The 288,358-nt window shown below is 41.4% G+C and overlaps 3 protein-coding genes and 1 long non-coding RNA gene across 14 annotated transcripts; 2 read left to right on the forward strand and 2 right to left on the reverse strand.

Annotated features, from left to right (window-relative positions):
* The first annotated feature begins 5,782 nt into the window (after window positions 1–5,782).
* On the forward strand, window positions 5,783–13,780 carry LOC143441800 (uncharacterized). Its single transcript, XR_013109489.1, has 3 exons — window positions 5,783–5,917; window positions 6,580–6,650; window positions 13,042–13,780. It is a non-coding gene; the product is annotated as an uncharacterized LOC143441800 (long non-coding RNA).
* A 65,514-nt stretch (window positions 13,781–79,294) lies between these two features.
* LOC143441801 (uncharacterized) lies at window positions 79,295–102,289 on the reverse strand. 2 transcript variants are annotated; one of them, XM_076931715.1, is made up of 3 exons: window positions 101,912–102,289; window positions 79,589–79,696; window positions 79,295–79,418 (listed from the first exon to the last, which is right to left on the reverse strand). In XM_076931715.1, exons 1-3 carry the CDS (start codon window positions 102,262–102,264, stop codon window positions 79,346–79,348), a joined length of 534 nt encoding a protein of 177 aa, XP_076787830.1. In that variant the 5' UTR covers window positions 102,265–102,289; the 3' UTR covers window positions 79,295–79,345. The 2 variants fall into 2 exon arrangements, with proteins under 2 accessions (XP_076787830.1, XP_076787829.1); XM_076931714.1 differs by having other exon boundaries at window positions 79,589–79,699.
* On the forward strand, window positions 102,264–171,615 carry Fn1 (fibronectin 1). Of its 10 annotated transcripts, XM_034497764.2 has the most exons (46): window positions 102,264–102,424; window positions 103,546–103,674; window positions 104,473–104,610; window positions 105,803–105,934; window positions 106,962–107,099; window positions 109,401–109,556; window positions 112,230–112,421; window positions 113,020–113,199; window positions 113,817–113,993; window positions 115,202–115,354; window positions 117,017–117,145; window positions 118,242–118,385; window positions 123,820–123,941; window positions 126,748–126,925; window positions 127,114–127,290; window positions 128,092–128,220; window positions 128,483–128,572; window positions 129,250–129,444; window positions 130,345–130,617; window positions 132,502–132,768; window positions 135,784–135,878; window positions 137,061–137,229; window positions 137,953–138,039; window positions 141,120–141,311; window positions 142,657–142,929; window positions 144,045–144,227; window positions 145,686–145,775; window positions 146,962–147,231; window positions 148,524–148,640; window positions 149,789–149,953; window positions 150,699–150,854; window positions 151,707–151,820; window positions 152,652–152,921; window positions 154,076–154,263; window positions 155,469–155,556; window positions 156,321–156,497; window positions 157,110–157,199; window positions 157,410–157,589; window positions 158,348–158,437; window positions 159,043–159,509; window positions 160,618–160,756; window positions 163,962–164,126; window positions 166,288–166,413; window positions 166,878–166,984; window positions 170,196–170,309; window positions 170,852–171,615. In XM_034497764.2, the coding sequence occupies exons 1-46, from the start codon at window positions 102,274–102,276 to the stop codon at window positions 170,921–170,923; spliced, it is 7,434 nt and encodes a 2,477-aa protein (XP_034353655.1). In that variant the 5' UTR covers window positions 102,264–102,273; the 3' UTR covers window positions 170,924–171,615. The 10 variants fall into 10 exon arrangements, with proteins under 10 accessions (XP_034353655.1, XP_034353657.1, XP_034353659.1 ...); XM_034497766.2 differs by lacking the exon at window positions 152,652–152,921; XM_034497768.2 differs by lacking the exon at window positions 152,652–152,921 and having other exon boundaries at window positions 159,118–159,509.
* Window positions 171,616–177,903: 6,288 nt separating this feature from the next.
* Window positions 177,904–200,141, reverse strand: Atic (5-aminoimidazole-4-carboxamide ribonucleotide formyltransferase/IMP cyclohydrolase). Its single transcript, XM_034498451.2, has 16 exons — window positions 199,990–200,141; window positions 199,636–199,762; window positions 198,382–198,458; window positions 196,686–196,752; window positions 192,657–192,745; window positions 192,106–192,257; window positions 191,664–191,820; window positions 189,375–189,500; window positions 188,217–188,324; window positions 187,000–187,085; window positions 185,915–186,004; window positions 184,172–184,300; window positions 181,298–181,390; window positions 180,577–180,759; window positions 179,358–179,513; window positions 177,904–178,750 (listed from the first exon to the last, which is right to left on the reverse strand). The coding sequence occupies exons 1-16, from the start codon at window positions 200,006–200,008 to the stop codon at window positions 178,631–178,633; spliced, it is 1,779 nt and encodes a 592-aa protein (XP_034354342.1). The 5' UTR covers window positions 200,009–200,141; the 3' UTR covers window positions 177,904–178,630.
* Between the last annotated feature and the right edge of the window lie 88,217 nt (window positions 200,142–288,358).

Raw genomic sequence — 288,358 nt, forward strand, 5'->3', positions numbered from 1 at the left:
ATGAACTTCTTTATTACCGTCTGCTTCAGTGAGCTGTCCTGACGTGATGTCACATATCAAAACATGGCACTAGACCCAGACATATCCCATGACATCATATAGAGTTTTCTAGATCTAGACATAAAAATTAATAGGCAGAAACTTGAGGGGGGCTTAAATTGTCAGCTTCAATTTGGGGAAACTAAGGCCACATCAAAATACAGTTATATTTTATTTTCTGCAAGACTAAGACAGTGTGAAAATACTACCAGTTGCTGCTACCAGTAGGTAGACTAGCCAGTCTCTAACCCGTGCCTTTCTGAATCCTTGGTACATGCTGTTTAGTGATACAAACCCCTAAACTTCAAAGGATACTATGGCTTAAGTGTTTGTGATTGTGAGAACAAGTCACAGCTTTTATCTATCCCAACATGAAAAGTAGAGAAAGATGCTTTATTGTAGAAAGAGAGCTGAAGTTTTGCAGCTGGTTGCTACACATTTCTGTGGGTTTCAGTATTGTCAAACAGAGAGCACTTGTGGATTTCTCCGCTAGCTCTTTCTGATCATTTCAGCTCCCTTTTCTTCAAACCAACAAGCATATGCAACAATGTATGCGAACCCAGCATCAGCACTGTGTGGGGAAGAGACTGTGCTGCTGGAGATAGTTTCCAGGTCAATGTACTTCCTTCTCATTCTCTTCTTCACATCATTGCCATGTGTCTTGACATTCCACACTTCTACTTCTTCATCTAAAACTCTTTATTGAGGAGGCTGGAGAGAAGGCTCAGAAGTTAAGAGTGCATTCTGCTCTTGCAGAGGAGCAGAGTTGAGTTCCCAGCACCAGTGTCAGACAGCTTACAACACCTGTGACTCCAACTCTAGGGGGATATGACACCTCTGGCCTTCTTAAACACCTGTGTTCATGTGCATTTGTGTACATGTACACACACACACACACACACACACACACACACACACACACACACACACGGTTTTTTAAAAACTCAAAAATTTCCGGAGCTGATGAGACAGTTCAGAGTGTAAGGGTACTTGATTCCAAGCCTGATGACCTAGGTTTGATCCCCAAGACCCTCACAGAAGAAGAAGAGAACTAACTCCTGAAAGCTGTCCTTTAACCTCCATATATATGCTGTGGTACACATGCACACACCCATGCACGCACATGTATGTGCACATACACAATAAACACATGTAATACGGTTTTTATCAGTACATATATTAGTTATAGACATTAGTGGGGTATTGTGTGGCATTGGGTCATTCTGACAGTTGCTTTCAGGCACACCCCTCCCTTTCACTCAGAGAAGACAATATATGGGTTAGTCTGCTTTAAACTACAAATCACTTTGTGAGAACTTCTGCAAGCCTATTCACACAGGCTGAAACAAATACTGCCTACTTAAAATTGACAGGAGATTTAGTTTGAGGGGTTAAGAGTGAGTTATTGCACTGATAGTATATTTTATATCTACATAAGGTGGAATGATTAATGTCCCGAGAAGTAACTGCCTTTCTAAGGAGTGTCTGGGTTTTCAAAGAAGGCAGGACCTCTGCCCCTAAGGAATGGTAAATTCCAGACTCTGCAGGTATAAAGGTTGGTTTTAGCTAGGAGGAATGGGGAGAGGTGGGAATCATTCAGGAATGTCCATCTAAAGAAGCCGCATGCCACACAGAACTGGCTGCCACTCAGTTCATCCCAGGTTCTATAAATATTGACCTGGCATTCGAGAAAATGCCCCAAAATAAATTGTGACCATACACATTCTAATTCTGAGTGTGCTGACAAGTTTCCTGGACTCCATATCCTATATCAAACAGTTAATACTTTGTTTTACATTCCTGTCTTGTCAGGTTTTACATGGGGACTCTGCAGTTCTAAACACACCGGTAGACACAAATGATACGTGGAAGGAGCTTTTAGACAGCGCGGGTGTGTATTTCACATCTTTAGCTAGAAGACCGTACTGTGATTTTACATCTCTTGATTATTGTTAACGATGACTAAAAGTTTTTGTGTTTCGAAATCTCACTGGAAATAGCAAGCTATGAATGACTGGCATCCATCCAGACTTTTGGAACAATCACACACTTTGACTCACTGGGATCTTGTTTCACCCAGTCTGGATTTCAAGCTATAAATCCAGGCTAGTTGCCTTATCCCAGAATGTTATGTCACCATATTTGGGCAAGGACTGGAGTGGGTCTAACATATGCCTTTAGACTAGGTCTTTACACTGAAAAGCAAAACACTTCTCTTTTCTACAGAACCTGAAATCAACAAGTTATGGGTAGTGTACATGACATAAGTGAGTTAATTTTTTTGCAATCTTATGTTTTTTTGTGGGGTAGGGATTTAAAAAATAACAATGTACTGCAAGCTGTGTGTTACTCTCCCCTAATGTTCTTAGATGACCCAACATCTCCAGATGGGTCTGGAACGGAAATAGGCAGCTACTTTGAGAGTGAGTTAAATGATAAAAATTATGCTGTATCTCTGCTTAGTCTGCTACTAACATGTGAGTGCCATTCTTAGGGGAAGACCCAAGGATGCAAAAGAAAGCAGCTGTCCCAGGAAAAGCAAGAAGTCCCTTTTTGTGGCTGTGATCCACAGATAGTCTTCCTTGCATCTCTTCCAGTATGAGTGGAATTTACTGAGCCCCTCATTTAATGAATATTTATTAAGTCCTTTCTATGTGCAAGCTTCTCAACTGGATACTGGGGAAGAGAGACTGGGACAAGATAAATATGCCTATCCTTGAAGAGCTCAGTCAAGTGTCAATGACTAGTGCTAAATTAATATTATCATTTTCTTAAACATCTATTTAAAGTACAGTTAACATAAGAGACAGTGGGTTGGGGGGAATCACACACTCTTAGAGATCATATACGGTAGAAGACTGTGGGTTGACTGGAGGATCAGGGAAGACTTAAGCATGAACTTAAGCATGAGGTCAAAGCTGGTAAGTACTAGGGAGGTAGAAGCGTTGGGGCTGGTAACCTGGGCAAGCACAAGATATTAAGGACTTTATAGTCACAGATTTTACAACAATCAGGGCATGAAAGAGGGATTATGGCCTGATCTTTGACGGTTGGGCTAAAATATGAGATGGAGAACAAGAAGATTCCATTGAAGATGTGGGAGGTTACTAAGTAAATTGATACCCTATGCTAAGCAGGAGATAAAGGTGGCTAGGATACAGGAATGGTAAAGAGAAAGTGGCTGCGTGTGCTGTGTTCAGGAGTCTGTTTAGGGCAGGGAGATGGGTCAGTGAGACGCAAGGAACAGAGACCCTGACTTCATGGTTATTCAAGAATATTTGAGAGAATGGCTTTCTCTTTTGAACTTTGATGAGAAATTTGATGGAGGGGAATGAGGAGAGTTCATTCTGAAACAGTGAGAAGATAAGTCAGATGAAAAGCTTGACCCTGGAAACTGCGGTGTAGGAATCCACAAAGTCCTCAGACAGAGAGTCCCATGCGGGGGACACTCGATTGAGCACTTTGAATTCATAGTATACAATCTAAGTGCTGCCTTTTGGATACCTTCTATCATTCTAAGGGAAGACACTCAGCCAGGGAGGTCTTTCCTTGGGAAGAAAATGTGACCCACTATGGACTTAAGAGGTTTGAACTTGGCTCTTCCCTGAGTACTTTCTTTCGTCTTTCCTGAAGGCCTTCCCACCCCTGGGCTGTCGGGTTTTTCTGCATCCTTAAGAGTCTGTCTTACCAGCTCAAGGTAGTCTTTTGGGTCTGACCAAAATAGACTCACGCTCTATCCTCCCCTGGGAGTTCCACTTCTATCTCATGGATGTCCTCGTCTGCTTGGCCTGCCATGACATATTACCATAGAATGAATGGTTTGAACAACACAAATGTGTGTCTTCATAGTTTTAGAAAATATGTCTCTGAGAGTAGGGTACCACCACAGTCAGATTCTGGTGAGAACTCTCTTCTTGCCTGACTAGGCAGCTTCCTGTTCTCTGTGTCCTCACACAGCTGAGGAATTCTTTCTTTTCTATAAGTATTAAGACTCTGCCCAGTTGATCTCATCATTTAAATGCCTACTAAAGACCCCATCTCCTGATGAAGTCTCCCTGAGGTTGTGGCTTTGACTTATGGATTTTAGGCAGACAGAAGTCATTCTATAGACATAGGGAACACTGGTACAGTTGGCCAGCTCTCCTGACTCCAACAGTGGAAAGCCAAGATATTAAAGCAGCTGAAAATCTGCTAGGCTCCCAAAGTAACTCACATATTCTCCATTTTGAGTCTCCTACTTCACAAAAGAAAGTCAACACATACAAAATTATAATAAGATGGAGTTTTGTTTTGTTTTAACCTTATAAACTATTGCATGTGACTGAATGCAGTAAGGTGTAATCTAACTTGTGTATTGGCAATGATTAAGAAAATGTTTAGGGCTGGAGAGATGGCTCAGTGGTTAAGAGCACCGACTGCTCTTCCAGAGGTCCTGAGTTCAATTCCCAGCAACCACATGGTGGCTCACAACCATCTGTAATAGGATCTGATGCCCTCTTTTGGTGTGTCTGAAGACAGCTACCGTATACTCATAAATAAATAAATCTTAAAAAAAAAATGTTTACGGGGCTGGACAGATGGCTCAGTGGTTAAGAATACTGACTGCTCTACCTGAGTTCAATTCCCAGCAACCACATGGTGGCTCACAACCATCTGTAATAGAATCTGATGCCCTCTTCTGGTGTGTCTGAAGATAGTGACAGTGTACTTACATATATACAATTAATCTGTTTTTTAAAAAATGCTTAAATCTAGTGTACTGGAATTGTTTAAGGGTCTTTAAATCAGTGTAACTTTTTGGTAAGTATTTAGTTAGGCAATATCTGTGAAGACGTTAAATTGAGAGAACTTTGGCCCAGTTCAGCAATACTTTTCCATGGGTGCAAAGCCTTGTACAGAAGGATGTTTTTATTGCTATAGTGCTTTTTGTTATACCAAGAAGGAAAGGAGGAGGAGAAGAAGGAGGAGAAGGAAGGAAGGAAGGAAGGAAGGAAGGAAGGAAGGAAGGAAGGAAGGAAGGAAGGAAGGGAGAACATCCTCTGTGGCAGCATTCTGACAGGGAAACAATTTACTACTCTAGTTGGAGTTAAAATGTCAACTGACTTAGGAGAGTGTGGGTGGGCCAGGGTGGTGTGTGGCCTACAATTCTCTTGTTCCTTGTCTTCAGTGACTTCGATTGGAATATAATAATCACTCACTGCAGAAAGAATTATACCATGGAACTTGCTAAACACTAAAGAGTCACCAGCCCATAACTGGTTAAAGGCTCTGTTAAGGGAGAGGGGTGGACTAAAGCATGTGAACTGGAAACAGAGAAGCCATTTCTTCCTCTATGAAAAGTAAAACACAGGGAGATCTGACAAAGAGGGAGAGTGAGATCTGTAACTTCCAGAAAGTTACACCTCTCTTCCTCAGGGAGCAAGGAGGTGGATCCAATCTGTTTGCCTCCACCCCAAATCTGCCATGCTTACCCTTGCTTCAACCGAGTAAGAAGTAAAGGTTCAACTTTTGATCATGAAGCACCGTTGGTAAGAGAAAGAGAATCCGTGCCAGACACATGAAAATAAGCATTATTCTTTATTTAAATATCTTTTAAGTGTTGTATTCAAATGATGATTTCTGTACCTAGAAATCTGGGCACCGTTTGGACTTTGGTATCATCATTATTATGAAACATTTCCTGACCTGTATTTTGTAAATCATTGATTTCCACCATAGTTTGATTGCTTAATTAAGAGATGATCAGCCTATAGCTGGGCAGGAGAGGATGGGCAGGGCTTCCATGCCCTGAGAAAGGCAGAGGGTCTGAGATGGGACCTGGAGAGTCACCATGAGGACATGGAGAAAGAAGGAGGCCAGGACGAGACCAGGATGGCAGGTAAAGGGCCACGTGACTGGGAAGTAGGCCAGGCTAGCACAGTCAGGTTAGAATAGGTCAGAATCTGCCCAGCTTAGTGCCTGAGGCTTTTAATAAATGTACGAGGTCTCATTATTTTAGAGCTAGGGCATGCATAGGAAAGCCCAATACTTTCACACTTAAGAATCAGTGACACCTTAGTTTAGTCAGTGTTCTACTGCTGTGAAGAGACGCCATGTCCAAGACAACTCTTACGAAAGAAAGCATTTAATTGGGGGCTTGCTTACACTTTCAGAGGTTTAACACAATACCATCACGGTAAGGAGCATGGCACCATGCAGGCAGGCACGGGAGCAATAGCAGACAGCTACATCCTGATCCTCGGAGAACTGGACCTAGTACAAGCTTTTGAAACCTCAAAGACCACCCCTAGTGACACATACTTTCTCCAACAAGGCCACACCTTCTTTTTTGTTGTTTTTTTGTTTTGTTTTTTGTTTGGTTTGGTTTGGTTTGGTTTTTCCAGACAGGGTTTCTCTGTGTAGCCCTGGCTGTCCTGGAACTCACTCTGTAGACCAGGCTGGTCTTGAACTCAGAAATCTACCTGCCTCTGCCTCTGCCTCCCAAGTGCTGGGATTAAAGGTGGGGCCACGCCTTCTAATCCTTGTGATCCTTTCAAACAGCTCCACTTCCTGGTTGACCAAGCATTCAAATATGTGAGCCCATGGGACCGTTCTTATTCAAACCACCACAAGTAAGTTGTACAGGTTATAGAATACCTATTAAAATAAAACACTACACACACACATGAAAAAGAATGAAATAGATTTCTCTGTAATGACATAAAGGTGCCAGAAATGTAACTTAATAAAAGATATAAAAGGTGGATATGATTAAATGTACTGGTTACATGTAGGAAGTTTCTTTTAAAAATTATTTAAAATATATATTTTTAAAACAAAAGTAGAAACTGGATGAGGTAGCACATGACTTCACCCCAGCACTCAGGAGGTGGATCTCTGTGAGTTCAAGGCCAGCCTGCTCTACATAGTAAGGAGTTCCAGGATAGCCAGAGCTACATAGTGAGACCCTGTCTCAAAAAAAGTTTGAACCCTTAACCCACTTTTATTCAAAAGTGTGTGTGTGTATGTGAGTGTGTGTGTGCGCATGTGTGCCAAATTCCTAAAGTGATCATCTTTGGAAAACTGGGCTAATCGAAAATGGGGCTTTGATTTTCTGCTCCACAGAGTTCTAATGCATTTGAGTCTATGAATATGTGCTGCCCTTATTACCATATTTAGACAACACCGACCATATCTGCTTTTTCTCTTTTGAGAAAACACATGACGAAGAGATGGGTCATGCCTCCCTAGGTGTCACCCAGAATGGCTAGTTTCCTTTTTTCAGCAACTCATCTGAAAATCCTTCAAACGTTTCTTCAGGGCATAGGCAAAGTACGTCACCTTGCTGAGTAGTGCGGAAACAGCCATCTCTGCGGGCGGTGCTATCTGCCTTGGGGACATTCTACAGCCTCAAGAGCAGAGTTCCAGTGCAGAGGTGGATTTCTGCCGAGTGATGTGTCTAAAATGTGTCTAAAATAAAGCTGTCCTGGCTGACTGCAGCCCTTAGTGTGACTGTGTTGTTTATGACTTGTTTGGTGGTGATACTGGAGCCCCAGTCCAGGCTAAGCTAGAACTCTACAGTCGAGCAGCACCCTGGCCCTGCAGCTAGTTTTGCATTTGCAAGCTTGACTACAGCTTTACGTGACCCATTTTTGTTTTCAATGAGCAAATGTGAGAAAATGGAATGTCAATTATTGCTATTTTAATAATCCATTTCTTGTTGAGAGGCAATATGTTTAGAAAATTAAACACTGTGAAAACTGATTCCCAAAACACAAAATGACCTTAATGGACAAAACAAATTCTTTTTTTTTTTTTTTTTTTTTTGGTTTTTCAAGACAGGGTTTCTGTGTACCCCTGGCTATCCTGGAACTCACTCTGTAGACCAGGCTGGCCTCGAACTCAGAAATCCGCCTGCCTCTGCCTCCCAAGTGCTGGGATTAAAGGCGCCACCACTGCCTGTCCAAAACAAATTCTTAACTCCTAATTTTTGTTTTGTTTTGATTTAGTTTTGCTTTTTTTTTTTTTTTTTTTTAAAAAGTGTTCTTCTGTGTAGCCCTGGCTATCCTGGAACTCACTCTGTAGACCAGGCTGGCCTCAAACAGAGATTGACCTACCTCTGTCTCCCAAATGCTGGGATTAAAGGTGTGTGTCACCACACTTAGCTTTATTCCTCAAGTTAAGTACACATAAATTGCCCTGTGTGTGTATGTATGTGTGTCTGTGTTGGTATAATGGTTAATTATTTCTCATAGAAAAGAAGACCCTTATACCGTTTATTAGATAGATAAACAGATGAACAGAAAGCCAGTATTTTCACAGCCAACAATACTTTCAAATTCAAATATATTTATATTTCTGGGATGACTGAATTATAACCAACATGGAAAAGAAAACATCAGTAAAACATTTTCTTGACCAAAATACACATTCCACCCTTCAGCCACTTCCTCGAGCAGGCACGCGGGCAGAGAAGCCTTCACACTCCCTCATCTGCTTCACTAGTCACCATAGCTAATTAGAAAGAGGCACACACATATCAAAGAAAGACAGTGGCAACTGTCACTATGGACACATACAAACATTTTGTCATCCTGCCCTATAAAAGCATCATGGAAATTGATTCTTTTCTTTGGAAACATGTTTTTAGAACATTATATAATATAGGGCGGCTCTAAAATCTGTCTGTAGAGTAAGTCAGGTCAAATGAGAAACAAAAACATACAGGAAAAAAAATGGAGAGAAGTGGGTGCTTTAAAAGAATACAATTTCAATATTTTCCAATGTTTTCGTGTAAGTCCCGATGGTTCCCACTATCTATGGGGAACTCAGTGACCTGAGGTAGTCTCACATTGCTCTGCCTGATCCCCACTTTCCAGCCCCAGGATTCTTTCCCCCTTACTGAGCTGAACCTCTATGCCCACATTCTCCTTTCCCTCCTCCGCTCTCTCACAATCACATGATATCTAGAATTTTGCCTACTCTATCCATATACTTGATATAAGTGAAATAGTATTTATAATCACATCGTATCTGTGGTTAGCTTACTTTGCTCAGACCTATCTCCCCTTTCCCCCAGTCCCCAGGACAGGATTTCCCTTTCCTAAAGGTTGATTGGTGCTCTCAATATCACAGTGAACATGTGGAGCACACAGTTTATCCCGCCGTCTGTGGGTGGACACGGGTCGCACCCACCTTCTGACTGTTTGATTCACGCTGCTATAATATACAGATCTCTCTTTGCTAGTCTTCCAGGCTTTGGATGCTCACACTCAAAAACGGGAGCACAAAATCACACATTGATCTTTGCTTTTCTTTTTTCCTTTTTCTTTTTTCTTTTCATTTTTTTTTTTTTTTTTTTTGAAGAACAACCATGCTGTTGTCCTGAGCAAGATCTCCATAACAGTTTTTCTTTTTCTTGTTTGCACTCACTCATTCATTCACTCACTCACTCATTCAGTCAGTTTGCAGTAATAGGGATTGAATTCTTTTTTCTTGTTTTCATGTTCATTCATTTGTTCATTCATTTGTTCATTCATTCAGTCAGTCAGTCCATTTACAGTACGAGGGATTGGACTCAGGGCTTCCCACACCTTAGCATTTACTCAACCACTAAGCTCTATTTCCTAGACATTTTTTCTATTTTCCACTTTGAGTCATAGTCTCACTGACCTTGAATTTACCATCCTCCTCCTCCTCCTCTCAAATACCTGCAGTGACAGAAATGTTCAAACAGGCCAAATATGATTTTGTTTTATTATGGAAGCCAAACTAATGAGTATGAGCCCATGTTCTCTCCACATTCCATGATGTTTGTCATGATCTTTCAGGTTAGCTTTCCCCTGATGACTAATTACATTAAGAGACTACTTCTCACATGCTTATTGCAGATTACAGGGAAAACCTTTAGAGAAACCTCTGTTTAAGTCCTTTGCCTATTTTCCCTTCTGGATAGGATTGATTATTGTTATATTGTTACAATTATTGTTATATAGTCTGAACATCAATGCCCTGATGATATGCCCTTGACACAGAAGCATAGTAACTATTCACCTTTTAAATATTCTAATCTAAGCATTTGTCTTCTTGAGTAACTATTATTATAATATGTTAAATCAGTACTCTCAATAAAATCACAACTTAGAGATTTCTTTGTAAAAGCAAGCTGATAAGATTTACTAACATCATTTAGGCAAGAAAATAAACAGGGACCCTCCTCTCCCAAATGAGGCCGTGGTGTTTATACAGTCGCTGGAGAGCAGTGTGGTGAACCTTTGGGAAGTCTGAGGAATTATTTTGGACCAGATTAAATGCCCCTGCAAGACATTCTTTCAGAAGAAAAAAAAAAAAAAACACCCGAGATAACAGTCATTTCTGTGAGCGATAGGGAAGCCTGTCTAAGAGCAGGCCTTGCCAAGGAATAATTCACTCTCTAAATATTTTTTAGACAGAACAGTGACTCACAGATCTGGGAGCAGGAAAAAGGAAAAAATCTGGAGAAGCTTAACAGATTTACCTTTTTCATATTTCTGAGCTGAACTGGTAAACTTAACATGTTTGCCTATCTGGGCATTTGATTCTATGAAAGATACTTTTGTTTTATGAAGCGGGAATAATGGGGATGGGTACCTTATTTCTAATGAATATAAAACCCACTGTATCTAACATCATATATATTGCCTTAAAAGAAGAAACAAGATACATATTTATAATTGCAGTCCTTTTTGCATTTTTGACACAAATTCTCAGTATATAACCTAGGCTGGCCTAGAATTCATTCTATAGAGCAGGCTGGTCTTGAGCTTGGAGTCGTCCTCCTGCTTGTGACTCCTGAGAACTCTAAGTCCAGCTGCAATCATTTTTTCAACACTTGAATTCTGTGTTGCTCTCTTTTCAGTGGATGAAGCCAAGATGGTTATCCTGAACTGTTGCTTCATTTCTCTTCAGCTGTAGTCCACAGTATTGGTGTTTCCCATTAGCTGGCTAAGGTCCTTCTGTTCTATCCAGATAGGCATCAAGAATAGATGAGCTTCTCCTCATCTATGGTTGGCAGACCCTGGCCCATGAATGCTGAAGGCTTGGGAACTGGACCAACGGGCTTGGGAGTTTGCATCTAATCTTGAGAGGTAGGGACCAGGATTTAGATGCCAAATGTCTATAGCTGTAGACCCTTGGGTTGGAAGCCTTGTGTTCTAGGCTTTGACCACCAGTAGCCACAGAACCTGGCAGCTATTATAATCCTTGGCTTCCAACAGCAATGACAACAGCAGGAAATAGGAGATGGAGCCTGCTAATATTATAGCTCCTGAGTGGGTCACACCTGTTGGGACCCTTAGCTCCTATAGGGGCTAGGGCCACAGTTCTCAACCCTAGACTTTTGGAATCATTTGGGCCATTGTCATATGATAACAGGTAAGGAGCCAAAATGTAAAATAAGCATCACAATGACACCCCAATTCTTTCAGAAGACTCCCCGCCTCCCATTGCTCCCCAGCCAATATATATATATATATATATATATATATATATATATATATATATATTGTGTATGTAATATATATATATATATATATATTACATACACAACTCTGATCATCAGGAAAAAACTTGAAACTATACCTGTTGTCTGAACACTCCCACCCCTAACAAAAACCTAACATATATCGAACCCTTTGTATATACCAAGTGTTTTATAGTGTAGCTCTGTGGCTTGGAGTTTTAGGTAAGACATCCAAGGTCATATAAGGGGCAGGACTTGAGCCCTTACTTTATGTCAGACACTAATTGCACAGATGAATTTGCTCCCAAAGAAAACTGACAGGTAATTATTTTTATTCCCACTCTACAAATGAGGGGACTGAAGTTCAGAGAGTTTGAACAGCTCCTCAAGGTTATGGTTGTATTGTAAATCATAGTCAGACTTGGAAATTTCAAAGCTGAGCCTTCTCTACTGTGCTATGGTGTTAATCTGATAGAGCCAAACAGACAGGACAACAAACAAAATTATTGTCTTTCTGTTTTGGAGGCTGAAACCGTAAGGTTCAGGTGTAGGGTGGGAGCTTAGTTTCACCTGAAGTCTCTCACATTGTTCTGCAGGTAGCCCCTCACTACCCTTCCATGGCCTTTCCTCTGTGCCCACACATTTGTCAAATTGGGTTAATGCCCACCAATAAATCTTAATTTAACCATAATTATATATCTAAAGATCCCATCTCAATTATATCATATTTTGAAGTGCTGGGCATTAAGGTTTCAACACACAAAATAGATAAGGAGAGAGTCATGTCATAATAACTACCAAGTAAAGTCATAATGCAGATCTCTTATAAATTGTCTTTTAGTGCAGGCTGTTACCTGTCCCAAGAACTATGAGCTTCCTAATGTATGTGTGAGTCGAATTCCAACGTGCTACCCTCATCATAGAAAGAGTAAGGAATTGGATGAAACTACAGGCAGGAAGATAGCAAAGACAGTGTGACTGGGCACAAAGGATAATGAACATGTGTAACTTTAATTTTTTCAAAGTCTACTTTTAATGATAGTTTTTAAATGCTTTAACCTCCCTTTTAGCCCACCACCCATCAGAGGTAGTAGAAAAGAAAGGATACAAGGGAAGTGGACCTGTTTAGAAAGGTTCTTTGGAGCAACTCCCATCTGTGTTGTCTGGAAATTGGTAGTTCAATTCTCAGGGCAACAGCAGCAGCTTGATCCAGTCGTAAACATTTCAAGAATATATCAGCAGTCCATTTGGGTAGACTTGGGATAACAAACACGAATCAGCAGTGGTGGCACTACCTAGCAGAGACAGCCAGGCCTCAGCCTCAGCAGGAGTCAGCAGGAGGGACCAGGAGGAAGACCAGGAGAAGTTCTCAGCTGTGCCTCTCTCAGTGAATTGAAAATCAGCAAAGATATGAGACCAACAACCATTGCACAACAAGCTTAGCTGAGCCTCCATCGCTTTCTATAAAGTCCTTTTCATACACGCTCCAAAACATCACGTGTCCTCTATGGGTTTTGCCTCAGCACAGGTCTTGTCTCAGCATGTGAATCTGTCTCAGCTGACATCACTCTGCCAATCAACCCAAGTCTGAGGAAGCAGCAAGAAACTGCAGGACATCCCCAGTTTTTTCAAGTGTTTCCCTCTATGGAGTCCCAACAAATGCAGCTCAACTAGGAATTGTAAGGTGGACCAATACATGCATGTCGTTAATGAAGAATCCTTCATCGTGTGACCTTTCACGTGCTTCCTTTTAGCTGTGTCTGCTGCAGCTAAATGTTCCTTCACAACTTTTTCACCTGTGTCCACTTCAATGAAAGACTCCTTCATGTGTTTCCCCCAGCAAAACACCATCCAACCACAACTGACTTTCCAAAGAACCCTTAAGTTTCCACTTCAATCATGTCCATCTCTCCTATGTTTTAAGTTTTTTTTTTATTCTCAGTTATCAGAAAGAACTACGGGAATTCAAGGGCTAATCCTTGTTCTGTGCTCTGAAAAGTTGAGTCTGTGGTCTGGAAGCCTAGGTGAGGTAATGCATTAGGGAAGTTCGTGCCCCTAAGACCCACCACCTCCTCCTACCACCACATCCTGTTGGGGGGGGGGGGATGTGGCTGAGTCAGACTGAGTTGGGAACCAGCCCAGAACTTCTGGTATATGAAGTTCAACATGAAAAATTAAAATAATCTTCTACAGTCATTTTCACTCTGAATCTATGTTGATTTTAAATGTATGATTCATTCATAATAAAGCCAGATCCTCTGACTACATGGCTATTGAGCTACTAAAGGGAAAATGCATTATCCAAACACTTTTAGCATATTCTCTTTTTATGTGTTTTTGGAAGATGTATCAAAAATATAAGAAATCCAATTCTCTCTACATACATACATACATACACACATTATATAAAGAGAAAGTAATACACTCATATGTAAGCCACTGTACATATATACTATGAAACATGATTTAAAAATAATTGATGATTAAGATTTTCAGATGATATAGGCTCACAATTATTTAGGGCACTAGCTTTGAAATCCAAACCGTCATGAGACATTATTTCATTCTTTTCTCCTTTGCTCATTGTAAACTTGAACTAATATGTAAATTACGAACAGTCTTCTAAAATCAAGAGGCATGCCAACAAAATTATGTAGCTAATGAAAAGGCCAATGTTTTTTGTTTTATTTGTTTGCTTTTAAGTTGCCTTACTAAATTGGCCTATTGTTAGACTGTTTGTTGATATAATACAAATCAGTTTGAAAGGATTTGGGAAAGATTTCAAGGGAAAAGCTCGGCTTGCTGCAATGTATCTAGATGAACCAAATAGTTGATGTCATTGTCCATTTCTCATTGGAGAAAGAATCCTGTGGTTGAGTACATGATCTCATGCCAGCAAATCATTGTTTCCAGTCTTGGACTAATTAAGTCTCCAGGGTAGACATTGTGCCCACTTTGTTTCCCCTGTGGAGCTAGGGTCACAAAGGAAGGACCTGGCCTTCAGCTTTATAGTTTCTGGTTGCCATAGTTTGTCCTTGAACCTCAGGATTTCTTAGTACATTTGCTTCAGATTCCTGTTTCAGGTGACATGACTAAAGCCTGTAGTTAGTTTAATGTCTCCAGCATCCTGCCTGGAGACAAGCTTGGAGCAAGAAGCCCAATCACAGGCATGAAAACAGGTAGGTAAGTGTGACAGCAACTCAGGTAACTTGCTTGGTCGTGATGTGTTGGGTGACTTTTTCCAGGGAGACAAAGATCACCCCAGACACTGAGGGAACCAATAGACCAAAGAGAGAACTCTGTCTGAAACCAACTTGAGAACCAATGAACTTAGTGAGATCACTTACAGAAGCATAGACAATTCAGAGGTAGCCATACAACCGTGAAGCCCCACGCCAGCAATGTCAAACTCAAAGGAAGCTGTACCACAGACCAAGAGTCCCACTCCTCAGTGAACCATTTACCTCTTAGAGAATCTCTGGATGGGTCTCATGGAGATCTCATGATCTTCTGAGACCTGTGAGCTTCCATCTCCCTCCATGACAGAAAAAATAATAATAATAAACTTGATTACGAAGGTCTACTATGGGTCATCACAGCTGCTTTGCATCAAGACCGCGAAGCTCCTGTCCAAGACAAAGGAAAGATCGACTTTGCATTAGTCTATGTAAACAGCAGAGCTCAACATTAACACTGACCATGAGTGATGGAGGAATTGGAAAAAAGGCTGACGGTTTGTATTTGGTCTCAGCAGTGCAGTGTCTGCTACATTCGGATTGCTAGCACGTAAAACACAAAGGAAACATTCTCCCTAAGGCATTGTCTTCACAAAATACACTGTTGTTTTCACCCATCCCTCCTGTGTTCAGATGAATTTCCTAGTTCTTCCTTTTTTTTTCCTAACTTGGAAATGTTATTCTGACTTTCTGGTTCACCTTCCTTTTATGTTTTTTTTTTTTTTTTATCCTAAAATGATCTTTTCTGTCCATATGAGTTCAGATGCTGTTTCTACTCTAACAAGTCCTAATTTTCCATCTGATTCCGAGCCTCAGACCTGAATACCTAGACAGGCACTTACTGTTCTCTGGATGCTTTCTCTGACCCCCAAACCCACACCCATTAGTCCAATCTTCAATTCTTGATTTCTATTTTAGGGAGCACCGTGTTGTTTTCTATACAGATCCTAAGCCAGAAACCTGGGAGTCATCCAGGAGAAACTCAGATGCTTCTTCCTCCAGAATATGTCTTTGTTACCAATTTTCCACTTGGATCACTAAAAAATGCTCACCAGATCTGTATCCGTATTTCTTCAATTAAAAAGATCACCATAAGTCTGAACAGTTTGTTTGCCTCTTGAGTATGATCACTGTTACCTGAGCTCTAGTTGGTCACCATAGGTAAGGCTCCCAGGCATCTACTTCCTCCTTGTCCCATTCAGCCTCAGAGTTTGCATAAGCCCCAAATGGAAACCAGAAAGTATCTCTAGATAAGTTTGCAGCACCCCACCCCAGGACTGCATGGCTCCATCTGTCCTTACCTCCCAGATCTATTCATTAACCTCTTTAAAGAATGAAATCTTTGGTCTTCTCATTTGTACATGTAGTATTAGTTAGGGATTTTCTGTATGATGTGAGATAGTAATAAGCCTCTCTCTCTCATCCCCCAACTCACTTTCTCTCTCTCTCTCTCTCTCTCTCTCTCTCTCTCTCTCTCTCTCTCTCTCTCTCTCTCTCTCTTTGTGTGTGTGTATACTACTGAGAGGTGACCAGAGACCCTTGCACAGGCCAATCTATCACCCTATCACACAACTACACCCCCCAGATCCTGTATTGGTTCCAATACCTGTGAAGAAATGCCTTAGCACAGGATAGATGAAGTCAAGTGGGCAAAAAGCAAAGTTTTCTTCTTCTGTATCCTTTGATATGGGCTGCCACCAGAAGATGTGGCCCAGATAAAGGATGGGTCTTCCTGCCTCCCTCACAGGAGTGATCAGAGGCTTGGGTTTTAGTTGGTTCCAGATATAGTCAACTTTGACAACTGAGCTTACACATCATAGTTGCCATTGTATTCGAATAAATTACAAATTTGTCTATATCATACGAAAAAGTCACTTATGGTTTGGCCCTGGTCTGCCATTTCCCCACTTCCCACCCCACCCCCACCTCCTCTTCCATCAATTTCTATCAGAGTATCTCCCCTACCCCCATCTAACTCTAGTCACAGTAGCCTCTGTCCTTATTGGTTGGCTGAAGGAGCCTGTTCATATGGCTGAGTCTCTTTATAAGTTATCAGTTTCACAGAATCATTTATTCAGTTACTGTTTGTTTTCCACTGAAATGCAAAGCTCAGGGATGTCAGTACTCTGTAATGGTACGAAGTGACTATCCAGCAAGGACTCATTAAAGAAAGGAATTATATGTAGAAATAGATTATATGTAGGAAAACAGCGAGTGTTAAAGATGGTAATTAAGGCCCACATAATCATCTGGGCCCATCATTTAGTCAAATCATGATTATATTTTATTTTCAACATGCCAAATAAACTTTGTTTTAAATTTTATTTAATCAAAACAGACTTCTGCGTGTATACATGGCATAAATGCCCATAGTATTCATGGTTGTATAGTCTAACTCTTAAGGTTACTTAATCATCACTGAAGTTTATTGGTTCTCAATTTTGAGAGAGACAGAGAGAGAGTAAAGATTTATCTGGGAAAGCTTTAGACAATTTTGGCAAATTTGTACATTTACAATGTTAGCAAAAAGCTTATGCTTTTATTGACCTGGTATCTGTACAGATTAAATGCCTAAACAGAATATTTTTTTAGTATGTAAATATTATGACTAGTTAGCCTAGGCATGGTTATGAGAGCATTCATTTCATTCTGAATAACAATTCTTGCTCATGCTGCTACCTTCTAAGACTTTGTTTTCCATAAACTGTAAGTTTGGTCCCAGTTGTCTCAGGAGGATCAACCAAGCTCATTTGCATCCTCTGTATACTGCATGCCGTAAGCATGGGACCAAGCCTGTTGATGAAATTGAGTCGGCTGGTGCTAAGACAGCAGCTGCAGGCGGTTAACTGAGAAAGAGTCTTCCCATACTTTAAAATCTTGTCCCGATGAACTTATAAACAGCTCAGTTCACTGGCATCTGGAACATTCTCTTTTAGTTTCATTAATCTAGTTTCTGGTATGACATTTGCTTAGATTTGATTGAGTAGCATATTTCAACTTTCTTTTTCAAAATTAATTCTTATTTATTCTTTGACAACTTCATATGTGTATACAACGTATCTCCGTCATATCCACTCCCGTGTGTGTGTGTGTGTGTGTGTGTGTGTGTGTGTGTGTGTGTGCATACAATGTACCTAGAGCACATCCATCCCAATTTGTATACAATGTATCTCCAGTAAATCCATCCCCCATGTGTATACAATGTATCTCAATCACATTCACTCCCAACTCCCTCTTCCAGCTCTACCCAGGACAGCCCATCATGTCTTCCAACTTTTCTTTATAAAGAGGTTTTTATTTTTTTTAATTTGATAAATATGTAGACTGATGAATGATAGGTAATTGTAAAAAAAAAAAAACCAATGCTTCTTACTTGTCACTTTCTGAGAAAAATACTTTTTAAGATACTGGCTAAGAAATAGCTACTAATGTAAGATTTCAGACACAGAAAAGGCTTTGTCTTATCCATATCAACCATGACAATAATAAAATAGACCCTACAGTTCCAAAATGGGAGAACATTTCATTATACCTTTTAAAGTTGTGACTCAACAGGCCTAGTTACCCATGCTATTAACCTTTTCTACGGGAAATGGTTCCTACATGGTTCTCTAGTTAATGTCTATAGGGTGTGCACATAATAAAATGCTGTGGAATAAAATTGTTAAATTAAACTGAATTGAATAAAATTTAAGTGCCCCAAATAAACTCAAGCTAATGTCAAGACTTCTTAAGAGCTATCAGGATAACTGAAACGCTAAGCTTTATGCTAACTTGACTCTTAAATGTAAATACTTCATGAACAAAGGTCTGTCAAAAAATATAACCAAATGCCAGGCGTGGTGGTACCTGCCTTTATACCTCTACACTAAGGAGACAGAGGCAGGAGGATATCTGTGAACCTAAGGCCAGCCTGCTCTTAATAGCAACTTCCAGACCAGTTGGGGCTGAATAGAAGAACTTGCCAAAATATACCTATGTATTTATAGAAATAGCTAAATATGCAAATCTATATATTACATGTAGCTATCTCCCAAGAAACAATTAATCATTATTGGCAAGGGGAATCCATATCAGTACAATTCCAAAAGCCCCACATAAAGGTATAACTACAACAGCGAAATGCGCATGTTTCCTTTTTGTTGCTTTTGTGGTAAAGGATGATCTGACAGCATAATTTTTTCTCATAAATAGTAGAGTGCTAATGTCAAGTGGGTCTTGACACCCTTTAATTCATCTACATTTACTGTATGGGGAAAGAGGGCAGAAAATGAAAATGGATCAAGCAGTCACATTTATCCAGCAAAAGGCTTGGATCTGAAACTCCTTCTCCCTCCAGCCTTTCCAGTACCACCACCAACAGGATTTTCTCAACTACAGTGTATTTTTCTCTTTGCAAATTTGCTTACTGAAGGAAGATATTTGAAGAGGAACTTGGACTAGAGAGAGTACAGCAAATTGCCAGATGGATTAGTGAACATTTTCCGTGTCTCCTGGGCTTTCTCCATAGAGCTTCTGTGAGCCCCCCAAAAAACAATGTTCCCATTTTGTGTGATGAATTATCCCCCTCCCCCACTGCTGTGCATCTGTCTGGGCATTAGCCCAGTACCATCCTTAGGAGAGCTGGGAAAGTCGTCATTGAAGTCATTTCCTGTGTTCTGTGGTTCGGATCAGGGATGCCAATTGAGAAAGATCAAATGCCTAACACAGAAAACAGACTAGCAGTGGGTAGGCAACGGGAGGCAGGAAGCGGGAAATGGTACGAAAACAACGTGGTGTGGGAGAGAAGGTGAGAAGATGGCATGTGGTTGAGCCACATTAAAGTTAAGCCCCATGAGGAAGTGCTGTAACTTTTACAAGCCTAATTCTCTTCACCTATAAAACAGAAACAACATGCCATATGTCTCAATATCCTTATGAAGATCAAACAAGATAACATATAAACCATACATATTTCATATCGAAATAGGACCTTATGTATCTGAAGCTGGCTTTGAACTCACTACATAGCCAACCTTGACTTTCTGGTCTTCCCGTATCCATACCTCCATCTCTCTAGCTCTGGCTACCATACCAGGTTTGTATGGTGTTAGGGATCAAACTCAGGTCTTTCTTCATGTTACACAAGCTGTCTATCATCTGCGTTATATTCCTATCTGTGTTCCATTTATAATTTAGGAGAGATTTACATTTTATTGAATGAACATGTAGCCCTGGGAGCTGGATAGAGTAGGTTTCTTTAAAAAGGGACTGGAGCACTGCAGAACCTCCTTGAAATATCAGCTTCTTCCCCTGAGCCCATTACTTTTCATCCACTTATAACATACAAAGATAGTTTCCAAGCTATTGTGTGCAGCAGGGTCATCGGGAGAGCCAGGTCTCTGATAAAGTCTGGGGTCTGGGATAGGGCAGTGTAGGACTGAGAAAAGAAATCAGGCATGTTGTCACAATTAGTACCAACTGCTTTTAAAAGTTCTTCTTCTTCCTCTCCTCCTCCTCCTTCTCCTCCTCCACCTCCTCCCTTCTTCCTCCCCTCCTCCTCCTTCCCCTTCTCCTCCTCCTTCTTCCACGTGATGCTTTGGCCTTTATAGCTCAGTTTAAAGTCAAAAAAGAACAAGAAAAAAAATCCTAGGTGAATATTTGGTGACCAGACAGTTCATCTTAAATGAAAAACTTGGGAATATATTTTTCCACTTCTACAAGTTTATTAAATTCCTTATTACTTCTTTTTACAGGTAAAAACTGTAATCAATTATACACTAAATCAAATCTTGTGATCACTGTTGGATACATAAACGAAGCACATTTACAGAAGTCTAGCTTTATATAAGGGCGGATGGATCATTGCTATTTGTGTCAAGTTCCAACACTGGTATCCAGTTGTATCTGGAAGACATATTTGATTTTTTTAGTCCTATTTGATTTCACCATTTTTTTTCCTCCTCAATTCTGTTTTTTTTTTTTTTCTCCTCAATTCTGATAGAGTTTCTTGGTTGTTTTTCTTTTTGATATGAACTGAATATTATTTTGCAGCTCCAGAATTTGTATGTTGAAGATCATACAAATTCTCACTGTGGCTGTATTTGGTGATGGGACCTCAAAGAAAATAACTAAAATCAAAGGCGCTCATATAGGAGGGGTCTGGTAGGATTAGCACCTCATAAGAAGGGAAGTCAGTGAGCTGAGTCTTTCTGTTTGCATGCACCAGAGTGTGCATGCAGGAACAAGTGAAGGGTAGCTAGCTGTCTACAAGCCAGCAAAAGAGCCACTGACAGAACCTAACAGACTCTGTCAGCCCTTGGTCTCGGACTTCTAGACACCAGAACTGTGAGGGAAATAAAATTTTGTTTTTTAAGCAGTCCGTTCTGTTTTTTAAATGGCATCCAAAACAGACTAATATAATTTCTAGCTGTTCTTGGCTGGGAGAAATAAAAAAAAAAAAAAAAAAAAAAAAAAAAAAACTCTGAATCAGCTGTTGAGTTAGGTATCTTCCATTTGTCCTTACAGATCTACTCTATCCTCCCATTTCCATTTATTACAAGTCGGGTTGCGCATCTCTCTTAAGCTAAAGAAACTGATGATTTGATTGTCAACATTTTAAAAACCGAGAGGTTCTCAATGCATGAGAATAGACGTAGATTTCCAGGTTCCCGTGGAAAAGTGCGTGATTTGGCAACAGAACCTGTGAGTTGGCGCTTCCCCTTCAGACTGGGCGGTAACTCTCACATTGGGCATAGCTCCTCTCTGGCATCCTTCACTCAATTACTTTAGCAGGCTAGTCACTGTGGCCACCTAAGGATACCATCTCGGTTGCTCAGGCAATGGGATGAAGGGCTGAAAGCCCAGATGCTCCGAATCCCCTTGACTGCCTGTTGCAGGTGTTGCTGGGAACATCCCACCCACTCCAGCCTTTCCCGGAGCTCTGTCTGCGAGAGGTTGAAGTCACTGCTTGGAAGTGGTTAGCAGAAATATGTTATAAAATGTCCCTCTCCATCCCGGAAGGACCAGTCCTCAGGCCAGAAGACTAAAATGGGTCTTGTCCTTACAAGTACATGTTAGGCCTTTATTCTCAACAGCTAGCCCCATCGTCAGATTTATTTTTTCAGTGTCTTATATAATGTTACTCTGGATTGAAGGACCCACTCTATCGCAAGAGGGATGCAACCAACGGGCCTACGACCATGAGCTCTACTTGTACCACGCAGAAGCCACTTGATGACAGTGCAGTAGAATGACTCCTTGAAGACACAGCCTAGGCACTAACTGTTTTTAAAACTAAAATACATAAGGGAGGGACCATGTATTATGGCTCACAATTCAGGGGGCACAAATCACCATGGAAAGACTGGCATGGATGTAGGGCAGGGAACAGTGAGACAACAGGAGCGGGCCTGGAGCAAGAGTGAGATTGAGGCATGTCCAAACCTTGGAAACAGCATCCTGAGATTGATAGGAGCAGGATCGCTCCCTCCATGTCCAGGCCTGTATGTCCAGGCACATGTAGCCCTTCTTCTACACCTCCACCCTCCCCTGGCCCTAGAAGGTCATGTAGCCAGGTAGCCAGGTTAAACTTCCTCTCTCCTTATAAGGTCATGTCCAGAACCCTCAGCAAGTGAGCTCTGCCAAATTTCTCTTGCATGAGGGCTTCATCAGGCTCTGGTCTTTGTAGCCTTGAAACAATCTTCCATCTTAACTGTTATCACTATTTTTACCACTCTATTAAAGCTGCCCTTTTCTCATTCAGGCCACCTCAGCAGACAGATTGGGAGTCAAGAATGAGGGTAAAAGAGGAGCGATAATTAATGAATTTTATAGTCCGAATGTTAAAATCTGGGCTGTAACTCTTTTCAAAACCCTCCTTCATGTAAGGTTTTCCAGAAATCCAGAAGTGTTGAGACTCTGTGGTAGGCTGGAGAGAGAATGGGCCTGAAGTGTGCACTGAAGCTCACTGAGCTGTGATGCTATAACATGACTACCAACAACTCATGCCTCAAGTCTTCACTGAACTTTGCCCATGTATAATGGATAACAGGGGTAGCCTCCTGAGACGCACTAGGAATTGCATCGTGCACATTCCAGAGCTAACACCTGAGTGGCACAGGGATATATATATGTCCTGTTCTCTTGCCTTAAGATAGCAGACGGACTGTGGAGCTCAACTTGGTTTGAAGTTCCTTCCCACAGAGGGAGAATTCTAAAGCTGAAACACATTCTCACTTAGCTTGTTCCCTGCTGTGGTTTGAATCAGATGTACTGGCCACAGGTATGCATGCTGTACGTACGCTTGGTCTCCAGACAGTAGTGAAGTCTTAGTAGGGTGTGGAAGCTTCAGGAGTGGGACCTCACCCAAGAAAGTAATTCACAGGGCGTGAATCTTTGAAGTGTATACCAGGGCTCTGATTCCTGCTGATTTCTTTGCTTCCTGGTCCACAGAGATGTAAACAACCCCCACACCACATTCCGACCACAAAGATTTCCCCTCTGGGATGAACTGAGACCTTTTGAAATGATGAAGCAAAATAAATCTTTCCTTCCTTAAGGTGATTCTGTCAGGAGTGTCTATGATGATGCTGAAGTAATGAGCACATACATCTTTCTTTACTCTCCGTCTCCCTCAAAGATGTCTCCTGAGGGCGTAACCTTAGTTAATCACTGCACAAAGATCCGAAGGACACGCTCTTTTCTGAGCTGTAAAAGTAACTTCTACTCTCCTGACATAATCGTCATCTCAGTTTGCCAACATAGGCCTAGTCCTAGAAGCTTCTAGCTTCCATACAATCTTATCTAGGCCTAGAATGTTTTCAACTTCTGACCTTTACTGGTGAACAAAGGTGTGTACTAAGGGAGTGTCAGTACTCCAGTCAGAGAGATTAAATTAAAGGTGTGTGCCAAGAGCTGAGCCACACCACAACTAGAAACAGGTTTTTTTTTAGTCAAGCACACAATCATGGGATTCACAGTGTGATCAACTATCCTGCAAGACTGGGCTGTCCTTAGACCAACTCCCAACCTGTTGCCTTCTCTCACACTGTACTAAAACTTTCTCCTGCTTGGTTTATGCTCGAGGATAAGTCATGTCAGTTTACCGAGGGTGTAAACCTATGGGTATGGAAGACTCCATCATTTTCATTGAGGATTTTTTGCAGAAGTCCAAGACCCTTTGTATTTTGAAAGCTCTGAAGGTCTAAAAGCTATAGAAAATAGAGCCCCCCCCCCCCCCATTGCTCACCAAGTGAAAGTTAAACTAATTGCCCAGGAGTCTGAACACATTCTCAATAAACAACAGGGAACTTAGGCAGGTATGCTTGTTTCCTTTTGTAGATTTTTGCTTTTTGTAAACGTAGATACTTCATTTTATGTCTATTGACTGTATAAAATGATGGATTTTGTTGTGATGTTTTCATACATGCATATAATATACTTTGACCATACTCATATTCTCTATTTCATTCTCGTCTCTCTTAGAGACAAAGTTGCTTGAAATTATTTAAATTACTTCTGGATTTCCAACTCACACTGTTCATACACATCTTGAGAAATCTATAGTAATGTTCTTTGTATAATAAAGTTCTTATTTCAATTTAAAATCCTAAAAGAAAAATTCTTAAGATGTTGAGTTTAAAATTAAACAAGAATTTTCTGGGCTGGAAAACTGGCTCAGAGGTTAAGAACAATGTCTTCTAGAGGACTTGGGTTCAGCTCCCACCTTCCACATGGTGGTTAATAACGATCTGTAACTCCAGCTCCAGGGGATCTGACAGTCTCTTCTGCCTTCCATGTGCATGAGGCACACACAAACATACATGCAGGAAAAAAAAAGAGCCATATACACATAATATAAATAAATATCAAAAAATTAAGAAATATATCAATAAAGTTTCAAGTAATAACTGTTAATATAGTTCTATCCTACGCTGTTGTACAAATTTAGTTGATTTTTGTTTTGTTTTGTTTTGTTTTGTTTTGTTTTGTTTTGTTTGTTTTATCTTCAGTTTCAAATGTTTCCAGGGATGAGAGAAAACTCTGTTATCAGGGGAAAGTCTCTTTCTTAAATATACCCTGTTATGTTTGTGCCTAGAAGTGTTGGTGCCATTATCAATGGTCCTTTCTGTCATTAAAACACTTTGTATGGACTCATAATACACACAGCAAGGGAGATAGTGTTATTTCTATTGACAGGAAGAACAGAGAAAGTATCTTAATCCTAAAGGCAATTTTTTATCCATTGGTGCTAAAAGTAATAGGTGTTGGTGTTTTTCTCCACCATGGTTCCTAAGGTTTTTGTTTGTTTTTTGTTTTTATCTTTTTTATATCAAGGTGTCATTCATTTTCCTCCAGGATTTCCTCTGGGAATCTGCAAGCGTTCCAAGGTTTGTATTAAAACCCATAGCATATTACTAACATAAAGATGGTCAATGTTTTACAGCCACTGTTTTGGAAGAGTCTATAAATGACACTTAAAATTGTCAAATCTCTCTCAGATTTAGTCAAAAGTGTTATATCATTTCTCTGAAATTTTTTTTTAAAGTTTAGAATTTTTTTTTCCTCAGTTAAATCATGATAGTCTCTGGTTTTTTACATTTTGTTTTATGTAGATGGCTTTCACAGTATTGTGAACACAATTTGGTTGTTGAAGAACCAAAAGTTATACAACACAATTTGGTTGTTGTTGATTTTCCAAAGGTCCTTTCTCTAAGTGATTGTTTTTTTTTTTAACCTAGTCTTAGAATGTTTTAAAACTCTCTCCTCCATATCTTCTCTCCTTCTCTCCTCCTCCCCTCCCTCTTCCTTTTCCTGAGAACATCTGTTTTGTCACTGTTAAGGAAGAGTGGAACACTCATGTGTTCCTGAGGAGGAGTCAGACACAATGACCCAGGACAGAGTGTGAAAGCCCAGGTGGTAGGAATCAGGAGCCCGTGGTGCAAACTGGAGCTTTAATGAGATGAGGGACACTTGCACAAGTTAAAAGGTCCACCCTCACATAGGCTTTTAGTTCCCAGGAAAAGAGCATTCCCACAGGAGTGATGCCCTGACTGTGAGACCAAAACCTGGGCTGAGTCAGGTAAATATGGAGGGGTGGCCTCAAGGTAGATTTCAAGCATAGTGCATTTGCAGAATGAGAGGCTGGGAAGGCTCCCACCTTAAGGGCAAGGTGAAAGCCATAGTTAAGGGCAAGGTGAAGTCCACAGTTAAGGCTAGTCATCACGGCAGTTGTACAGTAGAGGCTTGGCCACAGTCACAGTCTGAGTTGAAATAACAGAGGTAGCTTGTTATAGGGCACTGGGGACCAAAAGGTAGAAGGAAAGGATAACTACATATCAGAAGAGGGTGTCAGAGCTCCTAGAGCTGGAATTACAGACACTTAATTGTAGGAGCAGTCGGGGCTCTTAACTAGCACCCTCAAAGTCAGAAAATGGTTTATGTATTTTATCAATTTTAATTTAAAAGAAAAATCCACTCTACTATAACTAGATCATTCTGGTATTTACTTGAGATCCCTTTAGATGACAAGATATCCTGAGGCCACCCACTCTCTCCTCACACTCTTTAGTGCTCGCTTTAAGCTAAGTTAGGATCCTCTCCCCTGAGCATTTCAAAGGCCTCTTGCTGATTCGGCCCAGTGTTGTTTGTGGCTTAATCTTCACACAGGCAACTAAGGAAATCTTTGAAAAATAGAATCCAATTCTCACACTGTTCTGCCGGTAACACTCCTAAGGCCCCCCATGGCTTAGTGTCAAGTTTTAAGTCCTTACTGGCCTTTGCTCTCCCTCTGGAGGTCCAGCCAGTTTCCTAACTCTCACTTCCTGGTTCCCTTGTTATGGCCCCAGGGTACTGCTGCTCCCTGGTCCTAGCGGCATGGCTCTTTCCTTCTTCAAACTGACTTCTCTGTTCAAATGGAAAGGGGTGTTTCTAAGGATTCTGTTAGTCGACTCTATCTTCCTTCTTTTCTTTAGTTTCTCCAAGGACACTATGGCCCACTGAAAGGATCTTCTTTGTTTCCTGTGTAGCTTCCTTGGCTGGACAGAGACCTTGTTTCACACTTCGGTGTTACACTTCCATACCTAGAACTGATACAATATCACTGCAAAAGATGTACGAGTAACAGAGTAGAGGAACGGAATACCAGCCCTCGTCCGGTAGGGATGCCAAGTCAGGAGCACCCTCTAATTCCAGAATTTTGGAAGCTAAATCAAGAGTGTTACTCTTAAGTTTAAAGTCCCCCTGAATTATGTAGTGAGTGCCAGGCTAGCCCAGGCTATATTGAAAGACTGTACCTCAGTAAAACTAAGGAGAAGGAAGAGGAAAAGGGAGAAGAGGAAGAAGAGGAGGAGGAAGAAAGAAAATTTCCTGGGAAGGACTTTTTAGCCATGTAAACATTTTCCATTCAGTTTTGCTATGTAGGCCTGGCTGACCTGAAGTTCACTATATAGAATTTCCTACACACACACACACACCAAAACACACATACTCACACACAAACATAAACATGAGTGTTGTGCTGCTGTGAGATTATTTCCCCCAGTGGCAAGTTCCTCAAAATATACCCATTGTTAAGTGACATATGGTTGTAGATGTGTATGTATGTATATCTATAAGTAATGCAGAAGTATTTGAGACTAATGAAGCACAGTTACACTATCCTTCAGAAAGTCAGGCATTGCGTGCATATGTATATATATAATGTATATATGTATGTATATGTAATATATATTATATTACATATATATGTGTAATATAATATATATATATCCTCATACATCTTCCCTACCCCATGAGCCTCCCAGAGCCCCATTAATGCTCATAGCCAGTTTTATACAATTAGTTGCACAGATTGAATAGTTTGACAGAAGACTCACTCAAGCAGGGTTTGAGAAAATAGAACAGTTATGCATTGTCAGAGCAAAGAGAGATCAAATTCTGTGGCGTGGGATGTTTTCCTCTAAAAAAAAAAAATTGCAATTCCAGCAGTCTCACCCAAAGGCGTGGTGGCCCTGTCACCAAAAGGCAATCTCCTCAGGCCGAGGGACCGGTGGGAAGACAAATTGAAAGTGCCGGCATGGTTTGTCTATCTGGAGCTCCTTAGCCCTGTTTCCATGAAGCATAGATTCCCAACAGACTCCCATCTCTCCCCGTCTTAATTTCAAAGGAGCCATCAAATTGTGTTGTAAGCATTGATGGAGAGCTGACAGGACTTCACTCTGTAGCCCAAGTTGTCCTTAAACTCCAGGCAGTCCTCTAGCTGCCTCAGTATCCCCAAGTGTTAGGATTACCCAAGGCATGCTATTAATGCCATGTGAGGCTGAGGGTGAATATTTATCGGCTACAGAATTCCAGTTCCCTGCGGCAGAAATCAGTGGCTGAATGTGGAGGACAGGTCAGAAAGGATGGGCTGGGGAAGCTCTCATTTCAAAAGAGAACGAAAGTAAGAGGTTAGGATTTACATTTTTATTATTTAATCAATTATTTACAGTGTATTTCTTAGGTGTGTGTGTGTGTAAGCATGTGTATATATGTGTGTGAGCATGTGTGTATGTGTGTGTGTCAGTGTGTGTAATCATGTATGTGTGTTGCTGTGTGTAAGTGTACCTGTGTGTGTATATGAGTGTCTCTGTGTGTGTGAGCATGTGTGTATGTGTATGTGTTGGTGTGTGTGAGTGTGCCTGTGTGTGTGAGCATGTGTGTATGTGTGTGTGTTGGTGTGTGAGCATGTGTTGGTGTGTGTGAGTGTGTCTCTGTGTGTGAGTATGTGTGTATGTATGTGTATTTGTGTGTGTGAGTATGTCTGTGTGTGTGAGTGTGTCTATGTGTGTGAGCATGTGTGTATGTATGTGTGTCGGTATGTGTATGTCTGTGTGTGTGTGTGTGTGTGTGTGTGTGTGTGTGTGCGTGGCTCAGTTGTAGAATGCTTGCCTAGTAAGCATAAGTCCCTGTGTTCAGTCTCCAGCACAGGAAGAGTAAAAATTAAAGTAAAAAATGTAAAAATATATAATAGAGATTTTTCTTCTCTCATTCTCAAATCCCCACAGTCTTGAAGATAAAACATGAAATTGCCTAAAACCTTTCAAAACTGCCAGATGGATGCAAAGCCTGGCATGGCTGGCCTTAAGGAGAGGCTGTCATGTGACTTCTGAGTAAAACTTGGGAACCCTGACACCATGGAATCAAAATCAGGAAAACAGAAAGTAGCTTTCACTGAAAGGACTAAATATCAGCCGAGCCAGACGAGCAAAGCCGAAACATTTTTCATGAGTAGCCTGGAGGTTTTATTGACTTTGAAAATATTCATGCTTCTGATTTTTCAAAGTCTGCTTATCATGGAATGCTTCGATTTTGATATCATGTCCAGGAATTGGCAGATAGGGGCACTTTGTCATTTACCACAGGACATGAGCAAATACATTTTTAGAGTAATTTAAAAGGAAGTGGAACCCCCTTGGAGTCATTTTCCTGAATCCTCATCTTCTTCAGACCTGATGAGAGGGCACTGGGCTGGCAGAATAGACTGGAGAAAGTGAAACATATCTGACTGTGATTTATATTCAACTTCATTGTTTCTTCAGATTAAAGTGGGCATGTGTATTTGGCAGTGTGGAAAAGCAGAGAAGCCAAAAATAGAGCTGAAATACAATTTTGTCTTACATTTGATTTAGGTGAAGTACTTATTCAATAATATGCAAGGTTTCAAAGATGATCAGAATGTAATATGGGAAGGGCAGGTAGATAGTTGGAAGCTAAGTATTTGGGATTGAGCAGAAGAACTAAGCATGGATTCTGACTTCAACACTACTGGCTGTATGACAAGGTACTACTTGATACTGCTAAGCCTAATGTTCTTGAGTTATAAACAGGGCTTGTACTATCTCATTGTAGGATTCAAGCAAACTGGGGTTATTCATAGGTAGGGTATGTATGTAGATAATACACAACAGTCAGTCACTACTTCTCTGACACCATTATTCCCAAATGCATTTCTTTTGACTTTGGCCTCCAAATTCAGCCACTTAAGATTCCTGCTCCACAGGGGAAGTGGAATCCTGCCAGGATTACTATAGAACATCTTAAGAATCTTCACTCTTAGCCCAACATGGTGGTGCATGCCTATAATCCCAGTGGATGGGGAAACTGAGGCATAAACAGGCTTCCCTGGAATTTAAGGACAGCCTGGGCTATGTACAGATAGATCAGCCTAAGCAACAAAGTGAGGCTTTCTCTTTTAAACGAAGAGGAGGGAAAGAAAAGAGAAGAAGAGGAAGAGGAAAAGGGGGGAATACTAACTTGCATCTGAATTGAGTTCACTGTCTCAGGATGGGGAAGAAAGGCAGGAAGCTGAGCAGGCAAGGTATTTATTGAGCAGCAGGGTGACAGTTTCCTGCAGTAGGGAAGAGCCTGGAAGCAGTTTAGAGCAGTGACTTCTACATCCCAGGAGTGCCAATCTGGTCCCACACATGGGTAAATTAGATCTCGAGCTGGGGTGAGTCTGATTGATTAATTTGACCATATGTGTGAAATTCTAGATGAACCAAGTCAAAGAGAAAGCCCCTGAAAAGCCTTCCAGTTGACGATGTGGGGTGGGGTTGGGGAGAGTGGACACCAAGAACTAGAAAGTCCAAAGGACAGAGGCTAATGATTAACTGACGTGATAAGTCGGGTCCTTTGGATTTTAGTCCTTGACAGCAGATAGTTTATGGTAAAACTCAGGACTCTTGTTGGAGTTGACTATGGGTGCCATCCAGAACATAGAGATTTTTTCCCCCCTTGGGCCCATGACTCCAATTGCCTAGTACCTATTTTGTATTAATATCACATTATTGATGATGGCCCCATTTAGAACCTTGCTGGTTGACAACTGGATCAAGGTATAACAAGAGTGGAACGTTTGGCAACTCCAAAGTACTGACATTTTCTCTTTCCATAACAAGCTTTAAATAAAAGATAATGTACTCGCTGATGTTTTCTCTCTTTTCCTAGTTACACTCTTTGCCCTCAAATTTGTAAAAAACCCACCTTTAACATCAGAAACCAAGTCTTTCTTCACAAAGGCCTCCATGAAGGGCCGCTGGTTCCCTTGCTTCTTTGGTTGTTAGAAATGATTGCTGACTCGGTAGACATGCAAGATGGACCTTGGCCAAGACTCCCACCCCTTTATCCTTCTGACTAACTGCCTACCTCTAGCAGGTTGTGAAGGCCAGAACACAAAGCTGTATTTGACCCCAGTTCTTCTGCAATTCTTGTGAAATGCTTTAATCACTTCCCCTTCTGCTCCGGCAACATCCTTTCTTGTGTTCTTTCAAAACCTTTGCTTTTGAAATCACCTCATCCACCCACTTTGAAACTATGCATAAAAACAAAAGAATTCCCTTTCCTCCTCCTCCTCCTCTTCTTCCTCCTCCTGCATTTTATCTAAATCATGTCCCAGACCCCGACTGCCATGTTTCCCCTGACTCTACTCAAGGATATCTTAATTACATTCACGGCTCCTCTATCTCTTCAGCCTCTTATCTTTCTTTATCTCAGTACGTATCTAACCTGGGTAACTGTCTTCTGGTGAACTTTGCCCCTGCACAAAATATCCATTCCTGGCCACAGAGATTTGGGTCTCTACACTTCACTCCAAATATTTATCTTTGCTGCTATGGAAGTTCCCTAGTGTTCCTGTGAGTTGACATCCCAAGATTTATTTTAGTGAGTAGTTTCCCCTCTCCATCTAACTTCATGCATGCAATCTAGTATCCTATTTAAAAAAAAAAAAAAAAAAAAAAAAAGATACTGTCTATGAATGATATAGAAAACAAAGGAAGTTTTTGATTTATTAAATCTTCCTGCAGTAAACAAAGACTCTGAGTATTTTACTGAAAACACAAATAACTAGCAACCTCAAGTCCGTGCTCATAAATCTCATACTACCAGTCCTGCTTCCGTGCAGTGTCTGTATTTCCCTGACCCTTGGGAACACTATGAACTGCTGGCATATTTTTCCCACCAAAGTATTGGTCTTTTCCTTATCAGAAAGTACTTCCTTCCTGTCTTCTGGGTTAGTTAGGATGTTTTTCTTAGGTAGTTTCTGCTTTTGTACCTCCTTTTCTCCTAGAAGGCTTCAGCAATCTATGTTCCTCCCCCTCTGCAGAGGAAGTGCCTTGTGGCCCATGTGGAGAGCCCGTGCCTGACAGAGACCGTGAAGGAAGAACATGTACACTTCTGCCCGCCACACTGGCTGTTTTGGGTTCTTTGAACATCCCCATATCTCATTTTCATTTCTTTAAAAACTTAGATTTCTGCAGTATGCCTGTCCAGAAGGATGTCTGCCAAGTCACCAGTGTGGGAGGCAATTAGTTCCAAGTTGACAGCATGCTGAATACCTTCGCTTGCCATTTTCACGTGGGCAACTTGTTTGAAAGCAGAGACTCACTGTTTCCCATCTATGGCAGATTCCTGTGTGAGTCGGGCTTCTGCTGCATGATGCTCAAACACCTCTGGGAAACCCACTTTCAGTTCCTGTGTGATGTCTACTTGCTTGTAGGTTTTCCAACATTCTCTAAAGCAACATTTAGAATACTGCCAAGTCCTGAATCAGACCTTTCCAAAGCATACCCACTGAGGTTTGTGCACATCTATGCAAACATTTGCAGTGATATTCAGGACAAATATAAAAAGTGAGTTTTAGAACATTAGTTTTTGGTTTTTTTGTTTGTTTGTTTGTTTTTGGGGTTTTTGGTTTTTTTTTTTTTTTTTTTTTTTTTTTTTTTTTTTTTTTTTTTTTTTTTTTTTTTTTTTTTTTTTTTGCTTGTTGCCTGGCCTCCTCTTTCACAGGAAGGGAAGGGAAAAAGATGTACTGCATGCTTTCCATTCAGGATCACAGCTTTGTCTCAGCAATTTTTCAAATCATGGTGTCAGCTCACTTTGCACATGGAAAAATCAGAAAAATGAAATGGTTCAAGGTACTGAACTGAGCTCTCACCAGGGTCTCCTGCTCAGGGCTGCTATGGGATGCATACCCTGAGGGGTGTTTCCCCACCTCTTTGTATCAACTCCATCCAGAACAACTAACAATGACTTATCCTGGGTCTGGAAAGAAAAGAGAGCTGTCATCTTCCCAAGCACAAGAGAAATAGCATAAGTAATAAATTGCTTTTAGAGCAGTACATGAGGTAGACTGTAAAATACAAATAAGTTAATGATTGTGTTTAATAAATGAAAGCACAGACATTTTTCACAGTCCTTTTTTAATGAGGGTTCTAGTCAGTATTTTGAAGTGTTCATTCTCACATCTGCTCCACATCTGTAGTCTGTCTACAGCATTATGTCTGGTGGCAATGATGAAATCACATGATCTCTCTCTACTGAAAGGTGAATCTAAGAGGTCTTTCTACTGGGCATGATGTTAGGAATCAAGAGGGTATGGGAAGGGGGTCTGAGCACAGCATAGAGGCCCACAAATCTGGAGAGAAAGTACCAATGTTATAGATAGTTCAGAGGTTTTCCAGGAAACAGAACTTAGGACATACTCTAAGATAGATATGTTTCTCTGTTATCATGTTATGGGTGAAGGTTAGACAGTATTCCATCATCTGTATGTAAACTGTTTTATCTACAATTGATCCGTTCACTAACACCATCAGGATTTTTCTTAAATCCTTTTCTGTCCTGTTCTGTTTTAACTTGTGAGAGGATAAACTCTATTACGTTTGTTCATGTTGGAAAATGAGTTAAAGAGCTATCAGGTTCCAGAATTGGATCTAGACCCAACCTGTAGGGTTGGGCAAAAGGTCTCTTTGCTTTTTCTCCATAACTTCTGACTCTTCCTTATATTCTGACCATGAAAGCTCAATTATCTAATTATCTTAGTGCCTAGATTCTTAGGGTGTTAAGTGACACAGAAAAAGAAAATGACAGTTGTAGGTGAAAGTCAGGTTTATAACTACTCGCCTTGAGACTGGAAATAGTCACAAGAGGGTTCATATGTAAGAAGTTGAGGCAGAAGAGAGAGTTTCAAAACGATGGGACTGAGAAAGACTAAGGAATTGCTGAAATGGAAAATGGGACAGGGTCTCCCATGCTGAGTATAAGCACACCATAAAACCCGAGGTAAGAAAAGAGTCCTGTTATCATTTTGTTATTAGCTCAGTGAGAAATCATTCAGACTCAGGACCTTCAGAATTTTAAGATGTTTAAATTTTCCGTTATTTTCAGCCACCAAGTTTATGGCCATTTGGTATCGCAAGCATAGGAAGCTATGGAGTACTCTGTTCTGTTAACCAGTTATAAAAGTATGAAAAAATGGGCTGATAAGGATACATGTATTTTAGATAATCATAAAAATATTGCTGGTGCCTAAAGAAAGTTTTAATGCAGCTAATCTCTAAAGGTTTTTTTGTTTTGCTTTCCTTATTAAAGGAAATAGAAGCCAGGCATAACTGTGTGTGCTGTGGAGCCTAGCAAAGGTGGGCCAATCTCTGTGAGTTTAAGGCCAGTGTGGTCTACACAGCAAATTTCAGACTAACCTGTTCTACATACTGAGTTTTAGGTCAGTCAAGGCTATACAGTGATCCCTTGTTTAAAAAAAATAAAGTACTAATGGTTCATTATATCATCCTACGTTTTGATTGATTGTATTCGCTGTTGATATAATTTTAGGGTTTTTGGAGGGACTGGTTTTTGTTGTTATTTTTTGTTTTGGTTTGGTTTTTCGAGACAGTGTTCCTCTGTGTAGCCTTGACTGTCCTAGAACTTGCTCTGTAGATCGATCTGCCACGCTCTGCTTCCCGAGCGCTGAGATTAAAGGTATGTGCCTCCACTGCCCTGTTACTTGTATTTCTGTTTGTTTGTTTTTGTGTCTACAAATGTGTATAATAAGGTTTGAACTATTTATACTTGTGCAGATTAAAACTTTTCCAAAGACGCTGTCAAGCAGAGCCATGGTTATATTAAACTAACATTGGCAATGTCTTCTTGTATAATGAAATTTGAAAGACAAACATCTAAACCTTCCCTCTCATGACTGGCTGAGAGAGCCTTTGGTACTGGTGTATTTCCACTGGAGACTATTAATGCCACATCTTCACAACAGATGATGTGTCTTCTGTCTAGGCTTGAAATAAAAGCTCTCTGTGCTTCTCACAGGGAATTATGTGAGCATTCTTGGTTCTGCTGAGCACAAGGGAAGTCTTCTTAGTGAGGGATAAGACCAGACTAGTATTCACATAATGCATTTATGTGATTTTTAAAAAGCAGACTACAAATACGTACTAGTACTGTGCCATGAAATTCATATAGTATTGTTTGGAGTAAGCGTTGTATTTGATTCTACTTCAATTTTCCTTGTACTATAATAAAACTGACTCCTGATCTAAACTGTATGATGCCTTCTAAAAGGGTTTAGAAAGAGACAGCAGGGCTGGAGAGATTGATCAGTGGCTACGAGCACTGTCTGCTCTTCTAGAGGACCCAGGTTTGACCTCTAGCATCCATACAGTGGCTAAAAACCATCTATGACTCCAGTCCTAGGGGATCTGAACCCTCTGTGGACACCAGGCATACACATAGTGTATAGGCATATAAGCAGACAAAACACCCATACATATTTAAAAAAAAAAACAAAATAGAATAAAAATTTAAAGCAAATAATGAGACACTATTTTTAATTTTGAACACCCAAACAAATAGAAATTCTCCAAAGAGTTAGTTGAGTCGTAATTCTTTACTGAGTTAACCAAATGTTCAAAAAGGTAGTCACTGTAGACATTTTAATTTTGTTATTATTGAGTTGATCAGCTGACTTTCTAAGTTGGGAAAAGAAAGAATGTTTAAACCATACTGGTCCACACTGACTTTTTTTTTTTTTTTTTTTACACAGAAGCATATCTGTTTAGGGGTCCACTAGGAGACTTAGCTTAGCCAGTTGGAACAGAAAAAGAAATAAAGAAAAAATGGGGAGGAGAGTCATGGAGCTTCTAACCTTTTCAAGTTCTCTGGCCCACTTGCTTGATTGACCAGGCGCTATGTCAATGAATTTTTATTTTCTGGGATCAGGTGGGGGGAGAAAAGGCTTAAGTTTTTGTTGTTAGCATAATTCTGAGATTATTAGTGCCCATATAACTGTGTACTTTGCATATGCAGACACACACACTTGATCCGGGGCTTCCCTGTGTCAAACGTAGCATTTTTAATTTTTTTTTTTAAAAAGCAGACCATCGAGATAATGTTAACATGGAACTCCCTGTAGAAAAGAGCTTTGGTTTTGATTTCATTTAGTTATGAAAACAAATTTTAGATTCTGCGAATTTTGGACCATCATTCATACTTGTTCTCTTAAAACATGTTTCTGTCCTTACAGGCTTATAAGGAACGATGCTACCTGTGGCACCAGTATTGTGTTCAAACAGACAGGAAACACGAGGGCCTCCCCCCACCCCCCAAAAAAAATCCAACATTTAAACAACTGCCTAAAAGTTCTTGCACAGTCGAAAACTTATCTTTTAGCGTGGCCAGGCCTTCCAGCAAGAAAACTTCACCCATGTTTGGTGGATGCAGTGAGAGAACTCGGCCTCTGCTCCTCTTTGATGGACAGGGAGAACAGCTGGCAACAGTCATGGTGTCACATACCTTCAAAACTGGATGACTGACCTGAGGTTACCTCTCTTCTCTTCCAAGTTAAGTGCATCCAATCTCCTCAACCCTTTCATTTCAGTTCCGTTTGCCAATGCGTCACTGTTCTCAGTCTCCTCTGAATCTTTCAAAATTGAGGAGCTCCAAATTGAAAACTGTTTTCTTGTTATGCTACAACTAGTACTGAGTAGGGAAAGTACCATCTATTTGTCCATCCACTCACTGGCTAAGAGATCATGGAGAGTGTCTTCCCGATCTCCACTCCAGACATACATCAAAGGGACCAGGTGCATCTTGCCACTAAAGTTGCTGTATTTAAGAGAACACAAAGCAAGGTTTGTCATAAGGTCATGACTTCAGTAGTGAAAGGGTTTCTTAGATGGGAGAAGGGTCAAATGCCAGGTAACAAGCAATGTGTGCTTAGTTAGCTAATCCATCATCTATGAAACCTGTTTTTGCCTTGTTATGTACTTTTTATCAAGTCCTGCCTCTCTATATGCCTATGCATATGCATGGGCATATGTGTGTGTGTGTGCATGTGTGCATGCATGTGTGTATTCATGTGAGACACGTAAAGTATTTCCTTATAGGCACATCTTTTGTTAATCTTAGAAAATGTACACAAGTGTGGGGAGATCAAGTCAGCCTCAGGTGTCCGGTGTCAGTCCTCACCATCTACCTTGAGACAGAGTCTTCTGTTTCCTGCTATGTACTTCCAGGCTGGTCCAGAAGCAGGGATTTCTTTCTCTCCATCCCTTCTCTCGCTATAGGAGCACTGGATTACAGAGCATGGTGGGTTTGGGGATTCAAACTCAGCACCTCACACCCGATGAGAAGACTAAGCTGTCTTCTTAGCCCCTCTTTTTCCAGTTTTAAATATGCATAACTTCTTCGTTAAATCTTCCATTTTGCTTATTTTGTTTCAAAAAAGAACCAGACTCATGAAATTCTCCACATACTAAAGTAAGAAACTTATTGTTTAAAGCGGTTCCTCTAACTCCCACTCTTAGGGTCTCAGTTCTGTCTGGTTACTTTGTTCCTTCCTTTTATCACTCCATGTTGCCTATTGTTTCTCTCTCTGGCAGTAAATGTAACAACCAGAGCACAACGAAAACATCAAATAGGAACAATGACTTTAAGTGCATGTAACCTCCAAACTGTGAAGCCATAGAAAAGAAAGGGAAAAAAGTTATCAAATGATAAAAAAAAAAAAAAAAAAAGACACAGCACCTTGGACTGAAATTTTCAACAGTGTAAAATTTGAGATGTTTTTCTTTCTGAGATGAGCTGTGAGTTATGTTTCATCAGAAGTAAAGAAGTTACTTTTGAAAATTGTCTCCACAGCTTAGGGAAGAAAGAAAGCCTAGATTCCCTACTTCAAAAGGAGCTCTCTCTTTATTAGTGTGTCTACTTTAGAAATAAACCCGGAGTCAGAGAGGATAGACAGAGCCTTTCTAATTCAGACAAGCAGCAGCAGGCAGGCCGTCACTGCCAACCTGCTTGGCAAATTAGTGTTCGAAAATATTATGTCTCAAATGTAGGAAGTCTGCAGGCGGAATGTTTGCGGTGTTATCAGACAAGAATCTCTGTGTACCTGGACTCGGTGTCCACTTCTCTTCAAACCCAAGGCTTCGCACTGAGTTATGTCAACATATGACTCAAAAGGGCCGGAAAGGGAAAAACAGGCACAAAGAAGGCTGTGGAGACAAGCGCAAATAAAAACATAAGCCAAAGTAAGCCTGCTTGTTCTGAGAACTGGGAGCGCTTCTTTTTAAACCAAAGGTGGAAAAAAAAAAAAAAAAGTAAATGGACTCTATCCCTTCTAATGACCTTTGTCTCATGTCAGGGGGATAAAAATATACAAGGAATATTTTTGCATGTGTATAATATTCTAAATGATAAGTAAAATTTCCTTTTAATCCAAACTATTTCCAGAAAATGCTAGTTATGGGGTATGGGACATGGCTCGTGTAAGCGCTTGCAGCAAAAAGAAGCCCTGAGTTCAGTATCTAGAATTCACATGAAAAAGCCAGATGGGGCAGGGCACACCTGTAATCCTCAGAATGGAGCTCACTGGACAGCCAGCCTAGCCTGACTCTGAAGCTCCAGGCTACTAAAGTGACAGAATCTAAGGAACTCTATGTGAGGTTGTCTGCCAGTCTCCATGTGCACATGCATGGATGTGCATGGACATGCTTGCACACACACCCCTCCCCTAGATATTAGTTATGCATAGTATAGTCTCTAAGCTCCACCACGAATTGGCGCTAATTTTCCTGAGCAGTCTATATTCACAATTCTTCCAATGTTAAAACAATGAGAGGTAAATGATGGACAGCGACTGGTCTCCTTGCTAGCATGAACCTTGCTGAGAAGCACTATGCAGATAGCAGGCGCTAATATTTGCCTCAAATATTATGTGGTTCATCCTAGTACCAAGCACACTTCCTTGTTTACATGAACTTATGTGTGTTAAAGGAATATTTTTGTAAAATAGGAACCCTAATTTCTCTTACTATGTGGCCAAAATTACGACCACCAGAAGTACTGACTACAAAGAAAAATACCTTAATTTTCTTTCTAGCATACAATAGTAATGATATCTTAGCAAAAATGCAATTATTTCTGTTTGCTTTTACGTGTCACTGTTGAATAAAGGCTATGAGCCTGCTGGCCAGAAACTGACTTGAAAGTGACTTTTAAATAAAGCACAAAGCTTACTGTGTGAACACAGGAAAGACATTTCCATAGCTATATGATGAGCTAATTCCAGAGATGACTAGAAAAAGGAAAGAATGATCAAAATACTTGGAAATTTTTTATCTGCTTTGCTTGACAATTTAGAAAACCCAATGTTCTCTGCCTTAATATACTATGAAGTTATGCAACAATCTGCAACACATATAATAAACTCCTCAGTCCCAATTTGTCTGGCTCTGAAGATACAACTGATCACATAAAGATGTGAATGTAAACGAGAGTCCTGAAGGACTGGATTTGGGTGGGCAGATGGCAAACTTTATTCAATTAAGCAAGATTGACTTCAGCATTCAACCAGGAGTTTAAAATCCTAATTGGAATCTAACAAGGCATTTCCCCCCCCTTTTATCCTCAAAAAATTAAATGTAATATTTTTCATGTTCTATTATATCTTAGGCAAGGTTCCTAAATATTTCACATATGTTCCTAGTAACATTTTGTACTCAGAAAGGGTAATGAAATGTTAGTGATTGTGAAATGCTAACGATCCAGGCATGCTATGTAATAACAATTCGTGTTTCTCAATCTGATAAACTGAGAAGGTCAAAAAAAAATGTGACTTTTCTTATTTTAACCAGACAATTATGGAGTAAAATGAGCTGCTAGCGAGTCCAGTGTCTTCTCTACAACTTTTATTATAGAAGTGGTTTAACAACTTGAAAATGAAGAGACAACAGTGAACTAGATGAAAGGCAGAATCTATTGCATGTGTAGAATGTGCCTAGGTTAGATTGATGCAGAGAAGACCAGCTTTCCCATGCTGGCAGCATCAGAACTGAAGCTTCCCTGTGTTAATATCCCACTAGCTCGATGCACACTGGATGATAAAGTCAATGGCTCCCAGAACTCATCCTCCCTGAGGACTCTATCTATGCACTGATAACAGACTGGAGCCTTTATGTTTACAAGATACATTGTGTAAGATAGTATTTGCATCAGAGTAGAAGTTTATTTGGTGTTTTGAACAACTATGCTATAACATTCATGAGAACATCTCAAGAGAAGAAGAAAGAGGTTTAAGACAAATGTGGTGGGAAGGAAGACCAAAATCACCAGAGGGTCATGTAGATCTAATTTCAAGTTCTAGAAACTGGAATATCTCTTGGTCAGGACCCAAACAGATCCCATTTTTGAGGTGGCTGCTATAGAACAAATGAGAAGAATTTCTGCCTGTGGAAAAAGAATTTCTTTGCTTTGCCTGTGGAAAAAGACTTTCACTTATGATGTGGTTCCCTACAGACACTCAATGTTGCTTTATAGTAGGTACCTGGATACAAGGATGGGTGGACGAGTAAGTAAATGGATGGATGAACAACACCTTGAATGTTTGAACACTACCCAGAACAAACTCTACCCTTTATACATTGAGAAGAGGGGTTGAAGGGAGTAGCCATTACGTTTCTCCAACATAGACGGTTTAAACAAAAAAATAGGGGTTTTACTAGGTACCCCTGGCTGGCCTAGAACTCACAAAGACCTGCCTCTTTTTGCCTCCTGAATGTTTTGATTAAAGGCCTGTATTACTATGCCCAGCCTCTAACATTGTCTTCATACTATTCTTCCCTCAAGTAAGAAGAGAGCTACTGGGAGTGGCCAAAAGTAAGGATAGCCAGGGAACAGTAGAGCTATATAGGATTGATGCTGACAAGAGAGGCTTAGGAATTTCAGTCTCAGACATTTCCACTTCTCCATTTCTTTCTACCCAAACCAGGGATTTCGTAACACTCTAATTTCTTAAACAATGTTCACTGAATTTGTGGAGGTGATCAATGAGATTATTACTTCTGCTTAGGTATTTAATTTAATTCATCATCTGAGGTAAAGAGAACTGCTCACCCTGGATGGGTTTCTATATGTGGTATTAATTATGTAATCTTGCAACAGCTTCTCTTACCTGAATTTAGCCTTTTGATATCTAAGAAAATTCGAGTGTGTGTGTGTGTGTGTGTGTGTGTGTGTGTGTGTGTGTGTGTGTTAAAGACAGAGTTTCTCTGTGTAGCCCTTGGCTACCCTGGAACTTGATTGGTAGATCAAGCTGGCCTCAAACTCAGAGGTGTCTCTGCCTCCCAAGTGCTTGGGTTTAAGTTGTGAGCCACTAGGCTCAGCTTTCAAGGAAATCCCTTACCAATTACAAATTCATGTTATAGAATATAATGAAGTGCTTTCTTTTAAAACACATAGTAAGGCAAGGTAAGGTGGTACATGCTTATAATCCCAGCACTTGAGAGACATATGTATGTGAATATCTGTGAGTTCAAGGCCAGTCTGGCTTACATAATGAGTTTCAGGCAATCTAGGTCTATATTGTGAAACTCAGTCTCAAAAATAAAACATCTAAGACGAGGTAGACGGATGGCTCAGAGGCTTTAAATGCTCATTGCACATTCAGAGGACGTGGGTTTGGCTCCTAGGCTCCACATCAGGTAGCTCACAATTGTCTGTAACTTCAGCTCCAGGAAGATTTGGTGCCTCTGGCTTTAAGGGCACCTGTGCTCACAGGCACGCACTAGAGTGCCCCGGCGCCCCCCCCCCCGAATTTAAAATAATAAGAAAAAAAATCTTTTAAAAGATAATAAAATATATAGGGCTCTTAAGTACAAAGTTTTCACTTGTAATAACCAATTACTTGAAGAAAAATTGAAAATGCAGAAAAATCAAAGAAATATGAATTACCAGGAATTATCCATTCAGTTTTCTATCCCAGGAATGACAACAGCAAAGTTAGCTCTAACAGAGTTCAGGCTCCTTTCTTTCCTGCTGAGATGCTGTTCCCCGAACTTTGAAGTTAACTGGGGCCATGTGGTTGCATTCCGGCCATTCACTACAGATGGAAGTGCCGTGTCTTCACTCACGCACCAACTTCTTCGCTGACTAATACAGGAAAGCCTGGGTTCCCAAACAAAGCCAGCAAGAAGAGCAACCTCCCAAACCTGCCCTGGACTCCGATACAGATCTTAAATAAGCACTTGATGTTAAGCCTCTGAGACTGAAGAGTTACTTAACATAGCTCAAACTCAGCTACACAAGGGTACTCATTAACCCTTTAGTGTTATTTGTTTTTCAGTCTTTTTTTCAATGTATACGTTCAATGTGGTTGTGGCTGGATGAAAAAGTATCACTTTGCATTGTTGTTTTATTTGGCAATTGCATCATAAGGATTTTTTTTCTGTGTTATAAACTCCTTATAAATATAACTGAAAGTTTGTTGTTATGATTTTTAATTATGTGTATGTGTGTGCCTGTGGAGGGGGAGGGTATTCCCACGCGAGTGCAGATTTTTGCTGAGGCCAGAGATGTTGGATCCTCCTGAAGCTGGGGTTGGAGGTAATTGTGAGCTACCTGATATGGGTGTTAGGAAGTGAACAAGGGTCCTCTGAAGGGACACGGCATTGCTCTTGAGCACCCATTTCATAGCCCTGTCATTTTAATTACACCTTATGTAATTATACAGTGTGCCTTATGGATGTGAACATATTCTATTTTACATAACTAGAATCCTGGTTTTAGGTGACTTAGTTCTATTCACATTTCACTGTGATTGTATGACCATTTGTGTCACCTTTGCATCTTCTTGAATAGATTTTTAAAAATAGAATCACTAGGTGAAAGAGTATAGACCATATATATTAAGTATTGGTTCAGGTATATTTACCAAGATGAGACACAGACACTGCTTTCCTCAAAGGCAACAAAGCTTGCACTTTTCCCATTAAGTGATTAGTTAGCGTAGTTACCACATCTTCACCAGTATCATAAATTATCATAATAATCAGTTTTAACCAAAATTTATATTTTAAACATTAACAAGCCAAAGGAACGTTGTACTATACTGTCTGTCGACTCGACACATAATTTGTTCAAGAAATGGAGCCCAGGCTCACTGTGTAGGTAAATTTTGGTATGTGAAGGGCAGATTCTTTCCGTACAGAAAACTATTTTAATAAAATAAGGAGTTCAAAAATCTATCAGAATGAAGGCAAAGGACGGGAAGCTAATATTGGCATAAGATCCAGAAAAATGAATCGGAAGCCTGTCATTCAGACAGAAAGACAAAGGACATTCCAGATGAAGTTCTCAAAGTGCAAATACATATAGACATAAATAAGAGGCCACATGAGTGGAGAAACAAGCCCACTGGTGTTTCCAGAGCCTGGGATGATGGCGCAGAAACTAAGAGAGGAGAATCAGCAGACTGAGGGTCCAGATGGGACAGAACGAGAGCTGGGCTTTATCTTGTAACTGATGAAAAGAGAGACATGCTCATAACTGAATTGATTTAAAAACCTGAAGCAACTTTTGTTAGGTCCTACCACTTTATAGGTACTATTATATTTGATTCTAAAAACAGCTCATGGCATATACAACTGCAGAGTAAGCTATATTATTCACATTTAAGAGATGTCATGTTAAGCCTAAGTAGCTGCACTGTGTCACTCAAGTTTTAAAAAGAAGTTTGAATTCCAGCCTTTCTGGTCTCAAGGTCTGTATATGCTCTTCTCATTTTGGTTTGTTGCCTCCTGTGCTGTGGCAATATGGAGGATATGTTGGGAAAACGATAATTAGACATCTTTGGAGGTACTACCAAATTTGGGGTTGGAGGAAGAAAAGAAGGAAGAAACAAAGGAAAGAAATCCTCAGCAACCCTGAGAATAGGTAGTATTGCAAAAGGCAACACCACTGAAAGGAGATATTCAAAGAACGGGACTCACTGGACTGAACATTTTAGATACTGGTGGCTTCTCAACCAACTTCAAATAAAGTAGTAAAAACCAGATAGTAGTCGAGGGCTGGGAGCCAGATTCCAGTGACTTACAAAGCAAACAAGAACAGTTGTTGTAACTTTAATTTTTTTCAAGTCCTACTTTTAATAGTGGTTCTTAAAAGTTTTAACCTCCCTTGTAGCCCACCACCCACCCAAGGTAGTAGAAAAGAAAGAATATGGGGGTGGGGTGGGGGTGGGGAGTGCACCTGTTTAGAAAGGTTCTTTGGAGCAACTCCCATCTGTGTTGTCTGAAAATCGGCAGTTCAGGTCACAGGTTAGCATCGACAGCACGATCTACTTGCAAACACTTCACAGCTATACCAGCAGTCCAGTTCTATAGAGTCAGGATAGCAAACAGGAATCAGCAGTGGTGGCACTACCTAGCAGAGACAGCCAGGCCTCAGCCTCAGCAGGAGTCAGCAGGAGGGACCAGAAGGAATGCCAGGAGATGTTCTCAGCTGTGCCTCTCTCAGTGAAGCAGAGATCAGAGAAGACTGAGACCAACAACCATTACACAGCCAGCTCTACCTACAGGCAAACCGAGCTAGCCCCCATTACTCCGTTGAATCCTTTTTGTTCTCCCTCCAAACATCATGAATCCTCCATGAGTTTTGCCTCAGCATGTGCATCTGTCTCAGCTGACATCACTTTGCCACGTGACCTTTCATGTACTTGCCTTAGCAGAATATCTTCTCTCATATGTCTACCTCAACTAAACATTCCTTCTCGAGTCTGCTCTAGCCTTTCACCTGTGTCCACTTCAGGAAAACACTCCTTCACATGTTTGCCACAGCAAAACACCATCCAATACAATTGACTTTCCAAAGAACCTTTCAGTTTCCACTCCAAGTTATGATAGAAATAATCCAAAAGTATGGTTGAAAACACTCCTGGGATAGGACCTCCAAGCCTTTCTTGTCACCACTTGGCCACTAAATCATAATACTTCAAGGTAACTATGATAACAACATTGGTATTGGTAGGAGTTAGAATCTACATCACGGGCTATAGTAATGTTAACTGTTGTCATAGAAATATTGTAGAGGGAAGCAACTGTACTAAAACAACAGGAAGTCATTGGCAAGAAAGCAAAGAAAAATCCTAGCTCCAACAAGATAGAAGCAGATCACTCATGATACAAAGAGTTGCCCTAAAATGTATTCTTGTGAGGGTGCAGAGATGATTCATTGGTTAAGAGAATTTATACAATAAAATAAATTAATGTATTCTTTAAGAATATAAACATGAAAATGAAAAGAAAGCCACAGAGTAGAAAAACACGCTTGTGAAACACATATCTGATAAAGAAAACTTGAAATGCAACCATGAGAACATAAACTTCTCATTTAAAAAACTGGGTAAAAAAAAAATATGAACAGGCACCTCTTCAAACAAGACATACGGATAGATAAGCATATGAAAAATACTCAACCTCATAAATCATTATACATTAAAACAACAGCATGGTACCATGGCACACATATTAAAATATTTTAAATTCATAACACTGAGCAAATGCTGGCCAGAATGTGAAGAAATGGGAGTCCCATTCACTGCCATCAAGAACAGAATGATATCTATCCAGTCAGAAAACAATCTGTCACACTCTTCACATGATCAACTCCAAGCTTAGATCCACACAAAATCCCACACATCTAATTATGGCAGGTTTATTTGTAATTGCCATAACACAAACACAATTAAGATGTCTGTAAAGTAAAAGGATAAATCTTTTAGGTACACCCCTACAGAACTGAAACATCAGACAGAATCTTAAGCACATATTTCAAAATGAAAAACACCAGGGGTTTACGTTAGAACCCAAATGTAAACTAAGTACTTTGGTCAATAATGGATCAGTATTGGTTCATCTATGATAAAACATGGACCACATTAATACATGACTTTTAACAATAGGGAGACTAAGCAATCTATACACTAAAGGGTTGTTATATAAACACAAAACTGTTAAAAAGTATAGATTTAATAGCTAGCTATCTATGGCAGCCACTCACTCTGCATCAGAAATGTACTTGTCACTGTAACTAAAAATATAGAAAAGTTTGGGCTTCTAATTAGTTAAGATGTCACTGAACAAATTATGTATGCTAAAGACTAAATTAATTATAACTGTTAGCAATATTTTATGTGAAACTTTATAGAGACCTCGTATAGACTCTACAAAAACACCCCATATTTAAAAATAATACACAATCTTCCTTGCTGAGTGTATGGTCTTTGCCAAGATTGGTCTTGGCTATTTTTTTATTATTAGCTGATCATTAATGACATGATTGTGAATACTTGTACAATTATGAATGATGAAAAATAGTTTCAATTATAGTACTTAAAATTTTCTGTTTCTCTTGAGGTCCTAGAGCTTTCTATGATATTGTAGCATTGTCTTTGAAAGTCTTGCCAGAATTTTGTAGATGTCTGTCATTTTGAGATCAGTAAAACCAGATATTGCTTTATATATTTTGTTTTATTTACTTTTTAAATTTAATTTTGATGTACTCCTGAGTGAGCTTCCGTACATCACATGTATGGGAGAGCCTATGGAGGCCACACGTGGGCACCAGATCCACTGAAACTAGAGTTACAGTTGATTGTGAGCCAACATTGAGTGCTGGGAACCAAACCTGGGGGTCCTCTGCAGAGGACTAAATACTCTTAACTGCTGAGTCATTGCTTCCAGCTCCTGCTTTAAATGATTTTTAACAAAGGGAGTTAATATGAAAATAATCTTGGTTAAATTAATTTTTTTAGAAGCTCCAAAGTTAAAGCCAGGCAGAGAGGGGAACCATGGTAGATTTCCCTGGAGAAATTGGGGCTACCAGTAGATACACCCTGTTAAAGATATCACCCAAAGCCGATATAGTCAGGAAATGCAATTTCTTCGACCTCCTTCCTGCCTTCAAGAATCTCATCTGTGCCTCCTACGGAATAAACTTATCCAAAAGACGGAGTACAAGGGAACTCAGAAATGCAGCTCCCCTGATGGAGAGATGAGCAACCCAGAGATGGACGAGAAAAGGCATTCATCCTTCATCCTTCATGTGTTAATAATCATGGCATTTAAAAAAAAAAAAAAAAAAAAAAAAAAAAAAAAAAAAAAAAAGCTAGAATCACAGCGTGGGGAGAGGGAGGAAAAAAAAAAAAAAGAAATATGGGGAAAAGAAAAAGAGCCATTACAAAGCTTCCCATAAGTCCTAATAATAGTAAAAACCTTAATGTCTTTTCAAGGGAGGAAAAAAATGCTAACAGTCTCATGAAACAGCACAGTGGGCGCTCAAGTGACAGGAAGCTTTGAATGAAGGCATCCAAAGGCATCTTGTTAGTTGTCTCTAGCCCGCTCTCAGTACGTAGCCAACGGAGATAAATACGTACATACAATCCCTGATGTCAGCCAACGCCAGAAAAACTAAACTTTCCTAGGGCTTCTCACTTTCTACTCTTTTTCTTCCTCAAAAGTCTGGCTTTGTCTGGTCACTTCATATCTTACTGGAAAATGCATTTTAGGCAGCTGGTGTCAGCATCATGTCACTTTCTGGGATGTGTTTTGGTCATTCACTTTCCAGGCAGAACAAGTTTCTGACGTTGATAATAAACCACATTGTGTTACTGCTGAACCTTATGCCTTTGGGAAGGGAACATAGGAAGAGAAGTCACAGCAGCTGTTGTGAGACGTTTAGTTCTTTACAGAGGATCATGAACAGCACACGTGTTTTCTGGAAGTCAGATGTTTCCCAGTTGCTTTCCCAACTTTCGCCAGGACCAGCTTTGTTTGAACCTCTTCTTGGATCATTAGTTATGACCCTGGAACTTGGGAGCCACGGACTCAGTGGTCAGAAGTGTCCTCCAGTTGTCTGGAGTGTAACAAAAAGAACAGCATTGGCTGGTGATGCTCAGATGGGCTCTTGTGGGGGATCTCCAGAGAGGTCACACTACTGCCAGGAGGAAAATATTTTAAAATGTACTTGGGGCTGGAGAGATGGCTTAGCGGTTAAGAGTGCTGACTCCTCTTCCAGAGGTCCTGAGTTCAAATCCCAGAAACCACCTGTTGGCTCACAACCATTTGTAACTACAGTGTACTCTTATACATAAAATAAGTAAATGATTCTTAAAAACAAAACAAAACAAACAAAAACAAAAACAAAAAAAAAACAAAAACAAAGATGCTTGACAATATCTTTTGTCTCAACAACTTGAATAATTATCTGTCCAGAATTTCAAAGTACTTAATAAGGGTAGATGAGGAGAGAGTCTCAATATTCAAGGTCCTCAACAGCTCACAAATCAAGTTACAGGCTAGCTGTTACTGAGCACTTACTACATAGTGAACACTGTTGTACACACCGTGAGTGTGTTGGGTTTATCGCTGATAACTCTCTCACTGTTGTTTCAGAAATACGGGAACTGAGGCAAAAACGAAACAAAGCAAAACAAAACAACTCTGTTGGTACAGGATTACAGTGTCAGAGATTCAGTTGAACCCTAGAGGGCTCGCTTTAGATCCACACTAGTAAATTCTCTACTTTATGCCTTGTTCTTCTAAGAAACAGTGTGGGTACCTCCATCAAAGGATTTTCAAAGAGCATGTGCATAAAGGTTTGACTCGAAGCTTTGCCTATTAGTTCAAATAGCAATCGTAAAAAGTGACGTTTGTATCCAATGAGGTTTACTGTTACTTTTGAAATTATTGATGGGGGCAGTGGAGGGGAGTGGGAGGGATGAGGCTTGATGGTGGAACTCTGTCCCTAGGGTTCAACTCCTAGCACTCCAACAAGAAAGAAAGAAAGAAAGAAAGAAAGAAAGAAAGAAAGAAAGAAAGAAAGAGAGAGAGAGAGAGAGAGAGAGAGAGAGAGAGAGAGAGAGAGGAAGGAAGGAAGGAAAAAAGAAAGAAAGAAAGAAAGAAAGAAAGAAAGAAAGAAAGAAAGAAAGAGAGAGAGAGAAGATGGAAGGAGGGAGAGGAAGGGATGGAAGAAAAAAGAAAGATAGAAAGAGAGGAAAAAAGAAAAAGAAAAAATTCATTTCTGCTCACATGCACTATGTAACTTTTCAGGACTAAAGACCTACCTTGTTGAAAGCTATTCTATTTGTCTGTAGCAACACAAAAACTTTACTTCAAAATTTAGAAGCTTAGAGCTATGATAACCATTCATCTTGATCACAAATCTACAACTTAAGAAGAACTCACTGAAGGTCAGGGTGGCCAACAACCACAGGTTGGAGTCATCTGTAGCCTCGTTCATTTATAAAAATGATGTTGGATGCTTCCTGTTACCTCGCTGTTAGCAATCTTTTAGACAGTGCCTGCATATGGCCTCTTTATGCAGCCTGGGTTTCATAGACATAGTAGCTACTTCTGAAGGGAAAAGTACCCTGAGCTATGAAGAAAGAGACTGACAAAATTGAATATCCTTTATGTCCTACCTCCAAAGTCACATGGATCCTGTTCTGTTTCCTGAGACAGTTATGAGGATCTACCTGTGATGGTTTGTATATGTTTGGCCCAGGGAGTAGCACTAATGGAGGTGTGGCCTTGTTGGAGTAGGTGTGTCACTGTGGGCTTTAAGACCCTTGACCTACTGCCTGGAAGCCAGTCTTCTCCCATCGGCCTTCAGAGGAAGATGTGGAACTCTCAGCTCCTCCAGTACCATGCCTGCCTGGACGATGCTATGCTCCCACCTTGATGATAATGGACTGAACCTCTGAAGCTGTAAGCCAGCCCCAATTAAATGTTGCCCTTATGAGAGTTGTCTTGGTCATGGTGTCTGCTCACAGTGATGAAACCCTAAGACACCAGCCAAGTTCAAGGGGGAGAAAAATGATCCCTACTCTCAGTGGAAGCCTGCTACTGCAACAGTGCAGGCAGAGCATGCAGGGTAAGATAAGAGCCACTGGGGCATCTTTGGGAAGCATAGTCAACCACAAAACGCTCTTCATGTTCCACACACAATCTTTCCTCTGACAGCACCGCCACTGTCAGAGAGGCCTTCCTTATGTCCGCTGTTTCCTTATGGAACCATATATGACTAAGAAACTATGTTCCTTGCTCCTGTCAGAATTCAGAGAGCATTCTCTTTTTGTACAATACTGTTAGAAACACTTGCTCTAACAAAATAGGACTGTATTAGTCTAACATTGATGAAACTACATAGAAAGTATTCAAAAGATTTTTCAACCACCTCTAGGACAAAATTATCTGGTTTTAAACATCAAGCCATTAAAGTCTGTAGGTTTTGGTTTTTTGTTTTGTTTTTTAATTGTTTTTAGAGCGCACACAGCATGTTCATGGACAGAGAACAACCGTGATAGTTGCCTTCCACCGTGTGGGCTCTGGGATGGATCTGAGATGCTCAGGCTTGGCAACGACTACCTTTATCCACTGAACCATGCATGTCACAAGCCAGAGACTATATTTGGTAATATAATTATCGTCCAATATCACAAAGCCACCTTAAATATTGACGCACAGTCTATACTCTCCTGGGGAAAGTCAGTGAGCAGCAGTATATTGCCACAGACCATGGGAGCTCAGTCAGTACAGTGTGTGTCCACTGGGAGGAAGAGATTATGGAACTTTTGTCCTTTTGTGAACATTGTGCTGTGGCCTCGATTTTGCTAATTGTACTGGCACATTCTACAAGATGTTCTGAATGGAGGTGGGAAGTCAGGGGGTTCCTTAACAGCATCGCATCTCTGTGATTAAGGTAATAAAGACAGCTGAAGAAATTGATCGTCTCGCCGTTAATTAAGAGATGACTTATTGGATAAAAAAGAAGCTCTGTCAAGGAAAGCGAGGGTCAGTCATTGATTCTAGCACCTAATCAAGGTGCCCTAAAAACAAAATAGGGAAAAGTGGAACCACTTTGGGTTTATAAACAAAATTCTGCATAACTTTCAGCCCCAGTAAAGTTTGTGATATATTTTAAATTGACAATTTTATGAAGAATTAAAAAAGGAGAAATCGGTCATGTTTATTTTGGGAGGGGGAGAATTGCTAAAAACATGTTGTTTTAAAGAAGACAGACTCAGAATACTGTTAACGGGAACCAAAGGGGTTGTTTTCTATGGAGATTATTCTGTTCGGTTTTGGCATTGTAGAGTCTGTACTTTTAACAATCCCCCCAGGAGCTGAATTATAATGATTATTGCTTGAACTAAGTAGATTTGAGGCAAATCACTTGGTAAAGGGTCATAAAAATGACTTGACAATGACCATGTTTATAATTAGAAGCTGTGGATTGAAGTGTTTGAAAAATAATAAAAATCAAAACTACTTTCAGCAAAGCCAAAATTGTTAGTAGATCAAGATAATTTTCCTAAACAAATGTCTGAATGTGCTGGAAATAGTGACATAATGGATAGCGGAGTGACTCAATTATCCAAGGTTTAATATGAAACAAATAACAAAACTGGAATAGACAGCACCCCATGCATGCTTGCATACAGTAGCAAGACGATGTCTGTCAACCCAGTTGTTTTTATTCTCTTACCATTGTGTAAAAAAGATTAGAAAAGGAGGAGGAGACTGAGAATGAGGATAAGAGACCACAGTACAGTAATGTAGAAGTGTATGTTTCAAATGTAAGCATGAACCTTGTAACAAAATTTCATCAATGGTGGCCACATATGCAAGGCTGATGCCATGAGATTACAGTGTGGCTGAAACATCCCAGTGACCTGGTAATGTCATAGACTTCATGGCACTGCATGATACATTGCACTAATGCTGACATCAACAAACCCAGCCTCATGCCAGTTGTGTTAAAGCAAACACATACAATCATGCATGGCAAAAACAAACAAACAAATACCAAAACCAAACCAAACAAACAAAAACCAACAACTGGGTAGTAAAAACAAATGAGTATGTTATTAGTTTATTTATTTTATATACTTTTTATGCATTTATACATCTTTTCACTTTTAAAAGCTAGTTTGCTATAAAGTTGCATACCGGCCTTTGACTTGTTCTTAGATCACTTGTGTGGTGGTTTGAATATGAACGGTCCCAAAGGCTTCTATAAGGATGTTCAGTCACCAAGGGAGTAGAACTCTTTTGCAGGAGTAGAAGGGTTAGGAGGTATGGCTTTTTTAGCGTAGGGGTCTTGTTGAAGGAATGCTTGTCACTGAGGGTGGGCTTTGAGGTTTCAGATGTCCATGCTAGGCCCACTTCTCCAGCATCACCCTGGCCTGTTGCCATGCTCCCTGCCACCTTGTTCCTGCCACGGTGATAATGGACTGAACCTCTGAAACTGTAAACAAGCCCCCAATTAAATGCTGTCCTTTATAAGAGTTGTTGTGATCATGGTATCTCGTCACAGCAATAAAATAATCACTAAGACAACTTGATCTCATTGTTTTTTCTGGTATTTTATTTAAGCTTGTGTTATGTTGTTTATTACTTCCTGGGTATACAGTGGAATATACTATTCAGATTTGAGTAAGTACACTTTATGATGTTTGCACAATACCGCAATTACCCAGCAATTCATTTCTCAGAACATCTCTTGAATACAAAGATCTCAGTTTGGACCACCCTTGCTTTCAGTTCCATTTTACATCTGAATGAATGATGAATCCTTTTTTTTTTTTTTTTTTTTTTTTTTTTTTTTTTTTTTTTTTTTTGGTTTTTCAAGACAGGGTTCTCTGTGTAGCCCTGGCTGTCCTGGACTCACTCTGTAGACCAGGCTGGCCTCGAACTCAGAAATCCACCTGCCTCTGTCTCCCAAGTGCTGGGATTAAAGGCTTGCGCCACCACCGCCCGGCTATGAATGATGAATCTTATAAGAAGCAATATAAACCTCCAAAGAACCTATCAATGGTCAGTGTGTAAAGCCTTTGGGGAAGATTTAGAAAGGCTTGTGCAGTGTGTGTGTGTGTGTGTGGTGTGTGTGTGTGTGTGTGTGTGTGTGGTGCGGGTGCATTTTAAACTCTCTTTTGAAAGCTCTCCCTTGACTATATTCTCCTATATCCCAAGCTCCACATAGAGGTTGTTGCCTCTCTGACTAAAGTAAAATATAGCAAAGTAAGACTTATTTATTCCTCTTGTGGGGCTTTAATTAGATAGAAATCAACACAGAGAGAACCTCTTCAGAGACAGATAAAAACAGAACACACAAGACTGCTGTAGTAATGGCAGCAAGTACATAGTAGGACCGAAAAATCAAAACCTGAACTGTGGGCATTAATGACACTCTGGTCTCTGTTGCAGGGGAATAAAAGAAAACATGGTTCTGAGAATGGCCCAAATCACTAAGATGCTTGAAACTTTATCCACTATCCATATACCATACTTTCTAGATTTCTGTGTGAGTTTTGGCAAATTTACTGGGTTCCCAGACCCCATCTAAAAAAGGGATCACTCAGGTTAGGAAATAATTAATAAGTAACTTCTTGTTTCTTGTGTCAAAACATTTAATATCCATCTCTATTTTCAGTTTTTCAATTTCTTCCATTACTAGGAAGGAGAATGATCTCAATTTGTCATAGTCTTTAACATTAGGCTTGCCACTCTACATTCTAACACTCCTTTGTATCTAAACAGAACGGATAAAACTATGATTGTTTCTGAAAAGCATCTTCCTAACAAATTTCCTTACCTTTGAGAATGGTATGCTCACCATTGGAGAGTCATTCCTTGTTCATGTTACAGGACCTGGGAGAAGTCATGTTGGTCTTTAGAAGCTGGTGCTATCCAAGGAGTCTATAGGTAAACATCATTAGACATGTGAACCTGAACATACAATAACATGCCAATTTACTCTACTGTTTAACCATCAGTTGACAGAAGTGCTGCCTAAAAATGGAGCACGAGAGATAGAGATGGTGAGAAGTTCAGGAAGTGGAGAAACGACATGTTTATAATATCAGGTTTAATCCAAAGAGAATTCCATGGAGAATGGACCACAGGAAGGAGAGGCATTGGTCAGGCATGAGGAAAGTGAAGACCAGAAAGACATGGATGACAGAATGGGGGTTGGGAGAAAGAACTACAGAAATGTCGCTAGTGCTCTGTGATGCTTTTTTCTCTCTCACGCACCATGAAGACTAACCAAAATATCTTTTTATTTTAAATCGCTGCCTTACCTGAAACCAGAAACAAACAAATGTACAGTACTAAAAAAAAACAGCAACAAAAATACACTACTTACCCTGGAAATTTGAAATGAGTTTAATTAAAACTATGTTTTAAAAACTTGTGGGTAGCCAGGCAGTGGTGGCACAGGCCTTTAATCCCAGCACATGGGAGGCAGAGACAGGTGGATTTCTGAGTTCGAGGCCAGCCTGGTCTACAGAGTGAGTTCCAGGACAGCCAAGGCTATACAGAGAAACCCTTTCACAAAAAACAAAAACAAAAACTTGTGGGTAGCCAGGCATGGTGGCACAAGTCTTTGACCCCAGCACTCAGAAGGCAAAGCCAGGTGAATCCCTCAGTTCAAGGCCAGAGTGAATTCTAGGACAGCCAGGGCTACACAGAGAAACCCTGTCTCATAAAACAAACAAACAAACAAACAAACAAATAAAACTTGTGAGTAGGGTTTAAGAGAAGCAAGGGTTTGTCATAGTGCCCTGAAAGGAGAAACAGTGGGGGCTGGTACAGCCTTGGTATACACACACAAAAGGCATGAGAGAGTGTCAGAACCCAGCCAGAAAGCCAGATGAAGAGAGCTCCTGACAAGAGCTGTGGCCTTTGTTAGAGACACAAAACCAAGCCAGCTCTCAGTGACCTGGCAGACAAGCAAATGTGGCAATAAATACACCGACCTTGGACTCCTCTGAGCTTCCCGTGTCCTGCTGGGATTTCCAATGCACAAGCCCAGACATTTATAGTAAATGTAAATGGCAAGGGAATCTGACCCATTTCCACAAAGCAAGAGAAAGACTTTTATTTTATCTTGATAGAATTTTTTTTATTTTTAAAGATTTATTTTTATTATTTCTAAGTATAAGTAGATGTCTGTGTCTCCATGTGGGTAGGTGCTGTGCATGTGAGTGTAGGTACCCAAAGAGGTCAGTGACATGGGATCTATCCCCTGGAGTTACAGATGGCTGTGAATCTCCTGATATATGGCTGCTGAGAACTGAGTCTGGATCCTTCTAGAAGAGCAACAAGTACTCCTAACAGCTCTCTACCCACAGATATTTCTTTAATAAACTCTTCTTCAGTTCAAACTAAGTTGATGATTTTCTATTCCTTCCCTCTATGGCTCCTCTGCCAAGCTTTCAGGCCAAGGAAGAGTTTGTATAGACGATAAATTTTGGGTGTAAAATAACACCTCACATTGGAGACAAAAATAAGACAAATGTAAAGGATCCCAAACTTTCAACACACTTTGATTAGTTTCTGCAACTTTGTTCAATACGCTGTACCCAAGCAACCAAACTAAACTATTCCTAAGCAAAAACCATAAAATGCCAAGACCATAAAAATATCTTTTAGATGGTGAAAAATATCTTTGTAACACACTTTTTATTTGGTGGTGGTGGGGGGATTGTTGTTTTTGTTTTTTGTTTTTTTGTTTTTCGAGACAGGGTTTCTCTGTGTGGCCCTGGCTGTTCTGGAACTCATCACTCTGTAGACCAGGCTGGCCTTGAACTCAGAAATCCGCCTGCCTCTGCCTCCCAAGTGCTGGGATTAAAGTTGTTTGCCACCACTGCCTGGCTGTAACACACTTTTAACTTACAGAAAAATTTTGTACACAGGAAGTAGACAAGAAACACAGACACACACACACACAGAGGCACGCACACATGCACGTGCATCTACAGTCACCCAACAAATTAACAATCAACAGCTACAGTTTGTGGTTTCATGGGAAGTCATAGCATGCTTATGGCAGGATAACTTCAGCGGCCATAACCTACACATGACAGAGTGATGTCCTGATATTCCAAGTCAGGTGGAGGGTGAAATGCATTTATAGAGTTGTGTTTCTATGCCACAAAGGATAATTATAATATTTTAATAATATAATATAACTAAGAGGTCCTCACTATTAAAGTCTGTACCTCATTTCATAGTCATTGTTCTATCACTGGGAAGAGACACACTGACTGAGCAACTCCTATAAGAGAAACCATTTCACTGGGGACTTGCTTACAGTTTCAAAGGCTTAGTCCATTATCATCATGGTGAGCAGCATGGCGGCCTGCAGGCGGACATGGGTGGGAGAAGTAGTTGAGCGCTAGCTACATCTGATGGGGTGGGTGAAGGAGGGAGGGACGGAGACAGAGACTAGGCCTGATGCCTCAAAGGCCGCCTCAGAGACACATTTCCTCTAACAAGGCCATACCTCCTAATCCTTCTAATTCTTCCTCTTCCCTAGTGACCAAACATTCAAATATATGAGCCTCTGGGAGCCAGTTTCATCAAACCACCACACCCAGGCAGCAAATCATTGTTTCAAAGCTCCAACTCTGAGTTTTCCCACTTTCTAACCAAAATGTTAACATGATGCATACAACAAAGGGATAAATTAGTTGATATTTACTAGGATCTAGTATTGCTTTAGGCTGGGGGCTAGGGCTTGCTGGAGGGGTTTTTTTGTTTGTTGGTTGGTTGGTTGGTTTCTTCCTGCTTTACCCAGAGCTTTGAGTCTTTGAGCAGAGAGTTTTATTTATTTACTTTTGTAAAACAATGAACTTGTGATGGGAAGAACAAAGTCAAGACAGGGATAGATGATGAGTGTAATTTTTTCTCCCAGAAAGCCTTTGCTTTCATTCTCTGACTGAAGAAAAAAGAAGGATGCTGCATGAGACGGGTTTCTCAAAAGTTCACAGAGATTTGCTGCCACTGCCGTCTTTGAAGCCAGTGATGAAGGTACCAGGAGCTTTGTGGCTGTTATGCTTTGAGAGCTCTTGGTCTTATAACACAGTGTTGCAGAGAGTGAGCTCCTGGCTTGGCTTAATGATGGCAAGGCGAAGTTAGGGACTTAATTACCCACTGGATGGCCAATGTTTTCCTAAACTCAGTGTTGTCACTGAAGAATAATTAGATCTTAACTGAAGATATTCGTTTTTGTTTTTGTTTTTTTTTAATGTTGCATAATTGCTCTTCCTGCTTTTTCTCAAGCAAAGCTCTCAGTTATAGCCCAGACAGGGTTTCTTTTATGTGTGACAAGAGAAATCTAGGGATAGAAACACTAATGTCCATTCTGATGGTAAGTGCTCATGAAACAGCAGTCATTGCACATTTGTGATTTACATTAAATAGCAAAATCAAACTATCCCAAAGATATTATATTTATAATAATTATGGAAGATAAATATAACCTCTTTCAAAATATATCTTCCCATTTCATACTACAATTGTATAGAAATCATCTGATATTTTTACCTAGAAAAAGCAGTTTTTAAGCAATTTTTATTTTTCAGAGATTATTTTTACATTTACACTTAATTTTATAAATATGTTAATAATTTAATACAAATAATTAGTTAATAAAATAACTTAGTTATATTTTTTTCTGTTCTTTGGAGTTTTTGGGTTTTTCCCTTTTAAGATTTTTATGCCCTTATGTGGATGTGTTTCTTACCTAGATAAAGAAATGCAAGAAGGATGTCTGGTGTTTTTAGAGGCTTGTAACTTAATAATATAACTTAAGGGTTATATATATGTATATATATATATATATGTATATATGACATATATATATATATATGCATGTATCTTAAGATTTTAAGGGTTGTTGGGGAGATGGGTCAACCAATAATGTGCATGTCATACAAGCATGAGAACCTGAGTATAGCATCCATGTGAAAATATGGGCACAGCTCATAAACATCAGAATCTGGATGGGAAGTTTTCTCCCTGCTGCCTGACTTCCATACTGATGGACGGTGCTACTCAGTCTGCCGGGAGAGAATTATCACCCACATTCTTATCCAGTTTTAGATCCTGTGTGCAACAGGACCTATCTGCTAGGCACAATTAGCCCACTGGTGTAACAGTGGTAAATCAGTTTGAGGAGTAACCAAACACTTTGTGGTTAGATTTGGTGGTTGCTTCACAGGAAGGAATCCCCTGTAAACCTGCTCAACAGCTTGTGGCTGGGGAGGGCATAGGCCCTAGAAAGGAAGCCACTGGCATTGTTCTGTTAGATGGATATTGTTGTGGAATATATTTAATCTCATCAGGTGCTTCTATTCTGCCTTTGATTATTCAATTCCCAGATAAAAGACCTTTAATTTATAATAAGCCTTTATCAGCACTAGAGCTGGGCAGATAATTATCTACTATGCAATTATGTCTATTTTATTGCCAATAACCCCACTATATGATTTGCTATGCTTTGTTTGGACTTCTCTTAACTCCAATTAGCTAGCCTCATGGCCATTATTTTAAGATTCTTATCCCATAGTGTCTTCTCCTCTCTCCACCTTCCTCTCTCTTCCTCAAAGGTCTCCTCATACCCCAAGCCCAGGAACCTGAAGCCCTGACTGTGTTTCTTCTGCATAGCTATTGGCTGTCAGCATCTTTATTTAACCAATAGTTTTAAATCAAGGAGCAAGGTCTAATTGTCCATGTGGATTCTCTCATTCCTGGAAGGAACCAGGCCTTGGGGGGGGGCAGTATTTATCATTACAATACATATCAAAAGATCAAACCTCAGTAGGATATGACATGCCTGTCTGCTTACCTTCTGAATAATTATGCTTATGCCCATGAAATACTGCTGCTGTCAGCTCTGGTCAGAGAAGCTTCTTGCAATGGTCACCAGTACCTGCAGAGAGTTAGAACCAGTCAAATGGAAGACTTATATTAACCTAGGCAAGGCAGAAAAAAAAGTGAGAGCCAGAAGAGATGTGTGGAATTACAGGGTCGTTTCATTCTTCTAGACTCACAGCAGCAGTGATTTCCTCTCGAGATCTTTACAAGATTAGGCCACTGAACATTGAAAAGGGGAGGGACTCATGGAGCCCATTACTCCCTGATATTTTATAAGAAATTAATGCCTGATAGTGGAGAAAGTGGCATTTTCTTCAGTAGTATGGCCACTGCTAAGGTATCTATGCTCTAAACAAACTCTCACCTACATTTTTAGATAACCTTGATAAAACTCACTGGGTTGCACGGATGTGCACAAGTGTGTGTGTGTGTGTGTGTGTGTGTGTGTGTGTGTGTGTGTGTGTTTGCTCATTTTGTTAGATGTATATTATACTGTGATGGTTTGTATATATTTGGCTCAGGGAGTGGTACTATCAGGAGGTGTAGCCTTGTTGGAGTAGGCGTGTCACTGTGGGTGTGTGCTGTAAGACCTTCATCCTAGCTGCCTGGAAGTCAATATTCTGCTAGTAGCCTTCAGATGAAGATGTAGAACTCTCAGCTCCTCCAGCACCATGCCTGCCTGGATGCTGCCATGATGATAATAGACTGAACCTCTGAACCTGTAAGCCAGCCCCAATTAAATGTTGTCCTTTATAAAACTTGTCTTGGTCATGGTGTCTGCTCACAACAGTAAAACCCTAAGACATATACCTTAACCAAAAGTTAGGAATGGGTATGAATTATTATTTAAAATGAAAATGACAAGTTTCAAAATCTTAAAGTAGGAAAACACTACAAAACTCATAAAATCTGAAAAAAAAATAACGGTATTTAGGTCAACTAATTGCTTAATGTACTTCTGTAATACCTAATCTCAATTTTGCTTTTGCTTCATGTTTTTGCAGTGCTGCAGATAAAACCCAAGGCTTTGCGTATGGGAGGGCTCTGCCAGCCATAATTTTGAAAAGCTTTTACTATATAACCTTCAATTACCTGCCCACATTACAATTTTTATAATATAATTTTCTGTACATAGAAGGGTGGGATTCATGTCTGCAGCATTTTTCTAATTTCAGAATTTGTTTCATATTATTGATTATCTAAATTCCTTTTTATCTGAGTAAAGTAACTGTTACTTTGACTATTTGCCCCACTTGGGGATAGCAGTATCCCCAAATATGTAGTTTTTCTCATGTAATGTAGAACCCTCAGCTATTTGAAACATTCCTAGACCCTCTCCAGCCCGGTACATAACTCACTTTGTACACGTGACCTCCGTGACCTTAGCTACCTCCAGTCTAGGGTTCTTTCCAGAGCAGCATACCGTCTGCCTCAGGTAAAGACTTCCTTTTATCTTTGCTGTGCAGAAATTCTGTTTATGACCAAGTGAAAAGATTATTGACTCATCGGCCAAGGCATATTGTCAGTTATGGCCACGAAAACATAGGGTTTTGTTGTTTGTTTGTTTTGTATGTGTGTTGCCTGTGTGATTGATGGTTTATGTGGTTGCCTGCATGCCAGTGGAGGCTAGAGGGCAACCTCCGAGCTGTCTCTCAGAAGCCATCCACTTGGTAGAGTCTCAGCCTTGGAACTCACCAAGGAGGCAAGGCTGGCTGCCGGTGAGTCCCAAGGATGCTCCTGTCTCCATTGGAATCCTCAACACTAGCATTAGAGTGTCCTAGGCTCAGCATTTTAACATGGGTTCTGAGGATCAAACTCAGCTCTTCATGCCTGAGCCAGTTTTTCAGCCCCTAGGGCCAAGCTTTTGTGTGTTCTGTCACCTCCTAAAAGTCCTCATCAGTCATTGAATCGCCCAGAACCTCCTGGTCTACGGTGTCTCTGCTCATCGCCCGCTCCTTCGATCTTCAGTCTCGGTCCTGGCTCAATTCCCTGAGCTGTTTTCGAATTCATTGATTTTATTCCCGACTTTTAAATCTGCTATTCATTACTTCCATCGCATTTTTAATATGACAGTTTCCTAACCCTGATCTAAATCCAATGCCCTCACAGTTTGGGGACATAAAATGAATCACACATTTTTCTAACGTTTTCTTTGTCTCTTGTGCTACCTGTTCAATGGGGGATTTTCTTGGAGTTTGCTAATGCCGGCAGGAGCCTTCGGATCAGGAGGGAGTAGTAGGGTAAAGCCGAGGATTCTTTCTTGCTTTATTTAATTGCATTACTGGACTCACTTCCTTGTGGAAATGGAAAGGATTCACAGCATCCTGAAGCATCACTTCTGAGCTGAGGTGTCTGCCCTTTAGTAATGGTGACAATCCCCTGACCTCCCTTCCCCTATCTGACTACACCATTCTTGGCTTCTGCAGGGCCCTCCTTCTTCACAAACCCTTCTGTTGTGCACAGATGTGGATCTCTAAGGCTTACCTTGACGGATACCTGTATTTCTCTGAGGACTCTTCCTTTCTTCCAGCTCCTGCCCCCGCAAAATTGAGAGGGCTAATTGCCCTAATTTAACAAAATAAATATGGTAGGAAGAAAGCTGTATGTGTAAGAGATACAATAAACCATAGATTTAAATACTTAAAATGTATATTATGTTATTAACTCAGATCCAATATAGTTTTTTTTAATTGTTTTATTTCTCTCTCTCTCTCTCTCTCTCTCTCTCTCTCTCTCTCTCTCTCTCTCTCTCTCTCTCTCTCTGTCTTAGACTCACTATGCAGTCCTGGCTGGCCTGGAATTTGCTATTTTGAAAAAGTTGCCTTGGAACTCACAGTTCTATCTGCCTCTGGTTCCCAAGTTGCTGGTTGCTGGAATTAAAGGCCTGCACCACAACACCTGGCTAGGAAGTACCCTCTAATATCATTATGACATTCACTCTTTCTTTTATGACTTGTGTATTTACCATCATCAAATTCCTTTTCCAAATTCCATTGACATCTCAGTATCAAAGACTTTATTTTTTATCTACTGAAAAAATATTTATTAAGAACATGTTATTATTGAAATATGTTTGCATTTTAGAAGACACGCTCCCGGGTTGTGGCATATTGCTATTTAACCCAAGACTACACGAAAACGAATGCTATTTTGAATTTTTGAAATTTTTTTGAAATCATATTTACAAGTGAAATTAGCTACGATTGTTTTTCCTAGTCTCTTTGCTAAGCTTTGACATGAAGGGATGAGACAGTTCCTGAGAGTGAAGTAGTATACTTTGCATCCTTTCCTGCTCTGTAAACAGCTTAAGTAAAACGAGAACTATTCATCTCTTCATAGACCTCATCTGTGAAAGCATTTTGACTCTATGCCTTTTTCTTTTCTTTTCTTTTCTTTCTTCTCTTCTTTTCTTCTCCTTTCCTTTCTTTCTTTCTCTCTTTCTTTCTGAGGAGTAAAATAATATTTACTTTTAATAATTATACAAGGAAAAACATGCTCATTTATGCTCATTTTATGGAAAAATGTAAGAATGGTTTTGAAGGTTTTGAAGCCATCTCATTGTCACATACTACAGCATGTGCTAGCTCACTGCCTGTCAGGTATTTGAGCGGTGATTTTTCCAAGATTATCTGTCATTCAGACCCTCACCCCAGATTCCCCACCCACAGCACACAGGGTACTTTCGTTCTCTCTCTCTCTCTCTCTCTCTCTCTCTCTCTCTCTCTCTCTCTCTGTCCCCATCTTTCCTGCTTTTTCTTTTCTCAAACTTAGTAATCTACCTTGAATTTTTTTTCATATTAATAAATGTTTCCATTACTATCTTCCAACAGCCACACATTTTAAGGCTTTATAGTAGTTAGAGATGATTTTGTTTAATCAATTGTGGAGAGTCATCAGGCTTTTCATAATCACAGGTATCTTGTCTCCAAATGTCCCTTGCTCTTGAAACCTAGATTTCTTATTTACTCTGTGATATATCTCTGTCTGATTGTTCTTAATTGAGGAATTATGGGCTTACCCAATGTGGTTAAAATGTGTGATACAGAAATTTGAAGTAGACTGAGCTAATCAGAGAGCTGAGGCAGAAAGATCTAGAGTTTAGGGCAGGTATGGGCCTCATAGCAAGAACATGAAAAGAAGGAAAGGGGGGAAGAAAAGAAGAAAAAAAGAAAGAAAATTGCAAGTATATCTGATCAACTTTTGACCAAACCAACAAAGAAAGAAAGTCCAGAAACAAAGTATTTCTACTACTTTCTCAGACTGGTGTCTCATTCCTTATAACTGTGTCCACAAAGGAAATGCTTCCTTGGCCATGAGAGCTCACACTTCAAGTTGGGAAATTTCTTTTTCTCCTTTATTGTGGCAGTTAGCTAGCCACGTGGCCCAACCATTACATCAGGGCCCAGCTAAGAAAATCTTTGCTCTTTGCCAGGGGCCAGCCACCTACACCAAGTATGAGGTCAAATACTTTAAAGGCCATGGAAGCAAGCATGCTGTGTAAGCACTGACCATGTTATGGGTCTTTCCATCTTTAAGCCCTCTCATTCCTCCAGCTGCACAAAGGATGCTGGTGGGATTCCTACTTATCTGTCTCTGCAGTAAACTGCCAGTTGTTTGGCCCATCCCTCAATCCAGTCCCTCTGCCAATGTCCCTTGTGATCTCCACTGGGTTTGACAGGTTAATAGACTGATTTCTTGGCCTCTCAATAATCCAGAGCACTCCTGAATTTTCTGGAGAACTAGGTAAAGAATCTAACATCTGATATTTGGTACCATGAAAGCTGAGCAGAAGATATTTACTAGACTAAAAGCAGAAGGTTGTTAGAAATTGTCTTTACACTCCTAGACATTTGCAAATAACAGCTACCCAACTGCAAAGTGCCATCTTTAATGCAATCCACAGCCATGTAAACATGAACTCTCAGCAACTCTGGCTGGCCGCACTTGATCTGCACCAGAATGCAGCCATCTATAGCTGGGCAAAGATTCAGGAGGAGCCCTCACTGTTGAATTACTTCCTTTGAACAGACAAAGAAAACGAGGGAGTCATTACCTTCTGTTGTATCCCTTCTGGTTAACAACACCAGGTGTCAATCCTGTGGTCACACAGATACCTCTGATTAAAATAAATCAAAACTTGAGAATCTGGGAGAGGGACAAGTTGGGGAAGAGGAATGGGGCTGAGAAGAAGACAGGAGAGGGTAGGAGGAAAGAATAACCAGGATGTAATTATATATGCATATGAAATTGTCAAAAGAACTAGCTCAACGATAGCGCCAAAGATAAATCAAATTTCTAAAGTTAACTGAACTATGGCAGCAGCTGCTTCTTTAGCACTGAGCAGGAAGCAGAGTCCCAAGGCAACCTTCAGAACATGGAGCCGAAGGACCACATGGAGTGATGCTAATGTCTCAGATGAGAGGGAAAAGTGAAGCTCTGCATGACCCAGACAGCAGTGGAGACCAGAAGAGCCTGGGATGTGGGTCAGGATGAGAAAACCCATCATGGTTGATTCATAAAAACCAGGACGCAGTGCATTTTACCATGTCTTCAGTTTGAAAGAGAGAGGAGGCTGCGTGGTAGGAGGAAAGAAGAGGAAGGGGGAGGAGGGGCATCCCAGGAGGGTTTACTTCCCTAATTCTCTAAGAAACATACTTTTGAATTCTTACCAGAAGACTTTCATCGGTCCTTACATTCAAAGCTGTGTGATTTCAGGAAGTTGGTATCTAGCCAGGAATTTAAAGATTGCTTTCTTTATTAGGTAATAGCATAAAGCTTGAATTTGCTAATGCTTTTGGAATGCTAGTCGCTTTTGAAAATCTAAAATATGAAATGTGGAGACATTTAAAACATGGGGGTGGGTTTTTTTGAATAAAACTGCTAATTCATCTGTATCAACTTTGTGCAAGAAAATAATCGAACATTGCCAACAGTCTCATATCTGAAAGGACTGAAAGTGTAGAACAAATTCCTTAATATTAGGAAAGAACAGTTTTAACCATTTTATTTACTTACTTGCTTACTTATGAGACAGAGTCTGTGGCCAGTTGGGACTTGTGATGTCACCCATACTCAAACTATCTCCCTTCCTCAGTCTCCCCAGTGCTGAGATTACAGCTGGATGCCACCATACCTGACACCACCCCCACCCATTTAAAACATCTCATAACGTTAGAGAGAACCCTAAGAATGATATAGTGCTGACGATAGACTGCAAATACATCCCCACTTCAAATCTAGCATCTGGCAGGTTGTTCTACTATTGGGGTGTAATAACAAATAAAATACTCCTTACTCTTGTGGAATTGATCTTTTTCTGGGTAGAAGCAGAAAGCTAAAGGGATGAATGGGTAAAATAATGAATGTATTATCTAAAGAGAGAGGGAAGTATCCAGGCCATGGGGTGAGGAGATAGACGAGGGGATTGAATTCATTTCTATATTATTTTATATTTATATTAAAATATAATTTATATTATTTTATATTTATATTAGTTTATATTAGTTTTATAAAACGGTTATAAAACCCGACTGCAAAGCAAATTTATCATCTTACATCTCTATAAATTGTAAGAAAAAAAAAAAAAAAAAAAAAAAGGTATCACAGGTTATAGCCAAGGTATCAATAGGGTTCGTTCCTCTGGAAGGCTCCAGGGGAAAATCTATTTCCCTACTCGTTGCAACTTATAGAGGCTGCCCACATTTCTTGATGCATGGCCTTGTCCCGCTTCTGCTTCTGTTACCTGTCCTTCTCTGACCTTCCTCCTTAAAAGAGCCTCTGCAATACCTTCCAGTATGCTTAAATATTCCAGAGTTATCCTTTCTTTTTCTTTTTTTCTTTTTTTTTTTTTTTTTTGCCATGAAGCGTGGCAAGTTTGGGATGTTAGGATATGAGCATGTTAGGAGACAAATTATTTTGTCTACCGTAGGGGTCAACTGCATCTTTCATCAGAACTATCAAAGGTGGATTCACTGGAACAATAACATCTGAGCAAGATTAAAGAAGACAGGCCAGTCAAGAGGACATCTGGAGGAGGGTGTGACAGCTACACCAAATAGACTTTGACCTGTACAAAATCCAGAGCAAAGGAAAAACAGGGAGGAGATGAGAATCATAGGGAGAAAACCCTGGGAAAGCACAGATAGGTGCAAGGTCTAGGAAAAGAGCCAATGAACAGAGAGCTTTGGGAGGCTTATTCTGAATGGGCTATGAAGACTCTGGAAGAATCTGAGAAGTGACAACACCTCACTTCCACTTTTAAACTTTCATCGAGTGACTGTGTCATTGATCTGTTGTAGGTGGGAAAGAACCTCATGGAGAACAAAATTGGTACCCTGGCTTGAGGACCTTGGGGCTCCAGAAGGGAGATGACACAGAGTCTGGGAGTGAGGAAGGGCTGAGTTAGCTGACATGGACAGGACAGAGTGAGATCAGCCGTAGTGGCCTTGGGGCTGGAGGTGGTAGAGGGACAGTTTTGAGAGGAATAGGAGTATAAAATAGGCTTCTCTGACCTCTCCATAGGGACAGCCATTCATCCTCCATCCAAGGAGACCCTAAGATCCATCTCATCTCTCCTCTTTCCTAACTCTCCACCCTTTGACTCCATACTTAAAGAAGTCTGACTCTCAGAGCACTGATGGAGATATGAAAGAGAAGTACTTCTTTATTCCTTTTTAGTCAAACTCATATCAGGTCTAAGTTCCTATCCTGTGTGGCTGGTAAGAAAGGATTAAAAAAAAAATCAATTCTTCAACAGGAAGGATCTTTTCCTACATTGATACAGGTCACACAAAGATGAGATGGCGCAGAAGAACAGCCTTAAGAGCATCTGAGACTCCGTGAAGAGTGTTTGTCCTATAAACTGCCAGACAACTGAGCCTTGGGTAATTCAGAGCCCTGGGAGGTTTTACGTGGAAGGTGTTTGCTTTGGAGAAAGGTAAAATGAAATGGAAATTGCTGGTTGCTTTGGAAACTCAGTTGTGTCATTTGATGTTTTCCTGGAAGCTGTCTTGTGAGAGGATGTTTTGCTGAAGCAGACACACGAGAAGGCACATGATGTTCTACTGGAGCAGACGCTTGAGAGGGTGCATGATGTTTAGAAAGAATATAAGTATAACCCAACAGACAGTGAAAGGACACTCGTGCATTGCTACGCCGTGCAACACTTTGCTGGTCTTGCATTCCCACTCAGAAGCCTTGCTGGTCTTTGTTGGTCTTCATTTTGTAGAGAGAAACACACAAAAGAATTTCTCGTGGTATTCCAGCTGATTCTTGCCTCTTCTGCTTCCGATGACTCATGCCAATTCAGTGGAGCATTGTGGTTTCTGCCGGATAGAGCAGCTGCTACTGACTTGAGTTTGGTGTTTGCTTTTCAACTGAACTGCTCATATCCTGAAAACAAAAACTGGAATTGTTCCCCAAAGAACTACTTCTAAACAGGTCCATAACCCCCTTGTCCTATTAACCATCTTTCTCCCCTACCTTTGGTCAGTGAGCTAGAAAGAAAGGTTAAAGCGTTTAAGAACACTAAATAAAATAGGTTTTGAACAATCTAAGCCTACAGTAGAGTATGCTAGCTGAAACCCAAATCATTCTACTGATTCAGGGAGTGAGCAGTGGGAGAGTTCAACTTAAATTTATGTAGTTTTTCAATAGAAGCATTATCTACACCCTCCTCCCCATCCAACTCCTGGAAACTGGGCCAAAATTTGACTGGACTGAAAAGGTAGATTTCTTCTTTCCCAAGAACCTACATACTTGCTCCCCAAAATCATAGCCACTGTGTCTCCCAGAGTGCCAAGATGGGGCTCAAAGTGAAAGAAAAGTAATAGTAAAATAAACCCTAGCATTCTAAGGGGGGGAAAGGAAAAAGGCAGAAATCTTACCCAGATCTGGGAGCTGCAGCTGTCAATGTGGCCTATGGTACAAAAAGATAACCACATCTCCAATGCCACTCTGTAAGAAGGGAGACTGTGCACCAGAATGGATTTCATTTCCTAATTATGGCAAATTAAGAGTGCTGAAATGAACTCTTTTGAGTCTTCTCTCAACCAAATTTACAGGCCTTGGATTTCAGACATCCAACATTGACTAATTAATTGGCTTTGGGGAGGTCAAAGCCAATATTTCTCTACTCTTCATTCATCAGACACCTCCCAATGTCTGTAACCCTCGCTGGTGCATTAAACACATTGGTCCTGGTATGTCATCTTAGGGAGAATGGCTGTCTTAAAGGTTAAGTTTATTATCTCATTTTCCACAGATGTTGGGTGTGAGTGGCCAGTGCATGGAAATCCCATATTCTCCATGGTTTTCCCTCGATTCCTGCCTCCACATTCTTGCCTTGAGCTCTTGCCCTAGTGTTACCTGGGATTCTAAGATGAAGCAAACCCTTTCCTCCCCAAGCTGGTTTTAGTCATCAGTGTTTTGTCACAGTAAGAACATGTGGACTTCATAATATTTTCTTAAGATTTTGATCAGTGACAGGATATTGCTTTTACATCTGGGGAGGATGTCACCAACTTGTTGAGATTGTGCTAGTTGAATTTCTGTAGATTTCACAATCTATGCCATCCTGTGGCCTCTGAGGGACTATTCCAAGTGACTGTGAACATCTTGTGGGTTCAGAAATAGATTAGGAAGTGAGTGTTCAATCATGGACATAAACGCCTTTAAAGTGATTGAACTACCTCAGAGCTTTCTAGGTACCACTGCAGTGCTCACTAGAGGTTCACAGGGATCCTCAGGGGAGTGATGGCTGGCATAGTGTGGCCTCAAAAGGGAAGAGGTAGACTATCCTTGAAGGGAGGGGACCTCATCCCTGGCTGGCCATGACTTCAAAGATGAGATGTTTAATCCAGTGTGTTAAGGGACTATCAAGCAAGGACACTCTGGGTAGAAACATATACCCTATGTTACTTCTAACCTCAGTAGATGTGGCTTTATTTTCACCATATACCCAGTCTTCGGGTAAGAGTGACTTATCTAATTGGTATACTCAAGAGTAATAACTTGGGTGCTTTCACTTAGCCAAGCTGCTTATGCACATCCCTTCAGAAGCTTAATCTAGTATAGAACTGCCCAGGCCCCTGAGTGAGCAGACAGTCGGCCTGCTTCTATGGTTCATGCTGGGAAACCCATCTGGAGACAACTGATACCTAATGACAAATAGTAGTTTGTATCACTCAAGAAGGTGATATTTAAACCAGAGGTTATTTTTCTTGTTTCTCAATTGGCTCTCAATTAACTTCGAATCTACATAGAGACTACTGTTACTATTTATTCAACGCATCAACTAGGGAGAGAACAGTGTTTTCCCCATTGAAGTAGCTAAATTAGCAAAACAGCTGGAGCAGCTGGTAGACATTTTTTCACTCTGTATATCTGATCATAAAGGAATCCTGCCTGAACACAAGCCAAGGCAATGGAGGCAGTGCCAGGAGTACCCTGTTAAACATCTGTCTCCAGATGTGTGTGACTTCTGTGAGATTTTCAGTTATGGGAGCCAATGCATTCACTCTTTAAAAAAAACTATTTAATTTTCATCATGTGTATCAGTGTATGGCTTTGTTTATGTGTGTGAGTGCGGATGCCCTCAGATTCCAGAAGGTGTCAGATTCCTGGAGCTGGAGTTATAGGTAGTTGTGATTGCCTCATATGAGTGAGTACAGGGAATTGAACTTGGGTCCTCGACAAATGCTCCATAATCACTGGGCAATCTCTCCAGCCCCATCACATTTCCTCTTTCCCTCATGGGATCTAGAGTCAGACTGAGAGCTTCTTGAACGGAAAGAGATCTGACCAATGCTGTTCTGGGGGTGAGCTGTTTCTCTTGAATTTCAGCTTTGAAAACACTGACTTTTAAAATTTGCATCTTATTCGCATAAAGCATAAAAGGAAAGTTGCAAGACATTAATATGAAGTTACGACGTTAGTAATGTTGGCCTGTAGACGTTAATAGCTCTTCCCAGTTCCACTGTCTTCAGAGATGCTCCTGCTACAAACTAGGAGGATAAGGTGTTGGTGTGGCTCAGGGATAGAATGCTACTTCCACCAGACAATGGAAGGGCAATTTGGGAGTTTTCTGCATTATGTTCCCTGTACCCACTCCCCACCCCGCCCCACCCCACCCCCTAGCTTTTGATAGTGTCTTGTTTTATATTGCCATGACAGACAGCTACAAACTGAATGACTAATAGGCTTGTTTCTTACATTCTAGAGGCTGGAGATTCCAAGATCAAGGGCAAGCACCAGAGGATTTTCTGGCTCTACTACCTGAAGGGAGTGTGGCCAACTTGATCATGGCAAGCATGACTCTGACAGGCCATACCCTTCTCGCCCACTCCCTTGCCTTCCCTTGCCTTGCTAAAAACCCACAGCCCTCAAGGTCTATTCCCTTGTGTGGCCACTTCTTCCTCCTGAGACTGACTACCAAGTTCAGCTATCAAAGTATTGAGGTACAGCATTCAAAAGCCCCCTTTGGCTCACCTAATTAACATGCCCAATTAAAATTAAACACCTCCTCCTAAAACAGGACTTCCCCTTGTACCTTTATAAACTGCTATTTTCCTTTGAGTCACATCTGTCTCCTCTCTATCCAGAGGCAGTCCTTTGTCCCAATCCAGGACAAATATACCTTTCCTCCCTTTCCCTTGTTCCCTTCACCTTCCCCCAGTCTTCAATTTCCTGTCTTTGTCTCTTATTCCCTGCCCTCTGTCCCTCTGGGGCAAATAAATCTCCTTTTTGCTGAGAACTTGGTCCTGGGAAATCCTGGGCCAATACCAATCCTAATACCACCCCATGGCAGGAAGATCCCAAAGAGTAAAACAGCAAATGCTAACACTCGTTTTATATCTAACCCACTTCTTTAACAATAGGCCTGCTTCTGCAATAAGATGTTAATCTATCAATTAGCTATCTATTAGGAGTGGAGTCGCCAACACTTAGGCACCTCCCACTGGACCCTCCTTGTCTACGACATTAAAATTAGATTTTCAGTACCTCAACTTTGGTGGACACCTTTAAACAAAGGCACTAAAAACACTAGTTTTCTTCATTTTACATATATATTTGACTTAATTTTTTTTTAAGTCCTAACACTTATTTATCTGTGGGCTGGACGGGGATGTATTTGTGTTATGGCGCATGTGTAGAAGTGAGAGGACAGCTTGTCGAAGTCTGTTCTTTCCTTCTACCACAGTTCTGGGGACTAATTTAGGCTAGAAGTACCTTTATCAGCGGAGCCATCTCACTGGCCCCTTGACTTAAAAATCTTTCACAACAATAAGCTAGTAGTTCATATTTGCAATCTTAGAAAGAATGCTTTGTTTGGGGAGGAAGTAGATAGGAAATATATATATATATATATCTATATATATATATATATATATATATATTAAAAGAATCAAATCTTGAATAAGATTTTTTAAAGTGGTATTCATTAGTCCTTAAGAAACACATTGGTTGGCCCTGTTCATGATCCCCTGCAGAGGAAGAGACTGAAACAGGAAGTAGAGAAGTAGGGTAGGAGAGAGAAAAAGGAAGAGTGGGAATTGTTTGTAGCATTAGGAGTTTAAAATTGAATTCACATTTGCCTTGGTAGTAATGGATGGGTTCCAAACATACCTGTCATTGCTGAATAATTTCCTGAAGGTTCCCTCTCATCAAGACTCAGTTGTAACACTGAAACAAGTCTGTTAGGGCAAAAGAGACCTGGACTGGCGAGGGGCGTGGGAATTCTAAGTGGACTCTCCACTGACATCAGAGACCTGAGCCAAAACAGGACGCCCACTGTGCACTCGATGTGGCCCTCACAAGGAAAACAAAACAAAACAAAACCACAAGAGAGTTTAAGAGAACAACAGAAAACGAATGGTTCCCTTATCTGCAAAATTGGCTGCTGAATGGCTGGGATGTCTGGACTGAGCCCATAGGAAATCAGGCATAGGAGCAGTCACAATTTACAAAACTTAGAAATAAGCTACCCGTATCTAAATTTGGGGTAAGAAACCCAGTGTGAATTACATAACTCATATTTCTTCATTTGCTTCTGTTGGTTCCCTTGCTTTGGATTGGTTTGGTTTTTAAGTCCAGCAGGTTCTTTAGGATGTTTACCTCACTGGTGAGAAAGCCTCTAAATGACCCCGTCTAACTAAATGGTGTCCCTTCACTGATTTTAGACAAAGCTTTTCATGGCTTTCTTCCAGGCATGTATGCTCAGGCAGGGTCTGTTCACAGGGACTTCAATCTCGAAGCAGATGAGACGAAAAATTAGTCTGCTAACATAATACAAGCTGAAAAGACATTCATTTTCATTTCTTATCTAAGTCCCGGGGTTGGGTGTGGTGTGGTGGGGAGTGCAGGGCAAACACAGCTGAAACAGAGAAGGAGCCAAATCAAATGACGTCATTCGCTCCGGGGAGAGAGCATAGCCAATTTATACATTGTAAATATGTCAAGTCTCTGAGACCTTTGGGAGCACTGGAGGTTCAGCTAGTCCATGGACCCAAGTCAGCAATGACAACACAAGAGGAAGGAGGACTTGTCAAGTTATGCTGATCTGCAAAGCTGTCTGCCTCTCCTCCACACCTGGAGTTTCATTCAAGACATGCGCACTGCTCAGACTTCCCTTCTCAGCTCTTTGCCAACTTACCAGCCTAGACTCAACTCTGCACCTGCTCTTCTAGGTCCTGGAATCTAAGAAGTCTCCTATGACTTCTCCTATTTGGTTAATGTGTCCTGTCATTCAGCCCCACGGACCCTGTTAGGCTTTTTGAGACATCCGTGGCCCTTCCGATCATTCTTGAAACCCATCTCCTCCTTTACGTACCTAGTGGAGTAGCCAGTGAGTCATTCCACCCCACTCGATAGTCTTGAGAGGTGAGAACAATGCTGGGGTATAATGAATATTCAGCACATTTATGTGGTTGAGTAATTTTTTGTAATTATGAATCCCTAGATTTTGATAAATAAAAATAACAATTATTACATGTATTCTCTCTCTCTCTCTCTCTCTCTCTCTCTCTCTCTCTCTCTTAAAAAGTAAGTAAAATCTCTTCTTGTTTGGAAATAAGGTGAAATATTGACATCAAAAACCAATAATTCAGGAAAGATGGCTCAGATGGCAATGGGATTGTTGGTTGGATCTATGGTGATGCTCTGCTGTAATCCCAACACTTGGGAGGCAAAGGAGGAGGATGAAGAGTTTGAGATCAGAGAGAGAGTGAGAGAGAAAGGGAGAGACAGAGAAAGGGAGACAGAGAAACAGAGACACTGACACAGAGACACAGAGACAGAGTGACTGACTGGCTTCCTGATTCCCTCCTCCTTTTTGGGTTCAAGTTCTGTAGGGAGAGAAAGATTGCCTGCCCCCCGGAGAAAACTCTCAGAACAGCTGCCATCAAAAACAGACTTTGAGGTGGTGTTCAGTACTGACCTGACCCAGGGGAGTGGTCCCCAAATGCTTACATCATAGCCTGCTGATCATATATTAGGGAAACAGTAGCTGTGAAGACTTTTACTATCTGTCATGTATCCAGTCTGTGCTTTGATGTAAGATTGCACTGAAACATGAAAAGAGGAAGAGTTTAAAATATGCCAGGGCAACAAAAGAATTATTTTTTTTTTATTGCAACGTCTTGAAACGTCTAGCTCCGTTCCTGCATTTCTCTCCAATGCTCCCACAGAACTTACAGATGTTACTTAAAGAGAAGGGACTCACTTCTGTTAAGAAACACGAGGAGGAGGCAAATGTATCAACCCTGTATAATTCCAATTTCTTTTCCTATACATCATGTGACATTTCTGATTATAAACTGATGGCAGACGAGCCTTGGTATGAGAACTTCTCCATTATGCGATGCAGAACATGTTGCTCGTAACCATGGGCCAGATGGAAACTCTGAGGTTTTACTGCAGAGTGAACTATTTGGTCTATTTTGTGCACATCTTCAAAGCATAAATTAAAAGCAGAAGACGTATTTTATGGTTTCAAGATCTAAAAGCCTCGGCCACACTCTGTAAATCTGCCTGTAGTGTGAAGGCCGGCTTATTCAGTCGGCCAGCCTGACAACCTTATCAGCTCTCTTGTGCCGTTTCACTCTCTGATGACTGGGCTAAGGAAAAATGTACCCTGAAATGAGGATTCCCATCTCTAAACATGCAGCTTGAACCCTGAGGCCAGACACGGTTTATTTTAGTGTCTGTGTGCAGTGTCCTCTGTGGTACATCATGTTGGAAGTTTTCTCATTCAGAAAATATTTCAATCTTTCATGGCTTTGCAGGGCCTATATGAAAAAGGATTCGGTACACATAGAAACGATCTCTCAGTTAGCACTTGAAGTGTATTTATTTTCTTTTTATATTGCCTGAATAATTTACAGTGGTATATTTTGCCAGTTATCGAGAGGAGGAACTTAAAAATCCATTTCTTTAGAGTTCAGAAAGCTTCACTTCTTCCATAAATATAAAGCCAGGACTCCGAATGTCTTTAGGAGCCGTACAGTAAAACAAAAGATGGGTTTAATGTTTAAATAGAAAGATCCACACTTAACACTACTTCCCTAGACCTAAGTGAACTGAAACGAAAAGATGGTAAACACTCTAACAGGTGAATATTACCATTCACTGTTAGACCAGGAATGCATAAATTATTTCTAACTTTGTATACCAGCAAGGGAAACCAAGATGCATATTTTAGACATAGAAAGTAAGTAGCCCATGTGATAGTGGTGTCTTGAAATAGGGAGGATTTTACACTGCTGGTTCTTCCTCCCTAGCCCAACCCCCCAGTGAATGCTGGGATAGCTCTCTGGAGGTCTGTGCCTGTTCCCCAAGGTTAACAAAAGGCTCAAAGCCTCCCTTCTATCTGCTCAATAGTTTAAAACTACCAGTTCTTATCTTTTGGAGATAAACACTCAAGTGTTTATAGATGAAATGAGATACACACACATACTGTGTGGGGTTTGTTCTGCTGTTTTTTCTTGCAGTGCTGGGCTGATCAAAGACATGGTCCTGCTGGGCAAGTGTCAGCCATTGTGCTATATTGCCAGACCAGCCACATTTGCTTTAAAATAACCTGGGAGCTTGGACAGGGGAGGGGAGGGTGGAGAGAAGAGTGTCCTAGATGGAAGTGAATCAGACATGCATTGATCACTATATGAGAAAAAATGATAGCTACCTAGAATTGTTGAAGGTTTTTCCCTCTCCGATTTTGTTGTGTCTTATAAAGTTAAGAAAACAAAACCCAACTCTTTAACACTTAAAACCGGCTATGATACCATGACTATGTGCAAACAAGCAGCACTAATTGGATTCAGTGGGTTAAAAAGACAAATCAATAAACTAAAGGAGACCGTGAAGTTGGAAGTGAAGCCTGATGGGAGTTTTCAGGCAGGAGGATGGAGACGGGGAGTGAGTGATATAATCAGGATACATTGTATACATGTATACATTGGATACATGAGAATTTCAAAGAATAAATAATAGTTAAAATACACAACACTTGTGCATACTCCTGTCATGCAGAAAGCTGAAGCATCTTAAGATCAGGGATGGCTGGAGCCACATGATGACATCTTGTCTCAAAAGAGTCAGGGAAAACTCCTATCATTTGGACTTAATAATTTACCTTTCAACTTTATGTCAATTTTTCAAGAGCTCAAAGTCACATCCAAATTTCATCTGTGAGTTTATTTTTTCTTAACCCAGTGCTTCAGTTCAAGCTATTTTCCCTGAATGGATAAATATTATGTCTTACCTTCGTGGACTCTGCTGTGTACCGTTTTCCCAGTCTGAGTTTACTTTTCTGTACAATAAGGGCTTTGCATTGAATAAGTTCCCAGAGCCCTGCCAACCTATAACTACCGAGGCCAACTTGACCACTTATTTCTAAAGACAAAGATCTTCTTGCCAATGAAATCTATGAGTCAGAGGAAGCTCAACTACAGTCTAAGCAAAGACCGATGTGTGCCTGCAGTATCGAATTGTTTGTGAAGTTTTGATAAAATTTGGTCCTGCCCTTTTTATATTTCACTATGCATGGCTTCTTGGAAACTTGTCGTGTCAAATGAAAGCTGATCTAAATAATCTGTAACGTTCACTTAGCAACATTTCCCTGGAAGAATGCACCTTGGCCAGGGTTAGAGACTGAGAACGGATTAGTGACTGCTTGTAGGAATTTGGCTGAGGAGTGTGACTCAACACAGCATAGGACAACGAATGACTAACAGCTTTTGGCTCTCTATACCACCCAGACACTATTCTCTGTTGTTTCAAATGACTTACAGTAAATATTTTTGTTGCCTGGATTTCCATTATTAAATGTTAGCTAAAGTTATTTAAAAGACAAGGAAATCATCAGGAAACCACTGAATTTGATGGGAGTAACTTTTTCATCCTTTAAAAAAAAATAAATGTTCTTATTGCCTGATGCTAAAAGTCAAATGCATTCAGAAATTTGATGCAAATGACTCTTGGTCTGCATCCTTTTTCCCTCGCTGCCCACTCACCATGGGAAGCCCCACCAACAGGCCAGCTGCACTCTGTGAGCCCCTGATGCTAAATATAGCTGTTCAAATCAGGGGGAAGATCCTTACAGGCCTCTACAGCTTGGATAAAAATCAATTAATCTGGTGGTTATAGTGGGGAGGTGAAACCCGAGGCTCTGAAGACTGACTTCATTAGAACTCTCCTGACTGACAACATCAGAAATGCAAACTCAATTGTGCTTAAACAAAATATAATAATTTGTTAAGTCTTTAAGTTAGAAGTGCAGAGAATGATTTTTCCAGCTGACTGGGTGTAGATCTCAGAGGAAACTTCAGATCCGAGACTTTCTCGTTTACAGTTGGGTTTCTGTCTAGACTATTTTCCTTCTCCGGCTAAATTCTTCTCAGACAGAGGCAAGGCATCTCCCGGTAGCCTGTCTCTACATTGTTTCAATTTCATCAATTCCACATGAGAGTCAAATTAAATTTTAGAAGAATCCCCAGGATTCAATGGCCTACTTTGGAGTTGAGCCTATCTGTGATCTAATGACAAGAACTAGGGAACTACAATGGTCTGATGGTCCAGCCTGAATCCAATTCCTACCCTTAGGTCAGCTTGTATATTTAATGAGAAGAATGAATGGCTATTTACACAGAAACTGTGATGTTCCCTCTCAGGAACAGGTCATATAGTGGAAACAGGAGGTGATATCTAATTGGTTAGTAGTTGACTACATTTTTGTTTTGTTTTGTTTTTTCAGGGATTGGACCCAGGCCTTGTGCATGCTAGGCAAGCCTTCTTCCACTAAGCTATATCCGTAGCATACTGTCTGTTAATAGATCTCCTATCCAAAGCCAGCCCTTGACTAGTTCTTGGAAGAAGGAATATGTGCAACAAAGTTGCTAGCAGAATGGACTCCTGGGGATAGAGAGAGTCACAGTTTGCCTTTGTTTAAATGACTGTGTTTCTTTCCCACACATCTGACTAAATGTGGCATTTTATTCTTTAGCTGTTATTCCTTCTTTTTTTTTCTTTCTATGATTATGTTGGAAGGAGATGACCAAGGCATGTAGGCCACCAGTGATGATGGAAGGTTTAATAGTCTTGCTTGCCAACCTGACTGCTCTGAGAAATTTCTAATAAAACACACCTTTGGGGTTGTCTGTGAGCGTGTCTTCAGACATGATCAGATCATTGAGGCTATCATCTCCCCCCCCCCACGCCTTTTTAAAGGCTATCATCCCTTAATTAATCATTTTATGATAGCATTGTTGGAGAAAGCTGACCACTAGAAAAGTGTTCTCAGGGACTAAATCTTACTTTCACTACTTTTTTCTCTACGTACTGGTTGCCATGATGTGAACTGGCTTCGATCCAACATGTCCTCCCTTGACTATAACGAGATGGATCCTGTAGTGGTTTGAATATGCTTGGCCCAGTGAGTGGCACTATTAGGAGATGTGGCCTTGTTAGAATGGGTGTGGTCTTGTTGGAGGAAGTATGTCACTGCGGAGATGGGCTTTGGAGAGCTCCTTCTATGCTAAGGCTTGAGGATGCTAGTCTTCTAGAAGCTTGCCTTCAGAACTCTCAGCTCTTTCTCTAGGACCTTATCTGCCTGCCCGCTGCCATGCTTCCTGCTATGATAATAGTGGACTAAACCTCTGAAACTGCAAGCCAGATCCAATTAAATATTTGCCTTTATAAGAGTTGCTTGGGTCATGGTATCTCTTCGCAGCAATGAAACCCTAACTAAGAAACTTACGGATGAAGACAGAACCTGAGAAAATGCAAGCTCAGATGAACCATTCCTCTCTTAAATTAGGTATTTTGGTCACATCAAAGAAGAGCTAATGAATATGGAAGGTATATACAGAGCTTCTCCTTATTCTCTATAAATGTTCAAAAAACATTGTCAGATTTATGAAGTGAGTCTCCTATATCAGGAACAAGCCTGCTCGCCTTTCATCCAATAAACTGTTGATGTAGCATGACTTGCTCATTGCTTTGTTCTTTGTTGCTGTGGTTGTTGTTATTTGGTTTTTGTCTTTGAAAAGATGGAACTGTACAAACCCAATGTTGATCAAAGGGAAAAAACACATGAATTGTCATTCTTTAGTTAAATTAACAGTTAGAATCGGCATCTTGTTTCAACAAAATAAAAGTATTTTATTATTTAGGTTCACAGTGGTTCTCAACCTTCCCAATGCTGTGAGCCTTTAATACAGCTCTTCCTGTTGTGGGGACCCCCAACCATCAGATTATTCTTGTTGCTTCTTTATAATGGTGACTTTGTTACTATTATGAATCATAATGCAAATATCTGTGTTTTCTGGTGGTCTTAGGCAACCCCTGTGAAAGGGTCATTCAGTGGTTCCCAAAGGGGTCATGACCCCATAGGTCAAGAAGCACTAATTCAGGATAAATACTCTTTACTGCCTATAAAAATCAATTAGACTTGATCCAACTGAAGCCTTCCCTCCTATATAAACCTTGGGTACTCTGCTTGTGTCAATTGCTTACAATTCCTTCCTCTCACCTCCTTTTTTATTTCTCCAGGAATGTTTGATTTATTGAGTTGTTACTATGTAGCCACTGTGTTGAATGTTTTTCACGAATTATCTTATTCGTTGAACTCATCACGTCAGGACCTTAAAGGTGCTATTACTTTTGCAGAAGCACAAAGAAGCTAAGAAGCTTTATCCAATGCCATATAACAAATTAATAAGCGTAGCTTCGAACCCACTGTCATTCTTGAGCCCATGTTCTCAGCTATCGTAGTGCAGTCTCTTGTGGCAGTTTTGATTCTGCTTTTGTAGACAGGAAAGTGTTTTTTTTTTTTTGTAAATATAACTAGTGTTACAAATGTAATTTGTCATCGATTGATTTTGAGTTCATTAAAATGCAGATGTATAACTGAGCCAATATTATTACAGGATTCCTTTAAAAGGTTGGTGGCAAAGGAAAAATCAGAGATTCAAAGCACAATGTTTTAATATACCGTTGCTGGCTTGAACCAATAGAGGGGACCACATGCAAGGGCCAGAGAGCTTCTCTGAACAACCTCTGGCAGCAGGTCGAAGCTGAGTTCTGCCTACAACCTGAAAGAGGTTAGAAGCAGACTCTTCACTAGAGCTCAACAGTTCCTAGACTTCAGTCTTCCATGATCCCAATCAGAAAACTCAGTCAAGCCTACCCAGACTGCCGACCTACTGAACTGTAAGATTAAAGAAAAAGAAAAAAGAAAAACGTTGTTTTAAGTTGTCAAATGTGTAGCCATTTGTCATACAGCTATAGAAAATTTATATAAGATTTTTTTGTTGTTTGAAGTTTTCCTCTAAGCCATGTGAAACGTCCAATGTCGATTGCTGTGATCTGCAAGAAAAGAAATTACATTTTTTATAGGTTCCATGTAATATTATCTTGGGGTGTCCAACCTAATATTGTTTCCTTGATGCAGTGTCATAGACTTGACATCTTAGGAAGACACTGGTAATGTCTATGGACTACTCAATCCATTGTCCTTTACTCCCAAGTAAACTCACCTGAAACTGTGCTGACAGTCCATCCACTCATCACACAGCACAGCCAGTGTCCTCTGGTCCTTATCTTGTTGCCTCTTATGGTCTGGGTCTGGGTTTGTTCTCATAGAACTACTAAAGAGAAAAAAAAAATTTCAGACTATAGATCAGGACTTTAAACTTCTCATTGTCAAACAAAAGAGCAGTTGAAAGGAAGGAAGGAAGGAAGGAAGGAAGCCAATAAGTAGCGAAGAAATATCAGAAGTTCTCATGCAAAGAAACACGGCTCTGTTGATTAGATGGGAAATCAAGCCATCTACTCAAAACAGCTCACTCTAAGCCTCATTCAAACAAAGAAGAAGCTGGGTGTGGTGGTGAGCAGAATTAATCCCACCACTTGGGAGACAGAGACAGGCTTCTGAGTTCAAGGCCAGCCTGGTTTACTTAGCAAATTCCAGGCCAGCTAAGTCAATATGGTGAGAAGCTGTTTCAAAAAAACAAATGAAAACAAAAATAGGACATAAATCCTTAGCTGTGCAAGATCTCAGCAGTTTATGTTTTCATTATAAAACTTTTAAATTTTTTTTAATTTAACCTTTGCAATGAAGATCAAAAGCTATAAAAGATGAATTCAATACAAGTAGGTGGGTATTTTGATCCCATGGATATGGCTATGGTTTGGTCAAGACCAAACAGCTCCTCCTAGTTGCCATGGAGGGAATGACACCATCAAATCAAGAGTCCAACTGAAAGATGTTAAGAGCCAGCCAGGAGTTCTGAGCACTGTTGCTTGAAGGGCTGTGCATGAAGGTTGCCTCATCCACACAGATACCCAGAAGCTATGGTTGATTTATAAACTATGGCCAGCTCACTATAGTCCATCAACTTAGTCAATACTCATTGTTAGCATTTCTTCTAGGCTCCGCCCCACAGTTACCTGGCAACAGTCAGGTATGCCTGACTCACTATAAAAGGGGCTGTTTGCCCCCTCCTCACTCTCTTACTCTCTTCCCCTCTTCCCCTCTTCCCCTCTTCCCTTCTCTCTCCATCCCACCTCTCCCCCATGTGCTCATGGCCGGCTTCTATTCTCCTCCTTTTCTTCCTCCTCCCCGTCCTCCTCCTCCTCCTCCTCTTCTCCTTCTTTCTCCTCTTCCTCCTCTTCCTATTCCTCCTCCTCCTCCTCTTCTCTTTCTTTCTCCTCTTCCTCCTCTTCCTATTCCTCTTCCTTCCCCTCTTCTCCTCCTCTCTCTCTCTCTCTCTCTCTCTCTCTCTCTCTCTCTCTCTCTATCTCTCTTCCCTTCCCAATTCCCCTCCCCATGCCCTAAATGAACTATTTCATACTATATCCATCTTATGGCTGGTACCTCAGGGGGAAGAAATGCCTCAGTATGGGCCTGCAGAGGCATCCCCTTCTCCTGCACCATTCTGAGCCTCTATCAAACTTATCCTTGGCTTTTTTCTCTCTTTTTTTTTATAAAACATAACACTCACAACTACCTTTCTTTATTATTAGTAGAGTCTATTCTAGGAACAACTTTTGTTCACAGGTTTCCTTCAGTAAGTTTTAGAATCGGCCAAATCCTTTTCCCAATTAAATTTGAACCATATGCTCTACTGTTTAAAGAGCAACTAGCAGAGGAATACTAACATGATATTCGGAATGCATGCAAGGATCTTCTAGAAATATGTATAGAAAAGAGATGGCTGTCAAGTACTTTACTTTGTAATAACATATTCCAAGTGCTCCTTTCTCTCTCTCTCTCTTATGCGTCTTAAAGGTTCTTTGCTTCTTTTTATCAGAAGCAGATCCATGCTGTAAAGTTAGCTTATTCTATTAACCAAGAAGACAAATGAAACATTTTCAAAAGGTTTACTTCATTAAGAGATTCAGTCCCCCTTATAGAGTATTAGACTTGGAAGAGACATGGAAGTCACTCAGTATAACCCAAGGATGACTATGTTGCCCTTAGGTACTGTCACCAAGCGCTTGTATGGCTTCTGTTTAACCACAGTAGTGTACATCAGTCCGGATAGCTCTTACCCTTAGACCGTCCACCCTCACACCGAAATCAAATGCCCATTTGTATAACTGCTATCTACTGTCATGAAAGGCAAACTGTACGAGAGAGCAGAGATTCTTTACTCTCATCTTGCCAGTTAGTATTTAGTTTACAGGTCTTTAGTTACTGAAAAGTCTCATTCTATACAATTACATTCTGTATTGCTCATCCGTTTGGATGTCCAGAGAAGCAGTTCTATGACTCCATAGCTATAGTGAAGGTTAAACTAACATCGCTGGTCAACTTTACCAGATCTAGAATCATCAGGTAGACAAGCCTCAGAACAGAATGTGCCTGGGAGAGATTACCTACATTTAATTATTTTAACGAGGTGGGAAGGCTCACCCTGTATATGAGTAACAGCATCCCATAGGCTGAGGTCCCACACTACATACAACGAAAAAGCAAGCATCCTTCTCCCTCTGCTTCCTGGCTGTACATGCACCGTGAATGGCTGCTGCATGCTCCTGTTGCCATGGCTTCCCTTCAAGACAGACTACACCCTGAAACTGTGAGACAAAAGGCATCTTTCCTTAAATTGCTTTTGTCTGGGTATTCTCTCACAAAGAGACAAATTGCTAAGTCTTAAACAAATGGCTAAGAAGCCTATTTAACATATCAAAGCCGACACAGCCCCACAGGTTCTACAGATATCCCTCAGTCTCTACCTGGCATACCCCACCCCCTACCCTAAACTTCTCCAGCCTAGGGACTGGGCTGCCCTTCCCTATATTATCTAGCCACTCTCCTGGTCAGTCTCTTGGCCCAGGCTGCCTCTCTTGGTTGGCAGCTCTCCTCCCCTCTCTCTTCACAGGGCACAGCTTAGTCTGATCTTGTTCATTCTGGAGTTTCCCAGATGTCTCTGCCTCTGGCTATGCTCTCTCTTTTATCTCTGTTAAGCTTTCTCCTCCCCCATACCTAGGAGTAGTCACGTCCTTTTCTTTTTTATTTCTTTTTTTTTTTTTTTCACTCATGAGCAACTAATACAGTTGTTTCTCAAACAATTAACAGGGATTCAGATTTCAGAAACGAGTTATACTTTTTTGGAAGTGCTTTTTTTTTTCTTTAATTCCTCCAAATATAAATGTTAAAACTAAAATGTCAGAGTACGCAACGGTAATATTAACATAGCAATCCTGGAGGTAAATGTTAAACACATGCACACACGTCTTTGCAAAGAGCATCTGCAGATGTAAAACCAAGAGTAGCTTTTGTTATAGGCAAATCTACTTGAAAAGTTACATAAAATCACTTTGTATGACATATCTTGACATTTTCCTCTTTTAATTTGAAAAAAAAAAAAACCCAATGTATTTCTGGAGAACACGGCTAGTAGTTGTTATGACTGTACACTTTGAGTAATCCTATTTCCCTTGCTTCTGGTGATTTTCTGTGAGCAGCTCCTGTACTTCTCCTGGCCCATTTTCTCACACTGTCTGTTCCCTGGAAAAGTGAGAGACTTATTAGGTTTATAGATTTGGAAAGAACTACAGAACAAGCCTGCTCAGTTGCACTGTCTTTTTCCACCTAGGTCGGGGGTCTTGATCACTGGGATCTTAGTCTTCATTCACAGGACTGGCCTTGCTAGCATGGCTGTGGGCTCTGTGGGGCCAGGACTACCCAACAAGCCATTCGACAGGCAGTTGGGACTCCCAAAGGTCAAGTCCTTCACTCAGACGCGGTTTATTCCCTTGGGGAGCCACTTTCTCTGCCTTGGGCTCCACCCTCTTTCACTTGGAACTCCTCCCAGAATGTGCTGTTTTAGGTGGTGCATCCTTCAACTCCCTGGATGCCAAATCGGGAAAAAATAGGTTTCATTTACAGAGGTGTATGGCAGGGTGGGACAATCAAACCCCTTTCTGCTTGTTAGAGATAAAGTTTCAGCTAGAAACCAAAACAAATTTAGGCCATGAGCCATATTCCTTGCTAAAGAGTATGCTTCAACATTCCAGTTATGTTCAAAATGTGTGCATAACTTGCAAAACATGTGTACCATTATTCTATTTTTAAAGATTTTTTTAAATAAAACACACAGATTTAGGATGGTCAAGAGTTAGGGTGGTTGATTTTGGTTCTGGACTTTCAGGTTTTTGAGAAAGGGTCTCTGTACATAGCCCTGGCTATCCTGGAATGCACTATGGAGACCAGGTTAGCCCCGAACTCACAGAGATCAGCCTGCCTCTGTCTCTTGAGTAATACTGTCATTAAAGGTGTGCACCTCTACGCTCAGCTCTGGGTCTTTTTTTAAAGTGTGTAAATTTTGAGCCCAAGGAATAAGAAAACATCTCATTCAGTACAGATGGATGGAATATATACAGATGGAGGCATAAAGATTTAAACATAATCAAGTAAACACTGCCATATCCAAGCAGAGCATGGAACCAAAGTGCCACTTATATAGGAATGTCAACTGATGAACTGACATCATCTAACCCCAACCACAGAGCCACTTAGTCTCTCTGCAGTGCCCTGATAGACCAGTAGACCAGATGGAATTTCATCCAGCTTTGACCAAAGCAAGTCCTTTCCTTAAGAGGGACTTTTACTACAATTATAAGGCAAAGAAGACGATTAATAAGCAAAGTGCTTCCTGCCATGTCCTCCTGAACCAAGTCACACGTCCTCAACATATGATGGCAATTATGTCCACAAACGTTCCCAAATGCTAGGTTAATTTCCAGCCCCCTAACATCTTCTTCTTAGAATAACAAGGTAACTTAGACTGAAGTGTGCAACTTTGAGGCAGCTAACAATTGAGAATAAAGTGAGAACCATACAAGTTATGCGCAACAATGGACTGCAGAAGACAGCTTCTTGCATTGTCACTATTTTACTATGCTTGAGGGAATGCTGCACATGTCTGTGCATTGTGCATTTTTAAATGTTCTGTGTGTGTGTGTGTGTGTGTGTGTGTGTGTGTGTGTGTGTGTGTAAGCACGTGGAGTGGGGAGTGTGGGTGGACCTGTGCGTGTAGGGTTCAGAGAACTACTTATAGCAGTCTTTTGGGGAATGGATGAGGGCAGGGGTATGAGCCATGATGCTCATGTGGTGGCCAGAGGACTACTTCTGGACGGTTCTTCTCTCATTCTACCATGTGGGTCCCAGGGATTGAACTCAAATCTTCAGACTTGACAGCTAAAGCACCTTTACCCTTTGTCTTAGTTAGGGTTTTATTTCTGTGGAGAGACACCATGACCAAGGTAACTCTTATAAAAGGAAAACATTTAATTAGGGCTGGCTTATAGTTTCAGAGGTTTAGTCCATTATCCTCATGGTGAGAGGCATGGCAGCCTGCAGGCAGACATGGTGCTGGAGAAGGAGCTGAGAGTTCTATATCCTGACCAGAAGGTAGCAGGAGGGGACGGTGTCAGGACATAGCTTGAGCATAGAAGACTCAAAGGCAGTCTTCACAGTGACACACTTCCTCTAACAAGGCCACACCTACTCCAACAGGGCCAGATCTCCTGATAGTGCTATGCTCTATGGGCAAAGCATATTCAAACCACCATACCCACTGAGCATTTGCTGGTCCTGTTGTCAATACTAATGACATCCTTAAACCAGTCTGCAGCAAGCACTTGTGGCTCATCAAAAAGGGAGCCCAATCTGTTCACTATCTCATCTTTGTCTTAGAAATACTAGTATTTGCCATCCCCCCTCACACTGTGTTATGTGCTGTGAGGCCTTTGACCCTTTCAGCCTCTGAAAGGGTCTTTTGAATTTTGCTGCTTAGGCAAAAAGTCTAATCTTAAAGCAGTAGGTGAGAAAACATAAAAACAAATCTCGAAAGCTGATGTATCATTTGGGAGTAGGCAGCAGCAGCAGCAACAACAACAACAAAAAGACATTTCAAACCCAAGCAGACTGAGACTGAAGCATAGGGCTGAGGAAACTCTGGCTGGAGCCTCAGAAATTGTCACCTCTGGCTTGTTGAGGCATCATCTTCCCCTCTGAAAAGAGAAGCTTATGGAACACTTTTGTCATGTGCTCAACGTGGTACCCCATCCTTGGATGAAATATATGAAAGAAATGGAAAGTCAATCCCCACCCCTGAGGATTTCTTCTTCAGTGGATGACACAGAACCCAGAATCTGAAACAACCCAACTACAAACACAACAAATCTCTTCAACAACGACCACGTAGCTCAGCTGCCAGCTGCCACAGATACCTAAACTCTGTTTTCTAACAGACTGCTGATGCCCACTGTGTTCTCAAAGCATGGCAAGCCAGTACTTACCTGTGATGCCTACTGTGTGCCCAAAACATGATGACCTACTACCTACCTGTGATACCTACTGTGTGCCCAAAACATGGTGAGCCAGACTGTGATGCCTACTGTGTACCCAAAGAATGGTGATCCAGTACCCTTCTGTTCCCAGTGCTGAGGGGTATGTTCATTAGGAGTCTTTATCAAGAGCCATTCTGCCTATCTGAATTGTAAGTGATTTTGATTATGCAATTCAGATAAATATTTTTGAACCTTTGAAATAGAAGTGTGAAAAGGAGTATTTTGTATGAAAGTCAGTTTTAATTCCTTTAGGAACATAATAAAGCTGTGATACTTAACATTTACTGTTGAATAACATCTTGGCAAGGGAACTATAAAACAGTAGAAAAAATACTATCCAAATTCAAAAGGACATTTTACCCTGATTTTGTTATACACCAAAGGTCCGCAAACTGTTCCTAAATGGGCACAGTAAACATTTTCAGATTCATGACAAATATGTTAAAGTGGATTCTGTCACAAGTCTCAACTATGCCACATCATGAAAGCACAAAAGCTATTAAATAAGACACTAACAACCTGCATGCGGGCAGTCTCCACACCTGCGAGTCTGGAACAGCAAGAGTATAGTTTGAGGTCATCCTATTCTACATAGAGACTTTGGGAAGAGAGGGGGAGGGAAAGGGGGAGGGAGAGAGAAGAGAGACTGTATTCATTTAGAGGGGATGGGAGTGATGGCTCAGTGGTAAAGCACAAGTGTGAGGACTCAAGGTTATGAAGTGCAGTACTAACAGAACTGCTGAAATGGGAGTGTGCCTTTGATTGCAGCACTCAGGAGGTGAAGGCAGGAGATGCCACAGAACAAACCAGCCAGCTAAACTAAATATATGGGCGAGCTTTGGGATCAGTCAAGAGAGCCTGCCGCAATGCACAAGGTGGAGAGTAATTGAGGAAGACTCCCAACAGCAGCCTCAGGTCTCCACATCCATGTACACATATATGATGCATACCTACACACATATACATACACACACACACACACACACACACTCATACCAACCACAGATGCTCGCAGAAAACATATACTTACTTTTCTGGCACCTCTAAACCTTGGACTCTCTATTGCTGCCTGAACCTCAAAAGCTTTATGCTTTACTTCTCAAGATTGTTTGCAGGGAATCTGACCCATTTGACACTTCCTGCCTTCCCATACCTTCCTTTGACATCTCAGGCCTTGCCTTTATGACCCCCATAACTATAGTTCCTCTCCACACTTGCAAAATTAGCATCACAAGAATTATGTTAATGTTGGCCACCATTTTCAAGTGGTAGCCAAGGAACCTCTGGACTGCAGTGGTATTTGCCTCTGCATGCCTCATGGCTGAGTTTGATGAACAAATACTGGTGAATGCATCCCCTAGACATCCCTGGGTAATCTAGACACTTCAGAGATGCTCCCTTCTGAGGGGAAAGTCTTTCAAAAAGAAAAAAAAAAAGAGCTAAATCGCTAAATCTTGAGATGCCTTTAAGGCATCAGTCTCATGGTCCCAGTGTGCCTACATTCTTTAAGCCATCTCCATCTCTTTACAACCACCTTTTCCTGGGATCCAGCTTTAAACATTCTTCTTTCGTAGGAAAAAAAATCACTTCCCCCCTCAAAATTCTTCTATTCTGTTTTTTCACTTCAAATTCTCACTGTATACTTGGCTAAAAGCAGCCAGCAATATCCGTGCCACAGTGTGAATGCTAGGTTGTTCTGAAATTTCCAAATGAATATGTCATCTTGTGACTCAGCCTCCCCCAGAGTCTCAGAAAGCCATTTACCACAGTGTAGCATGAAGCCTCATGTACAGTCAGTTTTGCTAAAGACATTCTTTCTTTTTTTGTTTTTTGGTTTTTCGAGACAGGATTTCTCTGTATAGCCCTGGCTGTCCTGGACTCACTCTGTAGACCAGGCTGGCCTCGAACTCAGAAATCTGCCTGCCTCTGCCTCCCATGTGCTGGGATTAAAGGCGTGCGCCACCACCGCCCTGCAAGACATTCTTACCTGATGAGTTTTCCACCATGACTACCTATTATGAACCTCTGCTTACGTATGCTCAGATTTCTAGCCCACGTCATAAAAATTTTTCAAATTCCTTCCTGCAAACTGGTTCAAATGCTTTTGAATGACACTACTCACTTGCAAACAATTTCCTGTTAGTCAGAACTTCTAGGTGCTGTGACCAAACACAGGAGAAACACAACTTACAGGAAGGAACACTCTTCTTTACCCTGTTTTCTTCCATGTAGGATCCCAATCTATTGGGATCTATCGGATTGTCCTGCTCACAGCCAGGATGAGTTTTCTTGTCTTACTGAATCTTCCTGGAAATACATCCCCCAGGCAGGCTTGTGCTGTACTACTCCTGTAGACGCTTCTCAGTCCAATTGAGTTGATGATCAAAACTGGTTTCAGGAAGCTCTCTCTCTCTCTCTCTCTGTCTCCAAAACTGAGCACACTGAGCACCGAGGATCAACCTTCAATGTATAACATTGAGAAGATGGTGAAACACACTCAATTTATAGCAAGTTTCTATGTAAAATTTTGACTATGTCACTGGGTATACCTTGACAGCATCAACACCTTCAAGAGATAATCATTAGCTATGCCTTCTGATTTCTGACCTAGTAACTATAATTGCTTCATTGCTTAAATGTTCTAATGATCTGGGCACATCAGGATATTTGAGCATTGAGGAATCAGTCTTGTCTATTTTCGATTTTCCAAGAAAGTGAACAATTCTTGTTTGCATGTGCCCTGGCCTCTCATTGTCCTTTTAACTCAGAGACAAACACAAAACAACAACAACATCAAAAATCTATCTAAGCCAAAAACTAGTTTAAGATATTCAGTTTAAATCAAGTGTCTTGGTAATTCTTGTTTCTCATTAATTCATTAATTGGGTTCTTAGACTTGGCTGTTATAAAGTGTATAATTTAAAAAAAAAAGTTTATGCTTTATATTTAGAAGTGACCTTAACTTAGACAAGGCATATCTTTTTGTTTGTTTGTTTGGTTGGTTGGTTTGTTTTTGTTTTTCGAGACAGGGTTTTTCTGTGTAGCCCTGGCTGTCCTCTGTCACTCTGTAGACCAGGCTGGCCTTGAACTCAGAAATCTGCCTGCCTCTGCCTCCTAAATGCTGGGATTAAAGGCATGCGCCACCACTGCCCTGCAAAGCATATCTTTTAATTTAAGAACTACATCTTCAAAATTACCAAGAGAAAGCAGTGGTAAGATAGAGAAATCATGTTTGCTTTCTAAAAACTGCTTTGAATCCTGACGCAATGGCTTTACTTTAGGATACTATAAAGGATGCAGAATTCAAAGCCAATTGAGAGACTCTCTTTTGACAAGGTGAGTGCTCAGCTGGTGGGTGTCCTGCTGCAGTTACAGTTCCTCAGGAGCTCTACAGGGAGAACCGCAGACTTCTTCACTATATACACCTCAGCATAGCGGCAGACTCTTGCTTCACCTCTCTTCCTGGGGAAGGGAAAGAGGCGTGGCTCAATTAGCTTCTGGTAACGCGTTGCTTTTAATTTGAAAGTCATCTTGCTTGCTGGGTTGCACATAGTCCTAGAGCATCCAGCCAACTTTCAAGATTCAGAAATTCAAAAAGAACAGTCACAGTCTTGAGTATCGAGGGTTATGATAGGGTCTCCACAAAAATTAATGCAAACAGTTCATCTACACAGTTTAGAAGAACCTGAAAATGAGAATTAAGTTTCAACAGTGAAAGGAGTTTGCCATCACCAAATGACTTGGTTGGCTGTTCATGAGTAGGGCTAACATGAAATGCCAATTCTAAACATATTAATTGGCAGAAAACACAATAGAACAAAATACATCAATTATTTTCTTTTGAGGATATAGATAGTGAAGGAGAGCCTGACGTGAGACTTCTTCTCCCGTGATCTTCACTACTCAGGCATCTGGAGCTTGAAGGTCCATCCATGAACAAGTAGCTATGAGTTGCTTATCAGAAGAAATGTCCACTACTTTGTTTCTTATAACCAGACACAGTCTTCAGTGGAGAGCAGCCTACATTGGTCTATATTGTAGATATGCTATCTTAGGCACTACTGAGTAAGAAGCACTTTCTCAGTAGGCTCAAAGTGAGCACAAGTAACTGAACTCTAATGGGCAGGGGCAGCATCATGATCAAAGGACCCATCCTTTGCCGACGTTGCCACCACTACTATTTTGCAATGTGGTTGCCATTAGGGGAGAGATTTACTCCGCAGATTTCCTTCAGATGGCCTTCTAGGAACCTGCTACAACATACTGTGTGCAGCCTCAAAACTCATCCAAATGCAACCAGGCAACGAGCCATCTTGATAAGAGGCAATGTCATATATACTCATGTTCTGGCCTTCCTTTGGAGCTGCCAAATGTCTTAAGTGCCGTGAATGAACAGTCATTACAGGTGATGTCTAGGAACCATCCTGATGAATGCCACACAGCTTGGATGCCATAAACTTTTTGGCCTTCGTTATCTTCTACTACTTCCCCACTGTCAAGACTCGAAAAGTCACAGGACTATCAACAGTGCAAGTGGCAAGGGTTAATATCTTTTCTGTCTATGATCGCAGTAGATTTGGGCAGTAGAAAGTTACTCCTACATTTGTGTTATGGCCTAAAAGACTGTAGAGGCTGTAATTGAAATAGAACCAAGTACACGAGTTCTATGCCATCAAACTCTGCTCAGCATTTTGGACTTGGGACTCCAGAGACAGAAGAACAGATGCTCATTATTGTCACTTTGGCTTTAGAAATCACTCAAAGACCAGAATAAATCTATCCAGCATTGGCATTTGAGAGATCCCAGATGTCTCAGGGATCTCCTTATGGAAAAAGACTTCTTCCAAGTGCTTCGTTACTCCATGCAGTGAATAATGATCAATCTACATCAAGCCATCCTCACGCTGTTTGGTTCTTCATGGTACCAGGCTTACAAATAATCTTCTTTGGACTTATTAGATTTCTCATGATCTTACTATTTTTTTTGTTTTGTTTTATGTTGTTTTGTTGTTTTTTTCTTCTAAGTCATCAGTACTGACCATTGATCTCTTTCCTCTTTCAGCAGGGTGCCCTCTTAAAAATACTATGGAAGCTGGGTATGGCTGTGAATGCTTTTAATCCCATCACTGAGGAAGCAGAGGGAGAGGCAGGGGTAGAGAGGCAGAGGCAGAGAGGCAGAGGCAGAGAGGCAGAGGCAGAGAGGCAGAGGCAGAGAGGCAGAGGCAGAGAGGCAGAGGCAGAGAGGCAGAGAGGCAGAGGCAGAGGCGCAGAGGCAGAGGCAGAGGCAGAGGCAGAGGCAGAGGCAGAGGCAGAGGCAGAGGCAGAGGCAGAGGCAGAGGCAGAGGCAGAGGCAGAGGCAGAGGCAGAGGCAGAGGCAGAGGCAGAGGCAGAGGCAGAGGCAGAGGCAGAGGCAGAGGCAGAGGCAGAGGCAGAGGCAGAGGCAGAGGCAGAGGCAGAGGCAGAGGCAGAGGCAGAGGCAGGAGGGTCTCTTTCTGAATTCTAGGCCAGCTAAGACTACACAGTGAGTTCCAGGGCAGTTGAGACTAAATAGTGAGATTCTGTATCAAAAGCAAAGTATTATGGGCTCCTCCAAGGCTCTAAGCAAGCCTTGACCCCTGAGTCATCTGTGGAAGCATCGACTCTTCCTTCCAAAGCCTGCCTGTACTCTAAGTGTTACTCACCATTTCCCTATTTAAGTTTAAATAGAGCTTGTGTTAGCATTTCTTATTTTAAAATCCTTCTTTCCCCTCAAATTCCAGACTCCCCTTTGGCCAGACATTCTTTCTCCTTCTCCCCAGGTGGCATGACTAAGTCTCCAGGTGCTTTGGTTGCAGCTGCTGAGGAGGTTTGTGTAGCAGCCATGCTGGGGTCTGGAGTCCTGAGGCTCCATCAACACCAAGCTGTAGCGTTCAGACAACTCCCTGACAATTCTGCCCTTCCAGAAGGACAGCAGTCACATAGAATCAGGGCTCACCTTAAGAAACTTGTAACTTAATTGCTTCTTTAAAGACTCTGCTTTCCAGTAAGGTCCCAGTGAGAGGTTATGACTGATAAAGGATTTCAACAGGTAGATTTGAGGGGAGGAACATTCTTTGACTGTACTAGTCTTCTTAGCAGGGACTCGGAAATATTTATTGGGCAGTCTGCATTTACCATTCAGCAGTAAATAGCAAGACATTAGGGGAATTTGGCATAGAAACGACAATTCTAGCATATGTGTATATAGAAAGCCAGAAAGAGAGAGGGCTGTACTACAGAGTTGTCAACATCAAGACAGAGCTAGCAAACGAAAAGATGGGAAGCTAAGGGAGGCAAAGCCTTCTATAAAAGCACGGCTCTGTAACAGATGTGCCCTCAGGGGCTTCATGAATAAAATGTGTATTTCTGTTTCAGACAACAGTCCCAAACTGAATGGCCCAGGTCACTGGTCCAGTTCTGCTCACCAGGGTGTTTCAGAGCCAAAATAATTTCCAAAACATTTTCATCATCTTTACGGGTAAGTGCTGGGTGTCAGCCACCGTCTGCACTTCCGCTGGTGGGAACAAACCGGAGGAGGCATGCTGTGGGGGTGATGCCCCGATCCCAGATCTGAAATATGTCACTTCTCACATTCCACTGATAAAGATGCTGTCTACTGTGTATCTAACTAGCAGGGAAGCCGTAAACGGCCTACTAGTCTACTGTGTGTGAGAAGACTTGCCCAGAAGAGACTGGAGTTAGACATCTGGGAGTGCCTGCCATCCCCCTTAAAAATATGCAGTGTGAGGGAAAAAAAGACTTCCTAGCAAGAATGAAGTCAGTGCCCTCCATTAAATACATGTCAGTACTGTTTGGGAGAAAAGCATCAATGAAAACTTCGGGAACAGCAACAAGATACAGGTCGATCTAGAGAAATGCTGAGTTAGGACCATGGTGAGGAGGACATTAGAGTACCCAGAATCATCAGAGTCACGAGTAACAACTTCACATGGAAACCAACTGATATCACCTTATTCACATACTAACTACATTAGACAATAAGAGACACTATCATTATCTTCCAATTTGCTTAATAATCATTAAATCCAACACCCAGCCAAGCCATGGTTATAGTATTTATTTCCTGTAGTGTCTTTTTCCTCATTGGCTTTCGACTAAACTTTTTTTTTTCCAATTTCAATCTTTGACATCATGCCTCAAGGGAAATAGAATTTGTTTTCAAACAGTGGACTGGTAGAAAATATTATAATATTGGATAAGCAAACAGGGAATATTAAAGTAACTGTAAAAACTTTATGTACTGAAAAACTGCCAAAAGTAACACGTTTTACTGGACTGCAAATGAAAAGGCCACAAAATAGACTTTCTAAGAGTACAGAATCTATAGGTTATCAAAGGTGATCAATAGGTAAACACGTGCCTGTAGTTAAACCTGACAGCCTGAATCCAATCCTGGGACCCACCTCATAAGAGAGAAGTGACTCTTAAGGGTTGTCCTCTGATCTCCACAGGCGTGCCATGGCATTCATGGACCCACACAGATACAGATACCCAGAATAAATGGTAACTTAAAAATAGATACATAGTACAATCCCAAATTACAACTGAAGTATGCTGCCAAAAAAGGATAATATTTTTCCAGTTGTCGACTAGTGTATTTAAACTGCCAGTAACACAGGAGCCCCTTAGTAACCGCTCACATGAAGGAGGGAACCAATTGCTGCCTCACAGGAAGCAACCATTCCGAAGTGTGACAAGATGTTAGGAGCCAGGGTGTCACACACTGATGGTGACAGACAGGAATACAACAAAGTGAGGATGATGACTTATGTCTCAAAATGTTAGGAAAAAAACTCATCTAGGAAATGGTTTGAACAATTTTATTACTGGATATTTATCCAAGAAAAAAATATCCATCCATACCAAGAATGAGTTATTCATAAATCTCAAAACATTCATCCTCAGTGAAAGAGCCAGATGCCATGGGTACATAAAACTAGAAAATGCAAACTATCCCAAAGTGGCAAGGAGTTGACTCATGGTTGTTGGGACAGGGAGGACAGGAGGGAACAGTCACACCAAGGACCAGAGCGCTTTTGGTCACTCTTATCAGAGGTGTCCCACTTTGTGGTGTACACGTGACAACCCTTATCGAAGTATATGTCTCAAAACGCAGTTGAAATCCGAAGGGAGTATTTTAGAGAAATCGACAAAGCATCTTTTAAAATGTCCTAATGCTTACTCACCCTTCTCTTTCTACTCCCATCCTCCAAACGGGAGCAGCCAGAGGTACTACGTGCTGAACCACGTGCTGAGCCAGTTGTTTAAGTGATAACTTTATCTAAGCACTTGTAGTTAGTTCAAACAAACAAAAACAAACAAAATTAAAAAAAACACACACTTTAAGAAAGAAAAGTTAAAAGAGAAAGATTTTTGTTTTCTGAAGAAAAACATCTTCCCGTTTATGATGCTGCAGGCCTGAACTCAGAATCTTTTGTCACTTAGGACGAAATCAGGACAGAATTCGTGTGCTACCCAGAATTCCACACTATATTTATTTTTTGTCTTGCCCTCCTAAACTGAAGTGGTTTTAATCATTAGGGTCCTCAACACATGTATTATTTTCGTCAAAGCTTGACTGGAAGAAGAAAATATGCAGTCAGGCTGGCTGTGTTTATTGATGAAGTCTCAGGAATCTTTCAGAACACGGCATCAGCCGACAGAAATAGGCCTGCTTTGCAAGAGAGGATAAATTACCAAGAATCTTCGAGATGGACTGCAGAGGCATTGTGGCTCACAGATAACTAACAAAGACATCTCAGTTGAAAAGTCTCCAGGACACTGTGAGAAGTTTCAAAATACTGAAGAAAAGATGTCTTCCTAAACATCCCCTTGTGCTGTAACCATCGTATTATACAAGCAAAACTGCCCTTCACTTTTATGTAGAGGGGCACCTGCAGATTTATGAAGCACATTTATTTGTTTATTGTCAGTGTTTTTCTGTAGACCTCCAGCTATCCTGGACCTTGCTCTGTAGGCTAGGCTGGCCTCGAACTCACAGATTTTCCTGCCTCTACCTCCCCAGTGCTAGGATTAAAAGCCAACCTTTTTGTGTGACTGATTTGGTAGACACATAACGATTTACATTCTGTAGCTGTCTGATCACCGTATTAAAGCATTTTACTCTGGGAAAGCTATAGTGTTAGAGGGTACAGGATCAGCAGATTGGAGAGCTACAAGGGGAAGTCCATGCCCAGATACTAACTGTTCAGTTTGGAAAAGAATTATGTGCTTTATCTGTATTGTTACCATGTAAAATTAAACCACGCATAACTATCATGATTAGAGGCTGCTAAAATTTGGATTGTGTTTCATCAGAAAACGCATTCAAGTGGTGTTTCCTGGGGAGACTTTGGGAGAAGGTATGTTACCAAAATTGCAACAATGGATAAATAAGCAGTGCTTAAGCTTTCAAGAATTACCAACTAAGAAATGTTGCCATACTTGGGGCTGGAGAAACAGTTCAGATGGGAGAACATACTGCTTTCTAGAGGATCTGAGTTCAGCTCCCAGTATCCAGGGCGCCATGCTGGGCAGCTCACCATCACCTGTAACTCCAGCTCCATGGAATCTCTTCTTCACGCACATACCTATGTATGTATGTATGTATGTATGTATGTATGTATGTATGTATGCGTATACACGTATACATTTATCTATCTATTCATCTATCTATCTATAATTTTAAAATCTTTTAAAAAGAAATAAGGGGGTTAGAGAGACTGCTCAGAGGTTAAGAGCACTGACTGCTTTTCCAGCAGAGGTCCTGAGTTCAATTCCCAGCAACCACAAGCTGGCTCACAAGCATCTGTAATGAGATCCAATGCCCTTTTCTGGTGTGTCTGAAGAAATCGGCAGTGTACTTATGTCTGTAAAATAAATAAATAAATCTTTAAAGAAGAAAACTTTTGTCACCTTAAGCCACCATTAGTAGGACAGAGCTCTTGAGAGCTGGAGCCCCCTCCTGAGGGAGCATTCTGAAGGAGATCTAATCTGGATCAGAGTCCCACAGCTCTGCTTATCTTCTGACGGATTATCTCTGACCCACCCTATCCCTAGAGATAAATTAAGCTTGATTAGAATCCTAATGGAATAAATTAACAACTAAAGAAGCTTATTTTAATTTAATTTAATTATAATTTTTTTTTTACCTTAAGAAAGCTCATTCTATATTCCTCGACCACCTGCCCTACCTTAAATCCAGACCAATCTTGATCTATATTGTCCCCACTTTGATAAGGCAAGTTCTAGGAGGAGGAAGCTGCTATCAGAAGGGCAGCTGGGAGTGGGGTGGGGTAGGGAAGACTTCCTGTTCCCTTTCCTCCTGTATTCCTGCAAGCAGGCAGCTGGCTCTACAGTCCTGGAGGCCAGGCCCCAGGGCCCAGAGCAGAGCAAGCTCTGGAGGAAGAGCTAAGGTAAAGCCAAAGAGTTTCCCACATTGCTTGTTAACTTATGTGGGGCAAAAATCACTTCAGGGAAAGCCGTGAATGTCTTGGTGAAGGACATGAATTTTATGTCAGGGACCTTAATTTAAATTCCAGCTCAGTCTCTCATCTTTAAACCCTGAGCCTCAGAGAGTAAAACTAGGTTGTTAATATCTATTTCTGGCAGTTGCTTTGAGGACAAAGTTAAATAACACATGCAAAGTACTGAGTACTGCCCCCGGCTGTGGCTGTGGCTGTGGCTGTGGCTGTGGTCTCGATGTGACCAGAAAAGCAATCTTTCTTCATTTATCAAGTACTCACTCCCAGGGAGCACCGAGGATAGTGCTGGGCCTACAGAAGCCAACTCTAAAACAGACCATTCCCACCAAACCTCAGGCTGGGAGAGAGTCCCTAGTCTTTTACATCTGATTCAACATGCCCAAACTAGGCTGAAGGGACTTGGGGTTCAGCAGAGTATGCTTGATGTGTTCAAAAACGTGGGTTCAATTCGCCCACTTGTCCACCAGAAATTAGCCAACATATACGATGAGCAGGAGCCAGTAGCAAAGCCGTGAATAGCTTTATATGCCACATATAAATGAGATAAATCAGTCTCACGTTGGAGACGACATCTTCCCACACCCTGTAGTCCATTGCTTTACCCGTGCTTTTGTTGTGAGAGTGAGATTATGAAGTGACGCACCGTTTCTATAAGACTGGTGACTTAGAAAATGCCATTCTAGAGATATCCTGAGCCCTAGGTTCTCGTTGCTAAGGATGAGAGGAAGACTGGACGGTTCTGTGAGTTCCGGATGGGGGCTGGTGCTGTAGCTTAGTGTTGAGAGTAAGTATGCTTGCTCTCTTACTTACTTCAGGCTCTGGGCTCCATTCCTTGCTCTGCAAGAGAAGACAGCTGTTGATAGAGGAGTGAGGAACTGCACATGCAGGTTGTTAGCAAGTCACGCAGTTTAGATGCGTGTTTAAGAAAAAATTACTTATTTTTTCCTATTAAGCTGTTGAAATGTTATGATTCTATGCATGGGAACAATGCCTTCCTTTCTCATGTTTTAAACAGGGATTTTAAATGTCCATTCCATGCTAGTAAAACTTTCATAGCTAATAAAATAATATATTGAATTAACCTAGGATGTGTTTCAGTATAAATTTTGGGAGGACTATATTTTTGTCTTCATTTTTATAATTCAGTTGGCTATGACCTTAATTTGTTACCACAAACTAGGCAAAATAAATGACTACTGCCTCTATCACAATAGTCTACAATTGGTACACATTGTTACTTCAAACATAATATTCACAGGTATTTTTAATGCATCTGATTCTACCTTCATAATCAATTGAATACGAGGAATCTGAAATTTGTGGTGGTAAAAAAATAAAAATAATTTTAAATATAAAAAACTTTCAAGTTTTTTTTTCCCTTTATGTCAACCTTCCCAAACAAATTGCCAACATAACAAAATTGGACTTAAAATCATGTTGCCCAATAAGATAAAGCCAATCTGGAAAAAGAATCAGCAATTAATATAAATAAAAATTTCCCAACCACATGCTGCCTGTCTTGAGAAGTAGAGACAGTCTGGTGAAGTGGTCCAGCTGCACAGTAGTTCTTTCCGCTTTACTAGATGAAGTAGACTCCTTTGCAAAGCCTTTGGGAGTTACATCATTCTAATGAGAAAAGAGTATTCCAGTTAAGGAGCAAAAGACATAGATTAAGGCTTTTTAAAGTGCTGATTTTAAAAAAAAAATATTTTTTAAGTATCTTCAAATATAAACAAAATGCTTATTAAGTTAAAATTAGCCAGCTTTCATGGCATAATTTAAAAATGTTATCAAATATTTGCTCCCTAGTTGCAAGCTTCCTGTCAAGTCTGGACAAACTGCTCAGACACTCTCTCCACACGGGCTGACCACGGGGCAGCTCCTGATTTTTCTGCATCTGTGCTTAATGAGCGGCCTTTTTGCAAATGTGGCTATTTTAAGGAGAAAATAGAAGGAAGGATTTCATGCAAAAACAAAAACAAAACAACAAACTACGGTCTTCCCCAAACGATAAAAACCAAAATAAACAAAACAATTGTAATCTCTCCCCATCCAACTTGCCGATAGAAAAACCAGTACATTTATCAACGGTGCTACAAGGTCACCCAGCCAAAGCCTTCCGAGGGCAGGACTGAGAGATTAACAAGAGGATAAAGGCCAAAGATTTCCAGGGAAAACCAAAACAAAACAAAATAGCCACTGTCACCCAATTGTATTCTTTGAAGTCCAGATGTTCTTATCAGGGATTCCCCTCTTCCAATAGACAAGCAGTTTGGTCAGTTAGGGATATTGCCTATAATGTTTATTAGTCTTAAAAAAAAACCCACTTTTTCACTTAGAATGTAAACACTTACCCTTAAAACTTATCTCATGAGTGGTTTCCATTTCAGTCCTGAATGAGTAGGTCTAATAAATTATCTTTGCTCTTCATCCAACCCCGACTTTACCTCAAAAGAAGTCAATCCAATTCAAGTTCTATAACACATGTGCTCTTGATCATCTCCCTCCAACATCAAAGCATCCGAAGAACGCACCCCACAAATGTATGTGCACCCTTTTTCCTAGTGAAATTTTAAGTTGTCAGAAACACTGGGAAAATTCTGCTACCACAGCAGTTACAAGGGGAGGCAACCCTTCGTGGTTAGATGTGTCTCGGTCACATTTATACCCTCACACACAGACAACTAGTGCCCCAAGGAGCTGATGGGGAAAGGGAAGCCACCGCTATACCAACTTCACCCTAGAAAAACTATGAAGTGAGGATGCTCTGTTATTGCAACCTAGGATCAGGTCTTTGAAATAAAACCAGAAAAATGCTAAAAGTACTACAAACAAAAGAATCAATCAAACAAACAAAACAAAATGGTTTCCCCCAAACAAAACAAAACAACAACAGCAACAACAAAAACACCCAAAACAAAACCCCAAAAGTTTGGTGAGGTATACTTTCGACTGATTCCCTAGAATTAGAGTTACAGATGGTTGTGAGTGGTCCAGGCCATGTGGTTACTGGGAATAGAACCTGGGTCCTCTGGAAGAGCAGCCTGTGGTCCTAACCATTGAGCCATCTTGGTTCCCTGACCCCAACAAAGTCTTTAAGAATTAATTATCTCTGAGTTACAGATAATTGACTTGGAATTGAACAAGATCTGGATGGTAGAAGGCTACTGTAGCAAGGCCAGTTTACCTTAACTGAGAAAATGTCTCCATGTCCAAAATCAAAAACAAAACACAACTTTCAAGTAAAAGCATTCCTATAAAATTCAGCCAAATATTTTTGCTTGTGGGCCACGGGAGACATTTTCTGTGGGGCTGAAGGAGAAAACTTTCTTCTGAAATGTAAAGTGGGTTCCCCGCAAAGCTCTCCAATAAGTATATTATTCTAAAGTATTTTGAGTACGGTAAATATACCAAACTATCATATTTTTGTGACAAAATTCTTTTCTAACCGCTTATTTCCTTCCTCCAGAATTTACCATATTTGTGGAAAGCCTTCCCTTCAGGTTTATCTAGCAAGCATCCTGATTTCCAGGTACCCTTCTCCCCCATGGGGAGAGCACTTCCCAGAAGCTCACTATTTTACAAGGAGCTCTTTTATATGTGAAAGAGAAAACCGTTTTGTCAAGGGATGATGAGAAATTCCAAAAAAACTAACTCAGACGGGATTCTAAATTTGGGGGAATGTCTGGCACTTGTTCAACTCTGAGTGTCGGTCACAAAGATTCTTGACTTATTTTACACTGCGTGTAAAAACCTGGTATTCGCTGTGGGTTTTTTGTTTTTAGTTCTTTACATCAATAAAAATAAATGTTAATTTTGCGTCTTTAATGTGTTGAGGATTTTATAAAGCATACAAATTCAAATTATCCTTACGGCAAAACTTTTGGCGAAAATAAGAACCTGGTACAAATAACATATTTTGCTGGTAACTTTAATATGTTCTCAAAGCAAAGGAGACCACGCGCCTAACTGAAGGAGAGGGCCAAGTCTGGGGTTCGGATCTGCTGCTTTGAAAAGAGTGGGCTTCTCGTTTTGAAGCCCTAACAAAGCAACTGTGCTTGTGTGTGTCTGAAAGGTTAAAAAAAAATGGAAGGAGAAGGAGGAGGAGGAGGAGAAAAAGAAGGAGGAGGAGACGAAGAAGAAAAGAAGAGGAAGAGGAAGAGGAAGAGGAAGAGGAAGAGGAAGAGGAAGAAGAAGAAGAAGAAGAAGAAGAAGAAGAAGAAGAAGAAGAAGAAGAAGAAGAAGAAGAAGAAGAAGAAGAAGAAGAAGAAGAAGAAGAAGAAGAAGATGATGATGGTGATAACGACGACCAACGTGTTAAAGCTGCTGGCTGCAGGGGACCTCTCCCTTTCCAACCTCAGCAGTCTAGAAAGTCCAGATAATTTTCAGTAGAACTTTATACAATTCTTGGAACAGATAACAATTGAAATATGAAAAAATCTGGCGGCGGGGGAGAGGGTGGATGGTGGAATTCTGATTGTGGTCTGAGAGAAAAAAAAAAAAAAAACATGCCCAGATACATGCGAGGGGATTGGGGGAAGGATGGAAGAGGCAAGACATAAAGTCCTTGTAACCCCGGCTCTCTTACAGAGGCCACCTAGGTCTCTGCTTTGAGTGCAAATAGCTCAGTGAACGTGGCGTGGACCGGAAGGTCCCTCCCTTCATCAGCCAGTTCAACTTTCCCCCTTCTCAAGCTGTTCACCATTGCCCTGCTAAAAGAAACGGGCACCCCATTCCCAGGAAAGGAAAACTTTGCTTCATGACTTAGAAAAGAAACTTTCTGTTGCTTCATCTTTGCAAAGAAACTTGGTCCTTTGAGTTTGCCGGGAATCTGCAGAGCGCCGCGCAGAACCCGGGCTGTAGAAGCTCGGGGAAGGGGTCACCTTTGCCAGGCGCTCACTCTCTCCCAGACTCTTCTTTGAAACCAGGCAGGTACTGAGTGGAGAAACCGGGATCTTAGTCTACTTAACACCGTAAAGGCAAAGAAAGGGGACCCTAGGCGGCGCCCAGGATCCAGGAAAAGCACCCAGCAGGAGCCGCCCCGCCCCGGGGCTGCAAAAGTGAAGTCTGGATTCCTACAGGGACGAGGTGGTGGCCACTTTATGACTTTTTCCCTCCCCACAAAATACACTCCCGGTGAGCACAGACTTTTCTCAGAGGTGACGCAATGTTCTCAAACACCACCACGGCCACCAATTAAAAAAAAAAAAAAGAAAATAAATAAATAAATAAATAAATAAATAAATCAGGGGGTAAACCTTGCAACCCCAGGCTTCATTCGGCTGCAGCCCCTCCCTCTCTTTCTCCGAGTCTACTTCACTTTACAGCCGTTTTCCATCCCTACCCCCAATCCTCCTCCCAAAAGTTTGACGACCGCAAAGGAAACCAAAGGGGGGAAGTTATCCAGTCCCAGACCTGGCGGGAGATCAGCATCTCTTTTGTTCGGGGCGAACCCACCGTACCCCGTGACGTCACCTGGACTCTGGGCCAATCGGCGCGCGGTCGGCGGCGGCTGCGGCTGCGGGAGAGGCGGGGGGAGTCGGACGGGACCCTCCTCCCCGGCGCGCAGGGCCTCGTGGGGGGCGGGAAGGGACTGTCCCATATAAGCCTCTGCTCTTGGGGCTCAGCCGCTCGCATCCGCTGCGCTGCACAAGGGAAGGAAAGGAGCCTAGGGTGTGAGCCAGGCCTGCGGCCACAACTTCTGGTCCTCTCCCGTCCTCCTTCCATCTTCTTACAGGGGTCCCCACCTCAGGACTTTTCCTGCAGGCTGCGAGGGGAACCACAGTTCGTGGCCGCTTGCCTCGTGGGGAGGATAACTCTCCTCCCATCCACTCAAGATGCTCAGGGGTCCGGGACCCGGGCGGCTGCTGCTGCTGGCAGTGCTGTGCCTGGGGACGTCGGTGCGCTGCACCGAAGCCGGGAAGAGCAAGAGACAGGCTCAGCAAATCGTGCAGCCTCAGTCCCCGGTGGCTGTCAGTCAGAGCAAGCGTGAGTACCGACAGTCTGGCTGAAACCGGCCGGCGGCAGGGATGGGTTAGTCCTCAGCGCCCGCAGAAGTTACGGCTAAACTTTTGCGCGCGTGCGTGGCTGTGCGAACTTGTGTGAGTGCGCGCTTTAGTGAGGGAAGCCAGCTGTGAATACAAAAGGCTTAGGTTTGAGCAGGCTGGTTGCCGGTACAGTGGAGGCAGGGACCGTCTGTTTACCCTCAAGTGCTCTAACAAATTTTACACCTTTAGTTCTCTCTCTTCCAAGAACCAAAACTTGTGGTGAAAGAGAAAAGGGACACGAACTTACAAACTTTACATTTAAGATTAGTGTGGTCTCCTGATCCTTATTTTCTTTATTAGTAAATAGTGGGTTAAATATTTAACAAATGGAGATGAAGACAGAATATCTAAATAGTTTCTTACCAACTTAAAAGAGATGTAGTTGGCTCAGTGTTTTGGGGGTACCTCAGGATTTTTTACCAAGAGCAAGGATAGGCATTTCTCTTCCAGCTTTTCAGAGACACACTCTTCCTCCTTCATCTTGGGCTAGAGGAAAATTTAAAGGTTCTACCCTCCTCCGTTTTTTTGAGAGGATCTCACTCTGTAGCCTAAGCTAGCCTGATATTCTCCTGTGTTGTCCAGGTTTGTGTTCAACTGGGAGCAATTCTCCTGCCTCAGCTTCTACAGAGTTGGACTACGCTAGGGTTACTGGCATAGTCATCAGGACACCCAACTTAAAGTTTTCTTTCTTGTCTTTGTTGTTGTTGTTTAAAGTATTGAAGCCCCTCACGAATATGTCTGGTTTTTTTTTTTTTTGCTTCTCAGAATGGTTCAGTTCTGCTGATGTAGTTCCCCTGACCAGATGGACATGACATCATTGTATAACTTTTAACCAAGTTAAAAGATAAGGGGGAAAAAAAACCCCTGAAAACTACCACCTACATAAACAGTGCTTACATCTTTGACTTGCTAGGTTTGACATCTGTATTTTAGTGGAACATTGCTTTTAAGAGTTGTGTTTGTTCGGGCTCACTGAGTCAGTTGGCAAAATTCAGTAATTTTGTAGGGGAAAAGAGGAGGAGGGATGGAACTGTTATAACTTTTGCCTCCAATGTTTCACAGCTGGCTGTTTTGACAATGGGAAGCACTACCAGATAAATCAGCAGTGGGAACGGACCTACCTAGGCAACGCCCTGGTTTGTACCTGCTACGGAGGAAGCCGAGGTTTTAACTGCGAGAGTAAACCTGAACGTGAGTGCAAATCCGTCCGGTCCCTGGCAGAAAGAATGCTTTAAATAAAAACACATTGGCCTTTTCCTCCACCCTGCTAGGACCGCTTGTAACTCCCTCTTAGTAAAACTTCTTATACTGGCTTTTCACATGCTCTTACCTCTACAAACAAATGTAATCACTCCAAAGCCTTCTTTTTATTCTCTCAAAGCTTTTGATTAGAAAAAATGAAAGGTTTTGCATGTCTCCCTTCAAAAAGAGAACTTATAAAAGTTTGCTTATAAAAGTTTAATTATTAGAAAGTTATCTCCGATCTTTTGGCTCCTGATTATGGGCCCCAAAACTGCTTTGAAGCACTGGGTTGTAAAGTGATTTGTTAGCTACAGTTCAGTGACAAAACGGCACCACTTCTGAGACTCTGAAGCCCCTTGATATGCTTCTTGTGAACTACAGCAGTCCCTTCAGAGAGGGTGCCTAGGGAGGATACAGGGGAAATATTTCAGTAGGGCTGACAAAGGCCAGCGCCTGCTGGGAAGCAGGCAACCTTCAAACTGTTTGTGTCCCTTGTGACCCTTGAATTGATTTCCCTGGTTTGAGGCTTGGAATTTGAAATCTTTCCTTTGCAACTCAGCTGGTCACAGGGTGTGGCTTTTTCCTGAGAACTCTTTACATTATAAATAAGAGAGCCTTGGAGAGCTTGCCAAAGGTCAAGAGCTCTGGTTTACTAAAGCCTAACTTAAACTTTGTCTCACTTAAGTTTCAAAGTAGTCGTTTATGTGTGTGAGACTCACATGGACTCTTTTTTTTCCCTTTCTACAGCTGAAGAGACTTGTTTTGACAAATACACTGGGAACACTTACAAAGTGGGTGACACTTACGAGCGCCCTAAAGATTCCATGATCTGGGACTGTACCTGCATCGGGGCTGGTCGAGGCAGGATCAGCTGTACCATTGCAAGTAAGAAAGGCTTTCTGTGATGTAATGGAGTTCACATATACATGTTTTTTCTCTGTGTCCTGTCCCTGCCTTTTTCTGTTATCCCTAACTGAACATTATTTTACTTTGGAATTTACCTCAATGACCAAATCCTGTACTTTCGGAAGATGGATCTAAACAGAGATGAAATATCTCTATCTCTCTCTCTCTCTCTCTCTCTCTCTGTACAGTGGAAAATGTCTTGGTTCTTTTCAATAAGATATGCCCAAGGGACCTATTTTAATTGACCTGGGCATCTTTAAGCCAGATTGATTGATCATATTATCTGCAGCTATGAGCCAGACTCGTTTTTTCTTCTTTGTCATGAAGTCTGGTTCTTTGTGATGAATACATTAGATTTGGGGAGAAGATCTTGCTGTTCTCAAATACAACACAGAATGATGAGCACAGTGCATCTCCAAGGTCCTTTAGGTGCTGGGCTGACTCTCAGGACGTCTACAGCTAAGGCAGTCTTTCTAGTATGACTCATTGGGTTGCCAGTACTTTCTATTAATAAGAATTTTTTTAAACCAACTTTTAAATATAAGTCCACTGTCCAAAAGAACCATTCAGTCCCTTCTGAGTAGACTAAATCAATATTTCCAACACTTAATGTTAGGGTTTTTCCAAGTTTCCTGGCAAAGCCCAAGTGTCAGTGGTACACAGTACTTGTGACCCTGCATACAACTCAAGTATTGGATTTAACAGCCTAAGAAAGCATCAGGGTTTTCACATTCATGAGTGTGCATGCTTGCTTCCTGCCAGAGTGCTATTTCCACCCTAGAGTAAAATGCAGGTCCTCCCTGCTCCAGGAAATCGAAATGCTATGCCCATGTAGCTCACCTTGCTGTCTAAGAGGAGGACAGTTCCTCCCAGCTCTTTTCTGTCTAGGGAACAGATTATCTGTGATCTCTCTGGGGAACCATGATTTATGACTTCTTGCCATTCACATTTCTCCATGGCTTTCCCTTTGTGTTTTAACAATTGGCCCGAAGTGAGCAGATACATTGTTAGCCTTCTGCTTTTTTTTTTTTTTTTTTTTTTGACAGGAGAGCTGATCTCACTGTTAGAGATTGCATTTTGGCCAACATAAGTACTTATCTCAGGCAGAACACAAGATCAGCACCCCCTCAATTCTCTGAATCACTTTCCCCTCACATTTGATCTCTAACAGATCGCTGCCATGAAGGGGGTCAGTCCTACAAGATTGGTGACAAGTGGAGGAGGCCACATGAGACTGGTGGCTACATGTTAGAATGTTTGTGTCTGGGAAATGGAAAAGGGGAATGGACCTGCAAACCTATAGGTAAGTGGCTCCTCTGGGTGACAGTGGGGATGGGAGGCACAAGCATAGCTCTAACATGTGCAACCCAAATCACTGGCCAGGATAGCTGAATCACAATGTAAAAACTAGTAAATGTAATACGATTCACCAGTCTTAAGAAAGTCAAATCCTAAAGTATGAAACAAAGAAACCCTAATTTTGTTTCAAAAGCACAAGGTGGGGTTAAAATCTTTAGGAAGAAGTGATTTCTTTTGTTTATATACAATGCTGTGTCCTTGGTGAAGACATGTTATTTAAAGGAGGAAAAATTACACTCTTATTTCTTGTTGGAACACAGTGGGCTAAAACCCAAAATGTCATGTGGCTTTAGTCACACCTTGGTAATTTCCTTAAAAACAAACATTAAAGGTTGTGGGTTGTTTTTTTTTTGGGGGGGGTTGTTTTGTTTGTTTGTTTGTTTGTCTCAGCCTCAGTTGTACTCTGTGAATCCCAAAATTTTGGGTCCTATTTCCTATTTCTCCAAATCAGACTTCTTTTTCAAATTTGTTCTTGTTTTTTTAAGTTAGTCTAAAATTCAAAGAGCTCTCCTCTCTCATTCTTTGTAAGTCTTTCATAATGTATATTGGTTTAGTTTAGGGACACACAGATCAGTGGTAGAGAGCACTCTCATAAGGTCCTGGGTTCAACTTCTAAGACTGCATTAATGAATTAAAAAAAAAAAAAAAAGACTGGGATTTTGCATAGGGCCATCCTTCATGCAGGACAGACATATGTTTCTTTCCACTAGAAATTCTAGTGGCAAGCTTGAGACTGGCAAAAAAAAAATGCAGTCTGTACTCATTAGGAGAACAGAATTTGCCTGCCAGCAGGGCTGGGGCTTCCTCTTATTTTGGCTTCTTGCTCTGTGCTTAGCTGCAGGGCGTGCCTTCTCTTCTGAACAGAGTGCCACTTTAAGAAATGTGGCTGGGGTTTTGCTTTAAATTACAGGGAGATGCTATAATTTTAAATAGCCTTTTCCCTCTTCCCTCCACCCCCATTCCTTCTACAGCTGAGAAATGTTTTGATCATGCTGCTGGAACTTCCTATGTCGTGGGGGAGACCTGGGAAAAACCCTACCAAGGATGGATGATGGTGGACTGTACTTGTCTAGGAGAAGGCAATGGACGCATCACCTGTACCTCCAGAAGTATGTTTTAACTCTTTTCTGTGGAAAATGCAGCCTGTTGTTGCCTCTGGATTCCTAGAGAGAGTTGTCCTAATGCTGGGTAATGCTTGAGGAACTTCACGGTGTCATAAGATGTCCAGAAAAACTGTACAACCAACACATTCTGCTTTTTCAGAGGACACCAAATAAGTAGAAAAAAGCAGTTCAACCCTGCCTTAGGCAGTCAGCTAGTAAAAATAAAAAGAGCCTTAGTGATTATTCAGATGCTGAATTAGATCTAGAGATTATCACGGAGATGTTTTTCTGGTCCTAAGGACAATTAAATCCCTAAAGTAGCATGTAAATGAATCCTTTGACTTGGAGGAGCTATTGACATGGAAATCAAAGGCTCTACATGTTCAGATTTCCTTCTGTGTTTGAAGTTTAAATAAGGTTTAATGACTAAACAAGAACCTAATGGAAATGAAAAGTGTCCGGTATTATCCCTCTACTAGGAAAGTGGAACAAATTTCTCTGCATTTGTTCATTTATTGGGCAGAGAGACTGTTAAATTATGACCCATCCTTGCTCAAATGCTACAGTGCGAGCAGTCAGGGTCTAACTTTGTGACTTAGATATTGCTGCAAATGCAGAGTCAGGAAACAAAAATCAACCATTGATTCAGGCAAACGCATACACACACAAGGACTGAGGACCAAGGGAGGCGTCTTTCTGCCAAGCCCCAGCTAACAGTGTTGTTAACCTGAACCTGTTTTCAGTATCTTGACTGAAACTCCTAATGCTGAGCTTTGTAAGTGATTCATACACAAGCCCTCCTCATCTTTGACCTACTAAGTGTTCTCTGAAGGCTAAGCTGTACCCAGTTCGTATTTCCCTCCCTGTACCACCACATACAAAGTGAGTACTTATAAAATTTCATTGAATGCATGCTATTCGCTTGAGAAACTTAGCATGCTGTCACAAGAGTTTTAAGTGATAGGTAAGACTCTGAATTAGATTTCTTTCTACATTTGTTTATTTTGTGTGTGTGGAGGTAGGAGGCACACATGCCACAGTGTGCATGTGGAGGGCAAAGGACAGTTTGGACCATGCAGGGTGGGTGCAGTGACCTCAGGTTGTCAGGTTTGGTGGCAAGTGCCTTTACTCATTAAGCCAGCTTAGTGTCCCAGAATTAGATGTCTGATTTGTCGTCAGCTAAAATACTACCACAAAGGTCTTGGAAGACTGAAGATCATCACAGTTTTAAATCAAAAGGCTTAAGGAGCCTGTGTTTCTGGGAAACGTTTGATCGTTTTTTCATGACTTAATTTTGTTTAACAAAGAATTTGAACTTGGGTGGTATTTTTAATTACTATTTTAAGCTGGATAAACAAAACACATTCAAGATATCTAGATTTTATTTTATTATTTTTTTTGCATTCATTTTAAAATTCATGGTTCAGCAAATTCCAAGGCTGTTGTTAGTTTGAAATTCTACAGATGGAACTTTGAAGGCAGAGGCAGCAATTAAGACTTCAAGACAATCTTAGTAGGGAGAAGAAAGATGCCTGAGGCCACCGTTTTAAGAATAAGAGACAGCATCCTTCCCTCCAGAATGGGATAAGGCCATTTTGTTGGTGACTTTTATGTTGCTGTTATTGTTGTTATTACTATTATTATTATTACTTTTGTTACGACAATTATTATACAGGGAGGGTTCTCCTAAGCCCAGGCTGGCCTAGAACTTACTATGTTGCTGAGAGAGACCTTGAGCTACCTCTCAGATGCTGGTGTGGTGACTTTGTAATTGTAAAACAGGTATTTTTGGGTAGGGCAAGAAAAGAGAACCTTCTAGCCCAAAAAATTGTTTTTCCACAGAAAGCCTTTTACATAACAAGTGGATGAGCTTATCATTTTATAGCTTCCCTGGGGCAGGTGGAAGAGCCCTGCCTCCCTATTGTTTGTAGTAATCCTAGGCCATTGAAAGGAGGGCCTTAGGTTGTAATTACCAGGAGATCTGGAAGACTCTGAGAAGGAATCAGTAGAATGCCAGAGAATGAATTGAGTCAAAAAAGCAATGTAGAAACTCTTAATTTTTTTTTAATCAATAAAGGACACTGAACAATTTTTTTTCTTCTCTTTTGGCAAATGGAGAGGTAGTGCTGTACTGTAACAAACTGTGTATCTGAATTTTAGTATCTGCATCAGCACCACTGGATAGGATGTACTAACACCAACAAGAGCCACATAGAAGCATTCGACCGCAACGTTCCTGTCTTAGTGTGATGGCTGCTTGCCGGTTACTGGATAATTTCTATAATCAGTGCTTCTCTCCCGAAACAGACAGATGCAATGATCAGGACACCCGGACGTCCTATAGAATTGGAGACACGTGGAGCAAGAAGGACAACCGAGGAAACCTGCTACAGTGTGTCTGCACAGGCAACGGCAGAGGGGAGTGGAAGTGTGAGAGACACGCTCTACAGAGTGCTTCAGCAGGTGAGGCTGGGACAGGGGTTGTGGGGGGAGCAGCTGGGTGTGCCACACTAGGGTGATTGACAGAGTCTCAGCTAAGAAGCTGGGATGGTTTATGCAATGAAGTTGAGAAATGCATTTAGTGCCCCAAGATAGAGAACAGAGGTTTGGGAAGCATAGTTGTACTCTGGTATCGTCTCTGTCAGTACAGTGTTTGCCTTTTGAGCATGAGGGACAGAGTTCAGTGCTCAGAACCAAAGTACATATCCAAGTGTGATGGTGTTATCCCAGCACCAAAAAGGTGGAGGCAGGAGGATCCCTGGGGATCACGGACCAGCCAGCTTACACTACTTTGGAGGGGTGGGGGTGGTTCCAGGTTAGTGGGTGATGGTGTGCTGGCCTGCTCCCTCTTCTTGGGGGAGTTGGAGAGAGTTGTGTTCTAGGTTTGTGAGAGATGGTGTCCCAGAAAGCAAGATATATGGCTCTGGACTTAATCCCTGCCTTCTGTATGCACAAGTTCTCCACATGCATGCACACATAGATAATGTGCATGCACCCTCACCCACGTGTACAAGTAATAGTGAATGAATGTGTGGTATGCATTTAGAATCCTCAAGCCCTGGGTTCAATTCCCAGCCGCCTCCCCACCCCCCACCCCCCCACCCCCCGCCAAAAAAACCACACCTCAATAGTTATTGTATAAAATTTAAAAGAATAGAAGGAGGGGCCATCTGGAGATCATTCCACCTGGCTATCTATCCCATGTGCAGTCACCAAAGGTATCCATGCTGATGTGGATGTCAGGAAGTGCATGCTGACAAGACCCTGATAGAGCTGTCTCCTTAGAGGTCTGCCAGAGTCTGACATATTCAGAGGCAGATGCTCACAGCTAACCATTGATCTGATCAAGGGATTCCCAATGGAGGAGTTAGAGAGAAGACTGAAGGAGCTGAAAGGGTTTGTGGCCCCATGGGGAGAGCAAAAATACCAACCAACCAGAGCTCCCAGGGACTAAACCACTAGCCTGGGAGCACATAGGGAGGGACCCATGGTTCCATCTGTATATGTAGGGGAGGATGGCCTTGTCGGGCATAGGTGGGAGAGGAGATCCTTGGTCCCATGAAGGCTGGACATCGAATGGGCGGGGGATTCGAGGGTGGGGAGATGGTAGTATGGGGTAGGTGGGGCACATCCTCATAGAAGCAGGAGGAGGGTGAATGGGATAGGGGGTTCCTGGGGGGAATGGGGTAAGGGGATAAAATCTGAAATGTAAATATAATATCCAATAAAAAATAAATAAAAATTTAAAGGAATAACTAAAACAAATAAAGATATCTGTATCTTAGATTTTTTTTGTCAGAGTCTGAGGAAGAGTTCAGAGTATTTGCCGACCATGCGCAAAGTCCTAATTTTGGTTCCCTCTCACTAAATAAAAGGAGGGTTTGTTGTACCTGTGATTCCAGGGTTCGGGAAGTAGCGGGATGGAGGATCAGAAGTTCAAAGTCATCCTTGGCTGCTTAGTGAGTTCCAGTCAGACCTGCTCAATATAAGTTGCTGTCTCATACACAAATCTGAAGAAGGAAATACAGCCTTGGTTGGGGAGCACCTTCCTGTTAGTGTGCTCCGGGTTTTCATCTGACTTTTACCATGTGATGATATTCCAGCCTTGTTACTTAGCCTCTTAGCAATCAATCATTGAGCTAATAGTAATTAGAGTTTTTTCCCTTTCGATGAGTTTATCTTGACCTAATTAATCCTTGTGAAAGCAAACAAGGTTACATTTGACGAGCTCTACATTATCAAATTATCATCAATAAAGACAGCTATTGGCAATAAGACAGGAAGAGTTACGATTGTCTACTGAACTAGATTAAGGATTAACTCTGAGTTAATTAGGATTAAACAATACATGTTAACTATTTATATAGCCTCACTAACTTACGGAGGTATCTCATTAAAAGGTTTGAGGAACACTGTTAAACGAAACAACCTCTTCTATGAGGGCCTTGACCTTCAAAAGTCAGGTTTCTAAAAGAGAAGCTAGCACATTCTGTTGTGTTAACTAACAGACGACACTTGTGAGGATTGATGGGTTTTAGGAAAACAAACACATATCCTAAGTAATTCTGCTGAGCACCCACACCCAGGAAGAGGGCTAACTTAGGAAAGCTGTAGCTCTCCAGGGTGTCCTCCTGAGAGCCAAGTTTTAGAGAGGGAAGGATATCTCTCTCCTGTGGATTGTCAGGGTCTCTCAGGAAGAGAAAAGACCACACTGTGCATATGAGAGCTGTGGGGGAAGGGAAGACAGGCAGACCATTTGAGGCAAAGGGGGATCCATGGGGAGAAGGCAGGAGCATGACACCCAGGAATATGAGCAGCTCGGTGGGTTGAAGCTTAGAACAGGGCAGGGAAGGCTAGCAGCCAGGCAGGAGAGGAGTGGCAGAGGAGTGTGGAGCTCACAGATGGGTTGCTTCCCAGCATGACTGAAGGTTTGTTGAAGATAACCTGTTGTGTGTGTTGTGTGGCAGAATAATGTTTGACACTGACATGTGCTATTCAGGTGGCTCAGATGAGGTTATCTGAGGAGCCTTAGGAATCACTTCTTGGGCTGAATGCAAAAGTTTCGGGTAAAGCCAAGACTCTGGACTCATTGATTTCTCGCTTCCAGCTTTATAACTTTCTTTCTCATGCTCTTAGGATCTGGCTCCTTCACTGATGTCCGGACAGCTATTTACCAACCCCCGACTCATCCCCAGCCCGCTCCATATGGCCACTGTGTCACAGACAGTGGTGTGGTCTACTCTGTGGGAATGCAGTGGCTGAAGTCTCAAGGAAACAAGCAAATGCTGTGCACTTGCCTGGGCAATGGGGTCAGCTGCCAGGAGACAGGTAGGCACTACCTCTGTACAGTAACACCAGAGAACCTGTATTGAGTGTCTGCAATATCTTAGTTGTTTGTAAAAAAAAAATGTAAACCAACAAACCCGGAGAAGTTTATTATCCTGTGATAAAAATCACAGTGGTTGACATTTTCTTCTAGTCTTATCATGTGTATATTTTCTTCCTAACATGAGGATCAAATTGTTTTGTATTATCTGTATCTGCTGAAAGGGATGCTGCAAGAACACTTTTTTTTTTTGTTGTTGTTGTTGTTCTTGTCTTTTTTGTTTTGTTTTGTTTTCTCAGTGTTTTCTTTTTTGTTTCTTCTGATGTGAATATATCCATATCTCTCTGTGTCATCTTTGAATCATAATAGCTTGTATTAATAAAGCTTTACAAATGGGGAAGCTAAGTCATGGTAGCAGAAGAAGACACTAAGTGACATTAACCGAGGAGCTCTGGCTCACCCTTAACCAGCTGACTTGACTTTTCATCTTGGCCCTTTAGTCGCACAGTCTGCATTTAAATTAGAAATTTGCCACCACTTGTGTCAGGGGTGAGGGTGGGAAACAACTGTACTGACTGAGACTCTTGGTTATGCTTGTAGCGGTGACCCAGACTTATGGTGGCAATTCAAACGGGGAGCCCTGTGTCCTCCCGTTCACCTACAACGGTAGGACCTTCTATTCCTGCACCACTGAAGGGCGGCAAGACGGACATCTGTGGTGTAGCACGACTTCAAATTACGAACAAGACCAGAAGTATTCTTTCTGCACAGACCACGCGGGTGAGTATACTGGGAGAAAGCAGAGCAGGGCAGTCATCTGTCCTTGCCGTGCACACCCTTCTGGGTGCCAGCAGTCAATCATTAATTCTGAGGCTGCACAGGAACTACCGCTTTGATCTATTTGGACCCAAGAGGCACAGCTAATCCCACAGCAGAGGCAGTTGCCATGTCCCTTAGCACCTCTGGGGAAATGTCACCGAGGGAAAAGCCCTATGGTTTGATTATTTTGACACATGGGGATTATGATGTGATTAAAGACACTCAAGTATTGAAATCAGTGGATGATCCCACAGAGCCGATGAACACACAGGATAAATGTCAAGGGTGCCGGTACTTATCTTCTGTGTAGAGCTATATTTTACACAAAGCTATCATTTAATCTTTTTTTCCCCCTTGGCTGGGAAAATGAGAAAACATGAGATTTAAATCTATTTTGAAAGTGAAGATGGAAATCCACTAAGAAGCTTAGGGCTGTGTTATCAGAAAACTTTTATTTGTGGATAGGCCCTCTGGGAATTAGCAGCCGGAACTTGGCTCTGTCTAAGCCTTCGGTAGTCTCTCCTTGTACACACCGAAGCTCAGCTGTAATATCCCTGTTTGTATGTTGTCTTGGGCAGTTTTGGTTCAGACTCGAGGTGGAAATTCCAATGGTGCTCTGTGCCACTTCCCCTTCCTGTACAACAACCGTAATTACACCGACTGTACTTCTGAGGGTCGGAGGGACAACATGAAATGGTGCGGCACCACCCAGAACTACGATGCCGATCAGAAGTTTGGATTCTGCCCTATGGCTGGTAAGAGGGAGCCTTGTGTGTGGACCATGAGCAGCCTGTTGACTCAGACTCCTTTTCTCCCTGAGACAATCTGGGGAAGTACACTGCACATTTCCGTATTATATCTTACCTTTGCAAATTGAGAAAATTGTCAATGACAATGATTATTGATATTGATATGCTTTTTAAAAATCTCACTGGCATGATTAAATGTCAAAAACTAGAGTGCAATTCGAGTCTCAGGTACTTTTTAGGAGTCTTCAAACATGAATTCACAAAAATGTGTCTTTAAAGTAATAGGTGTGGTTGTCACGGACATGTTACTGACACATGGCCAGCTTGACTGGCACCGTAGTTATTAAATACTAAAGTGACCAAAATAAGTCAGAAAAGTTGTCTTCTGGCAAATACAGAACTGTCCTCCGTTTACCTGAGTACAGAAAGAGGAGTCTAGCCGGGCGGTGGTGTCGCACACCTTTGATCCCAGCACTTGGGAGGCAGAGGCAGGTGGATTTCTGAGTTCGAGGCCAGCCTGGTCTACAGAGTGAGTTCCAGGACAGCCAGGGCTACACAGAGAAACCGTGTCTCGAAAAACCAAAAAAAAAAAAAAAAAAAAAAAAAAGAAAAGAAAAGAAAAGAAAAGAAAAGAAAGAAAGAAAGAGAAAGAAAGAAAGAGGAATCATCAGGGATTGCTTATTGTTTTTACGTTTTGAGAGTCCGGTAGAAGACATATTTTTTTTTTTTTTTTAGCTGTAAAACCAGGAGCCTGAGGGTCATGGAGAGTCATGTACTCAGATGCAAGGAAACTATTTACAGTTTCATTTTTCTCATTTCAACAGACGATGTCACTGGGTTTAAGAGGGACAGTCGCTTTTACGTGGGCTTTAATGCTCAAACACAGTTTTCCTTTAAACTTGAGTGAACTAGGTGAAGTCACAAGGTGATATATAATTAAATCTAGTCCTCTAGACAATGAGAATCAATGAGTACATGAGATTTTCCTAGTCTAATCTTCTCCAGCCCTTTTGGTATTTCTCTCCAGTCTCCTCTGGACTAGCTCTTTCCTGGAGAGTTCAAAACTCCACCTTCTTTCAGCTGCGTGCATGCAAGTCGTCTTCCCAAGTGAGAGAGAATTCTCAGGATTATCAAACAAGACTGCTAACTTCATCTGCCTATCCATTTGTGTCACCTGACCGTTTACCAAGTATTTCTTCTCCATTTCCAAACAGCCCACGAGGAGATCTGCACAACCAATGAAGGAGTCATGTATCGCATTGGGGACCAGTGGGATAAGCAGCATGACCTGGGCCACATGATGAGGTGCACGTGTGTTGGGAACGGTCGTGGAGAATGGGCCTGCATCCCCTACTCCCAGCTTCGAGGTATGCTGGTGTATTGATGAAGAAGTTGGTGTGAAAACTTGTAGTTGCCAAAAGCAGAGAAGGAAGCATGCAGTCCCTGGCTATCCATTCACTCACTGTGCTGGAGAAGTTTCTTCTTTCCAGAAACCCATTGAGAAAAAGCTGGCGAGCGAGTTGAGTAGTTCTAGGGCTCTGGACATATTCCCAGGATGTAAGCGTTAAGGTTGAGCCAAAGGATGGTTTTCCCTTTTGATCCTTTTAGCTCGAGGTTCTGCCCGTGTTTACGTCTAGAGAAGATAGTATCATTTCTCTAAGGGAAAAAATGTCTTCTGTTTGCCAAACTTAAGGAGATGAACACATACTTATACTAATTTCTTTTGTTCAAATCAGCTTTTTTTCCCCCTTTGGACTCAGACATATGATATGAGGAGTTGTTGATTTATTAAAGCAATTTCAGTTTTCCGTTTCTTTGTTTGGAAATGTAATATTTAGGTGGAACTCAGCTGGTAAACTCAGTCCCCATAGCCAGTCCGTAGACAGTGCATTCTGCATTGATTCCTTTTATGGTATCCAGTGGATGGAGATATCTGGGAGCCATCTTTGTTACTTAGAACATTACAGAGCAGGAAGGAAAGGATAATAAGGTGTGCAAAACAGCCCCCCCCTTTTTGACAGATGAGAAAATGAGGTCCCAAAGATAGAATGTAACTTTTGGGGGGATTTCTCATTGAGTGAGGAGCAGCATTGACTTACATTCTAAAACTTTATGAACACCGTAGATGTCATTTTATTTCCCAGATTCAACTATCTTTAGCTACTGTTTTAGGCTTCTATTGCTGTGGAATAATACCATGGGGGGGGGGGGGGAAGCGACTTGGGGAGGCAAAGGCTTATTTCAGCTCACTCACACCTTTCAGGCCCCAGTCCATCACTGGGGTAAGTCAGGGCAGGAGCTCAAGGCAGGCATCTGGAGGTAGGAGCTAAAGCAGCAGAGGCCACAGATTGAGGAGCACAGCTTACTGGCTTGCTCTCCATGGCTTGTTCAACCTGCTTTGTTATATAGCTCAGGACTACCTGCCCAGGGGTAGCACTGCCTGCCCACCATAGAACGGGTCCTCCTCCAACCAACCATTCATCAAAAACAGTACCTCCCAGACTTGCCTGCAGGCCGGTCTTATGGAGATATTTTTCTCAACTGAGATTCTCTCATCACAGATCTGTGTAGATTATGTCAAGTTGGTAAAATCCAACCAGCATGCACTGCTCTCCAACCAGAATATAGACAACCACGTTATAGTGTGTGCTCTATGCTATGCAAATTTCTGTATTCATCTTATGCTAACAACCAAAAATTTAAATAATATCATCAACTAAATGAGAATATTAGAGGAACTAAGGCGTGCATTTGTTGAAAAATTAGTTTCTTCACAGGAAACTATATTTTACCATGGCTTTTAGTTTAATGGACTGTAATCCCTGACAATTATAAGTCTATTAGTCAGAATAAGAGGGGAGTAAAAATTAATATTATTAAGCTTTCAAAAAAAGCTTAATTCTGTGCCAGTAGAAAATGTATTTTAGCAGGTGTTAGATCCAGCAGTAGAACCTAAAAGCTTTGAAAAATACAGTTTCTTTGATTTCATTAGTCAAAGCTCATCACCCATGTAACTGTTCCCTGGACAGATCAGTGCATCGTTGATGACATCACTTACAACGTGAACGACACATTCCACAAGCGCCACGAGGAGGGACATATGCTGAACTGTACCTGCTTTGGTCAGGGCCGGGGCAGATGGAAGTGTGACCCCATCGGTAAGTGGCTGCCTCTGCTTGGTTGGTTTTCACAGAGGAGGTTGGTTGGTTGGTTGGTTGGCTAGTTGCAGATAAAGAAAGCTATTTGGTGTTGCCAGATTCGTTCTCTCCAGACCTGACCCATTCATAGGCCTGCAGAGAGCTTTGCAAAGTGTGTTCTCATGGGCCAGTGTATAATCAGATCTGCCACTCATGGTTTTTGTTGTCCCTCAGTTTGGTGACAAGGGTGGCTTTACTGTGGTTAAGTGGGGTTAGCTTTTTTGGTTCTTTGTCTGCGACAAATGAAGTTTCTATTACTGACGGCAGAAATATGGGTATGGGACTAAGCCAGTAGATTACTGTCCCCCACCCCCAAAACACTTCTCTGTGCAATAAATAGGGCTGGGCTACGAGAGAGCATTCAACATTAAAAAGAACCCTATTCCCCAAATCCAAAGTTTAAGATAATCACTTCATATTCCTTTGCTGAAGGAGACAGACTGCTTACTGAGACAGCAAATTGATCCTAGCAGTTTGTTGGGCCTGAGATTGCAAAGCGGAGAGATCCTGGGAGGTTTGCTTAGAAAGCCGTTCATGCTTCAGATTTACCTCATTAATGTAACGCTGCCTCCTGAATTCTGAAGAAGTGTACAAAATGAAATTATTGCAGAGTTCTCTCATGCTTTACAGGTGGCAAGTCAGTTACTTTGACGTCTAGTTTTAAAATTTTTAATTGGTATCTAGTTTTCTAAAATTAATTTTCAGATTTTGGCTATATACTGAAATTTTAATCTTTACATTTTTTTTTTAAAAAAAAAATTAGCAATGTTTCCCTTTTAGGATGCTAAATATCCTTCCCAATAGCTACATTTCAGTTTTTACTATTAATTTTTCCCATACAGTAGATGATTTGAACAAAATATTACTTTAGGACGGGGGAAATGGTTTCACACACACGCGTGCATGTATCACACACAGAAACACATTCACTTATAACTATGACTTTAACTATACTTGTAAGAATTGGAATTTTTTATTCATATTTTAAGAATATACCCGATCACACTATAATGATGTATTTGAGGCCGTTTTAACCTTTTCTTTGTGTATGTTCTAGACCAGTGCCAAGATTCAGAGACCCGGACATTTTACCAGATTGGTGACTCCTGGGAGAAGTTTGTGCATGGTGTCCGATACCAGTGTTACTGCTACGGCCGTGGCATTGGAGAGTGGCATTGTCAACCTCTGCAGACCTACCCAGGTAAGCAGCTCTGAGACAGAAGCTGACCCGTGGATGCCAGTCTCTGCGACTATTTGGAAACCCAGTGGGGGTCTTGCTCTGTCCCATCCCTTTTCATATCACTGTCTGATAGTTTACTACATTTTCAACTTAAATTGTTCTTCTTTGCCCTTCATCAGGTAAACATCACCAAATGCTTTAAAAAAGGGCATGCTACAGTTTTGCATTTTACACTGTTGAGCATTCCATTAGGTGAAAACATTCCAGTTCATTTTATCTCAGTCGAGTGTGCATGCATGCCTGTGTGTGCGCGTATGTGCGCATGTGTGCATGTGTGCGTGCGTGTGTGTGTGTGTGTGTGTGTGTGTGTGTGTGTGTGTAAGTAGAAACCATAAAGTGACTTGGACTAGAATAAAAGAGAGTTTTATGTTCTGTTTCTTTTCTTTTAAGATTCTATCTATCTATCTATCTATCTATTTACTTATTTATTTGATGAGTACATCGTAGCTGTCTTCAGACACACCAGAAGAGGGCATTTGATTCCACTACAGATGGTTGTGAGCCACCATGTGGTTGCTGGGAATTGAACTCAGGACCCCTGGAAGAGCAGTCAGTGCTCTTAACCACTGAGCCATCTCTCCAGCCCCTTATGTTCTGTTTCTTAAAGAGAAGTCATGTAGCCAGAAGGCAAGAAGTACAAAACCTGCTTTGTTATGTAGCTCAGGACAATTTTCATTTTAGTGAGATGGAATGTGGAACAAAATCTGGAGCCAAGAACCTTGGTCAACTGCACCCACACAGTTTGAATACCCCAAAATACTTATTGTGGTTTTATTGTTGTTGATATTTATTGCTAGGCTTTTATTTTATCGTTTGTTGTTTGTTCTTTCGTAAAGACGTTAAACCTAGCTGTAGGTGTTACTTCGTTTTGGGGAAATCATTTAAAATGCATTGAATGGCTGTAATGACACATGTTGAATTATGACTGCCATTTCATCAGTCTCCTAGATTTCTTTTATTTATTTATTTATTTATTTATTTATTTATTATCTTCTGTTTGTATGTGGAGAGGGCACTGGGCCATGGCACACATGTGAAGGTCAGAGTGGACTTTGAAGTTTTTTCTTCACACACATTTTTTTATATGGGTTCTGGGGATCAGATTCAGGGTTACAGGCTTGTGTGGGGCAAGCACCTTACACTTACCCATCTTGCTGGACCAAATTGTAGACATGAAATGAAACATGACCTGTATTCAGAATCGAAAATATTTGGGTGTGTGTGTGGAGGCTGGAGATAATCCACAAGCAATAAAAATTATTATAATAATAAATTAACTCCATAAGTGTTAAGATTAAATTAATCTGCGTAAGAGTCCCAGAGTGAGCTGTGAGAGCCAAAGGCAATCTGAGCACATGAGCAAGCTTTGAGTCCTTGCTGTGGAAGGGACACTAGTTAGCTTCTCGTCTGTACAAAGGGAGACTAGCTAACCACCTTTAAAATTGCTTCCAGTCTTTCAGTAACAGTCAGCAACCCAGAGCACCCATCTACCACTCATGGAATGATGTTTTGTTTGTTTTTCAATGACAGGGTTTCACTCTGTAGCTCTGGCTGTCCTGGACTCACTTTGTGGACCAGGTTGGCCTCAAACTCACAGAGATCCACTTGCCTCTGCCTCCCAAATGCTGGGATTAAAGGCTTGCTGGGATTAAAGGTGTTTGCCTCCCATATCCGGAATACACTCATTGTTTCTATGTGCTGGGGACATCCTCCTCTGCTCAGAGCTTAGACCTTGTTAGGATAGCACAGGTGACTGCTTCCACAGGTGTGTGGCTCAGAGCAGCCTGTATTTCTTGCTGGACTTAGGTCTAAGAGTGAGTTACTTAACATTAAAAAAATTTAATACAGTTGCTTTGTTTTGTTTTTTGAGAGTCTTATCTAGCCCTGGGTGGCCTCAAACTTATTTTGCAGCCAATGGTGACCTTGAATTTCTGATTCTCCCTCCTGTCTCTGTTTCCAAAAGGCTGGGATTACAGATGTGCACATTACACCTGGTCAACTTAATACAGTTTAAAATCTGGTTACAAATATGCCATAAATTCAGAAAATGCATATTTCAGAGGGCTTGATTTTTTCAGTGACACAAGCCAAGACTAGAAGTTAATTTTTGTGTTCATTTTCAGTTTTAGCAGGGCAATTTTTATTTATTTATTTATTTATTTATTTATTTGGTTTTTTGAGACAGGGTTTCTTTGTATAGCCTTGGCTGTCCTGGAACTCACTCGGTAGACCAGGCTGGCCTCGAACTCAGAAATCCACCTGCCTCTGCCTCCCAAGTGCTGGGATTAAAGGTGTGTGCCACCACTGCCTGGCCAGCAGGGCAATTTTTGAAATTTATTTTCTTTTGAGACCTTTTCTTTTTCTTTTAAAATAAGCCTATTCACATAGTCTCACTGCAAAGATTGAGGGTAGATTCTGCTGGATAGGAAAGAGTCAGCTAGCGGGAGTTTTACTTGTTGACTTTGTCCCCTGTCTCTAAAAAGGGCAATGTCAAAAGCTCATTGAACACAAAAGAGATTTTAGGGCAAGCAGATGAGTGCTTGACCCCAGAGAGCACTCGGTGTTTATCTCTATGGTGGCTTTGCTCAAGGGGCTCATGCCTAGCCTTTGAGCCTCCGATGAGAAACCAAAGATGGCCGAAAGACTGTCTGAGCCTTGCCCTGTTTGTTCTTCCTACTGAGTAGGTAGAGCTGTTCAAACTAACAAAAGATAACAGAAATTTGGTTTGTCAATAAGCAACCAGGAAAGTACAGCTCTCAGCAAATTAAGTAGAGAAAGAAACGTTTGGGTCAAAAAAAAAATCATGAATGTTTAACTTCTCCAGGGTCACTGTTATCGGAAATCACTCGTTCTGACCTTATTTTCAACTGATTTTGAAAGTGTATAATGTGTCATCCTACAGGTGAAGATCTCACAGTGGGACTTCCTATTAGAAGCCTAAAAGGTCCAGAGGGGTGGGGGGTGGGGGTGGGAATCACACCAAGGAACCAGCATCAAACACTTCAATTTAAACAGTGTAAATGATAGCTAGCCCTTTCACTTTCTCATCTTTAAATCCTATGTGGGAGTGTAGAGGGTAGTGAAGGGCTGGAAGTTATTTAATTGACCTAGAAAACAGATGAGGTTTTTGTATTTTTTCCATTCCCGAGCAGAAATGCTCTAAATCCCCTTTGCCATTTAGAGCGGTCCCTTGAAGGTGGACCCTGTCATCATTTTAGGGGCCTGGAGAGCTGAGAGCTCAGAGGTTAAGAGTCCATAGTCCTCACACAGTTTTATCCCCGTCCCTCCCATCGGAACAGCATATTTGCTGAACCTCCAGCTCCAGGGCATCCCATGCCTCTGTTCTTGGCCAGCACCTGTACTCTCACACGAAGGCATTGTAAAAATTAAAAATAATAGACTTTTCAGACCTGCACTAGAAGGCTGAGAAAGGAAACAAAGCTTCTGTAGTTCTGATTCACTTGAGTTAACCATTGCAACCATCTTTCTCTCCCTCCCTCATCCTTGTGAACACAGGGGGTATGATGAGTGGACAGACAGTAAATGTCATTTGTATTCTCTTAATAGACTTCTCAAGGAAATTTAATCGTCACAAGTTTTCCTGCCTCAAACTCAGAAAATAAGATGTGTGTGAAATCTCTCTCTACCTGAGGGATTATACTGGGATTTTTCTAAAACAGCAATGCTTAATAACCTTATGCAGATTGTCACCAATAACATAAAGACAAACGCCTGTTTTTACTGATTTATATGGAACCTCTTTGAATAGTGTTCGAGAGGAAGTTTTTTAATATGTTAATATTTGTGAGGCTCTTCAACTGTGGAAGGAGTGATTCCAGAGGGCTATGCAAATTACTTGTGTTAATTGATCGAACAACCAACCTGTGTGGTGTGTGGATCGTATGACCTTTAGGATGCCAAGCTGAGAATTTTGTCATTTTACCTTGTAGCATTAAGTGAAATCAAGACTCAATGGATATTTGTTAGTCTTCAACAAGCTTAATTATTCCCAGTGTGGAAGTTGAGTACAAAGTTTTCTGAGGTCACATAAATATGTAAGTTACATATTTGTTCTGCTAAGGAAGATTTTGTTTTCAAAGAATTTAGAAGCTTAAGACCATAATTAAATCTGAAAGTCAGTATATCTTTTTCCAAGAGCGTTCAGAAAATTGCAGGTAGTGTGGAGTGGCTATGTTATCAGCGTGCAGAACTTTGTGGTGTTCACAGAGCATCAGTGAGACTCTTGTGTCATGGATTTTTATAAGGACTTTGTACAGATGAACTTGGACTGACAAAGAATAGAGTACAGAGAAGATAAATTTCCATTCTGTAAACAGATTTCTCAACAAAATTTCATTGTTATTCTAAATGGAATCTACTATATTAAAAAATTGTTTTCCTTCTTTTATTTTACGTCTCCCCTACCAAGGGGAAAAAAAACCTGAATCTATCTTAAATTTGGTTATTAACAGTTATATCAAGATCTGAAAATATTGAATTTTAAATATATGCTTTCAAATGTCATTTCACTTGGTGATTGCTTTAAAAGATTTTTTTTTGAACAATTTGACCCACAGTGGTCTTAAGAGTATATTTCTTAAGTAAAAGGGAGAAAAAACCCTAGATTTATTTTTCCAAAGGAGAGAAGGCTTAGACTGATAAGAAACAAACCTTGATCTTTAATTATTACTTTTGTCTGTTTGTCCAGGATTCAGCCCCATTTAGAAATGTTTGTTTTATATTTCCCATAAAGCCTTGGGAGCGTTTGCTTCCTTTTGAGCAGATTCCTCTGTGCTGAAAGCCTCCATGATTCAGAATTTGTCTTAAAAGAGCCTTAATATAATTAGTACATGAGGTCTGCATTCTGAACTACATTCTTCATGTTAAGGAAATTTCACAGTTGTACTTTAAAAGCCAGAGAAGAAAGCAAGCTATAAGACATTGGAGTGTTTTCTGTCTTATTTATTAGAAAAAGAATTCTAATTGCATTTCTTATGGGAAAGGCAATAATTACCAGGTAAAATCAGACCTGTTTTATTCTGCTTTTTCTAATGTCAATGTGTAGAATTTTTTTTTTAAGATTTATTTATTTTATGTGAGTATACCCTATCACTCTCTTCAGACATACCAAAAGAGGACGTTGGATCCCATCACAGATGGTTGTTAGCCACCATGTGGTTGCTGGGAATTGAACTCAGGACCTCTGGAAGAGCAGTCAGTGCTCTTAACTGCTGAACCATCTCTCCAGCTCAATATGTAGAAGGTTTAACTGGACTCAATCATTTTATTATGCCCATATTTCCTGAGAAGTAAAAAGTCTTTAAGGATGGACATCCATGTTTTAAAAGACTTTAAGAACACACAAACTAAAGAAATGACACCTTTTCATTTTCAGGCACAACTGGACCTGTTCAAGTAATTATCACAGAGACCCCCAGCCAGCCCAATTCCCACCCCATCCAGTGGAATGCCCCGGAGCCTTCACATATCACCAAGTACATCCTCAGATGGAGACCTGTGAGTATTAGCTCAGCAGCCTTGGACTCTGGCCCATGACCTCACTGGACTAGGATGGGCTGCCCTGTGGGTTTGCTTCTGCTTTTGAGTGAACAGATCTGATTCCATGTCGGATAATGTTTATATTTTCTTGTGTCTAACCGATATGTAGTGGAATCAACATGTAGATTTTAGGATTTTTTTTTTTTTTGATATGTGATATGTAGAAGAAATTAAATTAGGCCTTTACCTTAGGAAGATCTTAGAAACCCTAATACTTACAACTGTTCTCATCTAACGTGGAAAGAAAATTTGAAAATTATTTCCAGAGTTTAAAGGCAGCTAAATGAACATCATTCTTTTGACTCAACTCAGTTGTCCTCTCAAGTTATTTAGACAGAAGGGAATGAGGTATTGAGTGAAGAAGGATAGGGAATGGATTATAGTTGGTTTTTAAAAGAAACCGATGAAGTGTTTATAAAAAGATAAAGAGATAAAGAGAGTATATTCTGTGGGTGTGTGGAGAGGTATGGGGGAAGGGGATGTCTCAGCGGGTCCATGTAGAGACATCTCTTCCTGTGAGGGACCAGTCACACACCCGTATAGTATAGAATAGAATTTACTGAGGGCATGGGGAGGGAAGCCAGGAGGGTAGTAGAGGCAGAGAGAGAGAGAGAGAGAGAGAGAGAGAGAGAGACAGAGAGAGAGAGAGAGAGAGAGAGAGAGAGAGAGAGAGAGAGAGAGAGACAGGCAGAGGAGTAGAGAAGTAGAGGCCGGCTGTGGGCCATGACCACGTGGAGAGAGAGGAAGTGGGGGGAGGGGACAGAGAGGCAAGAGGGTAGGAGGGTCAGAGATTAAGACTAAGAGATTTAAGAGGGTAAGAGAGAGAAAGAGAGAGAGGAGGGGGCAAGCAGCCCCTTTTATAGTGGACCAGGCCTACCTGGCTGTTGCCAGGTAACTGTGGAGGTGGAATTTAGACAGAATACTAACAACCGAACCCTAGCGTTTTCTAACTATCCAGATGCCAAAACCATAGCAAGGAGGCTATTATATCAGTCTATTATTAAACTTTGATGTCTCTTCCCTTCTCAGACCTGCCCTCTTCCATCTCCAAAGTTGATGACATAATTTAAAACCACTATTTCAGAAAGGAGAAAAATGTACTTTTAAAAATCAAATCTACCCAGTTGGACCGTTATTAATCCTAGACTACAACAGACTGTCTGACTTATGACATTAACTCACACAGTCGAACTTAAACTCTGGGGGAATTCTATCCGACTGAGCTGTTGTTCTTCAGTTGCCCCTGAGTGGTCAGTCGCCAACTTAATTAACATCTGGCGATGTCAACCAACTGTGATGCCCTTTCCACTTCAGTAGCTTCTGTCTCTCCTCATCTTTTCATTTTATCACCGTCTTTACTGACTTGGAACTTGGAGGTGTTTTACAAAGCCACTACAAATGGGACATTTACAAATAGGTATGAAATACACATTGAATTGGGGTATCTTCACATTGGATTAAATTCTTCGCATACAGTTTGGCTTTGGTTTTGTTGTGTTTCGTTTTGAGATGATGTCCCATTAGGCCAAGACTGGTTTCATAGTCTTAAGATAGCTAAAGTTGATCTCCCTGCTGAGTGCTTGGTTACAGGTGTGCTTCAGCTTCCCCTTGGTATGTGGTGCTAGGGATTGGACTCAGGCCTTTGGCCACTTTAGGCAATCGCTCTGTGGACCGAGCCACACCCACGGCCCCCTTTGAAAATTTAAAAAGAATTTCTGTTTTTGTTTTTTAAAATGTAGGCCATCTGAGAGTTTATATCCTCATATTTTCTTCTGATGGCCAATTGCTAGTTTTTAAGCTAAACAAAATGGCTAACTTCAATTTCTGTCAGCATATTTGAGCTAAAAGTAAAGTTTAAAGAGTACTTGCTTGGATCACTTTCATTTATCTCCAAAATAAAAACAGGCATTAGAACATTTGAAGTATGTACAAACTTGATTAGATAACATTAAAAAAAATCACTGGGCATTAAACATGTATTTGATATTTAAACCGCTTTAGAGTATTTACACTTAAAAGGATTTCTTGTTTGAAGTCTGGGTGTTTCTTTTCCACACAATCTATTGCAATGAGTTTTGCGGTCCATGACATATTAATGAAGTTGGACAGGATATAAAAATGTAAACTGGAAGGAAAAGATTAAACAAACCGAACTATATTCTTCTGCAGTCTTTCCCAAAGTCGGCTAACCACTCTTGATGGGTTGTTCATTTCCAAGGATGAGTCACGACACCAGACAAGTTGAACCTTGTTTGTGATGGCCCCAGGATCTGAGTCAAGGCAATATTATGCTTTCCAGTGTCCTGCGAGGCAAGAAACTTGAAATGTATCCCACCAAGTTGAAAGATCGACTGTGAGGCCTTTTCTCACTTCAGAGAGAAACGTGTCTCTGTTTACCAGAGAGGCTGATTTGAGGATGCTGGTATTAAATTATTCAAGATTTGGCCAGAGGGAAGGTATTTGGTGCCTCAACTGTGTAATTTTGAAAACATCATTAACCGTTTCTCCACCTGTAAATTTCGAACAGTGATGCTGTTCACTTTCCGGCAGGAAGGTGAAGATTAAGGGGAGAAACAAGCTAAATAGCCCACAGCACTTGATAGACAACTTGGACTACTAATTAATTAACATCGGCAAACAGTAGAGTCCCCGTTCTGAATCAAGTTTTTCCACCATTTTTCTTCCAAAATGGAGCCTCGAGAATCCTACCCTCCATTCTTCTTTGAAGATTACTAAACACCGTGTTTTCCTTCTACATTTTCAGAAAACCTCTTCGGGTCGCTGGAAGGAGGCTACCATTCCAGGCCACCTTAACTCCTATACCATCAAAGGCCTGACCCCAGGTGTCATCTATGAGGGACAGCTGATCAGCATCCAGCAGTACGGACACAGAGAAGTGACACGCTTTGACTTCACCACCAGCGCCAGCACACCTGTGACCAGTATGCATCCAGTATCTTTTGGGGGCTGTGCCTGCATTAGCTCAGACCTGGGTTCCCCAGAGCAGATTCTGTCCTTAGCTGCTTCTTTTCTTGAATGGCATCTGCATTTCCCTTTTAACATCCTCTGCACACACAGAGCAGGAGTGTTTCAGACAACCAACGGCTCTTGTTCCCTCCCCTTTCTCTAGGCAACACAGTGACCGGAGAGACTACGCCCTTTTCTCCCGTTGTGGCCACTTCTGAATCTGTAACTGAAATCACAGCCAGCAGCTTTGTGGTCTCGTGGGTATCAGCTTCTGACACCGTGTCAGGATTCCGGGTGGAGTATGAGCTGAGCGAGGAGGGAGATGAGCCACAGTACCTTGGTGAGTAGAATGTGTGGCTTGCTCTGCTTGGGTTAATAGATACTTACTTGGCTTTGGAGAATTTTGGTTCTGAAACTACTCCACAGTTTACATTGAAAAGACACTCCCTTCCATCACAGCAAGGAGAGGGGTGAAACCTCTCTGACAGGGCTGGGATTCCCTGGGCACCTTTCTGTTCTCTGGTGCTGTATTTCTTTCTCACATATCCATGTAAGTAAGGGACCAGAACGAGACCTGCGGCTGACAGTGTTTTCCTTTAGGGGTGCATAGTTACCTTCTTGTGTACTTTTAAAACAGCCCAGTGATTAAGGACCTTTAAAAATATTTGCTGGTGCCAATGAGGCAGCTGAGTTAGTAAAGACTCTTGCCGCTAAGCTCATGACCCTAGTTCAATCCCTGGGTGGAAGGAGATGGCTGACAAGGACCTCTACTCCTCTGACCTTCACATGTGTAAACCCCCCCCCCAAAAGTAATAATCAAAAGATACTGAAAATACTTATGTGAACAGGGCCCACATCATAAAAATGAATATCCTTCCAACCCCTGTTCTGCCATACCTTCCTCCCAACATGGCTACTACTCTGATTTCTAATGACAGCTATGTTTTAAAAAATCAGAGGGAGGTTATTAACAATTATATATTTTCAGGGGGAAAGTGGAAAATGAGAGGACTTACATTGAAAATTGCAGGCTATTCACTAGACCATTCATTGTAGACTTTCACCCTGTGAATATAGCTTTCTTAGACGCCATGGAAGATTGGTTTGCTCTGGCCACTAACCTTTCCCCTGTGTTTTAAAGATCTTCCAAGCACGGCCACTTCTGTGAACATCCCTGACCTGCTCCCGGGCAGAAAGTACATTGTCAATGTCTATCAGATATCTGAAGAGGGAAAGCAGAGCTTGATCCTGTCCACATCACAGACTACAGGTATGTGTGCACCAAGCCATGTTAAAAGAAACTTTTGGTGTGGGGTTTGGTGGGTGATGCGATGCATACATACATCGTATCATACATACATAAAATCGTTCAGAAAGCTGTGGGATGCTGAGGCTAGAGTTCCAAGATAGAGTGGATTAAAAAAAAAAAAAACACTTAAAAAAAAAAGCCCAAATCTTTAAAGACTTTTTTGTTTTTCTATAAAGCATGGGCTTGTAGCAACACTGACGGACTTCCTTTGTTTTTCTTTTAGCACCGGATGCTCCTCCAGACCCTACTGTGGACCAGGTTGATGATACTTCCATTGTTGTTCGATGGAGTAGACCCCAGGCACCTATCACAGGTCATCTTTGACTTCTGTGTTTGTTTTGATATATAGATGTGGAAGGAGAAAATTCTGACCACACTGGTATCACCTTAAATCTCCCATTTTCAATGGTTGGAGAGGTGTGTGTGTGTGTGTGTGTGTGTGTGTGTGTGTGTGTGTGTCTCCACCTCAACTCTACCAGGGCTTCTTTGTTTTTGAATTGTTTTCCTTCAAGTCTGTTTAGCACGCCCCCATCCCTGACATATGCATATGCAGCCCATGAAGCCAGCCCCGTGGTTCACTGCAGCAGGCATTTCAAGGGCTGCAGAGAGGGAGCTGAGTTGCTGCTCTAGCTTCATCCATGAAGTTCCCCAAGATGCAGACAGTGCTCAGGCAGATTCCTCAGCTCCGAGAAGAGAAAGAGGCTTACTATGAATATCTCACTTCATGGCTTCACTTACTGACATTTATTAAGGATCTCTGTGTGTTCAAGGATGCTATTTTATTATTAAAAGATTCCTATCACTGTTCCTATCTCTGTGCCAGTCAGGCATTATCAGAGGAAACGCTAACACTGAAAGACCCAGAAAGAATCTTGCTGATTCTTAACAGTCGAACAAGATGCGGGGGGCCATTAGAAAGGAGAATTATAATTTGTCTAGCCTCTGCTTCAGAAGATCATGTGTCTAAACACTTTTCTCCTACACCTGCAGGGTACAGAATTGTCTATTCACCTTCAGTAGAAGGCAGTAGCACAGAACTCAACCTTCCTGAAACGGCCAACTCTGTCACCCTCAGTGACCTGCAGCCTGGTGTTCAGTACAACATCACAATCTATGCTGTGGAGGAAAACCAGGAGAGCACACCCGTTTTCATCCAACAGGAGACAACTGGCATCCCACGATCTGGTAACTTAAAAACAACCCATCCCCTAGTGTCTGATCTCTCAGGACTAGACAAGAAAGCAGCTCTAGGCTTCCAGGGGAAGATAAAGCCTACATGGATTGTATTCATTCTTTAGCCTCCGGAGAGGACTTAGGTATAAGTTGCATGAGTGACAGGCCCCTGAGAGTGAGCTGTTTTTGTCTTTGTCAGCTCTTTCTATGTTCCCATCACCCAAATCAATGGCTCACAATTTTCCTAATGCTGTGGTGACTGAAATCATAAAATTAGTTTCATGCTACTTTAACTGTAACTGTGCTACTGTTGTGAATCGGGATGTAAATAGCTGGTTCTGATGGTCTTAAGCGACCCCTGTAAAAGGGTCATTTGACCCCCCCAAAGGGATCGCAACTCACAGGTTGAGAACTGCTGACTTAAATGCTAAAATGTCAGCACTGAGAAGGAACTAATCAAAGACAGCTATTGGGTTTTCTGGTTAAAAACTCACAACATCTCTTCTTAACTTTTTCTAGGAGGCTTAAGAATTAATCTGTTCTCTTAACTAACATCAAATGAGTTAGTTAAACAAACACCACAGGTTTTTTTTTTTTTTTTTTTTTTTTTTGTAAAGTAAAAACATTTATTTTTGAGTATTATTTTAACTTCTTGGTTTTATTTCATAAATTTATGCCTATCTATAGATACTAAATAAAGATTCCAATATCAGTTTGACTAACCATGAATATCTACACACACACACACACACACACACACACACACACACCCCTATTTTTTGATTAAGAGTCAAAACCCAGTATTGACCTAGAATGAGTGGGTCTAAGAAATGCCCGAATTGTTCAGGGAGCTAACTTTTCTCATCAACCTTGAGTGGGAATTGTGAATGAGCCATTTCTCTTGTCTGCTAGATAATGTTCCCCCTCCGAAGGACCTACAGTTTGTGGAAGTGACAGACGTGAAAGTCACCATCATGTGGACCCCTCCTGATAGTGCAGTGTCTGGATACCGAGTGGATGTCCTGCCTGTCAGCCTGCCTGGGGAACATGGGCAGAGGCTGCCTGTCAATAGGAACACCTTTGCTGAAATCACCGGGCTGTCCCCTGGGGTCACATACCTCTTCAAAGTCTTTGCTGTGCATCAGGGCAAGGAAAGCAATCCTCTGACAGCACAACAGACTACCAGTACGTCCCCGGGCCTGCCTGCCTGTCTTGTTGCCCCCCCCTCCATGCTCTATACCCTCAGTTCTGTCTGTGATAACTGTACAGCATGCTGCTCACTCCCAGGTTCATGGCTTAGCAGTAAGGGAACATCCAGTTGAAGGTGGAATGAAACTAGGGTTCTGAGAAGGCTAACTCCAACATACATGCTTCCAACACATGTCATTTCCAACATGCTTGGTGCTGGAATGTGGAGAGTGGTTAAGAGAGTTAGAGTGTTCTTAGCTAACAGGAAACATAGAGATGCAATTTCAGTGCTTCTGTCTTTCTTCTTCCCCTCCCTCCTCCTCCTCTTCCTTCCCTTCTTCCCTCCCTTTCTCCCTTTTTCCTTCCTTTCTTCGAGCTGAGAATCAAAAGTACTCTACCATCATACTACATCCCCAACCCTTAGGGATTTCTTTTTTTGTTGGGGGGGGGGGGGTTGAGACAGGGTTTCTCTGTGTAGCCCTGGCTGTCCTGGAACTCATTCTGTAGACCAGGCTGGCCTCAAACTCAGAAATCTGCCTGCCTCTGCCTCCCAAGTGCTGGGATTAAAGGCGTGCGCCACCACCGCCCGGCAGGTGCATTTTTTAATATGTATAGTTAGATATATCTATATCAAGGTAAAATTGTATTCTCTTAATACTTTTACGGTAGAATTTTTGAGACTAGCAGTTGCCAGGCAGCAGGGGTGTATAGCTCAGTAGTAGAATGTATGCCTGGGATGTGTGAGACCCTGGGTTCTCTCTCTAGCACCACACAGTGAGTTAATAACATAAAGAATAAATACTAAACATTTAGTGGCCCTGGGCAGCAAGGTAAGTTCCGTATCGGCAGAAGCTGATTGGCTCTTAAGTCTTTGGCTGAAATGCACAAAGGAAAATGTTACTTCTGTTGGCTGTGGGAAAAAACCTGAGGTCTTCCCTGAGGAAGTGACAGTGGTTTGGACTCCAAAGCTCATGCCCTCAATTACACTCGACCATCTCTGGAAGGTTCTTTCTATCAAAGATGTTCTAACTTCCTATGGGAAACCCAGTTATCATCCGTAGAGAGAAAGTGGTAATCTATGTGATTCTTTCTGATACCACACGGGACTGGGGTTCTGCGTGTATCTGTTTTAGTTATTGTAATTAGGTCCATGTCAGGTAGCTTTTATTTCCCCAGCTGAGGACAGGTCAGTCAATCAACACGTGTGTTAGCATAGTACCAAGTACCCACCAGGCTCGGCTCGCCTCTCCTCTCCTCTCCTCTCCTCTCCTCTCCTCTCCTCTCCTCTCCTCTCCTCTCCTCTCCTCTCCTCTCCTCTCCTCTCCCCTCCCCTCCCCTCCCCTCCCCTCCTCCCCCCTCCCCTCCCCTCCCCTCCCCTCCCCTCCCCTCCCCTCCCCCCCTCCCCTCCCCCCTCCCCTCCCCTCCCCTCCCCTCCCCTCCCCTCCTCTTCTCTTTTCTCCCCACCTAGGCTTTTCTTGCCCTAGCTCTGTGGGACTTACTCTTCTCCCTTAACCTCTTTGGTCCAAAGCAAATTGTGGGGTTTACAGAATGTTTGTTTTGCTTTAGGAAAAAAAAAAATACTGTCACTAGAATGTAACTGTAATTTCCAAGGGTGGTGGGTAAATCTTTGCTTGGAAAATTAGCCTTTCCAAAGGATCACAGACAAGTGAAAAAGGTCAACGAATTCTCATAACTGACAAAGTTTGGGCAAAATTCTACCCCATCCCCAGTCTCCCAGAGCCTCACAGTTTCCAGGCTGTGCCTCTGACTTAGTTCCTACCTCGAGGAATGAAAGGTTAGGATGCTTAATCAAGCTGGAGGGTTTCAGCATGGCCGTTATTGATCTAAATGTGTCTTGACGCATTTCATCTATTTCTCCAGAACTTGATGCTCCCACTAACCTCCAGTTTGTCAACGAAACTGACAGAACAGTTCTGGTAACGTGGACTCCACCTCGAGCTCGCATAGCGGGCTACCGACTGACCACCGGCCTGACCCGAGGCGGCCAACCCAAGCAGTACAATGTGGGACCCTTGGCTTCCAAGTATCCCCTGAGAAATCTGCAGCCTGGGTCTGAGTACACTGTGACCTTGGTGGCTGTGAAAGGCAACCAGCAGAGTCCCAAAGCCACCGGAGTCTTTACTACCCGTAAGCTAAAATTCAAATGCCTTTCTTTAGTGAAGCTAAGTGTTCTTAACTATTGGCTTTTTCTGTCCTTCTACTTTTCAAAAGTTAACTTAGGAAACCCTGGTACATCATTTAAAGCAGTCTGCATGGACAGGCTGGTGCTCTAAATAGTTCTTACTGGTCTATTGTAACATACAGAGCTTTGCCAGAATGGGCATCATAGCACACGGCCTTTGCCCGGGCTGATGAGTGTTTTGAAGCAACACTGTGTTGCTGAAGGAAACAGTGTTGATTTGCAGGTATTTCCAGGTTCTTTCTATTCTTCTGGGCTAACACTTGAGTCAGGAGGGCCTGGGAGACAGCTCAGTGGATTAAATAAGTGCTGCTTACACATGAGGACTGAGTTCAGCTTCCCAGCACGGACATAAAAAGCCAGTGCATAATTGTAATCCTAGCACTAGGAGACAGACAAGAGGATCTGGAAAGGCTTACAGCCAGTGATGCCCGTCAGTAACTCCAGGTTCTCCAAAAATACACTGCAGAGGCTGCTGTGGGGGTGCATGCTTTTCATCTTGGGAGGCAAGAGCATGTGGATCTCTGAGTTCAAAATCAGCCTGGTCTACATAGCGAGTTCCAGAACAGTCAGGACTACATAGAAAGACCCTATCTCAAACACAAACAAGAAATATGAAGGAGACTGGTAGAGGAAACCATGTGATGCAGGCCTCCGACTTCCTCACAAGAATTCATGGGCACATAGACCACATACAGATGCAGACAAAGAAAAGGCTGACTAAATACTAGCAGACAGCTCTGTCATATCACTCTCTAGACATCAACTGATAGTCATATATGTAAAACAATAATCCACCCATGGACTGAATAGACATCAGCAAATGGAACGAGAGGTTAAACAAATGACTTCCTTGAGAGCCTAGACTGCTGCAGGCTGCCATCCTTCACAGCAGAGACCTGGTTTCTTCTTCCCTAACTTTCAGTTCCACTCAGAGGAAAAAGACAAGGATTTTTGGCTCTGACTATCCTTGAAAATGACTCAACATTTTAGAGGGAATGGCCTTAAATCTCTTATTTATCCACATCCCAATAAAGGCCTGTAGTCACAAGTTGTTTTTCTGCTAAGTACACTCCATTTACATGACAAGGAATTACGAGACTATTTCTTGTCGAACACTTGTTATATTTAACTTGACGGTTTGAACTGTGGAAGGACCTACTATAAGCATGCTTTGGGCATTTATTGCCGTCTACCCCTGGTTCTCAGCTTTCCAGCTTTCAACAAGTCTTGTTTGGTTAATTTTAAAATATGGATGCTCAAACGCATTAAAAAGTAATCTAAGCACTGCGTAGTATCACAGGTCTTTAGTGCTAGCACTTGGTAGGTAGACTCAGGTGGATCTCTGTGAGTTCAAGGCCAGTCTGGGAGGTCCAGAACAGGGCTAGGTAAAGAGGCCCTGTCTCAAACAAACAAACAAACAAACAAAATAAAATAAAAGCAACAATCTAGAAAAAGCTTAGTTTGTAAATTACTCTGGAATTTCCCAAAGAAGATTCTTGTCAACTGTTCCCCATAGGAATCTGTTATTTACCATAAACTTATTTCCATATACATTGGTGTGTGAGGTTGGACAACGAAGATTTGCTTTCTCCTATGAAATTGTTCATCACCAGCAATGAAGTCTGCTTTTTAGTTTGCAAGAGAATTTTTTTTTTTTTAATTTTTCCTGTTTTGCATGGCCTGGTTTTGAGATAGTGTAAGATCCACTCTTGTTGAGTTAGTTAGTATCTTTGCTTTTCTTTGCAAAACCCATTTCTTATAATGGACACGGCCACTTCCTCGAAGGCTTCTGCTGACGGTTCATTAACATACCTCATTGCACATAGTATACTTTCCAAAACCTTTAGGGTAGGTGACTGGAGGACAAATGATAAACCAAAAGAGCTCGCCTCGGCTCAGATTTAAGTAAACCAGTGGAAGCAAGGAGTTACACACCTCCATTTGAACCCCCAATAGTCTGGGTAGAAACACCAGCAGGGCCTATGAACTTCAGTTTCTGCAGCTTAAGCAAATCTAAGTTTTGGAAACCACTTTTCTGACTTTTCTATCTCATGCTGAATGCTTAAGAGCTACTGTGAGAAAAGTGGGGGGAATAAGCTATTTTTAGGGGGAGGAATCCAGCCTGCTCCTGTATTGAGGGCATATGTCATTTCTCAACAGCAAGGTTGTTCCTTACCTAACAAGCCCTGCCAGAACCCATAATTCATACTTACAGGCACATCCTTTGTTTGACAACAGTTTGTGGGTTTGTGGCTTGGTGATTTTCCTGTAATGGTCTGCCTAGGCAAGAGAATATTCTCTCTAACATGGGGCAAGATTTAGCTGCTTGACTCAAGCAATAGAAAATGCCTCGGTGTAAAAATGGACTGTTCTGAATTGCAGGAGCACTATTTGGTCCTAAGTGCTGAACATTATCTCCAGCCTGTTAAAAAATTAGAATTTTCAGTAAAAGAAATGATAGTGGTGTCAGGATAGTGAATACCAAGCATACTTTCCTTGTAATTCCTATGTCCAGTGGTTAGGTATTAAGTGTCTGTAGTATTATTATTCTGAATGATCAACCACATGTTTGAGGGATGGATTTTTGATGTTGATGATAAGATCCCCAAATCATGAAAAGATACAGATTATAGAACCCAAGATGTTAAAAGGGGCTTTCATTGAGGTCAGTTACCCTTTCTTTCTACTCATCTGTGAGTGACAGGTCTCTGCCAGAAATTCAAGCCCCAGCCTGAAGATGGGCCTGCAGAATCACCATCCCCCAAGCCCCCTCCCCAAGTCTTACCAGGTCCTGGGAGAATTGAGTAAGAGGCAGTAATGTTCACTAATGAGTGAACCTGGGCTACATTCTCTGTCTACTTAGTGGTTAGACCAAAGCTCTGTTTAAGATGCTTGTTAATCTGCAGTCCTGACCAACACCTATGTGCCTCATGTTGAACCTCTCGTTGGTTATTTTACAGTGCAGCCTCTGCGTTCCATTCCACCATACAACACGGAAGTGACAGAGACCACAATCGTCATCACCTGGACCCCCGCTCCAAGGATTGGCTTCAAGGTGAGTCGCAGATGCATCTGTCATGATTCAGCCCAGAGGTGCCTTCTCATTTCCTCCACATTTTACAGACCCGGGTTTTTTTTTAAAGCCCTGTGCTCATACTGTGGCCCTTCTGAGAGCAAAGCCTGTATTGAGGCTTCTCTGTGTGGCAAGGGAAGAAAGCCATTAGCATGGAACTGTAGTGTTTATTCTGTTTTCTGTCCTTCCCCCCAGGGAACTCCATTTTAAAATAGAAATATAGCAAAACTTCATTTGATGTGTCGCTCTAAATGGGTGTCGAGAAGCTTACGAAAACCAATTTGGGAAGACCAATTAAACTGAGAGTCACTTAAAAATCACATTTTTATCCAATCAGTTTCATCTCAACTTGTTCAAAGCCCTGTGGGTGAATTTCTTAATAGAAGTTAAAATTGAGGTCTTCGGTTTAGATATCTGGAGTCAATGATACCAGGGAAGTGATGGATACAAATGAATGTGTTTTTAAAGAATCCGATCCTTTGGCATCCAAAGGATGAAATAAAGAGATACTTATTATGTCTGGAAATCAAAGCTTGATTGTTTAAAAGAAAGAAAAAAGAAATAGACCGAGGGTCACTCTGCTTTTTAGTATGCAAATAGCCATCTTGCTGAGTGGGCTGTTCAGATAAAGAAGGCCCTTTTTGCAGACCACCAATGTCCCTTTTAAGTTTCCCTTAATAATGTCATTCAGAGTTTTAGAAGCCACAGAGAATTTGAAGGATTTCTCTGGAGTTGAGTACCGCTTGATAATATTACCTAGGCTTTTGTAGTTAGGCACACACGTCTTCATGGGAATGTGTTTTTCATTTCTACATGTCAAAGTGGCTGGCGATAACTAGAAAGTTAACTGAATATGAGTAACTTATTAAAGAGAGAGCCCAGGGCATTTTTCCCCTGTGTACTGCTGATATGTACCAGAAGGTTCTTTGTCAAACGACATTTCTCTAGAACTTTTCTATTATAAAGGACCCTAGTACCAAAGGAAGATACCTTCAGCTAAACGCAGAATAACTAAAGTGAACCCTCCACTTGTTATCCCTCCCATCCCCAGTAAATGCACAGTGGGGATTTTTAAAGGACTTCTCACTGTGTATGACTACAACCTCTTTCTTGGGAGCTCTGGAATATTCATCCTGCATGTTAACTTTACTTTCCTCTTTCCAGCTGGGTGTACGACCAAGCCAGGGAGGTGAAGCACCCCGAGAAGTGACTTCAGACTCAGGAAGCATCGTTGTGTCTGGCTTGACTCCAGGCGTGGAATACACTTACACCATCCAAGTCCTGAGAGATGGCCAGGAGAGAGATGCACCGATCGTGAACAGAGTAGTGACACGTGAGAAGAGCCTTCTTTTTTTAACTTTTAAACTATTTAAAAAGACTGCCAAAGCCAAGTGTGGTAGTGTGTGCTTTGAATCCTAGTGCTTGGGAAGTTAAAGATGAGGATCAGGAGTTCAAGGCTAGCCTCACCAAAAACTGGGGGGTCGATCTGGTAGAGCTGGGTTTTATAATACATACTTCTAATCCCTGTACTTGGGAAGCAGAGAGAGGCAGATGTTTGCGGCTAGCCTGGTCTACATAGTGAGTTCTAGGCCAACCAGGGCTGCACAGTGAGAGCCCATCTCAAGAAAAAGGAAACAAACTCCTCTAATTCTTTTAAGGCTAGCGTCCCAGCTTACTTATGAGATGGAACAAGGGAAGAGCCCTTCTCCTATTTATATCAACAGAGTCTTCAGTTGGATGTAGCTGGTATCATGCAGGCCACAGAATTGGAAGCATTCCTTCCATGTCAAAAGCCTTCTAAACTGGCAAGATGAACCAGTTTCAGTAGTGACTTATAATAGCGTTAATCCTAATGAATCCTCTCTCAGGGGGTTACTGTCGCCTGTTTTTATAGAATACTTTCTTTATTTTTCCAATCCTAGAGGGAAGGGATAAAGGAAGGAAAAAAGGAGGAGAGAGGGAAGGAGAGAAGAGTGGAGAGAGGTTGTGGAGGAAACATTTCGCAGGCCAACTGTTTCTTGTTCAGTTTAACTTTTAAATTTTCTTTTCTGTGTAGCGCTGTCTCCACCAACCAACTTGCACCTGGAGGCAAACCCTGACACTGGAGTGCTTACTGTCTCCTGGGAGAGGAGCACCACCCCAGGTAAGAAAGCAGAGCACCACCCTAGGCAATTGTGGGGTGGATCTGACGGCATGTATACACGAGACTCTCCCAAAACAGAGTTTGATTCTATTCAGAGAAAAAGAGAAAGGAAGTTCTTAGCTCTCCACGCGTGATACAGGTTCATGAGCTACATGTAAAAACGTCTGAGTATGTTTTCTTAATTCACAGGAAAGAGAACAGTCAAATGCTAGGCTGGAGGGTGGTGGTGGTGGGGCGGGCAAATGTTTATACTGCAGGGAATTACAAGGATTAGATGGAAACAAGATTTTGTTCAGTTCATTAGAAATGCCCAAAGTGGGGCTGGAGGGATAGCTCAGCAGTTCAGAGCAGTAGCTGCCTCTTTTCAGAGGACCCAGGTTCAATTCTCAGCACCCACATGGCAGCTCCCAACTCTCTGTAACTCCAGTTCCAGGAGATGGGAAACCCTCACACAGACAAACATGCAGGCACATCCATACACATAATAAACAAACACACAATCAATCAATCAATAAATAAATAATTAATAATAAATTTAAAGCCCAATTTAAAGGCTGAAATCATGATATATATATATATATATATATATATATATATATATATATATATATATATATTCATGACAAATCTCTTGGTATCTGGGTGGGGCTGGCTTCAGGATTCCCGGTGATTCTAAAATCTGCAGCTGCCCAGCCCGTTGCATAAAATGCTGTGCTTGTGTATAACCTATACGTTGCTTGTGTACTTCAGTTATCTGTAGGTTACTTCTACCTTAATATATTGCAAATGTTGTGGAAGTGAGTGTAGATTATTTAGGGAACAGCAACAAGAAAGAGTGTGTGCACAGTGCAGATCCAAACTATTTTCAACCAGTTGTTTTATTTTTTTTTTAAATCCATGTTGGTTCAGTACATAGATCTGTAACCTATGGACATGTAATGAGTTGAACCATAAATGTAAGAGAGACAGGGCTCGGGTGAAGGCTCACCTGGGTAAGAGCACGAGGACATGAATTCATCCCCAGCAGCTATTAAAAAAAAAAACCTGGGCGCAGCTACATGAGCCGCTGTAATTCCATTGTTGTAGGGGATGGAGGGAAGTGGGCAATGGATTATTGGAGTTTGCTCACTGGCAGCCTAGCTCCAAGCTCAGTGAGAAATCCTGATTCAAGGAAATAATATGAAGAGTAATAAAGAAATGAAGCTGTAAGTGTGTTCACATGTACTAGAATATCTTTAGGGCTGGTGAGATGCTTTAATGGATAAGGGCTCTTGTTGCCAAAGTCTGAGTTGATCTCCAGGAGTCACATGGTTGAAGGAGGGAACTGACTGCCAAATGCTATCCCAGGACCCCCACCAGCTGATCATGGGACAGCACACTCTCGTATATATGCACACAAACTAAACAAATAAATAACCATTTTATAAAAGTAACATTGTCATCCCAACACTAAGGCTGAGGCAGGAGGATTAGCCTGGTGTATACAGTGAGTCTTATTAATGCTAGCCTGGGGTCATAGTGTGGGCTGTGTCTTGACAAAACTATAAACTATATCCATATCTATCCCTATATATTATATATATACATACACACCTTTGTATGTACCTTTGTATGATGGATGCATGCCTATGTGCAGCTTTCATGTGTATGAGTTTGGGTGCTACAGTGTGTATGGGGGTCAGAGGATAGCCTTCAGTATACATGACTGCCTTCCATCTTGTTTAAGATGGGGAGTCTGAGAGCTTCTGGGAACTCTCTTGTCTTCACTTCCCAATGGTCTCAAGCAACACTGAGGTTTCAGACACACGCTTTGGCGTTTGGCTTTATGTGAATTCTGGAGTCAGGAACTCAGGTCCTTATGAGTATATAGCCAACAACTTAACCGCCGAGCCAAATCTTTAGTCTATAATTTGTAGAAATAATTTCTTACGCTGTTCTTACTCTTGCTCGGGCATATGTGTCAGGCAGTTATCTATAAGTGTGTGTGATTATAGTCACACAAAATAAAACTAGTTTAAAACACTCCTTTTGATCTCCTTTTGAAATAGACCGAGTGATGTTTCCTTCTCTGTGGCAGCAATGTATTGTATAATGTGACAGCTACACTGTTTCCAGATAAGTTACTCTGGCTTTGAAACTTGAAGCTGACAAGTTCCTTGCTTCTTGGCAGCTGGATCATTAATCTTTGGTTTCAGTGGCCTGCCCACTCAATGGTCAGTTGCAAAGGAAATGACCGAAACATTATTGACTTCCCGTCCCATTGGGTTTCCTAGCACATGATGCATTAATGTTCACCTTCTCCCCACTGACAGAATACACCCTCATTCCCTGTTCTCAGTGGGTCAGTATTGTTGTGTCTTCTTCCAACCTGGCCCTGCAGAGCTCTGGCCACTATTAGATTTATTGATGCCTCCTTTTCTTTAATACCTTGACTGCCCAATTTTCATAATTCTGAAGTCTTTTATGATTAATTTTTTTTTTTGAGAATGAGCATCTATATTACTGTTTTCCATCTCTCCTCCACCCCTGTGTCCATAGATCAAACAAACCTTTATTCTGGAGAGTGTTTAGATGGAAAGTGATCTCAGAGCATTCTGGAAAAGTAGAATATTCCTCAGCTCTCTTGTAGGTCACCCATTAAGGAAAAGCAGGATAAAATAGTAAAAAAGAAGCTGGAATTTGAAGACAGGAAAGTCTCAGGTCTTCTCTAAGATTTCCTTATCTTTGTTAAAGTCCCATGATTTTATTTTGTAGTTAAGGCACTTATACGTGTGTAAGATCACCCAGTGGGTGCAGTGTAGGATGATCCAGCTAGCAATTTTCATCTCAAACATCCATTTCTAAGTGCTTGGAGACTCATGGACTCTCTAGTTATTGTGAAATTATCATAAATTGCTATAGACTAGTCACTCAGCAGAGTAGAGAGATTAAAACTAATTCCTACTCTCTGACTGTCAGTAAGTCATTGCCCTGCCCCTTGGTCCCACCTTCTCCTCTATGGGTCCATCATTGGTGTACAGTTTAATACACCCTGGGTCATAATGTTCTGTATGGTAACTTCCTCTCTGCATTTACTCCAGATATCACTGGCTACAGAATAACCACTACCCCCACAAATGGGCAGCAGGGGACCTCTCTGGAAGAAGTAGTCCATGCCGATCAGAGTTCCTGCACTTTTGAAAACCTGAATCCCGGCCTGGAGTACAATGTCAGTGTTTACACTGTCAAAGATGACAAGGAAAGTGCCCCTATCTCTGATACCGTCATCCCAGGTAATAGAAAAATAAGCTGTTATCCTCAGAGTGCCAGTTTGAGTAGCGGTGGGGATTAGCATCTTAATCCCAGATGACTGAATGTGTCAGATACAGTTGGGATTTAATGCCAACCTCCCAGTGCGCTCTCCAAAACCACAAAGCCAAAGAGCAACTGTTTGGATGAGGGCTTTCCTGTTTGTTCCTTCTGCTTCACTCTCTGTGCTTCCCCGGGATGCTGTTTGTTGCCATGGGTACGTGATGAGTGCAGCCACGGCATTAACTCTGTGCTGTTTGCTCACATGGAAAGATTACTAAACAGTGTCGCGTGTCTGTACCCAGTGCTGACAGGCTAAAAGTAATGTGGTAAATGCATCCCATTGGGGCGTTTGTGCCCCAGGTTTTACAGTCTGTATCCACCCCCAACGGTTATCTAGAAAACAGTCTTTGTCTCCATATGTGAGCACCGAAACACACTTGGCTGACAATCCAAATCTTTATCTTGCAGCTTCACATCCTTTTAAAAATTGCAAGTGGGGTGAAAACGACAGAAAGGGAAGAAGTAAAGGCCAGGCCCCCCAGGCTTGCTTTCTTCTGAATTGAAAGACAGAGTCACAAAGGCCTGTCTAGGGATAGGTCTATTTATTGTTTGTCCCAAGTCTTCTCTAGAATGAAAGCGCTGGTCAGACTCTCTTACCTCTGCAGCATTTTGTTATGCATTTATGAATACTAATTAAATTACATGAATTAAAATGTTGGCAGTGGGATGGGCTCAGTGCTCAGTGATGGCTGGCCTTGGCCTGACTGTGCGTTTGAGTGGCACCTTGACAGCATAGATTAATACCATGGTCATGATGCCGTCCGTCATGGGCTTTGAACATTGAAAATAAGTAAGTTAACCAGCCAATTTTTTTTTAAAGCCTTCGTAAGATTTTATTTTCTTACTAAAGGTTCATGTTCTTTCCCCCCAACATTGCTAGTGTCTTTTACAGATCAGTTTAGGTTCTGAGAAGGATTTTGACATTGTAAATGTGTTTATGAGTATTTTTTTCTTAGCACTTGAGAAGTTAAAATTGTACCATTGAGGAATATCTTCTAAATGGGAGAAAGCCCCTAAAAGAACGTGGTAACCCGAATTATTCTCCCAGCGGAGTTAATTACTCGTGAAGCCTGGGAAGTCTTTTCAAATAATTTGGGACACTTTGCATATACCATCATTGCTTGACCACTCTGTCAATTTCACTACCGGTCACCTGATGTACACCGCTTTATTTTTTCCTCTTTTTTTTTTTTCTTCTTTTTTTTTTTTTTTTTTTTTTTTGCCTCTACTTTCCTTTTGCCTCCTCTTTGCTTCGTAACTCAATAGAGGTGCCCCAGCTCACTGACTTAAGCTTTGTTGATATAACTGATTCAAGCATCGGCCTGAGGTGGACCCCGCTAAACTCTTCCACCATTATCGGGTACCGAATCACAGTAGTTGCGGCAGGAGAAGGGATCCCTATTTTTGAAGATTTTGTGGACTCCTCAGTAGGATACTACACAGTTACAGGGCTGGAACCCGGCATTGACTATGACATCAGCGTTATCACTCTCATTAATGGCGGAGAGAGTGCCCCTACCACACTGACGCAGCAAACGGGTGAATCTTGAAGTCTTCTGTGTTTGAGACATGGATGGTGTTGCATGCTGCTCAGTCACTGTGGTTAAATCTGGATGTTTCCAAGAAGCCAGTGATTGGCCACGGAGATGAGGGCGAGGCACATTCAGAGATAAGGGATACATCAGCCTAACTGCGTGAAAACATATATAAATAGTCTCATGCACTTTCATTCAAAGCACAAACAGATGTGAAGATGAGGAACTCTAGATCTCTGATTTACGAAATGCAAAGTAGATTAAATTTGCGGATCTTGAGGTTTTTTTTTTTTAAGTATGACTACCAAACCGAATGACGAGCACCCATTTATACTAAGACACGCCTCCAAAACGCACCGCTGTGTGTTTCCTCCTCTTACCTTTTGATAAGATCCCATAGCTAATAAAACACCCCCCCAAATTAGGGTGGAACAGAAGAGGAGTTCTCGGGGTTGGAAGACAGTGAGTCATAGGGCTTTCTAGATACTGATGCTAGACAGGATGAGGAAACCCCTCTTTAACCACAGTCTGGAGACGAGCATGCAACATCTTAAAGGTTCTCTGCCCTGCATGGTAAGAAACACTGCTGAGAACCACTGTGCATGAACCCCTCACTTGTAAGTAGAGTTCACTGAATGGAATTACTGGCAATGCAGTAGTGTGTAGATACCTCACTCTGGGGAAACTGAGGACCCTTGTCTTTTTTGTCTGCGTGCATGTGTTTCTTTGGAAAGTGCTGCTATGTATTCTTTGCTGTGTGGCAACTTAAGCCTCTTCAGCCTGGGATAAAAGATCTTCTGTGGTATCGATGTACTAAAACACCAATAACAACCACGATAAAGAGCCAACCTATTCGAAAGTAGATTAAAATTCCTTAAAATGCATTGATCATGGCAGAAAGGTTAAAGGGGCCTAACAGTATTCTCTATAGTGTTTTGTTTACTTTTTTTTTTAACCGTAGCATATCATGATTTAGATTAGGTTAGATTAGACTGTTTGCATGATTGTAACTGTTTCTTTTCTGCATGAAATACTGTTTTTTTTTTACGTTTCCAGCTATTTTTTTTTTAGCTTTGACTTTAAAATCGCATTAACTCAATCCTCCTTGTTTGAAATCAGCTGTCCCTCCTCCCACGGATCTGCGATTCACCAATATTGGTCCAGACACTATGCGGGTCACTTGGGCCCCACCTCCATCCATCGAGCTGACCAACCTCTTGGTGCGCTACTCACCTGTGAAGAATGAGGAGGACGTTGCAGAGTTGTCCATTTCACCTTCAGACAATGCCGTGGTCCTAACAAGTAAGCCCCCAGGCGTAACTTGTTCAGTAGATACTTATCTGGTGCACAACAAATGGATTCTGAATTCTCATGGAGGAACACCTAAGAGAAAGGAGAGCTGTAACAGAGAGACACACTCTCCAAGTTCAACAGGCAGCTCTGTAAACTGTGAAAGATAGAATGATTCTGCTGGAGTGGCAAACCTTTGATTGCTACAAATCGAAGTGGAAAGTACCATCTGTGAAGCGCCAAGGTGTCAAACACTTTCTGCTTCCACATAAGTACACAATAAATAAGTGACTCCCGAATGAATTCTGTAACTAAGGAAAGAGTAAGAAACACGGGGTCAGCCTGTCTGGTTTATTGTCCTCTCTTGGGTGATACCTACCACCAGTAGGTGGTCTATTTAGCATTAAAGAATGTAGAATCAAGCAGAAATGTAGTTGACAATTCAGAAAACATCTGTTTGTACTATTTCCCTGAAGCCTGAGAGTTTAGAAAACAACTGACATTTAATTGACAATTTCTATAAATTGTCTCATCCCGGGTCTTACTGGAAGAGGATATTCTGAATTAAAGAGAACAAGAGGTTGCAACATTGTAGGAAGATGTACAAGTACACAGGTTCCACAGGAGAGCAAAGTAGTTACATTTAGCTACATTCCCAAATATGGTCAGAAAACATCCTCTCCCTTTCAATGTGTCTCCGAAAGTGAAATACAAAGAGGCAGCATGACTGGTCTTCTTCCTCGCTTTATGGCTTTGTGGCTTTGTGGCTTTGTGGCTAAGGACCAGAGTATCCAGATACTTAATTTTATTGGGGCCTTCCTTAAGCTCATTTCTGTCCAGTTAGTAGGAACCATATTGTCCAATATACTAGACCCCAAATCACATGTTGGTCCCCGTTTAGCCAAACCCTGTCAAATGTTAATTTTGTGTTTTAAGAGTCTTAATGCTATGACGCCAAAGGAACTACCCCTTAGAGAAGTCATTATTACATTATTTTAAAGATTAAGCAGTTTGGGGCAGTGTAGTGAACCCAGGGGCACTGGATATGTTCGTTGTCTTGAATACATTGATGGTCCCACAAGGACACATGTCAAATTTTGTCCATCTATACATCTTAACATTGCATAGCACAGAAGCTGCCGACTACCTCATAAGGTGGCTGTGATGGGTATCCCACAAAACTTTCGTCAGTGGCCCTCATAGGTGCCCTTTCAGATGGATGAGAGAGATATTAATGCCCCGTGCTTACACTTGACTGGGTTCCGTTTATACATGCGGAACCGAGGGGCTTACAGAGGCACAGGACAAAGTGTCCTTTACTTACAGATAATTTCCAAACGTAGATGCTCCTTTAGCTACAGGTAGGCTATGGGACTGAATGCTTGGATATTTTATCAGAAGAAGTAGTCCAGGGAGCGCCGTGCTTTCTCATGCTCTCAAGTTTAAAGCCAATCCCACTTACCTCTTCAGATCTTCTGCCTGGGACCGAATACCTAGTCGGTGTCTCCAGTGTCTATGAACAACACGAGAGCATCCCTCTGCGAGGAAGACAGAAAACAGGTGAGCCGTGTCGGCAGCTCTCAGCTACCAACTTTAAGCAACAGAATGATAGGTTGAGTCTATAGATGCATCTCCACCTTTTGTGGTAAATTACTTTTTATTAATTAATTAATTAATTAATTAATTAATTTTAGTTATAGAGTAGTGGCTTTTGTCACGGTATTTTCACATGCTCTGTTGATCTTCCTCTTCTGTTCCTTTCCTTGTCCCCTGCCACCCTTCCTGGTCCCCTTCCTCCCTGTAGTAATGTGATTTTCATTCTCATGTCACCTTGTCACCTATGACCCCTTTCACCTCTCCTCCTGAAGGCAGCTTCTTTTCTCCCCACATTCTCTTTTCTAGTTTCAGGACCTATGCGCTGCACACACATGTAGATGTTCCATACACACATATGAAAAATTAAAATCTGGGATCCACATACCAGAAAACTTTATTTGTCTTTCTGAGACTGGATTGCTTTGTTTAACATAATAATGTGACTTTGTGTAACATAACAATGGAGTTCCCTCCTTTTCCTTGTGAATTTCACTGGGTTCTGGTCCTAGTTAGGGCTGTTATGGAAACACCGGGATCCATAGCAAATTGGAGAGGGAAGGATTTTTTTGTCTTATACTTCCACACTGTAGTTCATCACTGAAGGAAGTCAGGACAAGAATTCAAGCAGGGCAGGGACTTGGAGGCAGGAGCTGATGCAGAGGCCATGGAGGTTGCTGCTTACTGGCCTGCTCCCCATGGCTTCCTCAGCCTGCTTTCTTATAGAATCCAGGACCATGAGCCCAGAGAAGGCACCGCCTACAGTGGGTTGGGCTCACAATGGGCTGGACCCTCCCCTGTGAATCACTAATAAAGAAAAAGCCTTACAAGTTTGCCTTGATCTTATAGAGGCATTTTCTTAATTAAAGATTTCTTCCTCTTAGATGACTATAGCTTGTGTCAAATTGATGCAAAACTACCCAGAGCAATGTTAAAGCTTGGAAATAATCAGTATTTTGGTATAATGTAGAAATCGACTATAGTTTTATATATTGTTTCAGTTACTTTGAAAAAGAAAAAAAGAAGTGCATGTGTAAGCTGATTATTATGGTCAACTATCAGTATCGTTTAACAGTGTCTTGCCTACCCCCATATCATCCTTGAGGACTCAGCTGGTGGTTGTTGTCTTTTGCTCCTTGGGTGGAAAAAACAGGTCTCGATTCTCCAACTGGTTTTGATTCTTCTGATATCACTGCCAACTCATTCACCGTCCACTGGGTGGCTCCTCGGGCCCCCATCACCGGCTACATAATCCGCCATCATGCCGAGCATTCTGCCGGAAGACCCAGGCAAGATCGAGTGCCTCCCTCAAGGAATTCTATCACCCTCACCAACCTTAATCCGGGCACAGAGTACGTTGTCAGCATCATTGCTGTTAATGGCAGAGAGGAGAGCCCCCCACTGATTGGCCAGCAATCGACAGGTAATTTGGTTCTTTAATCTGCAAAGAAATCCCGTGGTGTGGATTTTGAATGGTTTGGTGTAGGCTGTGAGAAAGCTTCATGCTGTTCTTGTCTGCATCACTTGAAGAGTAGATCGTGGCAGGAGGTACACTACGGGCAGTGATGGAGTGATGCAGGCCTTTGATCCCAGCACTTGGGAGGCAGAGGCAGGTAGATCTCTACAGAGTGAGTTCCAGACCAGCCAGAGCTACACAGTGAGACTCTATCTCAATAAAAAAGGGGAAGAGGGCAGTGACAGACTGTGGCAAAAAGATCTCCAAGATTACATTAAAAAAATTTTTTTTTTTCCTCTGAGAAATTGTCACCTGATTCAGCTATGCTCTGGTGTTTTTCCTGGTCAGTGTTTATTTATGATGTTTTGGGAGAGTCTCATAGCCCAGACTGACCCACAACTGGCTTTGTAGCCCAGACTTATCTAAGATACTTTGCTTTGACTTCTGAGTGCTGGAGTTACAGGCCTGAGCTACTACTCCCAGCTTGGATATTTACCTTTTTTAAGATGGTTTCAATCCAAAACATAAACATAATATGGTACCAAAGATATTATAAACCTATGATTTTTTTTTTTTTAAGTTGGGCTTGGTAGCACAGATACTTGGGAGGCTGGGGCAGGAAGGCCATCCTGGGCTGCTGTGAGTTCAAATTAGCCTGTACAATTCAGTGAAGCCTTGTCTCAAAATAAATAAAAGTTTTTTAAAGGGGAGCTCTGGATGTAGCGTAGTGGTACAGTGCCTGGTGTGGTGTGAGTCAAGCCCTAGAGTATGTCTTTAAGCACAGATATATTTTCAATGACTGTTATCAGAACAGTCTGTAGTTTAGCTATGAGTAGGGGTGTGTGTGACCACTGTTTCCAAATAGCACATAGTTAAGGGTGCATGGGTAGAATCTCTGTAAGTTCCAGGCCAGCTTGGTCTACAAAGCGAGTTTTGGACAGACAGGGCTGTTAACACAGAGAAAGCCTGTCTCAAAACAGCAGAAGAAAAAAGGGGGGAAAAGTGCATGGGTGAGTGTCGCTGTAGTTATTATAACTTCTGTGATTTAAATTATTTTCCAAAGGAAATGGTGAGGAAAAAGAATTGACAATTTGAATGGTTTCCCTAGCCCCTTTCCTCGACCTCTCCATAGATTTTAATTCTACTAATTCAGTGTTGCATTTAGATTTTTTTTTATGAAGGAAATGTAACAGTTATCTAGGGAAAGACAAAAAGTGGATCTGAGCTTTCTTTGTGATGTTGTCCTGTGATTTTTCTAGTTTCTGATATTCCGAGAGACCTGGAGGTCATTGCTTCCACTCCCACCAGCCTGCTCATCAGCTGGGAGCCCCCCGCCGTCTCTGTACGCTATTACAGAATCACCTACGGAGAGACAGGTCTGTTCACTGTGTCTCATTCCCCCTTAGGGATCGGGGTCTGGGTGGGTAACTTGAAAATCTAACCATGGGTAGAGGAGTAAATGCTAGCAGGCCCATTTAGAAAATCTCTCTCTCTCTTTATTTTTGTCCAAAAATGCATGGGAGCTATGTTTAATTGATTATAAAATGAAATTTAAAGGTTGTTTATACACTGCAGCTAGGGTGGGAAGCAAAACTTTGAGAAAAAAAGTTTATATATTCACAAATATTATCATTGGTAATTCTCAGCCCTTTTTTTTTTTCATTGTTCTCTGTATTTAACAAATTCTGTTAACACTTTTTTTGTTTTGTTTTTTTTTTGTTTTTTGTTTGTTTGTTTGTTTGGTTGGTTGGTTTTTCGAGACAGGGTTTCTCTATGTAGTCCTGGCTGTCCTGGAACTCACTTTGTAGACCAGGCTAGCCTCGAACTCAGAAATCCGCCTGTCTCTGCCTCCCAAGTGCTGGGATTAAAGGCGTGCGCCACCACCGCCCGGCCTGTTAACACTTTTGTAAAGAATGTCCTTCATTCCATTTTAGGTTGAGTGAGCCACATTCTTGTCCCCTTTTCTATTTATTTAATTTAAAATAATTAAAATATAATTACATCATTTCTTCTTTCCCTTTCCTCTTCCAAACTGTCCCGCCCCTCCCACCACTCCCACCACTCCTTCCCAATTTATTGGCCTCATTGTCTTACTGTTAGACACACACACACACACACACACACACACACACACAGTGCATGCATATCCAACAAATATGTATAAATACGTATTGTTTAGTGTTGCTTGTATGGACATGATTTCAGGGCTGACTACTTGGTATTTTATTATCAAATAGGGAGCTCATTCCTGGGGATTTCTTCACCTTTTGCCTGTTAATCTACAGCTCAGTGACATTTTAACCCAGGGATGTTAAAATGACATTAGCTGGAGAGTTCTCCTGGTTTTATATACTTATCAGGGCTTACTACACACATCAATATACTTGTCTGTTCAGGCTGGTTTAAAGCAGCCACTCCTTATGATGGAGCCTGCAAGCTGCAGTGATTTCCATACTGCTTTTGACATGTTAATATTGGAGTAACTCCTGGCTCCTCAAATTCTCTGCTAACTCCTTTTGTACAGGAGGAAATAGCCCTGTCCAGGAGTTCACTGTGCCCGGAAGTAAGTCCACAGCCACCATCAACAACATTAAACCAGGAGCAGACTACACCATCACCCTGTATGCTGTCACTGGCCGTGGGGACAGTCCAGCAAGCAGCAAGCCAGTTTCCATCAATTATCAAACAGGTACAGACTTTTCTTCTGGGGTAACACGGGGTTATTTATAAAGATGGTTATCCCAGTATTCATCCAAAGTATTTTCTTCACTGTGCAATTGATCTTTCTTTATTTTTGTGTGGTGCCGGCGATCAAAACCAGCATCTTATATGTGTGTGTGTCTGTGTGTGTGTGTGTGTGTAAATATATATTATATATATAAAGCAAGTTGATATATATATATATGATATATATATATATATATATATCATATATATATATATATATCAAGTGCTGTACACTGAACTACACCCTCAACCCTGATTTATTTTTGTTAATAAAACAAAAGCCTGTAGCTAACAGCACCTACAAGTAATAGAATCTTGAGACAAATGTACAAAGAAGACCTCAAGAGTGGACATTTTTGTCTGTGTTTGAAACTGCTACAGCCATGTATCTGCAATAGACATAGGGGGCATTCATAAATACTTGTAGAAAATGACTAGATGGGTTGACTGATTAGGAGACAAAGACCTGCCTGAGATGTAGTGCTTTGTTTGTGGAATCAAAGAATCAGGTTGCAAATAGTTGTAATAGTGTCTGGATGCATGGCTTCCCCTCTTCAAGCTAACCCTTTTTATTCTTGTCAAAAGAAACACCTGCAATACATTAATAGAAGCAAAAGATCATTTGCACACACTAGAATTGAAGGCAAGGGCTTGTCCAGTCCTGCCTCCAAGCACTGGGGCATCACTGCTTTCTTTTGTACTTACAGAAATTGACAAGCCATCCCAGATGCAGGTGACGGATGTCCAAGACAACAGCATCAGTGTCAGGTGGTTGCCTTCAACTTCTCCTGTGACAGGTTACAGAGTGACCACCACGCCCAAAAATGGCCTAGGACCATCAAAAACTAAAACTGCCAGTCCAGGTAAGAATAACCAGAATGTCATACCTAGCAAGATGAACACGGTAGGAGCTCAGAAGTTTCCATTTGGAGTGAGTGTCCTATGTGGTGTGTGTATGGTGCTTCCGTTCATAGACTGTGGCCATTGTACGGTGCTCCTGTTCATGGACTGTTGCCAGCTCAGTTCATCGGACAAGTTAGTATTCATATATTTCAGGTCTTATTTTCTTTATACTGTAGTGTGTAGTAATATGGACTGTTTAAACCCTTAGTCACTAGGAAGAGAAGTATGTACTGATGCTGTAGGTCCTTCTAGATCTGATGTTCTTACTACATAAAATGGCTTGCAAGATATATGATCTCAAGACAGTTTCTTAAGATCAATTTGATTTCTTTTTTTCTTTTCAAGAATAGCCTCATTAATTTGGGGAGCATCACAAGTTGTAAAGCTTATTCTTGAATTTGATTTTACTGTGGTATGCTAAATATTTTTTTTGAGACAGGATCTCATGAAATCTGTGCTGGCCTTGACTGCACTACGTAGGCAAGGATGACGTTAACTTCTGATCTTCTTGTCTGTGTCTCCTAAGTGCTAGTACTATAGGCATATAGTTTACTGTGCTGCTGGGTATGGAAGCCTGGGTTTGTTTATGGGAACAGCATTCTGCCATCTAAGCTGTGCTCCCCATGCCCAATTTCGTTACCAGTGAACACGTTTTCCTGAGAGGAAACAGGCATCTGACTACCGAGTGAGATGGGTATTTAATGATTATTCTGCAAGTGAGAATCATAAGCTCAGCCCCTGCTTTTCATTGAGCTCTCAGGAGTAGCTTGGGTGGCTCTGTAGACCTGCAATTGCTTCTCCTTCCTTTTCAGATCAGACAGAAATGACCATTGAAGGTTTGCAACCCACCGTGGAGTATGTGGTTAGTGTCTATGCTCAGAACCAGAACGGAGAGAGCCAGCCTCTGGTTCAAACTGCAGTAACCAGTACGTAATCAATGCTCAGTCTCTACTTCCAAAGTCATATTGTTCTTGGGTGTCCTGCTGCCCCTGCCCTCCCCTGCACATCTCATGCCATTGTATACAGGGAAAGACAATGGGTCAGCCGGCTCATATCTTAAGATGAGCCCTTGGCCAACATTTTTTTCCTTCTTGGTGCCGCAGCGAGCTTGCAGGAAAAAAATCACTGTGGTGTTGCCATCGATGGCTGCTGTGCTTTGAATCGCCTTCGCTTAAACAGCCTCAGCAAAATCTTATTTGCTTTTAGCAAATCTATGAAATATTTCTCCAGGACCTATTTTTTTCTATGACTGGATGGTACCGTTGACTATAGTATGCCCCAAGAAGTGGTTATGTTTGAAGGACTGTGGCTGTGTCAGCCTTTTAATATAAAGACTTAATGGGGGGGGGGAGTAGAATCTAAGATGAATTTATGACTTGAAAAATCAACTTTACCATTTCCAAGATATAGAAAATCCAGGTCCTTGAGACTAACATCACATTGCAGAATCAAATAGAATATCTTTAAATTGATACAAATAAATTTCCTTTGTGGAGATTTTTTTTTTCAGGGTGTCTACATACCTCACACACCTTGTTTTTAATAAGTAACGTGACACTGCATATGCTAAACCTCAAAAAAGAAAGAAAAAGCCTTTTAAGCAGATGTCAAGTAACTTTCTGTTTTAATAGCGTGATAATTGGAATTTAATTCATCAAAGAAAATGGTATCTGCCGAACTGCTTTGCATGGTATAAAAATATGCTTGTTTCACAACTTGCTTTTCACATAACCTCTTACCATTAATTTGCCTAACAGACATTGATCGCCCTAAAGGACTGGCATTCACTGATGTGGATGTCGATTCCATCAAAATTGCTTGGGAAAGCCCACAGGGGCAAGTTTCCAGGTACAGGGTGACCTACTCGAGCCCTGAGGATGGAATCCATGAGCTTTTCCCTGCACCTGATGGTGAAGACGACACTGCAGAGCTGCAAGGCCTCAGGCCGGGTTCTGAGTACACAGTCAGTGTGGTTGCCTTGCACGATGATATGGAGAGCCAGCCCCTGATTGGAGTCCAGTCCACAGGTATATCGTTAACCGCACCGCCTGGGTGCTTATGGGAGCAGTGGCTTTATGCCTTGCTGACGTTATACTTTACTGGGCTATTGATTCCCGTGTAAGGGAGAGTAGAAAAATGCCCTCAAAGTCTTAGGAAGGGCCCTCTTTAATGAGGAATGGTAGCAATCAATGAAAGGCAGGTGCTACTTAGTTAACTAAGTCTAATAAAGAGAAATTTAAAGTAGCTAAGCATATGTGTGCAAATATATATATAATACATATATTTAAAGATTACAAAGCAAGACATTTGAAGCTATTAAATTGTGGATTATTTCCTAAGTGACACACCTCTGTGGTGACCCTCCCTCTCCACACATGAAGGAAAGAAGTCTAGAATCATAGAGCTTACTCTGAGAATTGACCCTAAGCCAGGCATTTTCTTGCAACATGATCAAAGAACCAAACACATGGGTAAGATCTCTCCTGGCTAATTATCCTGCGCTGGGCCTTCATTTGCTTAAAGAATTATGATCCAGATGCACAGGACGGAGCCGTTAGGACAAGTGCTTCCTTTATCCTCTTGTGCTTTACTTCTGGAGCGAGGTTGGAATGCTCAAAGCATATAGAGGTGACAGTCTGTGTTACTGCTCTCTGCTTCTCTTTCTTGCCTCTATTGTGAACCAATTTTCTTCTTATGCTACGCCGCAGAGAATACTTCAAATTTAGCAGTGATATCTGCCGTGGGGTCCAAATAAAAGAGACAATAAAAACAATTCTATCTCTTGGATAGAATACTCTGTGAGATGGTTTCCCATACAAAGATAATTTATATAGAAAAGGGGGCCATTGCTCATCTTTTTCGTACAAATGAAAAAAAAATCAATTCTAATGACTAATAAGGGAATTCAACTCTTGGTTTTTAAAGGGGTAGGGGCTAAGACCCAAAGTCTCTTGGAGTCCTGGCATTTACCCAGGTGTTTCCAGTGGTTCTGAGAATTGCCAGTATAAAACACTTGTCTCGTGTCTTCGTTTTTATTACTTGTTTGTGCTGACTCTCTGCTGGGCCAGGGAGTCCACCAGTCCCTACAAGAACAATCCATTCTCCTTTTTAAAAATTTGCTTTATTTCCCTTTTCCTCGTTCCCTATAAGATAACCTTTTAACCAATGACCATCCTGACAGCCATTCCTGCGCCAACCAATCTGAGGTTCACTCAGGTGACACCCACCAGTTTGACTGCCCAGTGGATAGCGCCCAGTGTTCAGCTCACTGGCTACCGAGTGCGGGTGACCCCGAAGGAGAAGACTGGACCAATGAAAGAAATCAACCTTTCTCCAGACAGCTCATCAGTGATTGTGTCGGGACTCATGGTAAGAAGTGAGCTTCCATCTGTAGAGAAAGAAAGTAGGTCGTTTCATAGAGTCTGTCAGGTGCAATCTCATAATAAACCTAATGTGCTTTCCTTCTACCATCAAATAAGTTTGTCACAAATGTATACAATAGAATTCTTTTATGCTGACCTAGGATTTTCAAGGTAAACTAAGATGACTATTGGATTAGAGTGGTGTAAATAGCTTTGGATTTCATGCAGGTCTTTGACAGAAATATTCTGCTTTTTTTTTTTTTTAAGTGGTATTCTGTGGGGAGCAATTTATATATCCACTCTGACTGAGTTTATGGTTTTTATGAGTGGTGTTTCCTCGGCAAGAAGCATTCTTCAGTTAGTACCAATGTAACTTGGCACTACCCTCATTAAAACATTTGAAAATCAGCCAGGTGTGCTTTAATCCAGGGAGGCATAATAAGCAGTGGGTCTCTTGAGTTCAAGGCCAGCCTGGTCTACAGAGTGAGTTCCAGGTCAGCCTCCAAAAAAACCCTGCCTCAAACAAGCAAGCAAATCATATTTAAAACTCTTTCTAGGCATGCAGAAATTAACTAGGATCCTTATAAGGGCTTAGTGCACATCTTAACACAAGACCAGTTCCAAGGGAAGCAGCAGAAGAGAGGTCAGAGACAGAATAGAAACTTTCTCTTGCTTTTCTGTGATCAGAAAAAAAGCAAAACATGATTTACACCTGTCAGATCATAAAAGCAAAAAAAAAAAAAAAAAATCTAATACTGATTTTTTTTCTTATTCATTTTTACTACCACTTGTGGATTGCTTGGACTTAACCCCTGAGAACATTTTATAATTCACTTAATTTAAATGTGTTGTCAATCATAGGTAAAAGTGAGGTTGTTCTGGGAACAGGAAGTGTTGGGGTTTGCTGGGTATGCAGATGGTCTTTTATCATCATTGCATTTCTCGAAGGCTTTGGTAGAACTCCAGGCTTCATGCAGTACCATTGCCAAAGCTTCTCATACCCTTTTTTTTTCATATCTTTTTTTTTTTTTTTTTTTTTTTTTTTTGGTTTTTCGAGACAGGGTTTTTCTGTGTAGCCCTGGCTGTCCTGGAACTCACTTTGTAGACCAGGCTGGCCTCGAACTCAGAAATCCACCTGCCTCTGCCTCCCAAGTGCTGGGATTAAAGGCGTGTGCCACCACCGCCCGGCTTCTCTCATATCCTTCTTTCCAGGTGGCCACCAAGTATGAAGTCAGTGTCTATGCTCTCAAGGACACATTGACAAGCAGACCAGCTCAGGGAGTCGTCACAACTCTGGAGAGTGAGTAATTCGATGTTTTAATACTGACAGACCCTGAGTGTAAAAGGAAATGAAAGATCTTTAAATTAAACCACTGACTTAACCATAGAATTTGGAAATTCATAGAGTAGCTTCTCGTTTCGGGGACCCACTTTGTGGATGCCATCTGGAAAATGGGCTGCTGAAACAAATGGAATCACTTCCCAGTGTTGGGTTGGTGTGGTGGGTTAGAACTCACAGCTGGTTCACGCTGTACTGGTGAGGGTCGGTATTCGTAGAGTTCATCAGAAAGATGAACTGGCTTCTGCCACAGGAAATATGAGGCGAAATTAGGTCTGTGGTCTAGTCTATTGATGTTTTATCACCTATAGAATGATTAACACGTGAAGCCTTATAGAAATGACAGAATACTAGTCACCTATACATTATTACTAATTGTCTATATTATAATTCCTACTGTACATTCTCACATATTAGTCAGTTAATCATTGTGACTCTTGTTTGACATATTTCTAGACACTAGAGAGGCAGCTCTAGGAGCTATTGATAGTATTTATAAAGCTTTTCCATCTCTTCAAAGGAAAGACCCGAGAAATGAACATTTTCATATTTCCTCAGTACCGTTAACCTATTTTTCTGATGTCAAAGGGCGTAACCTACACATTATTAGATGTATGTATTTCCCGAAGTGGATGTATTTGTGTAATGAGGGCTCATTTTAAAATATCAGAACCTTACATATATGAGCCAAACGTGCATTAATCTCTAGCTGTGCTCCTGCACAGATGTCAGCCCTCCAAGAAGGGCCCGTGTGACAGACGCTACAGAGACCACCATCACTATTAGCTGGAGAACGAAGACAGAGACAATCACTGGCTTCCAAGTCGATGCCATCCCAGCCAATGGCCAGACCCCAGTTCAGAGGACCATCAGCCCGGATGTCAGAAGCTATACTATTACAGGTCAGTGCACTCGGCAGTCTGCCTGTGTATGCCCCTGCAGGATAAACTGGCTAGTTAGATATTCTAGGTCTAGTATTAAGAATGTGATCACCATTCCATGATCTGTTGACTTTTGTTTGACCTATAAATCTCATTCTTCCAATGCATTGTTTCATAAAACACTCATTATTGTTTAATGCAAATCTGCATACCTGTAGTCATAGGCAGGAGTCTGAGGCAGGGGGATGTAAGTTTGAGATCAGACAGTGAAACCCTATTTTCTATTTTAAAGTTAATACAGAGTACATAAAGATATAAAATAGTAACATATAGTTCTTAGCATTAGCATGCCCAGGTCTTAAAAAGCATAATGAAATTTATAGTTACAAACAGCACTACATATAATAAAGATGGAAGCTGTAACCAGAGACGATTCAGTATCAGGACATGAGTGAGCTGCTTTTGAAATGGGCTTCTCATTCATAGTGACCTGTCCGCACCGTGAAGCACGTTAGCTCCCCCTGTGAACTGTTTCTGGCATGGGATAGGAGTCAAGGAAGTTGTCGGCAAGCATGAGAACTCACCAAGTAGAGTTAAGAATGGATTAGAAAGGTGTGTCTTTTCAACTTCCAGGTTTACAGCCAGGTACTGACTACAAGATCCACCTGTACACTCTGAACGACAATGCCCGAAGCTCTCCTGTGATCATCGATGCCTCCACTGGTAACTACACTTTCTTTGGAGGAAATGTCAACTGACTGGTGCATATTGTAATCAGCCGGGGAAACCTTAGAAACAGCTGGGGAGCTGGGATTTTCATGTTCTAGCTCCCCAGATACTCGGGTTCTCTTCCTCCTCTGTTTGCTAGGCACAACTGTAAGATTAGTTTCATGGCCATTCGTTTTCTAAGGTGTCACTTTGCTTGCCTTTCAGCCATTGATGCACCCTCCAACCTTCGATTCCTGACCACCACACCCAACTCCTTGCTGGTATCATGGCAGGCACCCCGTGCCAGGATTACTGGCTACATTATCAAGTATGAGAAGCCTGGATCCCCTCCCAGAGAAGTGGTCCCTCGGCCCCGCCCTGGTGTCACGGAGGCCACCATCACTGGTATTGCTTCCATGCTGCGATTTTTTCCCCCTTAATCATAGATACCCCAAATCTATAATACTCCCCAGTTGTGTCTTTGATGCTATTTTGTGAGAATGAGGTGGCCAGACTCTAGATGTTCTTTTTAGGGACAGTAGTGTTCTCAAAATTACATAACTGAGCATGTAATTTCAGTGCCATCATAAGACAAAACTATGGTGTATGTCTCTCGGATGTAAATTCTTCATTATTCTTGCCACCCTCCCCCCAAATAAGATAAAGTGTGTATATAGTATCTCCTGGATGTTGAAGTCCCTAAAACACAGAGGTATCAGGAGATCACGGCTTCTTTGTTGCATTTATGGAACAAGAAAATAAGAGTCTGATATGGGAAGGCTTAAGCAGGAGACTTCCTAATTTTTGCTCTGTCACTGACAGCTGTCCGTGATTAGGTCTAAATAGAAGTCTGAAGTCTCTGGTGATCTCTCCCAAATGTATATTCCACTGGCAGACTACTGTATAGTTTATCTATAGGCTGATAGAATCCTCTAGAAAGTTTACCATGAAACTGCTCATTCAAGTGTCAGCTGAGGTTGTAAGGTGATTAACAGGCCGAGTGGCCTTTGGGTGCACAGTGTAGGTGAACAAGAAGTGAAGCTGAACTACCTCTTTAAGATGTCACAGACAGCTGAGAGGAATGCTTGCTCCCCGGTAGCTTCTGCTGAGCCGATAACTGGCCGTGCCTTCCAACATAATGAAATGGCTGTGTTTGCCATCAGGTCTAGAGCCAGGAACTGAGTATACCATCTATGTCATTGCCCTGAAGAACAATCAGAAGAGTGAACCCTTGATTGGGAGGAAAAAGACAGGTAAAGACTCATAACAGTGGTTGGTTTGCAGGGTGAAGTTCTCTACGGTTCAACACATCTCTCATGGATTTTTTTTTTCTAGCAGAATGGCTTAAAAATTGTACTGTTTGGCACGAATCACCTAACATGCTCTAAAAATGTTTATTTATTTCTCTACAACCTTAAGTCTTTCTTACCTTACAGAAATTCAAACTAAATAGTTTAAATTAGAGGTTGGGGGGAGCTTTTTAATGGTGGGAGTAAAACCTTTCTGACTTGTCTGGATTTATTTATTATTTGATTTCTGAACTTCAAATATTTCAGTTACTTGCAAAGGCTTAATTGGAGCAGAATCGGCTTTCTGTGGGGCTCAGCGGTTCAAAGCTTTGTCTGTATGAGAATTTATACTAACATTTTTTCTCCCCGTCTAAACTGTAAAGAAATCTGTGAGAAAAAAATCAAGATTTCTTTCTATAGAATGTTTTGTGATCTGAGAACCACTGGTTGTCTGTAAGCATTGATTGGGTTGATTGATATCCAGTTGTTGCTTGGATTGACGGTGATTGGTTGCTTCTTCTTTGAGCTTAACTCGCTTTGCTTTTTTGGCTCTAACCTCTCTTGGCTAGATGAGCTTCCCCAACTGGTTACCCTACCACACCCCAATCTTCATGGACCAGAGATCTTGGATGTTCCCTCCACAGTTCAAAAGACCCCCTTCATCACCAACCCTGGGTATGACACCGAAAATGGTATTCAGCTTCCTGGCACAACCCACCAACAACCCAGTGTTGGGCAACAAATGCTCTTTGAGGAACATGGCTTTAGGCGGACTACGCCACCCACTGCGGCCACCCCCGTCAGGCTTAGGCCAAGACCATACCTGCCGAATGTAGATGAGGAGGTCCAAATCGGTCATGTTCCCAGGGGAGACGTAGACTACCACCTCTATCCTCATGTTCCGGGGCTCAATCCAAATGCCTCTACAGGACAAGAAGCTCTCTCTCAGACAACCATCTCTTGGACGCCATTCCAGGAGAGTTCTGAGTACATCATTTCATGCCAACCTGTTGGCACCGACGAGGAGCCCTTACAGGTATATTACAGCCCTTGCAGGTATCTCTCTATGTAACTGTGTCATCCAGAAGCAACCGAAACTTAATGTCAGATGCCTACCCTCCCAGGACAGATGCTATAACTCTGGTTGGGGTTTGTTTGACTGTTTTCTCATTGTGACTCAGAGTGCGTCACTGAGGTTGACTCAGTAGAGAAAATGAAATTATTTTTATTACTGCCATACACTGGAGACTACTTAGTGAGATGGATAAAACAATGATCTTAGGAAGAAAAGGAAAAGTAATTTATATGAAGTTTGAAATGCCACCCTTGGTGTCTGTCCTTGAAGAGTCACGTTATCTGTTATGTGTCTAGGAAGACTAGGTGAAGCTTTGGGTACCAGCTGTTATAAGAGATCGATTCTCCAAAACTCTCTTCTTTAATTTGTCCCACAGGTGCTAGAATCAATTTTTATTGTGTTATTTTTAGAAAGTGGCAGAAATTTTAAAATTGACTGTACCATAGGACATTTATTAGCTTCGAAACTTCAGTCTGGGAATGTGCCAGTATTTTAGGAAAACCCAAGTTCTACTGTGTTGGCACCTTGCATGGCACGTGCCGTCCATCTGTGGTGCTCATATTTATGAAGAGGGTTTTGCCAAGAGTTCTAGTGCCCACAGGATTCAGAGGAGGGTGGTATAGCTGAGGGTTTCTGGGAATTGTGGAACACCTAGGTAGAAAAATCTAGCAGAAATAATGGTTCTTTTTTAAAAAAATTATTTTAATAATTTTTTTATGTACATTGGTGTTTTGTTTGCATGTATGTCAGTGTGAGGATGTCAGAAGCCCTGGAACTGGAGTTACAGGCAATTGTGAGCTGCCATGTGGGTGCTGGGAGTTGAACCCAGGTCTTCTGGGAGAGCAGTCAGTGCTTTTAACCACTGAGCCATCTCTCCAGCCCCCCAAATGATTGTTCTTTACACTAATTTAATATCTCATCTTGACTGGGTAGGAATCCTGTACACATGTTCTCTCCCTTTGCCATTTTTAAATGGGAGTGGGGGATTACATATAGACTAGGGACGTTAGCTTGTAATGGTTATGCCTATCTCTCATTGTAATGCTTTCTCCCTGCTTTGGATGTATAGTTCCAAGTTCCTGGAACTTCTACCAGTGCAACTCTGACTGGCCTGACCAGAGGGGTCACCTACAACATCGTAGTGGAGGCACTGCAAAACCAGAGGAGGCACAAGGTTCGGGAAGAGGTTGTTACTGTGGGCAACACTGGTAGGTACACCGCTGGTCTGTTCAGGCACATGCTTCTTGCTGGATCAGCCCAGAGAAAGCTTGGTCTCTTGTTCCTGGTTGTCTTTGAACTTAGTAAAATAAGACTACACGACAGTCAGGAATGTCCCCTTATGTAATACCAACACATGTGTGTGATTGACAGGATGCCGAGCCTGGGAGGGACAATAATATTTTAGTCTAATACATTTTGTCCTTCCTATTGAGGATCCAGTTAATAGAGGCAGTGGTTTCTTGGTACCTTTTACTATTATCTCGTCCTGTACCCAAACAGAATACCCATAAATAGTCCTCCTTGACAATGTTAAGTGATGGATTAGGTTTTGTTCCTAATGCAAAACATTACCAATATCGCCTCTTTTTCCCAAAGAGCTCCCCGTTCCACATTTCAATTTTATATACTTTTTTATTTTCTTCTTTTTAGATTTACTTATTTTAATGTTATGTGTATGGGTGTTTGTGTGCAATATGCATGTATGTCTGTGTGCAGTATGCATACAGCACCCATGGAGGCCAGAAGAGGGCGCCAGATCCTCTGGAACTGGAGTTACAGATGGTTGGTAATTACCATGTAGGACTACTCAGTGCTCTTAACTGCTGAGCCATCTCTCCAGCTCCTTTATGCGTGTGTGTATACACACACACACACACACACACATACACACACATATATATATATATATATATATATATATATATATATATAGTCATGTTATATACATGCAAGCTCTTAATAAAGGTTAAATGACCACCATGCAACATCTTACTAAAGGTTAAATACATTTAATCCTGAAAAATCTTAATAAGGGTTGAATGACCTTGACTCTTTTGTGTATCCTCTGAAAAATCTTTTGAAGCCAAGCGGTGTGTTGTGTCATTTGGCTTTTTAAGTTGCAATAGCTAAAGATTCACCAAGGAGCATGAGTTAGGGCCTAACTAACTGAGACTGTGGATCTGGAGTCTTCTTGTACTGTAAGGGTTCACTCCCACTTCTTTTGGGGAGCAGGGCCACTTACTTCTTTTTAGTCTCCTTCCTCTGAGAAAGACTGCCAGTTCACTCATAAACTTAGACGTTGCATGTGTGGCAATGCAGAAGTGGGCAGGTCCTCTGTGTTTCCATCCACAGTAATTAGCATTTGCTTTTTGTGGTTTCACTCGTAAATGCCACTTGAAAGAGATTTTTTTTCAAAAGCATAGGGGTTTTGTGGTTTTCCACAAACCCCCTATTTTCGATTTCTTGAAGGGAGGGGGGGTGTTTCAGACAGAGTCCTACTGTGTAGTGTGCTGTGTGTGTATAGTGTGCTGGATGGAACTGTTATGTAATCAGCCTCCATGATGTTAGAACAGACCTTTAACTCCTAGATCTTTTAAAACAGTGAATCCCTATGAGAGTTTCGGCCTCTTTGTTCTCTTCCTGACTCCTGATTCCATCCGTGTCCTTACTTACCAAGTCTCCTTGGTTTCAAAACATTTTAGACTTTTTAGTTCTTTCAGAATGATAGCTTTTGAAATATCAGGCATTTCAAATATTGATTGCATTTGCACTTTTGAGTTTTACACTATTTAAAAAAACCTATCCACATGCAAGATTTAAAGACATAGTAAGTTAGCTTATTTAATATTTAGAGAGTAACTCAGTGTGTACTTTATTTATACAAATTATATCTTATTTATTTGCTATAAATGGGTATTCATGTTTTACCTGTACGTATGTCTGTGCACAATATGCATGCTTGGTGCCCATGGAACACAGAGGATGCATCCAATGTCCTGTGACTAGAGTTATTATAGACAGCTTTGAGACACCATACGGGTGCTGAGAATCTAAGCTAGTTTCTCTGGAAAAGCAGACATTGCTCTTAACCATTGAGCTACCTCTCCAGCCCTTGATTAGTTTTTTAAAATAATTTTTTAATTTTTTAAATTCTAAAACTAAAAACTTCTAAAACAGAGGGGTGAAATCTTGAAGTCCACTGAAGCTGTTTTACTCATTTCTAAGTCATCTGCTCCATGGTGATTTCTCTTACTTGAAAAATCTAGTTTTATCTAGTTTTACAATAACCATAAGAATCTAGGTTTTCAAAGTATTTTGCAAAAGAAATGCTACAATGTAGGTGATGATTGCATTATAATGTTATATTAAAATGTTAAGACTTTTACTATACCAAAGAATGGTATCTAACAATAATTATTAATTACTGACTAGCAGTAGTTACTGAGTAATTTCTTTGTAATCATGATGGGCCAGTGCTTTGATTTCTTGGTTTCATGTAGCCTTTACAAGATCCCCAAAAATGGGGGTATTTATATTATTATCCCATAATAGATGAGAGGAAAGAGAGGCAGACAAATGTTAATTTGCTCAATACTCTGTTATCTTGGAGAAGCATCACTGTCCACATTCTTAGCTAGTTAAAATGTCTGAAGTTCTGTTTCATGTCATGAGGAACAGATATCTGTTGTAGTAATTATTTAAAAAGCGGCCTCCAGTGAAGCCGACTGTCTAAGCTGCAGCAGCTCTGCTGAGCTCTGCTGCCATGTTGTGTGGCCAGAGGCCACGTGCGAGCCGCAGCTAGAAACGGCCAGCCAGAGACACCAGCCCTGCCACCCATGAGATGCCAGCATGGGAGATGGCTCTGCCAGTCTTTCACACTGTCTCTGCAAGGCTGGGCTTTGCCCAGACTATCTCGCCAACCACACAGGCTCGGTATAGATGAGACTCTAATGCTTACATTATCCAAAGGCTTATATATTTGGTAATGATCAATAACAAGATGCCCTTAAAATCAGAAGTGTGACCCAGTACCCAACCTAGATATACCAACTACCTCTGACTGGCAGACACTCGTGAACATCTGCCTCCATGTTCACCTCTCTTGTTCTTCTCCCTCCCTTAGCTCCTTCTCCTCCTTTTTCTCTTCCTCTCCTTTCTCCTCCTCTTCTTCTCTTTGCTCCTCCCACCTTAGCTCCTCCTACAGATATCCCAGGAATGATTTGAAACAGAAGATGAGAATGAAGGAAGATGTTCTTTGACTCTCCTGTGGCAAGTGCCCATTGGCTGATGAGAACATCTGTGTTATTAGTGGTGCTAGATTAGGTCACAATATACAGTACATCCATTTATTCATCAATAACCATTAATAAAATGTCTTTTCCTTTTTTTCCTTTCTCCTCCTTTTCTTCATAGTCAACGAAGGCCTGAACCAGCCTACAGATGATTCATGCTTCGACCCTTACACGGTTTCCCATTATGCGGTTGGAGAGGAATGGGAGCGGTTGTCTGACTCTGGCTTTAAGCTCACATGCCAGTGCTTGGGCTTTGGCAGTGGTCATTTCAGATGTGATTCATCTAGTGAGTAGCTTGCATTCTCCATCCACTTACTCCTCCATCTCTTCTGGTCTCATGCCATGCGTTCGCACTAGTTGGCCACGGAAGCATGTTTGGCAGACACGGGCTCTTCCAAACATGGTGCAAACAGAAGTATACTGTTTGACTCAAAGTAACATTTTGCATCATAGAAGGATGATGGGAAATTTTACTTGTGGAATATGACTGCATTTCAAGAGTTGTGTACTAACCCAACTATTCCTTAAAAAGTATATTTGTAGTGGTGTTATGCTTTTTGAAATGTTTAGGTATATGTAAATTGAAGTTAAAACTCTCATTGGAGTTTGGTCTAATTGAGAAGTTATGAGACAGGCAGGGAGAAACTCCAAATTCCTTTCAGTCTTTGAGTAAGGACAGAGTGAGTATTTATACTCCCAAACACTACCTTTCTCAGCATAACCAGATATACATGTATTGTAATAAATGCACACATCACATACGCGCACGCGCGCGCGCACACACACACACACACACACACACACACACACACACCCCTCACAACCCAGATAGCCCAAACATTGCTAGTATAGAAGAAAATGTCTCAGTAATGCATTCAACATTTAAGGATCAAGTTCAGGGCTGGTGAGCTAGGTGTCCTATCCCTGGAAGCCACGTAGTGCCAGATCCCACAAATTGTCCTTTGACCTTTACATATGGGACACTGATGCCCATATGCACACACACATGTACACACACATGAAAGTCAGTAAATGTAAAAACTGGTAAGATCAACTTTCACTGGAAAATATTTGATTTTTCAAATTTTAAAGAGGTTAATTTTTTTAATTCTTAGTAAAAATTACCCTAATAATGATCTATGTGTTTAGAGATTTAGTACTGGAATATATAACCATTTATTCTTTGTTTGTAGAGGTATAATCATTATTGGCTTTAAGTGGTTTTTGTGTCTTTTTATGTGTTAATCTTATGTCATAGACATAGGCCTGTGGGCAACTATAGATCCTATATCCCGTGGAATGATATTTAATAGATCTCTGAAGTTTTTTTGTGTAGCATTTTCCTTTACTTTTACATGAAATAGCAAAATCCAGATTGAAAGTTTAAAATCAAAAAGTGGTTTCAATGTGTGTAGTTAAGTGGAGCCCAGCGGGCCATACACCGTGCTGGAATCTGTGGGAGGGATACCATTTGGCATTGACCAGGTTTTTCAGTTCAGAGAGTGAACTACATTGAAGTTTGCATGTTTTTTAATAAGTTTGTACTTTGTGGAAGTATACAATGATTTTACCTGTGAACCTTTGACTCAACGGTCTTTGCTGAAAATGTCAGAACTGCCTTACACATTTGCTTATGGTTTAAGGAAGGCTGGATTGTCAAAGTGGAAGAGCCACTGCTCTGTATGAGTGTCATAAGTGAACTCTGTTTAGCATTAATCTTAGTGGTTAATGGGCATTTTACATATGACGCTAGACACAGCTCACAGTGACCAGATACTTCTCAGAACTCATCTATTTGTACAAGCCTGATTCATTCATTTGTCATTATTTTGTTGGTTGTTATATTTTGTTTGTTCTTCATATATATGAATCAGATGGTAACAAGTGACACCAGCTGTTCTCACTTTAATCTGTTTGTTTGTTTGTTTGTTTGTTTGTTTTTGTCATTGTTTTATGAGACAAGGTTTCTCAGTGTAGCCCTGGCTGTGGTGCGCTCGGTTTATAGACCAGGCTGGCCTCAAACTCAGAGATTGCCTGCCTCTGCCTCCATAGTGCTGGGAGTGAAGGCGTGTGTAACCACACCTGGCCTCTCTTTAATGTTTAATTAAACTATTTTGTATCTAGGATCTCTGAGAACCCAAAACATATTTTTTAATTTTCCATAATTGTAAAATTTTTGAAGGAGCCAAGTGAATCATTGGTTGCTCCTCTGAAATGATTTTGGTGGTAGTGTTAACATGGGCCTGTCGAAAGACCAAAAAATAAAGGAAAAAACAAAAACCCACTGGCCTGGAAAATATTAAATGTTATGATGAAGAAATGCTTCATCATAGGAAATGTGATCCTGGACTTTCAGCTCCATATGGATTCATGTCCTGTCCCAGTGTTCTGCCCACCCTGTGAGTCGGAACACAAGTAACTCTGCCTGTGATGCCCCTACCTTGCAGAATGGTGCCATGACAACGGTGTGAACTACAAGATTGGAGAGAAGTGGGATCGTCAGGGAGAGAATGGCCAGCGGATGAGCTGCACATGCCTCGGGAACGGAAAGGGAGAATTCAAGTGTGATCCCCGTAAGTCATCCTGGCAGTGGTTTCTAGACTGTTATGTACTCCCACCGTCCTAACTGAGCCAAGACACTTATTTACAAGATGGGATGGGCATGGTGGGCTTGTCCATCTTGTGGTTGGGAAGTCAGTAGCTTCAGAAGTGAATCGTGACTGAATATCCTGCCCAAGCACTTTTAGTATTCTCACGACCTGAGCGTTTTGGTCATCTGCAGTGAAGTGTTATATAGACTCAGTTTTTAGTTTTTATTTTTATTTTATTTTTTAAATTTTTTTTAGACTCAGTTTTTAAAATATGACTTCAGCCTTTCCATCTGGCCTACTGTACTAAGGCTTTGGAACATCTTGTGATTCACCCAAGTTGATGAGATTTGGCCTGTGCTCGTTCAGATTGAGGGCAGGTGCATCAGCTTGAATCTACATGATTTTCCTTGATCTTACAACCGTTTCTGATCTGTGCCCATGTGCAGATGAAGCAACGTGTTATGACGACGGGAAGACCTACCACGTAGGAGAACAGTGGCAGAAGGAATATCTCGGAGCCATTTGTTCCTGCACGTGTTTCGGGGGCCAGCGGGTAAGAGTGGTTGGCATAAATGCACAGAGGAGGCTCCAGCATGGATGTGCTGTGTGCACAGGTGGGCCTTGCCTCTTACGAAGAGTCCCTAAGATGGGTATCTTAGTTAGGGTGCCATTGCTGTGAAGAGACACCCTGGCCAAGGTAACGTTGATAAAGGACATTTAATTGGGGCTGGCTTACAATTTCAGAGGTTCAGTCCATTATCACCATGGCAGAAAACATGGCAGTGTCTGGGCAGACATGATACTGTAGAAGGAGCTAGGAGTGTTCTGCATCTTGATATGAAGGCCAGGAGAAGACTGTCTTCCACAGGCAGATAGGAAAAAGCTCTCTCCTGCAGTGGGCAGAGCTTGAACATAGGACCTCAAAGCCCATCCCCACAGTGATTCACTTCCTCCAACAAGGCCCACCTACTCCAACAAGGAGTGCCACTTCCTATGGACCAGGCATATTCAAACCACCACAATGGGTCTATCCCTCCCCAGTTGATAATAGCTTCAGCTCCTCCTCCCATAACTAAAATTCTCAGGCTGTCCTGTTTGTCCTCACCTGAAGTGTAGCACTAAGCTTCCAGCTCTGTGCTGACGGACCAGCATCTCAGTGGCAATATTGTTCACATTTTTAACGATACTGTGATCTAAGAAAATGCCACTGTTTTTGAGCCCTTGCTCGATCTAAAAATAGTTCCCTTATTATCACTCTAATACTGAGCTAAGTAATAATAGACACACAGGAAGAGTGGCCGGGGCTCTTAACGATCTATTTGGAGACAGTAAATTAGCATCCCCTGCCAAGCCAAGCTAATCACAGGAGAGTTTGACTAATACAGTTCTGGATGGGCTGCACTCAGCAAGAAGGCTTCATAGACGAAAAGAGAAACATAAACCAACCGCCTGGGGTTTAGGATGGCTATCAAGTGGGGAGGGAAGGAAGCAGAGACAGTGAGCATACTTCCTGGCCTAGGAAGAGCTGGCCCAGTGAGGCAGTTCTTCCCCTGGAATCTTTTGGTTAGGAATTAGGTTTGAGGAGGAAGAGAACTGTGGAAGGCTGGGAAAGTCATGACTTAAGCCGTTAATTCTCAGTCATTTCTAATGTGTGCCCTTCTTCAATAGAACAACAATTTCCACTCCATCCTTTAATTATTGAAATCTCGAAGCGACTTTTAACTTGCATGTAATAGAGGGCTGGTCATGGTGGCACACACCTTTAATCCCAGCACTTCGGGGAGTCAGAGGCAGGCAGATCTGAGTTTGAGGACAGCCTGGTCTACAGAGCAAGTTCAGGATACCCAAGGCTACACAAAGAAACCTTGACTCAAAAAAAAAAACAAAAACAAAACAAAACAAAAAAGATAGGGCAGGTCCCACAAGTCTTCCTTTGACTTCCACACATGCTGGGGCACATGTGTGTACGTACACATATGTAAATAACTGTGCTTAATTTTTTTAGAAATTAAATTGTTATATAAAGGGCTTGACCTTAAAGGGTCCCCAAACTCTGATGCACAAGAAATAATGCCCCCGCCCCCACAGTGAAGTTCACCGGTTAATGCTATTGGCACTCACCAATGATTAAAGTAGCACAATGGAAAATAGCCTTTTAACAAATGAATCCAGGAGCTGGAGAGATGGCTCAGTGCTTAAGGGACTGGGGACCTGGACTTAGTTTCTCTCCTCACATGGTCCATAACATCCAGTCCCAGGAGAACTGATGTCCTCATCTGGCTTCCTTGAGTACCAGGCACACATGGTGCACAGATGTACATGCAGGCAAGCACTTATTACATAAAATAAAAACATATGATACATCTGTTTTTAAAAGAAAAAAGGGTCAATTAATGTGGCCACAAGAAAGATTCTGTGTATCATCAGAACCTTCTTAGATCTGGGGCAGCCTATGGGATTAACAATCTCAGTTTATCCATTATTCATGGAGTGAACTGTCTGTCCTTGTCTGTCTGTCTCTTTCTCAGACAGACACACAGAAGCAGATCATAAAAATCAGTCACCATGGTCTTACTGAGTGACCTGGTTGGGAAGTAGGTTTTGGTCGGTCTTCAGTACGTCCTTGTTTCTTATGAACGTGACTCCCTTTGAGTAAGGGCTGCCTCTAAAGTTCCGAAACATGATGGTGGTGGTTGTTATGGTTTTATACGAAAGCATCTTTATTGCTTCTGCAAGCAGACCTTATGGGAAATAGGCTCTTAAATGGGGAAATAATGTCAAAAATGTTCAAATGATTCTGTAAGAAAAGTGATTGTAGATTTATTTATTTTTGAGACAGAGTTTCTCTGATATGTAGCCCTGCCTGTTCTGGAACTTGCTATGTAGACCAGGCTGGCCTTCAACTCACAGATATCCACCTGCCTCTGGGTGTGTGCCACCATTACCCAGCCTAGCCTTATTTATTAATTTTTTTTAAATTATAAATGTAAAGTCTCGTTAGTTAGGCAAAAGATGGCTACCAACCAGAACTCCCCCAGTCTGTGAACCCAAAGGGCTACTTTGTCCCAAGAGTGCCCCTCTCTTTATGTCTTCCCTAGTATCCATCTCCATTTCCCCTAGGGTTTCTGCTTGGTGACATCATTTGCCTCATCAGCTCTGGTTTTCCTTCCTCCCAGCTCAGGAGCAATGAGAAAGCAAATTTGTGTCTGGAAAAACTCTGGAAGAAGCATAAGCCCACTGTGGTGTCTTCCTGTACCCCATCCCATCTCTGTCCAGAGCTAAGGCTATAGGTTAGGGAGGTTTCAGAAGGGACTGGAAAGAGAATATGGTCGAGTACCCAATTCTACCTGGGACCCACTGTGCCCTTTCTGGCTCCTTCAAGTCATTCCTCTCCTGTGGACTTGTGCCTTCACCAGAAAGTGATGGAATTTATCCACACGCTCTCAAGTCACTGGTCAGAGCCATAGGGTCTATAAGAAACCTTCCACCTAGAGCAGAAAGCCTACCAAGGAGGAAGGTGGGACCAAAGATGGGTAGAGCAAAAGAAGTGAGGATATTTCAGAAGAAAGAAAAGCACATGTAGACAGATTAATAAGCCAACATCTATTCTAAGAGTTACAACTGCGCACAGGCATCATTGAAGCTTCCTGATTAACTGCTTATACTGCCAGTGGGCCAGAGCTGAAATTCTTTAACTCAAGCTCTAAGTTGTGATATCAGTAGGTTATCATAAATCCCATTTAACTTCGTGTCTCTCCTCTCAGGGTTGGCGCTGTGACAACTGCCGCAGACCCGGGGCTGCTGAACCCAGTCCCGATGGCTCTACTGGCCACACCTACAACCAGTATACACAGAGATACCATCAGAGAACGAACACTGTAAGTGTATACATGTTCCCGTGCCTCTGCCTGCATGCAGTCAGGGTCATAGTACAAAGTCGCTGGACAGATGCTTTTCTTGAGTGAACCAAATGAGTTTTATTGGGAGAGAAATTTTTTTGTTCCTGAGTTCAGTCCTCAAAACCCATGTAAAAAACCTGGGTGCTGTGGCAAGTGCTTATAATTCCTTCACTGAGGAGGTAGAAATGGGGTGTTGGGGGAGTGTCCCTGGGGCTGTCTGGCCAGCCACTGTAGCCTCATTAATGAGCTTCAGGCTTGTGAATACGGAGACAGCATCTACATGATTAAAGTTAACTACTGGCCCCTTATATATACAAAGTCTTACGAATTAATTATAACTTGCCATAGTTTACAAGATTCCTAAGCATTGTCTATTGGCTCAGTACATTGCTAGTCTTTTGAAATTAGATAGCTATCCTTTCTAATAAAACACCTATGACACATCCTCAGCCCCTTCCCCCCGCACACTTTTGTTTTTCAGAGTATTTGTTACTAATAATGTTTTGCTTGTATTTTGACAGAATGTAAATTGCCCAATTGAATGCTTCATGCCGTTAGATGTGCAGGCCGACAGAGACGATTCCAGAGAGTAATCTTTCCAGTCCGAACCAACAAGTGTCTCTCTACCAAGGTCAATCCACACCCCAGTGATGTTAGCAGACCCTCCATCTTTGAGTGGTCATTTCACCCTTAAGTCTTTTGCTCTGGAGTCAAGTTCTCAGCTTCAGCTCAACTTACAGCTAGCTTCTCCAAGCATCACCCTGCGGGATGTTTTGAGACTTCTCTCCTAAATGGTGACAGTTGGTTGCCCTGTTCTGCTTCAGGGTATTCAGTACTGCTCGGTATTGTTTAAGAGAATCAAAAGTTCTTGTGATTTGGTCTGGGATTGATAGGGAAACACAGGTAGCCAACCAAGATGAAATGTATTGAATGATTGTATCCAAGATCTTGAGCAGGAAAGTTACCCAGACACTTCTGCTTTCTTCTGCCATCTGGCCCGCAGCACTGTCAGGAGGCATGTTCTGTGGCTGTGTATTCAAACACCCCACAGGACTCACATTGTCCCAACAATTCAAATTGCCTAGAAATATCTTTCTCTTACCTGTTATTTATCAATTTTTCCCAGTATTTTTATACGGAAAAAATTGTATTGAAGACACTTTGTATGCAGTTGATAAGAGGAATTCAGTATAATTATGGTTGGTGATTATTTTTATATGTACATGCCAACGCTTTACTACTGTGGAAAGACAAGTGTTTTAATAAAAAGATTTACATTCCATGATGTGGAAGTCATTTCTGTTTTTTTTAACATCATGTATTTGGAGAGAAAAATCATCACCTTCATGAATGTCCTTTTTCTTTTCAATTCAACAAACATTTGAAGAGCCATTGTGTTGGGCTGGGGGTAATTTCTGCACATGATCTCCTGCCTGGCCTTACAGAAGTATTGATACTTTTTGTCATTTTGTGTTTTCAGTTGTGGTATTGCCTTACCAGATTTAAATGGATTCAAATGTGTTCTAAGCTTGCTAACTAGCGCTTTTTTTTTTTTTTTTTTTTTTTGTTTTTGTTTGGGTTTTGGGTTGTTTTTGTTTTTTTTTTGTGAACGGGTTTCTCTGTGTAGTCCTGGCTGTCCTGGAACTCACTCTGTAGACCAGACTGGCCTTGAACTCAGAAATCTGCCAGCCTCTGCCTCCCAAGTGCTGGGATTAAAGGCATGAGCCACCACTGTGTGGCTAGCTAGTGCGATTTTAAAAGTATAATGGAAATAAGATTTGTTCTCAGTGTGTGTGTGTGTGTGTGTGTGTGTGTGTGTGTGTGTGTGTGTACATACAAGTCTGTGGAGCTGCCCATGAAGATCAGGAGGCCAGAAGAGGGTGTGTGCTGGGTCCTTTAGAGCTGGATACAGGTGCTTGTGAAGTAGACACTGGGATTTGAACTCACCTCTCCAGCCCGATAGTTCTGTTTAACCGTCACAGGCCTTTGCTTCTTTGAATAAACATTATTCAAGTAGATCACTTGCAAGGAAAGCAGGATGGCTGAGCTGTTCCAATGACTTGAGTGGCAGTGTATACAGACGTTCTTGGGAACCCCGTGCTATGACGTCAGTCTAGCCCATCCTGATTCGGGTCAGCTGACACTATGAGTGTCAGCAGAACTCCCAGCTCAGCTTACTTACAGTTGGCCTGCAAAAAGTAGTTTCCTTTTCAGTGAGCAAGATTTAGGAGATTTTGAATTTTCATATTGAACATGGGGTATGTAGTATGGAGCCTGAGGTTCACTAGCAGAGTACTTAGCTAGAATGTTGAAGGCTTTAGGTTCACTAAAAACTTATTCCTACCTAAAAATATCAAGACATTTTAGAATAGTAAATAGTAGCACAGAAAAACAGTAAAAAGTTTATTATTGTCTTAGTAACTGTTCTGTTGCTGTGAAAAGACACAATGATCAATGTAACTTTTATAAAGTAATTGGAGGCTTACTTATAGTTTCAGAGGGTGAGTCCGTGATCATGGTAGAGAACGTGGTTGTGGCAAGCAGGCAGGCATAGTGCTAAAGAAGTAGGTGAGAGTTCTACATCCTGATCCAGAGAGAGAGAGAGAGAGAGAGAGAGAGAGAGAGAGAGAGAGAGAGAGAGAGAGAGAGATACTGTGAGAGAGAGAGAGAGAGACTGCGCCCGCCCACCTGCAGTGGCATACCTCCTTCAACAAGGCTACACCACCAACAAAGACACTTGATACTTCCCAAACAGTTAACCAGATGGGGACTAAGCATGCTAATATATGAGCCTATAGGGGGCATTCACATTCAAACTACCACAATTATTAATTAGTAAAAGATTCAGAAAATACTTGAAAAATACACCAATATTCAGTAAAGAGTACTTTGGTAAATACCTGGTAAAGAACAAATTCAGAATGGTGTCTTTCTTGGTTCATTTGCTAGAAGAACATACTAGGTCACTTCTGAATTGATTTGACATTTAGTTCTCATTTGGAGGTGGTTTCAAGGCTTAATTTTGCAGAGTCAGCTCAGATGAGCCTTCCTTACAGACTGTAGGCCCAGCCCCTGAGCTCTCACTTGTTCAGTTTCTCCAACCCAATAGTCAGCAAGCTAGCTGCAGTGTGTGCATCACGACAGAAGAGCTAGGCCTGTCAGCTTACACCTCCGATCCCATTGCTTAGGAGGTCAAAGCAGGCATATTGTCATGAGTCTGGACTGTACAGAAGTTCTAGGCTAGGCCTGGGCTTTGGCAAGTGAGATCCTGTCTTTAAAACAAACAAACAAACAAACAAACAACAAAACCAGAAGAAAGGAAAAACATAGAATACTAAGAGTGACAGCATGCAATTGTAATCTCAAGATTTAGGGAGTCTGGACAGGAGACTCTTGAGTTTGAGGCCAGCCTGAACTTGGACTACATGGTCAAACTAGGCTCCACAGAAGACCATGTCTTAAAAAACAGGACTGGGATGGAGTCCAGTTGCCAGAGCGCTAGTGTGCATGTGTGAAGACACCCTGTGCTCAATCATTACTGCATGAAATAAAACACTGTGGTGGTGCATGCTTGCACGCACTCCCAGCACTAGGGAGGTGAAGCAGGGTCAGAAGTTCAAGATGATCTTCACTACATGGGGAGTTGGAGGCCACCCTAGGTTACAATGAGACCCTGTTTTCTCCTACTACCATTCAAACCTCATTGGAAGTACAGATCCAAGTGCTATTATATAGCTGGCTGACATGGTGTGTGTGTGTGTGTGTGTGTGTGTGTGTGTGTGTGTGTGTGTCCCATCTGTTTGCTGGTCTTTTTTGTTTTGTTTTGTTTTGTTTTGTTTTTGTCTTTTTGAGACAGGGTTTCTCTGTATAGCCTTGGCCGTCCTGGAACTCACTCTGCAGACCAGGCTGGCCTCGAACTCAGAAATCCACCTGCCTCTGCCTCTGCCTCCCAAGTGCTGGGATTAAAGGCGTGTGCCACCACTGCCCGGCTGCCAGTCTGTCTTAACTTCATTCAAGGGAGGACTTGACTCCCACCAGTCTTCATCTGAAGTTCCTGGAAGAAGGCAGCAGAGCCGGCGGGGTGGGAAGCACATTCATAAGTGAAGGGGTCAAGAAAGCAACTCTTGGTTTTGCTCCATAGTTAAAACCATAAACATCAGCAGAGTGGAGAAGCCCATACTTGTAATCCCAGCCCTGGGGGAAGGAGAGGCAGGAAGATCCCCACAGGTTGAAAGTCAACCTGATCAAATGGAGTAGGGTTTGATCCTGGCCTAGAAAGCTAAGGAGCAAACAAAGGCAAAGAGCAGGATCCGGCTGTGATGGTCCAGCCCGTCCAAGACAAAGCAGAGTCCCTGAAATGTCATAGCCAAACAGTCCAGTCAGTTGGACTGATTTAGTTGAATAGTCAATCCCTCTGACTACTTTTATGCAAAAAGATAAAAATCACAACCTTCATGGTTAAGATTGAAAAAAAATAAGGGGTTAGAGAGAAGGCTCAGCTGGTAAGGGGTCACTTATTACTGTTCCTGCATTGTTATTCAGTGGCTGTCTGTCAACTGCCTGTAACTCCAGCTCTAGTGGACCCAAAGCCTGTAACCTCCAAAGATCCCTGTACTCGCATGCATGTACACACACACACACACACACACACACACAAGAGACCCTGGTCCTCTGTAAGAGCAGCAGTGCTCTGAACTACTAAGCCATCTCTCCAGCCCCTAAAAATAGATCTAAAACAAACAAACAGCCCAACAACAGCAGAACTGTCTTTCCTATGGTACTCTATTGTTTTTCTTCTTCTAACTTTGAAGATGGGCTCTCAGTGTGTAGCCCACCCTGGGGTCAGACTCACTATAATCCTTCTTCAGCTTCCCAAGTGCCAGGCTGAGAGGTGTGGGCCACATAGCAGACTGCTGGCTTTCAAAGCAACACATGAAACTGATGGCTCAACGTAGAATGTATGCATCACATTTAAAAGGGCCTTTAATAACACAGAACCCTTTCCCCCTGGTTCTCTCACAGTAAGAACATTCATCAGGAAAGCCACTTAGTGTTCCCAAAGATCCTTAAGTCTTCACTGACTCATGCTGTCGAGTCCCCTGAGAACTGCCTTCAGCAAGCCAGATTGCCAAGGCATAATTAAAAGACTTGGCTGGATTTAGGCTAGAGACAGACAATTCAGGATGATTCTGTTAAAACTAGTAAATGTTATCAGACTTTTAAAAGAAAGTGGCCAAAGTTGATTTGTAAGGAAATGTATTGTTTGGTACTTATATTGTTGTCAGCTCTAATGACCTACGTGAATTATGTAAATTAGTCCACTATAAAGTCGGTATAAGCCTGTAAGGCACACTTTCTAGGGAGGTGAATGAAAAAATGGGGAGGTAGAAGTCTAACTATGGGAAATGGCTTTTCCTATTTAACTATATTTCCATGGAAAATTCTATTCCACTTCTAGCTGTATGAAACTCATTAAGGTGATTAAGAAACATCACATCAGCACACTTACGGGCTGTAATTGCCTCCTATTCAGTAAGTTCCCATTACTGCAGCAGGGAAAGTGGCAGGCAACAGTTTTTTAAATTTTTTCTCAGGGATGCAATTCAACTGTTAAAAAAAAAATAAAAAGCATTGTTGGGACTTCTCATATTTGCAAAGATCTAAAGATTACCAGAGGCTGGCAAAGCATCTTTGACCTCGCACGGACTCACCAAGTTCTTGAAGACTCTAGATCAGGGGGCCCAAGAGCACTCAGTTGGAAAGGGGGCTTGTTGCCAAGTCTGATGACCTGAGTTCTATCATTGGGACCCACAGTGGAAGAGAGAACTGACTCCTGCAGGTATCCTTCCACCTCCACATGTATGTCATAGTGCATGGATGGGAACAAGCATGTGCATGCGCACGCACACATGCATGAGCATGCACACATGCACACACAAAACCTTAGAGCCTCATTGGCATCTTCCTTTGAAATGTGAGTTGTTTTTATTTTAAACACTGTCCTACTCTACCTTCACTAAATGATTCCACTTGAATCAAAAAAGAAAATTCCTCCATAAATTACAAATGGAGAGAATCTGTCAGTTAATGAAAGTAGAGAAAGTGTTCTCTGGCTAAATCGCCCAACTGGGAAATGCCGCTCCTCAGTGGAGATAGGTATGAGACATGAAGGCATGTTTTACATTTCCTCACATCCTCACTACTTACTCTTCAGAGACACAGTGGTTAACAACCCTCAGTTATTTCTAACGCAGCTCTTATGAGAGGCTGCAGTCTGAGGTCACGGTCAGCACTCGGCACTGGCTTGGGTAGGTGAGCAGCCACCTGCCTGCAGGCTGCACGGCCTGCAAGCTCCTTCAGCTCACGTGTACAGGAGGTCAAGGCGTCTACCGATGAGCACTTTGCATCAGTGCTTTGATGAATTCTGTGTATGATAACATGCTCGTTTATAATCCTGCATGTGTATTGGGGATTCTTTTTTAAAGCGTCTGACATGATCCAGATGGAGCTCCCCTGCCCTAGCTTTCAAGTGCTAGAATTTGTGGTCTATGCCACCATAGGCAGGTTTTCTATTGACCAACTCTGCTCATACACTATATAAAAAAAAAAATGGTTCTCTAAAACATCTTGTTAAAAATTAAATTCATCTCCTCCCCACCCCCAGCACTATTTTTATTTGTAACAAGTTTATATGGCAAGCTTGAATCCTACCATCACCTCCCAGGTCTGAGGACACACCAGTTTAAATACTCAAAAGGGCAGTGGTTAGCGTTATGTATGTAAGCTCAACGAGGCAGTATAGGGTTAAGCGGATAAATGGTTCCAATGACAGTTTTATGTTCACCTTCAACCAAGCTAAATAACTTGAGGAAGACAGCACATTTAATAATCTATGAGCCAAAAATCTGCATTTGCTATTTATTGCTACTAAAAATAAGTTAAGAAACGCTGTGGCTGCCAGCATGTATGTGTGTCTGTGCCTTGGGAGTTCAGGAGCCCCGTGAGGCTCAGACTACAGCGCAGTAGTAGGACACTCGCTTAGCATGGGTTTGTATCCCTAGCACAGCAATAGAACAGCAGCCACGAGGCCCCTTTGGATAGGTTAAGGCTCAGGTGCTTCAGGAGGTGAGACCCAAAGGTTGGCGGAGACTGGAGAGAAAGTCCCACTTCTAGGGCATCTCATTCAGAAGGATGGCAGTCAGCATGAGCAAGATGGTTTATGTCTTCAAAGAGGCAGGAAATGTCGCTATAGCAGCAAGTAATCCAAGAAACCAAAGCTGAGGGGGTCTCTGCTCTGTGAAGCCACAGCCGCTTACTGATTACTTAAGTCCACTTTGTGTCAATGGGCCATTCCAAGAGTTAAAAGATCAGCCAGCACAGAAACGACTCACAAAGATGACTATTTATTATAAAATTTTCTGTGCTGAGTGTGCTTTTAATTCCAGCACTCAGAAGCAGAGGAGGCAGGAGATCTCTGTGAGTTCCAGACCCGTCTCATTTACAAGTTCTAGGACAGCAAGAGCTACAGAGAAACCTTGTGTCAAAATACAAAACAAAGTAACCACAAAACCAAAACCTTTTAAAATTTATTTAGAGGAGTGGAAAGAAGGCAAAACTAACATAAAGCTAACTGACCAAAGGTTACAGCTGACCACAGGCAACCTCTGTGTGAACAGTCAGGCCTACAAACACAGGGACACAGATCCAGTTATGTCCTGCCTGGTACGGGGAGGCACTGACACCCCTTCCCCCACACCCCGAGTTCTTATCTGCTCACTTTGGGTGAAAAGCTCTAGTAGAACACTGGGCCATTTGTAGGTTTGTACCAAACAGGTATACCAAGTAGCTAACAGAAGTTTTAAGCAGTTCTGGAGAGAGAGCGTATCAGCATTATCTAGATCCCGCTAAGGATCCAGTTCCCAGGGGATAATTGGCTGTTTGCCTCCTGACAGACAGCCAAGCTTCTGAGAGGCACGAAGAAAGAAGCCCCGGGGAGAGCAGTCCGCAGGGGGGGACGTGTCATCATAAGGCAGCTTGGCTTCTCCTGGTTACCTGCGCTTAGGTGTCTCACAGGGAGTTTTCATGAAAGCTGGCTCCAGGAGGGAGGGATGCTTTCAGGTTTTTGCAGAAACAAGCCTCTGCACATGGTGTCTCAGGCTAAAAAGCTATACTTTTCAAATAAGTAAGACCCAACTACCTAAAACCATAGACCCAAATATTAAGATACAAATGACTCTTTAAAAAGAGGACTTTCAAGATCGCACACGATTATCTGCGAACAGGAACAATGTCGGCTACGGTCAGTGGTGGAAGAGCCGGAGGTCTGTATGAGCCAAGACGATCCCCAGCTCGTCACACGCCTCGATCACAACCTTGTCAGCGGTAGATCCCGATGGAGCAACAATGTAGGCCACACCACTCTGCGGAGGAAAACCCCAAACCAGTGGTGACTTAAGGCACAGCAACATGCATACCTAGGGAAAAACTCCCCTCTAAAATGCAACGATGGGAGGTGATTCAATGGTTTACAGCGCTGGCTGCTTTCCCAAAGATTTCAAGTTTGGTTCTCAGGACCCATAACAGCACTCACAACCATCTGTAACTCCAGATCTAGGGCCTCTGACGCCCTCTTCTGGCCTCCTTGGGCACCAGGTAGGTACACATACCTACCTACATACATACCACACACATACATGCATGCTGGTTAAACAAACATAAAAATAAATACATCTTTTTAAAAAGCATAAGCTAACGGAATATTCAGGCAAAGCAAGAGAATTTAGATTATACCTATTATCACATAGGAAAGTAAAATAATTCCTTATTTGTATCAAATTGATGAAGCTTCACTATGCAACTCTACGAAAGTTAAAACACAGGAAGCACAGTTGCTATATTTTGTGGTGCTAGGAATTGAAACTGAGGCCGGCATGAACTGGTCACGTGGTCTATGCACATCCCCAGCCTCTAAGGGGGTATCTGAAATCATTCCTACAATTCTCCATCCCAGCACACACCAATACTTACCCTTTTAGCTCGGTCTACATTATCCCTGAAAGGAAAGAAGGCATCGGAGCTGACAGACACGCCACTCAGCTTGTCGATCCACTCCTTCTTCTCTGCCTCAGTGAGTAACTCAGGAACCTCTTCGAACAGTGCTTTCCATTTCACCAGGTCTTCACCCTAGGGAGCCAGGGATGCACAGTGAGCCCAGCATCACCTTTAGCTCACGCCAATGAGAGCACAATGCCAGCAACCACTAGGGCATTCTCCTATGGCTGCCCACCAAACAACCACATGCTGAGGTTCCTATTTCCAGAAGTTCTTTGATGTTTAAAAAACCATTTTCCTTAAGGAAAGGTCATTCTTAAGAGTGCCAAAGAGATTATATTGTTCTTTTGTTTATCTCAAACCTACCATATTCCCGAATCTCAAAGTTAAATCTATAACTTCATATACCTTCACCAAACCATTTAAGACAATTCTTCATGTCCCATCTAGAGCTGGACTGGTGTTTAGCAGTAACTGATGTGTGTGTAGATGAACTACACACATGTACAACTGTCTCAGGTATAACGTCAGTAGACAAATCAAAACGATGCATGGCATTTACTACTGTTTGGATGTTTGTTACCTTACAAAACAGATAGTGATGTGTAACTCCCAATGCAAAGGTAATAGTAGTAAGGCCTTCTGCAGGTCTCAGTGGAGCATACCGACAACCCTGCACTGAGAGCTGCAGTGCAGGTCAGCCTACACCACAGCCACCATCTTACACCAAACCAAACCAAACCAAACCAAACCAAACCAAACCAAACCAAACCAAAGAAAAGTACCAAACCCACATGGAGTTGCTAACGGCTTTAGTAGAGAGTGTCATAGAAGGCCCTGGTGACCAGCTATCAGATCATGTACAGCCGCTAAAGTCTAATACACTGCCAGGCAGCAAGCCTCTGCTGATGCTAGGAGATGCTGAGTGATGGAGAAAAACAATCCTTGTAATAACAAAATTATAACCCGCAGGAGAAGTATGGGTTTACAAAATTAATCCAAATTCATTACCCAGGAAGCAGAGGTTTGTGGTTTCAGAAAGGGTGCAGCAGTGAAGTTGACAGGGATTAGAAAGATATTTTAAGGATTTCAGACTATTGAGGGATTTGAGAAGTCTCTCTGTGGTAGGACGGTGAAAGCCGTCATAAAAGAGACTATCATAACATGGTTCACCAGGAACTCCATCAGTCCGTACCTCACCAATGGTGCCGGTCACATACTGATCAATGGCATTGGAGATTTCTGCTCTCTTCACCCCAGCTTTAAACTTCATGGAAAGCACTCGTGGGTGGTGTCGAAGCCACCAAGAGTTTGCTTTGTCACCTGCAAGGCGTGTGCAGTGTATCCGAGACTGTTGTCCTGCTCCGATGCCAATAACCTGAGGAACAAGGATATTAGTAATCAATGACACTTCTCCCAGCAACATTACCTTTTCAAAGGATGACAGTAATGAAGCTTCCATTCTGAGTGGCTTTGCTGGCTTTGTAGATCCTGCCCAAGGACCAGACACCACAGTCTGTCAGGATTTAGTAACTAAAACTGACAATCTTAATAGCTGGCAACCATGAAATCCCTGAAAGGCTCTTCTGAATCACACACTAGTATCTCTTTGGCACCAACAACAACCTGTGGGCTAGGTAGGTGTGTGTGTGTGTGTGTGTGTGTGTGTGTGTGTGTGTGTGTGTGTGTGTGTGTGAGAACCAGTCTCACTAACCCCACCCAAGGCAGCTCCCTCTAAGCAAGAAGAACCAGTGTAACCAAGTGCAGTACTTGGCTCTGGGTTAGTTTTCACATCCATCAAGGTGCTGAGTAAATACTGACACAGCAGGAAGAGAACGTTGGCAAATCTCCCTTTCCTGGCACCAAGGCAGATGGGCTTTTGCCTACTGTTCTTTCTGTCCCGACAGCTTGGTTACCTGCCCGTCCTTGGCATAGCACACGGAATTAGACTGAGTATACTTGACAGCGATGGTGGCAACAATGAGGTCTCTGAGGGCAGACTCCGGCAGCTGAAACAAACAGGAGGGCTAAGTCTCACCAGGCTTTGGCAAGCTCTTCATTTTAAGCTATGGATACAGTGCAACAGACATGTAATTTGATTAGGTCCCTCAATGACAGCCAGATGAGGGAATCATGCTGCAGGCTGCCATGCTTTACTCAAGACTGAACCATGTGAGCACACCTGTGACTAATGCAGTGTACTCTCTGCAGAGTCCCACGTGTCACCCTCACACTGATAACAACTATTCGGCAACATGATGGGAAACACTGTCTTTATTTGAAAATGACAAACAATACCTTTTGGTCGGAATTTCTTTAACTGAGGATGTAAGATCAGAACTGACATTAAGATTAATTTTCATATATGTTGTACACTGCTATGATGTACATATAACCAGTGCTGTTCTGGAAAAGTCAAATGTAATATTTCTTGCTTTGCTGAGAACATTTTAAGAAGCTATTTAAAAATATTTTCACTTGGTAGCAGTTGTGCATACCTTTAATCCCAGCACTTGGGAGGCAGAGGCAGGTGGATCTCTGTGAGTTCAAGGCCAGCCTGGTCTAAACAAAGATCTTGAAAAAAACAAAACAAAACAAATTTTACAAACTCTAAGCCAACATTCAGCATGAAGTCTGTAAGAATCCCAAAATGTCACCTTTGCTACAAATTAGAAACAAGAACAAGGAACCAAGTGTGTTCTCTAAGCAGGTACAGGGGTATCAGCTATAGACAATTACACCAGCTACAAAAAGGTAAGACACAGGATGGCTGCAGTCTCGGCAGTCAGCACTCAGAGGCTGAGGAAGCATGATCTGGGCTTCAAGGCCAGCCGAGACTACACAGAGAAGGAAGAATGAAGTTATGTTGCTTGCGAAAAAATGGGTGTAATTAAGGATAATCACATTAGGTAAATAATTAAACCATTCTCAGAAACACAAATATTCTATTTTGCTTGTGCTCCCTAGATCTATAGATATATAAAATCATCAATCTATAGTATGTGCAATATGAAAGAAGAAAAAACTGTCTATGGGAAGAAAGAGAAGTAAAGAGAGCAGGGAGGACTAAAAACAGAGGGAGGCAGAGAGAGAAAGTATGTATGGTTAAAACAATGCACGCTGTATGAAAACGTCCTTATGTTACACAGTATCATGTATAATGAGCACATGCAATGGAAATTTTAAAATTAACAAAAAGGTAAGCTTGGCTTCATCCAAATTAAGCTTCTACTCTGTAAAAGAGAAATGGAGTAAAGAATACAGGAGACCTCAACAACTGCATGTGAACCCACACTTCTTAAATCTCAAAATTCAAAGCTTAGTTTTCAAAGATTTTTAGGGGAGATGGGGAGATTGTGGGAGGGGGTGACCGGGAGGGGGCAGTGAGTGGGATGTAAATAGTAAAATAAATAAACAAATGGTTTACTAAAAAAAGTATATTTTAAGGGAATTTATTATTCTAATATTATACATTAATATTAATATACCCTTCATCATTTGAGCCAACAAGTACAAATCTGACTCTATAGAAAACTAGCCTCTCAGAAGTCCACTTCAAATATACCCCTGGCACTCTGAGCTGGATCAAAGATTATGAGAAATGCCTGTGGGGTGGGTGGAAGGAAACTCCCAACTGAAGCACTAGTTTTAAAGGGGGAAGACTTCAGATCTCTTCTATCTTCTACTCTCACTACAATGGCCTGTTGTAAATAGACCAGCGCCCCTCCAGAAGCACACAGAAAAGCCAGGCCCACAGCAAAGATCTAGAGAAAAAACTAGAAATAAAACAACAAGCTCAACAATTCTAAACATTTCCCAAGCAGCACGAAAGAAGAGAGGGTAGGTAAGAGGGCCCAGATGGCTTTCAGAAGTCGTACATGATGCTGAAGCAATGCAAGGTCAGAGGACACAAGAGGAGGATCTGAACAGACACCCCAGGCTTCTGCAGAGTAGAGCTGAACCAGACAGACCATTCCTTACAAACACCTAAGCCTAAGTTCAAATCAGCTCAGTCCTTCACAACATGAGTCATTTTGCTTCATCTGCCTGCCAAGAGCATAATCAATTCTCCAGGGCGAAAACACACCAGACTCTCAAAATATCTGCACATCAAGTGCCCAGCACTAAATAGAAAGTCCAGGCACGTTAGCAGGTAAACCAAAAAACAATCCCTCAACACTGAAGGCTCAATACCTCAGGGACTAAGGCCTAGCTCAGGCTCTGTGTTCAATTCCAATACACACACACACACACACACACACACACACACACACACACACACAGACACACACACACAACTACCTCTCTCATTTATTTCTCTATCTTGTAACTAGACAGATTTAACTACTCTCTGTCCCAATTCTGTAGTTTGTACAATACAGAGGACGGTCCTCTCCCACACTGTACTATGACTGAATGGAATACTGCATGTAAGTATTCTCCCCAGATCATCATTATCCCAAGAATAGACCTCTTGTACGGGGTGACAAAGGACACGACCTAAATATCCAAGTGCACAGATCATATGCAGGTTGTCAGGTAGCTTTTCCTGAAGCAGAGCAACACGTATCAGCACTGAAAACATCTGTGACCTAATGCATGCAGTTGCAGAAGACACGATCTTACTTAGGTATGACTGAAGATACTTATTTCTATTTAAGTACATACACACATAAGCTTCTAATGTGTCATCCTGTTACAAAAACGGATGGACCTTAATACATGATAAGCTTACATATACTAAAGACAGACATGCTATTAACTTTTAGTTCAGATACTTTCAAACTTACATCCTTATTCTTGGTGACAATATTGTTAAATAACGACTTGTCAACGACACCATTATTTCTCTTCTGGCTTAAACGAAGACCAAAGAGTGTTCGAACTTCATTTTCATCCGGTTTGTAGGACTGGTCCATCTAAGACACAAATTTTAAAATTTTTAAGTATTATATCTACACTCTCAAATTTTCCACACACACAAAAATATATCATTCTTGCTGTATATGAAAGTGCATGGAAGGATGAGGCAGGAGGACTACAGGTTAGAGACCAGGCTCAGTCACAGTTAAGTTCTAGGCCAGCCTGAGCTACACAGCCATGCTGTGTCTCAGAAAACAGGCCCAGACACTAGCACAGGAACGACTTCACTGTTTTGTTACACCCACTTCCCTAACATGAACTGTGTGATGACATCACTTAGTAAGGACACAATACAACAGCCAGGCACCAAAATCCCTAACCATCATGGCACACTGTTCTGTAAGTTACCATCCCTTTAGTCCTTTTCTACAGTTGGCAGCTAGAACAGACTCACAAGTCAGGCTGAGGCACACTCACATTCTAGTTTTCCTTTCTTCCTAAAAATCTTTTAAAGAAATTTGGCCAATATTTGAATTACAAGTTAAAACTGGGTTCTGGCCTAGTGGCACATGCCTGACACTCTAGCTTAATCTGGGAAGGCTAATGCAGGAGACCTGAAAGGCTAAGGCCTGTGCTGGCTACAAAGTGAGTTAGTTCAAGGCTAGCCTAGGCAACTCAGTGGTAGAGTTTCTAGCTACCATTCACAAGTACCCCAGGTTCAAATCTCAGCACATTCTTGGTGACAATATTACTAACTAAATGAAAAAAGTAAAGTAACATAATATATGAAAATAAGAATTATAGCTTGCATATCCCATGTGTGTGAGATGCTCAGTCGGTAAATCTGAGATGTAATGTTCATATAATTCCAAAGTTGAAAAATTTAAAAACACCATGGCCACGAGGACATTCAGCTTCAAGGGGCAGCATAAAGTCACCAATATACATAGCTTGTGACCCAGCTCTATTTCTCTCAGAACTTAGATAAGTTATATAAAGACTTGGGACAGATTTGCAAGGGTGTGAAGCAGGGTATGCAAGAATAAGAAACAAAAGAAATGCAGATGAACACCTGGTGGAGTGTCCTGATTATTTCTGGAAGGGCAAAGAAGAAATTTAGAGCAGTCATTGTAAAGGGTAACAGTGGCAGTGGGACAGGCAGGGGGGGTGACTATAATACTTAATAACATCTCAACAAAAAAAACATGTAAATAAAAATAAAAGTTAAAAGAGAGACTCTGAAGACCCCAAACCACCTATATAAAAAGGGTAAGACTAAAAAATAAAGGTGTCTGGCAGGGTGAGGAGGTACACACCACACCTTCAATTGGAGCACTGAGAGTAATGAAGAGGCTGGTGTACCTCCGAGTTTTCGGCCAGCCAAAGGCTCCATAGTGAGACCCTGTCTCATAAACAGGAAGAACAGAGGAGTCTGCTGTGGCGCACTGCTGTAAGCATCTAATCCCAGCATTCGCAAAGCTACGAGCTTGAGGCCCCCCTTGAGCTATACAGTTCAACCCTAGTCCAGCTAGGGGGAAAGGGACAAAGATAACTACAATACAGAGGCATAAATTTGAAGGCTGTCCCAATACAACAGAGATACACAGGGGGAGAGAACACAAAATAAACCCAAAGACTAAATTACCACCTAACTTTGGAACTGCACAGACCTGAAGAACACAGTAATTTCCATTTTTCTTTTTAGAAAGTATTTTCAAGGCTTCTTCTTCATATCCCGGGGCAACAATACCATCTGACACCTGTAAATATATTAAATTAAATTCTTATTTTTAGAAATCGGAGAATAAATCTATAAGATATACCAACAATTAGTTGTCCTAAGTGATGTACAAGAACTATCAATAAAAAATGCTAACATTAAAACTCAAAAAAAAAAAAAAGAAACAAAAACAAAACAAAACAACAACAACAAAAAAAAAAACCCCAAAAACCAAAACCAGTAGACTCAGGATTATTCTTTAGGGTTGCTTATTGCAAGCTGTCCTATCATACTTTCTGTGGTTAATCTTAGATTTAACTAAGAACAAATGGCAGATTCACTCTAATAATCGAGGTATTATTCTTACGGCATTCTGCTCATGAAGTGGGGTCGAGGCCTGTACTAAAGAGCACACTCCAGCCTGGCTCAAGAGAACACAGGGCAAGCGAGTAAGGTCCCAGAGATCTGCCATCTTGCAACTATAGATGCATCTCAGTGAGAGCCACCTGCGAGTGGCATACCAGCTCAGCATGGTTGGGATGGCTTAAGACCACAGACTGAATCACTAAAGTAACCCAACAGCACCCACCACAGACTCCCTAGACCAGTATTTCTTTTCTTCTCTGAGCTACCTTTTCTCCTTCTGCCCCCAAGCACTAATGGTGAGATGTGAGCCTGGTGCTAACTGATGAGGGTTAGTTCATCAAAGTGGTTCACACTTCCTCCATCCTAATCATTCGGATTGCTAAGGGTTCATCATGATTTCTTTACCAAGCATGATGGCTCTACCTTTAACAATAGTAACTTGGGCATTAAGCACACTCAGCAGAAGATTTAAAGATCAAGACAAACACCTACCTGAAACCTTAAATCTTGAAATTAACAAAAAGTCAAGGATTTGTGTTATGCACATCTCAGTATCCTACATGGTAAACGGCTGGAACAAACATTACCACTGTAGGCTATGGTTTTAATGAAACCTAGGAACAAGTCATTCAGTTTCATCTGGCTCAAGATACCCGAACCTCTACTCACTTCTCTGGAGATAATTTTTGCAGTTGGGACATCACAGACATCAGATAATGCAACAAAATCACCAAATGAAGACATCCTGTCGGCTCCTGTAAATGGAAGTTAAAGGCATTCTCCATAAAGCAACCTTGCATAGAAAAACCCATGTGATGGAGTATTTCCTCTCAGATTCTCTCAGATTCAAAGACATGATGGCATGTGGCATGCACCTCCCCAAACTCTGTTACTACAATGTGGGTGGGTATATTATACAAGTGATGTGGAAAACAAAACATACTTTCTCTAAAGCTAATCAGTTAGCACCATCAGTCAAATAATTGGTAAGACAGAATTAATTTTACCTTCGAAATTAGCACGTAGCTATAAGTCAGCATCAGCTACTGAAAATAAGCAAGCTACCTGGCCTCTGTCCAGTCTGCATTTATAGACGCGGGAGGCAGGCAGGACTCAGCACAAGGCTGCAGTTGCAGCCTATGGCTGTAACTAATACACTGTAGTAGTTTCTCAAAACCCTTCATGTACTTGTATCTGCTGGTCATTATACAAGAATCTTGTATTTCTGAGTATATAAAATCTAAGACAAATCAAACTTAGTGGTTAGAAAGCTATGCATTTTCTTATTAATAAAAATGTGCCAGGCGGTGGCGGCACATGCCTTCAATCCCAGCACTTGGGAGGCAGAGGCAGGCGGATTTCTGAGTTCAAGGCCAGCCTGGTCTACAAAGTGAGTTCCAGGACAGCCAGGGCTACACAGAGAAACCCTGTCTCGAAAAACCAAAAAAAAAAAAAAAAAAAAAAAAAAAAAAAAAAAAAAAAAAAAAAAAAAGTATTCAAGTACCTAATCAAAAATAAAATGTATCAATCTCATTTGTTTCCACATATTACATTAAAACACTAACATGTATTTTTGTGAATATATTCATCTCAAGTATTAATTTAAAACAATGAAAGACAAATTTAAGTCCTATAAGCCACGGGTAGTACTATTTGCTCTATTCGGTATAAAACATTGCTGTTGCTGGGCAGTGGTGGCACACACCTTTAATCCCAGCAACTTGGCAGGCAGAGGCAGGTGGATTTCTGAGTTCGAGGCCAGCCTGGTCTACAAAGTGAGTTCCAGGACAGCCAGGGCTACACAGAGAAATCCCTTCTCGAAAAACAAAACAAAACAAAACACATTGCTGTTTCCTCTAAATAACAAAATCTCTTATCTGACTGACCTCTTGCTCTTGCATAGGCAATGGCCAGGGGTGTGAGGGTCGGATAGAGGTCATAGACCATGCAGACTCTGGCCTCGTCCTCACTGAGTGGAACCCCAACAGCAGCACCTGGCAAAGAAAATGAGAAAGTGGGGCTAGCGATGGTGGGCAGGAAAAGCAGTGGCCAAGCACCTCCAACCCCCAAGGCTAAGCACTGACTGGGCACCCCCTCACCACCACACACACATGCAACTGTTTAAAAGCACAAACAAACCTAAAACCTCAAATTGCTACTTTTCAATATTCATACCAAAATATTTTGTTAAAGGGCTGGATATGTATGTATGTCAGTGGTAAGACGTGTTCTAAGACTGGGTTCAATTTCACAGCACCACAAAAGAAACAAAGAAAGCAAGGCAAAATGATTCTAAAACTTTACATTTTTAAAGACCTATATTTTTCAAACAAATGTGAAGTATATTTTTTTTATTACTTAGGCCAAATTAAACAAAAACTACTTACTCAGTGAGGTAGTTAAACACCAAAACCACAATTTTGGGGACAGTGGCATCTTCCCTCTGCCGTGGAAGCAGAGGCCTCGCAGCCGGGCCACGCTGCTGTGGGCAGGCAGGCAGGCAGGCAGGCCCCGCAGTGCCGACTGCTCTGCTTGGTGCTACACACTATTTATTTCTGCTCACTTATTGCACTTTAGCGCCCAATAAATATTAACAACAGTGGTGAGTGAGACTCCAAGCAGCCCTTGTGGCATTATGGATTATGGAATTGTGTGTGGACTTAAGGACTTGAGAGTAGACACAAAGGAATGTCTCATTCAATATAAACAGAAGCAGAATGCTAAATGAACACTCTCTGCTTGTTTACTAAGGTACAATTCCAACATGGAACAGCAGTTCTCTGGTTTTATGAGATTATGTCACTTCACTTTCATTCCTAAACTTTCAGAACCACACTGCAAGAGCCAACAGTGCAATTGCCCTATCTTCTGACACTGTCACATAATTATGTGTATATGGACTATATTACCAAGGTTTCTATGACTATGACATTACTATCAACAGACTTGCCAAAAGTGGCCTAGGATGTCCCGGGCTGTCTAACAGGCATCTGCACTTCTAAGCCTTCTAAGCATTTTAGGACATTCTGGAAGGCTTTTCTCACCTGCTGGGCTGACATGCTTGAAAGAAGCTGCGGCTGGAATGTCTACTGCTCCTCTCAGTTCTGTCACCAGTTGCCAGGCGTTCAAAGCATCACACAAGTTTATGAACCCTGGGGCTCCGTTGAGAACTATACATGAAAACACACATGCACATTAACAAGCAGGTTTAGAAAGGATACACACACACACACACACACACACACACACACACTACCTAAAAAGTAACATACCTAGGATATATACAACTTGGACGTGATTTTACACAAAAGTACAAAAAGCAATCAAAGGCTGGAGGTGGGGTACACCTTTAGTCCCAGCAATGGGAAGGCAGAAGCAGGTAGATTTATAGGAGTTCAAGGCCAGTCTGGTCTACAGGTCAAGTTCTAGGACAGCCAGGGATACATAATGAGATTCAAGAACCATCCTCTCTGTCAAAGAAGAAAAATTAATCAAGAGGTAAATAGGCATCTCTAAACCTATCAGTAACCCAACTTCAAAAGGAGCAGAGCACGTGGGTCATCTTCAGAGAAGCGCACCCCCACCCCACCCCTGCAGAATAGAAATACAACAGTAAGAGACTCAGTAACAATGACAAGACCAGGTATCAGCTACATCCATGTGACCAGATTAAATATTTATGAAAATAACAGTGACAGGGTATGTCATAAATCATATACCTTTTCAACTTAAAACAAACAAACACAAGCAAAAAAACCCTATCAAATATGGCACAAGTTAAAGTGCCCTGAACAGGAGGAGTAACAGAAATGGTGGTGTTTTCATCTTTCAGAGGGGATGCAATAGAAGCTGCAGGCAGGCATGGTACTGTTTGCATTTAATCCCAGCAGTCAGGAGGCAGAGGCAGGTGAATCTCTCCAAGTTCAAAGCCAGTCTGGACTGCAAAGAGTTCCATGAAAACACAGGAAAACCATTATCCAAAGAACAGCCAGACAAACTGCAGGTGCAGCAGAGCAGAATGATGTGTGCTTGTAATCTCAACAGTTGGGGATGAGAGAGGAGGATCCTGAGATCCTGCCCAAAATAAGTTCCCCAACAGAAAGAAAAGCACAACATATCCCCAAGGAATTTTGATGTACAGGTTTGGAAGAAAGGAAGTCGGTAGGAAGCATTAAACTGTGAGACACCTAGCAAGCAAAGCAGACCAGAGATCATTAGCTCAGCTCCCTTCTCCAGCTCCTGCCTCTGTGGGCAGCTTGTCGAATTTTGAGTGGGAAGGTGAGTAGAGGAATAGTCATGTCTAAACACCTCCCAGAATACTGGTTCACCTCACATCATATTCTCAGAGGTGCTAGTAACTGGTCAGACGTAACAGAAAGCACTACAGAGAATGCCCTGTCTACTAGACAAAACAAACATGCACCATCTCACTTCCAGTCAGAAGAAAGTAAAAGACAAAACAAAGACAAAAATCAAATACACACACAATTCCATTTTTATTCTCTGCTTCAGCTTTGTTTCAGACAAACAGGCATGTACACTCTTAATCACCAAACATTCAAACCACATAAAAACGCAAAATACTTTTTCTATTATATAAATAAGTGTTCAGGAGAAATCCTGTGAATACATCTCTTATAAGAAGCTGCTGTTTGTTTACAAGCTGGGACCTCTTCTGCCACGAGCACAAATAACACTTTTACCTTTCGTAGGAATGAGGTACCCAGACACATACATAAGGAACAATGAAGACTCACACAGCACAAATGAATAGTTTTTCAGTGTTGAGGGTAGAACACAGCTTCCCAGAGTGCAGGTGACACTCCAGCCCTAAAAAATTCTTATAAAAATGCAAAATGTAGACTTGAAATGCAATAGTTTTTGCATTGGGGGCTGTCACCCTAATGGGAGAACTCAAGTAAACAACTGGCCTTTAGGCCCAATAAGGAAATCACTTCTTGTAACATCTGTCAAACAGATAGTGGTTCTCAATCCACTGAAACACACAAGAGTTTCCTCTGCTTCTTTCTTCACTGCCTCAACTACCAATTATAGACACACCACAGGCTTGGTCTGCTCTTCTTCTGGAAATCTCAGCAATTCCAGCCTCAAGTCTTCCAAAACAGTTTGTCATCTCTACCATGGGCTTTGCCTACCACCCAGGACCTGTGGTTTGCAGCTGCGGCACTACTCTGACACTTTCCGTGCACCTCAATTCTGGATGGTTCTAAGGCCTACTAAATAATTTATTTTTATATTCTGAATGGGAGTAACTTCAGATACAACACAGAGAAATCTGGGTGTCTACACAACAGGTACTTCTCATACTTTACCTGTGATGGGAAGCTTGGGCTTCAGTGTATACAGCTGGGCAGGAGTCTGATGGGGGTTCATCCCATACCTCAAGGGCATCTGAGAAATTCCTTTACTGTACTGTTTCCTGAAGTAATCTGAAATCGCTTCATCATATTGAGCGGTATGAGTGAATGCCTGCAAAAAGTTGCATTAAGTGAGATAGTAGGAACACTTCCCAAGAATGCACTTAGGTACAGCTTAGCAGCCACCCCCCAGCACATCCCAATTCACATTGTGAGTAGCATAACTAACCTTTCCACCTTTGAATCTAACAATAATTTCCCAATATTTGATTTCTCTGTGTTTAATGAAGGACAGAAGGCCAAGCTGAGAGTGAGAAGCCGACATATTTAGTAGAAATGAGTGGTGCTTGGACTGACACACTTAGACTACATGGTGTACCCACAGAAGTGTACCCACCTTCAAGGCCAAGTGGCGCCTGGTCTCCAGGGAGGTGTCCTTACTATCAGAGCCCTGCATCTCTGCAGCCACCACCGCATAGTCCTCTGGTTCACAGACAACTGTCACTCGAGCATGGTTTTTGGCTGCAGCCCTTAGTAAGGTCACGCCACCTTTGAAGGACAAAGTATGTTATTTTCCTTTGGCATTTTGCTATCAGTTGAAGAACTCTCTTTTAAATAAAGTAACTTCAAATAGCACTTCTACCTTAATTTTTGCCTAAAAAAAAATAAGGGGAAAATAGCTCATCTGAACCCCCCATACACAAAAGTAGCTTATAAAATATTTTCTAAGCTGGGAGTGGTGACATACAATCAAACTTGTGAACGTTGGAGACTGAGGCAGGAGGATTACTACAAGTGGAGTTCAAGGCCAGACTGGGCAATGTAGCAAACCCCTGTTTCAAAGACATGAAACAAAACTAAAACACTCAATAATAAAATAAAAATAAAAATGAAATCAAGAAAATATAATCTCCACCCATCTGTTTTGAAATGTTTCTTTCACCTTACCAATATCAATTTGCTCAACAGCTGCCTCAACAGTCACATCTGGAGAAGCCACAGTCTTCACGAAGGGGTACAGGTTACAGACAACAACTCTGACAATTGAAAAAAATTAGCTGTGATTAAAACACTGAAGCTTTATCATTTCCAACTATTTAGGAAAAAAGTTATGACAGATGTGGTTAAAACCCGTGGAGATCTAGAGCACAAACTGTTACCCTGACAACTTCACACTCTTTCTTAAAGATTGTTTTTATGTGTACAAGGATTTGCTTGCATGTGTATGCACATGGCATGTGTATATACATGCATGTAGTGCCCATGGAAGCCAGGAGAGGATTCACAAGTCATAAATAAACTGCTGTGAGCTGCTGGAACCTACACCTGGGTCCTCTACAAGAACAGCAAGGGCTCCTAACTGCAGAGCCTCTTGTTCAGCACCAACATTTTTTTTTGCTGTTGTTTCTTTTGGGGGGGGGTATTTTTATTAATTTACATTTCAGATGTCATCCTCTTTCCCCATTTCCCCTTCCTAGAAACTCCCCATCCCATCCCCCTCCTCCTTTTTGCTTTTATAGCATTTTAATTACATGCAAGTATTAAGGTCAGTTCTAATTTGAGAAACTAGCAATACAATAGATGCAAATATAAGGAACAAGCAAGTCAATAAACACAAATAGTCAAAGAACAAGCAAGGCAATAATATACAAAATTCCGTGAACACTCCTATGATCAGTGTTTCTAAGGGCTTATCAGGATGACCAAAATATCTGAGCGAACTTCCCTGTCCTAGCCCAAAGTCATTTTCATGTCTGAAGCCTACTTCCTTGTTCTAGCTTAAAATTTAGATTCCTGCCTGAAATTACTTCTTTGTTCTAGCATAATATTTAGATTCCTGCCTGGAATTACTTCTTTGTTCTAGCCTAATGTCAGATTCCTGCCTTCCTTGTCCTTGGCCCATGTCAGATTCTTGCCAAGCAGCCCCAAAAGCTCTCTGCCTCTCCCCCCTTTTTATTTCATAAAGAAGACTGAGTCTGTCTCAGGTCGTTCTGACAAGAATGCCTTCCTTCTTAGAAGTCATATTAAAAAGGTCTGTGGGCTCTTAGAGCATAGAATCAGCACCTGGATACGGTACACATGCATCATTCTCCCAGACCCTCCTCACCTGCTCTGGATATAGTACACATACATCATCCTCTCCGACACAGCTGACGCCTGACTCATCTTAGCTGACTATTACTCCCCAGACCACCTTCAAGCCTGACTCTTGGTCAGCCTCAGCTAATTATCACTATTAAATCATTCACATTTCAAATTTTGCTTTTTTGGCTGAGTGGTAGTAAACCCAACATTCAGAGAATTTGGAGATTGAGGTTAACCTGGGCTACATAGTTAGAGCCTCACCTTAAAACATTTCAAGAAGACATCAAAATTGTAAGAGTATAGAAAAATCTCATTTTAGACTGTGATGTTTACCTAAGACATACACATTTTCACTATTTTCCCAAGAGGCTGTATACATAATGAAAATGTAGCATTCTAAAGGTAAATAAATACTTGTTTTGCTTTCAGAGAGGTCATAACTATCCACCCCAGGACCACAGTATAATCCCCACTGGTGAGAACGAGTACAGGAGAAGAGGCAAGGAGCTCTCAGTTCACTGGATCAGGCTCGTTATCCTGATTCCAACACTGGACGAACACATCACAAGAAAACTACCAGGCTGCCGCTTCTAATGCGAGCTGACACAAAAGTTAACTTGTAAATCTAACCCAGAAAATACAAAAATTACATACCACAGCCAAGGAGACACCGTCCCAGCAAGGTAGGGACCTAAAAATTAGTACCTAAAAAATTTAGTACCTAAAAATTAGGGGCTGGCAAGATGGCTCAGAAAATTACGGTGCTTGCTTCAAGACTGGTCCCCAGAACCCAGATGGTGGAAGGAGAGAACCAAGTCCTATGGTTGTCCTCACACTGCCACAAGCCACGTTTGCCCCATAAATAAAGATCTTAAAAAAAAAAAAAAAACTGTAATATTAACAGAAGGCAAAAGACACAGGATTAACTTGATGCACAAAGTGTGAAAAATTCTGTATTTATCTATAATTTAAAAAAAGACATCGATAAATTCAGAACTGTAAAGTACCTCAACATGATAAAATACAATAAAATCTAACATCATGTTTATTAATATCTTAAATCCAATATTTTCCTAAAATTCAAAATAAGAATGTTTACCATTCACCATTTCTAGTCAATATTTTGCTGTGTTTCAGCCAAAAAAATATATAAAGAAACTAAAGGAAAGGCATCAAGGTTAGATACACGTGAAATGGTGTTCATATAGAGAAAGTCCCAAGCTGTTAAGAAGAAAACCTATCAGCCTTAATGAATGCGTCCAGCAAGACTGCAGGATGGATGATCAATACACAAAAATCAATTGTAATAATACACATTAGCAAACAACAATCAGGACAGGAAATTAAGAAAACAATGCAGAAATGACAGTATTAAGGCCAATCAAAGACTGAAGAACAAAATTACAGAAGTGTCAAATTGACACTGAAAAATACAAAACAATGTTGAAAGGAACTAACGAAAATTAATGTTTCTCAAAAATGAAGAGACTCTCACACCCATGAGTTGGAAGACTTCTGTTGTTGAGATGACAATTACTCCTGTGTCTATACAGAACTTTTAAAAGTCCCACTGCTATTCCCAAGTGTTGCACAGGGATCCTAAACTCAAGTGTCCCTGAATGGCTCAACAATCTTGCATAAGAAAAACAGAGAGGGAGGACCCAGGGCCGTCTACTTCAAGTTCAAGTTGTACTCCATGTCTATCTTAGCCCTGTGCAGAGGCATAGCCAGAGACCAAGGATGCTCGGACCACAATGGAAGAATAAGCAGCTTCTGACAGATGATGCTGGGACGGGGGACAGCCCCACACCCAGACCTCACACCTCTGCAAACGTAAACCTTAACTCAGTCAACAGAGCCAGGCGTAAAATGGTACAGCCCGGTAATCCAAGCATTTGGGGACATTAAGGAAGGTGGGGAACCAGAGACTAGTCCAGCCACACACTGAGTCTGTCTAAATACAAACAAGCAAGTCTAACTACAAACAACAAAATCACTGGTAAAAGAAAAAACAAAAAAAAAAAAAAAAAACAAAAAAAAAAAACCAACCCTTCACTACCATGATGAGGTGCTTCAGATGACATCAAAAGCTCAAGCAACAAAGCAAACTAAACATCAACAAAGTTATCAAAACTTGAGATGGTTGAATGACAACTGAGAAGGAAACAACCACACCACGTTAAGAGTCACGAGGAATCAGTAAGACTGAGCAGTGCCAAGCACAGGGGCTTCTGGTGGGAGGTACAGATGGGAGAGCAGAATGTTATACAAATGAATGTAGTGACGTTTTCACAGCCTCTTTTGAATGTAAGCACCAAATTGCAGCTTTTTTTTAGATTTATTTTTATTTCATGTGCATTTGTGTTTCGCCTGTATGTATGTCTGAGTGTGAGGGTGTCAAATCTTAGAGCTACAGACGGTTGTGACCTGCCACGTGGTTGCAGGGAATTGAACTCAGGACCTCTGGAAGAGCAGTCAGTGCTCTTAACCGCTGAGCCACCTCTCCAGCCCAAATTGCAGCTTTTTAATAGGATGAATTGTATAATACATAAGCCATAAGCCACCCCTTAATGATGCTGTTACATATGTTTAAAGGACACAATATCATTGTTGGTTGTGTGCAGCGAAATTTAAATCTTCCCTTTTGAAAAACAAAGATTTGGCCAAGGGTCTAACTCAGTGGTGGGAAGTCTGCTCTAAATAAATACTTACCAAGTCCCGGTTGTTTTAATTTAAGTTACATAGTTTGGAAATACAAATCTGGGAAAATTAAACAGCTCATACATAACAAATATTACACAGAAGATGCAGAAACGTGTTTCTATAGCGAGGGCAGAAGACATCAGGTTTTAGCATCGCTCATCTCTGGTGTTTGAGCTTCGAACTTTTTACCTTATAAGGTTGAAATCAAGCCTGGCCATGTCAGCAGCATCTTCTGGAATATTGCGGGCCAAGATTCCTAATGTAACAAAGTGAAAGGACATGCAAAGGTCAGAAATGCAGCTACTTCATACTGTGGAGTCCCATCACTCACAAGGTAAATCCTCTAATATTCTTTTTCTGAGACAGGATCTCACTATAAAGTGCTGGCTGGCCTCCAACTCAAGAAATCTCCCTGACTCTGCTTCCCGAGCACTGGGATGAAAGGCACACGCCACCACATAAAAGACAGGGCCTTACTATATTAACCAGAATAGTCTTAAACTCTGGAGCTCAAGTGACCCTCCAGCCTCAGCCTTCTAAGTATTAGGATTACACATCGGTGCAAACGTACCAAGCACCTAATATTCTTAAACATTACACCCAGTTGAAGAGCTCTGAAACAAACAACAAACAAACAAAAATGAAGACATTTATAGATACAGTAGCACAGGCCTATACTCCAAGCACACAGGTGAAGGCAAGATAGATTTAACAGCAAGCCTGAATTACATAGTAATACCTTATTTCATTAAAATAAAACAACCAGCAGTGCGTGGCGGTGCACGCCTTTAATCCTAGCACTCAGGAGGCAGAGGCAGACAGATGTCTGAGTTTAAGGCCAGCCTGGTCTACACAGAGTTCCAGGACAGCCAAGGCTACATGGAGAAACCCTGCTTCCATAAACAAACAAACAAACAAACAAACAGCAACAACAAAACCACCCTTCCCCTCAATACTTAATTCTCACTGGGCCTCGTTGTGTCCCATACCTCTGACCCCAGCATTAAGAGGCTAACAGTTCCAGACTAGCATGAACTACATAGTGAATTCTAGGCTACTCTGGCCTCAAAGAGAGACTTTCAAAAAACCAAAATGACCTAACTCCTTTTTCTTATGCAAAGCAAAACCCTAAAACCAAAAAACCGTAAAAGATATTTCTACATAACCTCTGCCAGTCTTCCAATCTACATTTTCATAAGCTATAGCTCATGACTTGACTGATAATTCTCGGCTTTTCAGTCTCTTCCCTTGCTTTTCCTGTTTTTCTATTCATTTATATGCATGATGGTTTGGCCAAGTATATCCGTATGATTACCACCCATGCCTAGTGCCTAAGAAGGTCAAAAGAATTTGATCCCCTGCAAGTGGGTTTTAAACTGGAATGTGGGTGCCAGGAACTGAACCTGGGTCCTCTGCAAGAGCAGAAGGTGCTCTCAGATGCTAAGGCCCAGCCATCTCTCCGGCACTAGCTTTCTGGTTTTTCTTCACAAGTTTTACTGCAACCTGCAATGCAGGTTCTGTGGCTATTACTGCTTAGAGGGCTTGCTATGCTAGGCAAATGAACAGAAGTCACATTCTTCTGAGAAACAATTACGGTGTAACACTCTATTCCAAGTGTGAACTACAGAAGTGTACAGTCAGACTGTATATAGAAATAACACAATCTAGATTAGCTAGTCGGTAGGTTGAGATCAAAAGCAAGGGAGGAAAACAATCTGAACTTGTCTTGTATTGAGGAGTCAGATTTTAAAGGGATTAATGGGAGAAATATACTTTTTTAAAAAACTGATTTGGGGCTTATGATTTATTTCTTCTTCCTGTATCCTTTGAAACTATGAACTAAAATATGTTATAAACTGAAGGTTTATAACCTTCAACCACTTACCAGCATGGACAGCAGGATGCAAGGTTTTCACACGCCCCCCTAACATTTCCGGAAACCCTGTTAGCTCAGACACATCTCTGAAAACAGAGTAATGAAACAGTTACTGAATTGTCACTTTCCAGGATTCAAAGCATCTCTTACCAAGTCTACATGAGATTTTTTTTTTAAAGTCCAACTTAAGCAAAACTTTGTCCAGACACTTAATAACCTTTAATTAAGAAATAAATTCAAGGGCAGTGGTGGTGTACCACTTTAATCCCATCACTCAGAAGGCAGAGGCAGGTGGATCTCTTGTGAGTTCAAGGCCAGCCTGGTCTACAGATAAAGTTCCAGGACACCCAAGACTACACAGGGAAACCCTGTCTTGAAAAACCAAATAAAAAATAAATAAATAAAATAAAAAGGGTTAATGGAATCAAGCAAACATTGGGCACTGGTGTGGAAATATCAATGACCATCTGAGAAAACATTTAAACCAGGTGATACACAAATCAATAGCGCATACCTCATCTGAAATGCCACAGCAACCAGGGCAGACCTTAACCAGTCCCACAATAACTCAACTGCACCTCACAGGAGCCTACTTGTTTGCTGTCCCTGATGCGCCTGACTCCCGTAAGAGTCACAAGAGAATCCACTGAAAATATTTCTTCAATAAGTAAAGGCATTCTTGCTGTCTGAAGCTGTCACATGTACGGGGGTTATGTACTGCTCACACAGACAAGAGTTATGAAGAGGTGAATAATTTACCTCTACAGGGATTCTCCACAAGCCAAGAATTATTATGGCAACAAAGACAGGTCTTTTATTAGGTGTGTGAACTTACTGTCCTGAGGTCTTTTCCCTTTTCTACCTTCCAGTCCTTCAGGATCATCTCCTGACATCTCTTGTCAAACTCTTCCCACTGTTTGTCACTGACTCGGACTTTCTGATGGATGCTATAGATGAGGAAGGTATAAATCTCCAAAGACGTTACAGCCTAACTGAGCAACAAGTTAAAGCCAGGCCAGGAGCCTGAACATTTGTGTTTATTCTGGATAACAAATGGCCCACCTAAGTTAATTTGTTTGAAAACAGTGGCTGGGCCCTAGGGTTCTAAAACTCAAGGCCCTCCAGTTCTAACCGAACTTCTGTGAGTTTCCTTTTCCAAAGCGTTACAGAGAGGTGTTTTGTCAGTACCTGGATTTCATGGCTTTCTGGTGAATATGTTCACAACGCTTTTCTCCCAGGACTTAACACTGCCTACTGCCTTACCTGACTGCCAGGCCAGCATCCCTGATTGCTTTGGCCGTGCCTCCGGAAGCGACCAGACTCAAACCAAGAGACGCGAGGTTTCTGGCAAATTCCACAAGGCCAGTTTTGTCAGACACACTGAACAGGGCTGAAAGAGAAAGCATTTCTCATTACTCGCGGCCTCTGGCACCGCGCTCTCCTGGGTCTGGGGAGGGGAACTCATGCGACTGCAGGCCCAGGGCCCAGCACTGGGGGCACCCAGCCTGCAGGCCCGGCCCCGGGCCTGCCCAGCTCGGCCAGCGGCTTGCTGCTGCATGGGCGGGTGGCGGGGATGGTTGCAGGCCGGACCCCTGTGATGCATCGCGAGGGCCTCACCAAGCTGGGAGGGAGCCATGCTGCGCCGGATCGCGGAGTCAGGAGACGGACAGACCACGTGCGTAGGCTGGCAGTCCGGACCCCGCCGTTCTGGAAGCGGTAGGCGGGGCGTGTTGACCCCACGTGACCCCAAGGTCCCGCCCCCTCCTCCAGTGAGCTGCAGCCTAGGGCGGAAGGCGCCGCTGGGCGGGGCTGCAGCTCACTGGAGCCCGGGATCGGTAGCCGCGGGCTTCCTCTTTTAGAACCCAGATCTGGGCGTGGGGACTCGCGGCTCGCAGGTTATCTAGGGTGTAGCTGAGGTCCGGAGAGGTGGGGCCGCGGCGGCTAGAGCACCGATTGGGGGAAAACTAGCCAGAAAAAAAAAAAAAAAAAATAGACCCTGTCTGGCAATGTCAGAAAGAATTTGTGCAGCTATCTACCATGCTCTTGTTTTTACGGGACTGGAAAACAAGCACGGAGACCTACGGATGAAGTTCTTACCTCTACAGTTGAGAACCCCAAAGAAGTAAAATGACCATCATTTAAAGTTTTTCATACCACGTTATAAAATGGCCTGGAATTTACATCAAGATCACCATCTTGCAAATCTGTAAAATGCTATTCTCCTTCAAGCCCAGGTGGCAGGAGTAAAGGTTGCATAAGTAAAGATTGCAAGACTTCATTTATTTAAAAAGGAATAGCAAAATTGAGCACATCTGCCTGCGTCTTTTTAATAAAAGTGACACCTTTGGCACAAAATAAACATATCTTGCTGTATACAATGCCCTATTTTTAACGTCAATGTTTTAATATTAATTTTTGATTATGTTTTTGTAATGTTATTTAATACAATTCCACAAAAGAACTTACGATTCTATAAAAGAGCGTAAAATTTTACAATTCTATAGAAAGCCTAGCTTTTTATTTCCAGTCTAGGCTCCCAATCTGTGCAATGTCCATTTTCCTATTACTTGGATGCTAGTCTGCTTCTCGTCTTTTCTTCTCTAACAGTCCAATCTCTTTTTACTTCTTCAAATATCTATTGATCAACTATCTATCTCATTTTTCTGGCCTCAGAACCTGTTAATTCCTTGCTCTGAACACATCTCACATTTCTAAGGAAGATATATTAGGATCATCATAGTGTCTTCAGAATGTGTTTACAACTTTAAATGTACAGAAGTGAGCAAGATATATTTCTGAGCTTCTGCATCTGTGAAGAGCTAATCAATCACTAGTGCAGCAGACAGACTGACAATAAAAATAGTCGGTCCTATAATGACGACATTGTCATATCTTCTTATACCCCATCCAAAGGAAGCTTGAGGACCCTGAGTCACATCTGAAGTCTCATATGTGTTTGTTCAATATTGAATCCACCACGGTTTAGTTTTGCTTTATGCTTGTTCCCTGTAGCAATTTACTACCTTCCATTCCATCCCATATCTTTTCTCATGGCCACTAAGGTCTAATGAAGCCCATTCACATTGCACTGACTCCCACTGAGGGTTTGTGTACCCTAATGGGAGTAATAAGAAGTAGTTCCCAGGAGGTTAAATTATTGGATTAATATACCAAGTATTTTTCACTTTTTGTAGAGAAAAATCACTTTTTGTAGAGAAAACTGTTAGAGAAGTTTAATCTACTAATACATATTAAGAAATGCAAGCCTTTTTCCTTGAAGTCAGGGAACTATTTGTAAACAGGAAGTTGGCAATAATAGGACAGTCAGTTAAAAAGGTTGGAAGCAGAGAAACCAGTTTGGACCGTTCTGGAACTAGCCCACTGTAAACCAGAAGATGTGATCTTGCAATCATCACAATTACAGAGAGGTAGAATGTGACATTTCTAGAGTTATCTTAGAGCCTTTTTAAAATGGCCATTTGCTTTGACTCTTTACATCTGACCTAACCTTGTCACCTCTTGGAATTTTCCCGTAACAGACCTCTAGCCTCCACTAACCCTAAGGCTAAGAATAACAAGATAACATCTGAAACCTTCCTCCTTTGCTGCAGCCAGCCCACACAATGCCCACAAAATGCTTTTCTTGACTGCATCTATGCATGACCTCCTTTGTTTCTTTGCTTTAGAGCAGCAGGTCATGAAGAAACCTGGAATCTGGGTTTTCAAGTTGCCATCACTCATGTTTGGTTTAGAATAAACAAGTTCTTACTCTTTTAATTCAGAGTTGTTATTCTATCTTACTACCATACCCAATATTAAGCAAAGGTTTGAAACCATGGAAAAGAAGGAATCTGTGAGGCCTGGGGAAGAGGCTAAGTGGCCGAGTGCTTCTTGGCATATGCAAAGCACTGGGCTTAATCCACAACACTACAGAATGAATGAATGAATGAATGAATGAGGAAAGAAGAAAATGGTCTATGGAAAAAACAAAATAAGAGGTAAAGAACAGGAAGACAGGAAGACATGGAGATCTATGGGATATGAGAAATCCATCATGTCTACCTTGATTATATGATTATATAATGAGGCAGGTACATTATTATATACCTATGCAAACAAGAAAATACAGTCTGCATATGTGTATATTTTGTGCAAAATCAATGAGAGCACAAATCATTTGAGTTTCTAAATACTGATTTTAAGGAACAGATAACCGATAAAGTTTAAAAATCATATGGGTTTCTATTGCTGCAATAGAACACTATGACCAAAAAGCAAGTTGGGGAGGAAGGGGTTTATTGTGCTTAGACTTCTCCATTGTAGTTCATCATTGAAGGAAATCAGGACGGGAACTCAAACAGTATAGGGACCTGAAAGCAAGAGCTGCTGCAGAGGTCATGGAGAGGCGCTGCATACTGGCATGGTCCACATGGCTTACTCAACCTGCTTTCTGATAGAACCCAGGACTATCAGCCCAAGGGTGGCACCATCCAAATGAGCTATCTACCCCCATCAACCACCAGTCAAGAACATGCTCCACAGGCTGGCCCACAGCCTGACTTTATAGGGGTGGGAACATTTTTTCAATTGAGGTTTCCTCCTCTCAGATGACTATAGTTGGTGTCAAGTTGACATAGATCTAGCCAGCACAGAAGGTGTTGAAATTATGAATGCAAATTAGTGATGGATGAGAGAGAGAGAGAGAGAGAGAGAGAGAGCGAGCGACACAGACAGGCTAAAGGTAAACAAATTTGTAAAGTTAATGACATTGAAGGCCTAGAAGTTGATAAGCCTAGAGGAAGATAAGCATGCTTCATTAGGTTGAGCAAATAGACTGAGCGAGAAGGCAGTTCAAGAGTGGAAAATGTGTTCAAACAGGTATTTAATGTTCTAGGAGTACATGTGGATGTGATCAGTAGTATTTGTACCATGGGCACAGTGAGTCAGGGAGTAATAAGATAATATTAAAGCAAATGCTTCTCTTATAAATGTTTATTGAGAATGCTGCACATATGCATATATACAAAGTGTTAGGTATTGTGCCACATACTTAGAATCCCAATACTCGGAGGGAGAAAAGGGGGAGAACTATAGAGCCTAAGGACAGCCTGGGCAACACTGTGAGCCCTTCTTAAGTAAGTAAGTAAGTAAGTAAGTAAATAAATAAATAAATAAATAAATAAATAAGCAAGCAAGCAAGCAAGCAAGGCAAAAACAAGCACCAAACAAAAACCAAACAAACAAAAATAATCTCTTTTGAGAGTTGTTGATACTTTTCATGAGAAATGTCCCCATAGTCTGTGGCCTTTGAATACTTGGTCTCCAGCAGGTGGCACTGTTTGGAGATGCATAGGAGGTGTGGCCTTGTTGGAGTAAGGAAGAGATTGAGGATGGGCTTTGAGAGTAAAGGCCAGCACCGTTTCTAGTTCATTTTCTGTTTTCCGCTTACAGTTGAAGACGTAAGTTCTTAGCCTTCTGCTTCTGCCATCATGGGCTTTTATTCCTCTGGAACCATGAGTCCAAATGAAGCAGGGAATTTTTGGTTCCTTTGGGGACTCAGTTGTTCCCCAAAAAAGAAAAGCATCCCACGATGCTTTTCTGGAATCTGTCTTGTGAGAGGATGTTTTGCTGAAGCAGAGGCTTGAGAGGGCGCGTGATGTTTGGAAAGAGTATACATAGAACCCTACAGACAGTGAAAGGGTGCTCTTGCACTGCTGGCCATGTAATGCTTCGCTGGTCTTTTCTGGTCTCCACTGGTTTTCAGTTCACTAAAAAACTTCTTGTGAGATTCTGGCTGATTCTGGTTGCTTTCACTGACTCCGGCTGATTTGGCTGAGCCTTGCAGTTTCTGCCGGATTGAGCCACTGCTGCTGACTCGTATTTGGTGTTTGTTATTGGACTGGATTGCTGGTATCCTGACAACAAAGAGTAGAATTGCCCCAAAGAGATACTTCTAATCAGGTCCACAACCCCCCTTTCCTATAAATCTTCTTCTTCTCCTACCTCTGGTTGGTGGGTTAGAAGAGAGCTCGGAACCCTAAATAAAGTAGGTTTAGAAAAATCTAAATCTATATCCAAATAAACTTTTTTCCTCTAGTTGCCGTGCTTATGTTGTCTCACCACAGCAATAAAAAGCAATAAAATAACTAATACAATACCTATATATAAAAATAACTATATATATAAATAACTATATATATAACTATATATATAGCTATATATATATAAATATATATATAAATAAATAACTATATATATAAATACAATAACTATATATATAAAGATAACTAATATAACTAAGCTATTCTGTGGTGAGAGGCAATGATAAAGGGAGGATTCTTGTTCTCAAAGAGTCTTGATCTACAATAATGACCTACCTGTAAGATGCTCAGGTACAATAGTGGCACAAAAGTTATGGGGTTAATCAACCACTCTCTGATTGGACTTAAGGCCTACTCCATGGAACTCACAGAGACTATGGCAGCAGGCACAGGGCCTGCACAAGTTTAAGCCGGAGGGGATCCAGTGCTCAGAGGGGAAGCAGACACAAGCCTCCATGTCTAACCCAGAAGCTATTTCCAGTTGATATCTGCTCACAAAGAAAAAGTTAGTTTTCTCCAACTGACTCTCACTGGATATACAAGTGACATTTGAGTGAGGCTTTAAGCCTAACAGTAGATGTTCTACACAAAACGAACTCCATGGTATTTTTTGGTTGTCATAGTGCTTTGCTTGTTGTTTTTGCTTGTTTATTTGTTTGTTGTTGTTGTTTTTACCTTATAAATATTTTTCTTATATATTATGTTTTTTTTTTTTTAAATTTTATTTTTATGAGTTTTCTGTGTGTGGGAGTGTGTGTGTTTCCTTGCCTGTTTGTTTTCTAAAGAGAGAGAGAAAAAAAGAAAGGAAATGGATTTTGGTAGGTGGGGAAGTCTGGGAGGAGTTGAAGGAGGGGAAACCATAATCAGAATGTATTATATAAAAAAATATCTTGAATTAAAAAAAATAGAGCTGGCAGTCCCAGAGAAGAAAAAATTAATAAAAAAATGGAATTAATAAAACTTAGAGGATGTTAGAGGAAGATACCTTCCCGTTATCAAAGACAATAGCAGGCCAGGAGAGCACCACAATTGTTTACAGGCCTGCCTCACCATGCTCAGGGCAGGAAGCTACAATTTTATTCAGAATTGTCAGAGAAAAATTTTCTCAGATCACAGTTGAGTGAAGAACTGAACACTGAGTGAGGGATAGCAAGTTCCAGGAAACTTGAAAGCCTGTGTTCCAGGGTGAGAAAAAAGAGCAAGTGCAAAGGTCCTGCACAGGGAGTGTGCAGGTAGGGTTTGGGCACAGCAGGGAGCAAAGAATGATTCCCACACACAGAACAAAAGGAGGACGTGGAGTGTCCAGGTGGAATGAGGTGCCACGGACTGTTGTATACTCTAAATGAGAAGGAAGCTTTGGGAAACTTCCGATGGAGTGGCATTTAATCTGTATTGGGTTACTCTAGTTGTGGAGAGCAAAGATGAATGAAGCAGGCAGATCCCAGAGGAGACTTTCAGGGAATACCCAGGGCAATAGGAGAAGGCTGTGGCGCCGAGCAGTGGATGGACTAAGGAGGAAGATATGCGGTGTGTTCTCGGTACAGGTGTGTTCTCAGTATAGGTGGAGACTCTTCACAACACGAGTGCTGTCTCTTCCTCCCTTTGATGTTCTGGTGCTCCCATTGTGTCAGCTAGTGAGATAAGAGAAGCAAGGCAAGTCTAGGTCAACCCTGCAGTACAGCCCTGGACAAATTACTTCTCAAATAGTCAACATAGCTACAGATATACAGAGTTGAGAGGAATCTGTCCCCAACGTCAAGGTGACAAAGCAAATAAATGCAATGTGAGCAAAGAGATGTCAGGCCTTCTCAGCTTGTTCAGGTCACCCACTGGACATCTGCAAGCCCAGCTGAAGAGTCAGTGTTTTCATCAAAAGTGGCCTTTGTGCCCCTCAAAAGTAACTAGACAACTGTTACCAGAACCTACATGTATTATCTATGACAAAGTCAGTGGGAAATTAATCATGCATCCCCCAGCTGTGTAACCTCCAGATTTAGCCATTTTTAAGTTACCCGAAAGCTAGTGAAGTTAGAAGTATGTGTAGACTGTTTTTTTTTTCCCCCTCAGTAACACAAAGGGAGAGAGATGTACTATAAAGTGGTTAGAGACACAAAGGAGGAAGACAAGAAAACCCGAGAGGGACACAGAAAGAAAACAGAGTTCCCCTCCCATAAGTTTGGTCTACACATATTTTTAGCTGAGAGTCAAAAATTCCTGAACAATTAACATCATTTGATACAAAGAAATAATATTCCATGTGTGCAGAGATATTTTAAACAAGAGTGTTAAAATAGCAATGAACCATGCTCAAGGAAAGCCTAGGAATACATAGTGCTCAAATATCTTCCTTCTTTCCCAGATAAACCTCTGCTGTCCTCTGGAAGGCCCACAAACATCATTAAAAGTGCCATTTATAGTTAAAAAAAAAAAAAGGTATCTTAGCTACCTTGTGTAACTGTTGTGACCTGGGATTTTATCTGATCAGCTGTGATTCTGTCCAGTGCACCCGAGGAACCACATTTAAGTCCCTTTGCAACCATTTGAGATATAACTGCAGATGCCACCAAATGATGTCTGCAGTTACTGTAGGGGTACTTAAGGGCAACTCTCTTGAGATACCTATACCTGTGCTTGGGGAGGTACTATTCTTTTCTTAATCACTTTTCTTTTTATGAACCCCAGGCTTACATTTTCTTCAAGTCATCTTCTTAAGAACTCCAACTCTGGGCTGGGTGGCTCAGCAATTAAGAGCATTTGCTACTCTTCCAAAGGATCTGAGTTGGGTTCCCAGTGACTACATCAGGTGGGTGGCTCATAACTCTAGCTCCAGAGACGGAGATCTGATGTGGTGTGTGCACAGACACATATATACGTATGTATTAGTCAGGGTTCTTTAGAAGAACAAAAGTGACAGAATGAATTATATATCTTTCAATAAGGATGTCTTGCTTAATTTCCAAATAATATATACATTTAATATTTAAATCATCCATCTATCTATTTATCTATCTATCATCTATGTGATTTATTAGAATGGCTTACAGGCTGTAATCCAGCTAGTCCAACAATAGCTGTCTATAATGGAAGGTCCAAGCATCCAGCAAGTGTTCAATCCACAAGGCTGGATGTACCAACTGTTCTTCAGTATATGCCGGAAACCTTAAGAAGTATGTTCTAATGCCAATAAAGAACTGGATTTTCCAGCAACAGTGAGATCAACCAGGCAAAGAGCAAAAGCTTTCTTCTCTCTTGTTCCTTATGTAGGCTACCAGCAGAAGGTGGGGCCCAGATTAAAGATGGATTTTCCCACCTCAACAGATCCAGCATTCAAATTATTTAATTTAGAGAAAAATTCCTCACAGGTATTCCCAGCTTCTTGTGTTTTAGCTAAATTTAGATGTAGTTAATTTGACAACCAAAAGTGGCCATCATAAGTTCACACTTTGTCAACTTGACACACAATCATATCTTCAATGTCATGTTTAATTTCCAAATGAAATAACTGGAGCCAGGCTCGCACATGATTCTAATTCCAGCAGTTGGGAGGCAGTGGCAGATAGATCTTTGTAAGTTCAAGGCTAGTCTGGTCTACAAAGAGAGTTCCAGGACAGCCAAGACTATTACCCAGAAAAGTTGTGTCTTGAACGCAAAAGAAAACAATTACCAGGTCAAAAATATGCCTAACATAACATAACTATCCCATATACATTCACAAACACATTATATATTTAGAATAGGTGGCAATGTCCCTTGAGCAATGCTGTTTTGGTATCTCAAGACTTAAATATGATAACCACTAGTATTCTCTTAATGAATGTTACATTATATGATAAAAAATTGAGTAAAGAAAACACAAATAGCTGTTCAGACACATTATTAACATACAATAGAAACACTCATGTCAATTATAATCCTCATTTCTATAACTGGTCACATGGTCTTAACCGGTATTTATAACCACCTTCTTTTACTACTTATTCTGTATTTCCTCTATCTTCAGTAAGCACTTCATCATGGCTTGGTTTCTTTCCTGGAGGAATGACCTATATATTCATTCCTGAAGGGTCTGTGCCCTTTGTCGTCCTGCCTGAGTTAGGTTGTTGTAGTTTCCCATTGACTTTAATCACAGGACACAGCATCAAGGGACACCCTAAAGGAACTCCTATTCTCCAGACATAATCTTTCTCCATTGTGGAGAAGCAATCCAAGCCCTTCTTGGTAATACATTGTGAGGCAGTGGACCATGCCAGGCAGGAAACTTGGTACGGCTGAGTGGATTGGAAGCCCCACAACCTCATACAGAGGGATGGTAAGCTTCACCTGCTCTGACCAGGCCCCTGTCATGTGACCACACTCGTTACTAGGAATGTGACCTAAGGTTGAATAGATCAGAACAGAGTTCTCTATGCTAATGAGGTATCTAGAAGCCCCGAGGGTTTAGCCAATAAACTTCCCTTCCCAGACATTCCTTTCTGCAAAAGGTATTTAATCTCTGGTCCACCCTGAGGAGGTAGTATACACCCATTTTCCACAATGAACAATCAATAAATAATCTGGAACCAAGGACTGTCTTTCTCAAGAACCACCATGAGGAGCATGGAGGAAGCCTTCATCTACAGAGCCACACTGTCGAAGTGTCCTGCAGATGGCCCCTCTCTGTTTTCAGACAATCACCTTTGAGCCAAGCCAGAGTTTCCCATTCCCCCGGCCCCTGGTTCATCCTCAACTCAGAGGACCTCCTCCATTCTCAACTCCTCTTCAATTTCTAGTGATATCTGGAAGTCCAGGAGTCTTGAGAACCCCAGCCCAAGTTCCTTGCAGGCCTGCAGGCTCCTTTGTTCCTGACTCCATGAGGTTTCCAGCAGCAACTGGATACCTAGGAGCTTGGGAACCCCAGCTTCTGCCTCAGCCTGTGTCTCCCAGTTTGGGCTGCATTCTCTCACCCCCAGTGGTGCATTGAGAGCTCATCACCCAACAGCAGGTATAGGGTAAAGCAGCCAAGTGCCTTCCATTTTTGTCTGCCTGGTGGAGTTCCTATTCCCCAGCAGTGATGGACACTGTTACTCCTTTCTTAGTTTATTGGCTTAAGGGCTTCAGAAGTCCAAAATAGCCAGAGGGAAGCCTGAACTTCTAGCTCAATGAACTGTTTGCTGTGTCTCTAGCAGAAGTCTCCACTGGAACCAAAACTTCCAGGCCAGCAGACCTGAATGTCATGGGGTCAGGAAACAAAATTTTCCTAGTGGGTCACTAGGGTTGATAGTGAGTGGAACTATTCCACTTCCACCACTTGATTTTTGGACCTGGCTGTGGGAGAAACTGTACTATATATTAGATTCAAAGCACAGATTTCCTTCTGGAGAATTCTGCCCCAGCTTTCCAAGCTGCTGCTACTAACTTGGCAGTGTAATGGTCTTTCTTTCTTTCTTTCTTTCTTTCTTTCTTTCTTTCTTTCTTTTTTTTTTTTTTTTTGGTTTTTTCGAGACAGGGTTTCTCTGTGTAGTTCTAGCTATCCTGTGTAATGGTGTTTCTAAAAGGCCACTCTATCTTTCTATCAAGCCAGCTGCTTCAGGAGGGTGGGGAATGTTGGACTCTAAGATCCAAACCAGGAGACTCACTCCTGCAGAAATGGACAGACAAGGGGTTTGCTGCAATAACATGAGGTTTAATGATAATATGGTAATAACTAGTGTACTGGGGCTGTCTCGCACACAGGCAAGAACCCCGAGCTAAAGCTAAAGCTAAGAGCAGTTTTTATACAGTTTAAGGGGTGGACAGTGACTAGGCACAATATGATTGGCAGAACAGTGTGACTTTTAAACTGATTGGTCTTTGGGGGAATAAGGTGGCAAGGGCTTTCCTTGTCTGTGTCATACATGTGATGTCTGTAAGTGTCACACCTGCGGAATGTGTCTACACATGTGTTCTGAGCCTTCCCCACACGCAGGTGGGTTTCCTTTCCTGTTGTCTGAGGAATGTTAATCAACCTCTCTCTTCTTCCTCTGAATGTTAATCCAGCAGGGTAATCTAGCAGGTGTCCTCGGACCAAGGAATGTGCTCCTCCTGGGATGTGTCCTGGGACAGTTAATTTTTAAGTTTAACCGAATTCCTACAGGAACATGCTAAAACCAATGGATTTCATAATCATAAGCCCACTGTCACACTCCTGGCCTGTGAATGAGTTCCTTGGTTAGACGCAATACTGAGTTCGTGGAGTGCAATGATAGCGTATAAGACATTCTGTAAGTCCATGCATGAAAGTTTTGACAGAAGCATTATGAGCAGGAAAGGCAAATCTATAACATGAATAAATATCTACTCCAGTAAGGTCAAAGTGGTATTCATACCACAGAAGAAGTGGTAGTCAACCTGCCACCAGGTCACTGACTAGTCACCCTGGGGCTATATCTGGGGCTCAGTGTTGTTCTCTGCTGTTGGCAGATTATGACACTCAGCAGCAGCAACTGTAGCCAGGTTAGCCTTGGTGAGTGGAAGTCCATGCATAACCTCCATCTCTGCTCTCATGGACACTTAGATCATGGGTTCAATGGGCAATGACAGGAATGGCTAGGGAAAGAAGCTAATTGTCCACAAAGGGGGTCATCACATATACTTGATGTGATGGTTTGTATATGTTTGGCTCAGGGAGTGGCACTATTAGAAAGTTTGTCCCTGTTGGAGTAGCTGTGGTCTTGTTGGAGTAGGTGTGTCATGGTGGATGTGGGCTTTAACAGCCTCATCCTAGCTGTCTGGAACTCAGTCTTCTGCTAGCAGCCTTCAGATGAAGATGTAGAACTCTCAGCTCCTCCTGCACCATGCCTGCCTGGATGCTGCCATATTCCTGCCTTGATGATAATGGACTGAACCTCTGAACCTGTAAGCCAGCCCCAATTAAGTGTTGTTCTTATTTATTTATTTATTTATTTATTTTTTGAGACAGGGTTTCTCTGTGTAGCCCTGGCTGTTCTCGAACTCACTTTGTAGACCAGGCTGGCCTTGAACTCAGAAATCTGCCTGCCTTTGCCTCCCAAGTGCTGGGAGTAAAGGCATGTACCACCACTGCCTGGCAAGTGTTGTCCTTATAAGAGTTGCTTTGGTCATGGTGTCTGTTCACAGCAGTAAAACCCTAACTAAGACAGTGGACATACCTAGAAAAAAATGTTCTGGATCTGGGCTTGGGGGCTCACAGCTACAATCTCAGTACTTGGGATACATAAGTTAACCAAGGTAGGCTACAGAATGAGATTTGTCTCAAAAAGGGTACATAAGTCTTATTGGAGTTGTAAATTTATCCTTTCAACACATGAGTGTCAGTGAACTCTCCCAGATTGTTCTGATTAGGTGGGAGGAGCTGCAGGGTGAGAAGAAGGTTTAAGGCAAAGTTCTAGGAGAAAGTAGCTGGATATGATGAAAGCCAATAATAATTGGGTGTGAACATGCAATCAATCATTTTAACATTTTGGTGAGGACATTTGAAAATGGAAAAGTGACTTGGAATGAGCAATGTTGTCATCAAAATCACTGGTGACACTGGCTAGGACATTTTGGTAGAGAGGTATTAGCAGAAGCCAGTCTGGAGGAAGAGTGCCAGACAGTATTCAGATCCATTTGAAGTTGATGACTGTGAATTCATAGAGACCATGGAGACATGTAATTTAACTCTAGCCGCTCAACAGTCCTTGCACCGGCACACATACAAAAGGCAGATGGCTCCATTCAGCCAGGACTGGGAATTTGCCAGGAGGCTGGGGTAAAAATAAAAAACAGGAGTCAAGGGATTTTGGCAAGTGTGATGGAATTGATGAGCCATGGAAGCTAAGCAGGTTAGAGAGAAAGCAAAGACAAGAGAGACGATGTCAATCAACTGCGAGGACAGCGGCAGTTAAAAGCTAGCTACAGGAGCATGGTTGCATGGAGTAGGTTTTTAGGGCAGAGCACTTTGGAGTGTTGATATTGGGAATGCAGCCAGGGCCTAAGAAGCTAAGGAGAGGGTGTGGAGATTATCTGTGAACCAGGGCTCTGTCAGTGCTTACTGTATTTTGCTGATAGGATCAACTTCTACTTTCCAAAAGGCCCTACTGAACAGCAATTATACAGATCAAATGGAATCTTCATTGATAGAAACTTCATGAACAGTACAACACAGCATGAAATGTCAATTCTAGTAACATATAAACTACGAGTTTCTCAAAGGTAAATGTACTGGTATCACGTTTAAAATTTTGGAGTATACTTTTCATTTTTGGTTGTCACTTTGGTTCCTCGAGGTATTTAGACTAAATTGTCTCTGGTTTATCACCTTTACCATGATTCTTATGGTTAAGCTGTCAGCTATGGAGGAGTGTGCCTTTAGAGAACAGACATTACAGGCAAAGATGTTTCTTTGTTTGTTTTAATGCCTTTAGTTTGGGTTTTTAATCTGAACTTCTTTTCAACCATCCACTATTAATCACCGGGGTCCTCAGCTGGGATCTGGACTTGGCCTTTTGTTTACCAGTCTTTCCATCCTACTGGTCTCAGTCATGGACTGCCTGGATTTTCAAGTATTTGCTAATGCCTGCTTCTGCCTGGCCAGCCACACTGAACTATTGTAGCTTATCTTGTTTAGTGTCAACCGCCTATCCTGATGGAGTTAGAGACTACTGCTCAGCTCCAGCGTCTGCCATAGCCCACACTGAACACCAGTATCATTATTTGTAGGTGGAATTCCTTGCTCAGAGCTCAGACTCCTGCTTCCTAGGTTTCCACCCAGAAAATATAATGAATCAGTCCCAAGACAGAGCGTAAGTTTCCCATACTGTTTTTTTGAATGTAGAGGCTGTTAAGCTGTAACTCTTGAGATGAAGAGTGCCTCACTGAAACAAACAAAAAACTGTACTGAGTCTTCTCAAATACTAGCAAGATAAGGATGAGGTTATGGGATGCAGTTACCAGCAGCAAGGTTACATTGCAGTGAAGTAGGAACACCAGACCTGAATGCCAAGAACATTTTTATACTTCGGATTTTGGGGGAGCAAAGCATAAAGTGTTCAGATTGATCTTGCATTAGCTGTAAATATAGGGGTTAGGCTAACTCAAAGTGAGGAAGCCTGAGAGATAAGAGGACATAATAACTAGCATATGGTCCCTCTGGGCTGGTTGGGGATAGCAGCTTGGGAATTTTTATATAAAAAAGAGGTGGTGGTATTGGTCCCCCCATCCCCAAATCTAGGTTGTTTTCCCCTCTGACCTGTGTGGTTGTATGGCCAGTGGCAGAATGGAACATATACTGAGCCATAACGGAGGCTTATTCTTGTCTAAGAAAAGAAGATGTGAGAGATAAACCACCAAACAAGCACCTCAACCCTATAGGGTCTAGAAGTTGTAGATACAGGATAAAGAATCAAGAAGAGAAGTAGGCCACTAAAGGGCAGGCTTCTCTTCCTCCTCTTCCTTCTCTTCGTCCTCTTCCTTCTCTTCTTCTTCCTCCTCTTCCTCCTGTTTCTCCTCCTCTTCCTCCTTCTCCCTGCCCTCTTCTTCATTCTCTTCTTTCTGGAAATAAGTGTGATTTTATAGGATTTTGGACACCATCACTTTTTTCCTCTTATGGTTTTTCCAGTCAATGTATAGATAGGTTTCCTTGTGTCGACTTGGCTCCTCTTGCTCCTACAATCTGCATTCTTAGTTCTTACTGGCATATCTCAAAGAGCTATGGTAGTTGACAATATCTACACACACACACACACACACACACACACACACACACACACACACACACACACACACGAGCTCAGGTGATAGCCCTGGCTTTGATCTTCAGCTGGCTTTAGTGGCGCACATCGGAAGCTCTAGAACTTGGGGTATAGAACTAGGGGGATCAGAAGTTCAAGGTCATCCTTGGCTACATAGCAAATTTAAACACAGCCAGGGATATGTGAAGTTGCCTCAAAAAAAAATGTATACTGGATGTCTGGGAAGGTAAGTTTTCATATCTTCGGATTCAGGACATAACCTTGACTGAATTAACCTGAACTAATATGTCTCTCTCTCTCTCTCTCTGTGTACGTACATGCGTGTGTGCTCACAGGATCAAACCTAGGACCTTGTTGGCTATAATAATTTTGCTTATTTTTATTTATGTGCATGTGTATAGATGTCTGTATGAACATGTATGAGTGTATTCCACATATGTACATAGTCTACAGAGACTAGAAGAGAGTGCAGATCCTCCTGGAGCTGGAATTACAGACAGTTGTGAACTACCTGATGTGGGTGTTGGGACCCAAACTTGGTCCTTTTTTTTTTTTTCTTCTCTCTTTTTTTGCAAAGAAAAACTTCATTGCATTAATTTCATACAACTTTATTCAAGAAAATGTTGCACTGCTATCTAGTGATGTAGGTATGCTTGCTACAAACATATAGTCATAATATTACTCATATGTCATCATAGAAACAAGGCTCTCTACCCTTTACTCATTTAACTGATGCGTTCTCTCAGAATTCATGAAAATCAGATATTCAACATACATCATAGTTTCAAAACTTGAAGCCAACCTTTTAAGTATTTGAAGAAAAAAGTTCAGCCCATGGAGCTAAACTACAACTTTCAATCTAACATCTGGGAGAATTATACATAAAAATCAATTGCAAAAGAAAAATATTTCAGATCTCTTGAAACAATAAGAGAATAATTAAATACCTGGATGGTTTTCTTAGATCAGACACTAATCAACCTCCAGGAGCAAAAAACGATAAGATTCCATGTGCTCAATTTCACCTCACCTGACGTCTGTCATCTTTCCTTTACCCCTACAGAGTCTCCTTCAGAGTTAAGGTTAATTAAGTACCAGCCCTGGGTTAGGTAATTTCTCACCCCTGAAGATGGGAAACAACTTACACAGGAGAAAGTCTGTTTTGGCTCTTGGTTTCAGGGGTTTCAATTCATACTCATCTAGATCCACTGTGTGGGGCATGTGGAGAGACAGTATCATGGTGGAGGGTGGGGTGGACGGAGGTGCTCACCTCATGGTTGCCAGGAAAGAGAGGAGAGGGAGAAAGAGAGGGGGAAGTACAGGGTGGGAGAGGGAGGGAGGGGAGAGCCAACTAGGCCCGACCTACTAATAGTCTATTAAGCTATGAATCGGTCAAGGGTTTGTTCCAGTGATACAGTTAGTATCCTTATGGTTCAGTTACCTCTCAATATCTATTCTAGCTGGAGACCAAGCCTTCAACACAGAGACCTTTTGGAGAGAGGAGGACACTTAATGTCAAAACTGTCTTAAGTCCCAAGAGATCATACACTACATGGACTTATTATTAAACCTGGATACCAAAAGACAGTTTAGATGAAAGTATAGTTTGGAAATAGCATCATTATAATTGATTACCATATTTTTTCATTTAAACTGTTGAGGGTCACGGACCATTCATAAAGATGTTTTAAAACCTAAATATAATCTGCTTAGGCTCCTTTTTGTCTTATTTTTTTTTTTTTTGAGATTATGATGTATTAAATCCTATACAGTGTCTCACTGTGTAGCTCTAGCTAGCCTGGAACTCACAGAGACTCACTTTCCTCAGTCTCCAGAATGCTGGGATGAAAGGCACATACTACCATGCATTGTGTTCTACTTGGACTCTTTAATGCTAGTTTCCCTGCCATCCTGAAATTAGGTCCAATGTAGCTCCGGCTGGCCTTGAGCGCTGCATTGCTGATGGCTTGATCCTCTTGTCTCTTTTTCCCAAGAACTGAAATGGCTGCGTGAGCTACCATGCTCAGATGGAATGCTATATTTGCAACTAGCATGTAAGAATTCGTCTGAGTATCATGGTGTACAATCTCAGAACTCAGATGACTAAAGAAGGAAGATCATGAGTTCAAGGCTGGCCTCAACTACCTAGTATGAGCCTTTAAAAAATATATATATACATATATATAGAAAAAATATGTATGTATATATATGCATATATACATATATAATTATATATATGTATATATGCATATTATATATATAATTATATATATGTATACACACACACATATATATATGTATATATATATGTTGCTTTTTTGTGTTGGTTCAGCATGGATATGAACCGTACGTTACTAGGGCAAGCACTAGGGGCCTAAAGTAACAAACAACTAGCATGTTTCCCTCCCTTGGGGTGGGGACCTCCATAGAAACCTAGAAAGACCGATACTTAAATAAGATTTCATTCTTGTCTTTTGAAGAACTGTACAAGCTATATAACACACACACACACACACACACACACACACACACACCCCTCAGAGGTTAAGTTGGTAAGGTGAGTTGGCAAAATGGCTATGACACAGCATGCATTCATTTATGGGCTGGTTTTGTCTCACCAAATTTCATGCAAAGATTGAACAGATAAATAGGAACAGATAAAAGGAGGGCATCCAGGACTTTAGGCCTCACTAGGACAGAGAGATCAAGTTTAAGGTCTGCTGACACACTGATTATTCTCTGTGCATTTTTTACAGAATGAGGTCATAAAGTTGTTCTACAAAACCTTAAGGATTATTAGCAAAAGGCAGCTTAGCTCCAAGAAGTGTGATCTCAGAACGCACCGCCACTAGGGTGCAGCAGAGGTTCTTCCTTGGGGCATGAGATAGTTAGGATTTCAAAGTTCAAGGTGAGCCAACTCTGCTTTCCCTTTACCAAGGCCCTTCTCTCCCACTACAACCCCAGGAGGGGGCATTCTGCTCTTTCCTGTTTTTCATTTGCCGAAATAGAGTTCTGATGACTCCAGGTAACAAAGCTAGGCCTGTAGGGCTGATCCTGTCCTTCCCCGCGCTAAGGTTTGTGCTTGGATAATTAGGAACAGAGAGCTAATAGCCATGAGACACCAGCTCAGAGCTTTCAGCTATAAAGACATACCTATTGGCATCTTAAATTTTAGTATACAACATGGATTTTATAGCTTTTTTTTTAATGTTGAGATTTTTTTTTTTTTTGGAGAGGTTGGGAAGAGGCACAATAAAACACACTAACTTTAAATTGTGTCTAATTTGAGAAAATTAAAATACAAAAAAAACATGTTTTGTAAATTTAATAATAAAATAGTTTATAAAAATAATTCAAATAGCCATGTGTTCTCTCTCTCTCTCTCTCTCTCTCTCTCTCTCTCTCTCTCTCTCCCTGATCAAACATGCACAGTCCTTTGGAGGATATAGTACTGAGTACAGAGAGTCTACATGCTTACACGTTTGATCTTGAGTCTCCCTAATGATTTCTCTTCTTTGCCAATTTTGAAATGTATTCAGCTTCTCGTGCATTTCCTTAAGGCCAGACAGTGCTCAGTTGAAACTTCAGAGAAAAGTTTACCAGATAGTTTCTAACACATTAGCCAAGCTAGAAGAGCGTCCAGAAGTTTCCTTTCTTTTTAATTAAAAACAGGGCCGGGTTTAATCTAGGTGAAATAGTAGCGGTGATTAGGAGAGGGGGCCTTGGACCATCTCTCAGTAATACAGTGGAGTGGATGCCTGCGCCACTCTCACAGTGAATCAGCTCTTTCTGGCCTTGTGTTTATTTCCATATGCCAATGATGACCAAGCAGTTTTCAACAGGGAGAACATCACTGCTGTGACCAGCATTTTTGAAAGGCTGAGAAATGATGGTCTAATATTAAAATGAAGAAAATGGATTAGATTTAAAAGGTTTATTCATTCAACAAGCATTTTAGGACATCTAGTATGTATCTTACATTAAATTGCTTCTGAAAACATTAAGATAAGAGGGAGAGAGTTCAGGCAGAAACAAAGCAGAGCAAGTAAGAAAACCCTTTCCCAAAATATCTGTTAAAACAGAGTCAACATTATGCAAAGTGGATGTCAGTTGCTTGCCAAAAGAGTTTTCTTCTTGCTTCCTTATACAGACACACTGTGCTGAGGCACTTTTTAAAAAACAAAACAAAACAAAACAAAACAAAACAAAACAAATGTTGCATTACTGGTTCACTTGATAGCTATGGAACTATTAGTCAGAAAACCATGGAAATCAATAAAACTGCGTCTGTGGGGCGAGCAACCCCAAACAGTGCCAAGTGGTGGTCACTGTGCAGTACCTGGTGTTTGTGTGGTTCTGTCTCACACTGATGCAGTCAGCCAGTGTAAACAGTACTACAGAAGTGATGAGGTGGCTTCCATCTTGGGTCTCATTTAATCTTCCTCTCTCTTGGATCAGTAGCTCAGGAAGTGCCAGATACGACTGTGAACAAAACTACAAGGCAGTCCCAGTGATCAGAAACTGGTTTCCAGCCAACAGCCATGAAGGCAAGTTTGGAAACAGACTTCATTCTTATTCTGCTCATTAGGTGAGGGCATCATAAATCTTTTTCTATTTGTGATCTCTTTTTTGCCTAACGATTCTTATATAATCTTGGGTATATAGTTATATAAAATAACTGCACATGGTCAACATTTACTATGATCAATCAATTAAAACAATTCTTTGGTATATGAGTAATTTATTGAAGGTAAAAAAATTTCTAATCAGAAGAATTCATTTGTTTGTTTTTATATAAAATATTAAACCTTGGCTGAATATTTGATATGGCAGAATATGTAAAGAACAAGGCAAAAAAGAAAATCCTTTCCAAATATATTTATAAGCTAAAGACAAGTCTAACATTATGCAAAATGAAAGTCAAACATCTTAAATGTCTTTCAGAGTTGATCAATAGTTTGGTTTTATAGTTGCTATGGCTGAGAATTTTATTTTACATAAAAGCACAGCACAAAATGTCAGAAGTGTATTTTAGGTCATTTGAGGAAGTCAATGGAAACTCTGCTCTAATCCCTAGCCGAAATTAACAACATTTTAAACAAGATTCATAGCAGGTTTAGAAAATGAAACATTCTAGTACAGCACAATCCAAAGACGGATGAATTCGATTTGAGGACTGACAACAGAAAACCTTTTCTCCCACGATTAAGCCGCCATGTTTCTACAAGAGGAGAAACTGCGCATGTACAGTAGACCACTGTGACTCAGACTGTCCGATAGTCTCGACTCTGAGCCCATGTGCTCCGTGTCGCAACTGTTAGCATTGCATGGTGTGACGGCATGCACAGTGCAAAGCACACACGTTGTGTATCCAGAATGGAGGCTGGGGTGCAGTTGTATAGTACAACACAGGACAGCAACACCAGAAATGCCTCAGATTCATTACATATTTGATCCTGAGCTAATTTTTGGTATTGCATGCCAAGAAAACTTTTACTAACTGCCGAACTTTCCACGCCCCTAAATAGTAGGTTATACAACTCATACCAGGCTTCGAGCCATGGTTTAATAAGCTGTCTTTTAGATGAGCACAGACTCTGCTGACAGACACTTTAACCTCAGGAAGTACCTTGAGTCAGGTCCTCAGGTAAGCTCCTCCTGGATTTGGGACTCATAAAAACTGTGAGGTAATAAACGTCTGTTGTTTAAGCTTCTAAGTTTGGAAGTACTTTGTTACACAGCTGGTACAGGTTTGAAATGATGTCAGACTGGGAACGTATAGATGTGGCAGAGTCCAGAGGCATTCTTACAATTATGCATGGCTTACTTACAATCAACATGTCTGACTCTGATCTAAATAGTTTTGTTTAATTCGTAACATATGTTGAATGTAAGTTTAACTTGGTAGTGGGGTGGAGAAAGAGACCCCTTATTTTCTGTTCTTAACTATGGGACTATTTTCCATTTTTTTTTCTAATTTTAAAAAAATCTTCCTATTTTTAAAAATAATATTGATGAACTTAATACTAACCAGGGGCAGAATGTCTTAACTTTATTTAATTACACAAATGAGAACTTTCTGGCAATGAATTATGCAGGTAACAACCTGGTAAAAGATAACATTTTCAGAATACTTTACTTTTTATTTATCTTCTCCCTTGTATATATGTGTAATTATATCTGATCAATTCATGGATAAGCATAAGAAGCATTATTCATACTTCGAACAGCTATGTTTTCTTTTCAGCACTGATAAAAAAAAATGGTGTGTATTATAGCCCATAATTCTCTTGAAAACTGAACCAGCCTCTTTCTGTATAGCCAACAAACCTTGAAGCCACAATCTTGCCCAGCTCTCTGAGTATGGGAATTTTACCACACCCAGATAAATGATATCTGTGATTGGTTATGGAAATCCAGTTTTGTGTGGCATCTTTCTAGAAGGATTTACAAGAAATCATTTGGGCTCTACCCATGGATTACTGTAGAGACTATTTAGTGGTGCCAGTCCTGGGAAATAATAAAATGTGTTGAAGCATGTAGAGGCAGATGTTACAAAGACGAAAGGATAGCTTAACCTGGGGTCTAAAGTGTAATAGTGATTTGTTTGCAGGGTGTTCATGAAGCTGATGTGGTGTGTGTGTGTGTGTGTGTGTGTGGTGTGTGTGTGTGTGTGTGTGTGTGTGTGTGTGTGTGTGTGTATGTGTGAAAGGTGGGAAGAGAGAAATTTGGCAGACCATTATTGATCTCTAACACGTTATTTCTAACCTTCAAGAGTGCTTCCTGACACACGCTCCACTATGTTCATAGCAGCCTTACTTATAAAAGTCAGAATCTAGAAAGAACCCAGATGTCCTTTAACAGAGGAATGGATAAAGAAAATGTGGTACATTTACACAATGGAGTATTACTCAGCTATTAAAAACAATGAATTCATGAAATTCTTTTTTTTTGAGGTTTTTTTTTTTTTTTTTTTTTTTTTTTGGTTTTTTGAGACAGGGTTTCTCTGTGTAGCCCTGGCTGTCCTGGAACTCACTCTGTAGACCAGGCTGGCCTCAAACTTGGAAATCTGCCTGCCTCTGGGCCACCACCACCCGGCGAATTCATGAAATTCTTAGGCAAATGGATGGAACTAGAAAATATCATCCTGAGGTACCCCAATCACAAAAGAACACACATGGTGTACACTCACTGATAAGTGGATATTAGTCCAAAAGCTCACAATACCCAAGATACAACCCACAGACCATATGAAGCTCATGAAGAAGGAGGATCAAAGTGTGGGTGCTTCGGTCCTTCTTAGAAGGAGTAACAAAATACTCATGGGAGCAAATATGGAGACAAAGTGTGGGACAGAAATTGAAGGAGAGGTCTTATGGAGACTGCCCCACCTGGGTATCCATCCCATGTGCAGTCATCAAAGGCAGACACTGTTGTGGATGCCAGGAAGTACAAGCTGACAGGATCCTGATATACTTGTCTCCTTAGAGGTCTGCCAGAGCCTGATATACACAGAGGTAGATGCTCACAGCTAGCCATTGATCTGATCATGGGGTTCCCAATGGAGGAGATAAGAGAGAAGACTGAATGAGCTGAAGGGGTTTGCAGCCCCATGAGGAGAGCAACAATACCAACCAACCAGAGCTCCCAGGGTTGAAACCACCAGCCTGGGAGCACATAGGGAGGGACCCATGGGATCCATCTGTATATGTAGGGGAGGATGGCTTTGTTAGGCATAGGTGGGAGAGGAGGTCCTTGGTCCAGTGAAGACTGGATGCCCCAGTGTGGGGGAATTTGAGGGTGGGGAGGTGGGAGTGGGTGGGGGCACACCCTCATAGAAGCAGGAGGAGGGGATGGGATAGGGAGTTTCTGGCGGGAATGGGGAAAGGGGATAACATCTTAAGTGTAATATATATATATATATATATATATATATATATATTGCTTCCCAATATTTTCCCACATGCTCAGGTCAAACTCCTCGAAGTTCCCCTTACCTTCTTTCTCTCAAAACTTAATATCACACACTTAATATGTCAACAAATCCTGCCAGTAAAAAAATTAAATTAACAAATAAAAAGTAATGATAAAAATAAATTTCAAAATGTGTACAGAATTCAACTACTTTATTACCACTAACCGGGCCTGAGCTCTTCTCCTGTCTCTTGTGCATTTATTCCTGTTCAGTTGGACTCTCCCTGTCTCTTCTTGTGTCTTGTAGTCTACAGAGCAGCCAGGATGTGATCCTTTAAAAAGTGGATCTACTCAAAATATACGTCTGCTCTGAGTTCCAAAGGGAACCGAAGGTGGATCCCCTTGCAAGGGCAGCCAGTGCTTTTAAGGATGGAGCAGTCTCTCCAGCCCAGGATTTCTATTTCTAACAGACACCTATGCACACTGTGGGGTAGGGTACTCTCTGCAGTTCATGTCCAAGTGCTCGGTGATCAGGTTAGGGGAGTGGGCATGCCTATCATCACAGACATTGATGATTTCTTTGTGTGAGAAACAGTGGCAGTCCTTTCTAAGATCAATCTTGAACTACTCACCTTATGGTGAACTGTAGTTCTCTTACTGCATTGGACCTCTGGGCTCTTTTGCTCTTACTTAACTACACTCCTGTTGGAGTAGAGTTTCTCACCCTGTCAAGAATCTGCTCAGCCGGCCGGGCGGTGGTGGCGCACACCTTTAATCCCAGCACTTGGGAGGCAGAGTTCGAGGCCAGCCTGGTCTACAGAGTGAGTTCCAGGACAGCCAGGGATACACAGAAAAACCCTGTCTCGAAAAACCAAAGGGAAAAAAAAAAAAAAAAAAAAAAAAAAAAAAAAAAAAAAAAAAAAAAAAAGAATCTGCTCAGCCAAACGGAGTGATGCTAGGGCACGCAGGAACTGGACTGCCGAGTGCTAGTAGTGGTGGTGGGGAGACAGACCAGTTACAGGAAAAGTTCTCCCGTACATAAATAGTTGTCAGCCATCTTTGCTTCTGCCTGAGGTTATCAGTGGGAGAGCTGCCAATGGCCTTTGACCTGCCACGTTTACCATCAGCTATAGCTTTTACAATCATGATATCTTTTGAAGAAGGAAAAAGATTGCTCAGATATGAGTGTAAATGGGAAAATCGTGCTGGTGAGAGACCCAAGGCTGGGCACATCTCTAAATGCCACTCTTCCTGTGGCGGCTCTTGCTTTCCTCTGGGTCAACCAATGGATAATTCTCAGGGGCCAACAGGCAACACCCACGGAAGCTGTTCCTGCTGTGTGGTCCTGCATTTGCCTTTTCTGTTTGGATTTCCTGGATCTGACCGAGGAGGACGAAGGTATCAGAAAGTGTGAGTTAGACAGTTAGTGTGATGGGTAGGAGCTGTGTGAGTCTGCACAAGGTATCTTTTAAAGCCGTAGGAAGCGATGTTCCTGACAGATGCCCTGTTCTGTGGAATCAGGGAAGCATGCGCCCTGGGGGAAGTGACTCCTTTGTATCATAGCCTTACGGAAGTCATGAGGAGTGAGCGCGGCTACCCTATGGAGCTATCACCATAATCACTATGGAACTAGGAAGTGGAAATGATTTTAAAAGTTCAGTATTCGTATTGTTTTTCTAGAGAAAGATACTGAAACTGGGCCCAGAAAGAATCTTCTTGCGGATGCAAACTATGGAAATATGTAACAAGTGCGACCTCGGAAATAAAATCGTCAGATGATTACCAAAGGAAAAACAAACGGAAGGAATAGCAGAATTTGGCTTCGTGTACCAGACAGGAGTACAGGCTGTGACTTAGAAAACTGTCTGATATGTGTGCAATGTCTCTTTTTGTCTGAATGTGTAAGCGTTTTAAATGTGTAAGATGGTTTAAAAACTATCTCCAGATGGGGCTGGGGCTCGGTGGCAGAGTGCTTGCCTGGCAGGCACGATGCCCTGGCTTCCAACCCCAAACCAAATCAGGCCAAAACACATACAAAAGGATCTACGACGTTCACACAAAAATTCCCAAACCTCCTTGAGAACAGACTTTGATAAATAAATGTTAGAAACCTTACTGCTTTATGTATGGAATTCTGTTGGACACGGTTTTGGAAATAAAGAAATGAACATAATTCTAGGAGATGGGAAATGCATATTCAAGAAAAGTATTTGTGTCTCACTTCTTTCTCATATAAAGATACCAAAGGAATATGGAGATTGGGTCTTTAGGCAAAGGAGAGAAGACGGGAGGGGAGGGGAAGAGAACAAAGGGAGGGAAAGGAAGGGGAAGGAGAGAATGGGGGTGGGGGGAGAGTAGATCCTAAACCTACAGAAAAGGAATAAGGACTTCAGTGGCTTTAGCACCCTTTAGAATGGTTTTGATGGCTGGAAACCCCACGGGTCCTGCAATAGAGTGGTTTTCAACTTGAGGGTTGTGACCTCTTTCACAGGAGTCTCATATCAGATATCCTACACATCACATATTTACATTCTGGTTCATAAAAGTAGTAAAATTACAGTTATGAAGTAGCAATGAAATAATTGTATGGCTGGGAGGGCGTCATCACAACACGAGGACCTGCGTTAAGCAGCCTTGGGAAGCTTGAGGTCCACTGCTGTGTCAATGAGCAGAAGCCTGCTGAGGCTGTGCCAGGTTCAGATGAGGCTCCAATTTTCTTTCTTTCTTTCTTTCTTTCTTTCTTTCTTTCTTTCTTTCTTTCTTTCTTTTTTTCTTTCTTTTTTTTTGGATTTTTCAAGACAGGGTTTCTCTGTGTAGCCCTGGCTGTCCTGGAACTCACTCTGTAGACCAGGCTGGCCTCGAACTCAGAAATCCACCTGCTTCTGCCTCCCGAGTGCTGGGATTAAAGGCGTGCGCCACCACTGCCCAGCAAAGGCTCCAATTTTCAATAACTGATAGCTAGAGAAGAAACTTCTATTTTTTTTGTACAAAAGAAGCTATATTTAACTATTTTGGTGGGTGGGTTATTAAAACCAAAGCGTTGAATGACATGTCACGATGAACATTATTATCTCTCATTAGTTTAAAAAATACAAAAGAACATTCGTTGCCTAGAGTTAGTCTAGGCTTGGCATACTTCTGTAGGCCTCGGACCATATCAACCCAGGGGACTCTGTGGTGTTCAATCACGGCCATGGGCTGAGGTATTTGTCCTACTTTATCTAGATTCTCATTCGTCTTCTGTGACTGATGACGCGGCATGAATCTGCAAGACTGGACTGATCCTCTGAGAATCAGAGGCGAGGCCCTGGCCTTGCACAGCAGCTCACAAACCGAATCAATTGATCACCACAATGATTTGTATAGCTACCACTTATAACACACTCTGAGATCACATCTTACAATATATTTCTGGCAAATAGAACATTTTGGCTTATCTGAAATTAAAAAAGAAACAGAAGACTACACAAAAGAGCGCACCATACTTCCAGGAGTGAGGGCTGCATCCTCCACAGTCTCCGAAAGGAAATGTTTGCAACCATCACTCCTTTTAAAGTACACATGAAATGCTCATGTGTTGTCTTACTGGGGTTTCCATGCTTCTACAAGTCAGGGCAGGAGCTCAACCAAGGCAGAAGCCTGGAGACAGGAGGTGATACAGAGGCCATGGAGAATGCTGCTTACTGGATGGTTTCCCATGGCTTGCTTAGGTTCCTTTCTTACAGAACCCAGGGGTGGAACTATCCACAATGGGGTGAGGCCTCCCCCATCAATCATTAATTAAGAAAATGCCCTACAGCCAGATCTTATGGAGGCATTTTCTCAATTGAGGGTCCCTTCTCTCAGACGACTCTAGCTTGAGTCAAATTGACATAAAACTAGCCAGGACATGCACTTACTGAAAATTATTCCTATCAGCTGCATATCTGAACATGCTGTGATAAATTCATGAAGCTTCTTTGCTGTAGTAGTCACATTTTAAACTATAATGTGAATTTTGCTTCTGTTTCCAAACTTTAAATACAATTCCAGAGATGTACTTTTTTCTATTTTCCTTTGTCCTTTTCTATCTCTAGTCAACCAGAGACAAAATTACAAGTGCTATGTCTTTTGATACAATTGTCTACAAATTATTGCAGCTACAAATGCGCTATATATATATATATTCAGAAGTTTAGCAGAGCCAGTGTAGATGAGAATATCTGACGTATATGGTAAGTAGAACAGCAAATAAAACCTGAAATTAGATAGCTAAACGATATACAAATCTGGCTAGTGCTTTACACAGCGACAGAGCCAGACTCGCACAGCTAGCTCCTCTTCCTGTCAGAGATGACTTGTAGTCACTAGACTTTATAAGTTAAACAGCTGACTTTACAGACCCCAGTGACCAGTACATCATCAAACTGCAGGTGGACCCGAAGTAGACTTATTTACAAAATAGTAAAACGTGACAGAATCAGAGCCCAGGAGATGGCTTGCTCAGTCAGGTGCTAGGAGGATCTATCTATTTGGATCCCCACTTACAGGAAAGATGGGCATAGTGGTGTGAACCTGCAGCTCCAGAGCTGGTGGGGACAAGACAGGCTATTCCTCTGAGCATGCTGAACAGTCCTGTCTAGATGAAATTATGAGCTCCAGGTTCGGTGAGAGACCCCGTCTTAAAATTTAAGGTGGAGAGCAATAGAGGAAGAGACCCTGCTCTCTCTCTCTCTCTCTCTCTCTCTCTCTCTCTCTCTCTCTCACACACACACACACACACACACACATACACAAATCAATCGTATTTGTGCCTCTTTTATGGTTTCCCATAGTTTTAAAAATACAGATTATAAAATGTGAACATTTAGTAATATGAAATAGAAACTAGTGTTAGTCTTGTTAAGCTTTTACAAATGTTCACATGCCATCACTCTCTCTGTCTCTCTCTCCGCCCCCTCCCCTCCCATCCCCACCCCCCTGTGTATGGGTTTTGCAGGATATGTGATCACACTGTGAACCCCAAGATTGTATGATTTACCGAAAAAGCTCATTTCTAGTTGTGCAGTGGCTCAGCCTTGGCACACACCTTTATTCCCTCTGGCTGGAATAACAGACACAGCCTTAGTACCTATTTTTAATCCCAAACCATGAAGGTAAGGTTAGTTTGTAGAAGGAAGCACTTCTGTTTGAAAGTGATGTCTAACTGAGTAGCAGACTAAGTGCTGAATTGGATAAAGATTTGACAGACTAGGATATGTCCAGTTCTCAAGAGAGGAGAGAGGAAAGGGAAGCTACTTAAGGGAGCAGCACAGAGGGGGGAAAAAAAAAAAGAAAAAGAAAGGGAAGGAGGCAGTGTAGACAAAAGTAGTACAAAGCAGGAGCAGAGAGGAAGAGGAGGCAGTTTACCAGGGTAGTTGTACAGAGGCAGGTTGCAGAGAGATAGATAACAAGCTGAAATAGAAGAAGACAGAATGAGCAAGAGAATGAGAATGACCCGGAAGATTAGAACAGATTGCCAGAGTTAGTTTGAGGCCAAGGAGAACAATTCAGGAGGGGCCAAGAGAGAGAAACCAGATTGAATCAGTTAGCGAAGAGAGGAGCTTGAGCCAGAACAGCCGAGTTGAACCAGCCAGCCAGAGGTCAGAAAGAGCTAGGAAGAGTGAGCTTATTCAGCAGTAAGTCTCAGAGGCTGAGAACATTCTAGGCCTAGATAAGATTGTACCAAGGCTAGAAGCTTCCAGGACTACTAGGCCTAGGTTAGCAGATGGAGGCAGTAAGGCTTGGAGATGACAATTACATCAGGAGAATAAAGGTTACTTTTACATGCACGTGTGTGTATCTACATGTTACTGTGTGCACCGCTCATGATTGGGTTCCAGTTATATTTCCATCATTTAATTCCTTCCTTTAGCCATTCTCGATCTGCAAATGTATTATGTATTCCGTAATTTTGGAAGTTAATAGAATGACAATTTAGAGGAAAATGTTGACACATATGCTCCCTGTAACACCATCCCCACTACCTGTAGGAAGCCGCCTTTGAAGGGCTCCTGTGTGGACACGGCCCAGCTTCCCTTACCTGCTGCCCTCACTCCCTCAGCTCTCCGTCCTGCTTCCATTCACACCCACCCTGGGTGAACTTGTAATTGTCTTCTAGGGAAACAACTCCCTTGTTCGTAGAGAGTGCGAGATCATTTTCTATCGTTCGATCCTTACTCCCAGTAATCCCTGTCACGGCATTTCTGAAACTCCGAGTTACCCATGTTTGTTCATTCTTTCTGGAGTGCAACAACGTGAGACCACGTGATGCACACTGGACTCACAAAACAATCCTCTTTTAAATTTCATTTCTCACCCCTAATTCATTAAAAAAAAAAAAAAAACCCTCTTACAGCAAAAGACAATGTTTTCCAAAAGGTAGAGGAAGATGAACTACTACCACATAGCATATTTCCTGGGCTTCTGCCCTTATGTGTGGAACATATTTATTACAATATGTTTTACACATGTAAATAATATGTAATCAGTATGTCATTGTTTCCCCTCAGATATTCTTCTAAATTATGCTTTACTCAAATATCTGCCCTTTCCCAAAGCCCTACAATCCTGAAGGAATCAAGCAAACTTTAAAAGAATAGCACTTCTGAAAGCAAATGGGAAGAATTATATTTCACTTGCTTTATGCAGAGGAAAGACTTATGGAAAAATCTGTTTTCTTTATTCTCAAGTGTCAGCTCTTTTTCCCCTTGGAAACCGTGAACAGATTTCTTCTAATTTTAAGTATATTGTGTTTGGTGAGAATTTGGTAAGATAATGGTAGTGAATTTCAAGTAGAATTGTACACACCAGGAACATGTACTAGATAGAATACTAATCCCCACGATTATGGAGGTGACTTTATAAGGACATTCAGGGTAAATATAATTAAGTTACAATGAAGTGCTACCAAATTAGGGTGGACTCCATTCCAACGCGAGTGGTGTTCTCATATAGGAATAGAGAAAAATGCACAAGCACACCCATAACTGTAAGGATGCATATGTATGTGTGGGTGCAAGGAAGTGTGTGACACACAGATGGCCTGGTGAACATGGAGGCAGAGAATGAAATTAAGCTGACACCAAGCCAAGAATACCTGGGAGTACAAAGTAGAAGGGACAAGGAAGGCTTGATCCTCCCTCAGATACCAGGGAAAAAGCAACCTCTGCCTTCACCTTGATTTTCAACTTCCAGCCTCCAGCACTGTGAAGAAATAAAAGTCTGTTGTGTCAAGCCACCCTGTAGGTAATATGTTGTTACAACACTGCCATTGTTCTCCTAGGCACCATTGAGGACACCTATCACAGGACATTGGTTATGTCATTTGATTGACTGACTTGTGCATGCCACTAGAATGTACTCTCTGTAGTACAGATTCCCGGGTGTAAAATCTAGATCAAAGTTCAGGGCATGTGACCCAGGGAACATTGCCTGACTATCACCTGATATGTCTACAATTTTCTCAAATCACCATAATAGTCCTAAACACTAGGTAGTAATATCAGCACTTAAGGGCAGAGCCTTGGGAAATACAGAGAAGTTTGCACTTTGTCCACACCAGTACAATTTGACTTAAAAAATATGTTCAGCTTTTTAATTTGAAATAGGCTCCAATTTATAGAAAAATGACAAGAATACCTGGGGATGAGCTTAGTGGTAGAGCACTTGTCTGGTGTGCACAGGCCCTGGGTTCAGTTCCCAGGACTTGAACAAAAAACCAACAGAATATCACAATAAACTCTCCCATCTCTTACCCAGCTTCCCCAATATTTACTTTTTTGTTTTTAGAGCTATATTTTCTGTTATTGCTTTGTTTCTATATATTATATATATTTTCACTCTATAACATTTTGTGTTTTATATAGATTATATTTTTATTACTTTATATGTATATATTTTATTCTACCTTATATATTGTGTTTAGAAACATTATATTTTCATATGCTATATTTTCTGCTACCTCAAGAGACTATGACCATGGAATCCATGGAATTTAAAGTTGATATAGTGTCATGTTGAAGTTTCATTTATAGTGTTCTACCATTGAGGTACAATCCCCATTCCATTGTAATTTTTAGTAAGAATTTTATGTGAGAATAAAATATATATGTATCCATATAAAATATCAAATAAAATATAAAAATAATATATTATACACACATATATATTATTCATATATATGTACACACACACACACACACACACACACACACACACACAGAGAAGTCTCACATAATAAGCACATTGTCTAAGGAACTTTTGCCAAGTAGGCATACCTTCCTAACCAACAAATGGCTCAGGAAGTAGGTCATTATCAGTGGTGGTGTGCTCCCCACCCTTTGCCCCATCCCACTCACTTCCTCCTCCTCAGGAGTAATTATTACCCTGATTTCTATCAAGGTAAATTGCTTTTGCCTGTTCTTGAACTTTATGTAAATGATATTAAATAGTGTGCATTCTTTGTGTTTGAAATAAAGCCCGCCTGCCTTTTTTTTTTTTTACTCAACACTTATGTATGCGAGATCCATTATTATTGTTGGGTGCATTTGTGATTTATTTTTGTTGTTGTTGTATAACCTCTGAGTGCGTGTGCCCACACATACATGTGTGACATAGGTGGCGTGCATGGCATGCGTGCACTTCTGTGTGCTTGCTAACGGGGGCCAGGGGAGAATGCTGACTGGATATTCTGTTCTACTACTCTCCGAGCAGAGGCTCTTCTTGAACCTGGAGCTGCTGCTTTTCTGCTAGGCAGCCAGCAGGCTTCAGTGAATCTCCTGTCTCCACCTCCACTGGAGGTGCTGGAGTTTCAGGTGCATGTGAGACCACTCCTGGTTTCCTATCAGGATTCTGGATCCAAACGTTAAGTCTTTGGGGTCACTTAGCAAATTCTCACAAGCTTTGGGCCGTTTCTCCAGCTTCAATACAACATCTTCCCACTTCCCTGGATGACCACATCCAGTTGAACATGTGCCCTGAGCTCCATGTGGAGCTCCCCATCTTCTTGAATGCGTTTGGGGCTAATGATTTTAGTGCCAGAGTTCTCTGTTTCATTATTAGAACAGGGAGGTTGTGTGGCATGCAAAGTCAAGTTCAGTACTTGTGGTATCGGCAAACCATTTACAAAGTGATTTTACACTATCTTCTTCAGTGCCTGGGCACTCCAGGGACTTTACAACTTCATGAACACCTGCTACCGTTATTCCTTTTTATTCTGGATATTCTAGTAGATGCATATGTGTTGCAGGAAGGCAGAATGCCATGGCATGGTTATGGAGATCAAAACACAGCTTCATGGAATCAGCTCTGCTTTACGTGGGTTTCAGTCCAAGACACCAGGCTTGCAGCAAACACTCTTACATACTGAGTCATCTCATTGGCCCAATAAATAAGTATTCTTATGGCAAATGCAGTGAGTTGATTTTAGGGTAACTAACTTCTACATATCCCCAATGTTTCAGAGTACTGGGGGGAGGGGCGCAAATAATTGTGAACAATCTTTATTCTTTTGATCTTTCTGTGTGGGGATGCTTTTTGTGTACATACTTGAGAATTTGCATTAAAACTTCAGAAGCCATGCATTTGAAGACCAAAGGCATTGTTTGGGTCTGCTTGGGTGACCATAATAAAATGACAAAGATTGGAAGCTATATGAATAAAAGGAATTTATTTTCTACACTTCTGAAGGCTGGAGTCTGACTGCAATATCCCCCTGGCTGGGTTCTGGAGACGGCTCTCTGGCTTGCAGACCGTTATCCCTGTTGAGTTTTCAGGTGGTCTTCCCCACTACATACATGGTGTAGGGGGTGGAGAGAAAAAAGAAGGGAGAGGTGGGGGGGGGGAGAGGAGAGGGACAGAGAGGTAAGGGGGGGAATGGAGGGAGAGAGTAATCTCTTTTTTATAAAGCCATCAATTCAATAGGATAAGAATCCCTCCCCTTTAACTTAACCTTAATTACTTTCCAAAAGTCACTCTTCAAATACAGTCAGATTGGGATTACAGCTTCGAAACAGGAATTTCAAGGGGACAAGATTCAGTCCATGATACATATGAATGCATCTTAGGGTCTTATTTCTTTTCCTTTTCTGTCTCATAGTTAATAATATGTGGAGTCACAGAGATCTTGTGCACATGAAAATAGTTTTCATTAAAGTCATTGCATCTTTAAAAGTCCAGGGTTCAGTGACTCTCTCTCTAAGTTAATTAGGGCGAAGGATGTATGAAGGGGAAGAAAGGAGGGAAAATGGATAGAGAGCCAGGCTGGGCAGAGCTGCTGTGTTAAAGGGCTCATTTCTCAGAAGATATGCAGGGGGTGTTATATCCCTGTCTCTCATGATCTATTATCTGTACACCAATCTACCACTTATCATTTATCTGCCTATCCATTCATCCATCCATCATTTATCCATCCATTTGTCTATCTATCTATCTGTCCTCCATCCATTCATCCATCCATCCATCCATTCATTCATCTATCTATCCATCTAACATCCACCGATCCATCCATCAATCTATCATCTATCTACCTACCTATCTGTCATCCATCTATCCATATATCTAGCCATCTAACATCCATCGATCATCCATCAATCTATCATTTATCTGCTGCTAATTTATTATTCTATTCATCCGTAAAACTTCTCTTTTGCAGAGTAGTTCAAACTGTCACATTCCCATTTTTAACACTCGCCCAGGGAATGTGTTAATAATTCTAAAGGAAGTACATATTCACAATACACTTTTGATTTTGCAGGGTCTAAATTCTCCAACTTTTCTGTGTTGTCTTACAAGCTTGGTTATATCAAACAAATTATGACAATCTAGAGTGTTCTAATTTTTCTCTTAGTTATTCTTCAAGGTAGAAATTATACCTTTTAAGTTTCTTTTTTTAAAACAAAAACAAAAACAAAAAACCAAAATCTGTCTATTTGTCCAGGCTGGCTTTGGAGTCATGATCCTCCTGCCTCCACTTTTACAGGCCAGCTCCACCATATTTGAATGGGAAGTACTCTTTAAAATATAGTCTTCTGTGCCCATTTATAACCTTCTCTTGGCATGTGTCTAAGTTTAATAATAACAATAAATTTGGATCACGGGGTGTATGACCTGAAATGCCCATCACTATATCAAAATAATTGGCCAGTAGTGTGAAGAGCCAGACACTGCGATGCACTCCTTCATGGCCACCATTTGTTTACAGTCACAGCCCTATGGGGAAGCTTGTATTCTTATCCCACTGTTTCTATATCACAACATTCCAGGTTAGAAGTAACTAAGTAACTTGTCTAAGGTCATCTAGATAATTGTGACTAGCCATCCAGGATGTGAATCAAGTCTGATGGACTCTGAAATTCTCCTCACCTCTCCACCAAGGAGCAATTCGACAGGAGAAGGCACAGGTGCATTATGACTTCAGAACCGGGCAGCCATGTTCCCAAGTAAATTTTATTTGTATTTTGATAGTAAAGAAAAGCATGAGATGCATGCATCTGTACATATGTTATGCTTTCAGCTGTATAGATAAAGAAACATATGAGAATGCTTGCTTTATTTACTTTTCCTGGATTTGTGATAAAATCCTATGAGAAAAGCCATTTTAGTGAGAAAGGGTTTGTTCAGGCTCACAGTCCTGGAGGCTCACAGTCCCAGACCACATCTTACCATGGTGAGGAAATCATGGTGGCAGGAGGTTGAGGCAGGTGGTCACATCGCATGCAGAGTCAGGAAGCAAAGAATGATGGGTGCTTGTGTTCAGCTACCTTTCTCTTTTCTGTTCAGTCCAGGACCCCAGCCTATAGCATGGCGCTACTCACAGTGGGTGGATCTTCCAACTACAACTAGCCTGATCAAAATCATCCTCCACTGGCTCACCCAGAGGCTTTACTCGACGGCAATTCTAGGTCTCATACAGTTGACAATTCAGATTAACTGTCACAGTACTCAGGAAAGCATGGAAGTAGAATATACAAATATGAATAATTCTTATGGTAAATATGGTTAGACTATTGGTTGTCGCTTACGTATGCTATTATTCCTCCAGTGAACATGTATTGCTTTTATACTCAGGAAAAGTGACCAAAGATCTTTAACACTTCTAAGAGAGAAAGTATAAAAAACTTGGTTTTTGTGATAAAAAGAATTATTCCATTTAATCACTGCTATATCCATTAACACAGTGCAAACTATTCCATTTGCCATCTGTTTTTGAGGTGCCTGGCTATCAGATGTTCACATACAAAGTCATATTCTCCTGCTTGCAGAATTTTCCTTCTTTATCTGCTGTATGTTGGAGATAAAGTGGAAAGTGTATTTCTCATTGGGAGTCTGGCATTTGAATGAGACTGGTGCTTTTCTTAGCTTAAGGAAGATAAAAGGCGTTATCAAGTAATGCTTTCTTTCACCTAGGATGTCGGTCCCATGCCAACAATTGGAATTGATTGAACTCTGTTGCTTTTTGATTTAAGAGCCTAACACTGGGGATCTACTCACTCTGAATTTTACAAATCAATGGATAAACTGGAAACAAAAAGAACTATTACGGGGCACCTTAATGTTTATCTGCTGGAGAGATAAACACTTGTAAACAGGCATTTTTTTTGACTGAGTTTCAATAATAACACTATGAGATCTGTACTGGATGATAAAAATTTGCCTAGAACTTTATATAAAGACAGAACAAACAAGGACAATGTTACTTAAAAAGAAAGTATCTTAAAAAGACAAAACGAAAACACCCTCCTTTGTATTCTTAGCAAACATTATTTCAAATATTTAAACAAAAATATTTTTTGGCTCTTTAAAGAGGATTTAATTAAAAAAAAATCTATGTGCCTGTGTGTATGTCTGTGTGAGCACATGGCTCTTGTTAGAGTCCTTGAAGCTGGAGTTAAGGGTGACTGTGAGTTACCTGATGCGGGTGTTGGGAATAGAATTCTTGTTCTCTGCATGAGGAGCATGTGCTGTGAACTGCTGAGACACTGAAAGGAGTGAATTGGCCTGAGTCAGGCTGACTCTATGACAGGCTGCAAACTAGCAGTTCAGGAGACCAGGCCCGAGTTTCCACTCCCCAGAATAGGGCAAGCCAGTTACTGAAACCACTGAAGGCTTATGTAACAGGGATTCCTCCCCAGCTTGTAAACAGGCAGTTAGTCAAGCTTATAGCCAAGGGGTCAAAAGCTACCCTTCTTTGACATGAAACAAGAATAGTTAGTCTGAATCATAGCATCTCCCAGACATGTAAAGATAGAACCCGCCAATCAAGATATAGACCACCCACCCTTCCCTGATGATCCTCTTTTGACTTTATAACTGAATCTGTGAATTCAGCTGGGGTCCTTCCATCCTGATGGAATTGGGATCCTTCATGCCTTGTTTTTGCATGCCATTTGGGTCTGGGATATTCATATCATCTAACAAAATCTCCCCAGTTCTATCTTTTGTGACCTTTGATCTATTTTTTTTTTTAATCTCCGTCAATGGGATGGAGTAGTCCATGAAACACCTATGTAGTTAGTACTTGATTAAGATATATTGCTTGTGTAAGCCTATAAGCCCATGAACTAGGCAAACAAAAAATATTACATAGCCTTAAGTAAGAGGAACATAAGAACTACCTAATTGGCTAGTCAGTCCCAAAGTTGTCAAATATGAATCTTGGCCTTCTATTTGGATGCTAGAGCTTCCTTCCTTCCTCCCTTCCTTCCTCCCTTCCTCTCTCCCTCCCTCCCTTCCTTCTTTCCTTCCTTTCTCTCTTCCATTTCTTCCCTCCTTCCTTGCTTGTTTGCTTGCTTTCTTCCTTTTGCTAGAGCTTTATTAAAAGGCATAAAATTAGAGGACCATTTTTTAAGGACCATATTTATTCACTGTCAATACTGCTACCCAGAGAAACATAGTTGTCACCCTTCCATCAGCAGACTTAAGAGCCGTCTAGATGACTTACCATCTAGAGCAACGCCATACCAATGGGTTTTGGTGATGGACTTGCTTTTCAATTTGTTGTAGAGCAGTACTTTTATGGAACACAGTAAAACCGAATGACTGAAGTGGTGTGGAAATGAAAAGAAGACCCAGGGGAAAAAACCTTTAAGAAGATTGCTTTCAACAGCTGGACAGCTGTTGTTAAATGTCTCAAACACTGTAAATTCATCTGACCTATATTCTGTCCCTTCACATGCACCCCCAAGCACCCCACCCCTGAATATAGAGCCAAATGCTAGGAAAGTGCCCCACCATTGAGATTTGTTGCCAGCCCTTTCTGTATTTTCTTTCTTTTGCTTTGAGACAATGAGGCTTTGAATTGCTCAGATTGGCCTTTAATTCACTCTCAGTCCCAAGTAGGCCTTGAACTCGTGATCCTCCTGTCTCAGTTTCCCACAGAGCTGGGGTTGTAGGCCTTTACCACCACATTCAGATTTCCATGCTTGTTTTTCCCTGAGCAACTAATAAATCATTCTGAGACCCAAACCTATGTGTTGACCCTTTTTGAAGACACTAGTATAGATTTCTCCTCCTTTAAATCCTGTGCAGCTGTTTGACCTGGGCTAGGGATCTGATTAGCCAGTGGAGTGGGACTGAATACGTTGACCTTATCTGCACCTCTCCTTGGATAGGTTTGTATACTTACACCCGAGTGGGAAAGATCTGCTTGTGGGTCCTGATACAATCACTCTTTGGCTAAACTCTGAGGCGTGTGTCCCCAGAATTCACCCCGCCTTGGATCACTCTTTGGCTAAACTCTGAGGCGTGTGTCCCCAGAATTCACCCCGCCTTGGTTTTACATGGTCACTATAGTGGAAGAATGGTAGGGGATCCCGTGAAGAGAGTACCCAGCTGGTAGGGAGAAATCCCCAAGTGATTTAGACATCTATGGATGTGACAGTGTGGTGCCCTGTATGGCTCAAACAACTGCCAGGTTTAGCTGCCCCTGTTAGCACTGGGTGGCTGTCACCTCATTTGTTTTATCTTCTCTAGCTTTTTTTTTTTTTTTTTTTTTTTTTTTTTTTTTTTTTAGAGATAGGGTTTCTCTGTATAGCCCTGGCTGTCCTGGAACTCACTCTGTAGACCAGGCTGGCCTTGAACTCAGAAATCCGCCTTCCTCTGCCTCCCAAGTGCTGGGATTAAAGACGTGGGCCACCACTACCTGGCTTCTCTAGCCTTTTAAACAGCAACCTTTCAGATTCGTTCAGATTTGGAATCCATTCAGCATTTATTCAGACTCCATTTTGAAGCCGGTTCTCACTGGTGGATTCTAACACCCCAGGGAATAGATGTAGTCTGCAGCTAGGATTTGAGACAGGGATAGGGTTCCACTTCTGGGTCTTTTCTAGCAGTGGTGGGAGATACTGGCTGCCAGGCTGCACTTGACGCAGTCAGCATGGCAGGTGCTTCAGGTGATGGACAGCTGCTGCCTCTCTGGCCTTATTCTCTAGCTCACGGATACCCTGAGGATGCCATAGCCTGCCCCTTATGCTGGTGTCCCAGTTTGTCCTTTGTGATACAGGAGCTTCTGGCTTCTCTCAGCAGGCAGTGATGTTCTTTTGTCTCTGAGAGTAGGCTGAATGCTATTCTTCTACAATAGTAACATTGTTATTAATTATCTGAGAATTTCATACAATGTATTTTGGTCATATTTACTTCCCAGTTTCTCCTATATCTCACCTTTCCATCTTTACCTCCCCATCTACGCAGCCTTCAGTGTTCTTCTCCCTCCCACTGAGTCCAGTTCCTGTCACCCAATTGCTCTTGGGAGTGGGACCTGCCCTGGAGTGTGGCCACATTACTGAGGGTCACGTTATTAAAGAAAATGAGTCCCCCTCCCATAAGCTATCAAATACCAATGGCTCCTTCTCAGCTGCTGGTGGAAGTTCATTCCCACCTTGACACCTCTGTGCTGGGATTCTGTCTGGCTTGAGCTTGAGCAGGTATTGTAGCTCAATGCTGTTACAATCCCTGTGAGTTCAATCACATAACTGCTCTGCTGTGTCCGCAAAACACTTTCCTTGAAGTCAGCCACAGCCTCTGGCTTTTACAATCTTTCTGTTCCCTCTGCAGCAACGTTCTCTGAGCCTTGGAGGGGTGTGTGGAGTATGCACACCACAGTGTCATATCTTCTCCATATCAACTGACCAGTTGAGAGTCTCTGTGTTAATTGCTCTATATCCCAGAGGCTATTGGAAACATCAGGGTGTCTGACTTTGCAGGTTGTGTCTTGTCCCTAGTCCCTTGTCCCTTTTCCTACTTATCATTCCCTCTCTTCTTTTATAAAGACTAGGAAGTAAGTAAGCCCATGTAGCAAGGCTGTAGCTAACAAAGGGGTAGTGGGCTATGGACAAGATGCTGGGGAGGAGGGAAGGCAGAGAGAGCGTCTAGATCACTTGGTCATGGATGTGGCCTTGTGTGTTTTTGTGGAGTGGGAGAAGAGCAGGGCTGAAACCAAATGGATTTACTTCCATCTTTTGCCCATGGGCTCTCCTTTGTGAACAAAGTACTCGGATGGGCCGGGGGGGGGGGAGGGGGGAGAGTGAGGGCCTGAGCTAGAACTGGCTCCTTCCGTGATACAGTTGGCCAGAAAAGAACCTGGCGACTAGAAGGTGGCCTTCAAAGGGCCCCATAGTCATCGGCTACCTACAGAGCGCTCCCTACCATTTATGGTAAAAGATTTATGCAGGCACTCCCAAAGTTTGGCAAATGTCTAAGGTATGGTTGAGGTCTCTACTGGCCAGGGTATAGTAACATCTTCAGGTGCAGTGAGCTCAGATGCACCACAGACAACCTAGGCACTGGTCACAGGTCATCTGAGGCAGGAGCAGACCCTGAAAGTAGGCCACAGGTCATCTGCTCTAGCAGCAGACCCCAAAGTCCAGGAATAAGACAATAATATCTCCCACCCGAGGAACAGCCTGAAGATAGCCACGTGAATGGGAAATATTTTATCATAGGTTGGGCCATCTGTGCTGGGCAGCCCATCTTGTGGTTAATTATTCATGATGCAGGAATGCAGTCTGTCTGGGGCATCCCAGCACCCACCAATGAGGTTTTAAACTATCTAACCCTAACATAGTGCCAATCAAAATCGTACTAATGTCAGGGCTTTGGCCCCTACCAAATGCATTAGAGATTACCTAATCCTTCTGGAAAATCCCCCCAATTTTCTGTAAAGGAGGCCTGAACGCCTTTGTCTGAGGTCACCATTTTGATGTAGTGGTGACCCTTGCATTCTGGTTGTTTCTGTAGAATAAATGCTCTTTGTTCTTGCATACTATGTGAGTCTGGGGTTTTTCGTCAGTGATCCCTGAACCCCTAATACCACCTCCACCTGCTTCATCTCCTGTTCACAAAGAAGAGAGGGGACAAGGTGGACCTCATTCCAATTCCAAACCACTCCTCAGCGTCCTTCACATTCCTTAAATCTCTTAGCCGAGTCTCCCCTAAGTTAGAGTGTAATGCTCATGGGGTTACTCCCACCAGGAAACTTGGAAGCAACCATAAAATCTATATCTGATGAGATAGACATACAATGTTTGGAAATTAGGAGTGTGTTTACCCTGGGGGTGCAGCATGAGGTACAGATAACATTTTTTTGTTTGTTTGTTTTTTTGAGACAGGGTTTCTCTGTGTAGCCCTGGCTGTCCTGGAACTCACTCTGTAGACCAGGCTGGCCTCGAACTCAGAAATCCACCTGCCTCCGCCTCCTAAGTGCTGGGATTCAAGGCGTGCGCCACCACTGCCCGGCTACAGATGACATTCTATTTGTTCATGCTGATACTGTTCATATCAAGTTCATTTTGTGAAAGTTCACAGAGCTGACGACTTGACTACAAGGACCTTAGTGGAATTTTCTTTTTATGATCTGGTATCCAATTTGCCATAATAGCCGAGCAATGTCCTGTTGAGAGAAACCCCTCCTCTCTTAGAGTCTCAGGGGTAAATGCTGTCTTGTGGAATCTTGAGTTTAGAACTTCAGACCACCAGAATCGCAAGATAACAAGTTTGTCTTGTTTTAAGCCACAAAGCTTAAGGGAATTTGTTACAGCCACAATGGAAAACCCATCTAAAGTTGTTACCAAGGAAACTAATTTTTTTTTTTTTGTTGTTGTTGTTGTTGAGAGACTGCTAGGTATCACAGGTTCTATGTAAGCTGGGATTCTGATGCAAATTTACTTACATTTAAAGAACAGAAAACGATTAAAACTTTCCCATCCTAAATAAAATGTTACACTCTGTTAAGTTCAGTGCTACAAAGCATTGAATTTCCATAAGGAGAATTGTCGAAGTCATTCATTTGGGTTAGGGTCTGATGGTGGTTGTTGTAGTTTCCTATTGACTAGTCACAGAATGCAGTAGCAAGAGATGTTCTAAAGGATCCAACTCCTTCCTGTATTCCAGACACAATATTCCTTGTCTCTACTGTGGAGAAGCCCTCCAGTCTCCCCTTGGTAATCTGAATCAGTCACCCTTTCTTAGACTGTTGTGTTAAGCAAATCAGAAGCCCAAAGTGGCCAGGGAAAAGCCTGAACATCCAGTTCAACAGAACATTTGTTGTGTCTTTTGGCAGGAGCATTCCTTTATTGGAAACTAAAACCTCTAGAACTGCTGACAAGTTAGTTCTCTCTGCCTTGTGGTTGTATTTCAAGACGTGAGCTCTGAGCTACTGCTCCAGTGCCATGCCTGCCTGCCTGCTGCCATGCCCCCTGCCATGATGGTCATCGACTCTGACCCTCTGAAACCACAAGCCCCAAATTAATTCTTTCTTTTGTAAGTTGCCTTGGTCCTGGTGTCTTACCAAACATTTGAAAAGGAACTAAGACAAGCTTGATGTCATACTGTCCCAGTACCCTTACTTGGCTACTAATTATCTACTAGTTGCTAGTTACAACCCCAGCAGTAATTTGATAGCCACTTGGTATGTTTCAATGGGATAAAGAGGAGAATTATTGTCTGCAGGGTTACATCATTCATTCCAAACAGGAAATCATCTCTCAACAACAGTGTATCACTTTACTTTTGAATACAGCCCCTGTGAATTGTTAAAATCCCAAGCTCTGCCCCATGAGAAGAAACTCTCAGGAGAGATAAGATAGGGCTTGGGTAGCAGCTTAGGGCAGGACTGTGTCCTAGGCCCTGAGATCAATCCCTGCCACTACAAAAATAAATAGATCAATTAATACAAGATCATTTGCTTCCTGTGTTGGTAGTTTTTGTTAACTTGAGCAATTACCTATTCCAGATTGGCCTGTGGGCAAGTCTACGGAGGCATTTTCTCGTCTAGCCCACTGTGGGTGGTACCAGTCCTAGGCAGGTGGATCTAGGTTGTATAAGAATGCAAGGTGAATAAACAAGGGAGAGTAAATGTTTCTCCTTGGTTTCTGGGTTCTAGCCCTGGATTTTCTCAATGGTGGACTGTGATAGTTTTAAATCAGGGTTGGTTTGAAGACAAATCATTTGGTGTGAATAGAACATACTCTGGGGGTAGAGGTATAACTGGGTTTGCATCTTAGCATGCACAAAGTCCCAAGAATAAGACCGAAATGACAAACTCCTGAAATATTACCACTTTGAGTACAGAGGGAGAAAGATCAGGAGTTCAAGGTCATCCTTGGCTGTGAGTCTGAGGCCAGTTGGGGATACATGAGATGAAGTTATTACTCTGTCAGTGAAATGAGCCAATTCAAGCCAAATTAAAATATATTAAATGCAGGTTTATTGGGAAGCTGCCCTCAGGCAAGTTCACCAGCCCCAGGGAAGGAGGCCAGGGAAGTCACCAGGGGAAGGGAGAGAGAGGGGAAGGGAAAGAGAAAAAGAGGTAAAGAGAAAAGGAGAGAAAGAGAGAGCAAGAGACCAAAATGTCTAGATTATATAGGGAAAAGTCTCTGGGGGAAGGGCTGGATAGCCCCTGGGCTGGAAAGTTCAGGGTTGGGGACAGGGTATGCCAGGTAGAGACTGAGGAATGCTGGGAGAACCTGGCAGCCAGGTCTGCTTTGGTGTGCACCTCAGTCCCTTGTCCTGAGGTCTGAAACCAAATACATGAGACATTGTTAAGAAAGAAAAAGAAAGAAAGATTTGGTAGCTTAGAAGTTAAGAAGGCATAAAATATTGGTCTACAACGGGTATGTCTGAACTATCATATACACATACATATACATACACATACATATATACATACACATACATATACATATACACACATATACATCATACACATAGACATAGACATATATAATAAAAACGACATGCAGGATGTCTCCATGTTTATTTTACTACATTGTTCTAAGGGTGTATGTTAGTCATTATTGAGTTGATATCAGGCCAGGACTCATGATCACCAAATTCTTAATCAGTCATAGGTGTGGGTAAATCTTACCTATAAACTTGCCCACGGTCCACACGCAGTGGAAATGAGGTCAACCCCATACTACATGCTTATTGTGATTTGAGTTGTAGTTTCTAGAACATACAGGGTTAGACAACCTTCTGGGTGTTTGGTTTGTTTGTTTGTTTTGTTTGTTTGTTTGTTTTTGTCAATGGCTCAACAAAGAAAATGTCTCCTATATTTTCTTACTCTGGTGGCAAAAAGGCAACTATCTACCTATCTACCTAAGACGGAGGACATGGCTCAGCACATAAAGGCATTTGCTGCCGAGCCGGATCACCTTGAGTTTGATCTCCGATCTCAGAAACAGATAAAGGATCGAAGTACCAACTAGCACACCGGTTCCCTAAGTAAGTAAGTAAGTAACTAAAGGAGTGGGTGACTAAGACCTAGTGAGGAGGTAGGGGCCAGGCTAGGCTTTTCTTTGAAGGTTAGGGTAGCCTGAGGACAGGGAATAAGGTGAAGAGACAGATGAGAGCTTGCTTGGTGTTGGGAGGCACAGCACCTGGTTAGGAAGTCATTTTAATGGAACAAGTTAAAAATAAATAAAATAAAATAAAATAAAATAAAATAAAATAAAAATAACCCTGAGAAAACCAGTTCTTCTGGAGACTTCAGGCTGAGAATGACAGGATCTGGCCTGTTTCTTCACTATGAGAGTTCTGTCCTTTGTCGGTCCAATGCTGAGCTAAAAAGGTCCTCACAAGTTAACAGTTTTCAGGAAAAGATGAGCCCAGGCAGGCCCTAACTTCTGATCTGACTCCAGGAGCTAAAACATGCACATGGTTCCACGGTCGGGTAATGCTGAGGTCATCGCTGAGTTTCTGGTCCTGTCCTCCACCTCTTCCAGGTGAGCTGGAAGCTGTTCCTTTCCCTCAGCTTTCCTTCATTGCGCCTGCGCTGCGCCATTTCCCTAGGGTTCCATTTCATCCCTGCTGCTTTGCATTGTGATGGGCTGGGCTGAGAGGCAGCCCAGAATGCTCTGGGAGGCTCTGCTGCTGCAGCCACAAGCGGGAATCAATTAAGCAGCTATTCGGTTCAGGCTCTCAGGCAATGACATAGTTGGCTTCACGCTGACTTTGTTATATACGAGATCCCCAAAGAGAATAATACCTTATCTAAACTTTCATTATATTTTATAGTACAATGACTATGGATCGATAATAAATTTTGCTCTAATATAACATTAGTTTCAGAAGAATTTCCCCTTTTTCTATCGTGAAATCAAATTATAACCATAAAGATAAAAGCTATCTTCTAAAGGACTCTGTGAAGAGAACAATAGTCTGTTCAAGATTAATATTTTAACTTATTTAAATTATTGCTTGGTGAGTTTGTACAATACAGAATTAAATATTCTATTCAGAAACTATACTTGTAATGTTTGACAAAAGTAACACGTTCTACAGTGCTAGTGAAACCATATCTGAGATGATTTCAATGTAAGAATTTAGTGTTTTATTAATTTTTTAAAAGGTAAAAAGAACGTCAAATATATAAACAGAATGGAAAATACAAAATGAGAGTCAATTATCTTTGTACACATTATCAAGGCAAACTAAACTGGTGTTATGACTCACACACTTGACCTTTTGCTGAGGAAGCGATGACACAGATGTGTTGGAGAGGCAGTCTTTTTTACCCCGTCTCCCCTCCCCTTGAAGGAAATGGCTAGCATGAATTTAGTGTCCCTCATTCCATGATTTGCATGTTTTACTATCCAGATGTAGAAACTCCAGTCTTAGTTTGTGTACCACCATATCATTCTTCAGCTTTATCTTTAAATCAGAATTTCAGGCAGGTACAAGCCTGGGCACTGCTAGACAAACGTTTAGCTTCTTGGGCTAACACAGCCTTCAGGTCTGATATGAACCCCTAAAGTTAGCGGTGTGTGCACATTTTTATTCAGGGAAAAAGATCCGTAGGGTTCATCAAATCGCCAATTCCATTTTAGATCTGACTTGCCCGTTGCTTTCTTTATTTGCATCAAATAAATTCCTTTTTAATGTTGTGGGCTTACAAAGGGGCTGCACTCCTCTTGCTCATATAAAAGGTCACAGCTGATACTCCCACACCAAGATAGGTTAACAGAGAAAAGTATCAGAAATCTGCTTTGTAAGCATTGTGGTTAGCTTTCTTCAACACGTTGAAATTCCATTAAACCAGCTTTTCTAACCACAATGCATGATTTATTCTCTTTAGTTTGTTCTAAATGGTCTTTCTGGACGCAGCATTGTAAAACACGGATATAACACGGATATAATACTTTTGCTAGTCTGATTTCTCATTTGTGGGGAGGAAGATTTAATGATCCATGGATCGGGCTCTGCGATATTTAATAAAACTGTAGATACCATTCTGAACGCTAGAGGGCACTACCACAACTAAAAACGCAAGGTTTTTTTTTTTTTTTTTTTTTTTTTTTTTTGACGCAAGTGTATTTTTACACGCTGAAGGGGCGCTTGCACGATTTTCACATATTTATTTACTTCTGTTTATGGATTCTTCTGTCGAGCTTCTAATGTTTCAAAACCTTCATGTTCCAGTTTTAATGCTACCAGTCTCAGGAAAAGCAAGCCGGAAAGAGACTTACATGGAGGCACACTGCAGCTGGATGCTGGCTAATTTTCTTGTCACGGAAGTTTTAAAACATCAGCTGTTGATCAGTTAGTTGATGCCTGTGTTAATAAAATATTTGATTTTTGAGTGTTCATAAACAAAGACATTTTCATTTAAGTCTGAAATCAATCTGTCATTATTTGAAGTGATTGTGGTCTGCATTCGCTACCGGAGAGCAGCCCACAACGGTGAAGAAGATCGTTGTGGGTGTTTTGTGTCCTGAGAGCTGAGCTGTTGGGCATCCTGCAGAACGCAGCTATTTCATGGGACCTTTTCCACCCTCCTCCTGCTTGCCTGTGTCTGTAGGTGGGCAGCTAAGAGAGGAAGAATCAATTTTCTTTGAACTACTCAAGGGCTTTTTACATGTTAATTGCCAATTAAGAGCCATGAAAGGTCAATGGAAAGCAGAATTCACATCACCACATTGGGATCACTCATATTTCTAAAGCACTTTGTAATCCACAAAAGACTAGTCTGACAATGACCCCTGGATATACAAAATTAACATAGTTTTCCCAACTATAGCTTGGAAACCCCATGATTCTGCAGCATGGCACACTATAGACCACCAATGACCTTGACAAACCCTGGGGATATTGTTAGTAACAAGCAGACTACAGACCTCTGGGCGGAGGGCGGTGTTTCTGATGTTTTTATTATAAGAAAGATCTTATGCTCACTTTACTAATTTTTAATAAATTTATTTTTTTGACATTATAAAGCCTGTGAACTCCTTCCTGTCTATGTATCATAAAGAGTCACAGTTGACACCTGTTGAGAACTGCTCTGTCCCATGCTTGGGGTCCAAAATGTCGAGGACTTCTCTGTCAATGTTGGAACCCGCACTGGCAAAAGCCTTGGGGGCTAAGTTGTTAGAGCCAGCACTGCCCCAAGCTGCTCCTGTCCACGGGTTGGGGTTCAGCAAGAGAGAGAGTGAGGACAGATGCGAAGAATGGAGACCAGACAGAGTGTGATTCAATTCCATTTATTCTTCAGTCTCTCTTCTTCTCTCCAAGTCCCTAGTTCCTAGCACCAAGTCTCAGGTCCTAATCCCAATTCCAGCTGTAATAAGTCTCAAGTCCTTTTCCCAGTTCTAAGTTGCTAGTCTCTTTCCCAGTTCCAAGTTACAAGTTCTTCTTCCGAGTTCTCTAGTCCAAGGGTCTAGTTCCTAGTTACCTTCCAAGTCTAAGTTGTCTGTCTTCTGTCTGCTTCTCGCCTTTTATATGTCTCACTTCTAAGTCACGCCTTTAAGTCTCACACACCCAAGGGAAGATCTGGGGTATCTAAAACAAGATGTCATCAGAGTGTGCTCAGCTGCTGTAGGCTGTTGTAAAAAAGTCTCTTGTCAGGGTATATGGCTCAAGATGGTTGCAAGGATGATAGCCGCCTTCTTTCGGCTCCCCACAGGCACCCCATACAAAGAGAAAAACAGAAGACATTTGAGTAAATTTATTTGATCTGATACAGGAGTCTTCCAAGACTGAAGGGGCAAAGTGAGTTGTGTGCTTAAAAATCCTGCATGTTGATTGCACAAAACAAAAGGTTTCTGTTGTTTTTTTCGTGTTTGTATAATATGCATTGCTCATATCTATCCCCATTGGCTTCTCTTTCCTGCTCTCTCCCGCTCGCTGGGTCTCTTGCTCTTCTCAAATAGTCTCGACTTTACATTCATGTCTTAAAAAGAAATCTAGACTTCACATATGAGAAAAAAATATGTGCTGTTTGTCTTGCTGAGCTTGGCTTGTTTTGCTGAGTATGGTGACCTCTGGCTCAACCTGTTTCCTTGTAAATGAGCAGATCGTGTTCTTTGGCTGGACAATACTCCACTGATATGTAGGCCATGCACTCTTTATTTACACATCTGTCTGTCAACACCAAGCTGATCCCACAACTTGGTTGTCGTGAACAGTCCAGTCAGATTGGCTGGGTGGGATCTCTGTTGTATGTCATCTTGGATTCCCTGGGGGATAATTAGATTATGTGATACAAACTGGCCATTTTTATTTATCGGCTGGGGAGAGCAAGGGCAACTAGTTAAGGCTGTAATTGGACATAAATGATGTAACTGACCAGTGGCAGATGAGGGAGGAAACTGGCAAGTCTGTCAGCTCAGCTTCTTCTTGGGCTCTTGGTGCGGCCTGCCTTCTTCCCACCTATGTGGTATGGCCTTAGGATCTACATCAGCAAGACAGTCAAGAGAATTTTTTATGACCCCCTCCCAGTCAGAAAGCCAGCTAAGATTACAGAAAGACAATATAATACTGACATCTCAAGGCTTTGTTGTTTGCTTTGGGGGAAAGAAGTTATAGTTTCCATGACCCACTGAGGGGAAGTGAAATCCTAGTTTGTGTGGCCTGCACTGGGGGGATAAACCAGAGCAGAGGCAAAAGTGCAGGAGACAGGCAGAGAGAACCTGTTTCTCATGCCCTCACTATTGGGTGAGGCCTTTAAAAGAAGCTCTATTGTTAACCAACTTTCTTAATTTTGTTTAATGTGTTTTCTTGTGAAACTTTATTTTCTTTAAAATATTTTCTATAAAATTTATGTATTGGCTGAGAGTGGCGGGATACACCTTTAATTCTAGCACTCGGGAGGAAGAGACAGGCAGGTAGATCTCTGTGAGTTTGAGGACAGCCTGATCTACAGAGTTAGTTCTAGGTCAGCCAGGGCTACTCAGTGAGACTCTGTATCTATCTATATCTATCTATCTATCTATCTATCTATCTATCTATCTATCTATCTATCATCTATCTTCTATCATATCTATCATTTATTTATATCTACTTATTTGTGTGTGAGTGTGTGTGTGCATCATCTCAGCATGATTTGTTAATGGATTCTATGCTTTGTGTGACAGAGGCACCAGTGAGGATGAGGAGGGGCAGGTTAGGAGCACAGCAGTGGGGTGCGCCCTAGGGGCATAGCAGGAGTGGTATTTGAATGCATTAACTTTAGGAGTTCTTTGACATTGCAGAGGAGGAACAAAGTGAGAAAAGTGAGTGCAGAAAGTGAGCCGTGGGAGCTCGGGAATCAGGAAAGAAGCCGAGCAAAAGTTATCAGTGATACAGCCAAGAGATGGGACCACTGACTGTCTGCATCTCAACAAGCCACTGTTGCCAGGACAGGCCGAAGCAGAGGCACCAGGGAACGCTCAGAAAAGGAAAGCAAGATTCAACAGCAGGACACTCAGCTGCCAAGTGTCCCAGGGAAGGAAAGGGAAGAGGTGAACGATGCCTCATTTGCTTACTTCCCACCTCTGAGACCTTCATGCTCTTTCCCAGAAAGAAAACCTGCCACAGCTTTGCGCTGTGGAAATTTTGTTCAGAAGGAAACTGCATGGTTGCCAACCATGGATTTCACTGCACTGTCCAGTCCTTTGCCAATCTCCTCCAGGTCTTAGCCATCATCTCCTGGATGCCCTCCATAGTTTAATGGCCTTCTCTATCCATGTTCTATCATTTCTAAATAGTAACTCGTCATTAAGAAACACCGACATGTGTGCAAGGCATGACCGCATGAATATACCTGTAATCCTGGCAGTCAGGAGGCAGAGGCAGCAGTGAGGCTTTTGCTCAAAAATTATAACCAGACTATATGTGTTAGGCATTGAAAAGGAGGAGTTGATGAGTAAAAGCCTTTTCTACCAAGTTCTTCAGCTATCAGCATTACATTACTTTGTGATGAAACAAACAAACAGGCATGCCCTTATTCTAAGCATTTGGGAGGCAGGTGGAACTCTGTGAGTTCAAGGCCAGCCTGATCTGTAAAGCCAGTTCCTGGAGAGATAGGGCACAGAGAAACCCTGTCTAGAAAGCAAGAAAGCAAATAAACTGCAACCAACCAACCAACCAACCAACCAACCAACCGACCAACCAACCAGACAAAAATCCCAAATCGTAGATCTATGTGCTTCCCTCCCTTTTAATAAAATTAAAATTTGCAGGCAACCACTAGTACCAAGCAATTGAGTTAGGGTTTGAAGGTGTCTTTGTTACTGAGGAATATATACTCTCTGCGAGGCATGTAGGATTTCGTGTTAGAGTAAAAGTCATAACACCAAGAAGAAGCCAGTCTGTCTGCTTTGGCAGTCTGCCCTGACAGGTTAGCTTTGTGTCGTGCCTTGCCCAGAGTGGGATGAGGCAATCTGGTGGCTGTGTTTGGGGAAATTTGAGGGGACTGAAATAAGGAATGACCACAGCTTCCAGAGAGACATGTTCTATCTCAGCAGCAGAGGCACCGTTCTGTTCTCTACCGTGGGTAGAGAAACCCTTCACCGTTTCTCCGGGGCCAGTGTGGGTGAACATCACTCGCCTGGAGGATGCCCAGACACAGTAGTGGAGGTGACAGCTTCCATTTGCACACACTGGGAATGCAGAAATCAGTTCAGGGAATGGTTGCCTAGTTACAAGGCTGTGTCCAGCCTCTGTCTGAAGCCATTTTGGTCTTCTGTTGCTAGGTCCTGGAGACTTCACCAGCTCCAGCCTTCTCTCCACCCCAAGAAGTCTCTCATCATTTCTATTTGCATTCACTGTAGAATCAGGAACACCACTTAAATGTAATATAACATTTTTAACAAGACTATGGGGCATTGAGCAGTGCTGTCTTTGTGCTTCAGTTTTGCTATTAAAGAAGAAAGGGCTCATTGACAGTATTTTTTCTGACAATAACTCATTAGCTGCTGTCACCAGCAAAAAATTTAATGGATTCTAGCTATGTGAGCCATATGTGTTGCTCCTTCCTTTCTTACCCCCAGGGCCATTTAGGATGAAAGATTCTCAGGAAATGGACAACATATTGTCAAATTTAAAAGCATATGGAATCAAGCAGCATCCTAGCTAAGACTCAAGGCCTCATAATCCAATATTTATAAGCAATTAAAGTTCACCAAGGTTTATAAAAACATGCCACAGCTGTGAATCAAATTAGTGCCTTGACCTACCCAATTAGACAAAGAAAACATCAATATCATAATTAGGCAGCCAGTTATTTTCTCAGAACTAATGCAAATAGTGATTATATTCTAAAATCAAATGAACACTGTATTTTCAACCAAGAAAATGCCCTTTGTTAACAAATGTGACTTCCTGGGTGAGGGTAACTGTTTGATTAGGGGATTGACTAGAGGAATTGCTTTCTGGTATCTCAGCAAAACTCTCCTTTCCTTTCTGATCAATCTCACGCTTTTGTTATAAGAATTGACTGCCCACAGATTTAATTCATTGCTTTTGTCAGTTTGGGTTGAAGAACAGAGTGAGCTTCAAGGCTTCAAGCAGGCCATGCTGAATAATTTATAAGTTGAACATGTAACCCAAATCAAAGTGTAAGTACCATCGAATCCTTTCTGGGGAGGTCCTTTATCCTTGTCTGGTGGGGATGATGTTTCAGACCTGGGGTGGGAGCTTCTGATGTGATAGACAGGTGCTCACTTCTTATCTCTGGTTTCCTAGTTTTAAGCTTTCTGTCTCCTCCTCCTCATCATCTCTCAGTCTCCAAGTACAGAAGCCACTTAAGACGCATGGACTTGCCAGTGCACTCCAGAACTCAAGCAGACGCTGTCACCTGTCAGCTGTGAGGAAATTCCAGAATCCTATTATAGGGAAGGAGGGTACCCATCAAAATTCTTTCCTTCTCAAAGTAGCCATTAAGAGAGTTTTTTTTCCTTAAAATTTCCAAGACCAATCGCATGTAGAAAAATGTTCTGCTATGAAGAAACAGCGGCTCACACATGCGAGTCTTGGGATCGGTCTTTATGACTGCCATATTGTGATTAAAGACATAGCAGGGTGACCTGCTTATCTTCCCTTCAAGTTGACATTATTTTTGCAGCAGCAGCATGTGACATCCATCTTTATTATTTATCCTTGGGATTTAAGAGTCACTTTGTGCTATATTGTTATTATTTTAACCCGAGTATTCTTGGTTATTCACAGATAACCTAAAACTAAAAGACATTCCCCCCCCAGCTTTTTAAAAGTGTGTGTAAAGTACAGTAGGGCCTGAGGCAGCACTCTACCAGAAGGGCCTCAGAATGCATATTAGCAGGTGTGAGGCCTTATCAATACAATTTGAAGATGATTCAAGAATAGTTTTCATTACCCTTCTAGACAGTGCTGTGTGTGTGCATGTGTGTGTGCACACACGCGTGTGTGAGTGTGTTTCTAGGCAGGGTTCTCTATGTAGCCCTGGCTGATCTGGAACTCATATTTCTTTAATCACTCAGGAAGGGTAAAGGGAGATTATTTACATTCTTACATTTTTTTAAATAGAGAATTTATGTATTTTAGGCAGTACTTGTAAAAGTTGAATGTTGATACTTGTCAATTATTTATATTCACTTCTAACAATCTCCCGTTGAGATTACTATATACAGCTTCTTTAAATTTCTTGACCAAAGTCCAGTTTTTATACTAGTTAAAAATGTACACATCTCATAATGATCAGAGAAAGCAAACTACCCATTTTCCCATTGTCTTCTACATTTAATTAATTTTTTTTGTCTTATATTTTATTGAGGCAGTGTCTTACTACGTAAGCCTAGCTGTCCCAGAACTTACAACGTAGATCAGCCTGGCCTTCAATTCACAGAGATCTTCTGCCTCTATCTGTTGAGTGTTGCAATTGAAAGTGTGTGTCACCCTGCCTGGACCCATCTTTTTTTTTTTTTTTTTAAAGAATTTTAATTTATTTTTAGTTGTGTGCATGTGTGTATCTGTGAAAGGGGGTTATGTACATATATATGCAGGAACCTCCAAAGGCCAGAAGAGGGCGCCAGATTCCTGGGAGCTGGAGTTTCAGGTAGTTGTGAGCTGTTCATTGAAGGTGCTGGAACCAAACTCAGGTCCCCTGCAATAGCAGTATAAGCTCTTAACCACTGAGCCAGCTCTCCTGTGGCCTCATTGTCTCCAAAACTATGGAGTAGGGCCATAAAACATTAACATATTTTCCTGGTTGTTAGTTGAAATTTAAGATCTGAGTTTATTCGTTCAATATTTTATTCACCTTCATGCTTTATTTCTAGTCTCATTTATTTTTTGACAGAGGCAGGAAGGAAGAGGGGAAGAGAGAGAGAGAGAGAGAGAGAGAGAGAGAGAGAGAGAGAGAGAGAGAGAGAGAGACAGAGAGAGAATTTTATAGATAGGTTAGCCTCAAACCCCCAGTGCTGCCCAGGTTGGGCTCGGACTATAATCCTCTTGCTTCAGTCTTCTGAGTGCTGGGATTACAGGCGTACCGTATTATACCCAGCTCTTATATTTTTAGATAAATCTGTAGAAATTCAGTAGGTGTCAAACAGAATGTTAGGTGTTTGTCAGACTGTTGCATGTTACTGGTCGCAGAGAACATATTCTGCGTTAGCTCATTCTCCTCCGGTTTTCTTTCCATGTGTATGCATATATGGTGCTTTATTCAATTCAAATTCCTTTCCCTGAAAGGAACGCACAGTTGAGTACAGAGCCTTTTTTATTTATTTATTTATTTGTTTGTTTGTTTGTTTGTTTATTTTTTAACAATCCCTTGACTGAAGGCACACTCTTAGTGACTATTTGTACAGTTATCTCTATTATTTTCCGGGCTATTTTCGTGGCTTATTTGATGTTAATTGTCTCAATCACCTCTTTAAAGATACAATTACTTGTGTTCTCTTAAGCCCCTGAGCAGTTTCTCAGTTCTTCTGGAGTTTATAAAGATAATTTGGGCTGTAGTTAAAACATTAAGAAATTCCCTTCATAACTTTGAGTTCTTGTCAGATCTGCCAACCTGTACAGAATACACTCAAAATAAACATTTTCCCTAGTCCACTTATAAAGTGGTGAACTCGAAATCTTGTAATATTCCTTACCCTGAGATTGTTCATCTCTACTTTCTTTCAAATGAGAGCGATCCTTCCTAGATGGTGGGACAAGACCATGTATAGATTGGATCACGCGAATGGGACAGGCACACAGAATTCCTGATAGTAAAGACTTTTTAAAATTAATGTTCTAGTTTCCTTTCTGTTGTTGCAATAAATATTCTCACAAAGAGCAACTTATAGGAGAAAGGGCTTGTTTCACTCACAGTTCCAGGTCACAGTTCACGGTTGCAGGGGAGTCAAGGCAGGGCCCCACGCAGCTAGCTACAGCCCATCCACTATCAAGAGCCGAGAGAAATAAACGTGTGCAGACTTGCTTGCTTGCTGTGAACTAGCTTTTCCCTCTCTTATGCTTTCCAGGGCTCTTTGCTTAGGGACTGATGCTGCCCACAGTGGACTAGGTCCTCCGACATCAAGTAACAATCAAGAAATCACCTGATGACGTGGCCAAGGCCAACCAGAATGAGATGATTCTTCATTAAGACTCCTTCCAAATGATTATAGGTCGCCTCAAGGAGACAGTTAAAACTAGCCAACACAATTAATTTAATTTTCATTACGTTTGTCTGTGTGTGTGTTTCTGTGTGCCGCAGGGTATGTGTGAAGGCCAGAGGACAGCATTTAGGAGTCATTCCTTTACTTCCACCATGTGGGTCCTGGAAAACAAATTTAGATTGTCACCCTTGGCACCACACACCTTTACCTACGGAATCACTCCACTAGCCCTAATAAAAGACTTCTGAATGGACAACAGTTAAATACTAATTTAGAATCAAATAAAGGGAATCTGGAGTATTTCTGGCCACCACACTTGTCTGTGATACACTGTGTGACTTAACTTCAGCCTTGGTTCTGAGCACACAGCATGCACACTTTATACCAAGCATTCAGTCACACTGTACAATGGAGGCACGTTTGCTCACCCCAGAGACCATTCTGTGTTATAAATTAGACTATTTTTCTTGCACATGCAAAGTTTTCTGCTCTTATAGAGACATAGTGTTTTAATTATGAAAGATGAAGAATTGTAGTATTTTCCCATCATAACTCCTTGGCATTCACCTTAGTATATACTTTTGGACTTTTCTGTGTTATCATGCTGGATTTTAACATTGACATTTGAGCTGTAGACATGAGTTTCATAAAAAAAAAAAAATTCATTAAGTTAATTTTGGTCTGGAATGAGGCCAAGCTTCCCGACACTTTCTGAGATGGTCAGAAGTGCTGTTCTGAGATTTTGTTGTATTTACATCACAGAGGTTCCCCCCGACCCCTGCATTGAAGATTAAGTCACACATCAGTCAACTCTGAGAAACCCTGAAGAAGCTGTGCGTCTGACAGTATCAAGGATTCAGCCACGATTTAGTTCTTTATGTATGAATAACTGAAAACGTCCATCTCATTAGTATGCAAACTAGCTTTCATTTTGCAGCAGTGGTAAAGTTATGTGTACACCAAGTAATTGCTTTAAAGTAACTTTGTTTATAATTGATTATCAGTAACTGTTGGGTTTGTATACCTATTCTAGTCACCTTTGTATACCTAGGGCCACATGAAACTCTCACTAAAGCTGGAAAATTAAACAAACCTACATTTTCTAGGGATTATTATTATTATTTTTTGAGACAGGGTTTCATTGTGTAGCTCTAGTTGGCTTATATCATTATGTAGATTATATAGAGGTTAGCCTTGAACTCACAAAGATCTACCTGCCTCTGGCTCCCTAGTGCTGGCATTAAAGGTGTATACCAACAAAAAGGGTTTCTTAGAGATTTGACTAATCTTTGGCCTGTTTTTCACTGGCCCATGTTACATTTCGAGGCCATGAGACAGCCTCTCTCTTATTTTCAAATTTTAGACCCTTTTTCATATTAATTCAAAGTTATATATTTATCTCAAAATGTCATTAAATCCTTTAGAATCTATTCTTCCATCTCAGAGCATCCAAGAGTTAATATCTTTTGTAGTTTTTTTTCTTAGCTCTCTTTTATTGCAATGTAAACGCACTTCACTTGTGAAATTAGAATTTGTGAGCTGTAGTAATCCTTCCTGAACATGAGGCTTATTATTCAAAGACACTGGCCTCCTCATCTTTGCAATAATTAATTCTTCACATGCTTTCTTTCATTTTCTTACCTTTCAGTAGTTTTTTTTTCCCCTCTTTTGTCCACAGTTCTTGGAGACGTCAAATCCAAATACGACATTATTTTCTGAAGAGCCTAACAAATGCCAAGTACACACAGCATCTGTGCAGCCACAGCCTGCCCTCTCCTGCAAGCATTTTACAGGACAGCACACTAGAGTTTTCACTAATATATCAAAGCACAAAACATCATAATTTGCCAAATATTAAATTTTCCTATGTTGCTTACTCACTAATAATTTATTTAATGCTGTATTCATTTGATTGTACAGTCATTAAAATTTTTACTATGGTATAATATGAAATACATTACAGTTACTTATTATTTTACTTGTTTTTAAGTATGTAGCTAGGTGATATTAGCTATTTCTGTTGCCGTATTGCCAGTCTCCAGAAATTATTCATCTTCCAAACTGAAAATTTACCATATGCAATACATCAGTGTTTCTTCTTCACCAGCCCATGGAAAGCATTATTCTACTGTCCATGGCTGTGCGTGATTACTTCTTGTTCCTCAGAGGAGTGGGACCAGATGGGATTTGCCTCCTTGCAATGGACCCATTTTTTAAGCACGATTTATGCCCATGTAATGATTTGTGTCAAATTTTCTTTTCTTTTTATAATTGAGTAATATTCCATTGTATGTACAGGTTACATTTTGTTAAACCATTCAGATTTCAGTGAACACTCCCCGCTTTCCGCTTTTGGTGATTGTGGTGTGTGTGTGTGTGTGTGTGTGTGTGTGTGTGTGTGTGTGAGAGAGAGAGAGAGAGAGAGAGAGAGAGAGAGAGAGAGAGAGAGAAAGAGAGAGAGAGAAAGAGAGAGAGTTTGTATGTGTGGTGTGTGTGTGTTTGTCTGTGTATGTGGTGTTTGTGTGTATGTGCTATGTGTTTGTGTGTATGTGTGCATCTCTCTCTCTCTCTCTCTCTCTCTCTCCATGTGTATGTGTTGCCAAGAATGGAACCTAGGACTTTGCACATGTTAAGTAAGTTCTCTCTTACTAAATATACTATAGCCTGTTCTGAACCTGAGTTTGCAGGTGCTCTTTGATGATCCTGTTTTCATTTTGTTTGTTTTTCTTTTAGGGGACATGGCTTCACATTTCCCAGGGTAGGCTCAAACTTGCCACATAGCTGAGACTGACCTAGAAAGTCTGATGTGCCTTTGTCACCCAAGTGCTGAGATTACAGGTAAGCACCATCTTGCCCAGTCTGTTTTCAATTCTTTTTGGATACTTTCCTAGAAGTGGAATTGTTCAATCTTAGGACAATTCTAATTGCAGAATGTGCATGCTGCCATAACAGGTGTACATTTTACAGTTCTGTCAAGAGCATATACACATCCCAATACCTCTACTCAAACTTGTTATTTTCTGCTGCTTTTCTCTCTCTCTGTGTGTGTGGGGGGGGGAGGTATGTATGTGTACATGTGTGTATACACACATGAAATCAATGTCAAGTATTTTTCTCCATTGCTCTCTTCATTATTTTTTTGAGGCAGAATCTGCCACTCAGCCTGGAGTGGCATCACTCTTAGACTGATTACCTGTGTGTTTTCGGGATCATTCCCTAGTACTGGGGTAACAGGTAGGCACATTAGGGCCTGGCTTTATACATGGGTGTTGGGGACACAATATCACATTCTCATGCTTGCATAGCAGGTGTTTGACCAGCTCAGCATCTCCCAAGGACTCTGCTTGATATTTTTAAAAGCAGCCACGAGAAGATGGTACTGCACCCTGGTTTCCATTTGTATTTTTTTGCATCTTCCTAACCTCTAGTCATGTCCCTCATCTCTCTATGTCCTGATTGATCATGTCTTTATAAGCCCTTTATTCATTTTAAACCAATGTTGAAAGCCCCCAGACCTTCTGTTAATTACTGGAGAAAGAGAGACAGATAGTGTAAGTGCCTTGATCTTAAGGTTTTCATAGTCACCTTAGAAAACTGGCCTGAACAAGTGATGCTGAGACAGGAAATGATGAGAAGGATTTCTGCTCTCTGGTCATGCCCCGTCTCATCAGCCTCACTTGTTTTTAAATATCCTCCTGGCCATTACGTTGCCTTTCTTCAGAGATAATTTAAACTGCCACCTCCATGTAGTTATACCTAATTTCATGTGTGCGTGTGTAGTGTGTGCGTGTGTGCATGTGTGTGTGTAGCCCAGATGATAACCTCAGATGTCATTCCTCAGGAACACATCTACCTTTCTTTTGAGGCAAAGTCTCTTACTGGGATCTGACATGTAAGGTAGGCTCGCTGGCAGGTGAGTCCCAGGGATTCACTGTCTCTGCTTCCCCAGTGCTAAGACTATAGATGTGAACCACTGCACCTGGCCATTCTTTTATGTAGATGCTGGAGACCAAACTCAGGCCCTTGTGATAGATTCCAAGGCAACTAGTTGACTGCCTGAGCCAGCACCAGAGCCCTAACTTCTATTATTTAGCCGTTACAGTTGAATTGAAACTTCCAGTTAGCGGAATAAAGTAAACTAAGTCTCCGAAGCTTGTGCCAGCCATTACACAACGGTTCCTGTCCTATTGCTGTGCCAGGGCCTCACACGTTACCTCACTGCTGGTTCTCATCCCCCCACAGGAATGCCTTACTTTTATGATTAATGTGAGACAGCAACATCCTGTCCTTCAGCAACTGCTCTGTACTTGTTCCAATATAAACATGGCTCAAACGCAATCCCTCATTTCTCTCCATGATTTTGCTTCATTGTTGACATAGCCTTAGAGTGTGTCAAGAATAACAGAGAGGGATAGGAGAGAAAACCTATTGCTAGCATGGGACAAGCGGATGCAAGCGTCCTGCCTGGCCTTGTTTGCTTGTGTTTGTCTGCCTTTCTGGAGACTGAACTTGGAACACCGAGCTCTGCCCCCATCCTTTCTAAACATTTTTTAGTTTTGTTTGTTTGAGACAGAGTCTTCTCACCAATATCAAACTGGCCTGAACTCATTCTTTCTCCAGGCTGGCTTTGAACTTGAGATCTTCTTACCTTAGCTCTTGGAGTAGCTGAGATTACCGGCCATGTCAACAGGTTCAGGTTTGCTTATTCCCTGTTAAAGGTAATACATTTAAGAAAATGATTTCTTAAGATCTCAAGTTTATACTGAGCTGGTTATATGTTCATTGTGCTGGCAATCAACTGTTTGGTACAAAGCCCAAACCTAATGACTATGCTTTAAGAATATGTGTTAATAATAATTGGAGTCTACTGTTTTTTTCCCTCAGGAAAGAGTTAAAATCATGGAATAGGACTTCTATAAACTAGCAAGGATGCAGACATATGTTTCTCTGAAGCAGAAAAATCAATGATTTCTTCCAGGCTGAGACTTCTGCACTGATCACTCATTAACCTGTGACTGAATTCTTTGTGTTCCTTACTCATATGGACATCAGCCTGTGGTCACTTGGCTTCTCTTAAAAGTTATTTCTGCCGAAGTCTTCTAGAATAGGTAGCAGCAGAGCAACATTTACTCAAATAAGTGAAACATTTCCAGTCACAGTCACCCACTCTCTTTCTACCCTGAGATAACACCTCTGAGGAAAACAAATATGATTCTATTTGGTTTCTAAAAGCTGGACAAAAATAGCTATGAAAAGTCACTTCTGCTTGTTACTGACAGTTGAATAGACTTCCGCTCTAAAGCTTGAAGAAATGGTGGCTTGAAATGTCTACTTGGTAAACAGTTAGGAATTTGATGTCACTCTGTGTTCCCTAAAATTTATATGCTGAAAATTTCCTGAAAATTTCAGGAAATAAAATAGTGAGTACAGTGAGGGGGGCAGGAGTGAAGCCCTGAGGGGCAGCAGAATGAATGAAAACAGGCAACCTTGGGAGGTAGAAGATGGGAGGGGGGGGGGGACTCTCTAGAATGTACCAGAGGTGAGGGAACCTCAGGCCTCAACGGGAGGGACCTTAGATGAAATACCCAATTGTGGGGAGAGGGAACTTGTAGAGCCCACCTCCAGTAGGAAGACATGCCATCAAGTGGAGGGATGGGGTTGCCATTCCACAGATTAAAAACTCTGACCTAGAATTGTTCCTGTCTAAAAGAACTGCTGGGACAAAAATAGAGAAGAGACTGAGGAAAAGGAGGTCCAGTGACCAGCCCAAATTGGGACCCATCTCAAGGAGAGGCTCCAAGGCCTGACACTATTACTGATGCTTACAGACAGGAGCCTATCATGACTGCCCTCTGAAAGGCCCAACAAGCAACTGTCAGAGACAGACACAGATACTTACACCCAACCAATGGACTGAAGTTGGGGACCCTTGTGGTTGAATTAGGGAAAGGCTGGAAGAAACTGAGGAGGAGGGTGACCACATACAAAGACCAGCAGTCTCAACTAACCCAGACCTGTGAGATGTCTCAGACACCGAGCCACCAACGAGGCAGCATACAATAACTGGTACAAGGCCCTGACACATATACAACAGAGGACTGTCTTGTCTGTCCTCAGTGAGAGAAGACATATCTAACACTTGAGAGACTTGAGTCCCCAGGGAGTGGGGAGGTCTGGTGCTGTGGGGATGGAGTGGGGACGTCTCTTGGAGATGGGAGATGAGGAACTGTGGGAGGTTGGACCTGGAAGGGGATAACAAATGGACTGTAAAAAAAGATTAAAGATAATTTTTTTAAAAAATTAAATCCTTAGAGTACTTTCAACATATACGGATAACAGACTGACCTCAAAAGCATAGAGAACAATAAAGAAAAGTTCATAAGAAAAGGAATAGTGAGTTCCTAACAAATATTTATTATCCTTGTGCCAGTTTATACTATTATAACAGTGTTATTAAACTGTAGTTGTTGAGGCACGTCTTGATACCTGGAAGATATTATAGGGTCAAATCATCGTCAACACAAAAAATGTTCCCTTAAAAATAATGAGCATGTCCAAAATGGACCTGAGAAGAAATAGAGAAGTTGAATAGCCCTATGTGGGTTACTTTTCTTGAGATATGAACAGATGTCTGTTCACCTCAGACTGAGAAGTGAGAACAGACCAAACTAAGATTTCCATCAAAGTTCAATTTGGTGAGCCGGTAAGTTTATGTAGCTTAGAGGAACATGAGATCGAGGCCTGCTTACGGAAGCACGACGGAGAGCTTCGCTGTGACTACAGAAGTTCGGGATTGGCCAGGCTTGAGTGATGGGAAATGAAGACAAGTCAGACATATGTACAGAAAATCTGGGAGTGGAAGGAAGACTCACTAGCATCCTGGGAACTCGCACATTTACTATATCCTTCCAAATGAGGAGACAAGTTAGCTCATCTTACTCGGATGCCTCTGTAGGAGAGTAGTCTTAGGCTGCAGTTCCCCAAGAGGAAGTTTGTGGTTGACAACTTCTGCATACAATGTCAACATCTTCACTTGACCAGGAGAAGCCCTGGTTATTCCCATGGGCCCGAGGCAATGGGGTGTTTGACATGGCTGCTCTCATGCTAACAATATACCTTTACTCAGGACTTCATCTTCTACTCACAAGGCTTGCTTACTGGAGCTTGGGTAAAAGTTTTTGTATACAGGAGCATAGGTGTGAGATTACTTACAGGAATGGTAACACCAAAAGAGTTACATCACTGAAAAGTTACACTCATCATGGGTGATAGCGTAAAGGAACCTCATCCTGGAGTCTCACTTTCAGTTCGTCTTCTGCCACTCATAGGCTGCAGTGCCTCTCAAGATCATGAATATTCATGTCTACTGAGCTAAAGTCTCTGCTCCATGATGGCTGATAGTCAAGTCAGGCCTAGGGAATCACTTTATTCCAACACCCTACAACTATGGATATAGATGTGTAGAAACTATATACTAAAAACTATAAACTTTTTGAAAAGAAAATTTAAAAATGAAAACAAAAGGATATATTTGTCATTGACAATTGAAAATCTCAACACTGTTAAGACAACATTTCAAGAAACCACCAAAGGAAAGAACTTTCTGCACAGACCTCAGTAGCATAGGAAACAGCCTCAAAAACTGACAAGTGGGGCTCCATGAAGCCTGTGTGTATCATGTGAAGTGTAATGTGTTATCTGGGAGTTAACATACTAATACTATTCCAAAGAAGATTGTAATAAAGAACATGTGTTTGTCAATGCCAGATATCAAGGAAAATCAGGGCAGTATGGTAAATTGTAGCCAAAGAAATCAACACAGCTTATGAATTTATTGTTATTCAATAACTTCTGATGTTATATAAAAACCAAAATGTGTCTATCTATATTTCTGCTGTAGCATACCCTATGCTTAATCCTCATTGTTCACACACACACACACACACACACACACACACACACACACACCCCTACACCCCCACACACTTGTTTAGCATACAGTATTTCAATCATAGCACAGAAAAAACCATGCAGAGTAAGAAGTACATGGAAACACAAACTTTACAATTGGTAGTTGGGCTCATTAACATTCAGTGATCAAGTAGCACAGACACAACCTGTAGATAAGTAATTAGTATTTGGAAAAGGAAGAGGCCATCAAAAGAGAAGATTTTTTGTTTCTAGAGTAAATGAATGGTGACAAGTGTTGAAAGCTGTTCCAATCTGGCAAAAACAAACAAACAAACCAAACCAAACTAAATTAAACCAACCAACCAAATAGCTAACCAACCAACCACCCAGCCAGCCAGCCAGCCAGCCAACTGACTAACCAGCCAAAAACACTAAAGGTAAAGATAAGTAGTATAATTAGAAGGACCCCTGCTGGTCTGAACAGAAGTTTGTTTGTGAGTCTGGGCCAGAGCACTGAGCAGATCTTGGGTGGCAGCTCTGTCCCCAACCCCCAAGAACCCAGAGGAAGCAGGGATCCCAGGCGCTCGAACTCAGGCAGTATCTTAGGTAAGCAGTCAGCAGGGAGTAACTGTGAACCAAAAGGACCCAGGAAGTCACTCCCGGCCCGGAACACTGGTTCCTTCCAGTCTGGACCAGAGCACTGAGCAGATCTTGGGTGGCCCCGCCATATAATAGTCAAAACATCAAATGTACAAAACAAAGAAAAAATACTAAAAGCAGTAAGGGAAAAAGGCAAAGTAACGTATAAAGGCAGACCTATAAGAATTACAACAGACTTCTCACCAGAGACCATAAAAGCCAGAAGATCCTGGACCGATATCATACAGACCCTAAGAGAACACAAATGCCAGCCCAGACTACTATACCCAGCAAAACTGTCAATCATTATTGATGGAGAAACCAAAATATTCCATGACAAATCCAAATTTACACAGTATCTCAACACAAATCCAGCACTTCAAAGAATAATTGGTGGAAAACTCCAACACAAGGAGGGAAACTACAACCTAGAAAAAGCAAGAAAGTAATCTTCCAAAAACCCCAAAAGAAGATAGTTACACAAACATATCTCCACGGATGTTAGCCCAAAAGCTTGGATTAGTGAAGACTCAACCCACAGACCACATGAAGCTCATGAAGAAGGAAGACCAAGAGGGGATGCCTCAGTTCTACTTAGAACGAGAAACAAAAATGCTCAAGGGAGCAAATAGGGAAACAAAACATGGACACATAGGGAGGGACCCAAGACTCCAGAGGTATATGTAGGGGAGGATGGCCTTGTCGGACATAGGTGGGAGAGGAGTTTCTTGGTCCCATAAAAAAAATGAACACACAGTGGGGGGGGGGAATGATATGAGGGTGGAGAGAGGATAGTGAGGGGGGGTAGGTGCAGTCACTGCCTCATAGAAACATGAGGAGGGGGATGGGATAGGAGGTTTCTGGGTGGTGGGAGGAAGTAGGCTAAGAGGATAAAATCTGAAATGTAAATACTACAACCAATTTTAACAAGCGGGGGGGGGGGAAGTCTTCAGAACCAACATCTTTAAAAAAAATGTCAGCCCCCTGGGGGTGGGAAATTTTTTTTTTTCTTGATACTAAAACTTGTTCTGAGAATTGTATATTGCAGAATACACAGCCTTGGTGTATCTACTCATCAAGCATACTGAGCAGACCTGCCCAAACCTCTGATGTCCTGGAATTCCATCTGGATTCAGTGAAGACACAGCATCAGAGGCTTATCAACTTACTCTCCCCCCCACCCCTCTTCTAAAATCTCAACGCCCTTAATCAGCATGAAGAAGTTAAAGAAGAGTCAGCGCCCCTATTCCCTGAGCTTGGGGACTAATGTGGTTAATAATGGTCTGTCTTTCTAGGGACAAGTAGTGGTTTTGTTGGAACAGGGGGGATTAGCTAGGACTTATTGCATAGCCATAACCTATTGGTAGAAATCTGTATAATTATTATCAAGATGAAGTTATAATTTCTTAAATGGTACAAAATTTACTTTGATCTCAAATTTAAGGTTTTCATTGGTACAAGCCTCTTATTAATATAAAAATGAGATGAATATTGATATGCTCATGGGCATTGTGCCTGTATAACACATTTAGGAATACAATGCCTAGACCCAACCCTTTTTTAACCTTTTTAACTGATTTGGGACGCTTAACCTATGAGTTAAGGGACTATAGCAAATTCATATTTTTGAGTTTATTGTTAGGGTGTTTCCCATATTTTATTTAGAAATAGCTGAGAGGAGTGAACAGACAACAGTCCAGGTTACCTTACATGTATAGTTGGTTTTCAAAACATCAGAAGTCCATAGAACTGACGCTACAAATATTTATATATTAATGTTCATATTGATTAGAGACCTGTCTGCTCATGACAGCTTCCTGTCGTGGATTCTAAGAAGAAATTGAGCATCCTTGGAGTTACTCCAGTTGTGTGGTAACAGTCACTAGGCAAGAATTGCCTCTCTCCATCTACAGACAAATTACTGTCCAGAAAAGAACACACATGCAGAATAGTCGACTGATTATATCTGCCTAGACAGAGTAATCAGTCCTTAATAATCCTGCATCACCAAGGTCTGTCAGATGATTCTGGGCCAGAAGGCTGAAGATTTGATGCTCCAACGTTCGGTAGTATAGGGGCTTTTCAGGTGTTCAGAGGTCTCTATAAATTGGCTAAGTTTTAGAAGCTATGCTTTGTGCTTCCCACAATTATAGTTAACTCAGTCATTCTGGATTTCTGATGGGGTTGAAAACTTACAGCTATTTACCATAAAAGAAAAGATTTGAGTGGATGGTCATCAGCTGACATTCATCCTAAAGCCAGGTTCAGAACTAAATGTTTTAGTTAGGATAAATGACAGAGGTGCTGGTTAGTCAACAAAAGGATGGATGGGGTATTAGGACTATCTTGTACCTCACTGGTACAAATTGGCATAATTATGCTCTAATTGTATTTTGAGAGAAAAGTTTCATTTTAACAGGAAGGGTGATGTGTAGGAGGAGTTAAGGTAGGAGGTGTACTGAGAGGAAGAAAAGGAGTAAGAAGAGGAGAAGGAGGAGAGGAGAAGCTAGGTGGTGAAAGAGAGAAAGAGGGGGGAGACAGGGAGGCAGATATTCATGTATCTCCACCAGTCAAAGATAGTTGTTATATCTAGGTTGGTCAGTGGGTTACACCTCTGATTGAACAATTCCAAACTTATAACGCTTATGATTAACATTATTTTAAAAAAAATGTATAAATGCAAAAAGGAAAAGGGGGCATGGGATAGGGGTTTTCTAAGGGGGGGGGAATGGGGAAAGGGGATGGCATCTGAAGTGTAAATAAAATATCTAATAAAACAAAACAAAACAAAACAAAAAAGAAGTTTGTTTGTTTGTTTGCTTGTTTGTTTGTTTTGATCTTTAAAAAGGTTATTATTATTGTTATTATAGGGATAGTTAGATTGACATCTTAATGAGCCTAGGAGCCTTTAACCAGGGAGCACAAGCCACCTTTTCTGGATAATGCGGAAGTGAAGTAGCGAAGCTCATCTTAAGGGCCCTGAAACAAGGCTTAGGTTTAAAACTTTTTTCCCATGAGACTCGGGCGGAGATACACGGGACAGAGCGGGATTCGAACGCACTGAGGCAGAGAGAGAGCAGAGGGCCCACGGCAGGCAACCACCTTAGCCGCTGCGCCACCACCAGTTCCATAAAGCTTAGGTTTAAATAGAAGTAAAGAGGAATGCATTAGCCAAGCAGTCCTGGTTAGTGTGTGGCTCTAATCATGACTGACGTACCTGTTGTTCCTTGGGCTTCCAGCTGCCATTATGTCCTGTACGAGTCTCTTTCAGGAGATAAGCTCCTCATCTGGATGGCCTCAGGCTCAGGATCTTTCCTTCTCTCTGCCTGAGATTCTTGGAGAATTCTCTTTCCTTCAGTCCTGGTTAATTGTCTCAATAATGTTATAGACAAAGGAGGGACACAAGTGCTCCCTCTTAGCATATCTGTGCTCCTGTTACAAGATGGTGGTACAAGATGAAGAATTTGTTCTGTAAGATAGCAGTTTGGATTACACAGGCTAATCTCTGTGTAGGAGTTTGGAATCTTGTTCTGAAGGTCTGCTTACAGATCCCAAAATGCTTACATTTTGGACTCAGCAGATACTGTCTTAACCAAGAGATGCAAGTTAGTATCTTTAGTAACAGGATAAGAAAATATAATGTGTGTCCCCTAATGAGATTAACTGTGAGGATCCAACATGATTTATGTAGAATTTCTGCCAGCTATGGATAATCTGGACTTAGTTATGAGTAAATAATCACACAAATGCAAATTGAATTGGCCTGTTTTTAAAAAAACAAAACAAAACAAAACAAAACAAAACAAGGGCCATGTTATAAAAGAAAAAAGAAGGCAGAATACTGCTTCAGATCACAGCATGGTAACAAGTGAGTGAATGCAATTGATGGTGCTGAGCTGTATCTTGTATCCACAAGGGAAAAATCCTATAAAAGACATTACTAACAAACTGATTAGATTTGGGTACAAGCTATGTATTAGATAATTGTCTTACAACAATATCAGAGTTTCCAGAATCCTTATTTCTCTTCTGATTATGTGAGACAATACACTGTTCTCAAGAGGATGAAGTATTTCTGGATGATGGGTTATAAAGCTGCAATCTACTTTCAGTTGATTCAGTAAGGTGCACAAACACAGCACACACACACACACACACACACACACACAGAGAGAGAGAGAGAGAGAGAGAGAGAGAGAGAGAGAGAGAGAGAGAGACAGAGACGCACACAATATACATACATACACACAGATAAAGAAAATCTCACAGAAGATTAGCAACTCATTATTCTATTATTGCAGCTCTTCTGTCAATAATATTTCTCGCTATAATTAGCAAATATAAACAGTTGGAGCTGTATACAATGTATTACTTTAGTCCTAGCACAAAAATATCCTATACAGTATAGGGAGAACAGCTCCGGATGTTAGCAACAGCACTGGTCTATGGCCATCAATGTAATTTGGAAATTAATTTTCTTTTTTCTTTTTTTCTTTTCTTTTTTTCTTATTTTGGTTTTTGGAGACAGGGTTTCTCTGTGTAGCCCTGGCTATTCTGGAACTCACTCTGTAGACCAGGCTGGCCTCGAACTCAGAAATCCACCTGCCTCTGCCTCCCAAGTGCTGGGATTAAAGGAGTGTGCCACCACTGCCCGGTGAAACTTAATTTTCAAGGTTAAAAGGGGTATCAGTAAAGGCATCACCCATGACCTTCAATCTGTAAGGTAGACCACTATAGCTGCCGAGATTACCTTTTCTGTTAAAAACTGTCACAATGGCATTATACCAGGAGTTAACCAGAGTCAATTAGGCATGCATGGAGGTGGATGTGTCAGGTGTCTGTCATGTGGCTCCAATGCCAGACATCACTGGGAACATGAAAGTCAAGGCGATTGTACATGCCCCAGTGTGGAAGCTTAGACAAAGTCTCAGCATCTTAGAAACAGGGAACAATACAATAAAGACATTTCAAAGAATGAGAAAGGTGGCCACCACGTTTCTTTGACCTTGAATTCCATTTATATTTGAAGAAGATATGAGAAAATGATCACCACTGTTCACTCTCACTGCCTTTTTATGGGAAAGGACATTTTAAACATAGAATACTTTTTTTTTTTTTTTTTTAGACAATACCAAAGTTCTTAAAGACAAAATAAATTTAAGTTTATAAAGGAGAAGAAACGAACAGTATTAGAAGCTTAAGGAACAACCAAACAGCTACAGGAGTTATAAAGAAGTAATTTGTTTATTTTTAATTATTTTAAGTTTTTTTCATTACATTTGACATGTGTCAGGGGGCAATGTGTGTGCTATCGTGCTCTAGTGGAGCTCAGAGAATGACTTTCAAGGTCAGTTTGTTAATCCCAAAGATGGGATCAGGAAGACCATTGACCCAAATCGTCATGGCCAAATTAATTTAAGCAAGCAATTAATTAAAGCAAGCTTTTTAATTCATGTACAGAACCGTCTCCCTTTCAGGCAGGGTTTGAAAGATCATCCTAGAATGTAAGAAAGACAAAGTTTTTATAGTTCGGGGTAGTGGGTTTCCAAATGGGGGGTTTTGTGAGCAAATGAGGAGCAGTTATAGGAACGGAACACGTCAGTCATAACAACCTCTCAAAACAAAGACATGATTGCAAGGAGGTTGTAACAACAAGTAGTCATGACAAGATAGTCATAACAACCCTTTTGAAACAAAGATAGGATTGTAAGATGGTTACAAACAACTTTTTTGAAGCAAAGACATGATTGCCATTCCTGGAACAGGCAGTATAGAACCTTTTTGTCGAGGTTACAGGTGGGGCATAGCTCAATCTTTGAGAAATAGAGGTTTAGTCATAAATAAGAACAGACCTAATTTGTCTTTACTATAAGATGGTTTTTAAGGCTAAGATGGAGACAGGCTGGTTCTTCATGTTCTTTCCTCCCATCTCGCTTGGGATCAAACTAGGTTTTCAAGCTTGGAAGTAAATACTTTTATCTATGGAACCAACTTACCACTACTATTTATTTATATTTATATTGAGGGGGAATGTAGCTCTCTGAGCCCTTAGGTGGACATAGTCAATGAGGGTAGTAGAAAAACTTTCTGAAGAATTCTCACTTGGAAAACAACACAAAGGAAAAGGTTGTCTTGTTTTTTACGGCAGGCCTTCGGCCTTCAGTGGGATTCAGATACATGGCTATAAAGAATTTAATTACTTATGTCAATAAATAGTATCTTGAAATCTTCATTTGATCACAAATCCAAAACTATTTAAGAAGATATAAAAACAATTTATTCATATAAGAAGAAAATATAAATGACTATATATATATATGAGCATACATATGTATTATTAGAGTTATTATACAATGCCTGCAGTGAACTAAGATATTTATATAAGAAGGAAATGAAAATGAACATGTATACACCTATATGAGCATACATGTGTACTATAAGAGTAATTACACAATGCTTACTGTGATCTAAGAGAAATAGTGAACTACATTATGGGTAATGCTGTTGACTTAGCCCTTCAACGATTCCTAATTTTAACCAAATAAAGATAAATGAAACACCTGTTCCACATGAGGAGCAAGGTTAGAAAATACAAGAAACAAGTTTTGGTGTGAATATTAAGACATCATTTTGCACGATTGGTGAATATTTAAATGGATATATTTAAACAGAGTCTTTTCAGGGCAGAAAAGCAAGACTTTTCTGTTGAGCAGTTTAATGAATCCTCCACTTAATAAAGAAATGTGGAATAGTCAAGCAATGTTATTGGAGAACTTTAAAAATGTTTCTTCTTAAAAAAGAAGAAGAAGAAGAAGAAGAAGAAGAAGAAGAAGAAGAAGAAGAAGAAGAAGAAGAAGAAGAAGAAGAAGAAGGAAAAAAATGTTTCTTCTTAAGGAGATGGTCCAGTCAGGAATGTGCACATTGTGTGAGCATGAAGACCTGAGTTTAGATGAAGCCACAGCATCTTATCAATGGATAACAATACAATAAAAATGATCCAAACAGCAAGAACCCCCCCCCCCCTTAAAAGCCAGGTGAGCAGCCACTTTACAAAGCCTGTACTGGAGGCAGACACAGGAAGATCCCTGGCTCTTGATGACCAGCTATTCTAGACCATAGAGTAATTTTCAGGTTCAGTGAGAGACCCTGTCTGAAAGAATGAAGTGGAAAGAAGTATAAGAAGACATGTGACCTAGATCTCTGCCTCCCCCATACCATATCATCAGAAAGATGCTTTATCATTTTGCATTTGTCCTTAGAAACAATGTTTCTCCATACTTCATTTTCATGAATAACATGTTGGAAAAGAAGTTGTTTAATTATGGTTGCACTTGTCGATGTTGAACATGTGCCCACTCTACCTTGCATTTCTCCTGCCACACACTCCAGTGCAGGCGGCGTAGTAAACTGTAGAAATGCTTCAAATTTTCTCAAAAAAGTTAAGTTCAATGCTAATGACCCTTTCACTCTAACATCTTGCTAAATCTTCCAGGCAGTTGACTAATGATGAAATTCATCTCTGTCTTTCTGACTGTTGTGTCCAGGAAAGCTTGAAAACCATGTGTTTTAAGTAGCCCTGTGCATATTTAACAGGCAAGAGGAAATCTGGCACCAAGGACAGCTGACAATCAAACCAGCCTGTCCTGTTCTTCTATAACCAGAAAAAAGTGCTGATAAAAATGAATGCTCCCGATAAAATTAAACAGGGAATATGAAACCGAAGACATTTGAGATCTCCTTTGTATATCTTGTCACAGGCCATTGTGTTGTAGTTTATGCTAAGAATGGCATTAGAATAGGAGACATTTCAAACAGTAGATTTATGGGCAGAAATGAATATTGATTAATGTTTCTCGAGTATATTTATTTTACCCCCCGTTTTTTCTAGGCTAGCACATGAGATTAAGAGTGTTTGCTGATGTCATCCTAGCAGTTTAGTTAGTCTCTAGCCATTGTTACTAAGATCTGGCTGTGACTCGGTTTCAGCTCCTATTGGAGAAGATGAGGCTATGAAGTAGTAATACCCCCGAGCCACTGTTTTACTTTTCTTGGAGTCTTGATAAATCAACATTCTGCTCTGTTTTTTTTTTTTTTTTCATGCCCTTTGAAAATCACGTCCTAGCCTCCGAGTCACAGGATGTGAGTTAATAGGACTATGGACACTATGCAGACTAAATTACTACCCTTCCTAATGCTATGTCTGACCTCTGAAAATGAATTTGCATAGACTGGAAGGTGTGGGAAGAACCCAGGGGAACCTTAGGTAGTGTTTTCTTGACCCAGCATTGCATAGATGGAACCCTGGTAAACTTAACCATGAGGTTGTTACTCATAGGTCCAGGAATACCAACAGTCCAGGAACAGATTGCAGTAGGTTGGAAACAGTACTCATCTTCCTGAACTGTGTTTGTCTAAACAGCATAGAGGAGAAATGTCATTGCATACTGTGGAAAAATACTAGCAGGCATCTCTAATGGTATAGTTGATGTCAGTTTTCTGGCTTCCTTGCCTGCCCTAGAGTTAGAGACAGTGTTGTTTTAGGTATAGCCTCCCATGGCTCCTTCCTCTACACACAAGGAAAATCCTTCGCAAGTGTCCCTGCTTAGATTTAGAAGCATAACATTAGACTTCCAAGCTAACACTTAACCTTTCAACCACCCATCAGAAAACAGTGGAGAAGGAGCATGATGACATCTTTGAAAGACACAAGACTATAAATGTGGGAAATCTGGTCTTGGGAGAAGGACAGACTTCTAATTATAACCACGTTCTCGACTAGCTTGGTTTTCTGGGCCAGCCATCATAAATTTTACCTGCAGTAATTTTCTACTTCTTCCCCCTCCCCCACTGCCTCATATTTCAACTCTACAGCATGCGTGCATATTCACAGAATCAATTTTACCTGAACCCTTTGGATCCTACAGCTGCATTTACAGTGGTGAAGAATGTATCTTAAAATTTCTATTTCACTGCATTTTATATTCAAGTAAGTTGTAGTAGAAGATGAGATGAATTGAAAGTAAAAGTAGAATCAGGTGACACTAATTTTTTTCTATTCTATGCCTAGGGTTCTAAGTTTGAGATACATACAACAAACCAATCAAGTTAGAGTTATTCATGAGTCAACACAATATGAAAAGAGTCATTGTGTGGGCGAAAGGGAGGGACTGACTAGGCAGTATCCACCAATAAGGAATTCCAAGACGGTAAGCTGTGTCCTTCATTCTGTTTTTGAAAATATTTGGGTCAGTGCTTACAAAGTTGGCAAGACAAACAGCTTTCTTCATAGGCTAGGACTGGCTCATTTTAAATGTCTTATTACATCTATTTATTTGTGTGTACATATGTGTATGTGTGTGTGGAAGTGGGCAGTCAGAGGCTGACTTGAGGGAGTCAGTTCTCTCTTTCCATCCCATGGGTCCTGGGGCTAGAACTCAGGTCTTTGGGCTTGGTGGCAAGCACCTTTACCCTCTATCTTACTAGCCTTGGCTCTTCGATGTAGGAGAAAAATCATTGATAGTTGTGACTATTGTTACAGTCGTGACTAAACTGAAGACTTTTATCATTTCATTTTTCTGAGTGTTTAGAATAAGACACTGAATTAATACATATTGTTATCATCTTTTAATACTTTATAAATTTGTATATAGTGTATAATTATAAGGTGGTACAGGCTCATTAAAAATAAAATTCAAACAATTAGGAAACGTGTAAAATAGAAAACAAGAGTGTCTATTTTATCAGGTATTTGTAATCCAATATTGATTTTTTCATATGTTTGCCTATATAGTTAAGGAATAACATCAAGAAAACTAAAATATGCTACAGTGACATATGAAACTGGTCAAAGTTTAAGAAAATATCAGATCATTTTGTGGTCACATACATCACCTTAGTTCTTTTTGGTAACTGTGGAGTTGTCTTAAAAAAAAAAAAAAACACCACCATCACCACCACCACCACTACCCCACCACCACCTTCTTCTTTTTTTCCTCCTTCTCTTCCTCTTCCTCCTCCTCCTCCTCTTCTCTTCTTCTTCTTCTTCTTCTTCTTCTTCTTCTTCTTCTTCTTCTTCTTCTTCTTCTTCTTCTTCTTCTTCTTCTTCCTCCTCCTCCTCCTCCTCCTCCTTCTCTTCTTCTTCCTCTTCCTCCTCTTCCTCTTCTTCTTCTTCTTCTTCTTCTTCTTCTTCTTCTTCTTCTTCTTCTTCTTCTTCTTCTTCTTCTTCTTCCTCCTCCTCCTCTTCTTCTCTTATAATATTCTTATCTTCTTCTTCTTATTCTTCTTCTTCTACTTCTTCTTCTTCTTCTTCTTCTTCTTCTTCTACTTCTTCTTCTTCTTCTTCTCCTTCTCCTCCTCCTCCTCCTCCTCCTCCTCCTCCTCCTCCTCCTCCTCCTCCTCCTCCTCCTCCTCCTCCTCCTCCTCCTCCTTCTCCTTCTCCTCCTTCTTCTTCTGTATGTGATGGCCATGGCCGCACGTGTGTGTGATGGGCATAGAGGTCAGAGGACAACTTGAAGGAGTTGGTTCTTCATACCGTGTGGGTTCTGGAAAATCAAGCTTAGGTCTTCAGTCTTAGGAACCTTTGCTTGCTGAGCCATCTCACCAGACCTAATATGGAGGTTTTCAGAATTATAGGTATAATTATTTACATCGACAATTATTTAATGAGGTTGTTCTGTTGTTCCATCTCCTTCCTGGTCTTTTAAGTTACTTATCTGCCTGAGACTCTTCCCAGTGACTACTAACTTTGCATGTGATGCTGGGCCTGTATTCCCACAACTTGATGTTGATTACATTTGAAAGTCCACCGGCTGCTTTCTCATTCCTGAGTTCTGAGCCACAGTTTTGAGTTGGTAGAGGATGAAGGAAATTTGCTGGCTTTAGGACAGCTAAGTATGTCTGACTTTGTTAACTTCTGAAATGCTTTCAATGGCCAATTATTTATTCATCTAAGTCTCATGTGTACTGACGAAGCCAAGTTTTCTTATAATGTTAAGCTTTGGAAGAAGATACAAATTTACATGAAACAGCAGGAACTAATATCCCCGACTTTAATTGTAACAATCATGCATGCATAGCTGTGTGCACTATATATGTAAAATGCATGCTATGAATAAAATGGAAATATATGTTCTCACTACTAGGAGACTCACAGTGCTGTCAGGAGATTGTGTCTCCTGACCCAGTTTCAGGCACATGCTGTCGTTATACTGAGCTAATGATTTTTGTGGTTCTATTTACATTTTTGTTTCTTAGGTACGCACTTTAAAACAATGTGTTTCTTTCATATTTTTGAGTTACATAGAAATGAAATTACACAGTGCGCATACTTCTTGTTTCTTGTTCCTGAGTTGGATTCTGAGACTCATTCTTGCTGGTGTTCGTAGTAGACTGATAATTTTTCTATCGTGTTAGATATATAGATATATATGCACTGTGGTTTAGTTACATCTCTTTCCTGTGACGGATACCTGCATTGCCATTGGGTTTCATTACCCAATGCAACAATACTGAAATAGACATCTTTTTTCTTGTCTTCTGTACAGATGTGTAAGACTTTTAGTAGGCAGTAATATTCAAATGTGGTTTTGTCTTAGAAACATATATGTATGCATATACATGTCTAACTATGTAAGTAGTAATTTATGGATGATTGCCTTATATGTTCCCATTCTAGTTCCCAAATAATTGACACAAGGAACTATTAAGTTTATTAAGAAGCTTTAAGCACTATGATTGGGTAGATATTTATTCTAACCATTTAAGCCATCTACTTCCCAGCTCCAGACCCCATGTTACTTATAGTCTGAGTTTTGTCCTGGCTTGCTCTGCTCCATGTGTGTCCTTATGGTGAAAATGTTGGTGACCTGCTTATCATGACTCCTTCTGGACCCTCTGCCTCATGGCCACTTCTTCTCTTCCTTCCTCTCCCACTTTGGGACCCTCCCCGGATCAGGAGTCCTGCGCTCTCAGTCCAGTCATAGGCTAATCAGCTCTTTATTGCCCATCGGAGATAATTGGGGAGCATTCTTTACACAACATTGACATAGGAGATGATTCAATTATCATGACAATGCTAGCATCCAGAGTGTAACCAGATCTCTGGAACAAAAGTCAGTGACAGAATATCCTGCACAAAACCATCTCCCAACATGTCTATGTAGCCAAATTGTTCTTAAACTTGCAATCATCTGCATCTGCTTCTCTCTCTCTCTCTCTCTCTCTCTCTCTCTCTCTCTCTCTCTCTCTCTCTCTCTCAAGACAGGGTTTCTCTGTGTAGCCCTTGCTGTCCTGGAACTCACTCTGTAGACCAGGCTGGCCTCGAACTCAGAAATCCACCTGCATCTGCCTCCCAAGTGCTGAGATTAAAGGCGTGTGCTACCACTGCCTGGCTTGCATCTGCTTCTCAAATGTTGGGATTATTGGTGTTTTGCATCACGTCTGGCTACGGAAAACTCTTTATCTTTATATAGTAGTTGATATACATACACATTCACACATGTATAATGAAATATTTTATAAAAATAATCATTCTTTTACAAATTGCATTGATATAATTATTAAAGATTTATATTTTATTTTCTGTGCGTGTGTATGTGCTTATATGTATGTATGTATGTACACAATGTGTATATAATGCTTATGGAGGCCAGAAAAGAGTGTCTGATTCCCAGGAACTGGAGTTACAGATGGTTGTGAGCTGCCATGTAGTTAGTTACTGGGGACCAAACTTAGGCCTTTTGCAAGAGCAGCAAGTGTTCTTAATTACTGAACTACCTCTGCAGTCCTATTTTCTAATATTTTTATTTGAATCTTTCAGAAATTATTTTTTATCAAAAATTTTTATAAAATATATATCGTAATCATAGTCTTTCCCTCCTCCAACTCCTCCCAGATCTCCTCTACCTCCCTATCCATCCAAGTGCATGCTCTTTCTTTTCCAAAAAGAAAAAAAAAAAGAAAAGAAAGGAAAAAGAAAAATCAAAACAGACAAACTAAATCTAATCAATGTGACAAGAAATATCAAGACAAAACAAAGAGTACACAAAAATTCCTGGAGCCTGTTTTGTGATGCCAACTACTCCTGGGCATTGGACTGCCCTGGAATACTGTTGATAGACTAAGTGACACTCAAATGGAGAAAACTGCTTGTCCCTTTCTCAGCAGGCATCAGTTATAATAAGTTGTGTTACGAGCGGGACTTTGTGTCTACTCTCCTCCTCAGTGGTGGGGTTTTATCTAGTTTGAACCTGTGCAGGTCTCCTGCATGATCTACAGTGTCCGTGAGGTTCCTGTAAGTCAACCACCACACGTAGCTCTTGTCATCCTTTGGCCTCCTTGTCCACATTGATCCCTGAACCTTGAGAGGAGGAGTTTATTTAATTGTGAAATAACGATATCAGAACTCACAGTTGCAAGTATACAACCCTATCAAACCAGGTGTGGGACTATTGTGTGCCTAGAGTTAATTTTATTACACGAAAGTTCTTATTGTTTTTTCTTATTCTCTACTTTCATCAGACCTTGGTAGGTTTTTTTTTTTTTTTTTTTTTTTTTTTTTTTTTTTTTTTTTTCCACTTGCCAGGACTTGGTTTGACCAGCCTTTAATTTCTTGTCAATGTCCTGTGTGGCCTCTGGTCTGTGATATTTATGTTTACATTCTGAGTGTCTTTTTACATACCAGCGGGCTTTTGTATTTCTCTTTCTGACCTTTGTGGTTGTGACTTTTTTCTCGTTGTTTGTCTTTTTCATTTGACTCATAGCTACATCTGACACGTTCTGGATACCAGGCCTTCACATCTTGCTCAGTTCATAGACTGCTTTCACCTTTTAAAATGGTATTATTTAGTAAACAAAACTTCAGACTTGGATGTAAATTAATTTTTAGTCTTCTTTAATGTTGATGACCTTTATAAAAGGCTTATTTTTATTTTTGATAGTGTGTCTATGTGTGTGTCTCTGTAAAGTCTGCTGCATGTGTTTGGGTGCTAGCAGATGCCAGAAGGGGGTGTCATGTTTGTTGGAGCTAGGGTTGCAGGTGGTAGGTGCTGAGGACTGACCTCTTGCCCTCCGGACCAGCAGTGAACACTCTTAACCAGCAAGCTCTTCTCCAGCCCCAAAGATGATGTCTTGCTTAGAAAATTCCTTTCTTTGAGATCATGAAGGTATTTTCTCAAAATCTCTGAGAAATCTGTATATTCTGCCTTATAAATCTGTAGTCAACTTCTCTTATTACAATAATTTTATTTTTGTGTCCTAGGCTAGCCTGGAACTTGCTATGTTGTCACAGATAACTTTGAACTCCTGAACCTCCTGCATCTACCTCCTAAGTCCAAGGATTATGTAATTATGTGATGCTATTTGCAATTTAGGCAGTACTGGGGATGGGATCTAGAGCCTTGTCCACGATTGATAAGCACTGTATGACCTGAACTTTACATCCAGCCCCTCTGTTTTCATATGATTTGAGGAAAAAGATAAAGTTTTTTTTTCCACATGAGTATACTCAATCATTTCATGATCATTTCCTGTACAGCTCTTGGTCCACCTCCACAGGGCTAATCTTATAGAACCGCTGTGCGCATGTTTCTTGGTGCTGTCTCCACAGCCTGTCTATCGTTTTGTAGAGTGAAAAATTATAAAGGCCATTTTATGAAATATGTGTAGATTTTTTTGCCTTACAGAACTGAAAATAAGATTTCAGGCCTTCACATTCCAGGTGAAGGACACTTGCTGGATTACATTCCTCAAGCCTCGCCCAAGGCAGGAAGGCATTCCTGATTACAGATAAAGATGCTACCACCTAGGTGGGGCCCTAGCCCTATAGCCGGAAAAAGTAAAGATAGCAATCTGAAATGGCCGGATAGGGCACAATGGCATGGTAAAAACCACATTTTTGAGAAGAATGCAGGGCGATTTCCACATGACACTAATCATTTAGAGTGAATACCTCTGAATTGTTCCACTGTTTTCATGTTTTGTATCTTTAACAACCCCATCCCACTCCCCTGGTTTGTGGTTTTTCCCTTTAAAACCCTCCAAGGACTGGCCGAGGGGGTCGGACCTTGACTCCAGCGCGAGTACCTGGTCAGACCGCTGGCTGCCAGCTCTTTCCCTAATAAACCTCTGCTGATTGCATCCAGGTATGGTTTCTTGTGATCTTTGGGTGGTCGCGATTCCGGAGGCTTGAGGAAGGGTCTCCCGAGTATGGGGCTCTTCAGTTTGAGTTAATTATACAGCTTTACAATAACATTTGAAATTGGTAGGACAACTTTCTTCAACTTACTTTGCTTCAGTAATATCTTGGTCTTGGTCCTAAGTACCTCAATATAATGCTTTAGAATGAGTTTAACTATTTTTTTCAAAATAGTCTTTGGAATTTTTAATCAAAGTTGCATCAGTCAAAATCCTTGATTTGTGAAGAGTGATTTATTTAGTATAGTTTCCTACCAAGAAAAATGGTCTGCCCTGCCATTTTACTTAGGCTAAACTTCACCCTGTCTTAATGTGTCCCATAACTTTTCTTACAGGTCTTTCCATCTTGTCAAATGTATTTATGATTCAATATATGTGCTGCTGACTTGTTATATATATATACAAAAACACAATATATTTTAAAATATTTGTCTCTTTGTGTACAACTTCTCTAGAGCTTCTTTCAGTTATGATATTCAATCAGTAACTCATCTGAGTTTTACATAGACAATAGCGTATCATCCATAAACAGTGACGTTGTTTTTCATGTTTGACTTTCATTCTTTATTCATTTCCTTATCTTGGCAAAGATCTCAAATAGAATGTCAAATAAACGTGACAACTCCGCTCTTGTTTCACCCCTGATTTAGAGGGAAAGCTCTCAATGATTTATCACCAAGTACTGTGTGCTTTTGGTTGAGTTTTGTTTTGTCGGAAGATACTTACTGTTTTGTGCTGGAAAACTTGAGTCTCTCAAACTCCTTTTCACCCAGTTAGATGGCCTGTGTGGCCGGCTGTTTGGCTTCTCTTGGATTTGTTTTGGCTCTTACTGGGTTTAATCAGTGAAGATTGTTGTCAGGAAAGGGCAGAGGGCTGAGAGAGAGGGAGGAGCTGACTGCGGGGAGATCTTTAGTCTTCAGCCCTCTCTCACTGAGTAACTCCTCTTCAGCCAGTTGTATCCCTCCCCTCCCCCACCTTCTCCCCTCATAACTTTTGGTTAGCCATTTTAACTTAATTCTACTCAATTCAATGTTACATTTGATGTATTTAAACTTCTTGAGGGTGCGTTTGAGGCCTAGGTTACGGTCAATTTCATATAATTATTACACCTGCTTAAAATGTCTATTCCAGCTGATGCCGCGGCACAGGTCAGTAACTTTAGCACTTGGTGAGGCTAAAGCAAGAGAACTGTAAAATGGAGGCCAATCTGGCTAAGACCCTGTCTGAAATACAAAGCAAAACAAACAGCAATAGCAGAACTAAACTATATATATATATATATATATATATATATATATATATATATATATATGTTCTGTCATTGTGGGATGCAATGTTCACTGTGTTGAAGTAATTTCTTGATGATCTGCTTTGTCTATTAGACATCTCTGTAGGTGATATGAACACATCAGGAAACAAAACTTAAGATCCTTTACTAGGATGCAGCTTAGTGACAGAGTGTGCTTAGCTTGCATAAGGGTTGGGGTCAATCCTCGCTCCAAAAGAAAAAAAAATGTAATGTGCTTTTGAGAGAATATGAGAGACAGGAGAATATAGAATAAAAAAGGAGACCCTATCATACATGTGAAGGTAAGCGGGGGTGGGGTAGGGGGTGGGGGGTGGGGTGGGGTAAGAGGTGCTGAGACCCTCGTGGATGTGACTAGTCAAAGCTGGTTTCGCTGAAGCTAAAAGTAAGAGGGGAAGCCAAGTAGAGTCCTGACGCTGAATGGCTGAAAGAGGGTGAGCCAGGTAGAGCCACACTGCTCAGACGATTGTCATTTCCTATTCTTTACCTTCATTGTGCTTATTTTAATTAGCTGTGTATTCCCGATGTTCCTTCCATGTTGTCTGTGGCTGTACTGCCCGAGACACACCCCATCTCCTCCTTCAGCCTATTAAAGTCTTTGGAAATTTCTAGAAGTTCCTTTAAAAGTTATCAACACTATTGGTATTGTCTCCATTAAACTGAAAACAAGTTTTGCTTCCCTAAAGAGACTAAATTTTAGACACATGTTGAAAGTTTTTTTTTTATTTCATTTAGACAGCCCCTACCCTGTCTCCATCAGTATTGCAGCAGTATTGTTTTCAGTGAGCATTTGTGGTGAATCCTAAACTGAAGTTACACATATTTCTACTGGCCACATTTATGAACATTTTCCTTCCAAGGGAAACACTGCACCAGACTTCTTTTTATTCATTGATTGTTTGTTTTATGGTTTTGTGTTTGGTTTCGGAGACAGACTCTCACTTTGTAGCCCAGCCTGGCCTAGAGCTCAGTACATGGCTCAGGCTAACTTTCTGAGATCTTCCTGTGCCAGGCACACACTGCCACGTTCTCACTACCAAAGAACCAATTTATAATAGATACAAGTAACACTATAAATATAATATTTAATTTCTGCCTAATTTGATGAAAGTTTTCTCTTTATCATATTACAATAGGTTTAATGAGACTGAAACAAGTTAACTTTAATGCTTAATTTGAATTTTCTAGTTAACATCTAATTCTCATGGATGGCAGAAAAAAGACACATTATCTCTAATAATGAATTAAATTAACAGAAGTAGTTGTTGGGTATATATACAGAGAGCTTATTTCTTAGCCTTAGTTTATCAATAAAAATGATGCTGATACACTGGTTTGTTTTCTTTTCCCATTTTTAAAAGTTTCTTTACCAAGACCCAAGAGAAACAAAGATGACATTAAACAAATGATGTAAACAAAAAACAAAAAATCACAAGTTGAAAGGCTAACCTGGGCTACATATTGAGACCCTTTCTTGAAAAAAATCTTTTGTAGTTTTTTAAATATAAACGTTCTCCATTTTGAAAATGTTCAGAACATTACAGTACTTTTAAGTTAACATTGTGTCCTTCATACAAATGTAAAATGAACTCATGTCAAATATTTTATGTAACTCCTTAATGAATACAGGAATTTGTATGATATTCAGACCAATTCAAGTGAGAATTTTTTTTTTTTTAAGAAAAGCAGCTGTGCAATCAAGAATGGTTAAGTGAACTAGTTTGCTAACTGATATGATATAGTGACATTTTATATTATCAACTATTATATATATATACATATATACATATATATACACACATATATATATACATATTATACACACACACACACACACACACACACACACACCTGTTTTCTACACTCTATAGCTCAATTGTTCTCAACGTGTGGGTTGCTTCTTCCACAGGGGTTGCATATCAGATATCCTGAATATCAGATATTTGCATTACAGTTCATAACAGTAGCAAAATTACAATTATGAAGTAGCAAAGAAATAATTCTATGGTTGGGGGTCACCTAAGACTGCAGTATTAGGAAGGTTGAGGACCACTGGTCTAAAGAGCTATAAAGCAGATACTCAAAGGTACACACGCACGTAAAACCAGCCATTCCTGGAAGTCTGCCAGGGTGACCACAGACACAGCAGCATTTGTTAGACACGTACTCCACCAGGTAGTATTCCACTCTTTTCACTTTCACAAAGAAGTTTTGGAATATAAAAAATATTCCCAAATTTATCCACTAACGTAACCTTTTCCAACCTCAGAGCAAATCCATTACTTTCCCAGAAGCCAGTCTAGTACTTCCAAATCTCCAAAGACCCTTACTAAGAAAAGCCAGGAACAGGAAAAAAAGGTTTGCAGTGGCTTTTGAGTGTTGTGCTCACACTAGACAAGCGTTCTCCTAGCCTGCTTTGTCTGACCTGCCTTTATCAGAGATTGCAGCTTTCTTTTTGATAATCTAGGGAGTTAACTACTGTGATCAGATGTCAAATTGGATCAGGTCCTAGTGATGAACTCTAGTCTGTGACTTATCAGCTTATGTGTCTAATTGGGAAGTCAATTTAGAAAAGGTTTATTTTTATAACCCTATTTAAAAATGGGGTACAGAGCTAAACAAAGAATTCTCAGCTGAGGAAACTCAAATGGCCAAGAAGCACCTAAAGAAATGTTCAATATCCTTAGTCGTCAGGGAAATGCAAGTCAAAACAACCCTGAGATTCCACCCCACACCAGTCAGAATGGCCAAGATAAAAGTCTCAGGTGATAGCAGATGTGGAGAAAGAGGAACACCATTGTTGGTGGGATTGCAAGCTGGTACAACCACTCTGGAAATCAGTCTGGTGGTTCCTCAGAATATTGGACATAGCATTACCTGAGGACCCAGCTATACCACTCCTGGGTATATACCCAGAAGATGCTCCAACATATAACAAGGACATATGCTCCACTATGTTCATAGCAGCCTTATTTATAATAGCCAGCAGCTAGAAAGAACCCAGATGTCCTTTAACAGAGGAATGGATAAAGAAAATGTGGTACATTTACACAATAGAGTATTACTCAGCTATTAAAAACAATGAATTCATGAAATTCTTAGGCAAATGGATGGAACTAGAAAATATCATCCTGAGTGAGATAACCCAATCACAAAAGGACACACATGGTAAGTACTCACCGATAAGTGGATATTAGCCCCAAAGCTCGCAGTACCCAAGATACAACTCACAGACCACATGAAGCTCATGAAGAAGAAAGATCAAGTGTGGGTGCTTCAGTCATTCTTAGAAGGAGTAACAAAATACTCATGGGAACAAATATGGAGACGAAGTGTGGGTCAGAAACTCAAGGAGGGACTGTCCAGAGACTGCTCAACCTGGGTATCCATCCCATGTGCAGTCACCAAAGGCAGCCACTGATGCTGATGTGAATGCCAGGAAGTGCATGCTGACAGGAGCCTGATATAGCTGTCTCTTTAGAGGTCTGCCAGAGCCTGACATATACAGAGGCCCACTGCTAACCATAGAACTGATCACTGGGTTCCCAAAGGAAGAGTTAGAGAGAAGACTGAATGAGCTGAAGGGGTTTGTGGCCCCATGGGGAGAGCAACAATACCAATCAAACAGAGCTCCCAGAGTCTAAACCACCAGCCTGGGAGCACATAGGGAGGGACCCATGGCTCCAGCTGTATTTGTAGGGGAGGATGTCCTTGTTGGGCATAGGTGAGAGAGGAGATCCTTGGTCCCATGAAGCTGAACACCGAGGGGGGAGGGAAAGCGAGGGTCGGGAGGTGGGAATGTGGGTTTTGAGAATGGAGAGAGCTGGGATTCCAGGTGTGGGGTTACTAGGTGATTGTGGGAGGGTTTTAAGATGAAAGCCACCTCTGAGGACAGGAGAGGCCACTCCCTTCCTTGCTAATTCATGTAAGGGCAGACTCTCTTTAAGACTGTTTTCCTTTTCTACTGCCAGCTGCCTTCTTCCTCTGCCTGCTAAGCCACAGGGATTTCATAAGACTGTTCTCATAAGAGAAGGACAAGCCAATTGCCCTGCAGTCTGCAAGCATGCACTCCCTTACCGAGCTCACTGTGAGGACCGCAGAGCAAACTGAGGGTTCCTGGCACTCCAGCTGCACCCCAGGTTTTCCCACACGCCTCACCTCCAGCATAGCCCTCAGGCACACTGGGCAAAGTGTCAGTCTCCAGCTTTCTTTCTCTTTTTTCAGCCTCAGAATAAACTCCCTCCACCTCCCCAACCCCATCCTTACTGGGCAACACCCTTTAGCCTCTGTCCAAATGCTGCCCTCTCCCTGAAGACAATCTTTGCCTTTTTCAAAAGGCTGCTTCTCTGATCTTTGAGTGAACCAGTGAACCAGTTTCGATGAGCTTTATAGTTACCCACCTTCTTGCCATAGTCTACCTACCTGATGACTCGTTTAAGTGATATTTCTAGTAAATGAAACTCTTAATGATAGCAATTTCCCAACTCCCAGTCTTGAGGATCTTTGAGTTGGGGAATATTTAAACATGTCCTGTCTGCTTTCCCTGTCCAGCACTGTCTATAACTGTATGATAGTCTGGGGAGAAAACGCATCAGACACACTCTTTCAGCGATTCAGATGAAAGAGAATCTTATATATAAGATTGGCAGCCTGTTCCACTCATTACCTCATTGATTGCTGGGAAATGTGACTGGCCTGACTGGCTAGGCAGATCCTTCTCCCTCCCCACACCGCTCCCTGTTTGTCTTCCTGAAGCCTTTCCCTGGGAAAAGGAAGGAGAAATTCTCTAGCACAGAACCCAGAAACGAGTTATATGTAGTTCCTGCAGAATAGAATATCTATGTATAGAAAGAGGGACTCAATCCTTTGCTCTACCCTTTCTCGGAGGCAAAGGGGATTGCTCATGAAGGAGATGAAAGAGATGTTACTAAGTGCCAAATATGAATAATTAGAGAGAAAATTAATATTTATCTTAATTCCTATCATTTTAGTTCTCTCTACATTTTGCAAGTTTTAAGTCAGAAGTAAGGGAGATCCTTTGCAGATCCTTTGGGGAAAATGAATGTTAGAATAAAAATCATCATATCCAATTTGTTTGTCTCCCTTTTCTGATCCTGAAAACCTTCCTGTTTTTGGTTATTCTCTATCTTGGTCATTGTCATTAACAACGACCTTCATCAGAAGCACAGGGCAACCCATGGTCTTCTCCTCTTTACTCCCACACTTGCAATATGTTTCTCCTACTTGTCCAATCCACCTCTCATGAGTCTGTCCTATCAGCTCACACAGTTTCAGCTTAACCCTGCAGCATAATGGAGATCTACAGAGGAGGAAAAAGGAGACAGGAAATTGAAAGCTGAAGAGTTCAAGTTATCAGCCAGAGACCCGGTTTTCAGGTAAGCAAGGACAGAGAGAAGGCAATTATCATTGTGAACCATTCTTCTGCATATTAACCTCCGAATCTAGACTTGCATTTGACTGTCTGTTGATTTGTCTCTCTGCTTTCACCTGCTAGTCTCAGCCTCTGGTCAGACTTTGTCCAGGTTAGGAGTGAACACTCTTTTTCTGGTTACCAAAAGTAAATTACAAGAAATGGGCCATTTGGAAGATGAAGTATGACATTATAACTATAATGGGGTAAGATGAAAAGTTTTCTTCTAAATAAATTGTTCAAAGAAAATTAGTTAGGCAGAAGTTAGGCAGGGTGACACCCATTTCCAGAATTCTGGGCCTACAAATATGGCAGTTTGTGATTGTGCTTGTGTAAGATGTATCTATGACACACAGGGAAAGAAAGGCTGGGGATTTGTTGACAGGTAACTGACCAGCCTGGCTCTATCCTTAGTGTAGAGCACAAACACATTCAGCATTCAGCAAGCTACAAACACAATGAAGACCATGTCATAAAAACTCAGAAGGGTAAATGTCAAGACAAGCCTGGTCAGTTAATCTTGAAGTACCATATGTAGGAGAGCTTTCTCAAAAACAAAACAAAACAAAACAAAACAAAACAAAACAAAACAAAACAAAACAAAACAATCCAACCAGCCAACCAATGAAACCAAAACCCAAACCAAAACCAAAACCAAAAAACCCACTTAGATACCCACAGCACACATGCTGGATTATGGAACCGTGAAAAGGATAGCTTGGTTTGTGGTAGAGCACTGGCTAGAAACGGTCGGAGACAGAACAGGTATCTATACCTACAAGGGATGGCATACATTTCGCCATGCTCCCAGACTCCAGGCTCCTGACACGTGGCCAAGACCTCCATTGATCTGTGCCTTTCAGTCACTTAGGGCTAGGCCCCTACAGCCCCTCCCAAAGAGAGGTTTGTGCCACCCAGCACAGGTAGAGGGCGTGACTACAGGCCTCAGCCTTGAGAGATTTCCATATTAATGAGATACCTGAAGGCCAGAGGATGTAGTCAATTAAGTATTCCTTCCCAGACCCTTCTCTTTACAAACAGTATTTAACCAAAGGCCCACTCTGGGGTTGCGGGGGTGCAGCCAAACTCATCTACTTTTTGCCATGACAATAAACCCTTTAAAACCATGGATTTCTTTGTGTCTTTGGGGACTGTTGTGGAGAACCGTGGAGGGGGCCTTAGACTATCGAGCCACTGCTTAATCTCCAGCTGAGGACCACTTCCCTCCCCATCGTTCTTCTCAGCTATGGGCTGGTCCAGCCTGTATGCCCTCGTGTCTCTGTTCTTCCATGGTTCTCAGAGGCGTCTGGGAGCCCAAAGACTGAGATCACCGAGGCCAGCCAGCCCGGAGACCCTCTATCAAAAGCCCTGCCCCCATGGGACTTCAGACTGAGATCTTCCAGCGCCCAGGAGGAGCCCCACAATGTCTGCCTAGCACCACGTGGAGTGAACTCAGTCAAATTCCTGCGCTTCCGCCTCTCAGAGCCAAGACAGACGCCTGGTATCCATACGTCTGCCCAACAAGACCCATGGCTGCACTCGGGAGCTGACAGCTCCACACTGGATATTGTTTTCATTTCCAAAATTCCTCACATTTGCATTTGTCAAAGTAGAGGACAAGAAGGCATTGTGATTAAAAAGTAAAGATGCTTTTATTTTTTTTTTAAATGATATTAGACCAAAAATACTCTATTGATTTGAGATTATGCTGTACAGGTAAAGCATGAAGAGAATTTGTTCAGATAGTTTATTCGTGTTAAATTTGCCATTGAAGATAAAAATCCCACTGAGGATGTTGGCACAAGCCTGTAATCCTACAGCTCAGGTGGCCAAAGGTGGAGGATCACGAGTTCAACGTCAGCTTGGTCTACATAGTGAGGGTCTATATCAAAACCAAAAATAATAAATAAAGTTAAATTTCTGTTTAGAAAAGAAGATTATTAAATACCTTTTAAAATGTACACACACACACACACACACACACACACACACACGGATGAGAGTGAGGAAGAGAGGGAGGGGACCTTGTATCTGTGACACTTGGTAGCACACTGATTGCTCAGGTTGATTTGATTTGGCTGTTGTGATAGGCTAGGAGTGTGTCCACTTCCTCATCTGGTGCTCCAGGGTCTCCTTTGCAAAGCTGTGCATGTGGGGGGAAGAGATGGACTTCTTGCAGAGAAGAGGACCATTCTTCACAGTAGGCAAGTTAGCTGTGCTCTCTGAGAGAACCTCATACAGGCCTTCAAGAGAATACACGCAAAGGAAGCCTGGACAACCAGCTGCATCCTGTAGCTTCTGCTTCTCTGTAATTTCCATGGTTTTAATTACTCACAGTCAAGCACGGATTGACAAATTTATACAGAAATTTCTAGAAACCAGAAACTCATGCATTTCAAATAACATTTGCTATCTTATCTTCTGATAATTCTGTCTTACTATTAGCTTTATTGTTGATATCATCTTATGTCCATCTTTAAATTTCATCAATAGGTATGTATATATAGAGATAGGAGGAAACAGGGTATGTATGATTTGGAACTATCAAAGATGTCAGGTGTCTAGTAAGTATCCCAGGACAGATTTCTGTGCCCCTCTGTTTCCTCAGGAGGCAGAAGTGCTTCCATATGGTTGACCACTTCTTTTTAAGGTGGCAGAGGTTGGATTTATCCCAGCGTTTTTGTGTGAAAGCTTCCAGAATCAAATTACCTCTGTCTCCCTCCTTCAGATTTTTTTTTGCTGTATACTAGCTCATGGTATATTTGTATGTGTAAAATACAATAATTGAACTTGATAGCACCTGCCATTCCAGCAATCTCTAATATACTTTATTGTTTGTCCATCAGTTAGGTATGACTTGCCTCTTCATTTGAAAAAACTGGAAGTGCATGCAAGGTTACTTTTTCTAATTTGTAATTTAGGCTTGGTATCTCTAGAATTAAAAAAGTTATTTAAAAAATATTAGGGGGCTAGAGAGATGGCTTAGCAGTTAAGAGCACTGACTGCTTTTCCAGAAGTCCTGAGTTCAATTCCCAGCAACCGCATGGTGGCTCATAACCATCTGTAATGAGATCTGATGCCCTCTTCTGGTGTGTCTGAAGACAGCTACAGTGTACTCACATATATTAAATAAATAAATAAATAAATAAATAAATAAATAAATAAATAAATATTAAAAAATTAGGAAGTCCTGTTATAAAAACCTGGGCACTGAAAAATATTCCCAGGCTAATAAAGATTCTGAGACATGTCAGACCATCCAAGAATTTTTCTATCCTGGCAAATTGCTATACACAGATCCTATATAAACTTTCCAATTAGCTTTAAGGGTTGAATAGGACTAGCTAACCAACTACCACAAGCTAGCCACAAGAGAAATGTGTGTGTGTGAGAGAGAAAGAGAGAGAGAGAGAGAGAGAGAGAGAGAGAGAGAGAGAGAGAGAGAGAGAGTCTAGATCTATTGTTACTTTCAACTTCAGAAGAAAGCAGGAGTCTACATTTCATCTAAAGCACAGTACTATTTACACAATTATTCCTATCAAACTCAAAAGAATATTGTAGTTAATCCTCCACAGTTAGCTGCTATATTATGCAATACATTGAAAATCTATACAAGCGGGGTTCAAGAGAGGGTCATGGCGTAAAAATGTGGTTTGTAATATAAATGCCCTGCAAAAAGAATGCCTGAAATATCAAGGCTTACATTATTTCTAAAGAGATCTATAATAAAGTCTAATGTATAAATATATGTTTAAAAAACTATGTAAAGAACTCACACACTAGTTTCTTTAAGAAACTTCCATCCTTTACCTGTTTAAAATATTTATTAACTCTATTTTGCAATAGCAAAATTACAGAAATTTCTTAGAGTTAACTTTTCTCAGGTACCAGTTGGTAAGACACTCGAGCTGCTTTTCTGGGGTCCGTTTCAAGATCATCAGAATCGCTGGTTTGTTGCTTCGGTCTCCACCAAGAAAATTGCTCTCCTAAGCAATTAGGTTGGGTGTGATTGCACGGGTGTACAGCCTGGACAAAACAGAAAGCCTCAGGATTCCTTCCCAGGCACTCCTATCCCTGTGAACAGCCACGAGAAGACTCCATAAAGTATGTGTTATTGAGATTAGTGCCATTAAAATTTTTTTCTTTGCATGAATATAGCTTCATTGTGTGTGTGAAGATTCTCAGTAGTATTTGTTTAATTGCTGAGGGTTTTTTTTGTTGTTGTTTCTTTGCTTGCTTTGCTTTTTTGTTTACTGAGAAATAACCTTGCTAAGTAGCCCAAACTAGTTTTGAACTCAGAACTCCCAGCTTCTGCCCACCCCTACCCCTAACCCCACTCCAGAGTGCTGGGATACAAACTTGTGACACACAGCCCCATGCTATTACTGCGGCTTTTGTTTACTCTCTGGAAG

This window comes from Arvicanthis niloticus, chromosome 3, assembly GCF_011762505.2.
Source record: "Arvicanthis niloticus isolate mArvNil1 chromosome 3, mArvNil1.pat.X, whole genome shotgun sequence".
Classification (NCBI taxonomy): Eukaryota; Metazoa; Chordata; class Mammalia; order Rodentia; family Muridae; genus Arvicanthis; species Arvicanthis niloticus.

Coding starts and splice junctions, on each gene's coding strand:
- LOC143441801 (XM_076931714.1), bottom strand. CDS start 102,264: ATGGGAGGAGAGTTATCCTCCCCACGAGGCAAGCGGCCACGAACTGTG. Junction 79,700..101,911: donor CCGATTGGCCCAGAGTCCAG/GTGACGTCACGG, acceptor TTTTCTCTTTAG/TAGTTCTATGAGAACAAACC. Junction 79,419..79,588: donor GACTGTCAGCACAGTTTCAG/GTGAGTTTACTT, acceptor CTTTTCTTGCAG/ATCACAGCAATCGACATTGG.
- Atic (XM_034498451.2), bottom strand. Junction 192,258..192,656: donor TGTTGAGCAAATTGATATTG/GTAAGGTGAAAG, acceptor TGTCCTTCAAAG/GTGGCGTGACCTTACTAAGG. Junction 191,821..192,105: donor GGCGCCACTTGGCCTTGAAG/GTGGGTACACTT, acceptor AACTTTTTGCAG/GCATTCACTCATACCGCTCA.
- Fn1 (XM_034497764.2), top strand. CDS start 102,274: ATGCTCAGGGGTCCGGGACCCGGGCGGCTGCTGCTGCTGGCAGTGCTG. Junction 107,100..109,400: donor CATCACCTGTACCTCCAGAA/GTATGTTTTAAC, acceptor CTCCCGAAACAG/ACAGATGCAATGATCAGGAC. Junction 126,926..127,113: donor CGCCAGCACACCTGTGACCA/GTATGCATCCAG, acceptor CCCTTTCTCTAG/GCAACACAGTGACCGGAGAG.